Source organism: Melospiza melodia, chromosome 26, assembly GCF_035770615.1.
Source record: "Melospiza melodia melodia isolate bMelMel2 chromosome 26, bMelMel2.pri, whole genome shotgun sequence".
NCBI classification, from domain to species: Eukaryota; Metazoa; Chordata; class Aves; order Passeriformes; family Passerellidae; genus Melospiza; species Melospiza melodia.
The window spans coordinates 108,253-373,909 of NC_086219.1; the positions used below are offsets into that span (position 1 = coordinate 108,253).

Below are 265,657 nucleotides of genomic sequence, written 5' to 3' on the forward strand. Positions count from 1 at the left end.
CGCGCTTTACGGCACCTTTTACGACAGTCGCGCTTTACGGCACCTTTTACGACAGTCGCGCTTTACGGCCGTATTTACGACAGTCGCGCTTTACGGCCGTATTTACGACAGTCGCGCTTTACGGCCGTATTTACGACAGTCGCGCTTTACGGCCGTATTTACGACAGTCGCGCTTTACGGCCGTATTTACGACAGTCGCGCTTTACGGCCGTATTTACGACAGTCGCGCTTTACGGCCGTATTTACGACAGTCGCGCTTTACGGCCGTATTTACGACAGTCGCGCTTTACGGCCGTATTTACGACAGTGGCGCTTTACGGCCGTATTTACGACAGTGGCGCTTTACGGCCGTATTTACGACAGTGGCGCTTTACGGCCGTATTTACGACAGTCGCGCTTTACGGCACCTTTTACGACAGTCGCGCTTTACGGCCGTTTTTACGACAGTCGCGCTTTACGGCACCTTTTACGACAGTCGCGCTTTACGGCCGTATTTACGACAGTCGCGCTTTACGGCCGTATTTACGACAGTCGCGCTTTACGGCCGTTTTTACGACAGTCGCGCTTTACGGCACCTTTTACGACAGTCGCGCTTTACGGCACCTTTTACGACAGTCGCGCTTTACGGCCGTATTTACGACAGTCGCGCTTTACGGCCGTATTTACGACAGTCGCGCTTTACGGCCGTATTTACGACAGTCGCGCTTTACGACACCTTTTACGACAGTCGCGCTTTACGGCACCTTTTACGACAGTCGCGCTTTACGGCCGTATTTACGACAGTCGCGCTTTACGGCCGTATTTACGACAGTCGCGCTTTACGGCCGTATTTACGACAGTCGCGCTTTACGGCCGTATTTACGACAGTCGCGCTTTACGGCCGTATTTACGACAGTCGCGCTTTACGGCACCTTTTACGACAGTGGCGCTTTACGGCCGTATTTACGACAGTGGCGCTTTACGGCCGTATTTACGACAGTCGCGCTTTACGGCACCTTTTACGACAGTCGCGCTTTACGGCCGTTTTTACGACAGTCGCGCTTTACGGCCGTATTTACGACAGTCGCGCTTTACGGCACCTTTTACGACAGTCGCGCTTTACGGCCGTTTTTACGACAGTCGCGCTTTACGGCACCTTTTACGACAGTCGCGCTTTACGGCACCTTTTACGACAGTCGCGCTTTACGGCCGTATTTACGACAGTCGCGCTTTACGGCCGTATTTACGACAGTCGCGCTTTACGGCACCTTTTACGACAGTCGCGCTTTACGGCACCTTTTACGACAGTCGCGCTTTACGGCACCTTTTACGACAGTCGCGCTTTACGGCCGTATTTACGACAGTCGCGCTTTACGGCACCTTTTACGACAGTCGCGCTTTACGGCCGTATTTACGACAGTCGCGCTTTACGGCACCTTTTACGACAGTCGCGCTTTACGGCCGTATTTACGACAGTCGCGCTTTACGGCCGTATTTACGACAGTCGCGCTTTACGGCCGTATTTACGACAGTCGCGCTTTACGGCCGTATTTACGACAGTCGCGCTTTACGGCACCTTTTACGACAGTCGCGCTTTACGGCCGTATTTACGACAGTCGCGCTTTACGGCCGTATTTACGACAGTCGCGCTTTACGGCCGTATTTACGACAGTCGCGCTTTACGGCCGTATTTACGACAGTCGCGCTTTACGGCCGTTTTTACGACAGTCGCGCTTTACGGCACCTTTTACGACAGTCGCGCTTTACGGCCGTATTTACGACAGTCGCGCTTTACGGCACCTTTTACGACAGTCGCGCTTTACGGCCGTTTTTACGACAGTCGCGCTTTACGGCACCTTTTACGACAGTCGCGCTTTACGGCCGTATTTACGACAGTCGCGCTTTACGGCCGTATTTACGACAGTCGCGCTTTACGGCACCTTTTACGACAGTCGCGCTTTACGGCCGTATTTACGACAGTCGCGCTTTACGGCCGTATTTACGACAGTCGCGCTTTACGGCACCTTTTACGACAGTCGCGCTTTACGGCCGTATTTACGACAGTCGCGCTTTACGGCCGTATTTACGACAGTCGCGCTTTACGGCCGTATTTACGACAGTCGCGCTTTACGGCCGTATTTACGACAGTCGCGCTTTACGGCACCTTTTGCGACAGTCGCGCTTTACGGCCGTATTTACGACAGTCGCGCTTTACGGCACCTTTTACGACAGTCGCGCTTTACGGCCGTCTTTACGACAGTCGCGCTTTACGGCCGTATTTACGACAGTCGCGCTTTACGGCCGTATTTACGACAGTCGCGCTTTACGGCCGTATTTACGACAGTCGCGCTTTACGGCCGTATTTACGACAGTCGCGCTTTACGGCACCTTTTACGACAGTCGCGCTTTACGGCACCTTTTACGACAGTCGCGCTTTACGGCACCTTTTACGACAGTCGCGCTTTACGGCCGTATTTACGACAGTCGCGCTTTACGGCCGTATTTACGACAGTCGCGCTTTACGGCACCTTTTACGACAGTCGCGCTTTACGGCCGTATTTACGACAGTCGCGCTTTACGGCCGTATTTACGACAGTCGCGCTTTACGGCACCTTTTACGACAGTCGCGCTTTACGGCCGTATTTACGACAGTCGCGCTTTACGGCCGTATTTACGACAGTCGCGCTTTACGGCCGTATTTACGACAGTCGCTCTTTACGGCCGTATTTACGACAGTCGCGCTTTACGGCCGTATTTACGACAGTCGCGCTTTACGGCACCTTTTACGACAGTCGCGCTTTACGGCACCTTTTACGACAGTCGCGCTTTACGGCACCTTTTACGACAGTCGCGCTTTACGGCCGTATTTACGACAGTCGCGCTTTACGGCCGTATTTACGACAGTCGCGCTTTACGGCCGTTTTTACGACAGTCGCGCTTTACGGCACCTTTTACGACAGTCGCGCTTTACGGCCGTATTTACGACAGTCGCGCTTTACGGCACCTTTTACGACAGTCGCGCTTTACGGCCGTTTTTACGACAGTCGCGCTTTACGGCACCTTTTACGACAGTCGCGCTTTACGGCCGTATTTACGACAGTCGCGCTTTACGGCCGTATTTACGACAGTCGCGCTTTACGGCACCTTTTACGACAGTCGCGCTTTACGGCCGTATTTACGACAGTCGCGCTTTACGGCACCTTTTACGACAGTCGCGCTTTACGGCCGTATTTACGACAGTCGCGCTTTACGGCACCTTTTGCGACAGTCGCGCTTTACGGCACCTTTTGCGACAGTCGCGCTTTACGGCCGTATTTACGACAGTCGCGCTTTACGGCCGTATTTACGACAGTCGCGCTTTACGGCCGTCTTTACGACAGTCGCGCTTTACGGCACCTTTTACGACAGTCGCGCTTTACGGCCGTATTTACGACAGTCGCGCTTTACGGCCGTATTTACGACAGTCGCGCTTTACGGCCGTATTTACGACAGTCGCGCTTTACGGCCGTATTTACGACAGTCGCGCTTTACGGCACCTTTTACGACAGTCGCGCTTTACGGCACCTTTTACGACAGTCGCGCTTTACGGCCGTATTTACGACAGTCGCGCTTTACGGCCGTATTTACGACAGTCGCGCTTTACGGCACCTTTTACGACAGTGGCGCTTTACGGCCGTATTTACGACAGTGGCGCTTTACGGCCGTATTTACGACAGTCGCGCTTTACGGCACCTTTTACGACAGTCGCGCTTTACGGCCGTTTTTACGACAGTCGCGCTTTACGGCACCTTTTACGACAGTCGCGCTTTACGGCACCTTTTACGACAGTCGCGCTTTACGGCCGTATTTACGACAGTCGCGCTTTACGGCACCTTTTACGACAGTCGCGCTTTACGGCCGTTTTTACGACAGTCGCGCTTTACGGCACCTTTTACGACAGTCGCGCTTTACGGCCGTATTTACGACAGTCGCGCTTTACGGCACCTTTTACGACAATCGCGCTTTACGGCACCTTTTACGACAGTCGCGCTTTGCGGCCGTATTTACGACAGTCGCGCTTTACGGCACCTTTTACGACAGTCGCGCTTTACGGCCGTTTTTACGACAGTCGCGCTTTACGGCACCTTTTACGACAGTCGCGCTTTACGGCCGTATTTACGACAGTCGCGCTTTACGGCACCTTTTACGACAGTCGCGCTTTACGGCCGTTTTTACGACAGTCGCGCTTTACGGCACCTTTTACGACAGTCGCGCTTTACGGCCGTATTTACGACAGTCGCGCTTTACGGCCGTATTTACGACAGTCGCGCTTTACGGCCGTATTTACGACAGCCGTGCTTTACGGCCGTATTTACGACAGTCGCGCTTTACGGCCGTCTTTACGACAGTCGCGCTTTACGGCACCTTTTACGACAGTCGCGCTTTACGGCCGTATTTACGACAGTCGCGCTTTACGGCCGTATATACGACAGTCGCGCTTTACGGCCGTATTTACGACAGTCGCGCTTTACGGCACCTTTTACGACAGTGGCGCTTTACGGCCGTATTTACGACAGTGGCGCTTTACGGCCGTATTTACCACAGTCGCGCTTTACGGCACCTTTTACGACAGTCGCGCTTTACGGCCGTTTTTACGACAGTCGCGCTTTACGGCACCTTTTACGACAGTCGCGCTTTACGGCCGTATTTACGACAGTCGCGCTTTACGGCACCTTTTACGACAGTCGCGCTTTACGGCCGTTTTTACGACAGTCGCGCTTTACGGCCGTTTTTACGACAGTCGCGCTTTACGGCACCTTTTACGACAGTCGCGCTTTACGGCCGTATTTACGACAGTCGCGCTTTACGGCCGTATTTACGACAGTCGCGCTTTACGGCACCTTTTACGACAGTCGCGCTTTACGGCCGTTTTTACGACAGTCGCGCTTTACGGCCGTATTTACGACAGTCGCGCTTTACGGCCGTATTTACGACAGTCGCGCTTTACGGCCGTATTTACGACAGTCGCGCTTTACGGCACCTTTTACGACAGTCGCGCTTTACGGCCGTTTTTACGACAGTCGCGCTTTACGGCACCTTTTACGACAGTCGCGCTTTACGGCCGTTTTTACGACAGTCGCGCTTTACGGCACCTTTTACGACAGTCGCGCTTTACGGCCGTATTTACGACAGTGGCGCTTTACGGCCGTATTTACGACAGTCGCGCTTTACGGCACCTTTTACGACAGTCGCGCTTTACGGCCGTTTTTACGACAGTCGCGCTTTACGGCACCTTTTACGACAGTCGCGCTTTACGGCCGTATTTACGACAGTCGCGCTTTACGGCACCTTTTACGACAGTCGCGCTTTACGGCCGTTTTTACGACAGTCGCGCTTTACGGCCGTTTTTACGACAGTCGCGCTTTACGGCACCTTTTTCGACAGTCGCGCTTTACGGCCGTATTTACGACAGTCGCGCTTTACGGCCGTATTTACGACAGTCGCGCTTTACGGCACCTTTTACGACAGTCGCGCTTTACGGCCGTCTTTACGACAGTCGCGCTTTACGGCACCTTTTACGACAGTCGCGCTTTACGGCCGTATTTACGACAGTCGCGCTTTACGGCCGTATTTACGACAGTCGCGCTTTACGGCCGTATTTACGACAGTCGCGCTTTACGGCACCTTTTACGACAGTCGCGCTTTACGGCACCTTTTACGACAGTCGCGCTTTACGGCACCTTTTACGACAGTCGCGCTTTACGGCCGTATTTACGACAGTCGCGCTTTACGGCACCTTTTACGACAGTCGCGCTTTACGGCACCTTTTACGACAGTCGCGCTTTACGGCCGTATTTACGACAGTCGCGCTTTACGGCCGTATTTACGACAGTCGCGCTTTACGGCACCTTTTACGACAGTCGCGCTTTACGGCCGTATTTACGACAGTCGCGCTTTACGGCACCTTTTACGACAGTCGCGCTTTACGGCACCTTTTACGACAGTCGCGCTTTACGGCCGTTTTTACGACAGTCGCGCTTTACGGCACCTTTTACGACAGTCGCGCTTCACGGCACCTTCTACGACAGTCGCGCTTTACGGCCGTATTTACGACAGTCGCGCTTTACGGCACCTTTTACGACAGTCGCGCTTTACGGCCGTTTTTACGACAGTCGCGCTTTACGGCACCTTTTACGACAGTCGCGCTTTACGGCCGTATTTACGACAGTCGCGCTTTACGGCACCTTTTACGACAGTCGCGCTTTACGGCACCTTTTACGACAGTCGCGCTTTGCGGCCGTATTTACGACAGTCGCGCTTTACGGCACCTTTTACGACAGTCGCGCTTTACGGCCGTTTTTACGACAGTCGCGCTTTACGGCCGTTTTTACGACAGTCGCGCTTTACGGCACCTTTTACGACAGTCGCGCTTTACGGCCGTATTTACGACAGTCGCGCTTTACGGCACCTTTTACGACAGTCGCGCTTTACGGCCGTTTTTACGACAGTCGCGCTTTACGGCACCTTTTACGACAGTCGCGCTTTACGGCCGTATTTACGACAGTCGCGCTTTACGGCCGTATTTACGACAGTCGCGCTTTACGGCCGTATTTACGACAGCCGCGCTTTACGGCCGTATTTACGACAGTCGCGCTTTACGGCCGTCTTTACGACAGTCGCGCTTTACGGCACCTTTTACGACAGTCGCGCTTTACGGCCGTATTTACGACAGTCGCGCTTTACGGCCGTATTTACGACAGTCGCGCTTTACGGCACCTTTTACGACAGTCGCGCTTTACGGCCGTCTTTACGACAGTCGCGCTTTACGGCACCTTTTACGACAGTCGCGCTTTACGGCCGTATTTACGACAGTGGCGCTTTACGGCCGTATTTACGACAGTCGCGCTTTACGGCCGTTTTTACGACAGTCGCGCTTTACGGCACCTTTTACGACAGTCGCGCTTTACGGCCGTCTTTACGACAGTCGCGCTTTACGGCACCTTTTACGACAGTCGCGCTTTACGGCCGTATTTACGACAGTCGCGCTTTACGGCCGTATTTACGACAGTCGCGCTTTACGGCCGTATTTACGACAATCGCGCTTTACGGCACCTTTTACGACAGTGGCGCTTTACGGCCGTATTTACGACAGTGGCGCTTTACGGCCGTCTTTACGACAGTCGCGCTTTACGGCACCTTTTACGACAGTCGCGCTTTACGGCCGTTTTTACGACAGTCGCGCTTTACGGCACCTTTTACGACAGTCGCGCTTTACGGCCGTATTTACGACAGTCGCGCTTTACGGCCGTATTTACGACAGTCGCGCTTTACGGCACCTTTTACGACAGTCGCGCTTTACGGCCGTTTTTAACGACAGTCGCGCTTTACGGCACCTTTTACGACAGTCGCGCTTTACGGCCGTATTTACGACAGTCGCGCTTTACGGCACCTTTTACGACAGTCGCGCTTTACGGCCGTCTTTACGACAGTCGCGCTTTACGGCACCTTTTACGACAGTCGCGCTTTACGGCCGTATTTACGACAGTCGCGCTTTACGGCCGTATTTACGACAGTCGTGCTTTACGGCACCTTTTACGACAGTGGCGCTTTACGGCCGTATTTACGACAGTGGCGCTTTACGGCCGTATTTACGACAGTCGCGCTTTACGGCACCTTTTACGACAGTCGCGCTTTACGGCCGTTTTTACGACAGTCGCGCTTTACGGCACCTTTTACGACAGTCGCGCTTTACGGCACCTTTTACGACAGTCGCGCTTTACGGCCGTATTTACGACAGTCGCGCTTTACGGCACCTTTTACGACAGTCGCGCTTTACGGCCGTTTTTACGACAGTCGCGCTTTACGGCACCTTTTACGACAGTCGCGCTTTACGGCCGTATTTACGACAGTCGCGCTTTACGGCCGTTTTTACGACAGTCGCGCTTTACGGCACCTTTTACGACAGTCGCGCTTTACGGCCGTATTTACGACAGTCGCGCTTTACGGCCGTATTTACGACAGTCGCGCTTTACGGCACCTTTTACGACAGTCGCGCTTTACGGCAGTCTTTACGACAGTCGCGCTTTACGGCAGGCTTTACGACAGTCGCGCTTTACGGCACCTTTTACGACAGTCGCGCTTTACGGCCGTATTTACGACAGTCGCGCTTTACGGCACCTTTTACGACAGTCGCGCTTTACGGCCGTTTATACGACAGTCGCGCTTTACGGCACCTTTTACGACAGTCGCGCTTTACGGCACCTTTTACGACAGTCGCGCTTTACGGCCGTATTTACGACAGTCGCGCTTTACGGCCGTATTTACGACAGTCGCGCTTTACGGCCGTATTTACGACAGTCGCGCTTTACGGCACCTTTTACGACAGTCGCGCTTTACGGCCGTATTTACGACAGTCGCGCTTTACGGCACCTTTTACGACAGTCGCGCTTTACGGCCGTTTTTACGACAGTCGCGCTTTACGGCACCTTTTACGACAGTCGCGCTTTACGGCCGTATTTACGACAGTCGCGCTTTACGGCACCTTTTACGACAGCCGCGCTTTACGGCACCTTTTACGACAGTCGCGCTTTACGGCCGTATTTACGACAGTCGCGCTTTACGACACCTTTTACGACCGTCGCGCTTTACGGCAGTCTTTACGACAGTCGCGCTTTACGGCACCTTTTACGACAGTCGCGCTTTACGGCCGTATTTACGACAATCGCGCTTTACGGCACCTTTTACGACAGTTGCGCTTTACGGCCGTATTTACGACAGTCGCGCTTTACGGCACCTTTTACGACAGTCGCGCTTTACGGCACCTTTTACGACAGTCGCGCTTTACGGCCGTATTTACGACAGTCGCGCTTTACGGCACCTTTTACGACAGTCGCGCTTTACGGCACCTTTTACGACAGTCGCGCTTTACGGCCGTTTTTACGACAGTCGCGCTTTACAGCACCTTTTACGACAGTCGCGCTTTACGGCACCTTTTACGACAGTCGCGCTTTACGGCATCTTTTACGACAGCGCTGCTTTACGGCACCTTTTACGACAGTCGCGCTTTACGGCAGCTTTTACGGCAGTGCTGCTTTACGGCAGCGTTTACGACAGTGTTGGTTCACGGCGGCTTTTACGACAGTTGCGCTTTACGGCCCCTTTTACGACAGTCGCGCTTTACGGCAGCTTTTACGACAGTTTTTCCTTGCCCATCTTGGGATTTTTTTCCGGTTTTTTTTCCCTGTTTTTTTTTTTCCTGGTTTTTCCGGGGTTTTTTTCTGGTCCATCTAGCATTTTTTTTCTGGGATTCTTCTTGCCCATCTTGGTGTTTTTTCTGGTTTTTCCTTGCCCCCCTTGGGGGGTTTTTTTCAGGTTTTTTTTTTTTTTCCTGGGTTTTTCTTTTCTGGATTTTTTCTTCCCCATCTTGGTTTTTTGTTGTGATTTTTTTTCTTGCCCATTATGGGATTTGTCTCTGGTCTGTTTTCAGGGATTTTTCTTGCCCATCTTGGTTTTTTTTCTGTGTTTTTTTTTTTTCCTCTGGCTTTCTTACGTATTTTTCTGTTTTGTTTTTTTTCTTTTTTTTTTCCTGGGCTTTTTCATGCACGTCTTGGGGTTTTCTTCTGCGTTTTTTTCTTGCCCTTCTTGTTGTTTTATGGGTATTTTTGGTTTTGTCTTTATTTTGTTTTTTTCCTGGATTTTTTTCTGTGGTATTTCTGGGACTTTTCTTGCCCATCTTGAATTTTTCGCGGAGGGGGGGGGGTTTCTCGCCCATCCCGAGGTTTTCTTCTTTGGGGTTTTTTTTTTTTTGGTTTTTTTTTGGTTTTTTTTCTTTTCTTTTTCTTTTCTTTTTTTTTTTTCCCTAAGTTTCTCCTTGCCCTCCTGGTTTTTGGGTTTTTTTGTCTGTCTTCCTTCCTTCCTCCCTTTCTTCCTGTCCTTCCTTCTTTCTTCCTTTCATTTCCTTTCCTTATTTTCTTTTTTTCTTTTTCTTTCTTTCTTTCTTTCTTTCTTTCCCTGCATTTCTAATCTTGGTTTTCCTTTCTAGCTTTAGAATAAAAGAGCAGCAGTAGTAACTTTCAGGCTACCTGGGAGTAAAAAAAAACTCCAAAACGAAAATGATTTAAAGAAAACTATTCATTCCCTGGGAGCCTGAAATTTTCTACTGCTGCAAATGACATAGAGCTTTTATTCCTTCTTATAGATAGTTGATATTTTATACTTTATACAGCGCCCCCTGCCGTGTTCACCGGCGCTCTGCAGGCACAGCGATCCCTGCCGTCTGCACAGGCGCACTGCTTGCAGAGCGCTGCGGCGTCGTTCGGTTCTGTTTAATTAAACTCGGCTGAACTCGGCTTGGTTCGGCTCTTGGTCTAAACTCGTTTCAGTTCGGCTCTTCGGCTAAACTCGGTTGTATTCAGCACGTTGTCTAAATGCGGCTCAAGTCGGCTACACTCGGCTATTGGTTCCAGTCGGCTATCATCGGCTCTTGGTGTAAACTCGGCTATTTTCGGCCGCACTGGGCTCTTCGGTTAAAGTTGGCTGTTTCCGGCCACACTCGGCTCTTCGGTGAAACTCGGCTGTTTCCGGCCACACTCAGCTCTTTGGTGAAACTCGGCTATTTTCGGCCACACTCGGCTCTTCGGCAAAACTTGGCTCTTTCCGGCCACACTCGGCTCTTTGGAACAATTCGGCCCGGCTCGGCTCCCTCAGGGCGGGAAAGTGGACGCGAGAGGACCCCGGCACAGCGAGGCATTTACCCAGATGCCTGTCACAAACCCGCCGAAATACGCCCGCCCGCGGCGCCCCTGAGCCCACAGCATGTCTCGAGTACACATGAAACGCCACAGAAAAATCCGTCGGGGCCGCCATGACGTCGGTATTCCCTGCAGGCAGTCCAGTTACACCCACCCTGGTCCTCCACTTCCCCGCTCTTTTCGCCGCCATCTTGAGAAGGTCAACCAAAACTCCGCGACATCGGCCACGCGCCACTCCCAAGGTGGCGGCCTCTCGGTGCACGGCTGCAGTACCGCGCTCTGCCCACAAGGCGACAGCACTGCCGCCCGCCCCAGCCGGGGGCGCAGCGCGCCTCGGGGCTGCGGCAGCGAAGGCGGCAAAAAAGAACAGGGGCGATCCCCGCCGAAAACTGCTCTGAAATAAATGCCCCAAAACAACCGGGAAGAGGGAAAAAAAACCGTCTGCCTCTAATCTAATAGGATAAAAGACAAAACAAAACACTACACACAAAAAAAAAAAAAAACAAAAAGACATCAATTTGTTTTAAAAATAAATCTTTTTTTAAGAATTTTTCATATTAATATTCACATTTCTATTTACAATGTATATTGATGTACACTGTCCATTTATACATTTCTTTTTATAAATACATTTCTATTCCATATTGCATATATCCCTAAAACTTACATTTATTTCTGTATTTTTATACATATTTTTACATAGTAAGTATATATTTCTGTTACGATTTTTACTTCTGTAACACTTGGATGATTTAAAATAAAACCTTTACCTCCATCCAAAATAAAGCCAAAAAGAACCCCTTTTTCCTAAGTGTATTTAAAAATTTTTTAAAATTCTATTTTTCAGGTTCATATCCACATGTACATTTAAAATGTATACTTATGTATACTGTTATTTGTATTCTTCATTACATCTCTTCCTATTATTTGTGTTTCTTTGTATTTTGTGTTTATATATATTTATATCTTGTTTGTATATCTCAATATTTAGAAATATATATGACAATAATATCTACATTCATATTATTTAAAAAAAAAACCTGCCTCCAACACAATAAGAATAAAAAAAACCCCAACCCTTTATTTAAAACAAAATTTAAATAGGTTTTATCTTAATGTTCAATTTTTATATTCATATTTGTATTTATAATGTATATTAATGTATATTGCTTACTTACACATTTCTCTTTACCAATGTCAATTTAAAACTAAATTTACATTCTATAATAGATATGATGCAAATAGTATTTCATATTTTTTACATCTTTTTTTTCATATTTTTTTATATTTGATTAAATATTTCTGCGTCAAGATTTTTACTTCTGGAATTTTTACTACGGCAGCAGGCTATGTGGCAGGGCAGAACAGCTCCAGCACAAATGTGTGCACACACCCGTGACACAGAACGTGACAAACAGGGGGGACAAGAAACACGACACATCATGCTTGTGGTGAGGGGATTGAGGTGGGAAGGCAAAAGGGACCCCAAAGACACACTAGGGAACACGGCACACCGGACAACACGACACAGACCAGAGCTGTTCTGCACTGCCTGCCTGAAAGCTGCCATCAAAAGTAGAGCCTCTCCCTTTAGCCGTCCTAAGAGGCCCTTGGAGAAGATTGCTTTTCCCGCTGCCAATTTTTAAATCTGACCCAGGGATTCCCAACCTGCTACTCTCCCATCTCCAGGCCGTGGCCCCCGACTTATCTTTTGGATGATCGGTGATGGGAATCCACGCTGCACCTGAAATGAGTCTGCCTTGGAGGGCCCCATGATCACCTGTTAGTCTCGGGTCAGCTACAATAAAGAAACCAAAACCAAAGTGTGAGTCCAGAGTTATGTGGGCCAAATCCCTGCAAGGCAGCTACTTGTCCTCTCCTGAGCGTGCCTGGCTCCTTCAGGCTCCAGCTTCATCCTGATTCCAAGGCTGTGGCCTTTATTAGGAGTGGCACCTGGGTAAGAGAAAGGCAAAGTTAAATGGCATTCCTGTGAGTGCAGTGGAGGACCTTGTGTGCTCTGAGACATGGGAATGCCTCTGCTAGGCTTCTGAGACGCCTTGGGAGGGGCCCTCAAATAAACAAACAAACACCCTTTCTCACCCTGCTGCCTGCAAACCCCCTCCCAAGAACTCCTAAACTGGATACCTGATCACCCTCCCTCTCCCAGTCACCATCCTCAATCACCTGAAGCCTCAATCTCAAACATCATCCTTGACACTGGGCAGATCCCTCTTGTGACACGATGAATCTGCTGAAAAATTGTTGTGCTTCAGAGCTGAGCAATAACAACCACTTCTCCCCGCTGCCCACCTTGACTGCTGGCATCCAGATTGACTTCCTAAAAGAAAGACAAAGAACAGAGGTGTAAGAGAGTCAATTGAGAGGCGTAACAATTCTGCTGCAGAGGCAAATGGGGCCTCACCTGCTTGGGAGAATCCCCACACCTGGGATGGGCCCTCTGGCACAGATTTAATCCATCTCAATCTGAAAAAAAAGTTAGGACAAGAGTCACACTGTTGCAGGATAACTGAAGAGCTCCAGATATGATGTGTCCATCTACAAATCCCATCTAGAGTCCAACTACACCCCACATTACACATTCCAAGTCCCTGGGCCCTCTCCTATCACACCAGGCTGTGCGGCAGGGCAGAGCAGCCCCGGCACAAATGTGTGCTGAGAGCCGTGACATAGGACAGGACAGACAACGGGGACACAACAGGAACAGAAATCTCTTGGCAAGGAAAATGGCTGCAAGGACTGAGAGAATGCAAAAGGAGATGACCGAGCTGAGACCGATGGTGAGCTGATGAGGCACAGGGAACCCTGGAGGAAGAAGATGCTAACTGAATGCAGTAGTTAGAATAAATCAAAGATGGATGCCTAGGAATCCTACAGTTATACCCTCTACCTAACCTCATAATATTACAAGTCCTAATCCACCATAATGGATCCAGGTGGGGCATAGCTGTCCGGACAGCTCAAAACAAGACCTGACAAGACACCTGACTGGATGCCTCCAAAGACAGAAGAGAGTCGGATGCCTGTCTGAGCTCCCCAGTCAAAAGTTCTGCGGCCTGGGCACCTGGCCAAGGAATACAGAGATCACAGAGGCTAACAATGATGCCAGGGTTTCTGACAGGCCCCCCTAAGATAAAGATATGGCATACACAAACAACACATAATGCACAACAGACAAAGGACACGAGACACACCGGGACTGCTCTGCCCTGCACACCTCAGCACTGGGATCAAAAGTGAGACGTGGCTTTTATGGGGCCTAAGGGGCCACTTCATGAACACCCCCCACCTCCCAATTGGACTCAAAAACCCCTCCCAGTAATTCCCAAACCAGCACCATGCATTCATCCCCCCTGTGGGCCACAGCTCTCTACTTATCTCTCAGACATCAGGGGATGCCAGTCTGTCTCAGGTGCATAGAAAGGCCACCTCGTCAGCTGGGAAGGTCCTGCTGGCACTGGGCTGGTGTCTCTCAGACAGCTAGATTAAAGAGAACCAAACATCAGTGCCTGACCTTGGCACCGCATCGGCCACAACCCCACCACTCTGCTACTCACCGCGCTCCTAAGAAGGCCCGGCACCTCCTAACCCTGACCCTCTGCCACACGTGGAATGCATCTGCACCTGAAAGAAAGTTACAACATATGTCAAACACCACCAGGGTAACTCACAAGCTGCAAACACCTTATGTCAACCTAGGAATAGCATCCAGAGCCCAAGTACACCCCACATTACAAATTTCAACTCCCCATGGTTTGTCCTACTGCAGCAGGCCATGCAGCAGGGCAGAACAGCTCCAGCACAAACGTGTGCACACACCCGTGACACAGAATGTGACAAACAGGGGGGACAAGAAACACGACACATCATGCTTGTGGTGAGGGTCTCGAGGGGAGAAGGCAAAAGGGACCCCAAAGACACACTAGGGAACACGGCACACGAGACAACACCAGACAGACCAGAGCTGTTCTGCACTGCCCGCCTGAAAGCTGCCATCAAAAGTAGAGCCTCTCCCTTCAGCTGTCCTAAGAGGCCCTTGGAGAAGACTGCTTTTCCTGCTGCCAATTTTTAAATCTGCCCCAAGAACTCCCAACCCACTATTCTCTCATCTCCAGGCCAAGGCCCCCAACTTATCTTTTGGATGATCGGTGATGGGAATCCACGTTGCACCTGAAATGAGTCTGCCTCGGAGGGCCCCGTGATGGCCTGTGAGCCTCTTGGTCAGCTACAATAAAGAAAGCCAAAACCAAAGTGCGAGTCCAGAGTTATGTGGGCCAAATCCCTGCAAGTCAGCTACTTGCCCTCCCCTGAGTGTGCCTGGCTCCTTCAGGCTCCAGCTTCATCCTGATTCCAAGGCGGTGGCCTTTATTAGGAGTGGCACCTGGGTTAGAGAAAGGCAAAGTTAAATGGCATTCCTGTGAGTGCAGTGGATGACCTTGTGTGCTCTGAGACATGGCAATGCCTCTGCTAGGCTTCTGAGAAGCCTTGTGTGGGGGAGGCCTCAAATAAACACCCTTTCTCACCCTGCTGCTTGGAAACCCCCTCCCAAGAACTCCTAACTGGATACCTGATCACCCTCCCTCTCCCAGTCACCATCCTCAATCACCTGAAGCCTCAATCTCAAACATCATCCTTGACACTGGGCAGATCCCTCTTGTGACACGATGAATCTGCTGAAAAATTGTTGTGCTTGAGAGCTGAGCAATAACAACCACTTCTCTCCGCTGCCCACCTTGACTGCTGGCATCCAGATTGACTTCCTAAAAGAAAGACAAAGAACAGAGCTGTAACACAGTCACCATACACACTTCTGCTGCAGAGACAAATGGGGCCTCACCTGCTCGGGGCAATCCCCTCACCCAGGACTGGGCTCTCTGGCACAGATTTAATCCATCTGAATCTGAAAAAAAAGGTAGGACAAGAGTCACACTGTTGCAGGATAACTTAAGAGCTCCAGAGATCCTGTGTCTATCTACAAATCCCACCTAGAGTCCAACTACACCCCACATTACACATTCCAAGTCCCCGGGACTTCCCCTATCGCACCAGGCTGTGCGGCAGGGCAGAGCAGCTCCCTCACAAATATGTGCTGAGAGCCGTGACATAGGACAGGACAGACAATGGGGACACAACAGGAACAGAAATCTCTTGGCAAGGAAAATGGCTGCAAGGACTGAGAGAATGCAAAAGGAGATGACCGAGCTGAGACCGATGGTGAGCTGATGAGGCTCAGAGAACCCTGGGGCAAGAAGATGTTAACCGAATGATCTCTTCCAAGAACTGCAAAGATGGATGCCTAGGAATCCTACTGTCAGAAGCCTCTACCTACCCTCACATTCTTACAAGTCCTAATCTGCTATAACGGATCATTGTGGGGCATGGTTATCCATACAGCTCAGAACAAGACCTGACAAGACATCTGACTGGATGCTTCCAAAGAGAGAACTTTTGACTGGGGAGCTCAGACAGGTATCAGAATCGCATCTATGGCCTGGGTGCCAGGCCAAGGAATGCAGAGATCACAGATGCTAACAATGATGCCAGGGTTTCTGACAGGCCCCTCAAAGGCCTAAGGTAAAAGACATGAGATACCCAAACAACACAAAATACACAAAAGACAAGTGACATGAGACACACCGGGACTGCTCGGCCCTGCACACCTCAGCACTGTGACCAAAAGTGAGACTTTGCTTTCATGGGGCCTAAGGGGCCACTTCACGAACACCCCCCACCTCCAAAGCAGACTCAGAAACCCCTCCCAGTAATTCCCAAACCAGCACCATGCCTTCATCCCCTCTGTGGGACTTAGCCCTCTACTTATCTCTCAGACATCTCAGGATGCAGGTCCATGTCATGTAAAAAGATGATGGCCTCTACATCTGGGAAGTTCCTGCTGGCACTGTTGTTCAACAACCACCTGGTGTTTCTTAGCCAGCTACATTAAAGAAAACCAAATATCAATGCATGACCTCAGCAGCACACTGGCCTAAACCCAACAATTCTGCTACTCACCATTGTCCTAAGAATGCCCGGCACAGAAATAGGAACAGATGCTTACAGTTGTAGCAGAGAGACTTGAGCAATAACAACTGCTTCTGTAAGCTACTCAATGCTAACCTTGCCCATCTCACCTTGACTGCTGACATCCTGCTTTACTTCCTAAAAAGAAAAAGAACAGTGCTGTATTGGAAAAACAAAAAAAGGCTCCCAATATTACCAGTTAGATTGTGCCTGGGCCAGTCTGACCCTCGCTGCTGGGCCAAAGGCAGCAACTGCGGCGTGTCACCCCAGAGATACCTTAGCTTGCTGGTGGTTGCAGCTGGGCACTGAACAAGTCCAGGCTTGTAAGGGACCCCGTTACCTCAGGAGGATAGCTTCAGGCGATGGTGAAGAGAAAAAGGAGAGGATTCTGCTGGAGGGTTTAATGTCCAGAGGTTTATTCCATAGTTACAGAGGTCTGAACGTGAGGACCTGCTCCAACAGAATCCCAGACCGCATGGTCTGATCACCTTTTTAAGCTCAGGGACAGGGGGAGGGGAGGTACAGGTGAGCCACCAACCAGGTGAGAGGGGCAGGGTCTCAGGGGAAGATGACACCCAGACAGGCCAATGACCTCTGGGCATAGGGGCATCCTTTAAACTTGACCAACCACACGACGCCTTGCTGGAACGTTAGGTCTGAGTGACAGGACTCACTCAGCATGGGGGTAAGGGGGAAGGGAGAGAGACATAGGCACACCTGGGAAAGTGACCTGGAAGGCCAAAATGGGACAATACAGCACACCACAACATCTCCCCCTAGTTTTGTTTAAAAAGAAGAGGACTGTGTTTGTGGTGCAGAATGATTGTCAAACCATGGTTGGTAAATCAGTTTTTCCTCTACAGGAGGGTCAGTGTTTTTCACTGAGGCTTCTAGGTCATCCATTGGAGCACGGAGGGCTTCCAAATGGTAGACCTCAGGAGGGGGAGATGAGCTTGAAACTAACTTGAGAACCATGCGTTTGATTAGTCCAAAAACAATGCTAAAAACTACAATAACTATAACTAAAATAAACAGCGCTAAAAACACAGTTTTCAGAATAGATCCCAACCAGCCCAAGAGTCCCCAGCCATTGAACAGTCCATTCAGCCAGTCGTCAGTTTCTCTGTTGATGTCTGAGAGCCTTTGTCAAGGTAGTCCATATGTGGTTTGGGCTGAGGCACTATGCAGGAGGTCACAGGTGGGATGATCACGAGTAGGACGAGAAGCAGGCTCGGTCTCAAGGTGTCTCGAGGCTACACACGAACAGTGGGATCTAAACTGCCACAAAAACTTGAAACAAATATATATTATAAACTATTCCAGATAGGAGGCTTAAATGGAATTTCCTCCAGAGAACGCGTGCGGCGTTTTCTTCTCCAGGCAGCATGAGCAACCTGGGGTGCTTCTGTAGATTTCTCTGATACCTTGGGAACATAGGGCTTTACCCATTTGGAAGGAACCCACCTTAAACCAGAGGGGGTGGACACACAGGCATATCCACGTCCCCAAGTAACCAATTTGTAAGGTCCCACCATTTTCCAAGTCTCAGGGTCCTTTCCTAAAACTGGAGGTTTTTCCTTAATTAACCTATGATTGCTCCCCCCAAAGTGGCGTAGGATGGGTGGGTTCAGGCTGTCAAAAGAACAATTCAGAAAATTTATTGTGAATAGCGCCCTGGATAACCGGATGTGGGGAGGTTCTACCTTCAGAACCTGTTGTTGCTGGTCCAGGACCCTTTTAATATCACGGTGAGTTCTTTCTACAATGGCTTGACCTGTAGGGGAGTAGGGGATGCCAGTTTTGTGCTCTACTCCCCATTGCTGCAGGAAGCTCCCAAATTCCTTGGATTTGTAAGCAGGCCCATTATCAGTTTTCAGCTCCTTGGGGATGCCCATGAAAGAAAAAGCCTGCAAGAGGTGCTTAGTAGCATCAATAGATGATTCTCCTGTGTGGGCAGAAGCATAGACCGCTCCAGAAAAGGTATCTACACTAACATGAACATATTTCTGCCGTCCAAAAGACTGTATGTGTGTTACATCTGTTTGCCACAGTTCACAATTGTTCAGTCCCCTTGGGTTTGCTCCCGTACTCACTGTAGGGAGTGCATGTTGTTGGCAATTTGGGCATGTGGCCACAATCGCTTTGGCCTGTTCTCGAGTGATGTTAAACTGACGAACCAGGCCAGGTGCATTTTGGTGGAAAAGCTGGTGGCTGATTTTTGCCTGTTCAAAAACATTTGGTAGAGTGGCCATCACTGCAGGTGCAGCAAGAGCATCTGCCCTTCTGTTGCCTTCAGCGATAAACCCCGGCAAGTCAGTGTGTGATCTGACATGCATCACATAAAATGGTTGCTCTCGGTGAGTGACTAACTTTACCAGTTTTGAGAGCAATTCGAAAAGTGCGATGTTAGACACATCTTGCAGTATTGCTTGATCTGCCCTGGATACTACTCCTGCCACATATGCAGAATCTGTAATCAGATTAAATGGTTCTGAGAACCTTTCAAAGGCCCTAACAACCGCAGCCAATTCAGCAACCTGAGGTGAACCTTCCACCTCAGCAATGTCTGTCTCCCACTGCTGGGTTTGAGGATCCTTCCAAGTCATAACAGACTTGTGGGACCTCCCGGATGCATCTGTGAAGACAGTTAGAGCCCTTTTTAAAGGTCTCCTACTTAGAGCACTTCTCAGTTTTAAGGTAAATTGAACATCTTGTTCGAACAATTTGTGAGCGGGCCGCGCTACCGAAATTTGTCCTGAGTAGGAATCCAGAGCAAACTGCAACACTTCATTTTCTTGAAACAATTGTTCCAGTATTTTCATAGTATTTTGACCTGATTTTAACTCAATTGAAATGTGAATGCACTTAAAATCACATCCTGCTAACTCCCTGATCCGGGTCCTTGCTTTCCGGATCAGTTCTGCTACCAGCTCCTGAGGCTTTGTCAGTCTCTTGGACCTTTTGTGACTGAGGAAAACCCATTCTATGATCAAGAGAGGGTCCCTCTGGTCCCGGTCCTTTTTTGGTGTGTTCTTTGCCTTAGGTGTTTGTTTTTCCTCCCACTGGAAAATAATTCCATGGAGGTGTGGCAACTTACCTAGGATGATAAATTTGAATGGCAGGTCAGGCCGGCATCGGTTGGCCTGTCTTGTGGACATTGCAATCTGAACCTTTTCTAGAGCTTTCTGTGCCTCTGGGGTAATAGACCTAGGAGCACCTGGGTCCTCTCCCCCTTTCAATAAATTGAAAAGAGGGGCAAGGTCTTCATTAGTCAGACCGAGCCATGGTCTTACCCAATTCAAAGACCCACACAACCTGTGGACATCCGCAAGGGTCTTGATCTTTGGATTGATTTCTAATTTTTGAGGAACAATGGTCCTATTTCCAATTTCTAAGCCCAAATACTTCCAAGGTGGCATCTTTTGAATTTTCTTTTCCTGGAGCTCGAACCCTGCAACAATCAATGCATCGATCGTTAGGTCAAGCGCATGCGTGAGTAAATCATCATTGGGGGCACACACAAGGATATCATCCATATAATGATAGATGATGGCCTTCTCTGCGGCTGCACGTACTGGGGAAAGCAGGGAAGACACATACCACTGGCAAATAGCTGGAGATACCTTTAATCCCTGAGGAAGAACGGTCCAATGGTACCTTTTCATAGGGGATTCCATATTAATAGAAGGGACTGAGAATGCAAAACGCGGTGCATCGTCAGGGTGCAAGGGGATTTGGAAAAAACAATCCTTAATATCAATAACAGCTAATTTCCAATCTTGGGGAAGCATTGTTGGGGATGGCATACCAGGCTGGGGAGAACCCATATCTTCAATTACATTATTAATTTGTCGGAGGTCGCAGAGGAGCCGCCATCTCTTTTTGTCAGCTTTTTGGATGACAAACACTGGAGAGTTCCATGGGGACATGGTCTCCACAATGTGGCCCTTTTTTAGTTGCTCTTCCACTAGTTCTTCAAGCACCTTTATTTTTTGTTTACTTAGCGGCCACTGTTTCACCTGAACTGGTTTGTCTGTTATCCACTTCAGTTTTGGGGTGGGGCGCTGTTGTTCAGTGACTGCTGTACAAATATGCTGTGGAGAGTCTGGAATATCAATTGTGACACCCCACTGGGCCATTAAATCTCTCCCTAACAAAGGTTCTGAATAATCCAACACAAATGGACGGATATTAGCCAATTGTCCGTTTGGTCCCTCAAATTGAATAATGCTTTTGGATTGTCTTGCCAATTGCAGACCTCCTACACCTTGAAGGTGACCGGCAACATTTTGCAAAGGCCAATGTGCTGGCCAGTCTTGTACTGGAATCACTGTGCAGTCTGCACCTGTGTCTACAAGCATCTCAATGCGTTTAGACTCCCCACCCCCACTGACATTACACCATAATTTGGGTTTGTCTTTTCCAATAACTTGGACCCGGGCGACTGTGGGCCCTTGTTTTTTGATATTTTCAGGTAAAGATGGCACAGGGATAGCTTGTGCAACAATTTGTCCCTTGGGAAGAAACAGGGGTGGGTGGAAACAATGCAGGCCGAGAACGAATTGCTCAGGATCTGATGTTGTCATTCCCGGAGCAATTTCGATCTCTTGTGGTGTGTGTTTGGTGTCCCCAATGACGATGTACTTACAACGAATCCGGTTCCAAGTACCTTTCTGTTCAGGATTGACAGAGACAAAATGCCAATCACTGTCCTTCAGGTGGAGTGACTCAGTCAGCTGCAATCTGTAAGGCTCATTGACAGAAGATGTGGTTAACACAGGATCACTTAAATAATACACAGTCTTTGAAGCACCTGCTTCACTTACACAATCATTAATATTATCGCACGCTTGATTTGTTGTGCTACCCTTATTCCCTTGGCCTGCTCTTTTTGTGTCTGTGCGCCTGGCAGGCCGGCGCTGGCTCTTCAGTTTTTTTGTTGTTGTTGACCCCCAGGGAGGGCTTGTAGTTCTCCTCCCCTGCCATTTCTAAATTCATCATATTCCCTTTTCAGGGGGCACTGGTTACTCCAGTGCCCTAGGTTGTTACAAAGCAGGCATGGTTTTGTGGGCTCAACCATTGCTGGTCTCCGCTGCTGCCCACGGTACTGCTGTGCTGAGGGGACAGGCGCAGGGCTGGCAACGGCGACACGCTGGGGTGGTCTTGGCAGCAGCCTTGGTCTGGTGTCTTCAGCTACACTCATCAGAGCGACTTTCCTGTTACAGACTAGAAGCATGTCCTTTAACGTAGGGGTAGGTTCGAGAGGAAGGCTCAGGATTGCCGCTTGACACTGTTCATTTGCATTTGTAAACGCCAATTCCTCTAAAATTGCTTCCCTAGCATTCTCTTTTTTAACTTGTATTTCAATAGCTCTAGTTAACCTTTCTACAAATTTCAAAAAAGGCTCTGATGGTAGCTGTTTAATTTTACTATAGGGCTCAAAAGGCCCCTCAGGTTGTAGGGAAAAGAATGCTTTTTCAGCTGCTTCCTTTACTTTTTCGAGTGTTTCTGCAGGAATTGCAGTAGCTTGGATCGAGGGAGAAGACCATTGGCCCTCACCACAGAGGAGCTCAATGGTGATAGGGTTACCACTGTTGTCTTTGGCTGTGTTTGGATCAGCATGCAAGCCTGGGAGAGCATCATTCAGCATTTGTTTCCATGCTATTCCCCATAATTTAAATTCCGTGGAGGTCATTAGACAGGAAAAAAGCTGTTTTAAATCATGTGGAATCACTACAGTCCTACTCAATTCAGAATTTAAAAGGCCACGGAAATATGGACTGTGTGGACCATATTCTTTATGAGACTTACAGATCTCTTTAATCAATTGTCGTCCAAAAGAACTCCAATTAGCAGTTGGAGCAGCTCCCCCCTGAGTTGCAGGCTGAAAGGTAACAGGAGCCAGTGACAACATGGGACTATGCATTGGGTCTGCTGTTCCCTGCTCTGTATCCCTTGAAACAGAAGCATTGGGATCACAGCTACAGGTTTGGGGGATGGCAGTGGGTGTGTCCCCACCGTGGGAACCCGGGGAGGGGGCGGGGACGCAACGGGGACAGGGGGCCGGCAAGGGGCGGGGAAACCGTGGGAACAAGGGGCGGGGTCAAGGGGCAGGCAGGGGGCGGGGACACCTGGTGACATCACGTCAGCAGATGCCCCCTGGGAGGAGTAGAGGGGCGGAGCTGAGGGTATTGCAGGAAAGGGAGGGGGAGGGGGAAAGGTGTCACGAGGAACAGGAGGAGAGGGGGATGGGGCTGGAGTTTTGGGATGCTTAAGGGGATTTTGGGAAGAAGAAGACCAGGTTTGGGAAGATGCCACGTGGCATCCACCATCTTGTGGACCCCCTAGGGACTGGGGGCCATTTTGGGTAACACTACTCTCTGCAAAGCTACCACGTGCTGTGGGTTTCAGAGGAGGGGACACAAGGGATTGGGAAAGATTCCACGCAGGCTGGCCAGGGCCTTGTGGAGAGGGCAACTCAGGCATTTCAACAGAATTTGGGCGTCGACTTCCCAATGAGTTTGATCTGTTTAAAATACTAAGTTTTGGGGAAAGAGGTTTAGGGGTTTTAGAACTAGGAGAGGGAGAAACAGGGAGAGTAGAGGTACATGGCTTTACATTTGGCTTTTTCTCCATTTCCTTTTGTTTGAGCAATGCTGTACGAATTTGTAAACTCCAAAACACAAATTTAGCCGAGGGGGCATTGCCAGATTGTCCTAAGGTTATCAATTCATTTGCAACTTTATCCCAGAATTGAATGTTGTGGATTTCTTCAGGGGAGATTTGTGGGAAGTGGAGGAAAAGCCATCTTATAAACTGTTTCAATTTTCCCTTTGAGAACTTCACATTACTACTATTTAAAATGCTAACAATATTATAATACACTCCTTTTTGTACAATGCTGAGTTTCAAACCCATGTTAGATGTAAAAAGCAAAGTACTAAATCCCGCCTGACCAAAAACAAAGCCAAAATCAGCTACCGATTTCAAAAAAAAAAAAACCACAGATGGAAAGGGATAACGAGCCGACAAAAGCTTCACAATGCAGCTGTATATACTGCTTTTCAAATTCCCGGGCAGCAGCAGCAGGGCACGCCCTGCCGAGCAGAGGCAGAAACAAAGCCTCCCCCGCCGTGGAATGCACCCCCCCGCGGAGCAGAGAGAGCAGCCACGCCACGCGGCAAGCCGAAACCGGGGCCCCCCGCGCCGCGTGTGCAGAGAACACCCCCCTCCCCCGCACAGAGAGAGAGAGAAAGATCTCCCGACCACGTGGAGAGAGCCGAGCTTGCAGAGCCAAAAGGAAGAGAGAGAGAGCTCCCGCGCGAATTCGAAAAGACAGCAAAACACGCGGCAGAAAGCTAATAGCTAGAAATCAATGAATTCCCGTCTGTGGGGCTGCGCAGCCAAAAATGCAAATGCAAAAAGGAACAGAACTCACGGCAGAGTCTGTTTTTGAGATCCTGCCCTACCGAGAGCAGAGATACTCACCCAAAATGGAAGCTGTAGCTGGCTGGGTACAGGCAGGTCTCTTCACCGGAACAGGACCTCTCTTGGGCGAGAGAGGCTACCCTGTCCTCCCTCTGGAAAATCTGCTCACCAGAAAGGAGCTGGGCTTTCCAGAGGCGCCGAACAGTCCACGAAACTTCTTCTGGGAATATTCCCTAAGTCTCTAGCCGAGGGCGAATAAACCAAAGCCCCTCTGACCCTCGCTGCTGGGCCAAAGGCAGCAACTGCGGCGTGTCACCCCAGAGATACCTTAGCTTGCTGGTGGTTGCAGCTGGGCACTGAACAAGTCCAGGCTTGTAAGGGACCCCGTTACCTCAGGAGGATAGCTTCAGGCGATGGTGAAGAGAAAAAGGAGAGGATTCTGCTGGAGGGTTTAATGTCCAGAGGTTTATTCCATAGTTACAGAGGTCTGAACGTGAGGACCTGCTCCAACAGAACGAAGACCGCATGGTCTGATCACCTTTTTAAGCTCAGGGACAGGGGGAGGGGAGGTACAGGTGAGCCACCAACCAGGTGAGAGGGGCAGGGTCTCAGGGGAAGATGACACCCAGACAGGCCAATGACCTCTGGGCATAGGGGCATCCTTTAAACTTGACCAACCACACGACGCCTTGCTGGAACGTTAGGTCTGAGTGACAGGACTCACTCAGCATGGGGGTAAGGGGGAAGGGAGAGAGACATAGGCACACCTGGGAAAGTGACCTGGAAGGCCAAAATGGGACAATACAGCACACCACAACAGTGCTGTAACTGAGTCACATTTTCCACTCCCCCTGCAGAGACAAACAGGGACTGACCTACTCGGGGGCACCTCCTTACCTGGCATGGGTGGATGGATTTTGCCCTGGATTTTATCCTCTGCATCTGAAAGTGAGGACAAAAGTCAAAGGGCTGCAGGATGACTTCACAGCTCCAAACATCTTGCATCTATCTAGGAATATCATCTAGAGTCCAGTGACACCCCACAAACTGCAAGTCCCCAGGCTTGTCCTATTGCAGCAGGCTATGCGGCAGGGCAGAACAGCTCTGGCACAAATATGTGCAGACGCCCGTGACACAGAACGTGACAAACAGGGGGACATTAAACATCATGCTTGTGGTGAGGGCCTCGAGGGGAGAAGGCAAAAGGGACCGCAAAGACACACTAGGGAGCACAGCACACCGGACAACAAGACACAGACCAGAGCTGTTCTGCACTGCCCGCCTGAAAGCTGCCATCAAAAGTAGAGCCTCTCCCTTTAGCTGCCCTAAGAGGCCCTTGGAGAAGATTGCTTTTCTCTCTGCTAAATTTTAAATCTGTCCCAAGAACTCCCAACCAGCTGCTCCCCCATCAACCCATCTCCAGGCCATGGCCCTCAACTTATCTTTTGGTTGATTGGTGATGTGGATCCACATTGCACCTGAAATGAGTCTGCCTCCGAGGGCCCCGTGATGGCCTGTGAGCCTCTTGGTTAGCTACAATAAAGAAAACCAAAACCAAAGGATGAGTCCAGCCAAATGTGGGCCAAATCCCTGCAAGTCAGCTACTTGCCCTCTCCTGGGTGTGCCTGGCTCCCTCAGGCTCCAGCTTCATTCTGATTGCAAGGCTGTGGCCTTCATTAGGAGTGGCACCTGGGTAAGAGAAAGGCAAAGTTAAATGGCATTGCTGTGAGTGCAGTGGATGACCTTGTGTGCTGCAAGACATGGGAATGCCTCTGCTAGGCTTCTGAGAAGCCTTGTGTGGGGGGGTTCTCAAATAAACACCCTTTCTCACCCTGCTGCCTGCAAACCTCCTGCTACCCACAATAATTCCTAACTGTATACCTGCTCACCCTCCCTCTCCTACTCACAATCCTCAACTCACCTGAAGCCTCAATCTCAAACATCATCCTTGACACTGGGCAGATCCCTCTTATGACATGATGAATCTGCTGAAAAAAGTGTTGTACTTGACACAACCAGGAATCTCTGGAAGCTGCACTCCTCCTAAAAAAAAATACAAAACAAAACAAGAACAAAACCAGAAATTACAAATGCACTTTACCACCCCTAAACACAAAACCCAAGATCATGAACCTAAATGCTTCCTGTATTCCATGCTATTTTCTTCACAGAATCTTCCAAGCCTCTGTGCTTTAGATGCCCAGAAACACCTGCTGTAAACAAGCTGAGATGAGCTGAAAAAGCCTCTTCACTGAAATGAGAGGAGAGCTCCTACCCCAACACATCCCAGAGAGGGAATGAAGCCCCTCAGCCACGGCTGGGGTTAATATACCCCTGATGGTGCCCGCCTCTCGTTCCCATGGCACCCAGGAAAAGGGAGGGGGCTAATCCCACCAAGCCCTCAGAGCAGCTGCAGCTGTTTGGGCCCTCTGACTTGAATTCAAGGGGAGTAAATGGCTTGTTATAGAAGAAAATTCTTCACAAAAATAACAGCACTTTCTTTTTTGCAGCAACTGCTTGGAGCAAAAGAAATAAAACTTTCTGTTTAGGCGGCATAACTAGATAAATTGGGTAATTTACTGTTAACTAACATAATTATTCCTTAGTAGCTACTAAGTAGTACTTCCCATGTGATTAAGCTGGGTGGAGAAGAATACTAATGATATGAATAGTCTAAGTCTCCTTGGGACCTCTAATTTTGGCTATCTATATTATAAGTAAAAATAAGAAAAATAAAAGCCTCCCAGGCAGTGTTAGGGTTAAATGCATGCCAGGCTCATCCTTCTCTGAGATACTTGGTCCTACAGCACAGAAAGAAGTGCTCTGAAATGTAGTTTTAAACCCTTAAAATGCTGAAAAAGGCAGAGCTTCCTTCCAGTGAACTCCTTAAAAAGAGGAAATGGGGCAGTTACCTCTACTGAGGGTAATACAATGACAAATAAATAGTTTCTGCTATTTAATTTGCTCTCCTTAAGTATTGGGAAAAGAGGGGTTTTCCACACTTTAAATCTCTCTAGTGATGAAAAAAGAAGGATTTTTCCCTCAGTTCAAACCCTTAGGATGGAGGGATAGCTGGGCTTCTCCCTCAATTTGGGCCTCAGGACAACAAAAAGGGGGTGGCTACCCTTAATTCAAACCCATAAGAAACATTGTCAAGGTTTTCCCTTCTTTTTAAACTGCCAAATAATAGAGAATGGGGACTCCCTGTCAATTAACACCCCTAACAGCATAGAAAAGGCAGGGATTCTTTCAACTGCGACCATTAAAATTGCAGGGAATCCAAGTCCCTACCAGTCTGAACACAAAAAATAATGGAAAAGGAAGCTTTTTCCCTTTTTTCTAAACCGTTTTTCTCCTAATAACCCTTCTCCTTTCTGGGAGTGCTCTGGAGGGTCTGGGGCTTTGGAGAGGGACTGACACAGTAAAAGCGGAAAGCTGAAAGCCCTCTCCTGGAACCCCACATGCTGCCTGGCCTGCTCAGATGCTGCCCCTTGGCAAAAGGGCTCTTCCCTTGGCGTTTTCTCAAAGTGATGCTCTGTGCCCGGGTGGGTCCGGCTGCTCCCTAGTCCGTGCTGGATGCTCCAACCATAGTTCCTGGAGAGACACTTGGGATACCCCTGTTAGCCCCTCTGGCCTAGCAGCTCCCTGTGCAGGTGTGCCCGGGTAACCCTCTGAAAGCAGCTGGTCACACGGGGCGCTGCTAGACCTTGGACTGGGGGTGGAGGTGAAGAAAGGTCCCGTGAGGAGCTCCTTCCCCTACACAGCCCTTCGTCTGCCCCTTAAACCATGGGGTGCCAGACTTTCCTTTTGAAGGAAATTAACAGCCTTTCCTCTCTGTGTGCCCATGGCTGAAACTGCGATTCGGCCTCCAAAACTGCAGAGAACAATTTCTCACAGCCCACAGCTGCCAACACCAAGAACTCTCGCTGCCCTCGGAGTGCCACGTGCCTCCTGTGGACGGACGTTGACACGCAGCAGGGGTGAGTTTGGTTTTACAGGGAAGATGGCCAGCCCAAGATTTCTCCAGGAGCAAAGATGCCCCCACCGAGAACTCCGGCTGCCCTGGCAGTGCCAAGCATCTCCTAGTGCAAACTGGCATCAGGAAACTCAGGGGGTGAGTTTTTCTGTGCAGAAGTTCTCCCAGACCAAACCTGAGAGCATCTAACCCTAACCACAACAACTTAGCTGGGTCTAAAACTTACAACCTTTGGACTGGCAGCGTGGGACCCGACCCGCTGTGCCACCGCTGGCCCCTTTCTAAAGCATTCCACTGCAGTCCTAAAACTCTGCCTTTTCAGAGGGTGTTTCCTCTGACCCTGACCGTAATCTTCAAAATATGCTAAAGAATCATAAAATGGCTTTGAAAAAAACCTAAAAAGTCCCAGAAGAGTCCCTTACAAAATCCTCTAAATACCTTTAAAAGTCCTGGGAAAAAAAACTCAAAAAGAAATGCTCAGTCTCCAAACTCTACCTCTTGCTGTCTAGCCCACAGATGTCATCCCTACCTTTTTGCAGTGGGTCTGTTGTCCTCTGAGGGTTCTGTCATTGTCCTGGTGTGTGAGGGCTGCTGTCTGGTCTTACTGCTAGGGTTGCTGTGTTGTGCTGCTGTTGGGAGAAAAGGCTGTTTTTAGGGGGACTGGTTAGGCTGAGGTTAGGGCTGGGGTGAGGGGTGGTACAGCTGTACCCTGTACCTCTGATCTCCACTGGACTGTCCAGCCCTTTACCCTTCAACCGGTCCCTCTGCCCCCCAGCCCTCAGCTCCTGTGTCACCCTTAACCCCTCTCTTATCCCCAACCCCTTTCCCAACCCATCTCCTTCCCTTCCCCATCCCATCCTTTCCCCTATCCCCATTCCCTTTCCTCGAACATTCCATCCTCTCTCCATCCTTATTCCCCTCCCCTTTCCCCATTCCAATCCTCCTTCCCCATCCCGTCCTATCCCCATCCCATCCTCTCCCCTCTCCTCATCCCCGTTCTTATTCCCATCCCATCCTTTTCCCTTTCCCCTCTCCATCCCACCCCCATCCCACTCCCATCCCTTTTCCCGTCCCATCCTCTTTTCCTACTCCCTTTCCTTTCTCGTCTCCCCATCCCCATCCCACCCCCTCCCTATTCCCATCCCCTTCCCTCCCCACTCCTCCATCCCATCCCCACCCTCCCGCTGGCCCGGGCCGTGCTGCCGCCGGGCCGGCAGGGGCGGTGTGCGGGCCCCGCGGGCGCGGAGCGGGGGCCGCGGAGCGGGCGGAGGGCGCTGCCCGGGACCGCCCCTCTCCCGCTCAGACCGGGCCCGCCGCCCCCGGCTCGGGCGGCGCCGCGGCAGCGGCGGCGCAGCGAGGCCGGCGGGGCGGCCGGAGGATGCGGGCGGGGCGGGCGCGCTGCCGTTCCCGGGTCGGGCAGCTAGAGAGCAGTGCAGGGAGCCCGAGCCCGGCGCTCCCTTCCTGTGGGCAAGGCCGACAGCGCAGCCGAGCGCCGGCCGAGGCCCGGCCCGGCCGCCCCCGCTGCGCTCGCCCATGGCGGAGACCAAGATCATTTACCACATCGACGAGGAGGAAACGCCGTACCTGGTGAAGCTGCCCGTGCCGCCGGAGAAAGTCACGCTGGCCGATTTCAAAAATGTCCTCAGCAACCGGCCCGTGCACAGCTACAAGTTCTTCTTCAAGTCCATGGACCAGGATTTCGGGTGAGCGGCCGCGCTCCGGGCGCGCCCCCGTCCTCGCTGCGCTCTGCGAGCCGCGGGCCGGGCTGGGCTCGCAGCATCCCCGGGGCACCTGCCGGGCTCGGCCCGGCCCGGCGCCGCGAACATGGCGGGCGCGCCGGGCCGCGAGCTTGGGGCTGCCGCGATCGCGTCCCGCCGTGCCCCGGGACCCCTCCGTGCCCACTCAGGAGCGCCCCTGGCCCGCCCGGAGCTGCCGCGGTGCCCCCGGGCCCGAGCCGGGGCGGCAGGGACGGGCGGCTGCAGTTGTCACCGCGCCCGGAGAGGCCGCGCAGCACCCGGGCAGAGCGGGCGGGCCCGGGGTGAGCGCCCAGGGGTCCCGGGGAAGAGCGGGGGAACCGCGGGCAGCGCTGCCACCGCCGCTGTCACGGATCTGACGGGTGTCACATCCTCGGGGTTGGACAGGTGACAGGCGGCCCCGGTTGAACGGGTGTGAAATGGTCGGTGGGTAAATGGGGGACGAGTGGTCAGTGGTCAAACCGGCGTGAAATGGTTAGTGGTCAAATGAATGTCAAAGCGTTGGTGGTCAAATGAATGTCAAATAGGGGACAAGGGGTCAGTGGTTAAAAGGGTGTGGAATGGTCAGTGGTCACACGGGTGATAAGTGGTCAGTGGTCAAATGAATGTCAAATGGGGGAGAAGGGGTCAGTGGTCAAAGAGGTGTGGAATGGTCAGATGGGCGATGACTGGTTGGTGGTCAAATGGGTGTGAAATGGTCAGTGGTCAAAAAAACGGGGGACAAGGGGTCAGTGGTCAAATGAAGTGGTGAGTGGCCAAATGGCTGACAAGTGGTCAGGGGTCAAACGGTGCCAGGGGCTGTGCTCAGACCACAGCTGTCAAATCCTTGAGGTCAGACGGTCCGTGGTCAAATGAGTATGAACTGGTCAGTGGTCAGACAGGTTCAGGGGCTGTGCTCAGACCGTGACTGTCAAATCCACTGGGGCCAAACAGATGTTGGCCAGACACCTGGCCACACAGGTGTCACAGAGTCCCTGTTTGAACAGGTGACAATCACCTGGTGGTCAGACAGCTCCAGGGGCTGTGAAACCCTCTATGGTCACACCGCTGAAGATGGTCAGTAGCCAAAGAGGTGACACATGGTCAATGCCCTCTTCCAAGGACGCAAGCTGAGCTGGACGAGAGCAGGGCTGGACTTTGAGATGACCTCTGTGGTGGCCAGAGGCAGGTGAGTGCTTGAGCCAGGGGTTTGACATCGTCCTGTGCCACCGGGCTTGGCGACAGCCAGAATAAAATAACCCAATGCAAGTCCCTTTGACAGTTTGCCAGACAGTAACTTTCAAAACGTATTAATCCTTTTGTAGCAAATCACTTCTCTTTGTACTCGCATCTGTCGCTGGCAAGGCAATTTTGCACAGTTAAATGCCTTGCCAGGAATAAAAAAAATTAAAAATAGAGCAGGTTTGTGGGAAACTCGTGCGGACCTGACTCCAAAACAACGCCGTGGCTGAGGTACAGGGTTGGTGTTTGGTGAGATAGATCACCCCAAGCATCCTTGGATGTGTTGTGCAGCTTCTTTTTTATCCCTGAGACCCAAGCCTTTCATGCTGATTGTGTTTTTCTCCTTGATGGAATGTGGATATTGTTTGTTGACACAGATTTCTGATGTGGTGAGTTGTTAGTGTTGGCTTGTAACCACAGGAGTGTTCGTGGATTGACTTCTTGTTTTTCTGACTTGTGCAAAGATTTTTTTTTTTTGAGGGGGGGAAACAACCCCACAAAATGTTTGTTTTCAAAATAAATGTGATTATTGGTAAATTTCCCTCCTTCACCTCCCCGAGTGACCGGGACACGTTGTTGTCGTAGAAATTCAATGTTTGTGGTTTGATTTCACTAAAGGAGGTTGGGATTGTTCAGGCAGCTGCTGCATCGTTCCCAGTGCCACAGAAATTTGCAAGTAGGAAATATAAACTGTGCTGAGGCATCTCGAACACAGGGGGATGTTTTGGTTTTTGACCAGGAAACAGAGTTTGTAACAAACCCTAGAGTGGATTTTCTTATTAGTCTGAAAATTAAGGTGAAACTTGTCTGTTATTCTTAGAAATTGACATGATGGAAGATGAAGGGCTGCAAGGATCAAGACCTGGAAATTCAGTCTCTATTATTTAATCAGCAGCATTTGGTGACAATCCATGGCCTCGAGATGGCTCAGAGTGACTCTGATGTGGGAGTCCTGAGCTTTGTTTGCATTTATTTTCTATGTCTTGTTCCTTTTGTGTTTGTGCCTCTCTGAACCCAAAATATTTGGGAAAATCAGAACAAAATTCTGAAATCAGAAGAAAATTGAGCTGAATTTTGGCTGTCTTAGTGAGTGTTAGTAGTAAATATGGGCTTTGTTTTCATCATCTTATCTGCAAACTGACTTTTCGTAGAATCATGGAATATCCTGAGCTGGGAGGGATTGTCCAGCCCCAGACACCCCAAAATCCCATCGGGGGAGCTCCTGGGGCTGGGACCATCCCTTGGGGCTGTGCCCAGAACCCGCTGGGGGAAAAACCAAAATCCCTCCCAACTCCCTTGGCCCAGCTCCATCCTTGTAATTGTTGCAAACAGGCAATTCCAGCTGCTGCTGCCATAAACCATAACAGAGCTGTGGCTCTCTAATTTCTCCCTTCTGTGCCTGAAAATCTCCTCCAGAGCAGCTCTTGCCTGGAAGGGGAGCTGTAGGGACGTTTTGGGTGTCCTCCCCAATGGCGCCAAGCTGGGATTTGGCTTTGTCCCTTTAGGGCAGTCCCTAAAATCCTGAGTTTTTTCACTGAAATGTGAAAAGCAGTGGTTGTGTTAGAAAAACAAATGCTTTCCTGCAGGATTGGAAACTGACTTTTTGTAGAAACATGGAATATCCTAAGCTGGGAGGGATTATCCAGCCCAGAGATCCCAAAATCCTGTACCTGGGAGCTCCTGGGCAGTGCCCAGAACCCTTTGGGGGAAGAACCAAAATCCCTCCCAACTCCCTTGGCACAGCTCCATCCTTTTAATTGTTACAAACAGGCAATTCCAGCTGCTGTTGCCACAAACCATAACAGAGCTGTGGCTCTCGAATTTCTCCCTTCTGTGCCTGAAAATCTCCTTCAGAGCAGCTCTTGCCTGGAAGTGGAGCTGCAGGGACGTTTTGGGTGTCCCTGTGGTGTCCTCCCCAATGGCACCAAGCTGGGATTTGGTTCGGTCCATAAATCCCTGAATTTTTTCACTGAAATGTGAAAAGCAGTGGTTGTGTTAGGAAAACAAATGTTTTCCTGCAGGATTGGAGGGAGCTGACTCCTTGCAATTCTGCACATGCTGTTGTAATTAAGGCCCAGCCTTTCCTGGATGCTGAAATAATGGAATAAATCCTGCGCTCACAAACCCTGCATGTGCTGAATGCTTTCCAGCTGGGATGGGATGGAGCTGGATCCTGCATGGAGCGTGGAATTCAATGGAATTCAAGCCCTGTGTTCTTTGCTCCTTGGAAGGTGCAGGAGGAGGTGTGGGAGGGTGACAGTCCCTTCTGAGTTTGCTTACAGTTTAATTTATAAATTAAATTATTAATTTGTTAAAAATATATATATATAAAATTATATTAATTAAATTACATTATAAACTATTTAAATTTAAAATTTAATTCAAATAATAAAAATTATACTATATAATGTATATTGTATATATTATATGTATTATATATTTATATATTATATAAATATATCTTTATATTATAAATTAAATAATTTAATTATTAAATTTCAAGTTTAATATAATTTTTAAAATTTGTTGCCCTGCCACTTTCCCCTGTGCCAGTTCTGACCCACACAGGGATGGCCCTGCCTTTTCTCTGCTTTCCTCCTGCCTCCATCTGTACCATAATGCTGATTTTAAGGTGCAGGATGTCTGACGAAGTGCTTTTGTAGCTTCTGTTTTTATTCTGGTTGCTGAAAAACCAAGCAGGGATGTTCTGTAACAGCCTCACTGCTGTGACAGCATCCACCAGCAGTGAAATTTAGGAGAGGTGATGTTTGAGGAATGTTTTTCTAGACTAGGGGCTGTGTCATCAGCTGATTTAATTAATTCCAGCCGCTGATTCTTTCCTCAGGGCAAAGCTCAGAGGTCATTTCCCATCAGTGGCACTGCTGATTCTCAGGTTACAGCCCCACAGAATTCTGTTAATTCTTTGATGATTAAAAAATGACAGCTAATGAACACATCTGAAAATACAGCTGCAGCTTGTGATGCAGCTTGGGCTCTGGTGGTGGACCAGTGACAGCTGTGTGGGATCCAAATGATTCATCAGGAATCTCTGACTGATCCTGCAACAGGAATTCCTTTCTGCTTTGAAATATTTGATATTTCCAGAGCTTTGCTTGTAAAACAAAATCAGCAGGAGCACAAAAGGATCAATGTGGAGGATCCAAGCAATTAAAGATGGTAAATTTTCTGTAAATTTATTTAATTAAACATATTAATTTTATATTTAGTTTTCTGTAAGTTGATTTATTTAATTAAACAGATTTCATTTTCTGTACCTTTATTTATTTAATTAAACATATTTCATTTTCTGTAAATGTATTTATTTAATTTTCTGGTTTGAGGTTTTGCTGTTCCAGTGTGGACAGCAGAGTTTCAGTGAAGAACTGAACCCTCCTAAAGACCTTTTCTGTCCAGAATTGGATAAAAATTCCTGTTTGTTGTGGTTCCTGTGAGTGGGGCAGGAGGAAGAGCAGAGTTGTGTCTGTTCTGGCACCCTTTGGGTGAGGTTCAAATCCTCATTCTTTCCATTGTGTGCACTAATGCTCTTCTGATTATTCCTCTGCAGGGACTCCTCCAAGGAGTGGCTTTTTCAGCATTCCTTTGGTATCAGCCCAAGAGCTCCCTTTCAATCTGCACTTAGAGCTGGAGCTAAAAATTGGTTTTTTGGTTGAAAACCAGTGAGAAAATGAGATTTAAAGCAGTAGGAATCCAGTTTGGGAGCTGATGGGGTAATTTTTAATAGGAAAGAGACATTTTGTGCCTTTTTTTCTGGAGGCAGTGCAGCACCCCTGCACTCACGCTTGCCCTAACGTGAGTCAGGAGTTGGTTTCTAACTCTTAAAAGGATTTTCTGAGTTTTTCCAACCCCTGAGAGGAGGTAAAACCAGGAATCCTGACTGCCAGATCTCTTGCTGTGCTGTAATTTCATCATTAGGTCAAAGGAGTGGCTTTTTCAGCATTCCTCTGGTATCAGCCCAAGAGCTCCCTTTCAATCTGCACTTGGAGCTGCAGCTAAAAATTGGCTTTTTGGTTGAAAACTGGTGAGAAAATGAGATTTAAAGCAGTAGGAATCCAGTTTGGGATTGGGAGCTAAATGGGGTAGTTTTGAATAGGAGAGGGACATGAGAAGCATTTTTTGCCTTTTTTCTGTTTTTACCTTTGCCCCAAGGGTGAGTTAGGAGTTGGTTTCTAACTCCTAAGAGGATTTTCTGATTTTTTTCCCCGCTTTCTTTCAGATTAATTCCTGGAAAATTTAAGGCCAAAGTTCTATTGGATTGTGGATTTAAAGCTACAAATAACAGGTTTATAAACATTTTTGAGAATGTGAGGTGACAGAACTCTGGAGGGACAGAGGGGAGTTTTAGAGGGGATTTTTGGGATGAGATTTTTTCCCTGGGATGGATTTCCCAGAGAATCTGTGGCTGCCCCATCCCTGGAAATGTCCAAGGCTAGGTTGGAACACCCTGGGTTGAATTTTCAAATCCCTCCCAAGTCAAACCCTTCTGGAATTCCATCAAATTCTCATTTAGAAGTTAAATGCAGTTGGGCTGGTGCAGCTTTGGAATGAAATTTTGCATTTTGCTGTCCCTTTGCATATGGAAAAAGGTTCATTTCTCTCCCTGTGATGCACAAAATCCCAGCCCCTTTTATCTGAGCTGTTTCTCTCAGATTGCTGAGATGATTTTTCAGAAGTGGGAGGTGGGAAAACAAACAGGCAGAGCTGGGCAGGTGATGAATTCCATGGGGCCCCTCCCAGAAGAAGCTCCCTGGGGATTTTTCCAGCTCCTGGATGATGTTTCCATGAGGAATTTTTGGAGGAGCACCATTTCTTGCTGCCTTCTTGGCAGTTTTAAAAAGTTTCAGCTGAGTGATTTGTGGTTTTAGAGCTCTGTAATTTTTATTTCCCTTAAATGACTCAAAGAGCTGTTGGCAAGTGTGGTTTTTTGGATGAGGGACAAAGAGTTAGTGGGAAAAGCTTCTGATCTACCTGGAATACAGAATTTTTGTGTCCTTCTGGATCCTCTAAATTGGACAAATGATAAAGAACTCAAAAATCTGTGTCAGGTACCCTGTGAGTCCATGAGATTTGTGTTCTCAGTTCTTCAGGAGCACAATAATAAATGAAATCATCTCTGCCTTTCCCTTGCCACTCCTGAAATGAGGGAGGTTGGCTGGCCGTGGTTCTGTGGACACCAAAATCCTGCAATCTGTGCTAGAAATGCAATTTTTCTAAGTGAAATAGTAGGAAAAAAAAGTGTTGTCGTTCAGCTTGGAATAGCAAATCCATGCCTAAAAGTGAAGGTGGGGCTGGGGAATTGCATTTATTACCAAAATCTTGTTTAATTTCTCTGCTGGAAAACCTTTCCCATGGTGAAAACACAGATTTTTCACTCAGTGTGGTGCAAATCTTTAAAGAGACACCACAATCCCATTCAAAAACTGCCTGTTTCTTCATTTATTGGATTTGATTTATGGGACTTTGTGACAAGCTGGGAATCTCTCTTTTAATACCCACACCAACTTGTAGGTCCAGTTATACTTTGAATTTGCAGTGTGGGTGGAATTTATTACCTTGTATGAAGACAAGAGGTTTTTCTTTTTTGGTTTTTGGATTTTTTATTTTTATTTTTGGACCCAGTTTTTCATGGTGTGAGGAGTGAAGTGCCCTGGGATGGTTTTTTGGAGCTCTCAGGACCTGCGGAGCTTTGGATTCCCACCCTGCTCATCCCTGAGAGCTTTTTTATTTAATTTTCAGTGTTCTGCCCTGAGTTTGGAGCATAATTGCACCCTGGGGAAAGCCAAACCCCAGGCAGCTGTTGGAAATGGGCATTAAAGCTTTTACAGTTTTATTTTTTACCCCTAGGCTGTTCTCAAGAACTGCTTAATTTTATGGGGGCTTGTTAATATTTATTGTTTATTGGGAATGTGTGTTCGGGTCAGGATTTTTGTGACCTGTCCCTTTGTACTGAGATTTTTCTTGTTTTCCTGGCAGAGATGTGTGTGTCTCTTGGGAATAAATTCATTAACACCTGGGAGATTGAAATCCAGGCACATAAATAATTTAGTAAATAATACAGGGAGGAAAGAGGGAACTAAGAGAAAAGCCTGGAGATTTTCAGTGGGGCTAAAATGCTTTGCTTGTTTTATTCCAAACCTTTTCTGAAGAAATTGAGGAAAACAAATCTTAATGTTTCAGGATTCTAAAAATCACCCATTTCCTTGGCTTGTCTGCAAAAATAATATTTTTCCTAGTTTAGCTGGTCATGGAGCGAGATATAACACCATGCACAGTTGTGTCTAGCAGTGCTACAATCGAACCAGACTCTGTAGATCTTAATTTAAATGCCACAAAAATCTGTGTTTTAGTGGGATTTTCACACTTTGTGCACTGCACAGCTATTGAAATATTGTTCCTTAAGGAGCAGAAAAGCAAATTAGATTCCCTGCATGCCACTGCTCTTGGACAGCTAGTCATAAATAGTTTATATTTTATAGAAATATCGTAATATTTATTAAGTAAATTTACATAAGTAAATTAAGTATAAAATATAAACTATTTAAAGTATTTATTTATGTTTTTAAATATAAAGTATTTTGAATATAAAATATTTTAGGTATTTAATTATACCTAAAATATAAAATATTTGAAGTATAAAATAGGAAATGTTTTAATATAAAAAGTATAAAATAGAAAATATTGTTATAAAATATTTAATTTTAAATAGTTTATAAAAATATTTTATACTTAATTTGGAGGGAATGGGGCAGGATTTCTGGCTTGGGGCTGAAAGGGGAGGATGAGGTAGGGCTTGGCTGGCAGCCCAAGCAGCAGTTGGTTCAAAACACGTGGATTTTTTTGGAAGGAGTCCCTGTGGCACTGCTGAGGGCTGCCAGGACCTTGCAGTGTGATGCAGAGGGCAAAATGGGATTGCTGCACATGGAAATTCCCTTTGCAGAGTCACACAAGGAAGAAAAACCCATTTTATTCATGTGCTTATCCCTGTAAATTCAGCGCATTATTTTCATTCCTTTTTCTGCATTGGTTAGGTGGCTGAAGGCTCTCTGTACTTCCCTCCCTCCCAACTTTCTTTTTGGATTTGTGTTCCTAAACCCCTCACCAAGTAAGGAGGTTTTCTGCTGAAAATCCCATTTTATTCCAGTGTTTATCCCTGTAAATTCAGCACATGACTTTTTTTTCAGAGGAAAGGAGAATTTTCTCCTGCATTGGGAGGGAGGCTAAAGGTTCTCTGTGCTTCCCTTCCTCTTTTTGGGATTCTTTTTGGATTTGTGTTCCTGAGCAGAATTCCTGGCTCCCCTCACCAAGTAAGGAGGCTTTCTGCTGCTCCAGATTCTGTCTTTAAACTTTAAAAATTCCAAGGACCTTTTCAGCTGGGCTGTTCTGCACTTTTCCAGCAGCACAATGTCCCAGCTCGAGGTGACACAGCACTGTGCTGCAGGGCAGAGCCTCAATAAATTGAATGATCCTTGAATAACCATAAAAAGTAAAGTTTTATTTTTTAAATCAGCGCAAATTTGGGGCTGATCCTCTGCTAAAAGAACACAATAATTCTTGTATCATTCATATGCTTAAACTTAGCTTAATTTGAGCTTTGGTGCAGGACCAAGTTGCCAAAACCTCTACAGCATCCCTGGAAGGTGATGAATAAATTATTCCTGGCATGTCAATAAGATTTGGAATTATCCCTGGCATGCCAAAAATATTTGGAATTATCCCTGGCATGCCAAATATCCCTGCAGGAATAAAGGTGGGGTGGAAAAACCAGGGAAGAGTCAATCCTGTGGGCATGAGTGTGGTGCTGGAGATCAGATGTGGCAGAGGATAACTGGGCTATAAATTCATGAATTAAACACATGAATTTAAATACTGGTAATTGCAGGCAGAACCTCATTTTTCCAAGTGGAATGAGACATCAACCCTGCACTTCCCATGTCTGTGGTGCTGAAAGAAAGGAGAATTTCCTTGTTGGAGGAAAGCAGAATTTCCTTGTAAACCTCATTTTTCCAAATGGAATGAGATATCAACCTTGCGTTTCCTATCTCTGTGGTGCTGGAGGAAAGGGAAATTTCCTTTTTAACCTAATTTTTCCAAGTGGAATGAAAACTCAACCCTGCATTTCCCATCTCTCTTGTGGTGGAGGAAAGGAAAACTTTATTATTAACTTCATTTTTCCAAGTGGAATGGAAAAGCATTAATGAAGCTTTTCCCACCAGTAAAGGACAATTAAGAAGAGCCTTGATGATGATCCCATGATAAAATGGGATTAATCTGGTGCTGAAGGACTTTGGGATGCTCTGGTTTTGTCATGGTGCACATTAACCTGGAATAAATCTGTCTCAGCCCTGCGTTTATGCATATTTCCTATCTCTGTGGTGCTGGAGAAAAGGAAAATTTCCTTTTTAACCTCATTTTTCCAAGTGGAATGAAAACTCAACCCTGCATTTCCCATGTCTTTGGTGGAAAGGAGAATTTTATTATTAACTTCATTTTTGCAAGTGGAGTGAAAAATCAACCTTGCATTTCCCATCTCTGTGGTGCTGGAGGAAAGGAGAATTTTATTATTAAAGTAAAATATTCATTTTTCCAAGTGCAATGAAAAATCACCCAGCTAATTGTGGAGGAATGCAGTCCGTGCCAGGCGTGCACAATGAAATCAGAGTGCAGCATTATCAAACTCATTGTTTAATTACCAATTAACTCAGTGCTGATGAATCAGAGCTATTAGAGGTTTGTCGGGTTCAGGTGCCATCAGGTGCATCCCAGTTTGTGTGCAGTCAGGAATTCTTCTTGGCAGAAAGAAAATGATACATGAGAAAAAAGAAAATTATATATGAGGAAAAGAAAATTATATATGAGGGGAAGGCTGAGCCTCAAAAATCCTTGATTTTCAGGCTGAAATCCTGTCTGGAAAAAAAGAAAAATTTAGGATGCTGAGGTGAGGTGAGAGGTTTGGGAAAGGCACAAATCCCAAATTGTGCAGGGAGAGCCAGAGCATCCACACACAATTCCAGGAAGCCACAGCAAGGAGGGGCTGCTGCCAGCATCGATTGTTTCATTTGCTAATTAGTGCTGAAATCTCCTCAAAGTCAAATAAAGCAGAGGATGTGAGCTGCTGGAGGTGCTCCCTCCTCCCCTGTCCCACATTTCCTCACCTCCTTTTTGGTTTTTTGTGGTGTTTTTGTTTGTTTGTTTTTTGGTTTTTTTTTTTTTGTTTTTTTTTTTTTTGGTGCAGATATTAATGGATGTGGGGGCTTTGCTGGTGTTTGGGTGAAGAGTTAGGTATTTTTCATTATTTGTCTCTGATGTGACCTTAGCTGTGTTATTTTACCTTCATTTCACCTGGTAGATGCATTTGACGGATGAATTAAAGGATATTTTGTGCATGGAGTGCAGCAAAGAGGGAGATGCCACAAGTCTGTGAAGAATATTGAATATTTTATGTGAATATTGAAGAAAAATCTCTGAATTTTTGGTGTGATGTGCTCTCTTTCTCCAAGGGGCAAACCTGGAGGTGAGAGCAGGGCAGGCAGAGCTTTGTTCAGACTTTGTGGCCAGGTGTTTTATTTTCTTCTCCCTCTGTTCTTTTACCTTCCTTCCACCTGGTAGATGCATTTGAGGGATGAATTAAAAGATGCTTTGTGCATGGAGATTTTTCTGTGGTAAAGAGGGAGACATTACAAGTCTATGAAGAATATTGAATATTGCCTGTGAATATTGGAGAAAAATATCTGAATTTTTGGTGTGCTGTGCACTCCTTTTCCAAGGGGCAAACCTGGATGTGGGAGCAGGGCAGGCAGAGCTGCTGTGACCTGGAAATGTCATTTTTGCTCCGACTTTGTGGCCAGGTGTTTGTTTGCTGTGCCCAGCCCCAGTTAAACAGGAGGTTGTGTGTACTGGAGCAAGGCTGCCAACAGGCAGGACGTGACCTGGGAAATATAAACCCCTTTTTCTGACAGGGGATAAACATCTCCTTCTCTGGGCCTTGCTATCAGATGCTCTTTGGTCTTATTTTCAAACACGGAGTCAATTAACAATCAGGTTGAGGGCTCTGGGGATTTATCTCTAGGGTGGACCACATCCAATGCCAACATTTTTCACCTCAGGATGAGGTCTCTGTGAAAAAACACTTTTTTTTCCTTGCCATGCTGTTTTGGGCTGGAATATTCTTGACCTCAGGAAGAGCTTTCTGTGAGAAATCATCTTTTATTTCTTCTTACACTGGTTTGGATTGGAATATTCTTCACCTCAGGAAAAGGTCTCTGGAAGAAATCACCTTTTTTTCTTCTTTTACTGGCTTGAGTTGTAACATATTTCACCCCGGGAAGAGATTTTTGGGAGAAACCACTTTTTTTACTTGCCATGCTGTTTTGGACTGGAATATTTTTCACCTCAGGAAGAAGTCTCTGGGAGAAATCACCTTTTTTTCCTTGTTATGTTGTTTTGGCTTGGAATATTCTTTACCTCAGGAAGAGGTCTTTGAGAAAAATCACTTTTTTTTCCTTGCCATACTGTTTTGGGAAGAGATGAGAATTTTGACTCCATATTTCCAGAAGGCTGATTTATTATTTTATTATCTATATTTATGGTATGTATTATATTTGTTATATATATTATATTAAAAGAAATTATATATGTATAGGGGAGACATTTTGTGTATGGTTTTTATGGGTGCAGAAATTCTGCGTGTAATTTTTGCTGGGTGCAGAAATTCTGTGTGTGATTTTTGCTGGGTGCAGAAATTCTGTGTATTTTTACTGGGAGCAGAAATTCTTTGTATGATTTTTGTTGGGTGCAGAAATTCTGTTTATATTTTTTGCTGGGAGCAGAAATTCTGTGTATGACTTTTCCTGGGTGCAGAAATTCTCACCTGGGATTTCTGGGATGCCTTGAGTGTCATTTCCTGCAGATCCTGCCCTTTCAGACATGCAGATAAAATTCCTGGAGCACCTTTCTCTGCTGATCCAGCACTGGAGCTGTGCTGAGTGTTCCCTGTGGGACACACAAAATTCCAGTCTGTCCATGGAGATCCAGGTGTTGAAATCCTGGGTTTGCAGCTCCAGAATTACAGGTCTGAGAGCTTCTTTGCATTCTCAGAGGTTTTTAAAGCCCTGAATTTCTGCTTTTTTAGTGGAGTTTGCTCCTTGGAGTCTGAGGATAAATGACTAAAAGCAAGAATGGGATCATGTGATCTGATTCCTGCTGCCAAAAGATGAAGGGAGGACAGATGGTTTAGAAATTAAGTGAATATTTTACAATGTTTTTCTTTCCAATAATAGAAAAAAAAAAGTAGGTGAAATTGCCTAACATTGCCCTGCCAGCTATTAACAATGCAAATAAATGTGGAGAAAAAAAAAAAAAAAGGTGTTTATTCCTTAAAATGTGTGGGAATGCAGGCATTAGTGGTGGACTTATTTATTTCTATTAAAAAAAAAAATCAATTTGCTCTTTTCTTCCTTCTAACCCTCCTCCACCCCGAACACACCACTATTTTACCCCAGTGAGTAGCTTTGTGGTTATTGTGGTTTTTCTTCACCCAGCAACAAGACAAAAACATAAATGAAGGAAAATGTGCTGGTGGATCCACAGATTTTGATGAGACTTCAGGCTTCAGATTGTCAAAAGCAAATCTGGCCCTGTTCTGCAGTGAATTTGAGGCCAAGAATCTGGTTTTGCAGAGATCACAAATGTGTGATCTCTGACACAGCACAGGGGGATTTTAGTCCCCATCAGACATTCCAAGGCTCTGGGGAGACTCCAAAGTGGGAAATTGTTGAAATTATTTTAGTGCCTCCCAGTTTGGGGTGGTTGTCTGGAAAGTTGTTGTTCTACCCTGTATTTTGATTTATTTCCTCTATTCTCACAGTCTCTCATTCTTTAAACACAGAGCACCTGCTGGCGCCAACATTTTATTGAATAAAATGCATTTTTCCTCAACAATTGGAGAAAACCGCTGTCCGTTCTGATCTGATGTAATTTCAAATTCCTGATTTTCTTCCTTTTGTTGTTTTATTTTGTTTTCCAGGGTGGTGAAGGAAGAGATCTCAGATGACAATGCAAAGCTGCCCTGCTTCAATGGAAGAGTGGTGTCTTGGGTATGTTGGATTTTGTCTGTGGAAATCTGTGTTTGATACTGGAAGCTGATTTTTAGATCTTGTTTTTGCTGGGATGAAGGGACACAAGGAAATAATAGTAAAGTAGGTTTATAGGAGTTTTTTACAGCTGAGCAATTGGAACAAAAGTGGAATTATCAGGTGGAATCAGCAGCTCTTTCATTTCTGTGCTGATTTTACAAGTTGAAGATCTTGCAACTTACACTTCTACAACTTTTTTATATTTTAACCATTTTGATATTTTAACCATTTTGATATTTTAACTGTTATTTTTATATTTATCTATTATTTTTATATTTTAACTATTATTTTAATACTTTAGCTGTTATTTTTATATTTTAACTGAACTATTATTTTTATATTTTAACTATTATTATTATGGCTTAACTATTATTTTAATGGTTTAACTATTTTAAAAATTTTAACAATTTTTTAATATTTTAACTATTTTTAAATTAACTATTTTTTAATATTTTAACTATTTTTGTATTTTAACCATTTATTTTTGTATTTTAACTCTTTATTTGAATATTTTAACTGTTTTATACCTTAAAATATTTGAGCAGCCCAGACATTGAGGTTGTACAGAATGAAGACATTTGCTGCCTGCTGAGCAGCTTGACCTTTCCCAGCCTGGCTTCTTGCAGGCAGGATTACATGGAAATAACACGAAAAATCAAATGCAGAATCGATTGCCTGCTGTTTCCTGCATGCAAGGAGAAGTGCAGTGTGTTTTTTCAGACTGGCTTTGACTGGGAGTTTCTTCTTGAGCAAAGATTCCTTGTGGATCAGCCCTGCTGGGAAATGCTGGATCACACTGCTCCAGCCACTTCTTCCTGCTCTATTGATTAATTTTTATTTTAGGGCACTCAGATTCTGGCAGCTGGGTAGTCCCAACAGGTTTTTAGTGTTAGGCAAGCAAAACACGTGGCTTTGTAAAGCTGAGTTTAAAATCAGTCCTCCCACTCACACCCAAATATGTGTTAAGCACTCAGTAGAGTGAGGTCTTAAAAATTGGGATTTTCAGTCTGTGCTGTCCAAAAGTAGCTGGGAATTGTGTTCAGAAGGAAAAGTTACTTTTCCCCTTTTTTTTAAGACCTCCCTACCTGTTTTTTTACCTTTTTGCTCCAACCTTTAGCCCAAGCAACAATAAGTGACTGATAACCAAGGGGACTTTTCCGAGAGCTCAGCCATGCGTTTCCTCCCAGCAGCATCAGAATGCCTTGGCTGGGGCATGGAGGAGTGCTTGAAGGCAGAATTATTTTGATTTAAAGCTGCATTTCTGATCCAATTCCAATCTAAAGCTGGGCAGTGCTCAGAGAAAGGAACGAGTACCACTTTCCTCCAGGAAAAAGGGAAGATTCCCTGGATGAGGGAAAATTGGTTGTCAAACGAATAAAACCATTGGCATTAGAGAATCAAACTGATGTTTAAACAAACAGAAAATGTTTGAGAGCTGAGGATCCATCTGCAGGCAGCACCAATTTATTAATTTCACAACTTTCTTCAATTCTTAATGAGGTTGTGCCCTGGGAACTGATTTGGGATGGGGATCAGTGCTCCAGGATGCCCCTGAGCTCTGCTGCTGCTGCTTTTGTCTCCAATGCAAGGATCACAGAACGTGGGGCTCTGCCAGGGTGGCAAGGGATGGGACAAAAAGGGATTTCATGTGTGATTAACGAGCAGAAAAGAGAGTCCCAAAAGCTGCAGATGAAGCAGAGCAGGAAATGGAGCTGGGATTTGTGCTGCCATGGCCTGGGAGCAGCACTGGTGCCTTGTGTCCCTTGCTGGTCACCAGAATCCCTTGTGAAAGCTGCCCTGGAACAGGGGCTGGACAGACTTAAAGAATAAAATAGGGATTTTTATAATAATAATGATAATAAAATATCTAAAATATATAAATGTCTATAATATATATATTTATATTTTATAAATTATAACTGTATAAAATATATAATATAGTTATATATAAATATAGATTTTTTAAATATATTGCATATATTATATTTATGTATATATATATATATAAATATATATATATGTAATACTATTATTTTCCTTAATTGAGCATTTTTTGTGTGCTACACTGAATTTTTTCATGCTGCTCAGGATGAGTTATAAACCCATCCATATGTCAGGATGAATTACAAGCCCACCCAGTCCTGCAGAGGCAGCAAGATTGGAGAAAGTTGGGTTGGATTTATTCCTTCAAAACTTGTTTTTTTTCCTGCCTTCCCACCCATAAGCTACTCCCAAATTTCTCCTGGTTTAGTGCATTTTAGGAGCTCCTTTTGCAGATGATGTTGACAAGGGTTTCTGTTTAGCAATCAGCTCAAACATCTGGGTCTGACCTGCCTGATGAATTGCAAATTGCTTTTTCCACACTAACACCCATAAAATTGCAGGGCTTATCTGCCTCTATTTGCTGCTAATTACTGCAGGAGTTTTATGTAAATCTCACTGGAAGTTAATTGTTCCCTTTTGAAATCTTTAATATCCCATTCACTGGGACTTAACAGATAATTGCACACAAATCTTCCAGGGATAGCAAAGTTGGGTCTTTACCTTTTAGAAACATATATAAATATAATTTCTATATATATTATTTATGTTTTTATATATGATGTACAAATATATAGAAAATAATACAATATATAATATAGAAAATATAAAATATTACATAAAGAAATAAAAAGAAATATTATTTATATAATTTTATATATAAATATCATTATATATTAAACATATAACCTATAAATATATAGAGGTATAATATTATACATGATATATATTATATATCATATATAAAAATATATATAAAACATATAAACTTTCAATATATTCTTTTATATATTTTAATATATATCATTATATAGAAAATACAATAATACAAATAATATAGAATATATTACATTAATTATAATTATATATAAATAAAATTAGTATATATTTATATGTATATATAATTATAGATAAAATTTTATATGTATATAATTTTTAAATATTATATATGGATATATAATTATATATGCACACACACTTTTTTTTTTGTGTGTTTCAGCCAGGGTTATTTACTAATCTGTTGTTTTTTGGTTTTGTTTTTTTTTAATGGGTCTGAGCTTTCTTTGTCCCCAGTGCTATGAAATGTGCGTCAGCTGCTGGGAGACAGTTGGGATTCTTGCACAAACCCATCTGTAAGGATTTTGTGGTCCTGGAAATCACTGCAGCATGTTTCACAGCCCCAGCACACGTGTAAAAATGTAAAAAACCCCTCAATGTACACAGCCCCAGCACTTGTGTAAAAATGGGAAAAATCAGATTGCTGTGCTCCTGGAAGTGACTGCAGTGAGTTTCACAGCCCCAGCGCTAAATGTAGAAATGGGAAAATTCAGTGTACCCAGCACAGCTGATCCTCTTCTTCCTCCCACCTCTCCCTCCTGACTGAGCCCGTGGCTACTTTGAAGTTTCCACCAGGACTGACGTGGGGAAATGTGAGATTTTCATCTTTTTTAATCCCATTTGAATCCTTCTGTTTGTCAGAGGTGGGAACTTTGATCTGGGTGTCATCTGCAGGACTGATTTCCATAGGGGAAAATATTCCAGGGAGGATCTGCAGGTCTGGATTAGTGGTGAATTAAAATCCCTGCTGCTAATTAGCTATTTCAACTTCCTCCCCAGCCCTCTTATGTCCTGCTTGTTTTCCTCCTCCACAGCTCAGATCTCCTTCCTTTGATTTCAGCCTGGGTTTGTTTTTTCCATTTTTGTTTTTTCTTGTGTGGTTTTGGGGTTTTTTTTGCTGGTTTTGTTGTTGTTGTGGTGGTGTTTTTTAAGCATGAAATAATTTGGGGCAGAGCTGCTCTTTCCTAGATTCGTTTGCAAGGAATTCTTTTAAATCCTTTAAAAATCCTTTTTTTTCCTTTTAAACTGGGTGATCTTTAGTTTTTTGACAATACAGAGGCTATCATTAATTGTGTGTCAGAATTCTTATTTACAGTAAATGCATTTACACAAACACATCTTCTGCCAGAAATAGCTGATATTTGTCCTGTTTTTCTAACATACAACACAAAATGTAATTTTTCTCTGAGAATGATTTGTTTGGAGTTTTCTGGGACTTCTTAGCTGAATGAAATTATTAATGCCATTTTTGCTTTTTGCCTTTTTATTTTTGGGCCTTAACTGGGCAATTTGAAAAAAAAAAAAAGTGGAAGAAAATATTTTTTTACAATAAATTGTTTTTCTGTTCTCTTGGGGAAAAGTGGAATGGTGGAAGCTGGGAGTGTGGCAGGAATTGGTTTGTGACTGCTGCCAGCTCTGTTATCCCTGTTTTTTTGGAAGGATTTGCAACATCTGGGAACAATTCCTTGCCTGGCTGCTGAGAATGTGCAGTTCCCCATTGGCTGGCAGTGATGTCACTGCTTTCTGGGAGGTTTTCCCTGCTTTTTCCTCCCCATTATCTGGGTGCCAGCGGATAATTCTTGTCCTGTTTGTACATCAGCTTTTTCTAGCCTCTATTTGCAGTTATAATGAACTCCGTGGTGGGGCAGAACCATTTGACAAGGGCAGCACAGGAGCTTCAGGGCAGGGAAATGAAAAAATAAAAATGCTCAGTGCTGAAGCAGGGAATAAAAATCCCCTGGAGCAGAATCTTGGATGAAATGAGCTGATTTCAGGGCCAGTCTCTTCGCAGTTTATATAAACCCTCACTCATCCCAAGCCTCATCTCAGCATGGACAATTTCTCCTTGCTCAAATAAAATCCTTTTGCTGATGAGGTTTTAGCAGAGCTGGGGAGTCCTGGTGCCTTTGAGGGAATTCCTGGTGGAGCACAGGAATTTTTTTGCAATTCCAGTTCTGCAATTGCTCCTTTGGGAGCAGCCTTGTGTGGATAATGGGGCACAGCTCGGAAGCTTTGACTTAGGATTTGAGCTGCCTCTGACTTGATGGGAAATAATTATTTCCAGCTCAGAGATGAATGTGGCTGTTGGGAAGTTGCTGTCAAAAATATAAATGGCTCTTTTGGCTATTTCTTTAGTCACTGGGATGCCTTGGGAAGGCTGAGCTAGAGCAGAGTTAAAGAATAAAGCAGGGATTTATGACAAGTTTCTCCTCAATGGATCCACCTTGGGCAGCACAAGAGCCCAGCCAGGGCTGCACCAAGATGAACCAAAATGGTCCCAAAATGAACCCAGAATGAACCAAAATGGTCCCAAAAAATGGATGATCAGTCACAAAAAATGTTTTAGTCCACTGGCATCTTGGAGTGAATTGTCCAATTCCAGCTTTAGCCCATGCAGTCCCATCCTTGTTTTTCTCTCTCCAGCCCACGCTGTTTGTGCTCTGGGCTGAGATTTGGATCATTTGTCCTTGGTGCCCAGCTGGAGCAGGAATTGTTTTGTCTCCCTGCTCTGTGCACAGAGCTCACCATCCCACAGTATGAAGCCCAGACCCACCCACTAAAGCAGCACAGAATGTGAAAAATAGAAAAGCCAAAACCTGAGGCATCACCTGGGATCAATCCCTCACGAGGCTCTCCCTGAGCCCAGAGATACACCAAGAGCTGCTGCTGTTCCTCAGTGGGAGTTTCAATATTGTACTTTTGCTGCTGATAAATTAATCAATATTTCGCCAGATGAGATTTGAGATAAGGGATTTAGGATAATTCCCAAGTACACCACAGAAGAATTCCTGGTGCTTGCAGGAATTCTGTGCCTATCCAGACTGATGTTTTCACGTGGAACCTGAATTTAAGCTGAATTTAACCTGTTTTTCTGCAGGTTTGGCAGGAATCCCTGCACTTCCCCTCAGATCCTGGAAATTTGGCTGTACACTTCGAGAAGCTGGTGGGATTTTGAGGATGTAATTTTGTGTAATTCTGTTTTTTTTTTTTTTTTCTGTTGGCAGCTGGTCCTGGCTGAGAGCTCCCACTCTGACACAGGCTCCCAATGCACCGAGAGCCACGTGGAGCTGCCCCCAGCCCTGGAGAGGACAGGAGGCATCGGAGACTCCCGGCCCCCCTCCTTCCAGTAAGCCCCAATTTATTCATCAGATTCTCCTTTAGCAAATTGATTTATCAAATTCTCATTCCCATCTATTTCTCACCCTCATTTCCCTTCCTGCTCCAAGCCAGCTGTTTGTTTCTGTGGTTATAAAAATCAAATATCGAGGAATAAAAAGGGGCCTGAAAAACCCCTTTCATTCTTAGAGTGAAATATTTATCTAAAATATTTATCCAATATGAGATATTTGTCCAAAATATCTCATTTTCCTGGCCCACATCATTCCAGTAAACCGAAATTCTCATTGATTTATTATTGATTTATTCCATCTATTTCTCACCCTCATTTCCCTTCCTGCTGCAAGGCAACTGTTTGATTTTTATAAAAATTAAATATTGAGGAATTTAAAGGGGGATGGGACTGAAAAAACCCTGTCATTGATAGAGTGAATATTTATCCAAAATATTTCATTTTTCCAGCCCCCATCATTCCAGTAATTTACATTTGTTTGTGAAATTCTTATTCCTATCTCTCGCCCTCATTTCCCTTCCTGCTGCAAGCTAGCTGTTTGTTGTTGTGGTAATAAAAATTAAATATTGAGGAATTAAAAGGGGGATGGGACTGAAAGCCCCCTGTCATTGTTACAGTGAATATTTATTTCATATGAAATATTTATCCAAAATATCTCATTTTCTCAGCCCCCATCATTCCAGTAATTCCCATTGATTTATCAAATTATCTTTCCCATCTATTTCTCACCCTCATTTCCCTTCCTGCTGCAATCCAGCTGTTTGTTGTTGTGATCATAAAACTCAAATATTGACGAGTTAAAAGGGAGATGGGACTGAAAACCCTCTGTCATTGTGGAGAGTGAAATATTTATCCAAAATATCTCATTTTCCAGCCTGTTGTGGATGAGTTAAGTAGGGAGGGAGCCCAAAATGCTTTTTGCAGTGATTAGTGTGTTCTGTGTGATTAGGGAGGCTGCAGAGGCAGCTGAAGGCTGCTGGCAGCAGGGAGAATTTCCACCAGGAATAATAATTACAATTCCATGGCCATCCAGAGGCTGCCAGCCTCAGCTGTGGCTGGGAATATCTGCTTTGATATTCTTATTTCCTCTTCCTGATCCTTAGATATCTTCATTTTCCAGGGAATTTCCACCAGGAAAAAATTCCTCTTTCCACCAGGGGGATTTAAAGCAGAGCCTTGTGCTCTTAGGCTGTGTTTGGAGAAGGAAATATGGCCTGGATTTGCCTTTTTTTCAATTTTTTTTTTTTTGGGGGGGATGGATGTTGCCTGGAAGAGCTGTCAATGTTATGAGTCTTTTTAAAATAAACCTTTTAGCGGACAAGAAATGCTGGGAAATCCTGGCAGTGCCTTGATAGGGCTGTGCTGCCCTCCTGTGTTCTGATCTGGCCAGAAAATAAAACCAGGCTTTTGTCTTTCCTGGCCTAAACCTGCCTGGCACAGCTGCAAGCACCAGCTTTGTTTAAAAAGATAATTAGCTGATAATTAGGCACGAGGTTTGTGGGTCTAATGCCCTACTGGTCCTCCTGCTTTGTTTTTTTGGTTTTTTCCCCTTCAATTTTTGCTTCACCATTGAATGAAATCAATATATATAGAAATAATTAATTAGATAGAACATTTATATATTATAAAATATATATTATATATTACATGTTATGTATTATACAATGTAATATATAATATATTACATATAATGTAATGTATAATATTTATATTATATAAAATAATTTAATAATTATTAAAGAATTTAATTTAATAATTAATTTATTTACTAAATTATTTGGCTCAGCACTGGGGGAAAAGGCAGCTTTTTTTTTTTATTTTTGCACCCTTTTTAATGGTGTAAATCCCATTTTAGAGGCTGGTTTGAGTGAGGATCCTGAGCAGGAGTCAGCAGATGGAGCTGCTGGGATGGACAAGAGTGACCTGAGCCACATGCATGTCACCTCTTCCCTTTGCCAGCTGTGCTGCACTCAACAAGAAATGTTAAAAAATCTGTGTGGCAGCACTGAAATCCCCCTGGCATTTTGGTAGGGAGTAAAATATGTTCCCTTGGTAGGGATTAAAATGTGCCCCCAGATGTTTTCCTGAAGGACAGCCTTGATGTCCTCATGGCTGTGGTGGGCACGTCACCCATCACATCTGTGCTCAGGGAGGGGGGTGGGCAGGAGTTCTGAAATGGGGAAATAGCTTCACCCTCAGGTGCTTTGGGGTTCTCTTTTCACCCCTCAGGTGGTTTTGTTTTTTTTATTTTTCACCTCTCAGGTGGTTTTGGGTTGTCTTTTCACTCTCAGGTGTTTTTTGGGTTCTCTTTTCCCCCTTGAGGTGTTTTTAGGTTCTCTTTCCCCCCTGAGGTGTTTTTGGGGTGTCCCATCAGCCTGGGCCAGCGTGCAGCGCTCACCCTCAGCAGTTCTGTCCCCTCTGCCCCAAGCTGCTCCTGGCTGGAGCTGCCTGGGTGGGAAGGGGACCAGCAGAATAACGCAGTGATTGTCCCCCTGTGCTCTGTGCCAGCCCCAACGCTGCCAGCAGCAGGGATGGCCTGGACAACGAGACAGGAACCGAGTCCGTGCTCAGCCATCGGCGTGAGCGGCACCGGCGCAGGAACCGCGAGAGCCACGAGGATGGTGAGTGCCTCCTCATCCTCCCCTCCCTCATCTTCCTCACGGCTCCCAGAGCAGCAGCTCCTCTGTGGGGTTTGTGAGGGTCCCCAGGATGAGGTGAGAGAAGAGAATCTGACTCTGTGTTCTCAGAAGGCTGATTTATTATGATATGATATGATATGATATGATATGATGTTAAATAACATATGATATGATATAGTCTATTCTCTATTCTATATTCTATTCTATTCTCTTATATACTCTTTTATTTTATATTATATAATATTTTATTTTATATTACATATTCTCTTATATTAATGATGTTACGTTATATGATATTATGCTATACTATATTATACTATACTAAAACTATACTAAAGAATACAGAAAGGATACAGACAGAAGGTTTAGCAAGAATGAATAATAAAAACTCATTGCTGACTCCTCAAATTCTGACACAGGTGATGGTGATTGGTCATTAATTAAAAACAATTCAATGAAACCAATAAAACATGCACCTGTTGGTAAAGGATCTCCAGCCACATCCCAAAGCAGCAAACACAGGAGAAGCAATCAGATAATTATTATTTACTTTTTTTCTCTGAGGCTTCTCAGCTTCCCAGGAGAAGAAATCCCGGTGAAGGGATTTTTCAGAAAATATCACAGTGACACTCCTCCTCCTCCTCCCCAAAGACTCCTGGCTGCATTCCTGCCAGCTTTCAGGGAGTCTTCATTATTATTTTAATGCAATAATTTGATAATTGCTCTGAAACTCTTTGAAGCTCATCGTTTTTGCCAGAAACACTCCACAGTGAAGTGGCAGAGAGATTGTTTTTGACAATGTGCAGAACTTTGTGTAGCATGAGAAGATGAATGGCTTGGCTGTTGATTTCTCAAGGTTTGGATCAGCTGTGGTGTTTTCTGCTGGTGTAACAGAGGCTCTGAAGATCTTTTTTTATACCTAAATGCACCCAAAGTGCACGTATAAAATGCAGAACTCCATCTCTTGCCTCTGGTCTGTACATCAAAGGAAGCTTGGGTTTTTCATTCATTGCCAGACAAGAATTTCCAGGCTTAATTAAGAATTAATAGGTGCCACCCATTGTGTTTAAAATGGTGCAGAATTTGGAATACTTGGGCCCAAGAAATGCCATCACAGCCTTTATTCACAGCTCCACCCACCAAAGCATTTGCCTCCAGTTAGAAATCAGATTTCTACTGAGGGATTCTGTTCGTTTAACCCTTCCAGAGGGTCACTGATGAGGAGTGAATGGAAATCCCTCAGTGGGAGGAGCAGAGCTGTCTGTGCATGATCCTGACTGCATATTCCTTTGGAAACTGACAGAAAGAGGCAGAATCCTCTCACAGTGTTGATTAAAAACTTGTTACAGGAAGAATGTGAAAAGGGGAGTTGTTTTAAGCATGAAATCAGTGCCAGGGCATGTTTTGCTCTGGATATTTTTGGCATAAGAGCTGGTGTTGGTGGATGGAATTGTGTGAGCATTGTAGTGGTCAGAAACCCATTCATGCATTTCCCTTGAGAATGAAATGGGATTAGTTTCCCTCCTTTTACCAAAGCCCACGCAAGAACCTTACTACAGTCACAAACATTACTTTTCTCTGAATTTAGGCCTTCTGCCTGCAGCAGGTGAGTTCTGTTAGTGTGCATAGAGCAAGGAGAGCTGCTTTAAGACATTATTCAATGTCCATGGTGTTTCTGTTGTCATAACAGTATTAAATTTAGCAACAACAACATCCAGTACAATAACAACACCAGGAGTGTGTTGTTTTCAGTGGAAAGCAAATCTAAAATGCACAGTTCAGCTCTGTGTCCTGGATTGCACTGAAAGAAGTGAAATACCCAAAACCTGGGAAGGATTTTAAGCCCTTTTCATAAGAATGATCACGGGGTCACTCTTTTCTTGCACCTGCAAGTCTTGTGTGGATGTAAAATGGGGCAACAGCCTTTGGAGAAGGGGGACAAGGATGGGGAAAGGGCTGTGACACCTGGATCCAGCTGCTGTGTGCTGGGAAAATCCTCCCTGAAATGCAGCGAGAGTGTTTGATGTGCTCCTGCAGGGACTCGTTTGAAATGCCCAAATGACAGCCCTGATGCTTGGCAGAGGGATCTCCTGCAGCTCTGTGTTACTCACAGCTTTGTGCCAGAGGATTTATTCCAGAGGCACAGGAACAGCTCACCCCAGCTGGACAATTTGGAAGTGTTTGGTACAAAGAATCACCCACCCTGGCAAAGAGGATTTTCCTGGGTTCCCTCAAGGGAAGGCAGTTCTTGTTCCACAAGAAAGCAGGAGCAGGGTGTTGCAGCCTTCATTTCAAACAGGTGAAGTGAGAAAAGGTGTGAAGGTGCCATTTGGGAACAGAAACACTAAGCTGGAACCTGAACAGGTCAAACAGGCTGAGCTCAGAGCACTGGAATTGAGAGGTTCCACAGAATGAAGGTTGGGAAAACCCCAACCCTAAACAAAGATTTTTTTGTGCTTCTCTGCATTTTAATTTACAAAAATTGCTTCCTAATTTTACTGGAAAACATTGCCAGCTTTGAAGTGCAGCAAGATCCTTGCAGAGGTTTGGTTTGGAGTTGGGGTGATGAGAATTCCCCAGATTCTCCATGGATAATGAGCAGTGTGGTACCACAGGTGGGTTGTTCAGCACAGCTGCCTGAATATTTCCCTTCATTTCTGCAGGGTTACTCACCCCAAAAAAGTTGATTTTGCTGAATTCCACACACAGAGTGATAAATATTGATTGCAGCTGCAGCTGGAGGGTGTGGGACACACCTGGGTGATCTGACAGTGTTTTCACACCTCTTCCCATTGAAAATGCAAAAGGATTTGGGGTATCCCTAAGTTCTTCCACCCCTTTCCCATAAATTGCATTCCTGTTTTAAGTGCACAGACAATTAATCTCCATCTGTGCTTTTATATTCTCTGATTTCAAAATAATCCCCACAAAGATGGTGCCTTGAGGAATGGCATAAAACTCCTTTTTTGGAGCTGTGTGACACTGCAGATACAAACATCAAGAAAACCTCGAGGAAAACCGATCTGGAAAAAAAAACATCAAGATGTCAGAGCTCCCAACAAATGTCCTCATTGCTTTGGGAGGTTGACAAAGTTCTTACTAAGTGAAAGTAGATCGAGGATCTTAATTGGGGTGGTGGGAGGTCTGCCTGGCACATGTGCTGGGGACCCCCGGCTGGGAGGAACAAAGCTGCCATGTCAGTTTGGTGAGCAGGAGTGGGAAAGGGGACTGCGGGAGCTCTAATTAGGTAGGTAATTAAGGGACAGTATGGTTTTTTTGGATGTTGAGGAATGTTTTATAGCTGCTGCTGGGTTCCTGACAAGTCTGCAGATGTCAATGTCGATGCTGAGGTTTCAACACCCACTTTGCTGTGGGGTCAGTTTAACTCTTGAGCAGCCAGTGAGAACCCTTCATGTGGGCAGGCTCACAGATCCCCAAATGTTTGGGAAGAGGAGCAGCTGCAGATTTCCCCTGGCTGCTGCAATATGTGGAGTTTTAACTGTGATTTATGACTGCAGGAGGGCTGGGACTGCAAAACAGCTGGGGTAGGCATGTTGGGCCTGACTGGGGTGGAGGGACTGGGGCTGTGTGAGGATCCGAAGAACTTCAGTCCCAAGGCAAGTCAGGGCACAGGAATGCGCCCATAAGGCAGGATGACTAATAATAAAGTGCTTTTCAGACCTTCTGATATCACTTTGTCTGTCCTCAATACCCCTTCAGTGACAATTAATTATCCTTTTTCTTTCTTGGTTTCTATGTCAACCTTGGTAGGAAATTCTTTCAGGGGATAAACATGGATCCTCTTCTCAAACTTCTCTCTGGCTCAAAGAATTCACTGTAAAACCTCTCCTACATCTCCTGCTGTGGTGCCACAACCCCACTGTAGCCACATTTCTCTTCACAGAGAAGAGCAAGGCACAACTTCCCAAGAGTATTTCTGGGATTCATATTCTCTAAACCTCAGAGCAAAGAAAACCAGTTCTTATCTCATTTGCTGTGCCTGTGTTTGTGCAAAATTAGAATGCAAGATGGAGATTGTTTACCCAGGGGGATGGAGTTTTGTTTCATTGGCCTGTCAGGGCCAGTTGCATGTGTGGGGACTGTTGGGTGATAGTCACCAGATGAGTGCAGTTGAATGCTTGGCAAATTCAGTTTAGATGTAATGGAATATAGTGTAATATAATATAGAATAATATATTTTATATATATATATATATATATATATATATATATATATTCATATATATGTTCATAATAAATAAATAGTATAGTATATATAATATACGATAATACATAATGTATACTACACTAATATAATATGGAATAATATAGTATAATAAAGTAATTAATTAACCTTCTGATATCAATGGAATCCTCCTCATCATTTACTCTACTTCATCATGGGCAAAAATATCTATGATATCCCCCTGGGCTGTAACACTCTATTATAGTAAATATAATATGATATGATATAATATGATATAATATCATATTGTATGTAATATTATATAAACATACTGTAGTATAATATAGTAAAAAAAAGTAATTAATTAACCTTCTGATATCAAGGGAATCCTCCTCATCATTTCCTCTACTTCATCAGGGGCAAAAATATCTGCAATACCCCCTTGGTCTGTAACACTCCTTTCCTGTGCCCTGCAGCCCCCAGGATCAATGGGCACCCCAAGCTGGACAGGCACCGGGAGCATCCCCCTGGCTACGACAGCTCCTCCACCATGCTGAGCAGTGAACTGGAGTCCAGCAGCTTCATCGACTCTGAGGATGATGACAACACCAGCAGGTACAGCCCTGCCAGGGACACAGCGCTGGGCACCTCTTGGGCTCCTCGTCTCTTTTTTTTTTTTTTTTTTTTTTTTTTTTTTGGTGGGGGGGTTTGGTTTTTTTGGGTTGGGTTTTTTTTTTTGTTTTTTTTTCCTTTCATTTCTTTAGTGATTTTGATGCCTTGAGAAGGAACAGAGACTAGATAAAGAATAAAGTAGGGGTTTATGAAAAGTTTCTCCTCAATGGATCCACCTTGGGCAGCACAGGAGCTCAGCCAGGGCTGTACCCAGGATGAACCAAAATGGTCCCAAAATCCACGGCCGGGCACGGGGTCTCTCACTTTGATCAGTTCTGCTCCGTTTGCATCTTGGAGTGAATTGTCCAATTCCAGCTTTAGCCCATGCAGTCCCATCCTTGTTTTTCTCTCTCCAGCCCACGCTGTTTGTGCTCTGGGCTGAGATTTGGATCATTTGTCCTTGGTGCCCAGCTGGAGCAGGAATTGTTTTGTCTCCCTGCTCTGTGCACAGAGCTCACCATCCCACAGTATGAAGCCCAGACCCACCCACTAAAGCAGCACAGAATGTGAAAAATAGAAAAGCCAAAACCTGAGGCATCAGTACAGAATCTGAAAAACAGAAGTGCCAAAGCCTGAGGCATCACTTTGAGCACAGGTTGTTCATCAGTGCCATCTCTGTGTGGAATCACTGCTCAGTTTTTGGGTCAAGGGTCTGGGCCAAATATATAATTCTATGAATTATACCTATAAGTTACATCTAAAGATATTTTTGTTTTTCTTTAAGAAGTCTTTACCTCTGTTATTTGGTCCAAACCACTGCTTCTGTTGAAAGAAAAGCTCTGCTTCTCTCCTTTTCATAGCAACAATGGCCACATTTCCAGATCAAAGCACTCTGCCTACCTATTTATAAAGCAGTGGTATGAATATTAAAACAAAATACTGTCAGCAGAGGTTCCTAATAAGTGTGCACTTTACTGGAGCTCAATTATAGAGGAATACCTGGGTAATTGTATACCCTACTCTGAGACCTATGAGCAGTTCAGGAATTCATCAAAGTTAATGCTGTTGCAAAGGCTGCCATGGATTTGTGGCTTCTTCATTATTTCTTTCTTTTTGTGTAGGCAGAGTGTGTGAATTATTCCCTACTTGAAAAATACCTCTCATTTCAAGACATCTTTGTTATATCTAAAGATGTTTTTGTTTTTCTTTAAGAAGTCTTTAAGCCAATACATTTCATGGATTTAAAATATTTCTTTTCATGGATGTAAAACAAATCTAAAGTATTTTCTTTCATTTTCCTGGCCACATTCTCTGGAATATTCTTCATTTTCCTGGCCACTGGCTCTAGAGCTGTTGTTCATCCCAGTGGACTCTGAAAATCCAGCATGGATTTGTCAGAGGACAACAGGGTGACAGATCTCTGGTGGGTCACAGTGATCTGCAGCTAGAACAAATAAGGCAGGACGTGGTAATTTTGATAAAACCATGAGATTTTTAATAAAAACAGCAAAAAGCAACTACTCCTGGAGATCCTGAACCCCTTGATGTGCTTACAAACATGATCAGCTTTTGGATCTTGGTGGATCTGTTGGGTCTTGCAGCTGGTCAGGGTTTAAAGACCTCACAATTCTGATTAAAGGCTGAGAGTTCCCAAAGGGCTGAAAGGATAACTAAAATCCACATTAGAGATTTAGTCCTGAATTAGTTTCAAGAATTTATTTTGCACTCCCAGTGAAGTGCAGAGTGTCCCTGCACATGGCAGGTGTTGGAATAAGATGAGTTTAAGGCCCCTTCCAACCCAAACCATTCAATGATGAGATACAAAAAAGCACTTTTCTGGATATTTCCCTGCATGGAGGAATGGTCCTTAACCCTGAATGCACCCAAAGCTTTCAGGGCTTTGAGCCCTCCCCCAAAACCTGGAGCCCACAACAACAAAACCCTGCAGGTGATTTGTGTTTCTTGTAAATAAATGAATAATTTTCATGGCAGCCAGCAATGCAGTGGGGCAGGATTAGCTCAGGGTGGCCACATTAGAGCAGACCCAGCGAAATCTCACAGTATGAATAAAATAATAATAAAACTTCCTGAGTCTGACCTGAGAAGAAAGAGATTCTTGGAAGCTGCTGCTCCTGCCTTTCCCTCTGGAGGCTGGGCAGGAGTTTTTGGCACAGGAGGAGCTGCCAGGCCAGCTAGTCAGGAAGAACCACTGCAGGAATGCTCCAAGGTATGCTGCCGTGTTCCGGGGGTGATGATGATGTTCTCAGGCACAGGAGACTTGGTGCTGGCAGGGAGAAGTTTTCTCTAGAGGCAAATCAGGCAAAGAGCAAATGGAGAAGGTTCCAGAGCTGCTGGAGCCACCAGCCTGGGGACAGAGGAGGGATCCGAGGGGTGAGTTTGGCTCCTGAGGGACACATCCCCTGGGGACAGAGGGGTCTGAAGGGTCAGTTTGGTTTCTAACAGCTGATGGACACATCCTCTGGGGTCTGAGGGGTGAGTTTGGTCCCTGATGGACACACCAGTGCGGGGACAGAGGGTCTGAGGGGAAAGTTTGGAGTTTGGTTCCTGATGGACACATCCCCTGGGGACAGAGGGGTCTGAGGGGACAGTTTGGAGTTTGGTCCCTGGTGGACACATCCCTTAGGGATTGAGGGGTCTGAGGGCTCACTTTGGTTCCTGAGGGACACTCCAGCTTGGGGACAGAGGGGTCTGAGGGGTCAGTTTGGTCCCTGGTGGACACATCCCCTGGGGACAACAGAGAAGTCAGTTTGGTTCCTGGTGGACACATCAGTGTGGACACAGAGGGGTCAGTTTGGTTCCTGATGGACACAGAGGGGTCAGTTTGGTCCATGAGGGACACATCAATGTGGACACAGAGGGGTCAGTTTGGTCCCTGGTGAACACATCCCCTGGGGTCTGAGGGCTCAGTTTGGCTCCTGGACTCTGGTGGGTTGTGGTGCTTTGTGGGGAGGCTGTCAGAGAGGAGGCTCTGAGGCAGGAAAACAGAGGGAAGGGATGTTGCAGTCCTGGAAGGGAAGAGTTTGTGAGCTGAGGATGCTTTTCTGCCTCAATTTGGTTTTATTTTAACTCAGAGCAGTGGAACAGAGCTGGGTAATTCCCAGCCCAAGAAAGCTCTGTTGCATTCAGTTAAAGAGTAAAGTCATGTTTTGGTGAATTAACCTGTTCACAAACATTCCAGGACAGTGCAGAGTGACAGTGGGAGCACAGTCATTTATTTCCTTTTTTTTCCAAGTGTTTGACAAATTTTTAACAATTTTTTTTACAAATTAAACGTTTCTGTTGTTAGCAGGTAGGATTTTGAGCACAGATTGATGTAGGGAACTTAACAGTAAAAGGTTTCTTCTGTCTTCTCTAAAGTAAAGGTTTAACAAATCTGACATCTGTAGCTGTGGGATTATTGTCAGCTCACAGTTCAATGCAGCTAAACGAATTCACTGCAAAAAAATTGTTTATTTCTCATTTAAGAAATTACCATAATTTCTTTTTAAGCCATGTGGATAAGCTTTCTTTAACAAATGTTGCCTTTTTTCCCATCCTTTGAGAATTGTAAAATGGAGAAAAAATTATTGCTATTATTATTATTATTACAGTATTTTTAAAAGTCTCTTCTGTGGTATTTATTGACATTTGTACTAGAAGTGCAGTCAGGGTTTTTGAGCAGTAGCTGGTGCAGGAAATTAATTGGCAGTGATAATTCCAGATTTATTTTTCATCTTTGCATTTTATTTGTCTCAAAAGCTCAAATTTACCATCTTGTCTTGCTCATCAGATTGTAATAATAACAACTTCTACCCAGTATTTCTGGAGATGCTTCAGAGAGCAAAATATTCCTTATTAGAGGAGGTATGAGCTGCTTTTTAGCATCCAGATGCTCCCAGAATATTAAGGATTCAACAAGGATGCGTTAAGGCTGTGGATTGAGCAGAAATCACAAGGAGAGATGATGAAAATAGGTATAAAAATGTTCCTGCAGAGCCTTCTGATCAGCAATTTTGTGCAGCTGGTATTAACTTTTTTAAAATTAACTTTTAATTTTTCCCTGAAATATTTTGTGTCCCCCTTGAACTAAACCTGAGCTTTTCTCAGGGGCTGATTCTCATCCTTCCATCCCAATACTGAGAAGAATGGCAAAAATACAACAAGAAAAACTTCACTTCTCAGATGTTATCACCTGCTAACAGGAGCTCAGGGATTTGCCAAGGAAGTCTGGGTTTACTGGTTTAATTTGAGAGAAAAATGCACTTTTAGGGAGCAGGCAGCTGTGGAGTGCCTTGGATTTCCTCAGATTCTCCTAAAGTGGGAAATTTTAGCTGAGGGAAGAGGAGGAGAAGGAAATGGGAGAGGAAGTAGGAAGGGGGAGAATATTGACAGCAAAATAAAAGATGAGGGTTTTTTGGTCAATCTTTGATGAATATTGAACGAACCCGGTTTTGGAAACCCTGGGTTTGACACCTCCATATTTTTCCTGTTGTAAGACAAAACCTCCCAACCTCAGATGCTGTGTGAGCTGTTTTACCAACCAGAAATCATCTCATTTTGGATATTTTTTAATAAAATCCCACCTCTTGGCTCTTCAGTTCCCCTTGCTGGGAGGGGAAGGAGGAGTGTGTGAGGCTAACATGCCTGAAATATTTGTGTGAGCCCAAGGGAATGTCAGGAGATTCACACCCTCTGAGCAGCAGCTCCAGGGCTGATACTTGATAAAAATATTTCAGGCCAGAGGGATTTCCTGTGGGCAATTCCTTTTTGGAATTGCTGGCATCAAGTTTTTGAGGTATTGTCACATTCCTGCATGTGGCTGGAACATGGAATTCAGGGATGTGGAAATTGGGGGGGAAAGCCTGGCAATGTTTGTTTTGTGTATAATGTTGGAATTTTTAATCTTGGTTAATGATGGAGCATTGCTTTGGTTTTTTGTTTGTTTGTTTGGGGTGTTGTTGTTCTTGTCTTTTTTTGTTTTTCCCATTCTTACATATTAAATAGAGGAGAGATGTCTCTCTGGTGTTATAGCGATATTTTAATAGTCTGGGCTTTGTTCCAGGCTCCTGAAATTAATTTGGGCAAATCCATTTCTGTCTCATTCTGTTCTCTGTGAAGTGAGGATGGTTAATGCTCCAAACTCTTATTAAAGACCTTAAAGATTTATATGTAAAATGTGGCACATTTAGGTTCTGCAAGTTTGGAGAGCCTGGAGAAACAGCAAATTAAAAGTTAACAGAGTATGTGAAGATAAATCATATTCACTGTCCCCCTGTTACCAAGTTCTATTTGATTTCTTTAAATTCAAGCCTTGAATTCCTGGTAACAGTGGAAGAAAATTCAGCACCATGCCAGGACTCACAGAAATGAGCATTATGGGTTGCACTCAGACCTGCTGCCAGGAGAAAACAAGTGCTAAATTAAACAATAATCAAATTATTCATCTGGTCCCTGCTGTCCTTGAGCTGGAATCTCCTGCTGAGCTGTGTGTGTGATTTGCCCTGTCCTGCTGCTGCAGGAATCAGCTCCTGCGGGTGGCAGAGCCTCTCAGGGGCAACATTTGCTGTCCTTGCCCTCAGGTTGAGCAGCTCCACGGAGCAGAGCACCTCGTCCCGCCTCATCCGCAAGCACAAGCGCCGGAGGAGGAAACAGAGGATGAGGCAGATTGACAGGGTAAGGCTGGCACCAGCAGCACCCAGGGAGCTGAACTGGGAGTTCTGAGTGGAGCTCTTGACTCCAGAAGGGATCCAGGACGGGTCTGTGCCTGTTGAATTCACTGGGAAGGTTCCCTGTGGCTCCAGGCTGGGCTTAATCTCCGCATTTGATGTTCTGCGCCTCCAGAGTGAAGCTTTCACCTGTCCCTTTCTCCTTTCACTGTGCAGTGATCCCATTTCTGGTCTTTTCCAAGATAAATCTCTGCAGGAGAAGCTCTATTATGGTGTGGGAAGGGGTGTGAGATACCCTGAGACCTGCTGGGAGGAGAAATCCAAGTTCACAGGAAATCCCAAATCTTTCTCTCTGCCCTTCCCTGTGCTAGTCCTGGGCAGCAGGATGAGGGTGACCCCCACAGACAGACCCTGAAATATCTGTTTTATTCTCCCATAAATCTCAGTCTCCACACATGAAAGAGTGACCTCACACACATTTTATCACAGGATAGTGTTTCAGAAGGTCTTTGCTAAGCACCTTTGTATTTCATTTTGGAGGCAGGGCAGTTTCTCTCCTCTCCCCTCCTGCTGGATCATGTGCTGTTCACTCCTCCCTTTAGGGAGGAGCTGTGGGTGCAATAATTCACACTCTGCTGGGCTCTTTAGGATCCAGATGTTTGCCTGACAGTCACAGCCAGGAAGCAGAAATAATTCCAGGGGAAGTTCAGCTGAGAAACCTCAGTATAGGAAAGTGCTCTGTGTGTTTTGTGATCAGACCTTTGGAGAAAGTGCAGACTCTGCTCAGATTTCTTTCCCTAAAGTCTCTAAATGAAGCATAATTTTGAGGAAACCTCAATAATTTCTGTCTGCCTTTCAGTTGGAATCCTCTTAATTCCTGATGAGTTAATCCTCAGCAGTTCTTACTCTGAGCCATTTAAAACCTTGAGACTTTTTCTGTTGTGTTTTGCAGTCGTCCTCGTTCAGCAGCATCACTGACTCCACCATGTCCCTAAACATCATCACTGTCACACTCAACATGGGTAAGAGGACAAGCCACGTTTTTTATTATGAATTTTGAGTGGTAGAGATGTATTTGGTATTTCTCTGGATTCGTAATCTGGAACTGGGCCATTTTCACCAGCAGATCAGTGTTCCTTCCAGTGAAGGAGCTGGAACTGCAGCATGTGGAGTTAATGGTGAGGGATTGGGGTAGAAAGGCACTGGGGATTTGCATTTCTGCTGCTCCGGTGTTTCATGTGTCAGCCAGGCAGAAATGTGCAGGGCTGCCAGCAAATTCAGCACCTTTCAGCAGCACCAAACCCTTCCTGCCTCTCTGACATGTGGAACAAACGTTGCCTAATGTGTTCAGTGCTAATTTCCAGGTGTGGACAAGTCTTTTCAGTGCTCTTCCTCTTGCTGTTGTTTTTTTTTTTTTTTTTTAAAGTAACACTGTCTTGGATGAAAAAATCCTGTCTTTAGCAGCCTTTCCCTGAAGGTGCCAGGCAAATATTCATCATTAGAGCAGCCTGAGGTCATTGCAAGTCAAACCTTGCCCTGCTGATGTGCTGAGATGTTTCAAAGCTGAAACAGCCTCGCTCTTTGCTATCATTCCAATCACTTTATCTGCTTTTTTTTCCCCTTTCCCCACCCTTTACTTTGTGTCCATCTAGAAAAGTACAACTTCCTGGGGATCAGCATTGTGGGGCAGAGCAATGACCGGGGTGATGGTGGCATCTACATCGGCTCCATCATGAAGGGAGGGGCGGTGGCAGCAGACGGGCGCATCGAGCCAGGGGACATGCTGCTGCAGGTGGGTCCCTGTCCCCAAATCTTGCTGCTCTGCCCTGCCATCTCACCAGCCCCACAAGCTGTAGTCAGCAGGGAACAGAATTTATTCATCCTCAGAGAAATGTGGCCCAAAGATGGCTGAAATTGGTGATTCTTTGTGAGACACTCTGAGAAACGACATCTCAAAGGAATGGAAGTGGTGACCGTTAAATGGTGGGATGGAAGTGGTGACCAGGCAGATAAATTGGGGGATTAATGAAGTAATTAAAACAACTTTTAACTTTCATGCTGCAAGGCTGACCTCTGCTCTCTTTTTCAGGTGAATGATGTCAATTTTGAGAACATGAGCAATGACGATGCCGTTCGGGTTCTGCGGGAAATCGTCTCCAAACCAGGGTGAGCACATCACAAAAAGCCTTCCTGTTTATCCTCCTTGTGCAGTTGTTGGAGCTGGGAAACCTCAGAGAAATCAACATTCTGATATCCATCAGCATGACTGATCTCAGCTGTGAACTTCTCAGTGTAAATGATGAATAGGTGAGGTTGGTTCTGGCAAAAAAACCAACATGAATTGAGGAGTTGCCTGCTTTCAGCAGAGCTGTTTGTTTATGTGATGAGAATTTTAATATCTCAGGAGCTGATCATCCAACAGATTTCACCACCAGTGCTCATCATCTGTGCAAAACCAGGAACCTCCTGATGTGCTTCATACTGAAAATATTAGAAAGTTTCTCAAACCCATTCATACTTAAAGTATTATAAATCTTCTCAAAACCATTCTCAGAATGTACTTGACAACTGTTGAATAAAAATAAATTTGTTTCAAATAGTTCTTGTAGCATTTCCAGCTCTGTAGGAAATTCAAGAATCATCCTTAACCTGTTTTCTTTCTTCCTAGACCTATCAGCCTAACAGTAGCCAAATGCTGGGACCCTACTCCCAGGAGTTATTTCACCATCCCCAGGGGTGAGTACACATTTAAACTCTTTGCTGTCTTCCTGGGAAGCTCCCAAGATCTGGAATATTTTTACCTATTTTGGCACCTAACAGATTCTACGCATTCAGTCCTTTAATTGTTTGCTTTTGTATTGGGAGCCTGGGGTTCCACTGCCCATTGAGTTTCTGGGAGTTTTTCTCTTGGTTCACATCTTTGGATCCATCTCCTAAACTTCTGGGAAGTGATCTTAACAATTCATGAAAGGTTTGGAAATAATTATGCCAAGTGTTAAAAATCCTCATTTTCTCACAGTGAATCTTTAGAGAGAACTGAGTATTTTGAAGATGTGAGGGAAGCAGCAGTAATAGACATTAAAAAAATGAAAATTATCTTATTTTCATTAGCAGTAGAAGATCTGTGCTCATGTGACAAACACAGCTGCCTCCTGCTGATGAGGGCTGTGCTGGTGGTGCTGGAATCGGTTTGTTCCCAGTCCACCGAAGATGACAGTGGCAGTGAAGATGGGGTGGAAAAATGCAACAAACCAGTGCAGACTGTGGGAGTCCTCTTGAAACCCTTAGGAAAACCAGAGAAACAACAAGAGAACAAGAGACAACCTCTCAGATCTCTGAAAATCTTGGTGTTTGCTGCAAGTTTTGACCCTGTTTTCTGTCCCTTTGTTGTGGTACAATCTATGGGATCTCACTCATGTGAACCCCTCAGAAAACTAGAGAAACAACAAGAAAAAATGATAAAACCCCTCAGATCTTTCAAAATCTTGGTGTTTCCTGAAAATCTTGAGCCTGTTTCCTGTACCCTTGAGTGAGATGCCAACTATGGCACCTCACTCATATGAAACCCTCAGAAAACTAGTGTAACTGAAAGAAAACCCCTTAGATCTCTCAAAACTTTGGTGGCTCCTGCAAATCTTGAGCCTTTTTTCTGTACCCTTGTGGTCATGCCAACTATGGCACCTCACTCACACAAAACCCTCAGAAAACGAGGGAAACAACAAGGAAACCAGAGAAACTGCAAGAAAACATGATAAAACCCCTCAGGTCTTTCAAAACCTTGGTGTTTGCTGAAAGTTTTCACCCCATTTTCAGGGCCTTTGGATTGGTGCTGACTACGGCACCTCACTCACACAAACCCCTCAGAAAACCAAAGGAACAACAAGAAAACACGATAAAACCCCTCATATCTCTCAAAACCTCAGCGTTTCCTATAAATCTTGACCCCATTTTCTGTTCCTTTGTGGTGGTGCCAACTATGGTACCTCACTCACGCGAACCCCTCAGAAAGCCAAAGAAACAACAAGAAAACATAATAAAACCCCTCAGATCTTTCAAAATCTTGATGTTTGCTGCATTTCTGACCCTGTTTGCTGTCCCTTTGTGGTGGTACCATCTGTGGGGTCTCACTCATGTGGAACGTTCAGAAAACCAGAAAAACCACAAGAAAACACAGTAAAACCCCTCAGATCTCTCAAAATCTTGGTGTTTCCTGAAAATCTTGACCCTGTTTCCTGTCCCTTTTGCTCGCAGCTGAGCCGGTGCGGCCAATCGACCCCGCGGCGTGGATCTCTCATACCACGGCCATGACGGGAGCGTACCCCCGTTACGGTATGAGCCCCTCCATGAGCATCACCACATCTACCAGCTCCTCACTAACAAGCTCAATTCCCGAGTCGGAAAGTAAGTCACCCCCTGGCCAGCCCAGGGCAGGGGGCTGCTCGGGGCCACCAGGGCCCGGCCACGGGCACGGTGACAGCGGCAGCGCCAGCCAGGCCTTGAGTGGTTTCTCACACTTGGGGAAAGCAGGAGAACTTTTGGTGAAGGTTGGAGGTTGATGTGGAGGTGTTTGGTCAGGGTTTTGTCTCAAGGAAAAGTGGTTGCTGGTGGATTTTAGTGGTAGGTTCAGGTTTTTCCACTCAGGTGCACATTTTGTTGGTTTGTAATAAATTTCAACAATAATGTTCACGTTTCACTTGGGAAATCCTTCTCTGATATTCACATGGCCTTCTTTTATACTTTTGATAAGTTCAGGTTTTTCCACTCATGTAGATGGGAGACTCCCTTCTTGCATTTAGTTGGTTTTTAATAAATTTCAACAATAACGTCAATATTTCCCTTGGGAAATCCTTCCCTGATATTCACATCGCCTTCTTTTATATTTTTAAATCGTTTTTTTTGTTCTTCTTTATATTCCTAGAATTTATTGAGCAAGCTAAAACTAAATTTAACATCAAACATAAAATTACGATTAGATTTCAACCTGTTTCCTGGTTTGGCAGTCTGAAACAGCCATATCCATGAAACCAAGAGGTTAGATTTTAAAGATAGGTTCAGGTTTATCCACTCAGGTGAATGGGAGAGCTGTCTTCTTGCATTTACTTGGTTTTTAATAAATTTCAACAATAATGTCAGTGCTTTCTTATGGGAAATCCTTCCCTGATATTCCTATGGCCTTCTTTTATGCCCAAAATGGGAGCATTTCAGATGCATCTCAGAATTTGCCATATTTGTACAGCAGCCAGAACTTTAAAAATACCAATTTTCTGTTCATATGCAGATCTCAGGTGTCCAAGAAAATAGAATTTATTGCTCCCCAATATTAGTTTGTTAGTGTAGTTTTTTTCCCAAGACATGTTGCTTTTTGCCACTAACCAAACTAACTTAAAGCAAAAGCAAAGTTTTGGTGTTTATTTGAGGTTTGTAAGTATTGAAGCTGCATGCAGAGCTGGTCTGGGATGTTTTCATGCATATTGGCAGTGCATGTATGGAAAGAAACATTTTCAGTTTTCATTGTTTCATGTTTGCTGTACCTTTTTTTGTCCAAAATTTTGGGTGGCTGGAAAAGGACAAAATTGCTTTTGAAAGGTGGGTGATGTGGGGAACTGGGAGGGGAGGAGGGTTCTGGAATTCCTGCTAGAGAAGGGTATGGCCTACAAACAGAGATAAAAATGAATTTTCTAGGGCTGGAAAATGGGACAAGACAGAGAATTTGACAAATTCAACCTTGTTCTTATTTTATTGTAAAAAATGATGAGGAAAGTGTGAAACCTCTGGGGATCCAGTTCTGCCTGTAATGATGTGAACTGTGAATGGCTGGGGAGGCATTTGGGAGTTTTTTTAAAGTGCTCCACAAAAAAAATTGAGGGCAAAGCAATCCTGGGAGGAGTGGATTGTGAGGGGACCCTGGGAAGGGTTTTTGTAAGAAAATCCCTGATTTCTTCTGAGAAGGGAAGATTTCTTTTATAATTTAATTTTCCTCATGAATTTCCAGATCTTTAAATAAAAAACTGGACATGGATTGACCATGGTCACCCTTTCTGCATGGAGATGGGAGCTGCTCCTGACAGGGAATCCCAAAAGAGCAAACCCCAAAAACTTGTCCCCCAGAGTTCCTGGGAAATTGAAGTGGAAAATGAAGGATCACAAAAACCCTTGGGTTTCCTTTCCTGCCTATCTGGATGCAGAGAGGATCCTGCAGCTGCTTTGGGAAGCCAGAATGTGGGGACTCAGAATTTCTGTCACTAAACTGATGGCTTTGAGCCCAAAATCTAAACTGGTGGCCTTGAGCCCAAAATTGCTGCAAATGCTGTAATTCACTCTGTGGATGAGGGTGCATTTGGGAATCTTTGTCTTTATTTTATTTTACTTACTTTACTTTATTTTACTTTTTAAAATTTTATTTTAATTTTTATTTTATTACTTTTATTTTTTATATGTATTTCATTTTATTTTTAAAATTACATTTTAATATTTTTATTTTATTTTTATTTTATTGTACTGTATTTTATTGTATTTATTTTATTTCATTTTATTTTTAAAATTGTATTTTAATTTTTTTATTACTTTTATTTATTTCATTTTTATTGTATTTATTTCATTTTCTTTTTTAAACTCTATTTTAATTTTTATTTTATTTTATATTGTATTTTAATTTTTATTATTTTTATTTATTTCCTTTTAATTTATTTTAATTTTTCTTTTATTATTTTTATTTCAGTTTTTAATTTAATTGTATTTTATTGGTTTTATTTTATTTTTATTTTAATTTTTATTAATTTTCTATTTTATTGTATTGTATTTATTTTATTAAATTTTATTTTTCAATTTTATTTTATTTATTTTTTTGCATCTGTTGGTAAAACTGTATTTTTATTTCATCCAAACTTGTAGCTGAGAAGTTCCTTCAGGCTGAGTTCATTTCACAGCAGCCTGTGGTCTCTCTTCCTTTCAGAATTAGAAGACTCTCCCTTAACTGTGAAGAGTGACATGGCTACTATTGTCAAGGTCATGCAGCTGCCAGACTCAGGCCTTGAAATTCGGGACAGGATGTGGTTAAAAATCACCATCTCCAATGCAGTGATAGGTAAGTAGACCCCAGAAATGCTGAGAGGGAAAAAACCCATTGATTTAATTAAAAAACTACCTTTTAATGAGCTTTTTTTTCATGTCTTTGACCTCTTATATTCCGTTTATGGGCAGGAAATAACTCGTGTCCATGCAGGTGTTCAAATGGCACAGTTTGGCTCAGGTTACCCCATTTAAGGCTCAGCTGGCACAATTTGGCTCAGATAATCCCACTTTAGATGTTCAGCTGGCCCAGTTTGGCTCAGATAATCTGATTTTAGGTTCAGCTGGCACAGTTTGGTTCAGATGATTTCACTGTAGGTGTTCAGCTGGCACAGTTTGGCTCAGATAATTCCAATTTTAGGTGTTCAACTGGTACAATTTGGCTGAGGCTATCCCACTGTAGAAGTCCAGCTGGCTCGGATAATTTCATTTTAGGTTCACCTGGCACAATGTAGCTGAGATGACCCCGTGTCTCCCCTTACTGTCCCCATTTCAGGAGCAGACGTGGTGGACTGGCTTTACACACATGTGGAGGGCTTCAAGGACCGCCGGGAGGCACGGAAATACGCCAGCTCCATGCTGAAACACGGCTACCTCAGGCACACTGTGAACAAAATCACCTTCTCAGAGCAGTGCTACTATGTCTTCGGAGACCTCTGTGGCAGTAAGTCCCCAGCTGGGAAGGACAGAGCTGGCCCCATGTCATTTCTGTGCCTTGAGGGTGTCCATTGTCCCCTTGTGTGTCCTCACAAAGAGGGATTTCCATGAGGGTGGCAGAGCTCTGGAGCTGTTCAGTGTAGCCGTGATATTTTCTGAAAAATTCTTTTATTAGGATTTTTTTCTCCTGAGAAGCTGTGAGGCCTCAGGAACACACCGTGTCCTCACCCTTCCCTTCCCTCTCCCTGCTGTGTGAGAAGGCTGATTCCAAGGCATTGCTAAGCTTCAAAAACCCCCATAAATAAATTCACAGTGATCATTTTACCTGCTGAGTAAGAATTTTTCCCCTTTTTTCTTTCCCAGATCTGGCTGCACTGAACCTCAACAACGGTTCCAGTGGCGCCTCTGACCAGGACACCCTGGCTCCTCTCCCACACCCTGCTGCTCCCTGGCCCTTGGGCCAAGGATATCCCTACCAGTACCCTCTGCCCCCTCCTTGTTTCCCCCCAGCCTACCAAGATCCTGGTTTTAGCTATGGCAGTGGCAGTGCAGGCAGCCAGCAAAGTGAAGGTAAGCTGGGCTAAAAGGGTTTTATCCCACAGCTCTCATTGTTCCCCACCATCTGCTTGAGGTCCTCAGTGCTCTCCATGCTTGTCTTGTGGTTTTTTTGCTCCCTGCATGGATTTTGTGCAATGAATTAAAGGTGTTTGTGGCTCTGGAGGAGGGGGTTTGGCTTTCAGCTCTCTGTGGGAAGTGCCAGGTTTAACCCAGGCAGGGATTGCCAGCAGTGGGGTTGGTGTTGCTGGAATTGAGGCAATTTCTGTGTTGCTGGGACAGGGGTTAGAACCAAGGTGCTCTTGGCTTGCAGGTCAGTGCTCAGCACAAAAGGAAAATCACGTTTTTTGTAAGTGGGAGGTGGCCAGCCATGGCTTTCCAGGGCTGAAACACTGCTCCTAGGGAGGAGAGTCTCTGCTGGCATGTGTGACAGGGACAGGAAGAGAATTCTGCATGGATTAAAGACCTGCCCTCCTCCTTTTCTGCCCTAAATTCATTTTAACCTTAGTAAATTAAATCACGTCTTTTTCTTGCTGTAGAGATGCTATTTTTTAATTTTTATTTCATTTTAAACCACTCCCAGAGTGAGTTTTGCTTTTGGAAATGCTGCCAGTAAAGAAGGGGTGAGGATTCCTTGTGTTTTTTCAGTGAACATCCAATAAATTGGATGTCACTTATGCCTATTCACCACAGCCAGTCAGATTTTACAAAATGGCACAAAAGGGTTTCATAACAGGGGATTTTAGACCAGCTGCATGTCACCGTATACCAAAATAAGAAATATCCATGAGGAATCTCCCAGAGGCTTTAGAACTAGAAACTGCCCTGGACAGAAAGTGGGGGTGGTTTTTTGGCAGCTGCTTCTGTGAGCAGTAGGAATTCTCTCCCTGGTGCTGGATTAGGAAAGGAAAGGTGGCACTCCCAAAAAGTGCCAGGGTGTTCAGCTCTGAAAGGTTTCCACGCTTTTCCTGGTGGAAACCAATTTCTGTGCTGTTTTCTTGCTTTGTAACTGTTATTCCCTTGTTTTGTCCTGAGCAAGCATTAGACTGAAGGATTCCTAGAGGAATGGCTGACTCTAGGGGATTGGTAAGCCTCAAATCCCTCCATGATGAATTCACAGCATGATCATTTTTAGATTCTCATGACCCCAAATGTTTAGCTGTATTTTGGTTTGGTTTTTTCCTAATTTGAAATTCTATTTTTATTTTGAATTGTCTTGGACGCTCGACCTGTCTCAGTGCACAGTGATGTGACATTGGCATATCAACCTGTGGGACTGTGCTGCAGCAGCTCAGAGGGGAGAGAATCAGCTGGGAAAACCCCATCCCCAGGCTCTTTAGAAAGTAAATAATCCAAATTTATTATGGTGTCACCTCTCTGGACTGGATTTCTCTGCCAGTGTCCTTGCACTGCCCATTAATTGGTGGCCTTTAATCTTTAAATAAAAATCCTGGTGGCCAGGTGGCTCAGGCAGGGGTTGGGAATGCTGGAGCACAAGGCTGCACTGCTCACTCTTAAAATAGTGCTAAATTTGGGGGTTTGTGTCCTCTCTCATTTATCTGCACTATTAAATCATAACAATCAGCAAATACCACTGCAGAGACCCAGGCTTGGAATAGTCACTTAAAATCCAATGGTTTTGTGGTCTGTTTTCCATATCTCTGGCACTCTGCAGAAAATGCAGCCTTTCCCCCCAAAATCCAGTGTGGTTTCCCATTTCTCCAATCAGCTGGAGCAGCAGAAAGTGATGGGCAGAAAGTGATCTGTAATTCAAGGAGCAGCCCAAAATAATTCTCTTTTTCCCATTTCTGTGACTTACTTAAACTCAAAAGCTGGTCCCTTGTTCTGCTGACTGGGGATCCTTTTTGGGAAGTCCATCCCGCACTAACGTGCAGGAATTCAATGGGATATTCCTTAGATTGATTAGCTGGATTTTTAAAAAAATAATTAGCTTGGGACTGTCTCCTAATCTGTCTGTCATGGGAACAGAGCAAGACCTTCAGCTTCCATAAAAAAACAATTTTGGAAGTTTAGTAAAGCTTGTTTTTAGTAACAACTCAGCTGATACTTGGTGGCAATCCTTTGGTTTTCCAAGGTGATTTAGTGGCCTCTCTTAGGAACAATATCCTGGTGTTACTGATTTGGGGTAGAGCAGCTCAGGAACTGTTTCCTAGGGAATTCTCCAAGCAGGAGATTCTCCAATTCTCCAGCACAAGGCTTTAGTGAGGAATTTTAAAAGGACCTCCCCAGTGAAGCCAACAAAACTTCATGTATTTAAGGGTGACAGAGAAGGCAAAGGGGTTTCTTTCAGAAAAGGTAATTTTAAAATTAATTTTAAAAGGACCTCCCCACTGAAGTCAAAAGCCTTGGGGATTGAAGGGTGACTGAGAGGGCAAAAGGGCTTCTTTCGGAAAAGGTAATTTTAAAATGACTTCCTCACTGAAGCCAACAAAACCTCAAGGGTTGAAGGGTAACAGAGTAGGCAAAGGGATTTCTTTCAAAAAAGGTAGTTTTAAAAAGAATTTTAAAAGGATGGAGCGATTTAAAGCCTGAGTGATTGAAAGGTGACAGAGTAGGCAGAGGGGTTTCTTTTGGAAAAGGTACAAAATAAAGCAGAGGCAATTAGAATTAAACCTCATTTGCTTGAGTCAGACCCCAAATTCCTGCTTTTTTCTGCTCCCTCCCTCTCCTGGACTGGATTTGAGCTGGAATTCAGCTGCTGCTTTCCCTGTGCAAGCTCGCAGCTGTGTCCGTGTGTCCCCATGCATGGCACTACCCCATTGCTGAGCCACCACCAGCACGTGGGCCTCACAGCAGAGAGCCCAGCTCATCCTGGCTCTTTTTCTCTCCTGTTTTTGGGCTGTTAGGGAGCAAAAGCAGCGGCTCCAACCGGAGCACCAGCGAGACCAGCAGGAGAGCAGCGGGCAGGGAGAAGGAGCGCAGCAAGTCCGGGGGCAGCGGCAGCGAGTCGGAGCCGGGCGCGCGCCGCGAGCGCCCGCTCAGCCAGCTCAGCCAGCGCTCTGCCAGCGACAGGAGCCACCAGAGCCACCACTCCTATGGTCCCCCAGGGCTGCCCCCCCTGTACAGCCTGCCCAAGCTGGGCTCCAAGGGGCTGGGCAGCAGCGGGCCCCCCGGAGCACCCCCGGTGCGTGAGCTGAGCGCCGTGCCGCCCGAGCTCACCGCCAGCCGCCAGTCCTTCCAGAAGGCCATGGGCAACCCCTGCGAGTTCTTCGTGGACATCATGTGAGAGGAAGTGCCTTCAAAAGACTCTGCATTTTGGGTTTTTTTTTTTGGGGGGGGGGTGGTTCTGGGATGCTCGGTTGGAAGAGGCTTGGCTGTCTTGCATGTCACACCTTCCTGTTCGCGAGTGTGTCGCAGAAAAGAAAAAAAATCGACAAAACTGAACAAAAAAAAGAAAATAATACAAACACCCCCTCAAGCTACAAAAAATGAGCAACAAAATCTCCTGGGATTGTTAAATCGTCTGCATCTTTTTGTTCTGTTTGTTTTTTCTCCCCTGCCCATCTCATTTTGGATTGTGAATGGCCTGGTGTATGTTCACATCTTAATGAGCTTTGGTCATTGTGGCACCTACTTCAGTGGAATTAGTGTCTCTTTCTGGGCTGATTGGAGGACTGCTATTTCACATAACTTCTAAATTCCTGACAATGCATAGGAGCACTTTGATTTTTATTTTTTTTACCCTGCTTTTTCTCTTGCAAGGACAAAACAAAAAAGGACTGCTGGCTGGTATCTGGGATACTGCCTTGGAATGCTGGTTCTTGGATGCATCCATAGCTCTAAGCAGACATGGCACCCACAAGTGCTTGGAAAGGAGCAGGATCCAACCAATTTCTAGAGGAAAACAAACTTGTGGCTACTTTCTGCTGACTAGGCAGTAAAAATCAATCTTTCTTGGGTTCTTTGAGGGTTTTTTTTAAAAGATATTCTATCAAGGGAGTGCTGGAGTCTTGCTACTGTATGCGTTCTTTGTGCAGAACTTAAAAAGTTATTTCCTTCAGTTATTTCCTTATTTCCCAAGAGGGATTTTCCTGCTCCACTGGGTTCCTGGGCATTTCAGTCATATCTCTGCTGCCAGGTGTGGCTGTTCCCTCTGGATGTGCACGTGCTTGCAGATTGGAAGAGTTACTCCCACAGAAATAGGAACATTGCTGCGGTTCTGTCAGCTTTGCCCTTTTGAAGGGGCTGTTTATCCCATTCCAGCAGGGAAATCCTGGCTCCCACTGGGACATGGGACATCTTCTTTGTGATCCCTCCTTCCTTTCTGAGCACAACCTTTCTCTTTTTTGTTAAAACAGAGATCTGGAGATGTCTGATCCCCCTGGCAACATTTCTAAGCACAGTGGGCAGAGAGGTGTGAGGGTATCTGAGAACAGATCAGAAATGGTACAAAAATAAATCCTTACCCTGAAACTGAGTGAGACCTACCCTGGGGCTCCCCAAAAAGAAATCCTTCACCCTTGACAGCAAGTTAGGCCCATCTTGGAGCTCCCAAAAATAAATCCTTACCCCTGACAGCAAGTTAGACTAACCCTGGAGCTCCTCAAAAATAAATCCGTACCCCTGACCCTGAGTTAAACTCACTCTGCAGCTCCCCACAAAGAAATCCTTTTCAAATTCTCTAAAAGAAACCCCTGACTCCTCCTCCTGCTGAGGAGCTCTGCTGTTGAATATCCCCAAGATTTATTTTCTGGCTATTTCTGCTCTGAGGCTGTAGAAATTAAATCCAGGCAGCTTCAGGGATGTTTCAAAAGCTCTTTTGAGGCATGGTGAGCACAGCCATGCTGTCATATGGCTCATTTAATGCAGCCACTCTGGCATTTGACCATGAGGCCATTCCTCAGTTAAATTCTCTTTTGTGAGATTCTGCTGCTGGCAGGATTTAGGGCAGGTGCTTTAAAATCAGTTTTTAATGTAAATAAGCATTTTCTCCACTGGTAAGAAGCTGCTTTTTGGTCTGTTCTGTGCTTTTTGGGTAAATATCCAAGGTGGATGTGAGGAGAGAACATCTTAAAACAATCTTTATCTATTGTACACACAGTTCATTTATGAAAATGAAAACCTGACCCTTCAAAATGTTCAAAATTTTCACCCTGAAAACTGACTCTTCAAAATGTCCTTTTAATTCTGATTTTTCACTTATTTCCTTTTCCCACCTCCCTTTGTCAGAGACTCCAGATGTTTGTGGGAATGGGAGACTCAATTTCCCTTTCCACAGGGAGCCAGGAATTCGAGAAACTCTCACTCAGCCCATTTCTGGGCTTCTAAATTAATTTCCTTTGCAAAAACCTCCCCAAAAAAGGCTTCTGAAAGCAGAGCTTTCATCACCACCCATGGGTGGCTCCTCCAAAAGAGGCCCTGCCTAAAGCTTGACTGTACAACAGGACTTTTCTGTCCCTTCCCTCCTCCTCCCACATGCAAACCTGACTTGGTAAATTATTCTGAAAGACTGACACTTAAATCAGGGTAAAAGAGTGATGGAATTCTGCTCTGTCTCCAGGAGACACTGCTGAGCAGACTGTGACTTTACTGACAATCACTAGTGGTTCTACTTCTAAATTAATTGTGATTTTTTTTCTGGCATTTTATAAGTTATTATTTCTCTGGCCCTGTTTTAAGGCAAAACTCAAAGGGCTGGAGGGAAAAAAAAATCTCCTTTTAATATTTCCAAAAAAAGAGATTAAAGCTGGGGGCTGAGCTTTTCACCCATATTTAATTGACATATTTAATTTCCAAGAGTTGCAGTTTCCACACCTGCTGGGGGTTGGCTTTTGTCTCGTGGTTTTGCTGTTGGCAGAAACTGTTCTGTGTCTTGCTGGTCTTTGCTGCTATGTTGAAAAAATGGCTTTTTTAAAAATGTGTGTGCTTGTGGGTCACCCTGGGACGAGGCTGGGAGTCCCCAGCAGATGTGGGATTTTTTTTTTTGCTGAGGAAATTCAGGCTGGAGGAGGTGGATCCTCTTGAACAGTGCAATACTGAACAGTGACACAAAAATCTGCATCTTCCCCCCCCCCCCCTCCATCCTGGGCTGAAAGTCAGGTCTGAATCTTTGCCAGATCTGTTTCCTCAAGGGAACAAAAATGAGATTTCCCAAATCCCATCCTTTGTGTCTTTCCTATCCTGCTGCATTCCCTGCAGGATCCCGTGCCAGCCATGCCAGGGGAGCTGCCCACAGTGGGAATTGTGCCAGGGAAAAGAAAATTTGGAGGCTGGAGTGCTGCAGAGCCAAAATTTCTTACCCACCAGGGCCTGCAAGTGAATTTTGGTGAATTTTGATGGATTTGGGCTCCAGCATTTCTTACCCACCAGGGCCTGAAGGTGAATTTTGCTGAATTTTGGTGGATTTTGGCTCCAGGGAGAGCTTTGCTGTGCAGGGCATGGGAGCACCCTCAGAGCAGGAGCCCGAAAGAATTGGATTAAAGCAATTCTTCAATAATTTTTTCAAATAATGTATTTTTATTCTGCAGCTGAGCTCAGTGCTCACCCCTCCCTGCAGCAGGGATATTTGGGGACTCCTGGAAAAGGGGCAGGAAAAACTTTGAGGTGTTTTCTCCCCCCCAAGAGGCAGCATCTGCACAGGAGGTGTCCCCACCCAGTATTTAAGCCTTGAAGAGTAAATTTTTTTGGCAAATAGTCTTAAAAGCATGCTGGTATCTTTTACCTCCTGTTAATGAATCTGCTTTTCCAAGGAATCAGTGCCCTGGAAACTTTATCCAAAGGTTTTATTGGATGGCAAGCAATGATGCACAGATGTTGAATTTTGCTACGATTCTTGTTTTCTCTCTTATTTTTGGTCTCTCCCCTCCTGAGACTTGACAGCTCATGGGTTGATGTAATTGTTTTTGTTTTTATTTTAATTTTTTGTTTTTGTTTTGCATTTAACTGGATTGTAATAAGATTGACTGAAAATTATTAATTCTAATCAGTGATTAGAAATACATGTAAAAAATTTTATGTACAGTAGAGGAACAAAGTTACATGATTTTAAATAATGAAAACCCAGACTATCACCTATCCTAGAACTGGTTCTACTCCAAGAGTGACCTCTTATTAGCATGGACTGCACTGTTCCTGTTAAATGTCTGTTGCATAATTGAATTCTTTTTTGTAGATATTGTATTAAAACCCAAGTGTCTGTATAGTTAATATATAGCTGCTTATGTGTAAATGCTATTTTAAACACTAAAAAGCTTTTAATTTTATGTGACATCCACAGTGTATGTGGTCAGTTCTTTGCAGCATTTCATTGTGATTTATTTCCTAAATGTTACCAATTTTTGGACTCTCCAGCAGAATCAAGAATCACTGGGACACCCTTTGTAAATTCTGCTGAGCCTTGGGTTTGTTAGGACACCCTGGAGGCTCAGCTGCACTTGAGGTGTGAACATTTTTCCAGCCTCAATTATTCTAATCTTCCAGCTTAAATAAAAAGAACAAGCACAGCTTGGTGAGGCAGATTCCTTCTTCCCAGCTGATACAAATCACACAGCAAGGGGAGAGTGAAACAGCATTTAAATACCATAAATCCCAGCATTTTCCAGTGAGGAGGATATGAAATAATCAGAATTTAAATGAATATTAAATGGTCAGAATTTAGTTGAATATTAAATGGTCAGAATTTAAGTGCATATCAAATGATCAGAATTTAGGTGAGTATTAAATTGTTGGATTTTAAGTGAATATTAAATTGTCAGAATTTAAGTGAGTATTAAAGGCTCAGAATTTAAGTGCATATCAAATGATCAGAATTTAGGTGAATATTAAATAGTCAGAATTTAGGTGAACATTAAATGGTCAGAATTTAAGTGAATCTTAAATGGAATTTTGGACAGCCTTTTCCTGCAGGGCCTGGTGGAGTTAAATCAGATTTTTTTCCTTTCCCTATTTCTGGAATGATGATCAAAAGTTATTTAATGTTTCTCTGCTATGGAACCACAGCCCTGGAGGAGGAATACTGAGAATTTCAGGTGTTGTGAAAAATTCCTGCAGGCTCCAGCAACAAGAACTCCAGGCTCCAGGTCAGAGTTTTGGTTTTTTAAATCACACTGAGGAATAATTTTAGATGGAGGTGATCACAAAAATTGGGGACAAATAACTTTGCAGTGTACTAAAAAGTGTTCTTTTTCTTTTTTTTTTTTTTTTTTTTTTTTGAATGAAAATATTCACTGGTTTAGATTAATTTACAAATTCTTTAACTGAGCTGGACTGCTTAAAATCCAGTAACACACAGTGGAGAGATAGAAAAATTTTAATCTAGGGAATAAAAAAGCAGAAATGGAAAAACTTTTTAGGAATAAAAGAGCAGAATAATTCCTTGTCAACATGAGTGGGGAAAAGAAAAACCTTGGTGATGTGACTGGGTATTGACTGGATACTGCCTGGCAAAAATGTGAAGTTTTGGGTGAATTTTGCCTGGTTTTGGGGAGGGAGGAAGCTCCTGCTGTGCCTTTGGAGGGTGAGATTTGCACAGAGCTCATTTACATGTGCCTGTCCCTGATTTTCATGGAACACAAATGGACTGAGCTGGGATTTGAATGGGAAATGCCCCCTCTGTGTCCCACACAGCACTGCTGGCACCTGCCAGAATGTTCTTTTTACACCTCTTTTATTTGGTTTATTTGACAATTCTGACAAGGCTAGGGAAAGGCTGACACCAGCCAGAATGTTCTTTTTACTCCTGTTTTATTGGATATATTTGATATATCAGAATTATTGTATAATTCTTACAAGGTTTGGGAAAGGCTGGTACCTGCCAGAATGTTCTTTTTACTCCTCTTTTATTGGGTGCATTTGATATATTAGAATTATTGTATTATTCTGACAACACTTGGGGAAGGATTCCTGGATCCATCTCAGGAGCTGTTAATTAATAAGAAAGGGAAATTACCAGAAGTGTTTAGAGGGAAGTGCTGTTGGTGACTCACACTGACAGACTTGAGAAATGGGTGTAAAATACCATTTCTGGAGGTTCTTCCATTAACTGAACCTAATTTTGCTCCCTTTTGGGGCTGAAATGTGTTTGCAGAGAGGATGGAGAGGATGGACTTGTGAGCCCTGTGCTTCACAACTCTAATTCAGATGTGATTGTTCCTGGGACTACAGAGTGCTCATAAACAGGATTTTCTCCTTAAAATCAACAGGATTTTCTCCTTAAAATCCAGGTTTTGTGAGGAGCAGGTGACACAAGGAGTGGTTTATTGTCTGTCCTCCTCTGGCTGCTCATCAGAGAGGTTCTGGAAATAATCCCTCGTGTTCAGATCAGGCCTGAACACCAAGATGTAGCACTTGGGCACAAAGTAACTGGCCAAAATGCCCAGGGTGGTGGCCAGGATGGTGCAGATCTGGGTGACAGCCCTGAGCACCGTCCTCAGCGTGGCAAAAATCACCAGAAAGAAAATCCAGATGATGAAATAGATGAAGCTGGCAAAGGTGATGCCCCTGGCCACGTTGTACCTCCTGCCTGGGGTCTGCACCATGAAGGTGCACAGGAAGCAGACAAAGGCTAGGCAGCTGTTGTAGCCATGCAGGAGGGCAAAAGCAGCCCAGGACTGGGTGCCACACACGAGCAGCACCTCCCTGGGCAGGGATTCATAGTCAGCCACCAGGTAATCAGGGCCCAGGTGGAGGTGGCACCAGCAGAGCAACACCTGGGTGAGGATGGACACGGCCACCACCAGCCAGGCCCTGCCGTGGGTCACCCAGCGCAGCAGCCTGGGGGCACAGCGGGGGAATTCTGTCACCAGGGTGATCTCCAGGGCCTTGGGCAGCAGGGAGGAGAAGCAGCCATTGAGGCACAGGGCGTAGCAGAGCTGCTGCAGCAGGCACAGCGCCGCGCTGGGCCTGCCCACGTGCAGGCAGCAGCTGAGGCTCTGCAGCAGCAGCCAGAGCAGGGCCAGGAGGCTCCTGGCACCTCCTGCCAGCTGCACCAGGGGGCTCTGCAGGTGCTGCAGGAACAGCAGGGCTGCCCCACAGCTCAGGGCTGCAGTGAGGGCCACCAGGGTTAGCAGCGCCACGGCCAGGGGTTCATCCCAGGACAGGAACCGCTCGGTGCGGTTGTGGCAGCGCGTGCTGCGGGTGGGAGCCCACTGGTGCTGTGGGCACGGGGAGCAGCTGGTGCTGTCTGCAAAGAGAGACTGATCAGCGTTGGAGACCTGTTGAGGTGGGATTTCAATCCCCCCAGAACTCAGGCCCTTCCCCTGAAGATGCCCTCATGGGTATCACCACAGACGTGGCGTTTGGGGTGAAAAAAGAAGTGTCTCCAGCCAGTCATAAGTGTCTTTGGGGTGAAACAACCACACACCCAGTGAAACACCACACATTCAGCCGTCCAAAAGTGTTTTTGGGGTGAAAAGTGTCTCCAGTTAGCCAAAAGTGTCTCTGGGGTGACACACCACACATCCAGCTGACCAAAAGTGTCTCTGGGGTGAAACACCACACATCCAGCCAGCCAAAAGTGTCTGGGGTGAAACCCCACAGTTGCTGCTGTTTGGTTCAGCACCAAGGGTGAGACAAGCTCAGGCACGTCCCATCCAGATATATTGGTAAATATTCCAATAGGGACCTGCCACCCCTGGGGGAGGATTACACAGGGATCTGGTGGTGGTTTGGGTGGTGTTTCCCCTCCCTCCAAGGTGTGTTGGATGTCCAGAGTTTGTGGTAGTTCAGCCTCTGCTTTTCCACCCTCATCCCTTGTAGGATCCTTGTGTTTCTTGCCACTATTTCCTTCCCCCAGCAATCCCAGGATTTTATCCTCTGCCTCTCTTCTACCCATGCCCCCAGAATTCCATCCTAGCCCTCTCTCCAAGCTCTGCAGATAAAACACAGATGTCCTAATTTTCCTTCCCTCTGGGCCCAACAGGGGCAGGTCCCAGTGAGGAGCAGGACAGGGAGGAGAGCTCCCAGCTCATCCCCACCTCAGCCTGGAGACAGAATAATCCACTTAAAGCCTTTCAATTGCCCAGAGCTCACCTGTGCTGCTCCAGAAGGTGTTTTCTGAGCAGTCTGTGCAGTCATAGCAGCAGAGGTTGAATCCTTTTGTTCTTCTGAATTGCCCTGGTTGGCAGCGCCTGAAGCACTCGGATGTGGGCTCCTGGCAAAGGGCAGGAGTGAACATCAGCCAGGATGAACAAATCTCCAAGGAATCGGAAGGAACTGATCAGAAGGAATTGATGGAAGGAGCTAATCAGAAGGAACTGATCAGAAGGAATTGATGGAAGTAACTGATCAGAAGGAACTGATGGAAGGAACTGAACAGAAGGAAGGAATCTGCCATTTTTACCTTCTTGTCTGGGGTGTGGAACTGGATCTGGGATGTCCGGACATACAGGGACTGGTCGTAGTCCCCCACGGGCAGGTAGGTGACTGTGCCCTCCCTCCAGGCCCAGAGGATCAGTTTGTAGCCTGTGTTTGTGCCGTGGGATTGATCAAACCTGAAGCTCTGCCCATTCACCTCAAAAGGGAGGGTGTTCATGAAGTGCAGCAGCTGGGGAGGAAATGAAATCAAAATGGATTTTGGTCCAGTTCTTGTTTGGAAGTGACAGTTCTGCCAGCTGACATCAGCTGTGCCTTAGGTGGGCTAAGATTGTGCCAACCTGGCTGTGAGGTGACAAAAATTGGCTGTTTGTCCCTCAGATCTGCCCTCACCTGTGGGGCAACAGCCTGGTCGGAAAGCGAGAAAACTTTGTTTTCTCACAGTGGATTTGTGAGACTTTTTAGGGAGTTATAGAAAAACAATGATAACTTGTTACATAAACAACCTACAGGTGCTGTTTTCCTGCTCTGTTTGTCTGTTCTTCTCAAAGACTGTTTGTGAGAAAGATGTTCTTTTTAATTTTCCAATCAAGTAGAATGTGTCAAATCTGTCTATGAAAGACAGGATTTTCACATTAAACTTGAAAGGGACTAGCCTGCAAACCAGCCTTGGAGTGAATTTGTGCCATTTCTGCCTCAACGGTGACACTCACCTGCCAAGACCTGATGGGTGTTTTGGGACTATCCTGCAAACCAGCCTTCCACTGATTTTGTGTCAGTGATGACACTCACCTGCCAAGACCTGATGGGTGTTTTGGGACTATCCTGCAAACCAGCCTTCCACTGATTTTGTGTCAGTGATGCCACTCACCTGCCAGGACCTGACAGGTGTTTTGGGACACCCTTTGGAGGTGCATCCCAGAGCCCTGTGCAGTGCATGGGCCACGCTGTACACAGCCACGTGCACGGGCTGCACCGGTGTCACCCCCAGCATGGGCCAGATGTCCCCGAGGGTGACATTGCCGCACTGCCGGCAGTGCGTGTCCAACACCTCGGTGTCCTCCAGCCCGCTGAGCTCCCGAGAGCGCTGGCAGAACTCCTCCTGAGCCACAGAGTTGAACAGCTCAGCCACAAACTCCTGGAAGCCTGGCACTGTCCCCGTCCTCATGACAAAGCCCAGCACTGTCCCCACACTCTGGATGTTGGGGACAGAGGTGGCGATGTCCGACAGCAGCCAGGCCTCGCTGCCCAGCCAGACCTTCTTGCCCAGCCCCATGGCCAGGCTGTGCTGCAGCAGGGCCTGGGCTGGCACGCTGTGTGCAAACAGCACAATCACGTTGACTTTGGTGCTGTTAATTAATTTAATTGTGTTCTCCAGCTGCTTGGTGGCATCAGGCTCGGCCAGCTCGGTGGGGATGAGCCCCTCAAAGGCGATGCAGATGCTGTTGGTGCCAGCCATGCTGAGGAAGAGCACCTGGGCTCCCCGGCCATACTCATCATCGCTGGCCACCGTGGCCACCCAGTTCCAGCCAAAGTGGTTGAGGAGCAGCACCACGGCCTCCACCAGGTTCTTGTCGCTGGGCACCGTGCGGTAGAAGGACGGGTAGAGCTCTGTGTTGCTCAGGGTCTCGCTGCTGGCGCCGTAGCTCACCTAGGGGGAAAAGATCCTCACGAAGAATTCCAAAAGTTTATTAAAACCTTATAAAAAATACAGCATGGAATGGAAAAATTCTTAAAAAGCTTGGGAAGGGATTCTTGGATGCATCTCAGAGCTGTTGAGTAAGAAATTTACTTGAGAAATTTCTATAAGAAATTTAAATTATTATTTAAGAAATTTCCCTAAGAAATTTATATTAATACTTGAGAAATTACTGGAAGAAATTTATATTAAAACACAAATTTCTATAAGAAATTTATATTAAAACCTGAGAAACTCCTATAAGAAATTTGTATTAATAGTTAATAAGTTTCTATAAGAAATTTATTTTAATAGTTAAGAAATTACTATAAAAATTTATATTAAAACTTTAGAAATTACTATAAGAAATTTATATTAAAACTTATTAAATTACTAGAAGAAATTTGATAAGAAAAGGAAATTACGAGGAGTGTTTAGAGGGTTAGACATTCACACAAAACGTCACTTCTGGAGTTTGTTTCATTACCTACAAGGGAGAATCCTGCTCCTGCAGAGACGTTTTACCTGTGGGATGAGGAAGGAGCTGAAGAGCTTGGCGGTGAGCAGGCACAGGTCGGATTTGTGGGGCCCGATGACGGCGATCACGCGGGGCTGGTACTCGCTGTAGTCACACAGGACCCCGATGGACCTGGTGCCATTGCGGGTGAGGAAGAGGAGGCTGGGCTGAAGGGCCACCAGGGGCTCAAAGCAGGTGTCACACATGTCATAGCCCAGGGTGACCCCTGGCAGCAGCCAGCTGCTGTTGTTGATCTGCTCGATGGCAAACCTCATGGCCAGAGCCCAGATCAGCCCGTCCGTGAATAACCTGGGGACAGCAGGGACAGGACCTGTGCTGCAGCTGGCACTGGGCTGCTTCATGTAGGAAAAGCTAATTTTTCATTAGATATTTTATTAGCATAACTGATTTTTATAGATATTTTAAAATTATTAGCATAATGGATTTTATAGATATTTTTATAGAATTATTTTATTAGAATAACTTATTTTTATCCATTTTTCATGTTTATATTTTTATGTACTTTTATTAACATAACTTATTTTTATACCTATATTTCTACATTTATTTATATATTTAGGTGTTTGATTATTTTACAATTTAACAGTTTGATTCAATTTAACTGATTCATTTACAGTTTAAGTGTTTGATTCATTTAGGATGTGTTTGCTTCAATTTAACAGATTCATTTACAATGTAACTGTTTTATTCAGTTTAACTGATTTATTTACAACCTTGGGTGTTTGCTTCAAACCCTAAGGAAACCAGTGCCGCTATAACCTTTTATCAAGGTGAGACCAAAGCTTGTCAGCACCAAAAAACCACAAACCCATTTCCATTTTGGGACCTGTTGATGTCCCAGTGCTCCAATTCTCCTCTATCCCATCCCATATTTTCCCTTTTCCCCCATATCCCAGCCCTTACCTGTCACAGAGCAGCAGGGTGGGCTCAGAGCGAGCTGCCAGGTTCAGGGTGTCCTTCCCAAAGGGGAACAAACCCCCCAGGACAAAATCCCCCGGCCTCCTGAGCTGGGCTGAGAGACACCAGGGGCTCAGGGGGGCAGCCCAGGCACAGCCCAGGCACAGGCACAGCCACAGCCCAGCCACCACGTGCATTTTGGGGAAATCTAGGAAATCCAGGCTCAGATGGTCCTGGGAAGTCTCTTTAAATAGAGCTTGGGAGGAATTTGTTTGGCAAAATAAATTGAATTCACTTTAGTGGGCAATAATCAAATATACTCCAAGTAAAAACCACTGCCCTCATCCTGATTTCCTTTACTCAGTGAGTAAATGTCCTTTACTCAGTGGGCAATAATCAAATCCCCTCTGAGGGCACTTGAGTGTAAATCCTGATTTCCTTTACTGAGTAGCTTTTCCTCAGAGCGATTTACAAGTTCATTAGCACAGCTGTGGAAATTTGGGTTCCTCTGGCAGAGGTGACAAAACTCAGGTGCCCCGCTCTGATTCTGGTAAATGATTTATACAACAGTAATTTTTATTTATTTATTTATTACATTCCATTAAAAAATTTAAATTATATTTTAATTATTTAAATTTTAAATACACCTCATCATGGAAATAACCAAATCTTCCTGAGGGTAGGAATTTGCCTGGAGAGGCCATTCCTGGGTCACAGCCTTGCTGTCCCTCAGCTGTACTGATATTATTTTAGGAAGTTGTTACTGGCTGATCTATTGTTCTTTCCCTCACACTGAACTAGAATATTAATTTCAGTTTAAAAACTTAAATCTGAGTTCATAGCATGGTAATTTAGGTTTTACTACTGTATTTTATTGTTGGATTTTAGGACAGCTCTGAATGAAAAGTTCAATTTCCTGCATTTTCTAGATCAGAAAACTGCTTTTGCTGCCAGTGCTGCTCCAAGGCTGGAATATTTTCCTTGCAGGAAGAAAAGCAGATTTAGAGACCTAAATACAGGAATGCACCAGCTGCAGCTGTTTTTTCCAGGTATGTTCATACTGACATTTTTTTAGGCATCGTTTCCCTTTCCTGGACTATTTAAGTGTCAGTTTAATTATAAAACTTAAGTTCTAAACACAATTCTGAATTTTGGGCAAGTTCATCTTCAATATTAGCAATGGTAATTATAAATATTAATATTTATCTCTTAAATAATTACGAGTGTGACAAGGGAGAAAAAATTTTTTCTTGTGGTCACACCATCATTTCTAGAGATTTAAACCCATTTTTTTTTCCCTTGACACACATTATTTGATTTACTTGAAGGTATTTAATTCACTGCACTGGTGAAATATCAGTTGGCCTGATCTCCAGGGAAATGAAACAGATTTTTCCAGGGAAATAAAATCTGAGTAGGTTTTCTGTAAATGGTGTTGGACCTCCAGAGTGTGATCCCACAAAGGACACTCCTCAAAAACCATATTATTCACATCATTTAATGTGCAGTGAGTCCAGTCTCCATGAGGTAATTGTGATTTCCTGAATTTTTCAGTGGTACATTAGGGCAGAAAGAGGCAATCAGCTGCAGGATTGATCCCTGCAATAACCCTGCAGGGCTTCTCCAGCTCCCAACGCTCAGAAAGTCCCACCTGAGACCCTCTGGCTCCTCCAGGGGTTTGGCAGAGGCTCCCAAAGCAGTGATTTACAGTACAAGTGTGGATTTTCTGCCCCAGGGAGGCAGAAAAATCCTTTTTGTAGGCATTGAACACATTGATAAAAATTAAAAATAAACACACAAGAACACAACTCAGAAGCAAACAGCTCCAGGCTGGGCTGGACAGAGGGGATTGTGCAGCAGAAATTACAATTTGCTGCACATCCCAAGTGCAAAATCATGGATTGAACAGGGAAGGGGCACAGGGGAAGGTGCTGCTGGGTGGAACAATTTTCTCCTCCTTCCACCCCCATTTCCTTCAGCTCCCACAGTGGCAGGGAAAGGGCATTTCCCCAGGGCATTGCTCAGCATGAAATCCTCCAGGTGGGATTTTTGTACAAACCAAAGTGTGGGAATGAGCTCAGACACCACAGCTCCAATTTGTGCTGCCACACAAGGCCACAAATATTGCTGTAAATGCACACAAGCCGCTGCGCTTGGGCTTGAAAAGAAAAACCGTTTCCAGCTTTGCCAGGAATAAAAAAATTTAAAACTTCAATCCCTTAGCAGCTCATCCTAATGTGGAATTATTTTTCTAACTCTGCACAGCTCCTCCTAATGTGGATTTTTTTTCTAATTGTAGAGATGTAAAAAAAGGTGTAAAAAAAGCCTATTCCATGTTTATGAAGTGGCATAACTTGGCCAACTCCTCAGCTCCAGGCTGGAAAGAAAAAGTGGAAATAACCAAATAATAAATGTGCAAAAATGTTATTTTCACTCTGGGCTCATCCTGGCAGGATGGGTCGAGCAGCCTGTGCTGCAGAAAGAGCTCCTGGCTCATGCTGTAAGGTGTGGGAATAAAAAAAAAATCCCTTAGCACCTCAACCTAATATGGAATTTTTTTTCTAACTGTACAGATGTAAGAAAAGGACTGGTCCACATTTATAATATGGACTTGTTTTGCCAATTCCTCAGCTCTAGGCTGGAAAGAAAAGTGGAAATAACCACGGACAGTGTGTTGCTTGTGCATAAATGTCATTTTCAGCCATCAGGGCAGATAGAGCAGCTTGTGCTGAGCAAAGAGCTCCTGGGTGATGCTGTAAGGTGGGAATATAAAAAAATCAATCCCTTAGCAGCTCAACCTAATGTGGATTTTTTTCCTAACTTTAGAGATGTAAGAATAGAACTGACAGATGTAAAAAATAACCGGTCCATGTTTACAATACGGAATCATTTTGCCAACTCCTCAGCTCCAGGCTGGAAAGAAAAAGTGGAAATAACCATGGACAGAATGTCTTGCTAGTGCAAAAATGTCATTTTCACCCCAGCACCACCGTCAGGGCAGCTACACAAATAGTTCCTGGGTGATGCTGTATGCTAGGAATAGAAAAGAATCAATCCCTTAGCAGCTCAACCTAATGTGGAATTGTTTTCTAACTTTAGAGATGTAAGAATAGAACTGACAGCTGTAAAAAAATAACCGGTCAACATTTATAATATGGAATAATTTTGTCAAATCCTCAGCTCCAGGCTGGAATGAAAAAAGGGAAATAACCACGGACAGAATGTGTTGCTTGTGCAAAAATGTCATTTTCAGCCATCAGGGCAGGTTAAGCAGCTTGTGCTGAGCGAAGAGCGCCTGGGAGATTGCTGTAAGGTGGGAATTAAAAAAATAAATCCCTTAGCAGCTCATCCTAAATGTGGAATTTTTTCCTAACTTTAGAGATGTAAGGTAAGAACTGAGAAATGTGAAAAAATTAAAGGTCCACGTTTATACCGTGGGATAGTTTGGCCAACTTTCCACCTCCGGGCCGGAAAGAAAAAGTGGAAATAACCACGGACAGAGTGTGTTGCTTGTGCAAAAATGTCATTTTCAGCCATCAGGGCAGGTCGAGCAGCTTGTGCTGAGTGAAGAGCTCCTGGGTGATGCTGTAGACATCTCCGATGTAGGGGATGGCTTCTCCCAGCATGGCCACGGCCTCCTCTTGCGAGCCCACGTTCATGATCTCCAGGAAGGCATCCCGGGAGGGCAGCGTGCAGAAAGCCACGGTGGCCGCCTTGCGGACAACCCAGGGGTGGTGCTGGGCCAGCGAGGCGTTGTAGGCGTCGGTGCAGAGCACGGAGGTGCGCGGCTCCCCCGAGCGCAGCCCCTCCAGGAAGAGCTGCAGCCAGCGCAGGGCGCGGTGCAGCCGCAGCACCGTGCGGCAGCCCGAGTCCGAGCGGGCCCGCAGCGCCGCCAGCCCCGCCGCCAGCTCGTGCTGCACCAGCGACTGCAGCGACACGAAGCCGTGCTGCTGCTGGTGACCTTCCAGCAGAGCCACCTTGGCCACGGCGTCCTTGGAGATGAAGGAGAAGACGGCGCCCAGGCTCTGCAGGAAGCTGAGGGGGAGAGGGGAGTGGTGGGTTAGGTGGGCGAGGGGTGGGGAGAGAAGCGGAAAAAATGCCTGAGGGGTGAAAAAAACCAACCCCAAAGCCACCTCGGGGGGAAAAGAGAACACTGCCGACCCCCCGCCAAAAAAACACCTCAGGGGTGAAAAGACGACCCCAAAACATCTCAGGGGTGAAAAGAGAAGGCAAAAAGCATCTGAGGGTGGCAAAGCAAAGCCAAAAAGCATCTGAGGGGGGGAAAGAGAAGCCAGAAAGTAACTGAGGGGGAAAAAGAGAGCCCAAAGAATTGCCTGAGGGGTGGAAAGAGATAGCAAAAAGCATCTGAAGGGTGAAAAGAGAAAGCAAAAGCTCCATCAGGGGTGAAAAGAGAAGACAGAACGTATCTGAGGAGTGAAAAGAGAACCCCAAACCCACTTCAGTGTGAAGCCGTCGCTCCCTGATCAGTCACTGCATCCTTCTGCCCGCAGCCCCCCCGCTCGCTGCCGGGCACTCACCGGATGAGCCCCCGCCAGCCGCTCAGGTAGGGCTCCAGCAGCACCTCTCGCTGCTCCGTCACGCACCTGCGGAAGGCGTCCAGGACCTCCCTGAGGCTGAACGGGCCCGCGGCCGCCGCCGCCATCGCGCCGCGGCGCCACCGCCGCCGCCTCCCCCTCCACTTCCTCCTCCTCCTTCCGTATGCCTCACCGCCCTCTCGGCCAATCAGCGCCGCGTCCGTCACCCGCCGCGCCCCGCGGGCCAATCCGCTTCGCGTGCGTCATTGTGGCTTGGCCAATCCGCGCGGGGCGGCGCAGGCGCGGAGGAGGCGCTGGGGCTGCGGCCTGGCCTAGGTGCATTTGCGGGGTTTTTTGTGTGTTATTTTTTGTGGTTTTGTGCTTTTTTTTGCCCGTTTTTCTGTGTTTCTACACGTGTTTTCCCGGCTGTCAGCAGTGGTGGTGGGTATTGCAGCCAAACGGGGCCGCTTTCCCGCAGGTTGTTGTTTATCACCTCACCTGTGTTTTCTGTCTCGCCTCAGGAAAAAGTTTGGGCTCTGCTTGAGTCTTCGGCCGGATCCTTGAAAAAATTGAAATGGCGCCGGTAAAACCAACGAAATCCTCTCTCGTTGTGCCCCCCTCGCATCTGCTCCTGGGCTAATTTTCTGCGCGGGTTTGGGACCTGGAGTGGGGTAAAAATGCCCGAGATCAAAGTCACCCCCTTGGGTAAGTCCGGCCTAAAATCGCCTTGAAATGCCAACACTGAAACCCTGGGGGAAATTCTGGCTCATATTTGGAATCCGTGATGTGATTCCTCTCTGCCCTCCATTGTTTTTCCCAGTGACCATTATAACTGTTTGGATTAATTAGTCAGGATTAATTAAGTTATTCTTGTAAAGGTACTGTGGTGTTGTGGAGCATTAATTCACTACAGTGCTAAAGAGCCACAGGAAGAAAATATTTCTCATTTTTCCCTGTTCAATCTTTTTTTAAATGTGGTTTGTATTGAGAGGGCAGAGGATGTACTGAGCAGCAGATCTGCTTTATCGTCCTGGATAGTTTTCAGCCTTGGTGTGGGTTTAACTTAATGAGGCTTAACGAGGGCAGAGCAGCTGGAGAAGGAGTTCTGATCCTTGCCAGATGAAGGATTTTTCTCTCTTCCTTGAAACTGCAATTGCAGGAAGTCTGTGCAGACCTTCGCCTGCTTTTATTTTGAAAGAATTGCAGCTTTTCCCAGAGGTGTTTTACCAGTGTCTTACTGGTGTTTTATTGGTGTTTTGCCGGTGTTTTACTGGTATTTTGCTGATGTTTTATAGTTATTTTGCTGATGTTTTATTGATCTTTTACTGGTGTTTTGTCAATATTTTACTGGTATTTTGCTGATGTTTTGCTGGTATTTTGCTGGTGGTATTTTTCTGCTGTTTTCGTGGTGCTTTCCTGGTGTTTTATTGGTATTTTGCTGGTGATGCTTTATTGGTGTTCTTCCAATATTTTGCTGGTGTTTTGTGATGCTTTCCTGGTGTTTTGTTGGGGTATTATTGGTATTTTCCTGGTGCTGTCTTACTGGTATTTTGCTGGTGTTTTGTGATGTTTTCCTGGTGCTTTACTGGTGGCGTTTTGATGGTGTTTTACTGGTTTTTCACTGGTGTTTTGCTGATGTTTTACTGATATTTTGCTGATATTTTGTGATGTTCTCCTGGTGTTTATTGATGTTTTTCTGGTGTCCAGGTGCTGGCCAGGACGTGGGCCGGAGCTGCATCCTGGTGTCCATCGCTGGCAAGAACGTGATGCTGGACTGTGGGATGCACATGGGCTACAACGATGATGTGAGTGTCCCCTGGGCCAGCTCCTGTCCTCCCTTCTGTCCCTCCTGCACCCCTGGGCTCCTCCATCAGCCCCTGCTGGGGCTGGGCTGGGGCAGAGCTGTTCTTCCCCCTTCCAAAATCTCCCTTCCCCTCAAGTGTTCCATGAAATATCAGCCCTCCTTTCCCTGGCTCGTGGACTTGGGGAAATGTTTATTAATAATGTTTATTAATGCAGTTGCAAATGCTCCATTCCAGCTGGGGTTGGACTCTCTGGGTTTCCTCTGAGCGGGAATCCTGTCCTAAGCTTTGGGGCAGCTCATTCCACGTGGGATCCTCATCACATTTCTGCTGCTCCAGGGGGAGAGAACGAAACTCCTGATTTTGGCTTCCCTGACCCAGCAGGAAAGGAATAATGGCACAGATATTCTGTAGGATTTAGTTCAAGCAGCAAATGTGCTGACAGGAAAGCTTTTGGGGCTTTGTACTTCAGAGCCAGGATGTGATCACTTCCTGTTTTATTTGGGAGATAAAATTATTTATTTATGAAAGGGTCAGTTTCTGTTTGTGCTCTCTTTTCTGCCTCTCCCTGCACACAAAAACTGCCTAAAGAGTGCTCAGCACATTCCCAATGTCCCATTCCCTCCATTTTTGTTGGATCACTGATGCTGGTGTTATTGGAAAAGGATCAGTACGTTCCCAGTGTCCCATTGTCCCATTCCCTCCATGGTTTTTTGGATCACTGATGCTGGTGCTGCCTGGAGAGGCCTCAGCACATTCCCAATATCCCATTCCCTCCTATTTTTGTTGGATCAGTGGTGCTGGTGCTGCCTGGAGAAGGATCAGCACATTCCCAAAGTTCCAGGCCCTTCCCTCCATGGTTTTATTGGATCTGCTGTTGTCTGGAGAAGGATCAGCACATTCCCAGATCCTTCCATCCATGTTTTTATTTTTAATTAGGAGTGCTGGTGCTGCCTGGACAGAGCTCAGCACATTCCCAGTGTCCCATTGTCCCATTCCCTCCATGTTTTTTGGATCACTGATGCTGGTGCTGCCTGGACAGAGCTCAGTACATTCCCAGTGTCCCACTGTCCCATTCCCTCCCTGTTTTTGGATCACTGGTGCATTCCTGCTGGATCTCCTGTTTTCCCCCGGCTGTAGAGGCGCTTCCCTGACTTCTCCTACATCACCCAGAATGGCAGGCTGACTGATTTCCTGGACTGTGTCATCATCAGGTGAGGCTCCTTCCTTCTCCCACCTCTTTTTGTGCCATCCTGAGCCCACCCCTCATATTTTACCTGCTTTTTCCTCCCTGAGAAGATCTGGGAGCCACCCAAACTGAATTCTGTGCAACCATTTAGTTGGTTTTTTTTTTGTTTGTTTGGGTTTTTTTTTTGCAGCCACTTCCACCTGGACCACTGTGGGGCCCTGCCCTATTTCAGCGAGATGGTTGGCTATGATGGCCCCATCTACATGACCCACCCCACCAAGGCCATCTGCCCCATCCTGCTGGAGGACTACAGGAAGATCACCGTGGACAAGAAAGGGGAAACCAACTTCTTCACATCACAGATGATCAAGGACTGCATGAAGAAGGTGGTGGCCGTGCACCTCCACCAGACGGTGCAGGTCAGGGGGCTTGCAGTCAAGGGGGTAAATTGGAAATGTACCTAATTAATCAAGAGATTAATTTGGAAATGTAGCTAATGAGTCATGGGGTTACATTGGAAATGTAGCTAATTAATCAATGAGTTGTTGGAAATGTAGTTAATTAATCAAGGAGTTATGTTGGAAATGTAGCTAATTTATCAAGGGGTTAAATTAGGAATATAAGCTAATGAATCAATGGATTAAGTTAGGAATGTTGATAATGAATCAAGGAGTTAAATTAGAAATGTAGCTAATGAATCAATGAGTTAAGTTAGAAATGTAAGGTAATTAATTAAGGGGTTAAATTAGAATTACAGCTAATGAATCTAGGGGTTAAGTTAAAAATGTAGCTAATTAATCAAGGGGTTAAGTTAGAAATACAGCTAATGAATCAATGGGTTGAGTTGGAAATGCAGCCAATGAATCAAGGGGTTAAATTAGAAATGTAGCTATTAGGCAAATTCTCCTTCCTCCTTTTGAGTAAATCCAGAGGGATTTAGATTTCCACATATTTCCAATTGGAGTTGAAATACTGGCATTGCTGAGTGGTTTGCTGTTTGTATTTTATATCTATATAAAGTTGAAATGCTGGCAGTGCTGAGGGTTTGCTGTTGGCAGGTGGATGAGGAGCTGGAGATCAAGGCTTACTATGCAGGCCACGTGCTGGGAGCTGCCATGTTCCAAATCAAGGTTGGCTGTGAGTCTGTGGTGTACACTGTGAGTATGCCCAAAGTTAGAATTATTCCCTTTTTTTAGCTGTAAATATTCCCAGATATCTATATTTTATATCTATATATAATGATATATAATTATATATAATTTTATATATATATATAAATTTTATATATTTATATTATTGATACACAATATATTATATATAATATCTATTATATTTATATTTTATTATTCATATATTATCATGTATTTATATTAATGGTATACTGTGGTTTATATTATATGTATACTATATATTATATTTATGTATTAGCATATATATATATTATTTATATTACATTCTGTTAGATATTTGAGTCTCCATTGGTTCAAAAATCTCTTGGGGTTTCTTTTCTCCCCTCAGGGTGACTATAACATGACACCAGACAGACACTTGGGGTGAGTAAAAAGCTGAATTTCAATTTTTATGTGAATTAATTTAAACGAAACTACCATAGAGCTCCAAAGGCACCCTTTACTCCCATTTCCTGCACCACTCCTTAATCCAGCTTGGAGATTTTCAGATTTAACCCGCCAAACACCCTTTCCTGCTGTGATTTTGGGTTGAATATTATTGCATTTAGAACTGGTAATAAACTGGACAAATACTGCTTTTTGAGCTCTGTAATTTCAATTCTGAGCAGGATTAATTCAAATTAAGCTACCACAGAATTCCAAAGGTATTATGGGATTTATTCCCATTTCCTTTATTTTTTATTTTTCTTTATATATTTATTCCCATTTCTACTTTATTCCTATTTCCTGTGGACACAGTGACATTCCCCAATACAACTTGGAGATTTTCAGATTAGAAACACCAGAAACCGTTTCCTGCTGTGATTTTTGAATTTTAATGCATTTAAATTAATGCATTTAAAACTGGTAATAGACTGGATAAATATTGCTTTTTGAGCAATCTCAATTTTGAAATTTTAATTTTTGAGCTCTGTAACTTCAATACTGAGCTGGATTAATTCCAGTTAAGCTACTGTAGAGTCCCCAGAGCCCACTTTCCTCCCATTTCCTGTGCCATTCCCCAACCCACCTTGGAGATTTTCAGATTTAACCCAGCAGAGCCCCTTTCCTGCTGTGATTTTGGGTGGAATTCCCTGTTTTCAGGGCAGCCTGGCTGGACAAGTGCCGTCCTGACCTGCTGATCACTGAGTCCACCTACGCCACCACCATCCGCGACTCCAAGCGCTGCCGCGAGAGGGATTTCCTCAAGAAGGTGCACGAGACTGTGGAGAGAGGAGGGAAGGTACAGAAGGAATGAAAATAAGTAAAAATATTAAATAATAAAGAAAAACAAATCATAATAAATATATGAAAATAAATAAGAATTAAAAAATAAATAAATAAAATAAAAATAATTATAAAATAAAATTTAGAAATAAATATAAGTAAAATTATAATAAAATATAATTAAATAAATAAAAATAAAATAAATTAAAAATATACTCAAATAATGAAAATGTAAGAATTATTATTAATACTAAGTAATAAATAATGATAAATATGTAATTGTCTTTCCTACACATTAACAAATCCTCAAAAATATCAATCAGTGCTGGAGATTGCAGTTATCAGTTGGTGACTGAAAATGTAATAATGGAAAATTATTATTATATCTATCATATATCATTATTTATATTATTGTATATGTGGTTATATATCGAATATAGTATATAAAAAAGTAAATATAATAAAATATGATTATACAATATATTATATACTTGATAATATATAATATATAGTAATATATTAATATATAAATATATATTATTATATATATATTATATCATAAAATAGAAATATACTACTACTACTACTAATGTAATTAATAATATTAGTAAATGAATGCTGTTTGGCTCTGTCAGACTGAACTCCCCCTGTGTTCCAGGTTCTCATCCCAGTTTTTGCCCTTGGCCGTGCTCAGGAACTTTGCATTTTACTGGAAACCTTCTGGTGAGCCCCCGCTGCTTTTGGGATCCTTTGTGTGTGATGAGTGCTGGAAATGTAGGAGTTGATCTGTGGGGAGACAGACACTGAAACCTGCCTGGGCTTGAATGCCACTGACAATATAGAATAATATATAAATTCATCAATAAATAATGTATATAATAACATAGAAATATATTTAATATATATTATATATATTATTTAATATTCCTTCAGGAGTGGAATTGCCCTGGGTGCAGGGAGAGCTAAAATTAAAATTATTAAATATTGAAAATATTTAATACAAAATAGTTATTTCTAGCTCATGAAAACAGGGAAATACACCCCAAAAAAACCTTGGGAGACTCCCCAGCTTTATGACCAGCTGAGATATATATACTATATATTATATATTAGATATATATATATGAAAATACATATATATAATATTTGTTTATTTATAATATATTTTAATATTATTTTATATGGAGCTATATGTTATATATGCAATATATTATATATAGTTATATATATCATGTTTTATTATATATATCATATGCTATATATAGTATGTTATATTATATGTATGATATGTTATGTATAAAACATGCTATATTGTGTTATATGTGTTTAATTTCATACGTATAAAAATATGTTATATAATATATAGCATAATATCATATATTTTATATTGTTCATTATATATTATATATTTGCCTCTTTCTTTTCTTGCAGGGAAAGGATGAACCTGAAAGCTCCAATTTATTTCTCCACGGGCCTGACAGAGAAGGCAAACCATTATTACAAACTGTTTATCACCTGGACCAACCAGAAAATCAGGAAAACCTTTGTGCAGAGGAACATGTTCGAGTTCAAACACATCAAAGCCTTTGACAGAGCCTTTGCAGACAACCCTGGGCCCATGGTAGGAGAGGCTTGGGAGCTTTTTTATTCCAGATTTATCCCAAATTCTGGGGGGAAAATCAGCCTGAGCATCCTCCACCCCAGCAATCCCAACACAAAACGTCTCATGGCCAGGTCATATCTTTAAATACCAAATTTCTTTAATTTCTTTGATTTTTTACTTCATTGAAAGTGAAACACCCAGAAAAAAATGAAAATTTTGAATGTTTATACCATCAATCCCACCTGAAAACATCCCATGGCCAGGCCATCTCTAAATATTATATCTCTTTCTGTATTTCTCTGAATTTTTTGTTTCATTTAAGGTGAAAAACCCAGAAAAAAATGATTGATGTTTATGCCATCAATCCTACCTCAAAACCAGGGCATTTCTCTTTCTGAATTTTTATTTCATTAATGGTGAAACACCCAGAAAAAAAAAAAGAAAATTTTGCATGTTTATGCCATTAATCCCACTTAAAAACCTCTCATAGCCAAGTCATCTCTGTAAATATAAAATTCCTTGATTTTCTTTGAATTTTTATTTCATTAAAAGTGAAACACCCAGAAAAAAAATGAAAATTTTGCATCTTTATTTCCTCTACACATCCTGATTCATACCAGGGTTTTCTTTTCCACACAATCTTTTATTGGATGCTCTGCACAGATTTAGGCTATTTCTATAAACCATGGAAAAAATGGGTTTTTGCATCTTTGACTTGCAGGTGGTGTTTGCAACCCCTGGGATGCTCCATGCAGGACAATCCCTGCAGATCTTCAGGAAATGGGCAGGGAATGAGAAGAACATGGTAAGAAATTGGGGTTTTATGGGGTTTTTATTGTTTTTTTTTTTTAATAGGATTTATTGGTTTTTTTGGGGGGTTTTTATTGGGTTTTTATGTCTCATATTAATGTGAGTCGAAACTACTGAGATTATGGCAAAGCTTTTCTTGAGGAGCTGGAATTAAAGGACAAAAATCCTCTTTGAACTAACTCTATTTTGTGACATTTTTATGTTTTAAATGGATTTCCCAGGCTAAATCCATGGAATTTTTGATTTTTTTGGGTTTTTTTTTTTCCAGGTGATCATGCCTGGCTACTGTGTCCAGGGAACTGTGGGCCACAAAATCCTCAGTGGGCAGAGGAAGCTGGAGATGGAAGGAAGACAAATTGTGAGTTGGATTTTCAATTCCCAGCACTGAAAATACCTCAAAATAATCTTTACTTTTGGAGTTGCACTTATTTGGGTATTTTTTCCTTTTTTGCTTTAGCAAAGTTTGATTTGTTTTATTTTTTCCCGCCTTTTGCATTAATTCCTGCCAAAAAAAAAAACATTGAAGGGCCCTTTGATTCTGCTGTAAAATTTAGGTGAATAAGTTTTACTAAAACTTAGGAAGTTTTACTTCTTAATTATTAAATAAATTAATAATTAACTAAATTCTTAAAATTTCTTTAAATACTTAGGGGCATTTTATACTGTTAGTAACAAGGCAGGTGAAATTGATATATTTTCACATTTCAATTGATATATTTTCAATTTTTCATTTTTCAATTGATATATTTTTCCATTTTTCATTTTTCAATTGCTATCTTTTCACCCATATAAAGCACATTTGGGTAATAAAACACCAGCTGACCTGCAATATTTGATTTTTGCGACAAATATTGTCTGAAATGAGGCAATTTGAGCTTTTCAATTACAGCAACTTTGTGTTAAGGCAATTTAGGTTTTCTCCTTTTTCCTTTTAAATAAATCCAGAGGGATCTGGGTGTTCCTGGGTGTGTCCCAAGGAATTCCCAGTTCCCAGAGCTCTGCTCTGTTCCTCCCAGCTCGAAGTGAAGCTGCAGGTGGAGCACATGTCCTTCAGTATTTGATTTTTGTGATAAATATTGTCTGAAATGAGAGAATTGGAGCTTTTAAATTATGACAGTTTTTGTCAGGGCAATTTAGGTTTTCTCCCTCTTAATTTTAAATAAATCCAGAGGGATCTGGGTGTGTCCCAGAAGAATTCCCAGTTCTCAGAGTTGTGCTCTGTTGGAAGTGAAGATGCAGGTGGAGTACATGTCCTTCAATATTTGATTTTTGTTTCTTGACAAATTTTTGTGACAAATATTGCCTGAAATGTGGCAGCTGGAGTTTTTAAATTGCAACAGCTTTTTGTCAAAAAAATTTAGGTTTTCTCCTTCCTTGGAAGTAAATCCAGAGGGATCTGGGTGTGTTCCCAAGGAATTCCCAGTTCCCAGAGCTGTGCGCTCTCAGTTTCTCTTGTCCCCAGCTGGAGGTGAAGATGCAGGTGGAGTACATGTCCTTCAGTGCCCACGCAGATGCCAAGGGCATCATGCAGCTGATCCGGCAGGCTGAGCCCAGGAATGTGCTGCTGGTGCACGGGGAGGCCAAGAAAATGGAATTCCTGAAGCAGAAAATCGAGCAGGAGTTCCGTAGGTATCCCTGGGCAGGGGGAGGGAGCCCTGAACGGCTGGGAATCACATCTGGGGCCCTCAGCATGGCCGGGGAGGGGGGCACTCACAGCTCCCCTCGAGGAAGTGATGATTCTAACACCTTAATTAACATTAATTAAACCCTGTTAATTGCAGTGATCCCCTTGGACATAAATTAGAACTGTTTTCCATGTGAGAGGAGGGAATGGAATTAAAATTTTACACATTTTGGATCAATTTTGGATCCTTCAGCAAAGTTATGGAGGGTGGCACTTACAGCTCCCCTCAAGGAAATGATGCCTGTAATACCTTAATTTACGTTAATTAAGTTAATTGCAGTGATCCCCTTGGTCATGAATTAGCATTGTTTTCCATGTTAGAAAAGGGTATTGAATTAAAACTTTGCACATTTTGGATCCCTCAGCACAGGTAGATGGGGTGGCACTTACAGTTCCCCTCAAAAAAGTGAGGCCTCTGACACCTTAATTAATATTAATTAATTGCAGTGTCCCCTTGGATGTGAATTAGGATTGTTTTCCATGTTAGAGGAGGGATTAGAATTAATATTTTACACATTTTGGCCCTTGGGGTGACATTTACACTTCCCTTCAAGGAAGTGATGCCTGTAACACCTTAATTAACACTAATGAAGCCCAGTTAATTACAGTGATACCCTTGGACATAAGTTAGGATTGTTTTCCAGTGGAGAGGAAGGAATGGAATTAAAATTTTACACATTTTGGATCCATTTTGGCCCTTTGGGTGGCATTTACACCTCCCCTCAAGGAAGTGACGCCTGTGACACCTTAATTAGCATTAATTAATTGCAGTGGCCCCCTTGTAGCTGAAGTTTCTTTTGTTACTGTTCCCTTTGCAGATGTCAGCTGCTTCATGCCAGCCAACGGAGAGACCACCACCATCCTCACCAACCCCTGCATCCCTGTGGACATTTCCCTGGGCCTGCTCAAGAGGGAAACAGCCATAGGTGACTCTGCCCACCCCATTTCCTCCCTGCTAATGGGTTATAAAGCTGTAAATTTATATTGAAAATAGAATTTAGATGTAATTTTTTATTTAAAATTTAGATGTAGGTTTATATTTAAAATATAATTTATGTGTTTCAAATCAATGTGCACACCCTGCCTGGTTTGCTACACGTGTGTGCTTGATTTGGGAGATAAACTGAATAGATAAATATATATATAAAAATAAAATATTTATATTATTAATATAATTATTATATATAATTATATTATTGATAATATAGTCATATTATTAATATAGTTATATTAATAAATATATACCATAACTACATTATTACTATTTCTATATTGATAGATATATTTTTATATTTATTTATATAAATATATAGATTATATATACTATATATAATATAAATATATATTTATAAACAGAATTTTAGAAAAAAATAATCTCACTTTTACATGAGGAAGTGCTCTGGGAAGAGAGGGAGTTGCTCTGTATCATTAAATATTGATTTTAGGTGTCAATATTGCCCTGTTTAGGTGCTGCCCCTGATGCCAAGAGGCCCAGGCTGATGCACGGCACGCTGCTCATGAAGGACAACGTGAGTACAGAGCCCTCAGCTGCCCTAGGGCCTCACAGGGTGGGTTTGTGTCCTCTGCTTTTTGTGCCCTCTGAGGGTGTTTTTTGTGTCCTCTGAGGGTTTTTTTCATGTCCTCTGTGTTTTATGTCCTCTGAGGCTGTTTTTTGCCCTCTGAGGCTGTTTTGTGCCCTCTCAGGGTGTTTTTTATGCCCTCTGAGGTGTTTTTGTGCTCTCTGGAAGTGCGGTCCTGTTTCAGACACGCAAAGAACACAAATTACCGCCAGCGCTTTCACTTCCTCCCAACAAAGGAAGTTCATCTGCAATGTCATCTTTCTTTTCAAACATCGCTCCCCTGCTAGAGCTTCAACCACCTTCCAGAGACCAGCTGGATGCTGTTAAATATTTATTTATTTATAATTATTGCGGTGGGTGTTTTGTCCCACTCTCAGCTCTCCCTTTGAGCAACAAACACTCCACGATACCCCAGCCCAGAAAGGGAATGCCCTTCCCTGCTTGGCAGCACCAAAACTCCCCCAAGCTCTGAGGATTAATTTTCTCCCTTTAATCTCTTTTTCCCCCAGAGTTTCAGGCTGGTTTCCCCAGAGCAGGCCCTGAAGGAGCTGGGGCTGGCTGAGCATCAGCTGCGCTTCACCTGCCGCGTGCACATCCAGGACCCGCGCAAGGAGCACGAGACCGTGCTCAGGGTCTACAACCACCTCAAGGGGTGAGCCCTTGGGGGAATCCTTAACATCTGAGGGGTTGGGAAAGCTGCAAAAGGCCTCAGAGACAGCAGAACTGTGATCAGAGCTAAGCAAGAGCCATGAGATTGGTCAGCAGAAAAATTACATAAGAAGTAGAAAAGTAAAGACAAATAGAACAATGGTTTGTATATTAACGCTTCTCTAGAATAACTCCCTAAGCTACAGAAAAGTCTATCTAGAGAGATATTAGGGAGTTCTAAGCTTAATAATGCAGCTCTGTGTATTGTGTTTTGAGGCTTACAAGCAGGTAGTGTATTTGAAATTAGCAAGCATTGTTTTAACCAACAGGATTTGTGCTTATAGTGGTTGGATAGAACTACTGTCAATGTGCTTTTGCTTTGTGTGATTGGTCACAAAACTTTTTACAACTACAGCGTTGTCTGCTGCTGGAATGTGAGCTGCTGGGATCTTCCCATTGTCATAGCCATGGAATGAGACTGATGCTGGAAAATAAAACAGCTCCAGGCACGTTCCCAGCAGTCCTATCCCATTCATGACTTGTACACAGCCCCAGCCAGCAATGAGCCCTGAGCCTTGGCAGGGCTTTTCTGGCTCTCAGGCATTCAACTGATTCTTTTATCCCCATGGTTTTTTATCCCCATGGTTTTTAAGCCCACGTTTTCAAGCATGGGGTTGGAAAAGTTAAAGGAAGTGGAACAAACCAAAGCAACAACTTGTAAGAAGTGGAAGATCTCTCCAGCCACCGCTCATGAGAATTGTCTTGGTTTGGAAAGAGGTTCTGCTTAAAGAAGGCAGGAGCCTCCCCTGAAATGGAAAATGTAAACCCACTCCCTTTGAATTGTTGTAATTTTGAAATTAAGGGGCTCTCAGGCAAAAATATGGGAGTAGGAATAACAGTTCTTTATTAGGGAAATGAAAAAAAAATACAAATGCAATAGTACAAAAAGAAAAATCACCAAAATGAGCAGTGGATCAGCTCCTTTTCCCTTCTTGGGCTCAGAACTGGGATTTGGGATGAAAACCCAGCATTTATTTCCCAAATAAACCCCAAATTTCTCCTTTCTCTGCAGGGTTCTGAAGGATTACTCAGTGCAGCACCTCCCTGATGGCTCCATCACTGTGGAGTCCATCCTGATCCAGGCCACGGCTCACTCTGAGGACCAGGGAACCAAAGTCCTGCTGGTCTCCTGGACCTACCAGGTGGGAATTCCTCATTTCTCACCCAAATCCCTCCATCCCAACCCTGCCTCCTCTGGCTTTGAAGGAATTTGCAAGACGAGGGGCAGTCCCTGGTGTTTTCTGAGCAGAAATGATTTGACAGCTCTGTTAAGCAGAGAACTTCTGGGCTAATTCCACTTAATTCAGTTCTGACTTAAGTATTTCATTTTGTATTTCTAACTTAGAAAATTTCAAACAAATAGAGAACTATTTCTGATTTAAACATTCTTTTATTTGAGTCATCCCATCACCTTCCCTTTCTGTGGCTGGATTATTAAACGTCCTGGATTATTAAATTATTAAATTGAACTTTCTGGACTATTAAATTTTCTGGATTATTGGATTTTTCTGGATCATTGAACTTTCTGGATTATTACATTTTCTGCATTATCAAATTTTCTGGATTATTAATCTTTCTGCATTATTAAATTTCCTGGATTATTAAACTCTTTCTTGACAGCAGGAAATGCCTTTGGAAGGCAAAGCAATAAAGCCATTTATTCCTTGATTTCCAGCAAAAATGAGGCTTTTCCTCAAAAAAACCCTCAGGTCCTTGGAGAAATGGAATTTCACAGCAATAGTTTGTAAAAACAGCCAGAAATGAATTTGTGGATTATTTCACTTTTTAAACACAGCTCACATTAGATCCTGCAAGGTCCAGGAATTCTCTCAGTCCATTCCTGGGCACCAAAATTGAATTTACTGCCTCAGGTGGGACAATCCAAGGAGGATTTTGCTCTCATGCTGTTTATTTCTTCTGTTTTAGGATGAAGAGCTGGGCAGTTACCTGACATCCCTGCTGAAGAAGGGGCTGCCCCAGAGCACCCCCTGAGAGCTGAGCCCAGATTTAATTTTGTTTACATTTTCAATGCTTTTTTTCTGCTTGATTTTAATAAAAGAATTTCAGTGTTTGTCCAATTCCTGCAGTGACACCAGCACTGGGATTTTCCCCCTTGGAAAAAAACAGCCAGGGAGTCAAGAATTTGTTTTTAAATAGACCTGAGGAGCTATTTACACATTAAAGTAAAAGTTACTCAGTGTTCTCCCCTCCCACAGCTGAAAATCCCCTGCTTAAAATTAAAATTTAAAGTATAAAAGCATCACAGAAAGTAAAAAACCCTAAATGTACTGAAAACCAAGCAGCAAAACATCTTTAATTCCTCATCCTTCCCTCAGGCTCAGCTGCAAGGAGCCTCTAATCCAATTTTTTTACATTTTTCAATAAGATTGTGATAAAAGGAGTTCCCCTCCAGTGCTGGGAGGATTTCCCACTGGGAAAAAATGGAATAAAAAAAAGGCATTTCTGCTCAAGGTAAAGGATTCTTAGGGGCTGAGGCTCTCACAGTACCAGGAATTGGAATTTTCCAGCGTTTACAAAAGTTGCAGCTGAATTTTTTCACCAAGGTTTAAAAATCTGAGCAAAACAGAGAGGGAGAGGCCAGAAGCCAACCTGCGGTTTTTGATAATAATTAATGAGGTGGCCAATTAAGGACAAATACCTGGGTGAATTTTGGGAAAAAAAAAAAAAAACCAAACCAGAAAGAAATCAGAAAAAAAAAAATAGAAAAAAATTACAAAAAAAAAAAAAAAAAAAAACAAAACAAAACAAAAAAAAAAAAAAAAAAAAAAACAAACCCACAAAAACAAAACAAAACAAAAAAAAACAAAACAAAACAAAAAAAAAAAAAAAAAAAAACCAAAAAAAAAACCTGAAAAATAATCAGAAAAAAAAGCTCCAGGAAGCACCTGGGATCTGTTTCATTCCCCCAACCCTCCCCACTGGAAGCAGAGGTGTTGGAATATGAATTTTTATAATTTAGGAATGGGGTAACTGAGAGGTGTTTTAAAAACTTTTATGTGAAGGGTGAGACAATACAGATGTTACAATTTTTATAATTGTTTAATTCAATTTATAATTTATGTTATAAATTCCTTTCGGCTCAGTCCACAGAGCTTCTCTTCTGCTGGGGCACTTGGAGGGGCCAAATCTGAGAGGAGAGAGCAGAAAAAACATTGATTTAGGGAAAAAAATATTGATTATGGGGAAAACATTGATTTAGGGAAAAACAAATACTGATTTAGGGGAAAAGAAAACATTGATTTAGGGGAAAAGGAAACAGTAATTTAAGGGTAAAGAAGCACTGGGATCTTGGCTGGTTGAAAGCAGGTATTTGCAAATCCATCCCACTTCTGTAGGCTGAAAATTGTTAAATTTCAGCTAAATTGTTAAATTTTGGCTCAAATTGTTCATCATGGGAAGGTCTGAAAAAACTCATCCCATTCTACCCCTGCCAGGGCCACCTTCCACCATCCCATGTATATTCAATAATTATAATAATATATAATCACAAATAATTATAGAATAATGTATATATTAATCTATATTATAGTATATAAATTATAATATGTATTTGTTTTCCAAACCAGGACACTATTACATATTAATTAAGATACATTAATTTTATATTATATTATAAATAATTATATCATTATTATATCAATCAATGTATAGTTAAGTTCTAAAATATAATACAATATATTATATCATGATTAATATATTAATTTCATATTAGTATAATTATATAATTATATAAATTAATTTATAAAAATATAATACAGTATGTTTAATATATATTCTATATTGTTATAGAATTATATATATTAATCTATTATAAGATATAAAATATATAGTATATAGAATATATTGATTATATATTAATTATATATTATTATAAATAATTATATAATTATACATCATAATATAGCATTGTACATTATAATATTCTATCATAATTACTATGTATATTATTTATTAATATTTATCAATACTTATAGACAGTTACCACTCTAATAATGAGTTATTACTGATGAATTAGCGCTGCCCACCTGTCGGGCTGTACTCCACGCTGTGCAGGAAGAGCCCCTCGGGCGGGGCCGTGGCGTGCGGGGGCAGCGCCCGGGGGTCCCTGAGCTCCAGCAGCTGCTGCAGCTGCCCCGGGGCCAACCTGCCCTGGCCCACGGCCACCAGGGCCCCCACCATCCTCCGCACCTGGCCGCAGAGAGGGGACAGTGCTGGCTCCAGCCGGACAGCCCAGGCCTGGCTCGGTGCCAGTCCCCGCCTGGAGTCACCGACCCAGCCTGGCTGCCCCTGCTGTGCCTTTGGGCCCTTCCCGGGAGCGTTTTTGTCCCTTAGTCCCACCCCAGCAGCCACAGCCACCCCAAAATCTGCAGGAGAAGCTGCTTTTCCCCCCTTGGTGACATTCTCAGCCTGCCACGTGCAGGAGCATCTTCAGGTGACCACCAGGGCTCCCACCATCCTCCTCACCTGGCCACAGAGAGGGGACAATGCTGCGTTCAACCTGACAAGAACCAGCCTGGCTTAGTGCCAGTCCCAGCAGCTCATCCACCTCCAATTCTCTAGCCCCAATTCTCATTTCAATTCTCCACTTCCAAAAGTCCACCCCCAATTCTCCATCCCCAATTTCCCATTCTAAATTCCCCATCCCCAATTCTCTGTCCCTCACCTCCAAATCTCCATCCCCAATTAATTTCCAATTTTCCATCCCCAATTCTCCATTTCAATTCCCCCTCCCCAATCCTCATCCCAAATTCTCCACCCCCAATTTTTCATCCCCAATCCCCCCTCCCCAATTTTCCACCCCCACCTCAATCCCTGATTTGGATTTAACAAAAATTCCATTTTGACCTTTCCAAACTCTCCCAAACCCTCCCTGCAGTGCTGGAACAAATCCCTGGGCTGAGTTTGTGACCCATTAATTAAAAAATAAATAAACCAAAGCCCCCTGAGCAACCTGCTCATGATCAGCACTTCAAAAATATCCAACAATCCAAGGTGGTTTTATCCAGAGGGAAATTTTGGGACCTTGGAGTGCCCAGAATTTCTCTCCAAGCAGCTCAAATCCTCCCCTCTATTATTTCATCCTCCCTCGCTAGAGGTCATTGCATGCCACGACTTTGCTGCCACCACAATTCAGGAAAAATCAGATTAAAAATCAGATTATAGGCAGCCATGTCTGTAGGTTTGGTGCCTCCACATATAAAAATATCCACATTCAGCTTCCTAAATGGTTAAAATATTAACATATTAAATATTAAAATATTAAGATAATTATAATATATAACTATATATTATAACTATATATATTAATAATTGTTATTATTATTATTTTGGAATTATTTCAAAAAATCCAGGGGAGTTTCAGGGCAGAGGGAGAATTTCTGCAGTTTGTAAAGCAAAAAATCCCTTTTAAATTTTTTTTTTCCCAAAAAAAGCCAGGAAGTGAAATTCCAGACAGCTTTCCTAGGCTCAAATCCACTGAGCATGGAAAAAAATTAAAAAGAATTTTTAAAAAGAGCCGAGATTGTGAAAAACACATTTTTTTCCATCCTGCCATCTGATTTTGTGAAGGTTTTGGGCACAAATTTAGGAGATTTTGGGATCAAATAAAGAGCCCAAGTCTTTGTGAGTGCGACACAGATGGGACATTGCTAAAATAATCGATTTTTAGATGAATTAATTACTTTTAAAGTTAATTAATAAATTTAAATTTGGGTTGGCAGCATCTGCAGGCAGTACCTGTCGGTACAGGAAGGATTTGCTCTTCACCTTCACCTCCCAGAACTCCAGTCCCCTAAAAAAACCCAAAAAGGAGCATTTAAATCAAATTTCAGGTGGTTTTTAACTTCCCAGAACTCTAGTTCCCTAAAAAAAAAAAAAATAAAACCAAAAAAAAACCAAAAAAAAGCACTTAAATTTCAGGTGGTTTTAACACTGGGCTCTCACCTGTGCAGATAGGAAAATAAAACCCAACTCCTTGACAGAGGTGGATTTTAGCCATGAGTGTAAATAACCCAAAAAAATGAGTGAAAATGACACAAAACCCCCTCCCAGGAGCTGCTCCCTGACAATCCCACACTCCAGCCTGTTCCCCCCAGATTTTCCCTACAAACCTGATTGCCTGAACTCTCACCTGTGCAGGCAGAGACTAAAAAAACCCAAACCAATTTCTTACCCAAGGTGGTTTTTAGCCACCAAAATGAGTGTAAATAACCCAAAAAATGAGTGTAAATAACACAAGAACCCCTCCCAGGAGCAGCTCCCTGATATTCCCACACTCCAGCCTGTCCCATCTGGCTTTTCCCTAAAAATCTGACTGCCTGGACAGTCACCTGTGCAGGTAGGAAAAACCCAAATCCATTCCTTGGCAGAGGTGGTTTTGAGCCACCAAAATGAGTGTAAATAACACAAAAATTAGTGTAATTAACAAAAAAATGAGTATAATTAACACAAGAACCCCTCCCAGGAGCCGCTCCCTGCCAATCCCACAGCCCCACCTGGATTTTCCCCACAGCCCTGAGTGTCAGGGCTCTCACCTGTGCAGGTGGTGCTGGCCCAGGAGGCCGTGGCCGGGCTGGAGCTGCAGCAGCTGCAGGGTCCTGACGGGGCTCTGCGCCGCGGCCTCGGGGCGCGGGGAGCGGAAGGTGCTGAAATCGTGGGTGCCCAGCAGGAGCTGCGCTGCCGCCCTCATGGCCGGGATGTCCAGGGGGCTGCGGGGCACAGAGCGGGCTCAGGGCACTGGGACTGAGCCAGGGCACTGAGCCAGGCCTAAACACCAGGGAGTTACAGCAGGCTCAGAGCCCAGAGAGTTATGCCAGGCTCAAACCCCAATAAATTATCCCAGGCTCAAACCCCAGAGAATTACACCAGGCTCAAACATCAAGGAATTATGCCAGGCTCAAACACTAATAAATTACACCAGGTTTAAGCTCCAATGAGTTACACCAGGCTCAAACCCCATAGAATTACACCAGGATCAAACCCCAATAAATTATGCCAGGCTCAAACCCCAAACTCCTTTTAAGGCAGGAAATCAGAGCTCTGACCCATCTCCCTGTCCTCTGTGACTGTTCCAACATCCAGAAAAGGGTTTGGGCATCCAGGTCCTGACTGGTTTCCAGTCTGAGCAAAATGAGCAACCCAAAACCCTGCCCAAATTCTATTTCAACTTTTTTTTTTTTTTTTTTTTTTCTGGGATCGGCACTCCAAACCTCACTGGGCAGCAATTCCCACATCTAACAACTCTTTAACAGGGGAAATTCATCCTAAAGCTCTCCTGGGACCCTTAAACCCTCCTGATATCCAACTTAAACCCCAGCCTGAGACCATTCCCTCTCCTCTTGTCCCAGAGCCCAGCCTGGGGCTGTCCCCTCCTGTCAGGGACTTGTTCGGAGCAAAAAAATCCCATTTTTTTTCCCCCTCCCCGCCCTGATTCCCTAATTTCCTTGCAGAGGAGCCTCCCCAGGGCGCTGCACTCACCCTCCTGGGGGAGCCCAGCACAGATCCTGCTCGAAGACGGGGATTTGGGAGCGGTGGGCACAGCCCAGCAGCAGGCGGTAGACGTAGGTCCTGGAGAGGGCACAGAAACGGGCATGGAAGGTGCTGGAAACCCGCTGGGCACTGAGGATGCTGTGGGACAGAGGGGAAAGGTGACAGGGACACTGAAATTCCAAAGGTTTTCCATTGACAGGGACACCAACATTCCAAAGCTTTCCCACGGGAAGGTGCTGGGCACTCACTGGGCACTGAGGATGCTGGAGGACATGGGGGACAGGGACACCAAAATTCCCAAGTGAGAGGAAAGAACTCCCCTCTGCTCCCCCCAAACAGCTCCTAGAGCAGATGGAGATGCTTTCAAGGAGCTCCCTTCCCTCAGGACCTGCAGGACTTTGTGCAGCCAGGAAAATCCAGGAAAATCCCAACATTGGAGGGGTGGGGTGGGAGTGAACCCAGCAGAACCCTCTCAGCCCCAAAAGCCATTCCCCATGAGTGTCCAACCATCTCCCACCAACCCCAAAACAGCCAAAAAGGAGCTCCCAGGCACCTGAGCTCCCCTGTTTTCCTCCAAAGGCAGCAGGGAGAAAATTCCCTGTTTCTCCAAACCCGAAATTGCCACCCCACAGAGCGTGGGAGGCAGAGAGGAGGGCACAGAGAGCAAATTCTACCTGCCAGGGAAGGAAATGGAGCTTCCCTGAGCTCCTGCAGCTCTCCCAAAAGTGTTCTCTGGACTGGATGTGACTCTCCCAAAACCCAAAATGCAAAATCCAAAATCCTGCAGGAAAAGCCCTGCTCAGAGCCACCACCCTTGCAGGTGCTGCTTGAGAGGAGAGCTCTCCTTACAAGGGAATTTTTCTCCTGCTGTTTTGCCTCTCTGCCTTTGGAATTTAGTGAGGAGAAAGGAGCCAGGGCAGCCAAAAAACCCAGGATAGATTTGGGACCACAAATGTCTTTATTTACTTTAAGGAAAGTTGGTGCTCTGGGGATTTTTGGCCTCTGGCTCTCAGCCCTCCCTCCCCTGGCTCAGAGCACAGAGGGAGAAATGAGAGTTCCTGGAATTTGCTTTGGGCCCAAATTGGGGTTCTGAGTGCTTCGAGATTTGTCTCCAAAAAATAAAACCCTGCCACAAAGATTTGCAAAAACCAGATTTGTCTCCAAAAAAATAAAATGTTGCCACAAAGATCTGCACAAACAATCCCAGGAATTGCTCCAGTGCCATAAACCATCAGGAGAAATTTAAATTCCATCCTCCAGGGTTTGAAGGAGGAGCTCCAGCCTCCTCCAAACACCAGAATAAAATGATGACATTTATTCCCCTCTGTCTGCGTGCCTCCACAAGCACCCAGCCTGCCTTGAGCCAGCACTTGTGTGGTTTTGATTAAATAACCATCCTTTTAGGGAGGTTCTTTCACGGGAGTTTATTTCTGCTCACAGAATTCCTCAGTGCAAGCAGCTTTTCCTGTTGCAATTGTTCCTTTTAGCCAGGAATTGGTTTTGTCCAGAATTTTCTCCAGCAGCTGCATTTCAGATTCCAAAGATTTTCTCAGATTTCAGATTCCAAAGATTTTCTTTCTCTGCATTTCAGAGATCCCATTTTTAAATCTCATTTGCTGAGATCCCATTTTTAAAAATTATGGTAAATAAAGAACTGTGGCTTTTTTTTTTTTACCTTTTCTACATTTTTTAGCGTTTCCAACAGGGCCTGAATTTTGAGATCAAAGGGAAAAAAAGCCCAAAGACATTTAATTAGAAATGGAAATATATGAGAGAAAAAATCCTCCTGTTCTCTCCACCTCAAAGCCAATTTGCAGGAAGTGGGAGGAATCCCAGCTCTGCCTTGTCACTCAGAGAATTTTTATTGTGTGGTTACAAAACCAGGAACAGGAGGTGTGAGACTCCTACACTGCCAGTCCCACTCTGAGGGCAGCAGAACCCTCCTAAAACAGATCCAAATATTCTGAATATATTCTCTGATTGAAATATTCTAATTTTTGGGGGATGGTGTTGGAATCTGAAATGTAAAGAACTCTCAGAACTTTGGGCCTGGAAACCAAAGCTCAGAATTAAACCCAGGATTTGATTTTAGACCTTGGAAAAATCTCCCAAACTTAGGTGTTACAAGTGAAAATGTGGATTTATAGTTTAAAGCAGAGACAGGTTAAGGGAAGTAGAGAAAAATCTAAAATTTTGTCTGAATATCGCAAGTCCTTTGAGCACTGAAGGTTCTCTCCTCTCCTTTAATCTCTTTATATCCTCCACCCTGAACTTAAAAAAAAATTATTTACATGCAGGAATTGCTTGGATAGGGACATAGAGAAAAAAAATATAGTTTTAAGGTAAGTAGAGAAAAATTCAGAGTTTTATCTGAATATCCAAAGTCCTTTGAGCACTGAAAGTTTCCTCCTCTCCTTTAATCTCTTCATATCCCCCACCCTGAACTTCAAAAAAAGTGCATTATTTACATGCAGGAATTGCTGGATAGGGACCAGTTTTTCCTGCTCTTGCAGTAAAATCATGCCAAAATAAAGGAATTTTTTGCTCTGCACTTGTTGGAACCCAGGAAATTCCTCTGGCTGCCCTGGAGGACTCAAGCCCCTGGCTAGGGAGCTCAGAGACCTTGGCACAGAGCCCCAGACCCTTGTGCCTTGGATTTAGCCCTGGAAAAAACAATCACCAACCTTTATATGAAGAATTGCAGTGCAAGAAAGTTTAAGCAGAATGATAGTGAATTTATCACAGGGTGAAAAATAGATTTTTGGGGTTTTTAGAATGGGAATTCAAGGGGCAAGATGGAGGGATCTGGGCATGTCCAGCCTTTCTCCTTCTTGTTCTTGGCCTCCATCTTCTGCTGTGATGTTGGCGCTTTCAGATTGGTTTAGAGTAGAAGCTCACTGTCTAACATAGGTGGTAGGTATTGAGAAATAATTGTAAATATTGTACATGTAGTTTTTAGGATAAAAAGATAACACTAGTGTTTGAAGTTTTCATCACTTGGGGTCACCAGTTGTGGTGGTGTTTGCAGGGGACCCAGGGTGAGGGAAGAGAGGAGGATCTGACTCCATGTTTCAGAAAGCTGATTTATTATTTTATTATATATATTAAAATAAAGCTATACTAAAAGAATAGAAGAAAGGATTTCATCAGAAGGCTTGCAAGGAATAGAAAGGAATGCTGATAAAATCTTGTGACTGACCAGAGAGTCGAGCCAGCTGGACTGTGATTGGCCATTAATTAAAAACAACCACATGAGACCAATCAAAGATGCACCTGTTGCATTTCACAGCAGCAGACAATTATTATTATTATTTACATTTTGTTTCAGGAGAAAAAATCCTAAGGAAAGGATTTTTCATAAAACCTGTCTGTGACACACGACCCAGGGGCAGGCAGAGTGCTTCTGTCTGTCCTGCTGAGTGCACCTCAGCTGGACAGGAGAAAAAAGTTTATAGATAAGAAACAATTTGATAGATAAGAAACAATTTGATAGATAAGAAAAAAAAATTATAGGTAAGAAAAAATTTTATAGATAAGAAAAATATTATAGATAAGAAACAATAAACAATGTTGAGAATAAGAAATGAAGAGTTCTGACTCCTTCTATGAGCACTGGACAGGGAAAAGAGACTTTTAACACCTTGGGGTCACTGTGAGCAGCAGAAATCCCAAGATTCTTGCAGTAGAATATGGCCAAATGAAGGATTTTTGACGGACTCACCGGATAGGCTCGGGTTTGAGGAAGTGGTTGAGGCCGTGCAGCAGCTGGGGGCCAGTGAAGGGCGCCCTGCCCGGGGCCCTCTGGATGTCCAGGTGGGCGGCGTTGGCCAGGGCGTGGACGCCGCTGTCCGTGCGGCTGGAGATGTGGAACTTGATGGGAGCGCTGGGCTTCAGCTGCTCGGCTGCCTTCTGCAAACAAACAGCAAGAACGAAGCAAGAATTTGGCAAAAATTCAGAAAAATTCGGTAATAATTCAGCAGAAAATTCAGCAAAAAGTCAGAAAAAATTCAGCAATAATTCAGAAAAAATTCAGCAATAATTCAGCAATAATCTAGCAAAACTGTCGTCCTCCTGATGCCTTGTGAAGGCTGACCTAGGACAGAGACTGGACAGAGTTAAAGAATAAAGCAGGGATTTAGGAAAAAGATGTCCTCAATGGATCTACCTGGTGCAGCACAAGAGCCCAGCCAGGGCTGCACCCAAGATGAACCAAAATGGTCCCAAAAAATGGATGATCAGTCACAAAACTCTAAGTTCTGCTCTGTTTGCATCTTGGAGTGAATGGTCCAATTCCAGCTTTAGCCCATGCAGTCCCATCCTTGTTTTTCTCTCTCCAGCCCATGCTGTTTGTGCTCTGGGCTGAGATTTGGATCATTTGTCCTTGGTGCCCAGCTGGAGCAGGAATTGTTTTGTCTCCCTGCTCTGTGCACAGAGCTCACCATCCCATAATGTGAACCCAGACTCACACACTAAAGCAGCATAGCATGTGAAAAATAGAAAAGCCAAAACCTGAGGCATCAGCACAGAATCTGGAGAATAGGAAAGCCAAACCTGAGGCATCAACTCGAAAGGAAAGTGTGAGGAATTATAGCTGGAATCAGAGTTCTCAGGGTGCATTCGTGTGGCTTCCTGCCCTGAGCCTGTGGCAGAGAAAGTGGCTAAATTTTGTGCAGAGCCCAAAAAGGATTTTCTATCCCATTTATCTCATCCTCAGCCATGCAGGGCCCCAGGCTCTGGGCGTGGGTTGAGCCCAGCAGTTGTTCTGCATTATCCCAGTGGTGTCTGAGCAGGCAGATGGGTAGGGAGGGTGATTAGGGGAGAAAAGAAGAGGAGAAAAAGACAAACATGAGCTTATTTGGTGTTGCCTTTTCCTCAGTATCAGCACTTTGCAGGCCAGCTCAGTGCTTTCATGTGGTCCTATTGATGCTGGGCACTGCTGTGTCTATTGGAACCACATGGGAAGCCTTAAAGCAGCTTTAATAGAAAACTTCTGGGGCCTGCAGGAATTTCTCTTCCTTCCTCCTTTTCTCTGCAGCCTTGAACTTCACTCTTTCCCCAAAGCCAGGAAGGCAAGTGAAGGGAAGGGCAAAATTAAAGCTCTAATGAGATCCTTATTGTGTTCTGAGGATGTTCAGCCATTTGTTTGCAAGCAAATAACCTGGGAGGTGCAGACTTGGTGTTCCAGCAGCTGTTTTGTGGAAATTGGGATGGGCTGGTTGGTTTTGTGTCAGTTTGGGCTGGGGCAGAACAGATCAGTCATTGCAAAGCTTTGTTAGTTCTTGGTGCTGCACTGTGACAGAGCCCTGCGGCTGCCCAGAGATAATGGAGCCTTGGTTTAGTCCAGAGATACTTGTGCAAGCTTTTCATCTCTCTTTGAGGGTGTGAGCTTTGCTGACAACATTTTATTTTTTGGAGACAAGTCTTGGAGCACTTGGAACCCCAATTTGGACCCAAAGCAAATTCCAGGCCTTGTTTTCCCTCAGGAGGAGGTTGGGACTCTCATTTGGCTCCCTCCCATTATTCATGGAACTTTTCACATCCAAGACTTCATGCTCTGTCCCTTATAAGAGCTTTTAATCTCTTTTTGAGGGGTGTGAGCTTTGTTGACAACATTTTATTTTTTGGACACAACTCTTGAAGCACCAATTTGAACCCAAAGCAAATTCCAGGCCTCGTTTCCTCTGACAGAGAGGTTGGAGCTCTGTGATTTGGCTCCCTCCAGTAATTCATGGAAATTTTCACATCTAGGACTTCAGGCTCTGTCTCAATACTTAGAAATGCCTCTGCTGTATAGGAAGATCTCACTGTTGTTTGGGATCTGCAGAGTTCCCTTCCCTCTCAGACCTGCCTGAACCGTCTCCCATTTCTCATTTTCTTGGGAATTTCTGCCCAAACTCATCCTCCCCTCCCAAAAGCCTGTTCGGGCCAGCAGCCTTGTGCTGAGGACAGAAATTGTTCCTCGTGAAAGGAAAGGGGAGGAGGAGAGAGAGAAAGGAGAAACACCAGCTCCTTACTATGCAAGGCAGCTCTAGTACAGCCTCCTTCCCTACCTCCTTTAAAAAAAGAGCAAGAATTTCAAACAGACAAAGAGAACTGTCATCTTCAGCCTCTGTTTTGATAATAATCCCAGTGACGTGGCAGATTGCTTTGGAAACATTCTCTTCTAACAAAATCCACATTCTCGGCATGTCCTTCCTGGCATTCACTTCCATTTCATCAATCCAACTGCAAACGAGCTGGGTTTTTAATTAGTTTCAGCTGACATAGCACCCAGTGAGTCAGGGAGGCTGGCATGACTTACAACCAGCAGCTTGCGTGTTATTAATTATTAGAACACTGTAATTAATAAATTGTGCAGCTCCCTGGCAGGGCTCTGCAGCCTCTGTGTCCAGAGGATAAAACCATGACCAGTCTAGGGGAAGAGAAATTTATTTTTACAAAACATTCCCAATATTGGCCTGTAAAGGTCAATGGAAAATCCTGAGGATTTTTTTTTTTTTTAATTCAGATTTCAGGAAGGGAAGTGGATGAACTTTTGCTCCCCTGCCATGGCTGATGTTCATCAGCATGAGAGGAAAAATGAGCTGGGAGCAATAAAAGCAAGCTGGAATGTGGATCCATATCATTCTGGCAGCCAGCAGTGGAAATTCCAGCGTAATTCCAGCTGTGGAAGGCCCAGTGAATGAAGTAGGACACGCAGCTAAATGCAATTAATGCTTCCCCTGCATCCCTGGAGTGTCTGAGGGATAAACTTCCACCCTGGCTGCTCCAGGAATGTGGCTGGGTGGAAAAAATTGGGATAAATTCAGAAGGGTGAGATGTGAGAGGCTTCCAGCAGGTGCCAAAGCCAAGATTTCAGTGTTTATAGCACCTGCTAAATAAAAGAAAACAAAAAAAAATTAAAATATGGCTTAAAGGAGAGAGCAGAGAGCTGTGAACTGAGCACACACAGGACTCATTTATTCCTTTATCTTCTTCATTTTTTTTTTAGCTGGGTGAAATCTTAATTCCTGCTTCAGTCCCACCCTGGGAACCCGCAGAGGATCCCAGACAGGATTGGGATCTGGATGAGCAGCACCCAAACCTCAGATGAAAGACAGCAAGAGCAGGAAAAACTGGTCCCTATCCAGCAATTCCTGCATGTAAATAATGCACTTTTTTTTGAAATTCAGGGTGGGACATAATAAGAGATTAAAAGAGGAGGAAACCATTAGGACTTTGGATATTCAGACAGGAGATATTTGCAAAGGTGAAGGGGTCATTTTTCAGCTGCCTGCAAAGAGAAGTTGAGCAGTTCAGGAATTCTCTCTTCCAGGAGATTCTATCCCATCCAAAAGAAATGAAATAAAAAATACTAATATTAATAAATGAAATATTAAATTAAATATTAAAATTGAAGCTGGAGGCAATAGTTGGTAGGATATTATCACTGTGTTTTGTTGTGCTGGAGGAAAAATCCACAAAGCTTTGAGCTTCACAGACTGGGATTTATTTGGTGGTGCTGATGGTAAAACTCCTCCTTGGGATGCTCAGGAAGGTAGGAAAAATCCGATGGAGAAGAAAAATCTCATTTGTGGAAGGAAAACCCCCTGTCCTGCACCTTTTTGGATTTGCTGGCTGATCTGAGCGGGGGAAATAATCAGATTTACTTGAGACTTTGCTCCTCTTTTCCTCTCCAGTCTGGTTTTTAGTGGAGTAGAAATTCAGAGTTTGCTGATCCAGATGGAGCTGGGATGCACTGAGGGATCCAAAGCAGTGCTGCACCCAAAAAAAAAGAAGGATTTTTTCCATGTTCTCTCCTGTTGTCTTTCCCAGCTCTTATTTCCACTGGCTGGTTTTTGTCTGCTGAGGACGGAGGGGGAGAAAAGGGTGGAGAGAGGAACCTGGGAGGAGCCTGCAAAACCCAAACATCTCTGGAGGAACTTTGCTCTTAAAAATCAGGCCCTGCTCTCAGACAAATTGCTGACGCACAGGCCAAGGTCTGCTGCAGGAAATTATTTCATTTCTGTCTGCTCCTCTCTGCTTGGGGGTGATAATACAGATCTTTTTTTTTTTTTCACTGTTAATTGTAACCACATGTGAACTGCAAATGGAATGGAAAAATCAGTTTGGTTTTTTTTCCCAGGCCTCCCCCTGCAGCTTGGTTACGGGTTTTTTTTCTGCCTCCCTGTGCATTTTCAAGGAACATTTCTGAGAGCTCACAGCTCTGACTGCTCCTCCAGGAGTCTGGAAGGTATTTGTGAGTCAGCAATTCGAATTTTATTGACTCTTGTAGAAAATTAAAATCCAATAAAAACCGCTGGGTTTCAGAACTCGGGAGCGGGGATGGGAAGGAGAGGGAAATTTTGAGTCATGCCTTTGGTTTCCTGCCTTCTTTTGTGGTTTTTTACTCTTTGAGATGTTTCACTTCTTCCCTGCAGTAATTTTCACTGGATTTTTGGTCTTGGGTTTGGGTTGAAATGAGCTGAAATGGGTGATCCTCTGTTTTTTCCCCCTCACCCAACAACACAAAGCAGATAAAGAAATGAATATTTTTCACTTTATTTTGTGCTCTTAAGGAAGTTCACATGACACAAAGCAGAGGATAGATAGTAGTTAATTTTTACTAGTTTATTTTGACTTTATTTTATCCCCCTAAGGAAGCTCTCATGGCATTTTGGATCCTCTGTGTGAGGTGATTTCAGGGCAGAAGCTGAGAAATCACTGATTTTAGGAGAAATTCCCGCAAACCCTCAATTTTTTATAACCCACAGTAACGCCAAACTCCTCTGGAAGCAGCACAAGGTGTGGTTAGCCAGGAGTGATGCCTCTGGTTTTGGATTTTCCATTTTTCACATTCTGTGCTGCTTTAGTGGGTGGGTCTGGGCTTCATACTGTGGGATGGTGAGCTCTGTGCACAGAGCAGGGAGACAAAACAATTCCTGCTCCAGCTGGGCACCAAGGACAAATGATCCAAATCTCAGCCCAGGAGCACAAACACCGTGGGCTGGAGAGAGAAAAGCAAGGATGGGACTGCATGGGCTAAAGCTGGAATTGGACCATTCACTCCAAGATGCAAACAGAGCAGAACTTGGAGTTTTGTGACTGATCATCCATTTTTTGGGACCATTTTGGTTCATCCTGGGTTCATTTTGGGGACCATTTTGGTTCATCTTGGGTGCAGCCCTGACTGGACTCTTGTGCTGCCCAAGGTGGATCCATTGAGGAGAAACTTTTCTGAATTTTTCTGCTTTATTCTGTAACTCTTTCCAGTCCCTGTTCCAGACCAGCCTTCTCAAGGCACCACAGTGAGAGCAGCAGGAATTCTGAGCCCCACAGAGCGCGGGGATGTCCTGCCCTTGGACAGCTCTGTCTTCCACACCAGCAGAGCATCCCAAAGTGCTGCAATTTGGGATTTGGGTCAGACAGACTGACCACAAATGGGAACTGAATGACAAAATGTGCTCTGAATCAACATGAATCAACAACCTCTTATCTTCCAAGCTGGCACAACTTTCCTTTTGAACCCCATGATGCTTCCAAGACAAGAGAAATAATTCACCTTCCTTTGATTCCTGACTCAGCAGCTCAACAGCAGCTTGTAATTAATTTACAATTTAAATTCCCAACTGCACCACCACGCTCAGGTGACCCATTTTCTACTCCTGGGTGTAAAAATGTTTTTTTTCCATTCCTGTTCAAACTCTCTGCCAACCCAAACAGCAACCCGGGGTCCTCAAACCATTCCCAGATCCAAGGGAATCCCTGGGAGCAGTGCAGGGATAACAGGATCATTTTTTTTCCCCCCAGGCATAACAGAACTCCAAAAAAAAAAAAAAAAAGGAAGCAGAACAGAACAGTGGACATCCTGCTGTGCTTTGTTAACAAACCTCTGTCAGGAACATCCTCCCCTGGGAGGAGACAGCATCCAGCTGCTAAATCCATAAAGGAACTGGACATGCAACACAACTGAGGCAGTTTTAAGGACAAGCCACAAGGCCTAACAAAGCTCAGGTGGGCCAGCACCTGATAAGGCTCTTAATTGAGCAGTTCTGGGCTCAATTTTAAGTCTCTTTGAAGGGTTCACATCTTTTTAAGGTCAGAATCTGCATCATGATATAGTATAGTCATGGGATTTGGGGATTTGGTTTTGAACTTCGAAGTGTTTAGCACTCTGCCAGTTTTATTGAGCATCCATCTCAAAACAATATTTACACCTGTGTGACCCTAAAAGCTTCATTTTTATGACAACAGGACCTACCTCCAAATAATTCTGGACTCCAACCAGGGCCTGATCACTCTTGGTCTCCATAACCCCACTGCAGAGCAAAGCAAATATGATTTATTGATATCAACATTTAGGGACTTGACAGAGCCCACCAAAAAATTCAGGACTTCTTGGATCTTCCCACAGAACTTGCAGGGACCAAACACTGAGGAATGGGCAGGGAAAGTGCCTTATTGGTTATTAAACTTATTAAAATCTAAATTATTAAAATTAAAAGTGGTTATTTTCCAGAAGGGATGTTGGAAATAAAATAACCCTTCAGATGTTCCTCTCTGGACTGGCCCTTGAGATAGAGGCTGACAGGAGAGTAAGGCAGATAAGTTAGTTTGAGATTAAACTATTTTAGGGCCAGGAGTTGGTTGCCAGTTGGAGGCCAGGACTTGTGAATGTCATAAATTGACTAAAAGGCCACAAGGACAGTTTGTGGTGAACTTCCTGCTCTTTCCTGCTGCCCCAGCCTGAGAGAAACTTTCCTTCTCCTCTGCCCCTTCCTGTCTTTTTGCCTTGCTGGTTTGATGCATTTGCTGCCTGAACCATCCCTTTTTCTGTGCACAGCACGGTCCAGCTCTCACCTGCTCAGGAAGGGGTTAATCTCTCACCTGGACACTGTTCTCACCCAATCCTCATCAAACTCTCCAAATTCTGCTCTACCCAAACTCTGCCATCCCATATTCTGCTCTCCCTAAACTCCACTGCCCCAAACCCTGTCCTCTCTCCAAATCCTGCCATCCCAAATTCTGCTCTCACTCCTTCCTCCCCAAACTCTGGCCTGCCCAAACTCTGCTCTCCCAAATTCTGCTCCCCGGAGTTCTGCTCTTCCCATTGCACTCATCCAGCCCTCCCCAAACCTTGCTCTCCCAAACCCTGCTCACTCCAAACTCTATACCCAAGCTGTCCACAAACACTGTCCCCAAGCTCCATCCCCAAGCTCTGCTCTCCCAAATCCTGCTCTCTCCAAGCTCTATCCCCACGCTGTCCCCACTCTCTGTCCCCAGCCCCGCTGTCTCCGTGGCTCCCCGGGGCCGGAGGGGGCACGTACCTGTACCTGGTGCCAAAGTACTGAAAGAACACCAGGTACCGGGCAGGGGCACCGGCCATGGCCCGCCCGCCGGGACCCGGGCACAGCCCCGGGAACGCAGCCCTGGCACGGAGCGGGCCGGGCCGGGCCGGGCAGGGCAGCACCGCCCGCAGCGCCGCCCCTTCCCCCGGCCGGCACCGCCGCTTCCGGCACGGCGCGGCACGGCACGGAACGGCACGGCGCGGCGGGGACCGGGAGAGAGCGGGGTGGGATCGTGGGGAACGGGGTGGGCTGCAGAAGAACGGAATGGGATCGCGGGAGCCGGGATGGTCTAATGGGGAACAGGGATGGGCTGGAGAGGAACGGGATGGGCCGGTGGGGACCGGGGAATGGGCTCAGGTGACCGGGATGGGCTGCTGGGAACCGAGGATGGGCTCTGGGGAACAGGGATGGGCTGGTGGGAGATGGGACCTGCTCATGGGAACTGGGACCTGGTAATGGGGACCTTGGATGAGCTCATGGGGATCTGGGATGTGCGGTTCGGAACCTGGGATGTGATCGTGGGAGTCAGGATGTGCTGATGGGATGGGAACTGGGATGTTGTGCAAACATCAAACCCCTCTGGAACCCTGGGCTTCACCTCAGCTGCTCCTCAGCTCTCCACTGTGCTGCCTGCAACTCAGTTGGATGGAAGAAAACAATAATAATAAAAATAATAATAATGTTGTGTTGATTTCAGCTAAGAAAACACATAAAGCAGGGACCACAAGAGATGCTCCAAGGGCTGGGAGAGCTGGGAATGTTAAAAACCTGGAGAAGGCTCCAAGGAGACCTCACAGCACTTTCCAGGGCCTAAAGGGGCTCCAGGAGAGCAGCAGAGGGACTGGGGACAAGGAACAGAGTGACAGGACACAGGGAATGGCTTCCTTGGAGTGGAATTCCAGAGCAGCTGCCCCTGGATCTCTGGAAGTGTCCAGGGCCAGGTTGGAGCACCCTGGGATGGTGAAAGGTCCCTGCCCGTGGCAGGGGGTGGGGAAAATGGCATTAAACATCAAATTTCACTTCATTTCCTCCCTGTTCCTGTCCATGGCTGGGTGAGGTCTCCTTGTGACATCTGTCAGGGCCCCCTTGGCCTGTTGATTCACTCATGGTTTCAGTTTAGAGGTAGGATTTTCTTCAAACATGGGATTTTCATGTCAGGCCCTTCTCTCAGTTCACAGAAAGTTCATCTGAAACCATCAGTGAGCGATGTGGTTGCTGCTGATGGGTCTGTGGTGCTGGGTGGGTGGAAGATCAGGATTAATTAACCTCAATTAGCCACACCACTGTTTGTTGCCTGTCCTGTGGCAATGGAATTCACCTTCAGCTGGACCCACAAACCCAGGTGTGCTCCTTCCCCAAGTGATTCCTGCAGATTTATCCCTTGGCTGCTGGCAGCAGTAAATCCAGAGTTTATGGAAAATGAAAAACTGGATTAAGGAGGGACAGGATTGATGCCAATCCTGCTGCTGGTTATGGAATTTTACCATTGGATTGGGTTTGTTCTTCCTGCCTGGAAATCCTGCCTGGAAATCATGGAAGGGTTTGGATTGGAGAGCAGAGCTGAAATTCCTAATGACAGGTGAAAAAAAAGGGGGAGAAGGGATAAATCCTAATGGCAGGTAAAAAAAAAGGGGGGGGGGGCAAAATGTGGATAAATCCTAACAATAGGGGAAAAAGATGGATAAATCCCAATGGCTGGTGTGCAGGAGGGGCGGTCAGGGCTGTGTCCGTGCCCTGTCCGGTTCTGTCCGTGGCTCCGCAGGAGGCGGGTCCGTGCTGTTCCCGGTTCTGTCTCGGTGCTGCGGGAGGCGGATCGGAGCCGTGGCAGGGCTGGACCGGGGGCTGTGCCCGGTGACGTACCCGGTGCCGTAGCCGGTTCCGTGGGAGGCTGGGCTGTATCCGGTGGTATCCCTGGTTCCGTGGCGGTGCCGCGGGAGGCTGGGCTGTATCCGGTGCTATTCCCGGTTCCATCCCCGGTTCCGTGGCGGTTCCGTGGGAGGCTGGGCTGTTCCCGGTGCTATTCCCGGTTCCATCCCCGGTTCGGTGGCGGTGCGAGAGGCGGGCCGGTGCTGTACCCGGTTCGGTGGCGGTGCGGGAGGCGGGCCGGTGCTGTAGCCGGTTCCATCCCCGGTTCGGTGCCGGGAGGAGGCGGGCCGGTGCCGCGGGGGGCGGGTGCTGCCCGCGCTGAGCGCAGCCGGCGGGCGATGCGCTTCCTCCGCTGAGCGCAGCGCGGCCGAGCCCGAGCCGGCAGGATGACGGTGGAGTTCGAGGAGTGCATCAAGGACTCGCCCCGGTTCCGGTAAGCGCCGGGGCCTCCCCGGGAACGGCTCGGGGCGGTGAGGGGGGAACGGGAAGACGGGCAGGGCCGCGGCCGGGCAGAGGGAGCGGGGCCCGGGCAGAGCGAGCCGGGCTCGGGCAGAGCGAGCCGGGCCCGGACAGAGGGAACCGGGCCCGGGAAGGAAGGGCCGGAGCCGGGGCCGGGAAGGGCCGGAGCCGGAGCCCAGCGCGTTCTGCCGGCAGCCGGCGATGCTCGGGCCGCAGGCGCTGCCCTGCCGTGCCCGCATCCCTCCCGCACCCCGACTTCCCGTTCCCCGCACCCTCCCTTCCATGTGCCCCGCTTCCCTCCGTGTGCCCCATCCGTCCTTGTGCCCCCCATCCCCCCGTGTCCCCATCCCTCCGTGCCGCGCATCCCTCCGTGCCCCGCATCCATCCCTCCGTGGGCCCCATCCCTCCGTGTGCCCCGCATCCCTCCGTGCCCCGCTTCCGTGTCCCGCATCCCCGCTGCTCCCGGAGCTTGGCACGGGAACAGTTCGGGGTTTTTGGGGCTCGCAGCGCCGGTCCCCGCCGGGAACGCGCATCCCCCGGGGCTCGGCCGGGCGGCGCTGCCAGGAGCCGCCCGCAGAGCCGCTCAAGGGGAATACACTCATTTTCCATGCGCTCACATTCCCGGCTCTCGGAGGGTGGATTTTTTAATTTATTTTTTTTTTTAGCGGTCTTGGAGGAATCTGGGCTGTGACAACAAAGGCTCCGGCTTGGCTGTGCTCTCGCATCCACATCAGGCCAGGGCTGGCGGGGAAGGAGCCGGCAGCTGCCGCTCCATTGTGCCCAGAGCATCCTGGCTGCGTGTCTGGAGGGGCTGGGATGTGCTGGGATGTGCTGGGATGTGCTGCTGCTGTTCGGGGAGAGCAGAGCTCCCGCAGGCAGCGATCCCCGCCGCCCCAGCGCCGTCTGCATCAGCCAAATGCAGACAAAAGCCTGCAGGAGCGGCTGGGGCTGCCTGTGTGTGCAGGGGAAGGAGTTATTGGAGGGTGTCTCTGCTTCCTGCAGATGTTTTGTGTTGTTCCTGCTCGGAATCTTTTTGTTTATTGGGAAAAAAAAAAAAAAAAACAACAAGAAAAAGCAGCTTGCGTTTTGTTGGAAGTGTGTTTAGGAATGGTTTCTAAAGCATTCAATGGTTTTCTGAAGCATTTCTAGAAGTGGTTGGGGTGCAAAAGGGTTGCAGTGGTCTGTGGCTGAGGCCGGGCTGCCAGATTGGCATTTTATGGTGCTGAGTGCTTGTGGAGGTAACACACGTGTGGCTGGGATGTGGGAAGGGTCACCCTGCACGTGGTTTTATTGTGATCCTGGTGGGAGATCTGCTCATCCTGCAGGGAGAGAGATCCTGCTGGGAGATCTGTTAATTCTCAGGGAGATCCTCTAGGGAGATCCTGCTCATTCTCAGGGAGATCCTGCAGGGAGATCTGCTCATCCTCAGGGAGATCCTGCTCTTCCTGCACTGCCAGGTGCTGGGCAGGGCCAGGTGAGATGACAGCTCTGGCATCATGGGACTTTTCATAGAGTGAGGCAGGAAATGCTTTCATCAACCCTCTGCTCACTTAGCGTCCATAGGATTTATCCACCTTTGTTTCCTGTTTTTTTCATCTATCATTAGGATTTACCCACCTTTTCCCCCCCTTTTCTTTTGTATGTCATTAGGATTTATCCACCTTTATTTCCCTTTTTTTTGGCATTTCATTAGGATTTACCCACCTTTTTTTTTCCTATCATTAGGATTTATCCATCTTCTCCTCCCCTTTTTTTCCCCACATATTATTAGTATTTACCCACCTTTATTTCCATTTTTTTTCATGTATTATTAGGATTTGCCCACCTTTTTCTCCTCTGTCATTAGGATTTAACCACCTTCCCCCCTTTTTTTATTCCACAAATCATTAGCATTTATCCACCTTTATCCCCCACTTTTTATCCACATATCATTAGGATTTACCCAGCTTTATTTCCTTTTTTCCCCCCTATCATTAGGATTTACCCACCTTTATTCCCCTTTTTTTCCCACATATTATTAGGATTTACCCACCTTTATTTTCCCTTTTTTTCCCCCCTATCATTAGGATTTACCCACCTTTATTCCCCTTTTTTTCCCACATATTATTAGGATTTACCCACCTTTATTTTCCCTTTTTTTTTCCCCACATATCATTAGGATTACCCACCTTTATTCCCTTTTTTTTTCCTGTCATCCCACCCCATTGTGCTGCAGAGCACGTGAACGGCAGGGTGGCCCCGAGCCAGAGCTGTGACCTCACTGTCCAGCTGTCTGTCTGTCTGTCTGTCTGTCTGTCCCACATGGCACTGACCCTTTTCCTGCTGACGTCAGCCCTGATTGATCTGTTTATTTATTTATTTTGCCCCTGGTGTGTGTGTGTGGGCTCCAGGCCAGGTTTTTCAGCATCATTCTGCTCTGTCCATGAAAACAAAACAGCTCTCAGAGCCCTCCCTTGGACCTTGATCAAAACCACTTATTTAAGGCTGGAATTATGAACTGTTTCCCCCATGGCCAGACACAGAATCTCTGTTAGAGGGAGAACAAGAGATTAGACATTTCAGGAGCTTGGGCATTTCAGGAGGGTTGGAATATGTGCAGCCGGGGAATATTTAAATTATGAACACCTCAGATAGTGAGAAATTCTGATGTTAGGAGGGGAAAGAAGAATCAAGTTGAGTTATTGAGAATTTACACTTTGAATATTCAGAAATCCTAACATTAGAAGGAAAAAAAGGAACCAAGTTGAATTATTCAGAACTGACACCTCAGATATTGGGAAATCCTGATATTAGAAGGAAAAAGAAGAATCAAGTTGAAATATTCAGACTTGACACCTCAAATATTGAGAAATTGTGATGTTAGGAGGGGAAAAAAGGAATCAAGTGGAATTATTGAGAATTTATACCTCTAATATTGAGAAATCCTGACATTAGAAGGAAAAAAAAATGAAGCTAGTTGAGTTATTTGCAATTTACACCTTGAATATTGAGAAATCCTGGTGCTAGAGGGGAAAAGAAGACTCAAGTTGAATTATTCGGAGCTTGCACCTTGAATATTGAGAAATCCTGATGTTAGAAGGAAGAAAACAGAAACAAGTTGAATTACTCAGACTTGACACCTCAATTATTGAGAAATCTTGATGTTAGAAGGAAGGAAGGGAACTAAGCTGAGTTTTTCAGAATTTACACCTCAAGTATTGAGATGATCCTGATGTTAGAGGGAATAAAAGGAACCGAGTTGGATTATTGAGAATCTGCACCTCAAATATTGAGAAATTCTGATGTTAGGAGGAAAGAGAACTGAAATACTCAGACTTAACACCTCAGATATTGAGAAATCTTGATGGTAGAGGGAAAAAGAAGAACCAAGTTGAAACATTCAGAGTTTACACCTCAAATATTGAGAAATCCTGATGTCAAATCCCCCTCATCACTTCCTACCTGATAAGTTCCAGTTCCTACAAAGAAAATTGACTTGTTTTAATGTTTCAAATGCCATTATTTAGATGTGTCTCAGCTCCAGCTTGGCAGATAAAGCTGATTTCTGCCAGGCACTTGCAGAGGCGTGGCTGCAGTTCAGGTAAACAATTTAATGACCTGGCAGGACCTGTTCTTGCACCTCTGAGGGTTTTTATCTCCCAGCAGGAGTTTGGGAAATCTAGGAACACTCTTTTTGCGGGAATGGATTTGTAGAGAATTCCTAAATCCACTGAGAAATCCAATTTAATCAGTCCTCTGCTCACTTAGCATCCATTGGGATTTATCCACCTTTATTTCCCTTTTTTTTTTTGCCTGCCATTGGGACCTATGCACCTTTTTTCCCCTATCATTAGGATATTCAATCATATATTTATATTTGTATATTTTATAATATAGTTATGTATATATTTATGTTTCAATATATTATATATAAAATAAAATATATAATTATATATTTTATATATTTATATAGTAATATATAATATAGTTATATATTGTATATATTTATATAAAATAATTATTATTTCTTTTTACGTTTATATTTATATTTTTATTTTTATTTATATATTTTAGGTACTGGGTTGTTTTTTTTTTTGTAAGGTATTATTTATATATAAAAATTCTGCTCATAGTGGACAGAATGAGGCTGAAGGCCCAGTTTGGTGTCAGGGCTTAGCAGGGAACAGCTGAATTTTGGAGAGGTTTTTGCTCTGGATTATTTTGGGCAGGAAGGTTGGGAGCTGTAACCTGAGCTGCAGGAAGGATTTGGGATTTGGAATTTGGGGTTTTGGGTTTGGGTTGGCTGCAGCTGTCCCTGAGTTTGTCCCACAGCACTGCCACCCTCAGCTTCAAAATCAAAAATTAATTTTAATTAATTTCCTACTTACAGAACTCTCAGCTTCAATATCAAAAATTCATTTATTTCCCACTTATAATACTTTATTAATTACATTCAGTTTATTAGCTGAAAATATCTATTTATCTATTTTAGTTTATCTGGTTTAACTTTGAGGTCTTCCCACAGGGATATTTGGGGTCTTTATAAAGAGATTTTTGGTGTCTTCCCACGGAGATATTTGCTGTCTTCATAAAGAAATATTTGGGTTTTTCCCACAGGGATATTTGGGGTCTTCCCACAATATTATTATTTACAAAACTGGAAAGCTCCTGAAGTGGAGGAAGGAATGAAAATCAAATTTTGGACTCCCAGGCTCTTCTTTAGCGGTGGCCCCTTTAAATCCTGGTTTCATAACTATGAAATTTCAGCCACAGGATGAATTCTTTTATTTTAAAAAAATGAATTTTTCTGGTTTTGCTTAAAATTAAACCAGGCTTCTGCTGGCTTGGTTATCTGGAATAAAGAAAAGAGCCCTTGAAAGGGACCTGGAGTCCAAGTCTGGCTGAATTTTGAGAACAGGACAAAATGTTTTTGTGAGCTTGAGGGTTTTTGGGTTGTTTTTATTTCTTTCCTTGTTTGCTTCCCTCTCTCAAGGCTGGATTGGGATTCCAGGCATTTGCTGGGTGCAGCTCCCCAAGTGTTTGTTCCCCTCAGGGATTTCTGAGCTTTATCTAAGGTAAAGCTTTGCTCAGAAATGAGGGTGGAGGAGAGGAGGTGATAAAAAAGCAGAATTCAGGGGTTTTGTGGGGAAAAAAAGGGGGAATTTGTTCCCTTTTTGACAGCAATTCCAGGCTTGGAGGGAGGAGGGAACATGGAAAAATGAGATTTTTTTTTTTTACCTGGCAACTGCTTTTCCTTCTTTGGGGCAATGCAGGGTTAAAATCTGGGAATGGGAATTTGAGGAGCAGAATTCCCTGCCTGGAGGGGGTGGAGCAGTGGGAGTTGTGTTCCTTGTAATTAATTAAGGAATTAATTGTAGGCCTTAATCTCAGGCTGTGGGGGGGATTTGGGGTGAATTGGCGGTCAGTTGGGGTGAATTGGGGGTGAATTAGAGGTGAAGAGCCAATAGTAAAATAGATTATATTAATTATAAATTATATTAATAGCAAATATCATTTGACATTATATTAATTATAAATAAACGTAAGATACAAATATAATAGATGGAAAAGATAATATTATAATTTATTATTATTGTATTAATTATAAATAAATGTAAAATACAAATATAGTCTATAATATAATAATAAAATATATACATATTATTATATTAATTATAAATAAGTGTAACATACAAATATATAATATATAATAGTTTAAAATATAATATTTTAATTAATTATCATATTAATTATAAATAAATGTAAAATACAAATATACTTTATATAAATATAAAATAGAAATCTTAATTAATATTCTATTAATTATAAATAAATAAAATTATAAATCTTATATAGAATATGAAGTATAAATATAACACAGAAATATTAATTAATATGATAATTATTATAAATATTATATCTATTTTCTTTATAATAAATTTATTTATTATAATTAACTAGGTATTATATCTAAATATTAATAAAAATTATCACTTTATTTTTGTTTCGTTATTTATTAGTTTATTATTTTATTTAAATTTATTTATTAATAAGATAAATTAATATTGATGATATTGATAAGTACAAATATATAGTAATGAATTATTTTATTTGTTGTTTAGAAATATTAATATATACCCATGGTGATGCGTGTCTCTGACACGGGGCTGATGGCCCAGCTCACGGGTGGCACATGCCAGAGCCCAGTGCTCACTCAGCCCTGCAGTGGCTCCGTCTCAAGAGATCGTGTCACACCAGGGGCTGCTGCAGCTCCAGCTCCAGCTCCAGCGGGGTTTAACCCTTTCCCTTCTCTGGGAACTGCAGCTGCTCCAAGCTGCTGTGAGAGCACAGAGGGGCTGCCAGGACGTGGCATTTCAGGATGAGCTCCCGGGATGTTTAATGGGAATATCAAACACCCTGCACGCTCAGGGGTTGTGCCAGGCTCTAGGGAAGCACCCCAGGCTTTGGAATGCTCATGATACCTTGGAATGCTCAGGATAAACTCTCAGGATGTTTAATTGCAATAAAAGACCCTGCACACACAGGAGTGGGCTTTTCTCAGCACCCAGGGGTTGTGCCAGGCCTTGGGATGCTCAGGATGAGCTCACAGGATTTTCAGTGGCAATAAAACACCCTGCACACTCTGGGGTGGGGATCCCCAGCACCCAGGGCTTGTACCAGACTTTAGAATGATCAGGATGAGCTCCCAGGATGTTTAATAGGTATAAAAAGCCCTGCACACACAGGGGTGGGGATCCCCAGCACCCAGGGCTTGTGCCAGGCTCTAGGGAAGCACCCCCAGGCTTGGCAGAGCTGGGGGATGCAGAGATCTCCTGAGCAGCCCTTCAAGCCTTGTCCTTGTCCTGCTCCATTCCAGCTCAGGGACACGCTGCTGTTCCCACAGCTCAGCCTCGGGGCACAGTGTCCCCCCTCTGTTCTCTGATAAACCCAGACTTTGGCAGCGGGGCAGGGTTTGTCCCCAGGATGGCAGAAACAGCCACCACAGTGCTGGCACTGACCCAGCAGGAGGGGCCTCTGCCTTTCCTTTTTCCTTTTTCCTTTTTCCTTTCCCTTCCCCTTCCCCTTCCCCTTCCCCCCCTCCCAGATTTCCTTTCCTTTTCCTTTCCTTTTCCCTCCTCTTCTTCTTTCCTCTCCCCTTCCCTCTCTTCCTTTCCCTTTCCTTTCCCCTTCCCCACATTTCCCCACCCTTCCCTTCCCTCTTCTCCTCATTTTCCCTCTTTTCCCTCCTTTCCCCTTTCCCACCTTTCCCCACCTTCCCTCATTCCCAGATTTCCTTTTTAACTTCCTTCTTCCTCTTCTCCTCCTTTCCTCTCCCCTTCCGTCCTTTCCTTTTCCACATTTCCTCACCGATCCCTTCACCCTTTTCCTCATTTTCCTCCTTTTCCCTCCTTTCCTTTCCCCATTCCCACCTTTCCCCACCTTCCCCCATTCCCACATTTCCTGCTCTGCCCACCTGGCATTTGGGGGCCGTGGAGGCAGCAAAGTGACATTTTTTTGAGGCAACAAAGTGACATTTTTTTGAGGAGGGACATCCTGCCTTTGATTCCCAGAGTGGAATCCGAGCCAGATTGAGCCGGGGAGTTGGGATGGAGGCGAGGAGCTCTTGATGTGCCACTGACTCATCTGAGCTGGGAGATAAAGCACGAAACTGTGGGATGGTGCCAGCTCCCAAACTGGGCTGAGAGCCTGGAAACCTCCAGGATTTGGGATGGGGGAGATGGCACAGCCAGGTCTGTGGGCTTTCATCTCAGCTCCTGAGCCTTCACCTCACCTGGCGGTGACAGGTGGGTGCACACAGGAAATCAGGAGTGAATTTTAGCTGAATGCTCAGTGTGGAGGATGGAAATGTGGGAATCCTGTGGGGCTGAGTCCTGCTCTGCCCTGGGCTTGGGGCTGGAGTTCTCCTCTGCTCAGCCCCATTCCTACAAGGCCAGCTTTGTTCTGCCTGCAGCACAGAGGATGCTTTCATTTTCTTCCTCATCCATGTTTCCTGCCTGATGATTCCCCCTTCCCTCAACAATCTGGCTTTTTCTGTGAGCCTGGGAATGCAGGACATTCTCAGGGATGCTTTTCCTGCATCCAGAGGGGATTCGGGACCTCAGAGGGATGGGACGGGCAGCAGGAAATCTGGGAATGGGGGAAATGTGGGGAAGGGAAAAAGGGAAAGGGGAAAAGGAAAGGGGAAAGGGGGAAAAGAAAAGCAGGGAAGGGGAGAGAGAGTACCCACAGCACGTGAGGTACTCCCCTCCAAAAATAATCCAAAATCCCCTCCAAAATGTCCTTTCCCACACCTGGAGCACTGACACACTGATTTTTCACGTGGGGATGAATTCCACAGCCACATTCCCCTGAAAAGTGGGACTGTGCCCAGCCCCTGAGGGGAATAAATCAAAATTAGGGATGAGCAGCTCCAGGGCTTTCATTCACACTCCCCCAGCAGCCCCATAAACTCTCACCCTTTTAGGAGAGGGTTGTGGCACTGGGAAAAAATCCCAATTTTGTGGCACAGCAAAACCCATCTGGCACCAGTGGGAAGGTGCCAAATTGTCACTTGTCACCCAAGTGGCACCAGGAGGAAGGGGCAGGGGCTTGGTGCCACTGCAGGGCTGCCTTTGGCACGAAAAGCCTTTTCAGCCCCAAACAAAGCCAGCCCAGAGGTTGGGGAGCTCCAGCTCCAGCCAAGGCCCAGAGGAGGAGGGGAAAAATGGAAAAAAATTAGAAATAAAGAGCATTTAGTGCTGAAAGAGATCCCTGCTGGGGGAAGTCTCAACAAAAGCTGATGGAGCTCCTCCAGCCCTGTGGGTAAACGGTGCCACCAAGGTCACTTGGGGAGAAGACAGAACTGTTTGAGGCCGTTTTTTTTTTTTTATTTAAATCCATTTTGCTTGTCAAAGAAAGCAAACAAATGTCTAAAGGGTCTTGTGGCACAGAATGTGTCTTTCTTCAGCTCAGGAATAGAATATTCCTGTGTTCAGGGCTGCCTGTGCAGTTCCACTCTTGTGGCAGGCATTTCTCACTGGGGTTTCCTAAAAGCACCCGGCAGCTGTGGTGCCAAAATCTTCTGCTAAAATCAAAAATCAGCTAAAATCAACTCCGCAGCTGGACTGTTCCCCTGAAAAAAAAAAAGATAATTAAAAATTAATTAATATTCAGTGCAGAGAGGAAGGTGGGGATGCATTCGGGGCTAAATTCCTACAGTGAGCTCAAGGTGGGAGCTGCAGAAAAATAAAAATATTCAGAGCAGAAAGGAAGGCAGGGTCCATCCAGGCCTGGAACCAGTTCCAGAATAATTTACCCAGAATAAATCCCTGCAGGGAGCTGCAGGTGAGTGGTGCTGAGCAGGTGATTTCCAGAAAATTCCAGATGTTCCAGGGGAGGTTTGGCTGGGAGTTGCCAGGGAAAAACCCGTTATCATCAGATCCATGACATCAGGAGTGCATTAGGAGGGCTAAGGAAGGATTTCATCTCTAAGCTGTTAAGTCCTGCAATAATTGAGGTTGGAAGAAACCTCTGGAGGTCACCAAATCCTCATGACCTTCCCCAAGTAGCTCCTTGGTGCTGCAGGAGCTTGGAGAAAAACACTCAAATATTGATTAAATGTAATTTAAATTGATTAAATTCCAATTCCCGACTCTTAAAATCGGAGCAGAAACGAGAAGAAAAATGGGAAGAAGAAGAAAAAGGAATGGGATTTTGTGTGCATTATAAAACTCCATCTTTTCTGCTGGAAACTGCCAGGTTTTTGCTAAATATTAATGTTAAAAAAGTCAACTAAACACAGCATGCAACCAAAACTCTGCAATCTTACTCATCCTGCTTCAAAGCCTTGTCTAAACATCCACCTCCAGCATCTCAGGGAGGGGAAGGAGCTGTAAACTGACATTTAACAAATTCCAGACAGGAATTGGGGTTTTTTGGGGCTCTGTAAAAACCTCCTGAGCGCTGCTGCCAGAGCCAGAGCTGAGTTCAGGCACAGAAATGGAGAAAAGTTCATTTAGGGGTTGTGCAGCTGCCTAAATCTCAGTGAAAATGGGGGGAAACAAACACCAGGAAATGTCTGTGAAGTGAAAATAAGATTTGGGCATTAAAAAGAGGATTTGGGCTGGTGGAGCTCTGTGGGAGAGGAGCTGGACCTGAAGGATTTGGTGAAAAAATCTGAATTTTTGAGGAACCACTGGAAGGAAGAAGAGGTTTTTCATCAGGCTTTAAAAAAACCAACCAGAAGAGAATAAAATAATGAAGAGAGAGGTGATTTTGGTGTCACAGCCTGAATTTCTGCTGTTCCACCTGGAAGAATTTGATGAAAAATTCAAATTTTTGAGGAACCACTGCAAGGAAGAAGAGATTTTTCAGCAGGCCTTTGGGAAAAAACCCTGAAATGAGGATAAAACTATGAAGAGAGAGATGATTTTGGTGAATTTCTGCTGTTCCACCTGGATTTTCTCCTCCTGCTCCCACTGGCACAGCCTCCACCTCTCCATGGTGCCCTCAGCCATCTGCGGAGAGATTTTAGTCAAGATTAGAATCCAGCTTATTCCATTATCCCGGAGCAAAACCAGGAGAGCCCAAGCACTGCAAACAGCTCTTCAGTGCCATTCCTCCATTAAGAAATTGCTGTGAGGGGGAAAAAAAACCCTTTTATCCCAAGGACCGGGACATTTTAATGATGAGGTAAATCCCCTCCACACTCCTCAGCTCACAAAAGGGGCAGTAAATGAATTATTCTTTATAAAACCTAACATGAACCTCAGGCAAGGTGATAAAACAATTCAATTTTAAATTTTTTTAGTGACTTAAATATGAGTGGCTTTAAAATTATTTTTACAAGCTGTTTTTCCTTGGGTTTTTCCCACTTATTCCAAATTTTGGGTGAAGCAGCAATTTCCAGAGGGAGGAAATCAGCAGGGAATGGAGATGCCAGGGAAGGGAAGCAGCAGGAGGCACAGAGCTGGAAATTGGAGAATTTAGCAATTTCTGGCTGCTCGGGGTGGTTGAAAGGACAGGTAGCAGAAAATCTCATTGCTGCAGCAGTGCCAGCAGATCAGATCCCTGTGGAATTAGCATAACTCCTGCTATAAATAGATTTATCTGGGCCAGAGCAAAGCTCGGCTGCTTTTGCCCACAGTCACCTCCAAACAAAGCAGCTCCTGTGGGCTCGGGGGCTCTTCTGGGATTCAAAGGAGATTTTTGGGGATGATCCCACTGAGGGGGCAGAGATTGCACTGAACCAGCCTCTCGTTTTTGTGGCAGCCAAGCTACCAGCAAAAAACCTTTGCCAAAAAAGCTCCTTGCCAAAAAACCTGTCCCAAAATCTCCTCGCCAAAAAACCATTACCAAAAAATAATGGATAATGGGAAATGGGAAATGGGATGATGGGAAATTGGATAATGGGAAATGGGATGATGAACAATGGGAAATGGAAATGGGATAATGGACAGTGGGAAATGGGATGATGGACAGTGGGAAATGGAAATGGGATAATGGACAGTGGGAAATGGAAATGGGATAATGGACAGTGGGAAATGGGATGATGGACAGTGGGAAATGGGATAATGGACAGTGGGAAATGGAAATGGGATAATGGACAGTGGGAAATGGGATAATGGGATAATGGACAGTGGGAAATGGGATAATGGACAGTGGGAAATGGAAATGGGATAATGGACAGTGGGAAATAGAAATGGGATAATGGGAAGTGGAAATGGGATGATGGACAGTGGGAAATGGGATAATGGACAGTGGGAAATGGAAATGGGATAATGGGAAGTGGAAATGGGATAATGGACAGTGGGAAATGGGATAATGGGATAATTGGAAGCCAGGCCCAGCATGACAAGGCCCAGCCTTGGCAGGGGATCAGGAATCTCACAGAGCAGGACTGTGGGGCTGCAGCCAAGGGAACACAGCCCCAGTGTGGGGCTCACAGGCAGCTGCTGTGGGGGCTGCCACAAGGGAGGGCATTGTCCCCCTGCCCGGGCTGTCCCTGCCCAGGGAGCCCCAGGAGACAGTGGGAAAGGGGGAAAAGAAGAGAGAAGGGGAAAAAGAAAAGAGGAAAAAGAAGAGCAAAGGGGGAAAAGAACAGAAAATAGAGAGGCAGTGGGAAAAGAAGAGAAAAGAGGAAGAGAAGAGCACGGGGAGAGGCAGCTGAGCTGGAGCAGCACACGCAGCATTTCCAGCAGAGCCGCTGGAATCTGGGTCAGGCTCAGTCTGGAGCTGCCTCGTCAGCACAGCAGGGCTGGACTAAATCCATCTGTCCATCCGTCCATCCGTCCATCCATCCCTGGGGTGCCCAGAGAGCTGCCCACACCCCCAGGGTGGCACTGAGGGCACCGAGGGCACGGCACGGCCAGCAGGGCTGGGATGGGATGGGATGGGATGGGATGGGATGGGATGGGATGGGATGGGATGGGATGGGATGGGATGGGATGGGATGGGATGGGATGGGATGGGATGGGATGATGGGATGGGGGCTCCTGGGGGGGACACAGCCCTGGGCCACCAGACAGCCCAACCCTGGGAATTTGGCTGCCCAGGGGTTTGTCCCAGGCTTGGCACTGATCTCCATCCCAAGGGAGCCATAAATGTTGGGTTTTACTTTGGGCCTGTGCTGGAATTGCATCCCCCAGCACAGCCAGGAGGTGGGGACAGGGACAAAAGGGGATAAATGACATGGGGATGGGGGTAAAAGGATGAGGACAGGGGTAAATGGGGATAAATGGAATGAGAACAGGGTAAGAGGGGACAAAGGACATGGGGACAAGGGATCCCTTTCCCAGGGATCTGATCCTGCTCAGGAGCTTGGCAAGGATGGTGAGAGGAGGGAGCAGCAGGATGGGAATCCCAGATTTCCACTCCAGGATCTCAATTCCCAGTTTCTTTTTCTCTTTAAACTCCCAAGGTTATCCCGAATTTCCCCTCCTTACCCTCACACACCTGTGGCTGTGCCCTGAGCTCTCCCAGGAGGAAAAATCCCTGGAATTCAGCAGGGCCTGGGCAGGATGGGGCTGCCATGGATACTGTCACCATGGAGCTGTTGTCATGGTGACCCTGCTGTGGATGCAGGAAAGGGAAAGGGAAAGGGAAAGGGAAAGGGAAAGGGAAAGGGAAAGGGAAAGGGAAAGGGAAAGGATTCCCCTCTGAATTCCTACTGGAAGGTTTTTTTTTAGGAATTCCTCACTCACCCAGTGAGGTTTATTCCCCTCTGAGTTCATTCTGGAAGGGATTTTTTAGAAATTCCTCATTCAGTGGAGTTTATTCCCCTCTGAATTCATTCCGGAAAGGATTTTTTAGGAATTCCTCACTCAGGCGTTGCCATCACAAGGTACCAAATCTCTGCTCTGACTGTGGCACTCCTGATTTATGGTCCATCCAAAAGGGGAGAGTTTGGCAGCTGGGAACAGCTGGGAACAGCTGGAACAGCTCAGGGGAGCTCCAAACCACTCCTTTCCAGCTGGGAGAGGCTTTTGTGGAGATTTTAGGGTGGGAGAGGCAGAAATTAGCCAGAGCTGGAGCTGGCAGAGGCGCAGGAAGAGGGAGGGAAGCTTCCGGAAGCATTCCTGCTCCTGCTGCAGGGATCTGTGCCCTGGGAGCTGGCTGGGATCCCACTGGGATGAGCTGACTCGGAGCTGGAGCTGCTCTGGGGCAGCTGGGGAAGGGAAAATCCCCAGGATGATTTTTAGATGGTGACTGAGAGAGGCTTTATGTATCATTTTTGGTCTAATTTTCTAATTTTTGGCATAATTTTTTATATAATTTTCGATTTTTCTGCGTAACTTTTTGCCTAACATTCTATTTCTCAGCATAATTTTCTGCCTAATTTTCATCATAATTTTCTGGCCTAATTGTCTTTATAATTTTCTTCATAATTTCCTGCATCATTTTTGGCTTAATTTTCTATATAATTTTCTATTTTTCTGTGTAATTTTCTGCCTAATTTTCATTTTAACTTTTGGCCTAATTTTCTATATAATTTTCTCTTTTTCAGCATAAGTTTCTGCCTAATTTTCGTCCTAATTTCCCGCATCACTTTTTACCTAATTTTGTATTTTTTGACATAATTTCCTGCATAATTTTTTGCCTAATTTTGTATTTTTTGTCACAATTTCCCCTGGATCCCTTTCCCAGTGATCCTTTCCCTGGATCCCTTTAGCATGCAGCTGCTCCTGGCTGGAACTGGAGCCATAACAAACTCACAGCTCGTTATCTCTGGGGCTATAAAACCATTCCTGGTGGGATTTTGGCCACGTTCTGGGTGATTTTTGCCATTTCTGAGCCAATCCAAATGCACAGAGCGGGGCTGTGGGGATCTCTGAGGGAGCTCAGCCTCGTCTGGCAGTGGAAAGGGCTTGGGGGGAGGCCAGGGATTGTTGTGCAAAAAGAAAAAGGAAAAAATCCTGGCAGGGCTTCAGCAGGAAGGGAGAGCGGCAGGAAACGCTCGGGGCACGGGGCCAGGACAGGCTCAGGCTGGGACAGAGCTTCATTCAGAGCTTTTTGGGGTGAAAAGAGCCAGTTCTGGGACAGAGCTTCATTCAGAGCTTTTTGGGGTGAAAAGAGTCAGTTCTCGGCCAGTTCTGGGACAGAGCTTCATTGAAATCATTTTGGGGTGAAAAGAGTCAGTTCTTGGTCAGCTCTGGGGGTAGAGCTTCTTTCAGAGCATTTTGGGGTGAAAAGAGACAGTTCTTGGCTAGCCCCGGGGACAGAGCTTGATTCTAATTATTCAAATATTCATTTTGGGGTGAAAAGATTCACTTCTTGTCTGGGCTGAACATGGCTAGGGTTTGTTCAGGAGGCACAGATGGGATGGGATGGGATGGGATCCATGGGATGGGATCCATGGCATGGGAATGGATTGTCATTCCCACATTCCTCCAGGATGGAGCAGCATTGGGACATCACCTTATTTCAGTTATTTTGGGGTGAAAAGATTCAGTTCTTGGGTTGGGTTGGGTTCCTGCAGCTGGGAGAGGCTGAGAGTCCCTGGGATTTGCTCAGGAGGCACAAATGGGATGGGAGTGGGGATGGAATGGGATGGAAATGGGAATGGGATGGAAATGGGAATGGGGATGGGAATAGGGATGGGATGGGATTTATGGGATAGAATGGGAATGGGGTGGGATGGGAATGGGAATGGGAAGAGGGATGGGGTAGGATTTATGGGATAGAATGGGGTGGGGTGGGAATGGGAATGGGAATAGGGATGGGATGGGATTTATAGGATAGAATGGGAATGGGGTGGGATGGGAATGGGGATGGGGATGGGAAGAGGGATGGGGTAGGATTTATGGGATAGAATGGGAATGGGGTGGGATGGGAATGGTGAGGAGCAGACATGGATTCCCACTCCCGGATTCCTTGGGGATGGTGCTGAGGTGGCATTTCCTCATCCCTGAGGAGTCATCCCAGGTCCCCAGGCTGCTTGTGTAACTCTGCCTTTCATCTCTGACACGCTGGGAGCAGTGGGAGGATGGAAATTTGGGAGTGGAGCTGGCACAGCCTCAGCTTGCCAGCAGTGAAACTGGGATTCCTCAAGGGAAGCAGGATCTGTGGGATCTGCAATTCCATCAGTCAGCAGGAAAAGGACATTTTAACCCCAAAAATCTGGTGCTGTGCAATTCCTTCAGTGAGCAGGAAAAGGATGTTTTAACCCCCAGAAATCCAGTGCTCTGGAATTGTATCAGTTAGAAGGAAAAGGACATTTTAAATGTCCTTTAAATCCCCAAAACCCCAGGGATGGACTTGGGCATGGTGTGCCCTTGAAGGGTGGGAAATCAGGGGTTGATCAGGCCCTGAGATGCAGAAAGAAAAATCCCTGAGCAGCAGAGCCAGGTGTGTGGGAGGGTTTGGGATTGAATTTTGGGATCTTTTTGCTTTCCACTCCCAGCTTATCTCAGAGTTCCTCTCTCCAAGCTTCCTTAGGATATAAAAGTACCTGAAAAATGCTGGATAAATGTAATTTTCTTTGCTTCCTGGATCTCCTTTACAACCAAATAAATCACTGGGATCTCTGCCCTTGCATTCAAACCCTTTAAACCTTTTCCATCAAGCCCATACCAAATAAAAAGCTCCAATTTTTTGCACCTTGTGTTCCCCAGCCCCAAAAACATCTCCCTCCTCCACAGAGCCCAAATTTATCCATGGGTTGGGATAAAAATAGGCGGTAAATTATAGATGAATAAATCATAGAATAGATGAAGGAAGATGAACATAAATGAATAAATGATAGAATTATATTAAATTACAGACAGGAAATCTGCTGCCGGGATTGCAGATTCCACAATGGCTTCCCTGGAAAGACAATGATGCCCAGGAAATCCAGCTCTTCCCTCTTTTCCAGCTGCTCTTTGTGCCCAGCTATCAGCAGCACGAGGAAACCGAGTGGAAAAATTGAATCTGGCAGCAGATGCATGAAGGCACACGAGCCCCAAACCCAGGCACCAAAAATAGCTGAAAGAGGGGGGGGAAAACCTGAAAAGAGCCTTTTTAACAATTCCTTTTCTTTCCAAAGCTTTGCCCCCAGGCACAGCCACGCTGCTGTTTGTGCGTGTGGGAGGCAGAGCAGAGTGGGAGAGCTGCTGTTTCTTTATTTTATATTTCTTTGGTTTGTTATTCCATGGAAAAACTCACTTTTTGTTGTTGTTTTTTGGCTGTGTTTTCCATGTTTTCCAAGGGCTGGTGGTGGCCAGGGCCCTGGGCACTGAGCTCCAGCCTGGATTTCATTTTCCAGGGGGTTTGGAGGGAGTTTAGGAAGGAAGAAAAGGGGCAACCCAGCATTTTTTTACTGGAGAATATTCCTGGGACGAAGACACCCAGAGCCCGAGACACAAATCCTGATGGTTCCTGCAGGAATGTTGAGGATTGAGGGTGTCCTGTCCTTTTCCTGAGAGCAGGACCAGTTCATGTCCCTCCAAACCCCATCCCTGCAGCTGGCACATGCTCAGGGCTGGGATTTTTCCAACTTTGGCTGGAATATTTCAGGAACCAGCTTTTAAAATCCTGATCCCACAAACCTGTGAAGCTCCCTGACTAAAATTAGTATTTCAAACCTTGGTGGTGTGAGGTTTGACCACATTCCCAGGTGTGTGGTTAAAGAAATCACCCTCTGAGTGCTGTGCCAGGGAACACCCTCAGCTCTGCAGGGTTTGCTGCTCTCTGCCCTCCCAAAATCATTCCAGGAGCACATTCCTGAGCCTGGGAATGCCTCCTGCAAGTGGCTGATGTCATGTTTGCCTCGGAGAGGGAGGCCTGGTGACCTTTGCAGCTGGGCTGTGACAGCTCCTCGCTGTCACATCTGCCTGCTGACGTGGAAAAGGAGCAGATCCCAAAATCCTGGAGTGGATTTATCCCTATCCAAGCACAGCCCCACGTGTGTGGAGGAGCTTTTCGGTGTTCAGAGGCCCAAGGGCTGCTCTGTGTGGGTCTCAGGGGTGGTGCCTGAGGTTTAAAGGTCATAATTCAGCACTTCAGACAGCCTGGAAATGGGATTTGGTGGTGCTGGAATGAGGAATTTGTGCCTGGTGGGGCTGGATGGAACAAGGGTTATCCCTGTGTCAATTAGCACTGCTGCTAATTAACAGAACAATGCCACTAAATGAATTTGCTGGGGGTGTCTTCCCAGCCCTAGAATCATCTGGATCATCTCCATCTCTTTTCCCAGCCCTGGACTTCATTCCTGAGGGATTCAGCACCAACATCCCAGTGGGAATAGCGAGTCCCTCAGCCCCTCTGATCCTCCTCACCCCTTCCTGGCCTCCTACCCAATCATCACAAGCCACCAATTAATGATTCCTTGCTGCTAATTAACGATTCCTCCTCGCTGGTCTGTTGCAGGGCAACCATCGATGAGGTGGAAACGGATGTGGTGGAGATCGAGGCCAAGCTCGACAAGGTGAGGGCAGATTGTGGTCTGAAGGACACTGCTGGATCCCCTGCTCAGGAATGGGGTCCCTCCAGGTGTCCCCTAAAATCTGAACCCATTTCCAGCCGTTAAATTCAGATTTAGCACCCCAGACCTGGGGCCTCGTAGGTGTGGTGGAGATGGAGGCCAAGCTTGGCAAGGTGAGGGCAGATTGTAGTCTGAGGGGGACTGGTGGATCTCCTGCTGAGGAATGGGGTCCCTCCAAGTGTTCCCTAAATTCTGAGCCCTTTTCCAGCTCATAAATTGATGTTTAGCACCTCAGGCTTGTCCCCAGGACTCCTCTGAGCTGGGATAAGAGCTCCAGTCCAGCTCCTCCTGGGACAGGCTGTCCTGTCCCAGGATGGGATTTCATCCCTGTCCTGGACTGGGATTTTACCCCTGTCCTAACCTGGGCTGGGATTTTATCCCTGTCATTTCCTGGGCTGGTATTTTACCCCTTTTCTTTGTTGGGTGGGATTTTGTCCCTGTCCCAGGGTGGGATTTTCCCTCTGTCCCACCCGTGACAGTTCCCAGCACAGCAGGAACGGGAAGGGCGCCTGTCCCAAAGCTCTGGGCTGGGTGTGGGACAAAGCCAGGCTGGTCTAAAGCCCGTGCTGAGCTCATGTCTGTGTGTCCCCTTGTCCCCATGTCCCTGTCCCCATCTGTGTCCCACGTGTGTCCCCCTGTCGCTGTCGGCGTGTCCCCAGCTGGTGAAGCTGTGCAGTGGCATGCTGGAGGCTGGCAAGGTTTACATCACCACCAACAAACATTTCGTCAGCGGCGTGAGGGACCTGTCCCAGCAGTGCAGGAAGGACCAGATGATCTCGGTGAGCCTGGGGGGCTGGGGGTGCTCAAATTCCTGACTGGGGGGCTGGGGGTGCTCAGGGGGCTGGGGATGCTCAGATCCCTGTTCCTGGCTCAGGGGGGAAGATCCCTGCTGCTGGGAATGGATCACAAATCCAAGCCCCTCACGCTGCTTAAGCAGCCACTGAAAATAAGATTTGGTGGGAAATCAGAGTGAGATCCACTCAAAATGAGATTTGTGTTTGGAGGGATGCAGAGAATCTGATAATACCAGGCTGGCAGGTCAGAGATCCATTTAAAATGGGATTTGCTGGGAGGTCAGTGTGAGATCCATTTAAAATGAGATTGGGTGAGAGGTCAGGCTGAGATCCACTCAAAATGAGCTCTGGAGGGAGATCAGAGTGAGATCCACTCCAGCTGAGCTCTGCAGGCAGGTCCAGGCTCTGCAGGCAGTGCTGGGCTCTGCAATGTAGGTCAGTGAGCAGCAGGGATTTGGGAGGTGAGCAGCCCACGCAGAGCTGCACACGTGGAGCTCAGCTCTGCACTGCCAAGGAAAGGCTCCAAGGGCTCAAAACCCTCCCGGCAAGGACCAGGGGCTCCTTAGAGCCTTCCTGAGCCTCCGCCCAGCCCTGGCAATGAGGGGCAGCTGCTCCTCTTCACTGCCAGGTCCCTTCGCCTTATTTATTTTTATTTTATTTTATTATAATTTTATTTTATTTTTATTTTTTATTTAATTTTAATTTTGTTTTATTTTTCAATTTTTATTTAATTAATTAAATTTATTTCATTTAATTTTTATTCCTTTTTTAATTGTATTTTATTTCATTTTTATTGTATTGTATTTTACTGTATTGTATTGTGTTTTATGGGATTATTTTGTGGGATTTTATCCCTGTCCTTTCCTGGGATGGGATTTTCCCCTGTCCATGTACTGTATTTTATTGTATTTTATTTTATTTTTATTATTGTATTGTATTTTTGTTTTTTCAGGAGTGCCTGGATAAATTTGGGGACAGCCTACAGGAAATGATCAATTACCACATGGTAAGGGGCTGCCTCCTCCTCTCCCCTTGGGTGCTGGTGGCATTGCTGATGTCCCCTGTGTTTGCCACAAACAGAGGTCCTGCAAGGGGGACAAAAAAAAGGACGAGAATTCACCAAAATCTTGCACTCCAGAATTTTCTTTTCTTCCTTTTGGGCAGCAGAGGGAGGACACACAGAGCCCTGAGGAGGATTTTGGCTGGTAAAAACCTTTTGGGGGCAGATTTTTTTCCCCCTTTCTCAAAATAATTGATATTTTTTCCCCTCTTCTCTCTTCCAGATCCTGTTTGACCAGGCCCAGAGGTCGGTCCGGCAGCAGCTGCACAATTTTGTCAAAGAGTGAGTGTTTATTTAGTGTTTGTCCTTTTCCTTCAATTTGCAGCTTCCTGAGCTTCCCATTCCTCCTGTCCTGGGAATGCAGGGAGCAGAACCAGAACCTCCCTGCAGGGCTGATCCTGCAGGATGAACATCCCAAAATACACCTGCAGGGCTGATACTTCAGGAAAAACCCAAACCCATCCCAAAGTCTGCAGAGCTGATCCTGCAGGATAAACCCATCCCAAAATCCACCTGCAGAGCTGATGCTGCAAGATAAACCCATCCCAAAGTTCAAATCCTGCAGGGCTAATCCTCCAGGATAAACTCCTCCCAAAATTTAGATCCTACAGGCCAAGCCCATGCCAAAATCCATCTGCAGGGCTGATCCTACAAGATGAACATCCCAAAGTTCAGATCCTGCAGGGCTGATCCTGCAGGATAAACTCATCCCAAAATCCATCTGCAGGGCTGATCCTCCAGGCAAAACCCATCCCAAAGTTCAGATCCCTACAGGCCAAACCCATCCCAAAATCTGCGGGGCTGATCCTGCAGGATAAACTCCTCTGAAAAATCAGACCCTGCAGGGCTGATCCTGCAGGATGAACATCTCAAAGTTCTAAAGAAAGACTTGACTGAAGCTGGAATGGACACGCTGGGCTGAGCTGGGATCCTGCTGACACCCCTGTTTTATTCTCACTTTCTAACCTTGTTTTCTCCCCATTTCTCCCAAATTGTCCCATTTGTGGCCCCAGTGACGTGAGGAAGTTCAAGGAGACCAAGAAGCAGTTTGACAAGGTGCGAGAGGACATGGAGATCTCTCTGGTGAAGAACGCGCAGGCGCCGCGGCACAAACCGCACGAGGTGGAGGAGGCCACGGGCACGCTGAGCATCACCAGGAAATGCTTCAGGCACCTGGCCCTGGACTACGTGCTGCAGGTGGGGGCACCTCACGCTCTGAAGCCTCTGGGTTTCAATCTTCTGTTTGTCAGATTTACTGGGTGGGTCTGGGCTTCATATTAGGGGAAGTTGTCCTGCTCAAATTCAGGATTTTCCTGATTTTCCCAACTTTTCTGGATGTCCGTTGCGGCTGTTGGGCAGCTCCAGCTGCTCAAATTCAGGATTTTCCTGATTTTCCTGACTTTTTCTTTTTTTGAATTTCAATTTAAATCCTGCGTTAGGCTCTCTTCACAGAGCAGGGATGTTGGAATAGGGTTTGGTTTTTTTTTATTTAGAAACGGGGTAACTGAGAGGTGTTTGAAACTCTTTTATTCTGTTTTCAGTCTCATGTGAAGGGTGAGACAGTACAGATGTTGTAATTCACACCATCACAATCAGAAGTTAACTGTTTTCTTAATTTCTTAGTTATACTAATTTCTTAATTATAATACATAGTAATTATATTACTAATTTCTTAATTATAATGTGATATAAGTGTTTCTTGGCCTATCAGTGTTAGTTATACCATGCTGTAAATGCTTTAATAATCTAAAATTACCCTTTTAATAAATCATTTCAATAAATTCTATAAAATTTATACATATATACATAAATTATATTAAAATTATATCAATATATAAAATAATTAAACAGTAAATTATATAGTACATATAAATATATATTACAATATCTATATAAAATTTATATATATATACATACACAAATAAATTATATAAATTATCATAACATCCTTTCAATAAATTATTTGCTCTTAGTAAGAGAAAGGAATATAAGTTTCCCCAGCAGTGATTTTAACCAGGTGAGAAGTGTGCGTTTATTGCACCTTTTCCAGAACCCACCTTACAGGCACTTTGCACTGGAATAATTCAGGAATAATTTGGGATTGATTTCCCAGTGGATCTGGAGATTCCCAGGCTGGCTTTGCTGCTGGTGCTGAGAGGAATATTTTGATTTTTTTCCCCCAGATCAACGTGCTGCAGGCCAAGAAGAAATTTGAGATCCTGGACGCGGTAAGAGCTGCAGGAGAGGAGCCCTGGCTGCTCCTCGGGGAGAAAATTCAATTTTTGGGGATTTTCAGGTGCTGCTTTCCCTTCTTTGTGCCCACAGCAGAGTGCAAGGAAGGAGAAGAGGGATAAATTGCTTGGGGAAAGTAAAGAATAAAGTATTAAGAAAGAAAAATTAAAGAAAGTAAAAATAAATTATTTTGAGGGGGGAAAGGGTTTAGGGTTTTTTACTCTACCCCAGGAAATGGAGTAAAGCAGGGATAAATTGCTTTGGGAAAGTAAAAAAATCAAAGGTTAAACCCATTTTTTATGGGGAAAAAGGGTTTAGGATTTTTTACTCTGCCCCAGGAAAGGCTGATTTGTGCCCACAGTGAAGTGGAAGGAAGGAGAGGGATAAATTGCTTGGGGAAAATATAAAGAGTTAAACCTAATTTTTCTGTGGGGAAAAAGGCTGAGGATTTTTCACCCTGGCGCTGACCCAGCTGTTGTTTCCATCCCCAGATGTTGTCCTTCATGCACGCGCAGTTCACCTTCTTCCAGCAGGGCTACAGCCTCCTGCACGAGCTCGACCCCTACATGAAGAAATTGGCCACCGAGGTGAGGGGGGGCCTGGGCTCTCCTGACCCCCAAAAGGGTTTGGGACCCCCAAAAGGGGTTCCCCTTTTGCTGCCCCATGGCCAGCAGGGAACACCAGGGGCTGCTGCACGAGTGGGGCCCACCCCGAGCTGGCTTTTGGCCTCCCTTGTGCCCCTTTTCCCTCCTTTTGGCCTCCTTTTCCCCCCTCCTTTTTGCCTCTTTTTTGCCTTTTTCTTGCCTTCTTTTCCGCCTTACTTTTCTCTCCTTTTTCCCTCCTTTTTGCCTCTTTCTTTCCTTCTTTTTTCCCCTTTTTGCCTCTTTTTTCCCTGCTCCTTTCCTCCCTCCTTTTCCCCTCTTTTCCCCCCCGCTTTTTCCCCCTTTCCTCCCTTTTTGGTGCTTTGGGCCCAGGATATCTCTGTCCCACCCCATCCTCTCCATCTCCATCCTGATTTTCCCCCGTTGCTTTTCCAGCTGGACCAGCTGGTGATCGACTCAGCCGTGGAGAAGAGGGAGATGGAGCACAAGCACGCCCTGATCCAGCAGAGGGTGAGCTCCAAATTCCCAAATTCAGTATTTTCCTGGAAATTCCGGTTTTTCCTGACTTTTCTGGATGTCCCTCGTAGCTTTTGGGCAGCTCCAGATTCCTCAAATTCAGGATTTTCCTGATTTTTCTGATTTTTGTGGATATCCCTGAGAGCCTTGGGGCCACCTCAAATTCAGGATTTTCCTGATTTTCCTGCCTTTTTCTTTTCAAATTTAAATGTAAATCCTACATTTAATATTCAAGTCAAAATAAAAAAAATAAGCAGAATTTAAATAGAATAAATTTCTTTTTGTTCTCACAATAGAATCTGAGGCATCTCAGATTTTCCACCCTTGGCAACGATTCCCAGCCTGAAGGTTGGGAATAAATAATGAATTACTGTTAATAATAATAAATTAAATTAATTTAATTATTTTTCTTTCTCTCCTCTTCTCCCTGCATTGCTGCCTGGCCCTGCAGACCCTCCTGCAGGTGAGTTCCCACCTGGATTTCCACCCTGATCCCAGAAATCCTGTGCAAAACTTTGGCATTTTGGCAGATTTGACCCTTTTTCTTGCTTTATTAACCCCTCTCCACCCTGATCCCCTGGGGCCTGTCATTCTGAGTCTCTTTCCTCTCCCCAGGATTTCTCCTACGATGACTCCAAGGTGGAATTCAACGTGGATGCCCCCAACGGGGTGGTGATGGAGGGGTACCTGTTCAAGAGAGCCAGCAACGCCTTCAAAACCTGGAACAGGTGAGAAATTATTCCAAATAATTACTCCAATTAATTGAAATATTAATTTTAGCAATCAAATAAATATTTATATTTATATTTAAATTACATATACTTAATAGAATAAATAAATACAATTCATTAATTATAAATACATTAATGATGATATTCATAATTAACATATTCCAATTAACTGATATAATTCAAATTTCACCTGATCTTGGGGCTGAGGCTCTGCACTCTTCCCTGCCTTACCCAACCCTTTCAAACAACTCTAATTCCAAACCTTTTTGGAAAAGGAATACCCCAATCTTATGGAATTAATTAATTTTTTTAATTAATTAATTTTTTCCATGCAAATAAAGGCAATTTCTGTGTGTAAACAGTCCATTAAAGCATTTAATTAATGTATTTATTTAATTTATTTTATTTTATTGATTTATTTCAAAACCTAATGAAAATTGGAATTTTTAATGGGGAGGTGCTGATGTCTGTCTGTGTGCTTGTCCCCCCTCAGGAGATGGTTTTCCATCCAGAACAGCCAGCTGGTCTACCAGAAGAAGCTAAAGGTCAGTGCAGCTGCCCCAGGTGACAGCAGGGGATGAACCAAGTGATTGGTTAATTACTTAATTAGTTAGTTCATTAACCAGCTGCTTGGCTGGGGAGGAGCAGGGATGTGGATCAGGGGACAGCAAGGCCATGAGTGGGCTCCAGGAAAAAAGCAGCAAAGGTTTATGAAATAATTATTTATTAAGTAATTATTTATGGAATAAATATTTATTAAATATGTATTTGTAAAATAATTATTAATTAAATCATTACTTATTAAGTAATTATTTTGGGTGGTTGGGTTAGGAGTTTGGGGGGCTTGGGAAAGCCTTGGGGGGGGTTTGAGGCAGGAAAGACTTTGAAAGTGTTGGGAAGGAATTTGGAGGGTTTGGGCAGGAAGGATTTTGGGAAGGAATTTGCAGGAGGTGGGAAATAATTTGCAGGGCTTGAGGCAGGGGGGGACTTTGGAAGTTTTGGGAAGGAATTTGCAGGGTTTTGGCAGGGGGAACTTTGGAGGTTTTGGGAAAGAGTTTGGAGGTTTTGGGAAGGAATTTGGAGGTTTTGGGAAGGAATTTGCAGGGTTTGGGCAGGGGGGGACTTTGGAGGATTTAGGAAAGAGTTTGGAGGGTCTGGGCAGGAGTTTCCCAGTGGTGCCCTGGCCCCAGGAGCCCCCCAAGCCCCTCCAGGCCCCGCTGTGTCCCCAGGACGTGCTGACCGTGGTGGTGGAGGACCTGAGGCTCTGCACGGTCAAGCCCTGCGAGGACATCGAGAGGAGGTTCTGCTTCGAGGTTGTGTCCCCCACCAAGTGAGTTTGGGGCTCCCCACAGATCCCTGGGTTGGAGTGGCAGCACCTCTGGCTGTCCAACCTTGTAGGAGGCATTTTTACCTGGAAACTTTGGGATGGGAAAAAGCCCCAACCTTGTGGGGCTGGAAAGTTTGGAAAGGGAACAACCCCAACCTTAAGGGGTAAATTTTGGCTGGAAAGTTTGGAGGGGGAACATCTTTGGCTGTTCAACCAACCTTGTGGGGCTCATTTTTATCTGGAGGATTTGGGGTGGGAAAAAGCCCCAACCTTGTGGGGCTGGAAAGTTTGGAAAGGGAACAACCCCAACCTTAAAGGGTAAATTTTTACCTGAAGGTGTTGAAGAGGGAACACCCCAAGCTTGTGGGGTTAAGTTTTAACCAGAAGCTTCAGAGTGGGAACACCCCAACCTTGTGGGGTTAATTTTTGCCTGGAAAGTTTGGAGTGGGAACACCCCAACATCACAGGGTTAATTTTTACCTGGAAAATTTGAAGTGGGAGCACCCCCAACCTTATGGGGTAGATTTTTACCTGGAAGCTTTGTAGTGGGAACCTCCCAACCTTGTGGGGTGAATTTTTGCCCTGCTGCAATTCCGGTGCTGAGGATGAGGAGGAGCAGCCTCACCCCAAGCCCTGGTGGTGTTTTTGGCTCTCCCCACCCCGTTGCAGGAGCTGCATGCTGCAGGCTGACTCGGAGAAGCTGCGCCAGGCCTGGATCCAGGCTGTGCAAGCCAGCATCGCCTCCGCCTACCGCGAGAGCCCCGACTGCTTCTACATCGAGGTGAGCCCTGGGAAGGAAGGCTTGGAACTGCTCCTTTTACTGACTTTTTAATACTTTATACAGCTCAGGAAAGAGGGGGAGATGTAGGAAGTTGATTTGTAAAAAGAATTCTCAAAATCTGGCAGAAAGCTCACTCAATCTTGTACATGTATATGCAAACACTGAGATAAGCATTTACAACATAGTGTAACAAAAGCTAATAAGCCAAAAAACACTTAGAGTATGTTGTAATTAAAAAACAGTTAGCTTCTAATTGTAATAATTAAATTATAACATCTCACTCTGAAAATAAAATGAAAGTTTTTAAAACACCTCTCAGTTACCCCATCTCAAGAAAATCACTTAATCCAACACTAAGATATCATCCCCCTCCTTTAGAGCCACTCCAAACCAAGCTGAGTTTGCTCTCCTCCAGGTGTTAATCTCCTGATTTATTGGAGGTGCTCATCTCCTGAGTTTTTGGAGGTGCTGCAGGTGTTCATCTCCTGATTTTTTGCTTTTCCCTGCAGAGGCTGGACAGAACAGCCTCCCCCTCCACCAGCAGCATCGACTCAGCCACGGATTCGCGGGAGCGGGGCGGGAAGGGGGAGCCGATCCTGCAGAGGGTGCAGAGCATCCCTGGGAACGAGCAGTGCTGTGACTGTGGGCAGCCAGATCCCCGCTGGGCCAGCATCAACCTGGGCATCCTGCTCTGCATCGAGTGCTCCGGCATCCACAGGTGCTGCTGGGCTGTGGGATCCCGGGAAATAGTGGGGAAAATGGGCTGGGGTGGAGGGCAGGATCCTGGGGAAATGGGCAGGGGTGGAGGGCAGGATTCCAGGGGAAAATCCTGGGAAAAATGGCTGGGGATGGAGGGCAGGATCCCAGGGAAAATGGGAAGGGATGGATTAAAAAATTCCCAGGAAAAAAAGCCCGGGAAGGATTAAAAGATTCCCAGGAAAAATGGTCAGGGATGAAGTGCAGGATTCCAGGAAAAGTGGCAGAGCTGGAATTACAGAGAAATAATTCAGAACTCATTAGGGAAATTCTGGGCTTGTGGGATTGTAATTATTTCTGGATTTTCTCCCTCTTGGCTGAACAGGAGCCTGGGTGTTCACTGCTCCAAGGTCCGATCCCTCACGCTGGATTCCTGGGAGCCAGAGCTGCTGAAAGTGAGTGCTGGATTTTCCCAGGGAGAAACGCTGGGAATCCAGGGATTCCCTGGAAAAGGGGAGAATTCCTCCCCTGAGCCTTTAATTCCCTCCCTGAATTTCACTTCCAGCTGATGTGTGAGCTGGGCAACAGCACCATGAACCAGATTTACGAGGCGCAGTGTGAGGAGCTGGGGCTGAAGAAACCAACAGCAGGGAGCTCCAGGTGAGCCCGAAATCCGTGGAAAAGCAGGTTCAGGGAAAACCTGAACTTCAAAACTCTTTTTGAAATATGAGAAACAGGTGGACAAAACGCCCCAGAGCAGCAGCTCCATCCCCTCATGGTGACTTTGAGCAAACCCAGTTCCTTCTGTTCAGGCAGGTCCAGAGACCTCAAAATGCCTCATTTTAGAGTTTGAGAAATAGGAATTTTAGACCTCAGGTGGAATAGGAATTTTAGGCCCAGAGAAGCAACTCCAACTCCTCATCGTGGCTTTGGGCAAACTCAATTCCTTCAGAGGGCTGCAAATGCCTCATTTTAAAGTCCGGGAAATTGGAATTTTAGACATCAGGTGGATTTGTCCACACTCCAGAGCAGCAGCTCCATCCCCTCATGGTGGCTTTTCCCAAATCCCCTAAATTACTGTTTCTGTGCTGCCCTCCTCCCTCAGGCAGGACAAGGAGGCCTGGATCAAGGTGAAGTACGTGGAGAAGAAGTTCCTGAAGAAGCTGCCGGGCGGGGAGACGCTGGCTGAGGCCGAGGCCGAGCCCAAGCGGCGCCGCTGGTGCGTCAAGAAGTGCCAGAGGCACAGCAGCGGCTCCCGGGCGCCCGCGGCACGCAGGAAATACCGGCAGGAACCGGGCAGCGCCTGCCCCGCCATGCTGGCCTCAGGTGGGGAACCATGAGGGAACCTGGAAACCAAACATGGGGGGCAATGCAGGAACTGGGCAGCGCCTGCCCCGCCATGCTGGCCTCAGGTGGGGAACCATGAGGGAACCTGGAAACCAAACATGGGGGGCAATGCAGGAAATACCGGCAGGAACTGGGCAGCGCCTGCCCCGCCATGCTGGCCTCAGGTGGGGAGCCATGAGGGAACCTGGAAACCAAACATGGGGGGCAATGCAGGAAATGCCAGCAGGAACCAGGGAACCCCTGCCCCGCCATGCTGTGTGCAGCTCCAGCTGGGGAAGGCTCTCCCTTGCTGGCCATTAATTCTGAGTTTCCCTGGGAAGCAGCAGCCACCCTGGAGAGGAAATTCCGCCGGGATTCTCTGTTCTGCCCCGACGAGCTCGACTCTCTCTTCTCCTACTTCGACACCGGCGCCGGCTCCGGCCCTCGCAGTAAGTACTCTGAAACAGATCTTGATTTTTATTTTTAATGGATTTCGGTTTTACCTCTGCAAGAGAGGCTGTGATAGCAAGGGCTCTGGCTGCTCTGAGGTGGCTTTGGTTTAAAATCTGTGAGATTTTGGGTTCTTAGGAAGGTTCTGGCTGCTCTGGGATGATGTTGGTCTGAAATTTTTGGTTCTTAGGAAGGTTCTGCCTGATCTGGGATAACATTGGTCAGAAATTTGTGACATTTTGGGTTCTTAGGAAGGTTCTGCCAGCTATCAGAACTCTGGGATAACTTTGGTCAGAAATTTCTGGTATTTTGGGTGTTTAGAAAGGTTCTTAGGAAGCCCCTCCCTTCCCTCCCAGTTCAACTCTCTGTTGAGTTGAGGTGTTGGGTCAATGGTCTTGAAGGTCTCTTCCAACCTGGTCATTCTGGGAATTTGGTGGAATTCTGTGAATTTGGGGGAATTCCCAGGAACTGGGGAGGTGCTGAAGTCACCATCCCTGGGTGCAGCACTGGGTGCCAGGGTTGAGTTGAACTCTTGGGGTTGGACTCTTGAGCTCTGGGTTGGACTCGATCTTGAAGGTGTCTGCCAACCTGGGGATTCTGTGGATTCTGTGGATGTTGTGGATTGATTCTGTGGGTGGATGGATGGATGGATGAATTGATTCTGTGGATGGGTTCTGTGGATGTTGTGGGTTCTGTGGATGAGTTCTGTGGTTCTGTGGATGTTGTGGGTTCTGTGTTTTCTGTGACCTTCTCCCGGGGGAGGAGCAGCCCGGGCAGGCCTGGCTCTGGGCTGGGTGTTCAGGTGGCCGTGGTTTGTGTCCTGTTGGCCCCGCAGGTCTGAGCAGTGACAGTGGCCTGGGCGGGAGCACCGACGGCAGCGGCGACGCGCTTGTGTTCGGCTCCGTGGTGGACAGCGTCACCGAGGAAGGTGGGTGGCACACGGGGGGTGGCACTTGGAAGGGCTGAGGGCATTATCCAGAACCTTCTTGGCTGGAGCTCTCAATAGAGTTGGGCTGAGGGGTTTTGAGGAGTTGATTGGGAAAGCAGAACTTTTCTATCTAATCAAGAACCTGAGTCCTGCTGGAGGGCAGGGTTAGATGGGGTTTTGGGGAAGGAGTTTGAGGGTTTTGGGAAGGAGTTCTTCCCTTTGAGCATGGGGAGGGGCTGGGGTGGGTTTCCCAGAGAAGCTGCCCCATCCCTGGCAGTGCCCAAGGTCAGGTTGGAGCACCCTGGGATAAATTTTGGCAGCCCTTCCAATCCAACCCAGTGCAGGATTCTATATTTTCTCATGGAATTTCCCCCAATAAAAGGCAGAACTCCACAAACAATGCCAGGCCCAGCTTCTCTTAGGCAGCGTGGATGACCAGGATGGCATGGGGGACCATCCAAAATGCACTGAGACACTTTGGGCTGACTTTTCTGCCTTTGCTCTCCCTTTTCCCCTTTGCCCTCCTTTTTGCTCTCCTTTTGCCCTTTTCCCTTTTGCTCTCCCTTTGCCCTTCCCTCTGCTTTTTCTCCCTCTCCTTTTCCGCTTTCCCCCCTTTTTTCCTTCCCCTCTCCATCCGAGCAGAGTGCGAGGTGTCGGATGACTCCAGCGGGGAGGCGGAGCTGGAGCAGGAGGTGTCGGACCTGGAGGAGGTTCGGGAGGTGCCGGCGGGGCTGGTTCTGTCCCGGGCCGCCCAGAGCCGGAACCTGCCCCTGCTGGCCGCTGCCCTGGCCCACGGAGCCGATGTCAACTGGGCCAACGAGGAGGACGAGGGCAAAACCCCCCTGATGCAGGCTGTCAGCGGGGTGAGGGTCCCCAGGGGCTGGGGATCTGGGGTGGGAGGTAAAACCCCCCTGATGCAGCTGTCAGCGGGGTGAGGGGTTTGGGATCTGGGGTAGGGGGCTGGAGCATGGGAGCTGTTCAGTGCAGGTGAAATGGTGTGGGGATTCCCTCTGGGAATCGTCTGGTGTGGTGTGGGAATTCCCTTTGGGAGTAGTCCAGTGTGGGTGAATTGGTGTGGGAATTCCCTTTGGGAATTGTCTGGTGTGGGTGAAACGGAGTGGGAATTCATTTGGGAATTAGGTATGGGTGAAATGGTGTGGGAATTCCCTATGGAAATTGGGTCTGGGTGAAATAGTGTGGGAATTCCCTATGGAAATTGGGTCTGGCTGAACTGAGGTGGAAATTCCCTTTTTGGAATTGTCTGGTCTGGGTGAATTGATGTGGAAATGCCCTTTGGGAATTTGATATGGAAATTCTCAGTTGTCCAGTCTGGCTGAACTGAGTGGAAATTCCCGTTTTTTTCCCCATTTTGCCCCTTTCCCAGGGCTCCCTGCTGGCCTGTGAGTTCCTGCTGCAGAACGGGGCCGATGTGAACCAGCGGGACGCGCGGGGCCGGGCGCCACTGCACCACGCCACCTACCTGGGGCACACCGGGTGAGTGCAGCCATCCCATCCCATCCCATCCCTGCCACCTACCTGGGGCACACCAGGTGAGTGCCACCCATCCCTGCCACCTACCTGCCACATCCCTGCCGCCCATCCCATCCCTGCTTCCTGCGGGGAATTCCCACCTGGAGAGCACAAAACCTCAGGATCTGGGGGAATCCAGCTGGAAAATGCAAATGCAGCTCGGGGCTGGCACGGGGCAGGGTGAGGTGGGAGATTGGGGTGGGATCTTTTCTGGGGTGGGTGGGGAAGGGCTGGGGTGGAATTCACAGAGAATTTGAGGCTTCCCCATCCCTGGAAGTGCCCAAGAGCAGGTTGGAACAAGCTGGGATAAGGATGATGAGCTGAAATTCTGTTCCTTGGACCTGGAATTCTGTGACTCTCAAATTCCTTTCCTGAGGCTCCCTGTCCCCCAGGCAGGTGTGCCTGTTCCTGAAGCATAGGGCTGGAATTAGGGATTTGGGAATTCAGGAATTTTGTAATTCCTTTCCTCCCCAGGCAGGTGTGCCTGTTCCTGAAGCGTGGGGCCACCCAGGACACCCCGGACGGGGACGGGCAGGACCCGCTGAGCATCGCGGTGAGCGCGGCCAACGCCGACATCGTCACCCTGTGAGTGCCACCGGGGCTGGGGAATGCTGGGAGATACTGGGAGACACTGGGAAACACAGCCTGGGGACTGGGAAATACTGGGAACCAGCAGGGGCAGGAATAACCCACCCTCCTGTCCCCTGCAGGCTGCGGCTGGCGCGCATGAACGAGGAGATGCGGGAGGCAGAGGGGCCCCTGGGGCAGCCCGGCCAGTACCCCAGCAACAGCCCCACGGAGCTGCAGTACAGGAAATGCATCCAGGAGTTCATCAGCCTCAACATCGACGAGTGTTAGGGACAGCCCGGTGCCCTCGGCCGGCCTGGAGCCGGGCGGGGTCCCCGCGAGCCCCACCCTTGGATATTCGGTGTTTTCCCTGCTGGTTGGTCTGGTTGTGATGCCTGCACACCCCGAGGGTTGAGCTGCCCTCAGGGGGTTTTTCCTTGTGGGGTTTGAGTTCTCATGCTTGACTACTGGATGGCTGATTTTTTTTTTTTTTTTTTTTTTTTTTTTTGGAGGGTGTTTTTGGAGTAGGAGCCTCCCCAGGGTATGACCATGGAGTGCGTTGTAAGTGTGGGACATGAGCTTAGAGGTTAAAAAACAACAAAAAAACAACAAAAAAAGGAAAAAAATTTCAAAAAGAGAAGAAAAGGAAAAACTTTTTGTGACCAGGGGAGAGCCACCAACACCAGGAGCAGACACAGCTCTCCCTGAAGAACTGGCTTGGAATTCTGGCAGGGATAGTGGCTGGAGCCTGCTCTGCCCTGGGAGGGCCCCGAGGTGCCCTCCAGGCTGGATTTGGGGCAGGGATGCTCCGGAGGCCCAGCCGGATCAGGATCAGGATTGGGATCTGGATCAGGATTCAGGATCTCCAGCTCCTCGCCCGTCGCTGCTCTCAGGACTGAACCGGCCACGCTCCCCTCGACTGCTGCCCTGGCTGCTGGCTGCCCAAAGCCATAGCTGCCCTGCTTCACCCCCTGCAATTCCCAGAAGGATTCCCATCCTGCGGGATTCCTGGAAGGATTCCCATCCCACTGGAATACCCAGAAGGGTTCCAGCCCCACTGGAATTCCTGGAAGCAGCAGCACTGATCCCTGTCGCTGGCGATGGGCTCGGGGCAGGGAGGGGAACAAGCTCCAGCTGCTCGGTGCAATTTCACAGAATCACAGAATCCCAGATCCCATTGTCCCAGAATCCCCAGGCTGGGAGTCACCCTCAAGACCACGGAGCCCACGCCACGCCCCCACACCCCAACCAAACCACTTCTAATCCCAATCTTCTTCCAATCCCACCCAGGGATGGGGAATTTGCCTCCTCTGGGTTCCCTGCAGGTCTCCATGGGGGAAATTCCACCTGCAGGAATCCCCCCTGTGCTACCCCATGTGCTGGGGCAGCTCAGCAGCTTTGGAGCTCCCCAGCTCTGAGGAGCAGCAGAATTTTTGTGGTTTTCTCCTTTTTTTTCCTCTCTCAGCTGCAGTTAGGGAGCGTGGCTCTCCTCAGAGCACTTTGCTGCTGTCTCACCCTGTTCTGGGAGGGTTTATGGGGCTCAGGGGGCTCTGGAGTCCTGGCTGGAGCTTGGAGACTTTCCCAATGTCCCCAGCTGCAGCTGGCACCAGGGTTTGTCAGGATTTGGGGGCAGGATTTGGGGTCAGGTTCTGTCAGGATTTTGGATCCCCGTCCTGGCTGCTCCTGGCACAGTTGGGATGGGGCTGGGAGCTGATCCTGCTCCCGAACCCACCCGAAACCCCGGCCTGGCTCCAGCAGGACACCCCAGATCCCTGAGGAGCCCCCGGAGCCCAAACCCCGCTGGGTCCCAGCCTGGGGCTGGCCCATCCCAGGAATTCCCTCCCCATTGGTGCTGCCCCCAGCCCTGGGGCAGCGCTTGGTGCTGATTCCCCCTCGAGCCGTGCAAACCCTTCAGGGTCCTTCAGAGCTCTCGGGAGGAAAGAGAATTCTCACATTTGGGAGTGGAGGAGAATTGTCATCATTTCAGAAAAAATAATTTCTTCATTCTTGATAGTGGAAGAGAGTTTTCACCATTTGAGAGCAAAGGAGAATTTTCACATTTAAGAAAAAAGGAGAATTTCACATTTGAGAATGGAGAATATTCCTCATTTGAGAGCAAAAGAGAATTTTCACCATTTGAGAGTGGAGGGGAATTTCTTCCCTCTTGAGAACAAAGGAGAATTTTCATATTTGAGAGTGAAGAATTTTCACATTTGAGAAAAAAGGAGAATTTTCACCATTTGAGAGTTGAGAATTTTCCCCATTTGACAGCAAAGGAGAATTTCTTCACTCTTGAGAGCAAAGAAGAATTTCCACCATTTTTCACCACTTTTCAATTTTCACCAGGACAATTTCACACTCTGCTCTGCTCGTGGATTTCAGCACGGCCATAATTTGAATTATTTGAATTTTTTAACCTGTACAGCAACTCCAAACTGATTTTCAACCCCCCCCTGCTTTTCCCAGCTTTTTTAGGAGGAGTTCAAAACCCAACTGATCCTTTGGAGAACCGAGGAAAAACCACAGCTTCCATTTTTGGGTCATTTTATTTCACTTTTTCTGGGAATTCTGGCCACAAATCCTGGCCAGGCTGCACCCTGGAAGCTCAGACTCACTGCTGAAGTACATGAAGTTGGAAAAAAAATGTAAATACCGATGCAAAAGGCAGCATCTTGCAAGACAATGGATTTATTTAACATTGTATTGGTACTTTAAATATTTAGATTCAATGTATAAAAGCAACTTGGTGCACTTTTCCTACCTGACAGTATTTTGGGGGGTTTTATGTTCTTTTGTTATGGGTTTTGTGCTGTCTTTTTTAATCAGTGGAATTGTTTAAGTATTTAATTTATTCTTATTATTGATGTGCCCAGAGGACTAGTGCAATTTTTATTCAATACAGTTGGTCTGTATTTAATGTCAGGATTTTTTCCGTAGCGTTTTTAGGGAATATTTTTCCAAAATTGCCTCTTTTTTTTTTCCCCTCATCCCAATTTTCCTCCCTTCCCCCCCTTTTTCCTTTTCTGTTTCCATCACGGATTCAAAGCCTCAAAATTTGAGATAAACCAAACACCCTGCAGTCCCCAAACCAAAACTTTCTCCAGGAAAAACACGTTAAGGATGCACTTCTCCCTGTTTCCTGTGTTTCTTGGACTTTTATGTCTCCTTGGGGGGGTTCTGGTGGGGTGTGGGCTCCAAATTTTGGAGGGGAGAGTGGGGAAGGCTCGCAGAAAATTAAATTTCAATTTTCAAATTGAAATTTAAGCATTTCCAGGCTCTGAGGGGGATGAAAAAATGAACATTTTGTTGTTTTTTCCTGCCTGAAATGCAGCTGGATTTGTGTTGTACCATCCTGGTTGGAAGATTTTGATGCCCTAAATTAGATTATCTTTTTTTATTATTATTTTATTTTTTATTTTTCCAAGGAGGTGTGAGTGTTTTCTCTTGGATTTAACCACATTTAACAGGAGGAATTTAAAAGTTAAAACCCCTCACCCAGGATCCTCCATCCTTGGGACTTTTTGGGATCTGGGGGAATTTTTCTCTATTTAACCCAAGTGCCTGGACTTGGAACCAGTCTGGGTTTGGATCTCTGATTCCAGCTGGGACTTTCAATATTCCAGGGTTTTTTCAGGTTATTCCAGCCTTGCTGCCTCCGAGCTGGGAAATTTCTTGGAGTATTTTAAAGGAAAAAATTTTAAAAAATAATGGGATTGGAAGATTTGATGCCTTTAACCAAAAATCCAGGTGTGAGAAGCTGAGCTGGGCCAGGCATCAAATGCAATTGTTTGTTGGAAAATACCTCTGAGATCATCAAATTAATTAATTGATCATTAATTAATCATCCTGCAGCTTCCAGGAGAGAACTGGAGGGAGGATTTTGGGATTGAGAGATCAGGAACATCAAAAATATCAGGAAATACCAAAATGAGGATCAGGAACAGCAGAAAATTTGTGATTTGTGCAAAAAAACCCCAGGAGCTGCTCAGGGAATGCACAGAATTCCTGCCATGGTTGGAAAAATGGAATTTTTAAGTTTCCCAGCAATTCCTGGGTTGGGTTTTGGAGTTTCTTGGCAATTCCTGGGTTGAGATTTTGAGTTCCTCACCAATTCCTGGTTTGGGTTTGGGAGATTCTCACAATTCCTGATTGGAATTTTTGGGTTTCTCAACAATTCCTGGTTTTGGAGTTTTTTAGCAATTCCTGGTTGGAGTTTTTGAGTTCTTCAGCAATTCCTGGTTTGGATTTTTGGGTTCCTCGGCAGTTCCTGGCTGGAATTTTGGAGTCCTGGGGTTTCTCAGCAATTCCTGCTGCTGTCCCTGCCCCTGTGTCCCTCTCAGAGCCAGCAGGGGCCGGGAGGTGACACCAGTGACGGAGCTGGTGACAGCCCTGGGGACGGAGGGGCTGAGGGACAGAATGGCTTTGGGGAGGTTCCAGGATGGGTGGGATGTCCCCATTTCCATGGGAACGGGGCTCACTTGGGAATGGGCTCCTCAAGCCGGGCTGGGCTGTGCCCGGAGTTCCCGCTGGGAATGGGGCTGGGGACACCGGGAGGGGACACCAGCACGGAGGGGTTTGGCTGGAGATGCTGCTGTCCCCAGAGGTGGCACCTGGGGCCACCACGGGGACAGGGAGAGATCCCTGGGCCAGGCCAGAGGGGTTTGGCCAGGCCAGAAGCCTTATTTGGTTATATTAGGGGGGTGTTTTGGCCATCTCAGACATTTTTGTGGCCATCTCAGAGGGTTTTGGCCACCTCAGATGTTTTTTGGTCAGTTCAGAGGGTTTCTGAACAGCTCAGAGGGGTTTTGGCCATCTCAGACATTTTTTTGGCTATCTCACAGGGGTTTTTGCCATCTCAGAGGTTTCTGGCCAGCCCAAGGCTCTGCCCTCGCTGTAAATAAAATTAAACTCCCACCCCTGCTCTCCTCTCTCCCCGCTCTCTTTGCACCAGGATTTTTTAACCCTTTCCCCCCCTGCACCTCTGGAAATTCAGATTTTCTCTATGTAATCACCTTTGTACAATTCCAAAGCTCTTTCTTGTGCTCTCTGCCTTTTTTCCCCTCTCCTTTCTCTGGTCTCTTGAAGCACTCTTAATAAAAATCTGGATAAAAACTCCTTCCCTCCTTCTTCTCAGCTTGGTTTCTTGCTGGATTAACCAAAATCTGCATTTTTAACCCCTTTTCCTTCTCCAGGCTGAGCTGTGGGGCACTGAATGGCACACAAAAATCTGGGATTTTTAAAAAAATAGTCAAAATCTGTTTTCAGAGCATTTTATTATTTAAAACATAATTTAAAAAAACAAAGTGTGTGGGTTTCAAGAGAGTAAAATGCTCCTGTGCAAACATCCCCATCAAAAATAAAGTTTATTCTGTTTTATGTACAGATAAATTAACAAAAATTAACAAATATTAACAAAAATTAACATTATCTCTGTTATCTGCAACAAAACCACAGCATTCCACAGGAATCAGAGGGTTTTTCTGGGACCTGAACAATTCCCAGTCCTGCATTTTTTTCTCTTTATTTCCCTCTGGAACAGTCAGAGTTGGTGGGAATTACCCAGGAAATCCAAAAGCAGCGGGAATTCCAGAGGGAAGGAGGGGTTTGGGAATTCCAGCTGGGATCAGAGTCCAGGTGAGTTCCAAGCACTGCCAATGCTCAGGGAGCTCCCAGCTGTGGATCCAGAACGTCCCTGGCACTTTTCCCCCAGAATTTGGGAATTCCAGGCCTCTCCAGCCCCCTCAGCTCTCCATCCAGAACATCCCTGTCACCCTTCCCCCAGAATCTGGGAATTCCAAGCACTGCCAATGCTCAGAGCGCTCCCAGGGACGGATCCAGGCTGTCCCTGCCACGTTTCCCCCAGAGTTTGGGAGTTGCAGCCCCCGGCTCCTCGCAGCTGTGCCAGCTCCAGCTGCTGCCCCAGTCCTGCGCCCCGGGCTCCCCCCTGGCCGTTCCCCGGCTGCTCCCGCAGTTCCCCGGCGCTCCCCAGGGCCAGGCTGGCGCTCGGGTTGGCGCCGGAGCCCCCGGGGCCCCTCCTGGGCCGGAGCCTCTGCAGGCAGAAGAGCAGGGACAGCACCAGCGTGTCCAGGAGCAGCTCCAGCATCTCCACCACCGAGAGCACCGAGGAGCCGAACCACAGGCTCCACTGGCTGCCCATGCTGGACAGCAGCAGGTTCTCCTGGAAAACCCAAAATGATCAGGTACGGGACCATGTTTTTCCTATTCCTCAAACCCGTATTTGAAACATATGGGGTCAGTGGATCATTTTCCCAATAAATGAAAAACCAAAACCAATCCCAAATCCCCAAGCAGCAGATTCTCCTGGAAAAAAACCCCGATTTTTTATTTATCTGAGCTCTAGAAACAGGAACTCTGCTGTGGGCCTTGTGCACAGCCTGGGAGTTGAGCTAATTCATAATTAGTATAATATAATAAATATGTATATATATTTATATATAATATAAAATAAAAACAAAATTCTATTAGTTAATCATTAATATCAAATAAACAGATATATTTCTATATAATTAAAATAATTCTTTAATTTCTATTAATAATTAATATTATCATAAACGTAAGTACACATATTCCTATATAATATAAAAATTTAAATTCTATTAATAATTAATATCATATAAACAAATAGATATATTTATATGTCATGTTAAAATAAAGCTTAAATTAGTTTCTATTAATAATTAATATTATCATATAATTAAACAGATATGTTTTATATACTATAAAAATAAAGGTAAATAATTAAATCTTAGGAATTAATTCCTGCTGGAACTCTCAGGAATTCCATGGAAAGGGAATAAAAAGGAGCTGTCACCTACTGAGAGCAGTGGGGCCTCGTGCACAGCCTGGGAGCTGAGCTGGCGGTAGAAGATGGTGACCTTGGCAATGTCCCTCCTGCAGGGACAGCACAGCTGGCACGCCGGGCACCCCCAGGTGGGACTGGGACACTCCCAGTGGGCACCAAGACATTCCCAGTTTGGACTGGGACACCCCCAGTGGGACTGGGACACTCCCAGTGGGCACCAAGACATTCCCAGTTTGGACTGGGACACTCCCAGTGGGACTGGGGCAATCCCAGTGGGCACTGGGGACATTCCCAGTTGGCACCAGGCCATTCCCAGTGGGACTGGGGGAACATTCCCAGCTGGCACTGGGCACATTCCCAGTTGGTTCCAGGGCATTCCCAGCTGGGATTGGGGCACATTTTTTTGGGACTTATTGTAGAATTTCTGGGAATTTATTGGGGGTTTATTGGGAATTTTTTGAGGGTTTCTCGGGATTTTTTTGGGATGATCCTGCAGGTTTTCCCGTTGGCCTCCCTCCCCATCCCAGACGCCGTGGATTGGGATGATCCCAGGATTTCCTGCTGCCCTCCCCACCCATCCCAGACCCCATTGGGATGGGGATGACCCCGTGGATTGGGATGATCCCAGGATTTCCTGCTGCCCTCCCCACCCATCCCAGACCCCATTGGTTGGGCTGATCCCATTAGGACATGGATGACACCATTGGGATTGGGATGATCCCAGGATTTCCTGCTGCCCTCCCCGCCCATCCCAGACCCCATTGGGATGGGGATGACCCCGTGGATTGGGATGATCCCAGGATTTCCTGCTGCCCTCCCCACCCATCCCAGACCCCATTGGTTGGGCTGATCCCATTAGGATGGGGACGACCCCACTGGGACGGGAATGACCCATTGGGATTGGGATGAGGATTTCCCTGCTGCCCTCCCCGCCCATCCCAGACCCCATTGGGATGGGGATGGCCCCGTGGATTGGGATGAGCCCAGGATTTACCTGCTGCTGCTGGAGTTGTAGCCGTTCTGGTGCCGCAGAGCCTGGCGCACCCAGTCCTGCCATGGGAACATTGGCATTGGAATGGCGGCATTGGAATATTATCAATGGGATATTTATTATTGGAATGCTGGCATTGGAATATTGTTAACAGGATACTGTTAACAGGAGTTTGGCATTGGAATGTTGTTAATGAGACATTGTTAATGGAATGTTTTCATTGGAATATTCTAAATGGAATATTTGTTATTGGAATGTTCATTGTTGGACCATTGGCATTGGAACGTTTGTCACAAGGAGATTCGTTATTGGAATATTTGATATTGGAATATTGGTAATTGCAATGTTCAATTTTGGGAGATTTCTATTGGAATATTCGTGATTGGAATTTTTGCAGTACCTGGGATTTTGCCGAGGGCCACTTGGCTGTGCCAGCTGAGACCTTGTACAGGGATTCCCTGGGGAGAAAAACCAGGAATTCTGGAAAACCTGGAATTCTGAGCACCAGGAGCTGCCCAGGGAGAATTCCCAGAAATCCAGAAAACTCCCAGGGCAGCTCTTCAGAACCTTTGGGAAAAGCTTCCCAATTCAGCTCACAAAATAAACCCTGAATAATTAAATATAATAAATATAAATAATAGAGATAAATACATCTATATTAAATTAAATATTGATTAAATAGAATAAATCTAAATAATTAAATTTAAATGAGAAAAATATAGAAACATTGAATAAATTTAATTTTAATTTAAATTAAATTTTAAAAGTTGGGAGCATTAAATTGAAATTTGAGTTGAGATTTCTGGGGCTCACCTGCAGGGTTTGGGGCAGTGCTGGAAACAATCCAGGCGGTGATTCCGGAGCCGGGAGTAGAGCTGGTAAAAACAGTGCCCTGGAAAATGGGATGGGAGGAACAGGGTTGGGAATTCCCAGGAATTCCCACTCCCTTTGGAATTATCCCAAAGGAAAATAATCAGAATTAAATCCTAAAATCCTGGAATTAAATCCTAAAATCCTCAAATTTAGGGTTGGAAGGGACCTTAAAGGTAATTCCCACCCCATGGATCCAGGATCCTTTAAACCCAGGGAATTCTTGGATTCCAGGGATTCCCCAGGGATTCAGGAATTTCCAGGGATTTTTTTCACAAGTATTCAGGAATCCCAGTGATTATTTCCCAGGATCCAGTGAATTCTATTATTATTATTATTATTAATTCATTCCCAGGCTCCCTTACCCCAGGTGGGCTGGCGGCTGTGGTCGCTATTCCCAGGTAATCCCGGAGATTATTTATTATTATTATTCTTAATTTTTTTAATGTTATATTTTATATTGTTATTTCTTTTGCTGCCTTACCCCAGGCAGGCTGGCGGCTGTAGTCGCAGTAGCGAGCCCCGGCGGGCAGTGGGTAATAGAAATATCCACAGCCACAGCGCTGCACCATGGCCCGCTGGAAACACGAGTGCAGGCACGCCTGGAAACAGGGAAAAACACTGCGATAAACAAAAAAAAAATCCACATTTCTAGCACGGAACTGGTAGGAGAAAAGGGAAAAAAAATTGGATAAATCAGAAAAAATTTGGAATCTGTAGGATGGAGTTCTTAGGAGAAAAAGGTAAAAAAATTTGAACAAATAAAAATAAATTCTGATTATCTAGGATGAATCTCTTAAAGAAAAGGGCAAAAAAAAATTGGATAAATCAAAAATATTCTGAATCTGTAGGATGGAGCTCCTAGAGAAAAGGGTAAAAAATTGGATAAATAAAAATAAACTCCAAATCTGTAGGATGGAGCTTTTAGGAGAAAAGGGCAAAAAAAAATTGAAGATGCTGTTGTAGAGCAGTTTCAGCCTGGCTAAGCCGAGTTTAGCTAAGGCAGGCTCAGTACCTGCAGGGTGTAGGAGTTGTTGTAGAGCCTGGCTAAGCCAGGTGTAGCTAAGGCAGGCTCAGTACCTGCAGGGTGTAGGAGTTGTTGTAGAGCCTGGCTAAGCCAGGTGTAGCTAAGGCAGGCTCAGTACCTGCAGGGTGTAGGAGTTGTTGTAGAGCCTGGCTAAGCCAGGTGTAGCTAAGGCAGGCTCAGTACCTGCAGGGTGTAGGAGTTGTTGTAGAGCCTGGCTAAGCCAGGTGTAGCTAAGGCAGGCTCAGTACCTGCAGGGTGTAGGAGTTGTTGTAGAGCCTGGCTAAGCCAGGTGTAGCTAAGGCAGGCTCAGTACCTGCAGGGTGTAGGAGTTGTTGTAGAGCAGCTCCACGGCCACGTCGGCCCCGTCTGTGGTGCACCTGCCGTAGTTGCCCCCCAGGCGATTCACCTGATCCTGTGGGGACACAAGGGATGATTAACAAGCAGGGTTCATTAATTAGTGCCCTGAGTGATTGATAGGCAGGGTTATTTAGAGCCTGCCATCACCCTGCAGGAAGGGCAGGGAGTTAATAAGCAGCAGAGCTGGACATTGGTAATTAATATCAGGGAAACAATATAAATTAATATAATGAATATAATTCATATGCAACTTATTATATACATTAATATTTTCTATTTTATATCTTTTATATAATATCTATTAAGTGGGAATGAAATCAGGCTCCAAAATTTTGAGAGCCAAAAGAACATTTGGGGTCTTCTTATTTGGGGCTGAGCCCAGTGAGGAGAGGAAGGAGAGGACCCCAAGCCAGGCGTCCCCATGCCCCCAAGGAGCCATGCCCACCTGGCAGATGCCAAAGGGATGCTTTGGGATGGTTTGGGATGCTTCCACCCCATGCCCACCTGGCGGATGCCGATGGAGGGATGGTCTGGGATGGTTTGGGAAGGTTTGGGATGGTTTGGAATGGTTTGGGATGGTTCCACCCCGTGCCCACCTGGCGGATGCCGATGGTGGTGGCAATGCCTGGGCGGATGTGGAAGCCCTCGTGCTCCAGGAACGGGGTCTGGTTGTGGCTGTGGATCATCACCTTCACCCCGGCCACCGTGGACAGCAGCGGGAGGTGCTCCTTCTGCTCGGCCCGCAGGATCAGGGACAGCCCTGGGGACACACAGGGGACAGGGGAACAGCTGGAGCGCCCAGCACTGGGCAAATCCCTCCTGTCTGGGTTTGGGTCCCAGATTTGGATTCTGGGATCCCTCAGTTTGGATCCCAGAAAAGCCATTTTTAATCCTCAGAGCCCAGGTGACAATGGCAGCTATTCTGAGCTTCCATATAAAATAATAAATAATAATATCCCTATAAATAAAACCCAGCAAACCCAGATTTGGATTCTGGGAGCCCTGAAGAGCCATTTTTATTCCTCAGAGTCCTGGTGATATTGGCACCTATTGCAAACCCTCAATAATCCCATAATAAATAAAAAACCCCTCTAAATAAACCCCAATATTCTGCAATATACGCTGTAAGAACATCCTGCTCCAAACAAAAAATAAATTCTGCTTTTTTAAGCCCAGATGCTGCTGGGGCTTAAAATAATAACATTGTGGTGGCACAATAATTTGTGTCACGCAAGAGAGGCTAGAATTTGCCACTAAATCCTGCACTGAGGACAAATTTAATGAATTCTCTTAATTTTAGCTCTTTTCCCCCATTTTGCAGATCACTCACCATAAGGAATTCCTGGTTTTGTGGCTGCCCAGAAGGGATCTGTCCCCTTGCTGTTAAAAGTGTAGCAGCTCCCAAAAACTGGGTGGTGGAAGTGAACATGATCACTGGAAAATCAGAGATTTGATGGGGTTTAATTAATTGATTTATTACCTTAATTCAAAGCTGGGTGTGTTGGGAAAATGAGATCACTGGAAAGTCAAGAGAGATTTGATGGGGTTTTAATGGAAAATCAAGAGAAATTTAATGGGGTTTTAATTACAAGTGTGAGACCACCTTAATTCCAAGCTGGATGTGTGTTTGGGACAAGGTGCATTCCCTGGAAACCCCGATTTCACAGAATCACAGAATCCCCAGGTTGGAAGAGCCCTTCAAGACCATCGACCCAACCCCTCAACTCAACCCTGGCACCCAGTGCCACATCCAGGCTTTGTTAAACACACCCAGGGATGGTGACTCCACCACCTCCCCGGTTCCTGGGAATTCCCAAAATTCCCCCAAATTCTCAGAATCCCCAGGTTGGAAGAGCCCTTCAAGACCATCAAGTCCAACGCAGCCCCAACCCCTCAACTCAGCCCTGGCACCCGGTGCCACATCCAGGCTTTGTTAAACACACCCAGGGATGGGGACTGCATCACCTCCCCGGGCAGCCATTCCAGAACTTTATCCCCTCTCCATAAAACCCTTTTTCTGAATCTGCAGCCTGAATTCCCTCGGTGCCAGCTGAGGCCGTCTGTCCCCCTGCACCCACCTGGGCCTGCAGGGCTCCCCATCGTACTGGCAGGAGTAGACCAGGTCCTGGAAGTGCTGCTGGTGCTGGGGCAGCCCCGGGGGCAGCTGGGCCATCACGTTCATGTAGTGGAAGCGGAACCACTCGAGCAGCGCGTCCATGCCCGACGGGTGAGAGGTGTAGAAGCAATTCCCACCTGTGGAGTTGCACTGGGACACGGGGAAAGGGCAGGGAAAGGGGATAGGGTCTGTTATTAGCATGGGGATTGTTAGTATTTTGTGATAATAATTATATTATGTTATATATATTATTATAAGAGAACTGTTATACCCATAATAGTAATAGCTTATTACCATCATCTATTACTATTATGGGAGTTACTATTAAATTATAACTATTATATTATAATCACTATTATATTACATATTTATATTAATATATAATATATGAAATATATTCTTAGATAATTTTAATAAATAATATTAAATATCTATCAATATCTATAAATATATGTATATAATAGTATATAATATATATTATTTTAATATTTTATTTATATATATATATAATTATTGTATTATATGGGAACTATTATTATTCCCATAATAGTAACAGGTAACAGGATATTACCATAATCTATTACTATTGTTGGAATTATTATTACATTTTATTTTATTTTATTTTATTTTATTACATTATTATATATTTATACTCTCTATATATATTATTATTATGGGAACTATTATTATTCCCATAATAGTAATAGATCATTTTTGTGTAAATCCCATCCAGGTATTTTGGGGCGAATCCCCATCCAAATCCCCAGGTATTTTGGGGTGAATCCCCAGTTCCTTTGGGGTCAATCCCCATCCCAATCCCCAGTTTCTCTGGGGTGCACCCCACCCTGCGGTGCCCCGCTCCCCCTCTGTGCCGCTCACCAGCCGGAATCCCACTCTGGAATGTTTTTCGCCTGCCCTGGGGTCCCACATCCTGACCAGGGAGAAGTTGTGGCTGAGCCTGAAGCCGGCGCTGCTGAGGTTGGCCCAGGCCTGGACCCGGATGGCCCCGTCCTTGTCCCTGTCCCTGTTCCTGTCCCTCAGCTGGGACAGCCTGGCCGAGGCCTTGGGGCCGTACAGGAAGGTCAGCGACTCCTCGGCCATGCGCTCCAGCTGCTCCAGCTGCTCGCTGACCAGCTCAAACCTGCAGGGAGTGGGGAAAAATCCACATTTTGGGAAAATTCCAGATTTCTGATCTCACAAGCTCCATGGAAAGGTTATTTCTTGGGATCTGTGGGAGAATATCCAGAAATTCTGCTGCTCAGCACACCTAAATCTAATAACTTTATTTAGTATTTAATTAATTAATAATCTTTATTAATAATATTAATTTAATATTTAAATTATTAGCAATATTTATTAATAATAACAATGTTATATGTCCCTCCTGGGAGAGGAATCCCTGACTCTTCCCAAACCTTTGGGACCATCCAAGTGTGCTGGGATGGCAGACGGGGATGGCTGTGGGATGCATCCAGGGGGTTCTTGACTCTTCCCAAACCTTTAGGGACACATCCCAGACCCTTCCAAACCTTCAGGACACATCCCTGCCCATTCCCAAACCTTGAGGGACGCCTCCCAGACCATTGCCAAAGCTCAGCTCACCTGGAGGGATCCAGGTTGCAGATGGTGACGGCCGGGAACATTTTGGGCTCGGAGTCCATGGACATGGTGAGCACCACGGGGTAGGCCCAGAACTGGCTGAACATGAGGGCGAACTGCCAGTAGAGCATGCCCAGGCTGGCCAGCAGCAGCAGCGTCCAGAACGCCGTCTTCATGCGGTTCCTGCCCGAGCACACCAGGCGGATGGTGCCGTGGATCGTGGTGTTCTTGCAGAAGAACTCAAACATCTCCTTGAAGGAGCCGTAGAACTCGATCAGCCCTTCCTCAGCTGCTTCTCCTCCTCCTTCTCCTTCTGGAAGCTCTGGTTCCATCCTCTAAGTGGCTTTCTGGGCATGGAAAACAAGGGAAAATCGTATTAATGTGAGGGAAAGACTCTTCCAAAAAGGCTTTTTCAAACAGGCTTTGTCCAAAGGGGCATTTTCCAAAGAGGGTTTTTCCAAAGAAACCTTTTCCAAACAGGTTTCTCCCAAACGGGCTTTTCCAAAGAGGCCTTTTTCAAATAGTTTTTTTTCCAAAGTTTCCTCTTCCGAAGAAACGTTTTTCAAGCAAGACCCAAACGAGTTTGTAATCAGGAAAACCTGACAATAAAATTGCAGAGAATCTGAATCCAGGGAGATCCCCCAGGATCTGGATCCTGGAAGGAGAAAAGAACCCAAATTCTGCTGCTGCTGCTGAGGGATTCTGAGGAGCTTTCCCACATTTCCGGAGGATTTCCTTGCCAAGGTGGATTTGGGAAGTTTGAGGCCAAAAAAGGTGAGGAATTTCCTTCTTTCCAAGAACTCCAAGGAGCAGGGTTTGATCCTGAATTATCAACTCATTGTGGGTCCACACAGATTTGTAATTCATGATGAGAGGAATAATTCTAGTGGAATATTCTGGTTTAATCATTATTATTTATTATGTTATTTTATATATGATTTATTATTTTTATATACTTATTTTATATATTATTTATTATATCTATTATTTATTATTACTTCTTATTTATTCTTGTTTTATGGGCCTAAAACAAGACTGACTCAAAACCACTATGGCTTCATCTTTATGGCAAAGAATTAGGGAAAAATTCAACTTTCAGCTGGTTGAATTAGAAAATTAGAAGCTGGTTTTAATTTTTGCTGTAGGATCTCATTCTGCAGAGTAAAAAGGATGAATTTCTCTCTGAACTCTGCTCCAAGATGAAATGCAGGAGGTACAGGCAGGTATTTTGGGATGGAAATGAAGAAAAACCTCAGTTGGAAACACAGAAGGGATGGGCTAAATTAGGGTGTGGAGAAAGAATTTAATTCAAAAATTGTAGAAACCACTGGAAATAAAATAAAAATGCCCTCAGGGTGTTTCTTCAAGACCACCAAAATATTAATTAAATAATATTATATTATTGATATTAATTAACATTATTAGCAGTAATTTTGCCACATAAATAGGAATTTAGGTATTTGTATTTTGCAGCAGTGAAAAGAAATGGAAAAGAAATTGAAAACCACTCACAAGAGCGGCATAAATACAACTAAAAACCCAGATATTTTTATTATTATTTCTCCCAGTAATTAAAACATCTCCTGTGCTATTCCAGGGAAAATTCCCACGTTTCTGAGCATGGAAAAGTGGCTCTGGTGGCAGTTTGGGACAGCAGAGTGACACTGGGACATTTCCGTGTCCTGAAGATGACAAGGTGAGAATTTCCAACATGACAGCAGCCCGTGAATCACCCTGCTCATTATGTCATTAAAAGGAGTTTACTGAGTCCAAACTTTGGGACAACCTTTGCTCCAAATAAAATAAATAAAATTAAAATTAAAAGAAATCAATAAAAATACAGGGATAGAGGCTGAAATTGAGGAGAGGAGAAGAAGCTAAAGGATTGTTGGGAGAGGTTCTGTGATGGAATTAATGAAATTAATTTGATTTAATTCAATGAAATTAAAGCTTTGAGTCTTTAGCCATGAGGAAATGTGGAATATATAAAAAAAAATAATGACCTAAAATGAATGCTAAAAGAATCTAGTCCTTGCTCATGAGGTAATGTGGGAAAAGGGCAATAATTACCCAAAATGAATGCTAGAAGAATCTAGTCCTTGCTCATCAGGAAATGTGAAATAAAAGGAATAATTACCCAAAATGAGTGCTAAAAGAATCTAGTCCTTGCTCATGAGGAAATGTGGGAAAAGGGCAATGATTACCCAAAATGAATTCTTAAAGAATTTATCAAACAGATTTTTTAAATCTAATTTGACTATAAAAACCCCCAGACAAAGCCTGGCTTTCAGAGTTAATTCAGATAATTTTCAGGTGTTCTGAGTGGGATTTTAAGTTTATGGTGAATTCATCCTGTTTAAATCTGCTTTGCTAAAATGATTCATTCTAAAAATTTAATAAAGCAAAATAATTCAGAACCAATCTGGAAAAATAGAACAACCCAAGATTTAGAGCTACAAATATAAAAATACACATTAAAAAAATGAAATTATAACCGAATTCCAGCCCCTTCCCCACGGTACCTTGGCAGAAACTCTGATCTGTGAGCGTTTAGAGAAGCCACTAAACCCAGCCCTGGGCTTAACCCTGAGCAGAAGTCAGGTCCTGGCCCAAAGCTGTGGGATTTGGGAGGCCCTGGAGCTGTCCAGCCTTTATGGAGGGAAGGGATGACATCAAAAGGGGCAGGACTGGAGGAAGAGATGATGGAAATTATTCAAAGCATGATCCAGGGAATAATAGGAAGTGAATAAACTGGCCAGACGGGTTAACATGGAGCTTACACCGGAGTTAAGCTGGGTTTAAGGGCTGCTGGCGTGTTCACCTGGATTTTTTTTCCCCCTCATGATCAGAGTCATCGTTTTTAGGGAAATAACCGTGGGTTCCAGAATGTTCTTCCTGCTCTGGATTTTCCATCTTTGTCCTTCCCGCTCTGGATTTTCCCATCTTTGTCCTTCCCACTCTGGATTTTCCCATTTATGGAGGATCTTCCTGCCTTCTTTCCCTGTTTTCCAGAGCCTGGCAGGATCCCAGGGAATTGGAGCCCTCAAGCCTTGAGGAATTGCATTCCTTGGTGGAATCAATGTGGATTCCCTCCTGCTTCTTCAAGAATATCCCCATCCCAATCCAACCCCAACCCCAATCCCATCCCAATTCCAATCCAATCCCATTCTAATTCCAATTCCATTCCAATTCCATTCCAATTCCATCCCAATCCCATCCAGGATTCAGGTGCTGAGACGGAACCAGAACCAAACCAACCCCGTTTAAATCAGGTTTTGGGTTAAAGAGTGGCAAAAATGAGGGAGAAATGGATTTGGGGCACCAAGGAGAACTTCCATGATTATTTCTGATTCTTTCCCATGTGGAAAACAGCTCTGCAGGAAGTTTTTTAATGTGAAAATGGGAATATTTGAGATTCAGATGAAGTTTAGAACCTCATTTATTTTTGATCCTTTCCCATGTGGAAAATAGCTCTGCAGGAATATTTTTAATGTGAAAATGGAAATATTTGGGGTCCAGATAAATTTAGACCCTGCCTTTCCAAATTGGATTTTCTCTCCCACTGGAAGGCATGAAATATCAGTGTTTGAAAAAAACTCCTGAAATTTCTTGTGAAATTTGATTCAGAAAAAAGGCAGAACGGTGAAAGGAAAGAAACTCTCCTGATTTTGATTGATTTCAATCCTACTTACACTTGATTTATGCTGGATTTTGTTCCAGATAATTACCCAGTGCAGGGCCAAGGACAGAGTTTGCACAGTTCATACATAAAAACTTCCAAGAAAAATGGTAAAATTCCTACATTTTCTTTACCTCTGCAGCTTTTATCAATGAAATTGGATGTGATTCCATGAAAATCAACAAATTAAAAGCAAAAAATTAAAATGAAAAGGAACCTTCTGGCCATGTCCACAATTGCTGCTCCTCAGGACACAGAACATTTTCTCCCTCCCTCCCTCCCAACCCTAATCAACATTTCCTTACTCAGAATTTTTAATTACAGCCCTGCAACCCCCCAGGACTTTCTCAGGGCTCTTATCTCCACAATCTCTGCATTTTGAAATTTTAAAAAAAATTACATTTTTAAGCAGTGAAGGAGTTTTTTCCCCCCACATTTTTCCCAGTTCAGGATCCACAAAAATGCCCCAACAAAACCAGGAGATTTTCTCAGTGATGCTGATCCAGATTTTTTCCTTATTTTCCAAGAAAAAAAAATCCTGGAGGGAATTTTGCAGGGATTTTTTCTGAGGTGCTGCCATTGTGAGGCAGCAGGACAACAATGTTTTGCTCTGGTGGCTGCCCCTTGTGCAATAATTGCATTGTCAGGGATTGATTGTTGCATTTTCCATTGCACAACCCGGGGTGAGGAAAGACACAAACGTGACAGAACAAGGTTCCCAAAGCTGGGAGGTTTTTTATGAGATTTTAGCTAATTAACTCTTCACCTGGCTCTGCTAAAACTCATCATTCAATTTGATTTCTTTTTAAATTAAAAATTAAAATTATTTTAAAATTTTAAAATTACAATTTGTAATTAAAATTTATGAAATAATGTTTTGTTGTTTTTTTTGTTTGTTTTTTTTTTTTTATTATTTAAACAAGGTTCCAGGTATATTTTGTGAAATTTCCTTTTAATATTAAAGAGGGGTAGAACAGACTAATAACAGCTGGTTAACAGGATTCGAATCTCTTAAATAATTGTAAAATTTAAGCGGAATAAACCACATGTCTCATCTTCATTCTTTCCACTCTGCATTGCCAGGGGAAATTTAGGTGTGCAGAGCTCCAGGAGAGCAGGAGAACATCCAGAACATGCAGAGCTCAGCTCAAAAAGCAATTCAGAGATTCTCAGAGGAAATCTGGGGGTGCAGAACTCCAGGAGAGGAGGAGAACACCCAGAACATGCAGAGCTCAGCACGAACAGCAGTTCGGAGGATTTCAGGGTTGCCAGAGGAAATTTGGGGGTGCAGAGCTCCAGGAGAACACCCAAAGCACCCAGAGCTCAGCACCAACTGCAGTTCAGGGATTGTTGGTGCGCAGAGCTCCAGAAGAGGAGCAGAACCCCCGGAACACCCGAGCTGCTCAGCATCCCTGCCGGGGCAGGAGCAGAGGGCGGTGGGCAGAAGCTGCCCAGGCTCTGCCTCTGCTGTCCCACCCTCTGCAGGAATTGCGCTGCCAGAGGGTGGGGCAGCAGGGAGGGAAAGGGAGCAGCGCTGGGAGCTGCCCACGGGGGTTTGGCTGGAGCGGCTGACCCAGCGGCCAGCTCTGCACGCCAACCTTCCCTCTGGCACTGCCTGCAATGCTTTTCGTGCTAAGCTCTGCATTTTCTGCATGTTCTCCTTCTCTCCTGGAGCTCTGCACCCCTAAATTTCCTTCAGGAAACCCTCAATTGCTGTTTGTGCTGAATTCCTGCATTTCCTGGATGTTTTCTTCCTCTCCTGGAGCTTTACACCCTTAAATTTCCTCCGAGAATTCCCTGAGAATTGCTTTTCATGATTAATTCTTCTGGTTTCTGGATGTTTTCCTTCTCTCTCAGAATGTCAGTGGAGCTCTGCACACCAACATTTCCTCTGGGGATACCTGAATTGCTATTTTTACTCTGGGAATCCCTGAATTGCTTTTTGTGTTGAATTCCTGCATTTTCTGGATGTTTTCCTCCTCTCCTGGAACTCTGCACCCTTAAATTCCCTCTGGAAATCCCTCAATTCCTTTTTTTCCTCTGGCAATCCCTGAATTACTTTTCTTTTTTTGCCTCTGGCACCCCTGAATTGATATTTTTTTCCCTCTAAATTGTTTTTTGTGAGCAGCTTTGGGCCCTGGCTGGGGGATTTCTCTGCAATCCCTCCCAGGGGTCTGACCCTGCACGACTGGGATGTCCCAATGCTGCCAAACCTGCTCCAGGCTGGTTCAACACCCCTTAACCCCTGCTGGGCTCGTTTTTAATCCCAGTTTTCCAAAATAAAACTCCCTGGCACATGACCATTGGGCATATGACTAATCTGTTAATCAGCAGCCATGGAAATATTCCTTAATTACCCCTCCTTAATGAGCAAGCTCCACGTCAGCCGTGCCCTGGGTGCAGAGGGTTAAATCCAGCCCGGAAATTCAAATTAAAATGAAAATTAAAATCCTGCTGGGGTGAGCCAACATTCATTCGTACTCACTCACCTGTGTGAGGAGGGAACCTGCAGCTGCTCCTGGCATCCTCTGGAATAATTCCGGGGTTTTTTGGGATTTTCTTCCTCTTCTGTCCTCAGGGATCTGTTCACCCCCTGGAACCCCAAATCTGAGATCCTGCCTGGGGATGGGTTTTGCTCTGATTTCCAGTCAGACCCAGCAGGATCTGGGGGAATTCCGAGGGCTGGAGAACACCAGAACCTCCCTGCTGGGAGGGCACCAGAGCTGCAGCCATCCTGGAGCTGCACACAGCATCGCTCCCTCCTGAAAAAGGCCAAAAATCCCAAAAGAACCCTGGAAAAGGGGGTGGAAATCACTCCCAGCTCCTGGAGCAGACCCAAAATCGATTCCCAATCCAGGAATTCCAGCTGGAGAAGGAGCAGGTGAGGAATTCCAAAAAACTCCTGGAAAAAGAGGTGGAAATCCCTCCCAGCACCTGGAGCAGATGAAGAATCCCAAAAAATTCCTGGAAAAAGAGAGGGAAAATCCCTCCCAGCTCCAAAATGGATTCCCAGGGCAGGAATTCCAGCTGGAACTGGAGCAGGTGGCAGCTCCCAGCTGCCAAAAATCAAAAAGATTCCTGGAAAAGAGCTGGAAATCCCTCCCGGCACCTGGAGCGGATGAGGAATCCCAAAATGTTCCTGGCTTGGGGTGGAAGTTGCAGCTGGAGCTGGAGCAGGCGGCAGCAGCAGGAAGAGGAGCAGTGGCAGCAGGGCGGAGGGGATGGAGCAGGAGCGCTCATTAACAAACCCTAATTAAAGCTGGCATTGCTCAATGCCTGTGGCAGCTCCTGCCCCGTGCAGGGTTTGCTTTGGGATCAGTCCAGCTGCGATTCCCTGGATCCCAACTTGGAGGGGAAGCCCCTCAGCGGCAGAGGAGCATGGAATTGCAAAGAAAGCTTTAAAAAAAAATTATTTTTAAAAATTATTGAAAAATTCTTTTTAAAAAGCCTTTATTAAAAAACCCTTTATTTTTAAAGAAAATTTATTTTAAGAAAACCTTTATTTTTTAAAAAACTATATTTTAACAAAAATCTTTATTTTTATAAGACTTAATTTTAAAGAAAGTTTATTTTTAAAAAACTTTTAACAATATTTTTTAAAAGCAGAAAAAAAAGCTTTAAAAAAAGGGAGGGAGGGAAGGAGAAGGAAAATCAGAGGGAGATGGGAAAAGGAGAACACCAGAGAGATTTGAAAAGCTTTTAAGAACTTTATTTATCTTTATTAACGTTATTTTCATACATCAAATACCAGGTTTTGTTGTATCCTTTAAAAACCCTTAACATTTGCTATTAAAATCTGCTTTTAATTTATTTTTAGTGCCCCAAACAACCCCTTAAAGCCTTAAAAATCCCATCTATTTCCTATAAACATAAACTGTTTTTATTTACTAAACATAAACTACTAAACTTCTTTTTATTAAGAAATAAAAAATTAATTTACATAAAATCCCCCATTTTATACATTAAAAATACCATTTAATTCCCATAAACACAATTATATTAAAAAAATAACTTTTCTACACCCCTGGTGCTTCACCTGCCAGGCAGGCCTGATGACACGGGGTTAATCGTTAATTAAAATGTTCATTAAATTGTTAATTGCTGTTTGTGCAGAGCTCTGGTGATGCCACCTGCCCTGGCATGGCTTTGTCACCTCCCCTTATTGCTCCACCCTTGTTAAAAATGAGATTTTTTGGGGGGATATTCCTCGTTAAAAAGGAGATTTTTAAAAGGATATATATCTAAACATACTTTTAATATACTTCTACATATATATATTATTTTAATATATCTCATATATATGTAAAATATATATTTCTACACACATATATATATTATTTACATATATTACATATATATATATGGAAAAATATACAAAAATTTATTTTAAGCTAAGGCTGTGCTTTTTGACAAATTGCGCTGGATATCCCCCCCTTTATCCTTTATTCAACATTTTTATATAAAATCTTTTAAACTCTGAGCCCTATTTCTCGAAGTTTGCGTGTCCGGATCACCCTCCCCGCTGGGGCGCGATATTTCCTCGCATTCTGTCGCGACAGGGCTCGCGGGGCTCGCTCCCCTCACGATTCCCCTCACGATTCCCCTCACGGTTCCCCTCAGGGCTCCTCAGGGCTCCCCTCACGATTCCCCTCACGGTTCCCGCCCTGCGCGCGCGGCCCCGGAAGCGGAAGCCGCGCAGGCTCCGGAAGCGCCGCCGGCTCCTTCCCGGCAGCGCCGCCATCTTGGCTTGGGCCGTGAGGGAGCCGCGGCCGCCGCTGCCCGCCCCGCCCGCTCCGCCGCCATCGCGGCCCGGCCGCCGCTCCCCGCCTGCCTCCCTCCCTCGGCCGCGGGCAGGAGGGGCCGCCCGGGGCCTGGCGGCCGCGGAGAGGTGAGCGGGACGGGGAGGGACGGGCGGGCTGCCTTCCTGTCTCACTGTCTCTCTGCGTTCTCCTTCTCCCTCCGTTTTCCCCTGTCCTTCCCTCCCTTTTTCACACTTCTCTTCTCTTTCAGTCCTTCCTTTGCTCGGCTGCCTTCCTGTCTCACCCTTCTCTGCCGTTCTCCTTCTCTCTCTCCTTTCCCCATCTCTCTCTTGTTTCTCCTTCCTCCCTCCTTTTCCCCTCTCCTGTTTCTCCCTCTCCTTCCCTTCCTCCTTTTCCACCTTTCCCCTCTCTGAGTCCTTCCTTTCCTCTTTCCCTTCTTCCCTCCCTCTCTGGTTCCTCTTTCCCCTCTCTCATTTTCATTCCCTCCCTTCCTTTTCCCTTTCCCCTTTTCCTTTCAGTCCCTCACTCTTTACCTCTCGCTTTCCCCCTTTTTCTTTCCCTTCTTTCTTATTTTCTTCTTTTCTCCTCTCTCTTTCACTCCCTCCCTTCCTCTTTCCCTTTTCTCCTCTCTCTCCATTTTCTCTTTTCCTCCTCTCCCTTTTATTCCCCCGTTTTCTCCCTTTTGTTCCTCATTTTTACTCTCTTTCCCCCCCTCTTTTTTCGTTCTTCTTACTCCTTAAAAATTCAAACAATGGAATTTAAATCCAAATCATTGAGTTTATCTCTCAAAACAACCCATAAAGTGGATTTTATAAAGACCTGGAGAAAGCTTCTATGAAGCTCTGTGCTTATTAAAGTTACACTGGTTAATTGTTGTAAATTAGATTATATTATTACGATTTTCCATTATTTTTGTTCTGTAAAAATTGAAATATTTGAGTTTATATCTTAAATACAACCTATAAAATAAAATTCTTTGGGATTTTATTATTAAGGTTTTCTGTGATTCTTGCTCCTTAAAAAACGAAATAATTCAATTTATATCTCACAGCCCATAAAGTGGATTTTTTTAAGGAGCTGGGGAAAGGTTCTACTAAGCTCTGTGCTCACTGAGGTTGCACTAATGAATTTTAATGAATGGATGTAATTGTAATTAACGTGTGTGTTAATCAGATGAGCAGCAGCAGCAATAAGAGGGCCCCCACCACAGCCACGCAGAGGCTGAAGCAGGATTACCTGAGGATCAAAAAGGATCCAGTGCCTTACATCTGTGCTGAGCCCCTGCCCTCCAACATCCTGGAATGGTGGGCATGGAATGGGGAATGGGAATTGGAGTGGGGAGTGGGAGTGGGAAATGGGAATTGGAGAGTGGGAACTGGGCTGGGAATTGGGACAGATTGTCCCTCACCCCCGGGAGCTGGGGTGCACTGTCCCTCGCCCCTGAGCAGCAGAAGCTTTCCCAGGCTCTCAGCTCCTTCTCCCTCTCTCTGGAGTCTGGGCAGGTGCAGAGGGAAGCTTTGCCTGAGGCTGCTCCTGATTTTTTGGGCTATTTGTGGGTTTTCCCAGTGTTCCATTTCCCTCTTTTCCAGGCACTACGTGGTGCGAGGGCCTGAGCTGACCCCGTATGAAGGTAAATCCCTGCCTGGAGGGTTTCCATGGAAAAACAGGAAAGCCAGGGGGTGGGAAAAGGCAAAATAACGCCACTAAAAACAGCTCCAAAAACTGGGAAGGAGGTGAAGAAATAAGGGTGCTGCTGTCAATCGTTCTTATCAAGAATGGGATTTATTTAATACAATTTTATATGTATTTAGTAAATATAATTTATTTCACACATTTTTGGGGTAGTTAGGAGAAGGAATAAAGCAGGGGAGTTGGGGATGGGAGTTTGAATTGGGGTGGGAATTATTAATTAAATATAATTCCTTCAACCCATTTAGGTGGTTTAGAAGAAGGAACGTAGCAGGGGAATTGAGGATGGAAGTTATTGATTAAATATAACTCATTTAACCCATTTTTTGCTGTTTTGCAGGTGGATATTACCACGGAAAATTAATATTCCCTCGAGAATTCCCTTTCAAACCCCCCAGTATTTATATGATCACCCCCAATGGAAGGTTCAAGTGCAACACAAGGTAAGGGCTCCTTCCCAGACTGCAGCCATTCCCATCCCAAATCCAGGACCCCTTTCCCAGCATCCCAGCCATTCCCTTCCCAAATCCAGGACTCCTTCCCAACCCTGCAGCCATTCCCATCCCAGCCATTCCCATCCCAAATCCAGGGCCCCTTTCCCAGCATCCCAGCCATTCCCATTCCAAATCCAGGACTCCTTCCCAGTATTGCTGCCATTCCCATCTCAAATGGGAAAAAATCTGGGGAGAAATCCCCAGCCATCCCAGCCATTCCCATCCCAGCTGGGTCCCATCCTAAATCCAGAACTCCTTCCCAGTATCCCATCCATTCCCATGCCAAATGCAGGACCCCACCCCGGCCGTTCCTTCCCAGCCCAATTCCCGGTTCCTGGCTGTCTGTCCCTGGCCAGGCTCTGTCTGTCCATCACGGATTTCCACCCGGACACCTGGAACCCGGCCTGGTCCGTGTCCACCATCCTGACGGGGCTGCTCAGCTTCATGGTGGAGAAGGGGCCCACCCTGGGCAGCATCGAGACCTCCGAGTTCACCGTGAGTCCCTTGGGGCGAGTTCCACCAAATTTGGGGTTTCTGGGGGGTAAAGCCTGGCTGGAATTTGGTTCCTTTTTTCAGTCCTTTTTCCTTGACCCTGGTCAAAAATTAACATAATTTATATGTACAGACATTAATTTGAGTGAAAAATGCTCAATTTTAAGAGCTACAAACCACATAAGAAGCCTTGGGAATTTGGGAAAATTCGGGAAAATTTGCAAGGTCTCAGGGATAAAGCTTGCCTGGGATTTGGTTCCTTTTTCCTGTGTCTCCCACAGGTCCACAGGATGAAAAATGAACAAAATTTATGCCCCACAAACCTCAATTTTAGTCAGTAGTCCTCGCAAATGTGATGTTTTAAACGTTAAACCCACTTGGTGTGAGCTTTGCACCATTCTGGTGGGAAATCAGGGGTGGAATTGAAATAAATGGATTGAATTTTCATGGAATTGCTGATAAATTTGGTTTTTCTCCCCAGAAAAGGCAGCTGGCTGCGCAGAGCTTAGCATTTAATTTAAAAGATAAAGTCTTCTGTGAGCTCTTCCCTGAAGTGGTGGAGGTAAGGAAATGTTCATTCATTATTCATTTTTCAGCTCCAGACCTCCCTTGCTGCCCCTCCCCAAATTCCACTTTCCCATGCAGGAAATAACCAACAACACCCAAATCACCCCAAATTCCATTGAATTTTCTGTTCCCCATGCAGGAAATCAAACAAAAGCCCCCAAATCCCCACAAATTCCACTTTGCCACTGAATTTCCTCTCCCTTTTCAGGAGATGAAGCAGAAGCAGAAAGCCCAGGACGAGCTGAGCTCCAGGCCTCCGTCGCTGCCGCTGCCCGACGTGGTGCCGGACGGGGACGCGCACTTGGGGCACAACGGGCACCCCCTGCTGCAGGGGCAGCGCGCGGCCCTGGCGCCCGGGCACGCCGGGGGGCTGCAGCAGCCCCCCAGGAACCACGGACTCTTGGGGGGAGCCCTGGCGAACTTGTTTGTCATCGTGGGCTTCGCCGCCTTCGCCTACACAGTCAAGTACGTGCTGAGGAGCATAGCCCAGGAGTGAGAGCCCCGCAGAGACCAAATTTTACTGGGTTGGGGGTGACCGGGGCTCTTCGGCGGGGAGAGGTGGGGTTTGCCCCTGCCTGGGTCACGGCGGGCTCGGGGAACGTTTTGGTTTGTAGAGTTCTGCTCCATCTGTGGTTTCAACAGTGAAGATCTTCAGCCAAGTTTTATTCTGTTGAGTTTTCACTTCAGGATGAATGGGACTCTTGGAATGGGACTCTTTGGGTGGAAAATTTGGGATTTTTTGTCCTTCGTGGGTCATGGTGGGGCTTGGTGAGACACGTTGATTTGTAGAGTTCTCCTGCATCTGTGGTTTGAACATTGAAGATCTTCAACAAATTTGACTCTGTTGACTTTTCAATTCAGGGTGGATTGGGGCTCTTGGGGTGGAAAATTTGGGGGTTTTTGCCCTTCCTGGGTTGTGGTGGGGTTTTGGGTTCAGAAGTCAAAACATTGTTGGGGAGCCCCTTTGATTTGTAGAGTTCTCCTCCATCTGTGGTTTTAACAGTGAAGATCTTCAGCCAGTTTTGACTCCATTGAGTTTTTCATTCAGGATGAGTGGGACTCTTGGAATGGGACTCTGGAATGAGACTCTTTGGGTGGAAAATTTGGGGTTTTTTGCCCTTCCTTGGGTCATGGTGGGGCTTGGTGAGACACGTTGATTTGTAGAGTTCTCCTCTATCTGTGGTTTGAACATTGAAGATCTTCAACAAATTTGACTCTGTTACAGAGTTTTCACTTCTGGATGAGTGGGACTCTTGAGATGGGACTCTGGGGTGGAAAATTCGGGGTTTTTTTGCCCTTCCTGGGTTGTGGTGGGGTTTTGGGTCTTGCTGCTGGTGAGAAGTCAAATTTATTGGTTTTATTGTCCCAAGAATTGGTTTTATTGTCCCAAAAATGGGGGTATGTGTCCCAAAATTCAGCATCTGGGGCTCTGGGGATAGAGGGAACAGCACCTGGGGAGGGAAAAATTCCAGCTTTGGGATGGGAATAACAAAGGAGCTCCTGCAGAGCAGCTGGGTCAGAGGAAAACCCCAAATGTGGTTCCACTTGATTCAGGATTTGCTTTAATTCTTAAAAAACCCAAAATTCCTTTGGGATTCATCTGCTGAGGTAAGACCTTAAATTTTGTTTAAAACCATCAAAACCCCAGCCCAAAATTTTTGGTTTTTCCCCTAAAAAATTGTTGCATTTAAACCCCAAAATTCCAATACTTTGGAATTCCCTGGATTTGGAGGAAGATTTGTGGGATCCCTGTGGATTCCAGGATTTGGGAATGGAATTTTTATTCCCATTTTTTGGGGTTGATTTGTGTTTTCCTGGGAATTCAGCTTTTGCCCCAAAAAAAAAGAAAAAATTAAATTTCAACCTCTCAGGATAAAATCTTGGGATAAATCCTTGAAATTGCAGCTGCAATTCCGTGGATTTAAAAGTTTGGGAATTTTCCCACTGAATCTTTATTTTTAATAAAAATTCCTGGATTTTGGGGGGATTTTCCCCCTTTTCCTGGATTTTCCAAGCTCAGAGGAGTGGGAATGGCTGCGTTGTAAAGTGATTTATTCATAATAAAAATCCATTAAAAATCGACTTTGTGGGGCTTTTTTGGGGAATAAAATTCCATGGGGAAAAAAATGGGATTTGGGATATTTCAGTTCATAAATAAAATAATGAAAATATTCATTTTTCCTGATTGTTTTCCTTTTTTCAGTCGGATTTTCCAGCTTCCCTTGGACGTCTTGGTGTCTTTCCTTCATCATTCCATAATTTCTGTAATTTGTGAAATTTTGGGATATTTTTGGAGCATTCCTGCTGATAATTACTGATTTTAATTAATATTAAATTATAAATAATAAAATATAATATTGTAAACTATATAGATAATAATTGCAGTTATGTTAAAATTATATGTCTGATTTGTTTATAGACAAATTATAAATTATGAATACTTAATCATTTAATTAATAATTACAGGTAATTTAATTATTGATTAATCAGGGATTAATTAATCCTGCCATTTTCATGGGGAAAAAAAAATTGGATTTTTAAAGCCAGAAAATCCGTGTCCAGCAGAAAAATCACCAAAAAAAAGGGAATTAATTCCATAAAAACTCCAGGAATTCCCAAATTCCTGGAATTTCTTTTGGGAATGAGGACGGCTCATTAGGATTAATTAGGAATTCTTAATTAGCGCCGGGAGCTTTGCCCTGCCGGGTTATTTCCCTTTTGGAGTGGCAGAAATTTGGGAATTTTCTCCATTTTTCCGGGAATTTGGGGGTTTGGGGATCGGCCACGAGGTGGCGCCACCGTGTCGGGAGTTGGGGCTGGAGCGGATTTGGGGAATCCTGGAAAATCCTAAACTGGGAACGATCCCAAATCCCGAAATCCCGAAATCCCAGCCTGGGGGCGGCTCTGGGAATGGGGGAATTCCCTGGGGAATATTTTATGGGATTGTCACAAAATCCCAGAATGTTTGGGGCTCTGGGAATGGGGGAATTCCCTGGGGAATATTTTATGGGACTAAAATTGGGAAAAGAATTTTTGGGGCGATCTCCAACCTCTCCAGGAGAAAGCCAGGATGGGATGATCCCAAAAATCAGGAAAAGGATTTTGGGGATTATCCCAAAATTGAGAAGAGGATTTTGAAATTGAGAAGAAGATTTTTGGGATGATCCTGAAATTGGGAAGAGGATTTCTGGGATGATCCAAAAATCAGGAAAATTATTTTTGTGATAATCCCAAAAATTTGGGGATATTCTGGGGGGATTTTGGGGATTTTTCCCGAAAAATCAAGAAAATGATTTCTGGGATGATCCCAAAACTGGGGAAAGGATTTTTGGGATGATCCCAAATTCGGGAAGGGGATTTTTGGGATTTCCCAGCCTGGGGCTCTGGGAATTCCATCGGCCCCGGGAAGGTCCCGCAGGCGCCGGGGAAGTCCAAAATTATCAACAAATCCCAAAAATGAGCAACAAATCCTGCCTGGAATGTGCTGGGCTGAGCAGCCCTTAACTCCTGCCATGCTGGGGGCGTTTCATCGGGACTTTTCCCCTTCCCAAATTCCAGGGTTCCATTTCTTCCCATTCCCAAATTCAATTTTATTCTTTTCTTTTTCCCTTCCCAAATTCCATTTTTTTTCCCATTTTTTCCCGTCCCCAAATTCCACATTTTTCTGGAGGTGCTGCCAAAAAACCAGGGGAAAAAATTTGATTTTTCTGGATTTTGGGTTGGGAGTGTCCCGTGCCTCAGTTTCCCCAAGATCCAGAGTTTTCCTCCCAATATAGAAAACTTTTTCTCCTTATCCACAAAACTGGGAAATAAAACAGGGATTCTGCTCTATCCATGCTGGAGTTTATCCCGAGGCAGGGATTTCCAGCCCTGCCAGGTGCTCCAAATTCCCAAAAAACCCCTAATTTCCCTGGGATAAATTTCCCCAAGAAAAGCTGATTTTCCTGTGAGAAATTTGCAAAACCCTCCTGATTTCCCCAGGATAAAATCCAAAAAATCCTGAATTCCCTGGGATAAAATCCCCCCCAAACTCGGATTTTGCTGGGATGCGCGGGGAGGGAGCGGGCGCTGATCCCGATCGGGGGCAGTTCCATTATCGGGGAATGTCATGGGATCGTGGAGCGGCGCCTGCAGCTCCTCCTTTTTTCCCTTTTTTTTTTCCTGTTTTTTTCCTCCTCCTTTTCTGGGAGTTGATGGAAACTCCTCCGGGAAGCCGCGAGGAGCCGGAGCCGCGGCAGGAGCTGCGATTTGGGATCTGGGATTTGAAATTTGGGGTTTGGGATGGGGAACCCGCGCCCTCCTGCCCCCTGACAGCGCCGGGGGCTGTGGGGATTTTTTAGGGAAAACCGAAAAAAGGAAAAACTTCGGGAAGCTCCACCTGCTCCTGCCGGGCTCGGGAGGTTTCGCTTCCCCCCGCGGAGCTTTTGGGGTGTGAGGATTTTGGGGTTTGGTTTTTGGGTTTTTCTCGGGGGGGTGTGAGGGATTTGGGGTTTGGGATTGTTTTTTGGGATATGCTTTTTGGGGTTTGTGTTTTGGGATGTAAGGAATTTGGGGTTTAGGATTTGTTTTTTGGGGTGTGAGAGGTTTGGGGTTTGATTTTTGGGGTTGTTTTTAGGGATTTCTTTTTTGGAGTGTGAGAAGTTTGGGTTTTGGGATTTGTTTTTTAGTGTTTGAGGAATTTGGTTTTTGGGATGTGAAGGATCTGGTTTTGGGAATTGTTTTTTGGGGTGTGAGAGGTTTGGGGTTTGGTTTTGACGGTTTGGTTTTTTTGGGATGTAAGGAATTTGGGGTTTGGGATTTGTTTTTAGGGATTTGTGTGAAGGGTTTAATTTTGGGGTGTGAGAGGTTTGGTTTTTGGGATTTGTTTTTTGGGGCGTGAAGAATTTGGTTTTGGGGATGTGAAGGATTTGTTCTGAGGGATTTGTTTTTTAGGGCGTGAGGTATTTTTGGGGGGGGATGTGAGGGGTTTTTTTTGGGATTTGAGGGATTTGGTTTTTGGGATGTGACTAATTTGTTGTATGGGATCTGGTTTTTTGGGGTGTGAGGAGTGTTTTTTGCCGTTTGTTTTTTGGGATGTGAGGGGTTTGTTTATTGGGGTGTGACAGTTGTTTTTTGGGATCTGTTTCTTGGGGTGGGAGGAATTGTTTTGGGATGTGAAGGATCTGTTTTTTGGGGTGTGAGGGATTTGTATTTTGGGATCTGTTTTTCGGAGTGTGAGGGATTTTTTGGGAGGCGTGAGTGATCTGGTTTTTGGGAACTTTTTTGGGATCTGTTTTGGGGTGCGAGGCATCTGTATTTTTGGATCTGCGTTTTGGGATCTGTTTTTGGGCTGTGAGGGATTTTTGGGGTGCGAGGCTGGGTCTGTCCCCCCAGGGCCGGCCCGGGATGCCCGCGGTTCCCCCGGTCCCGGTTCCCCGCAGCGCCGAGCGCAGCTCGAGCGTTTCTCCCGGGAATGGACGGGGCGGCGCCGGGCTCTGAGGCGAGCCGGGCTCAGCCCTGCCCCGCAGCTTTCAGCACCTCCAAAACCAGCCTTAAACCCAACCGGGGAGGGTTTAGAGCCTCCAAAACCAGCTTTAAGCCCAATCGGGGAGGGTTTAGAGCCTCCAAAACCAGCTTTAAACCAAACCTGGGAGGGTTTAGAGCCTCCAAAACCAGCTTTAAACCAAACCTGGGAGGGTTTAGAGCCTCCAAAACCAGCTTTAAACCAAACCTGGGAGGGTTTAGAGCCTCCAAAACCAGTTTCAAGCCCCATTTCGGGGGGCAGAGTAAAACCAGTTTTAAATCCGATTTGGGGTCAGAAGGGGCTGAGTAAAACCAGTTTCAAACTGGATTAAAGGGGTCAGAAGGGGCTGAGTAAAACCAGTTGCAAGCCCCATTTGGGGGGTGCTGAGTGCCTTTCAAACCAGTTTTAGGCCGGGTTTAGGGCAGAGCATCTCCTCGCCTCTGGGATTTCTGGGAAGCTCCCACGGACTCAGCTGCATCTCCTGAGGATCCAGAATTCCAAACAAATTCCAAATAAATTCCAAATAAATTCATCTCCGGCTTTTCCATCCTGAAGAGCTGCTTGGAACCTCCTGGAATTTGGATTTTTTTTGGACACAAATCTGCTTGGATCCTTCTGAAATTCTGATTTTTCTTTATACAAATCCAGTTGGGTCCTTCTCACCTGCTTAATTCTGGATTTATTTTAGAGACAAATCTGGCGTTTTTTGCTCCTGAAGGATTCTCCTCCAGCTCCTTGATTCTGACCTGGTTAACTTGGATTTATTTTGGACACAAATCTGGTTTTTTATTGCTGATTGCTTGGATCCTTTTCACCTGCTTCATTCTGGATTTATTTTAGAGACAAATCTGATTTTTATATTGCTCCTGAAGGATTTTCCTCCAGCTTCTTGATCCTTACCTGATTAATTTGGGGTTTTTGGGTTTTTATTGGTACTGGAGCATTTTCCCCCTGGCTCCTTGATCCTGACCTCAGAAATTCAGATTTTTTTGGACACAGATCTGATTTTTTTGGTCCTGGATCATTTCCCCTCTGGCTCCTTGACCCTGACCTGGTCAGTTCCAATTTTTTGGGACACAAATTGGATTTTCCTCGGTGCCACCATGCGGGGCTGGTGGCTGCTGCTGGCGCTGCTGTGCCACCAGCTGTGTCCCCGCATGGTGACAGCAGCCAGGAGGGACAGGGACAGGAGGGGCAGGAAGGAGCACCCAGAGCCCCTGAACACCTCCCTGGCCAACAGCGAGGAGCAGCCCAAGGTGGGTTTCCTGCCTTTTCTGAGCTGATTTCGGGCTCATTTCACCAATTCTCTTTGGTTTTTTATTTAATTTTCATTGTTCTCCATGTTGGGAACAGCAGAGAACTCCCAAGGTGGATTCTGGGAGTTGAATGATCCATTTTTCCATCCCCTGAACATCTGGGTGGGTTTTCCATGGAATTTCAGGGGATTATCAGGGAATGGGAGTCCCAGCAGTTGCAAAAAGATCTCTGAGGGACTCAGAAAAAAAATCTGAGGAATTTTCAGAGCTATTGGCTCCTCCTGATCCCTCAGTGTCCTCCAAAAGCAGCACCACCAGCCCAGGCTGGATTTTTGGGACCCTCTGAGGCCACTTCTTGTCCTGGTGTGTCCCCAGCTGCTGGGCTGGATTTCTGGGAGCCCCTGAGCTCAGTCAGTGCATGATCCTTGTCCTGGTTGTCCCCAGCTGCTGGAGGCTGCTGATGCACGGCTCACAGACCCCCGCAGGACCTGGATCTCCTTCGTGCACCGCCCAGATGACGGCAGCAACTCCAAGAGGAGATGCAAAGGCAAAGACAAGAAATTGGTAGGATTTGCACTCCACGTGTCCCAGTTTCCATCCTGCTGCTCATCCTCAAGGTTCCAGCTTTTCCCAGCCCAAAGAGTGCTAAATTTCCTTTTTTTTTTTTTTTTTTTTTTTGTTTAATTTCTCCATTTTTGAGAAATTTGAGCCTTCTTGCTTTGGCAGAGGACATGTGGGAATTTTGAACCAGCCACTCCTAAACTTGTCTCTCAAATTGAGCCTTTCTCATCTCTCAAATTGAGCCTTTTTTAGGTTATTTTCCCACTCATTAAAAACAAAATCAGTATTTTTTTTCCCCATCCAAGAGATAAAGTCCAAGTATCCCAAAGGATCAATTAATCAAGGTGTGGACAAGTGGTTTATTTCAAATTAATGAGCTGAGTGACAGCTCATTAATCACGTGGCACTTTTCATCTACTGCTTGGACAATCCTGGATTCTTTTAATAATTTTAATTATTTGAGGAATTATTTGCATCCTCTGAATGTCTGGGCAGCTTTTCCGTGGAATTTTAGAGGTTTATCAGAGGAATGGGAGTCCCAGCAGCTGGAAAAAAATCTCTGAGGGACTCTCGGAGCTCTTGGCCCTTCCTGATCCCTCAGTGTCCTCCAAAAATTATCAGGAATTTTCTGGGAACAACCCCCCTCACGTTGCTGATGTTCCTGTAGGATTTTCTGCAATTCCCAGGTTTTAATCCCAAATTTTCCTTTGTTTGTTCCCTCAGCGAGGCCTGGTGGGGCCTCCGGGCCCTCCTGGGCCTCAGGGACCTCCAGGAGCTCCTGGGGCTGAAGTCACCAGGGAAGTTCTTCTGCAGGAGTTCAAGGAGATCTTGAAAGGTAAAAGATTTTAAAAAGTCAAAGATTTCCAGAGGATATTCAAGGTAAAGGGTGTTAAAGGCTGGAGGAGCTTTGTTTTGGTGAAGAACCATGAACCAAAATGGTGACCAAAAATGTTCCCCCAGTGCTGCTGGGCTTTAATTGGAGATCCAAGTGCAGAATTCCAGGCACACGTTATGGTTTCATAGGCCAGGCCCTTAAATGAAGATTTTATTTCATTTTATTTCATTTTATTCCTCTTTTCCCCTCAGAAGCCATGGAGCACAGGGCCTCCCTGCCCATCTCAGCCCAGCCCAGCCAGCTGCTGCTGTCCCTGGAAGAGGTTCCCTCACAGGAACAGCCAGGCCATAAAATGAAGATTTTATTCCATTTTATTTCATTTTGTTTCCCTTTTCCCCTCAGAAGCCATGGAGCACAGGGCCTCCCTGGCCATCTCAGCCCAGCCCAGCCAGCTGCCCCCGCTGCTGCTGTCCCTGGAGGAGGTTCCCTCGCAGCGGCGCGTGGAGGAGGCGTTCCACTGCAAGCTCAAGGGCCAGGTGCTGGTGGACAAGAAGACCTTGGTGGAACTCCAGAACTTCCAGTCGGTGAGGAACTCCAGCCTCATCCTGCTGGGGATCAGCTCCAGGGCTCTGTGGGGCTTCTGCTCAGCCCAGAAGCTCCTCTGGGGCTGAAAGGAAGAGACAAATCCATGAGAAGGTGTCCAAAGGAGGCCACAGGTGGATCCACCTGGGATCCCCTTTTTAAATTCATTGTTCTGGAGGTTCTGCCTCTGATGGATCCACCTGAGATCCCCTTTTAAAATCTGATATTCCAGAGGTTCTATCCTTGATGGATCCCCCTGGGATCCACTTTTAAAATCTATTATCCCAGAGGTTCTGCCACTGATGGATCCACCTGGGATCCTCTTTTAAAATCCACCATTCCATTATTTCCCAAACTTTTGGCAGCCTAGCTTGGCAGCCAGACAGGATCAGCCCTGAGGCATGGGCAGGGCTGGAGGGAGAGCTGCTGCCTCATTAATTAGCAGGGAAAATGGGACTAATTAAGCCATCCCAGCAGTGGGCTGCTGCTTCCTGTGCCTCAGGCATGAGGTGCCCAATTCATTCCTGATTTTTCCTGGCTGGGAGCTGCTGTGGGAGGCTCTGGGTGCCAAACTGGCACCGCAGCCAGGGACAAGAAGAGTCGAGTTTGGGCTTGTGCCCTCTGGGAAAGGGGAATGCAGAGCCAGAGCAGAGCAGGGATTTGGGATCAGCACAGGGATGGAGCCAGAACAGAACAGGGATAGATTTGGGATCCGCACAGGGATTCAGGATCAGCCCAGGGCTGGATTCGGGCTCAGCCCAGGGATTCAGGATTCAGGCTCAGCCCAGGGCTCAGCTCTGTTCTCTCTCCACAGCCCGTGGCCAAGGGCGCATTCCTGCGGGGCTCGGGGCTGAACCTGGCCACTGGGCGCTTCACTGCCCCCGTGGGTGGCATCTACCAGTTCTCAGCCAACATCCACATCGGTGAGTGCTGCCCCAGGGAGCCTAAACACCCCAGAGATCCCCTGGAGAATCCCCAGATATTCCAGAGGTTCTGCCACCGATGGCCCATGATGGATCCCCTTTTTAAATCTGATATTCCGGAGGTTCTATCCCTGATGGATCCACCCTGATGGATCCCATTTTAAATCTGATATTCCAGAGGTTCTGCCCTGATGACCAGTGATGGATCCACCTTGTATCCATTGCCTTTGGCTCCATCAGATAAGGAGGAACCCTCTGGCACCTCCTGCAGCCATCCCAAGGCTGCTGATGTCCCTCTGTCCCTCAAACCCCAGAATTTGTGGGATTTCTGACATTTTCCCTCTGTTTCTCCCAGACCACAGCGAGCTGAAGAGCAAAGTGCAGCTGCGGGCGCGGGACAGCGTGCGGGTGCTGATCTGCATCGAGTCCCTGTGCCACAGACACACGTGAGGCACCCCAGGGGCACTCAGGGGACTCCTTCCCTCTACTTTTCCACATTTCTGAACATCTCAGCCAACTCTGGAAGATGAAGTTCACCAAAAGTGGATTTTATGGCATAAATTATTTTTTTGTGTCCCAGGGGAGGCTCAGGGGAATTTTGGGAGCTTTTCCAGCAGAGGGCAAAGCTGTGACTCTGTCCTTGGCCCCAGACCCCAAATCCCTGCCCAGGTTTATTTTAATGCCCTGCCCTGAGCTCCTCCAGAAATCCACAGGTCCAGAAATCAGGGCGACTTTGGGACAGATCCCAGAGCACTCAGTATGGATTTGGGACATGTCCCAGAGCAGTGGGAGTGATCTGGATGGATTTGGAACAGATGCCTGAGGATGGATTTGGGACAGATCCCAGGTCCCTCAGGATGGGTTTGGGACAGGTCCCTCAAGATGGGTTTGGGGCAGGGATTTGGGACAGGTCCCAGTCCAGGCGCGCGTGGCTGGGACAGACGGACAGAGCCGGCAGCAGCAGCGCTGGGAGCCTGCCTGGACACATTTCCTGTGGAATTTCCTGGGAATGCCAGCCCTGACTCACCCATCCATCCATCCATCCATCCATCCATGGGGCTGGAAAGGCCCCGGGTTTTGGGACGAGCCCCGGAAGCTCGGGAGGAGCAGGGGAGGGCTGGGGCAGGACCTGACACAGCCTCACCTGAGCGGCTGCCAAGGGCTCCAACCTCTCCTTTCTCCTGGGAAAAACTCGCTGGGACTTGCTGGGATTCATCACAGGGAAAAATATAATTAATAAAAATTAGGAAAGGAGTTGGTTTAATTGGGAAAATAAGGAAAAGCCAGGATTAAAACTGAGTTTAACTGGGTTTGTGCTGAGTGGCAGGTGCCAAGGGGCTCCCACTTGCTATTTTTGCTGGAAACAGCACGTTGGGATTTGCAGGGATTCATCACTGGGAGAAAAATAATTAAAAAAGAAAGGAGGAAAAGGGCTGATTAAATTGGAAAAATAAGGAAAAATAATGATGGGCAGGAACCAGGCAGGCTTAAAAGTGAGTTTAACTGGGCTGAGCAGGTGCCAAGTGGCTCCAACTTTTCATTTTTTAAATCTGTTTATTTCTTATTTTTTAGGTCCTTAGAAGTCATTGCTGGCCTGGAAAGCAACAGCAAAATCTTCACTGTTTATGTCCATGGCTTGCTGCAGCTGCAGGTGAGGCCCTGAAAATTGGGAATTTCTGCCCCAAATCTCTGGGCAGGACAAGGAATTATTTCCTGGACTCTCCCCTGGAATTCCAGGAAATAAATAGCAAATAAATAATTAAATAATAAATAAATCCATAAATAATGATAATGTTAAAATTAATAATTATTAATAAAGAACAATAAAATGAATAATTAAATAAGTAGCAAATAAATAATAATTAAATAATAAACCCTCTTTGTTCCTACATTTAAAGGAGGGAAATTCCTCACCTGGAGCAGCACCAGGAGGAAAACCTGACTGGGGTTTCACATTCTGAATTGAAGGCATGGGAAAAAGAAAAATCCAATACTTAAAATAAATTTTAATTTATTTTTATTTCCCAACTCTCCCCTGGCATTGCACTCCCAGTGGAGTTCTATTTCCAATGGAATTTCCATTCCCAATGAATTGAAATTCCATTCCCAAGGGGATTTCAGTGGGAATTCCATTCCCAAGGGGATTTCTTTGGGAATTTCTATTCCCAGTGGGATTTCCCCCCTTCAGGGAGGGGCTCTGAAGGCACTTCACCCAAAAATGCGCCAGGACAGGAAGGATTTTTTTTTTCAAAAAAGCCCAAAAAACCCCAGACCAAATTCCTTCCAAAGCCACAAAAATTCTTCCACATCATCAGCTCGGCCCCAGACTTGGGCTGAATTCCTGCTGGGAATTTCAGGTTTCTGTGTGCCAGGCTCTGACCCCCAGGAGAGCACTGCACTGACCTGGGGCTGAGGAGAAGCTTCCAGAAGGGAATGGTGGAACTGGGATTGTGGGTGTGGGGTTTGGATACAAGGTGAGATGTCACAGGGTGGGAAACTCAGAGTTTGGGGTTTTAGAATATGGAAATAGCTATAGAGCAAGATGGAGGTTTTAGGGTGGTGGCTGGTCCTTCTTTTTCACCTCCTTCTCCTCCTCCTTTTTCTCCTTCTTCACCTTTTCCTTTTCCTTTTTCTCCTTCTCTTCCTCCTCCTCCTCCATGGCTTTGGGTGGTTTTGAGTAATTGGATAAAAACTCCACATTGCAGGCCATGGGTGGTTGGTTATTGAGTAAAAAGTAAAAATAATTTCTTAATTGGACACTTTATCCTTAAAAGGCCTTCTAGAGACAGACAGGGCTCCATTTTTTGGTGAAGTGCTGCAGAACTCTCAGTTTATAGGACAATAATATAGATAAGAACTAACAAACATCTGAGTCGAAACAAGAAATTCCATCTCTCACATTTAATCCCAGCCCTGGCTAAAAAAGAAGCTAAAACTCAGCAGATTCCTGCTGGTGGGAGGGATTTTCCCCTGTTTTCCCTGCAGAAACTCCCATTTTCCCACTTCCCTGCAGGCTGGCCAGTACACCTCCATCTTCGTGGACAACGGCGCCGGCGCCGCCGTCACGGTCCAGCCCGGATCTGATTTCATGGGAATGCTGCTGGGAGCCTAGCAGCGAGGATGGCACCCCAAAATCCCCAAAATCCCCAATTTCCTGCCTTTTGGACCGAAAATAACCCCCTCACTTTGACCTTGAAACTGCTCCCTGCTCCTGCAGAATTTGAGTTTATCCCCAGCTCCTCCAGCTTTGCTTCCAGAAGTTGCTGCTGATTTTTGAGGTCCTCACCAGCTCGTTCTTCATCAGAATTCTGCTTTTTGTCCTCTTTTTACCCAAAAAATCCCTTGGAATATTTAATTTGTGCTTCACCAGGCGCTCACGGAGCAGCACGCTGACTTTGGGGCTCGTTGTGTTGTGATTTGATTATTTCACTGTAGCACTTGTAACCAGCACGGGTTTGGGTTTTTTTTGGGATTGATTTGGGGTTTGTTTTGGGGTTGGAAATGAAGGATTGAGATGGGAAATATCAGAAATAAATCAGTGACTCTTTTCTGTGTGGTGGGGAGGAAGGGGACAAGGATTTTCCAGCAAAATTACTTTTGCCAGGGGGTTGAGAATGGCTTGGATCCTCTCCCAGGCTCAGATTTGGGTGTATTTGACCAGGAAAATGTTGAATTTTCCTACAATCCAAGGAATCCAAGGCTTGAACTCTTTTATATCCTTTATATCAAAATAAAATTATATATTATAATTATATATATAATATATATAATTATGTCTCTAATTTTATATTTTCTAAATATAATTATATATATTTTATATTGTTCAAAAATATATAATATATATGGTTATATTTATATATATGGTTTTCCATAGTTTATATAGACAGTTTTCCCAGTTTATTTATTCACTCTCCCTCAATCCTGGAATCCCAAACTGTCCCTCAGTGCCAAAATCCCAAACTTTTCCCCAATCCCAGAATCCCAAACTCGCCCCATTCCTGTGTCCATCCCATGGGTTTATCCCGCTCAGGACCCCAAAGGAAGAGCAGGGATTTGGGGATTTTTTGGGAATCTCTGGAGTCCCCTCCCGTCCCCCCAGCCCCAAACCCCCCGTGCTGAGCAGTTCCCTGTCCCACCCCGTTTATCACATCCTGGCATCGCAGATTTTTGTTTCATTCCCGGTTTTTTCTGGCTCCAGGAGCTCTGGGAGTCAGGAATTTAAATTGGTGTTCGCAGAGGAATGCGGATTTGGGTGCCAAAAACCCGATATCATCTGTCTGGCACCTCCAGGGTAGGTGATTCCCGGGAAAAATGGGAATGTTGGGCTGGGATTGGCACAGCCTGCAGCCCTGGGGGCTTCTCCTGCTCTCCCAGCACAGGGAAAAAGGGAATTTCCAGGATTTTCCAGGATTTTTCTGCTGTTCCTCCCTCCCTGCCCATGCCCAGTGGCTGTGGAGTCATTAAAGCTGGAAAAATCTGGGAGAAATCTTTAATTCTCTTCCCCACTCCCTGTCCCCAGTGTTTGGGAGCTGACCTGTGGGACTGGGATTTGGGTTGAGGAATTTTGGGAATTTGGGAAGGGCAGATTCCAAAGGGGAATCCAGGAAAATCAGGGAGCTGCTGATCCTGTGAAAGCAGGAAGGACCAGTAAAACATGGCATTTTTATGGTTTTTTACTATGGAATGCTCCCTCGGGGATATTTCCCAGGGAATCAGGGATTGGGGTCCTCAGAAGTGCAGGAATTCTCCCAAAATTCCCATTTTTATTTTTTTTTTTTTTCAGGAGCTGTTTTCTTTTCCTCCCAGGTTTCGATTTCTTTTGTCACTTTGATCTGCAGACCAAGAGCGGGAGGGGGTGGGAGGTGAGAGGCGGTCACGGGATATTGGATTCCCAAAAAAAAAAAACATGGAAAGGGGAAAAAAAATGGGAAAGGAAAAGTGAAAAATGAAAATCTGAGAGGGGATGGAGCAGGGGAGGCTGTGGGCATTCCCTGGGATATTTTGGGAATTTTTCACTCTGTCCCCAAAAACTGGGATACGATTCCAGAGCTGGAATTCCACTTTTATCTCTGGATTTGGCTGGGACTGGGAGAGATCCATGGAAAATTCTGGTCCTGGAACTTCCAGAGATTCTGGGTCCGAATTTGGGTGGATTTTGGGGGAATTTGGAGTTTTCTCTGTGGATTTCAGGGAGTTTGGGGTTTTCTGGGTCCAAATCCATGCAGATTTTGCCAAGTTTGGAGTTTTCCGTGTGGATTTTAGGGAATTTGGAATTTTGGGGAGTTTGGAATGTTTTGGGTCCAAATCCATGCAGATTTTGTCAAGTTTGGCGTTTTCTGGGTGGACTCTGGGGAATTTGGAGTTTTCCGTGTCCAAATCCAGGTGGAATGTGGATTTTGGGCAGTTTGGAGTTTTCTGTGTGGATTTTGGGGCACTTTGGAGTTTTCAGTGTGGATTTGAGGCAGTTTGGAGTTCTCTGTGTCCCAATCCAGGTGAATTTTGGGACTCTGGATTAGATCCCTTTCCCTCCCCCCTGCAGGAGCCGCTCCCCGGGACAACCCCGAACCTCGGGAACCACAGATTTGAGCAACTTTTGGGAATCTCCTCCTTTTTTCCATCATTTCCACCAAAACCCGCCAGCCTGGGCATGGAGCCAGCAATGAAATAATCCCAATTTTCTTTGGGAACGGCTCGAATTCCCTGCAGGCGCCACATCCCTACCCGGGGGGTGGGATCCTGCTCGCCTGGCTGGGCTGGAGCCGGGATTTCCCTCTTTTCCCCTCCTTTTTCCCCCTTTCCCCCCTCCTTTCCTCCTCCTTTTTTCCTCCTTTTCCCTTTATTTTCCCCCTTATTTTTCCCCTCCTTTTCCCCTCCTGTCAATCCCAGCTTTTCACTTTTCCCAGAATTTTTTCCTGGCTCCCAGTGAAAATTCCCAATTTTTTGGGATCAAGTCTGTGGACAGGGGAAAGGGATGGGGTGGGAAAAAATAAAAATCCCTCCAAAAAAAAACCAGGATAAACCCCCTTTTCCAAACTTCCAGCATTTTTTCTCCTTGGAGAGGGAAACTGGGGGAGAGCAGAGGCTGCAAATCTTGGGAAGGATTAGGGTTTGACTCGGGCTCCAGGAATGTAAATGTGTCTGGCTCCATCCTGGCTGCAAATTCCTGCCTGGAGCCCGGGCCCAGCCTTTGTTTGCCCACCCTGGATGGGCTGGGAGTGCTCAGACTGGGACTTGGGAGGGACCAAACTGGGATTTGGGAATGGCCAAACTGGGATTTGGTAATGGTCAGACTGGGATTTGAGAAGGGTCAAACTGGGATCTGGGAGTGTTCACATTGGGATTTAGGAAGGCTCAAATAATTGGGATTTGGGAGTGCTCAAACTGGGATTTGGGAATGGTCAGACTGGGATTTGGGAGTGCTCAAACTGGGATTTGGGAGAGGTTTTGGTTTTGTCGAGGAGATTTGGGGGCAACAGGAGGAGTTGGGGGTAAAATTGTGGGGATTTCCTTTCTTTTCTCTTCCTTTCTCTTTCCCCTTTCCCTTTCCCCTCATCAAGCCCAAATATTCAGTACCTCAGCACCTTAAAAATTAATTTTTAATTAAAAATCACCTTTTAGGGATGTTTTTTCCCTTAGGTTTTAACAATTCCCATACCAGGATAAGGCCGGGATGTGCTCCCAAATCTGCTCCCAAATCCCGCTGTCCTGCAGGAGTGAATCCACACAAAATCCAGGTGTGAACTCCCAAATATTGACCTGTGTGTGTGTGTGTGCAAAATCCAGGTGTGAACTCCCAAATATTGACCTGTGTGTGTGCAAATCCCAAGTGGAAAAATTCCCCCTGGGGAAGGAGCCAGAGCTCCCAGGGAAGGGAGATGAAGGGATCTGTCAAGTGGAATTCCAGGAGAAGTGGAAACTGCCAGAAATGGAGAGTCTGGAATGTGCCTAAAATAAATATTCCCTGCTGGGTGTTTATTTTGTCTGGAGGTTCCTGTTCAGGGCTGCAAATCCCTGCCTTGGGGTTCTCCAGGGAATGAAGGTGGATTTGGGATTTATCTGCTGCAAATCTTCCCCTCATTCCCATATTCCCTGCAGGATGAGGCTGGAATTGTGCTGGGATGCTGTGGGATCACCCTTGGAATCCCAAAAGGATTCAGCTGGGATGGAATTCCAGGGTTCCTCCTCCCCTTCCTCAGGGAAGCAGCTGAGAATCCTTGGAAAAGCGTCCAGGTGGGATTTAAGTCCCTGCCTTGGTATTCTCCAGAGAATCCAGGACTTGACATTGTCCTAAATTGGATTTTGGAATTTATCTGCTGCAAATCTTTCCTTCATTTCCCCATTCCCTGCTGGGATGAGGCTGGAATTGTGCTGGGATGCTGTGGGACCACATTCAAGTCCAGCTGCTCCATTTGTTTTCCAGGATTCTCTGCTGGGATAAAAACCCCAAAACTCCCTCAAAAAATCCCACTTTGGGAGCACAAATAATTGATCATTGTGTTAATAATAACTCCCAATATTTGGGTTTATTCCACAAGGCTTTATGTTTATTCCATTTTCTTCCCACACCTTTGGTTTTCCTGAAGGAATCCCTTTTTCTTTTTGGGATGTTTTGTGGGTTTTGGGGTGTTGTTTTTTTTTTTTTTTGTTTGTTTGTTTTGTTTTGTTTTGTTTGTTTGTTTGTTTGTTGTTTTGGTGGAATTTGGGGGGTTTTAAAAGATTTTCTTTCTGATTTTCAGCTTGCTGCTCAGTGCTCCCACCAGGACACATTTCCTGGTTTTCCTGGATTTCCTGGATGGAATTCTAAGCTGTTTTCTCCCATCTGGAATCCAGACACCCACAGCAGATGTTCCCACTAATCAGAGCCTTCCAGATGTTCCCACTAATCAGAGCCTTCCAGATGTTCCCAGCCTTGGGATGTTTGTTTTACACAGGCAAAATCCCCCAAATTCCCCTCCAAATCCCAAATCCAAGAGGGAAACACCATCCCTGGGACTGATTGTGTATTCCTAAGGGATCTTGGAGCCTTTTCCCAGTGGATCATGGAGTCTTTTCCCAACAGATCCCAGTCCCCTTTCCCAATAGATCCCAGCCCTTTCCCCAAATGTTAGGAAAATTAATCCACAAAAAACCAAAAGACTCTGTCTCCTTTTTGGACACAAACCTCTGATGTTTGTGGACTGATTTTCCTAACACAATAGATCCCAGCCCCCTTTCCCATTGGAGCCCAGCCTCTTTTCCCAATGAATCTCAGTCCCATTTCCCAATGGGGATCCCATTCCCATTTCCCAGTTCTGGGAAGGCTCCAGGCACAGGAATCCCGGGAATCCCAGCCCCATTTCCCAGTGGATCCCAGCCCCATTTCCCAAATGGATCATGGAGCCTTTTCCCAACGGATCCCAGTCCCATTTCCCAACGGATCCCAGCCCCATTTCCCAACGGATCCCAGTCCCATTTCCCAATGGATCCCAGCCCCATTTCCCAATGGATCCCAGTCCCATTTCCCAAATGGATCATGGAGCCTTTTCCCAACGGATCCCAGTCCCATTTCCCAATGGATCCCAGTCCCATTTCCCAAATGGATCATGGAGCCTTTTCCCAACGGATCCCAGTCCCATTTCCCAATGGATCCCAGTCCCATTTCCCAACGGATCCCAGTCCCATTTCCCAATGGATCCCAGCCCCATTTCCCAATGGATCCCAGCCCCATTTCCCAAATGGATCATGGAGCCTTTTCCCAATGGATCCCATTCCCATTTCCCAACGGATCCCAGCCCCATTTCCTAATGGATCTCTTTCCCATTTCCCAATGGATCCCATTCCCATTTCCCAACGGATCCCAGCCCCATTTCCTAATGGATCTCTTTCCCATTTCCCAGTGGATCCCAGTCCCATTTCCCAGTGGATCCCAGCCCCATTTCCCAAATGGATCATGGAGACTTTTCCCAACGGATCCCAGCCCCATTTCCCAACGGATCCCAGCCCCATTTCCCAATGGATCTCTTTCCCATTTCCCAGTTCTGGGAAGGCCCCAGGCGCAGGAACCCGGGCGATCCCAGCCCCAGGAGGGCCCAGGGTGATCCCTGCTCCTGCTGCCGTTCCCTGGGAATGCCGAGCCCCCCTGGATGCAATTCCCCGCTGCCAGCGCGGCGCGGGTTGGACGGAGCCCGGCTGGAACGGCGTCTGCCGCTTTAATTCCCTAATAACAGCTCTGCCCTCCAGCCAGGCTGGAGCCATCGCCCGCAGCAGCCCCTGGCATGAAAAACTCCTCTGTGTCTGTGACACTGGGGCCTTTGATGGAGCAGCCCGGGACGGTTTCAGCAGCGGGGATTAAATATCCCAAATATCCCAATTAGTGCAGTTCACAATTAGTGACAATTAGCTGGTCCCTCTCCAACATTCCCCAAGTCCCCATCCTTACAGGAGGAGGAGGGAGGCAGCAGCAGGAGGATGCTGCAGAGATTGTTTTGGGGATGGTGAGGATAAATGTGAGGTTAAATCCACTTCCCAGCCAGAATCCCCCATCTCAGTGTGATGGAAAAATGGAATTTTGGGATTCTGGCTTGCAAACGGCAAAGGAGAAGAGGCTGGATCTGCTTAAATTTGCCCAGCAAAATTCTTTATATTAATATAAAGAAATATTCTATTCTATTCTATTCTATTCTATTCTATTCTATTCTATTCTATTCTATTCTATTCTATTCTATTCTATTCTATTCTATTCTATTCTATTCTATTCTATTCTACAAAGAATTCATTAATTTGTATTCTGTATCCTGCCCAAGCCCCCAAACACAGGATTTTCCCTCTCAATTCCCACTTCTTTGTGGGAACGAGAGGAAAAAAGCTCTGACAGATAGTTTTGAGTCCCAAAATGTCCAAGGGGAAGCATAGGAATGTTCAAATTCTCCCCAGTTCTGGCTGGAAATCCAGGTGGGTTCATAGCTGTGCTCTTGAGGGTCCCAATCCCTGCTCAATTTGGGAATCAAAGGTTGGAAAAGCCCTTTAGGATCCTCAAAACCACCTGGCTGCTGTTGTTCCCCAGGGCAGCTACAATAAAATTCTCTTTTCTCTGGATTGTTCTGGATTTGCCCAGAAAAATGAAAAAATAGGGAAAAATTCCTCCTATTTCCCTTTAACCAGTATCCCCCATTCACAACCAGGGCAGGATGTGAATTCCCAGCACTGCGGGGTGATCTCAAGAATCCCTTAAGGATCATTTAATCCCGATTTCTATCCTGAATTTTGTCTTTTCCTCGCCTTCCCTTTCCTGCTCTGCAAAGCCAGAGAGGGGAACAGGCAAAGCTGTGGGAAAATGTTGGATTTAAAGCGTTAAAAAAGGAGAGAGGGGGGGAAAAACCCCCCAAATTCCTGGCTTTTAAATCAACCTCAGCGTTGCTGATACAGTTGTTTACGAGCCGCTGTTCCAGCCCATTTCACGGACAAAAGCCAAGGGAAATGAGCTGTTTGATGTCTGCAAAGGCATGGAAAAGCCATGGAAAAGCTCCCATGGAAAGGGAAGTGCTGGGATAAACACTCCCTGATTGCGGGGAAAGGCTGCGGGGAACCAGGGATCATTCAAGGAATGGGAGCATTCTCCTGGAATTTTCATCCCCATGGGGAATATCCTGAGCTGGGAGGATCCATGGGATCATCAGTTCCCATCCTGTTCCTACAGGACACCCCAAAATCCCACCTTTTGTCCAAACAGGGAAGGAGCTGCATGTACCCCTCCAGGGAAATCAGGGATCATTCAGGGAATGGGACACTGGGACACCCAGAATAATGGAATTGGGAAATTAGAGAATATCCTGAGCTGGGAGGATCCAGGGGATCAGAGTCCAACCCTTATCCCTGCCCAGGACACCCCAAAATCCCACCTGGGAGCGTTGTCCCTGCGTGCTCCCCATGAGGGAAATCAGGGATAATTAAAGGAAAGGGGGCACTGGGACACCCAGAATCATGGAATTAGGGAATAGCCTGAGCTTGGAAATCAATCCCTCTCCAAATTTTCTAATCCAGGTTTATTTTCTCTTCATCCAGGTGATGCCTGAGGTCCCATCGGAGCCACTGCCAGGATCAGGAGATGCTGACTCCACTCAGGAATTCCTTTTCCAGCCTCCTGCCCTGGGCTCTGGTTATTTCCTGCCTCCTTCCCAGCAGGAATTGCAGGTTTTTAAATTCCCTCTTGGAATTAAAAAGGTAATTTTCCTCCTTAATTCCTCCTTTTCCTCTCAGTCCTTCCCCTGAGGTGCCCCCAGGGAAAACCAGGCTAGGCCAGTCCCGCTATCCCACACCTTGCAATATTTATGGATTTTCTTGGAGACAGAACTCTTTGGGAGCCTGCAGCTCAGGTTTTAGAATTTATTTCGGTGTCTCCAGCCCTGCTGTCTGAGCCTGAAAATAGCAACCGAGGCTGATCTTATCAGCAGCTCTTGGAGACTCCAATTATCTCCTCCCGTGGCTCCGCAGAAATTGGATCCTGGTTATTGTTTTGTTATCCCACTCCCTGTCCTCAAAAACCTCCCAGCCACAGCCCTGGAGCTTTCCAGGAGCCAGGCTGGAATTTTATAAAGTGGGAGATAAGCAGAATTCCCAAAATCCAGCCAGACCTGCACCCAAAAGCTTTGGGGCCAATGTTCTGAGGGAGAAACTGAGGCAAAATTTCCATTTTAGCGGATACTCCTGATCAATTCCTTTGCAATAATGGATTTATGGCACCAGGATGGGATTTGGGAAGTCTGTCCTTGGATATGGAGTGGGAGATACCAGAAATCCTGACTCCAATTCACTGTAATTCCTTAAATCCAGCCAGGCCTGCACGCCAAAGCCTTTGGGATCAGTGCCTGAGGGGAATGATTTGTTCCCAATGTTGTGAGAGAGAAACTGAGGAAAAACTTCCATTTTAGTAGTTCTTCCCACTCAATTCCCTTGGAATAATGGATTTATGGCACCGGGCTGGGATTTGGGAAGTTTGTCCTTGGATATGGAGTGGGAGATTCCAGGATTCTGCTCTTCCCAAAATCCAGCCAGGCCTGCATCCCAAAGCCTTGGCCCCAATGTTCTGAGGGAGAAACCGAGGCAAAAATTCTATTTTATCACCTTTTCCCACTCAATTCCCTTGGAATTATGGATCCACAGCACCAAGCTGGGATTAGATTGGACATTTGGGAATATTTCCTCACTGAAAGGGTGCCCAACCACTGGAATGGGCTGCCCAGAGAAGCAGTGGAGTCCCCATTCCTGGAAGTGTCCCAAAAACCTGTGGATTCCCATCTCAAAAACCTGTGGAAACCCCTGGATGTGGCACTTGGTGACATGGTTTTGTGGTGGGTGCTTGGATTTGTATCTTGAAAGGTTTTTCCTGCATTTTTAATTCCAAGGAGCAGGTGAGTCACTCCCATCCCACAAAAACCCCAACCTCCTCGCCAGGAATCCCTATGGAATTAAAGGGAATGATAAAGAAAAGCAGGATAACGCAAATTTTTCCAAGTTGTTGTGCACAGCACCTCATATTGGGAAAATCCTGAAAATTCTCCCGATGTTTTTCACAGCGGGATTTGGGAAGGGACAGCAGGGTCTGCAGAGCTCTGGACTCTGAGGAGATGCAAATCCCAGCAGGGAAAACGTCACCCAGGAAACTGCAAAAAAAATCCAATATTAATCCCAGTCTGGGATTTCAGTTTAGCAAAGCCATGGATTCACCCTGGATCCCGCCCAGCACATTCCCAAGGGTAAGCTGGACACTCATTTTTGTGGGATCAGGGCATGGAAAGAAGGAGAAATAATTACCCAAGATAAAATCAGAAGGATTGGCCCCAAATTCCAGCTCCTAGCACCTCAAGCATCAGGATTTTGGCAGATCCAGATCCAGAATCCTGGCTCGAGTCCTTCCCTAAAATCAACACCTAAAGTAAATATTTGGAATTGTCCTGGCCAGCAGCAGCTCTGGATAAATGTTTTTTCCAGTGGTTTGTGCTGTGATGATTCCAAGCCCTCTGGCACCACCCCAAATCCATCGATCACCGGCGGCAACGACGACGTTTTCCTTTCCTTCAAAAATCAGAATTATTCCTTTTCCAGCCTTTTTTGTTCCTTGTGGATCTTGTGCTTTGTGGGAGCTGCTCCACTTGGCCAGAGCTGGAGAGTGGAAAATAAACAGGGCTCACATTCCTGGGATTTTGGCTGTCAGGGGAAGCAGGCAATGATGGGGACCACCAGAAAGTGGGAATTGTGGTTTTCCACCAGGAGATGTTCTTCCCAACTTCCTGGGCATTCCTTGGCACCTTCCAAAATCCTTTGGAAATTCCTTTGGAAAATGACATTTCCCAGCTCAAATCCATGGAATCTTCAGCTGAGGAAACCCCAAAAATTCCTGATTAAAAGGGGACAGAGGGACTGGAATTTTGGGTTGAGTTGTTCCTTTAAAAAATCCAGGAATGGTTTTCATTATTTTGACTAAATTTCAATAATTTTATTAATTTTCCTGTATTTTAGGGGCTTTTTCAAAGGTTTCTCTTTAGGTTTCCACATCAATTTCCCATGGATTCCATGGAAAAACGTGGTGGCCCCATCCGCACTAATTCCCTCATAATTCCATTTTTTAATTGGAAAACTCCTTTCCCTTTTGCCCCAATTATTTTACGTTAAAATCAGAGCCCACCACCCGATTTTTGTCACAAACATCTGGTTTTAAACAGTTAAATTCCTTTTTTTTTAAGGAATTGACACTTCCAAAGGCTTGGAGTGACATCTAGCGACTGCCTGGGACAGGCAGGAAAATCTGGGAATAAATTCTAAAAGAATCCCTTTGCTTCAACAGCAAAACCCCAAAGTTATCCCAAATTATTTATGGGAAAAAATCAGTTTATTTTCATTTTTGAGGGAAGTTTGAGTTGTCTGTTTGAGGGTGGAATGTTTGAAATTTGGAGGAAAATTGATTTAAAAAATATTGGAATGCTGAGGATTAAAGGTGCCAAGGAAATCAAGGGGGGGAAATTTCTTTTAAAATAATTTGGTCTCATCCTCACCTGATTTTGCTTCCTAGGTGGAATTTTCCAGGGAAAATAAAGGGTAAAGGTGGATAAAATAATGGGAAAAGGGATGTTATTCTGGGAATACTGATTTATTTGTATTTTTTTTCTGGGAAAATAAAGAGAATACACTGGCAAGAGTTATAAATAAATATAATTATAAATAAATATTCACATTACAGGTAATTTATCACGACACAGACAACACTGATGAACCTCAGATGGCAAATGGACGTTTAAAAAACTGGAAGTTGCTGACATCTTGGAAAATTCCTGCTTTGGAATAGGATATTTGGGGAAAAAATACTCCTTGGTAATCCCTATGCATGCATTACAATAATAATTATTAGAATAATAATTATAATAATTGAGTTCAACATGCTAAAATAATTGAGTTTTTGCAGGATTTTAGTTTTGTTTTAGGAAAAAAGCCTTGAAAATTTTAAAACAAAAAATCTTCTGAAGATTTTTGATCTTCATTTATTAATTAATTAAAACAAGAATAACAAAAAAAAAAATTCCAATGTAACTGATTCCTTTGGTATTCCTAATTCCTAAAATTCCTAATTTTGCTAAGCAAAGAGAAACTGGCACCTTTTTTATTTTCAATTTTTCTGTGCCATTTGTCTCTTCCAGCCAGAGTTGGGAAGGAGGGAATGGAATGGGAATAAAAGTGCAGAGTGCAACAAACACCAAAAAAAAAAAAAACCAACAAAAAACCCTCACCAAAAAGACATTTAAAAAATGAAATTTACATTTCCAAAGTAAAAACTGCTCACACTGCAGAGCTGCAGCTGGCACAGGGCACTGGGGAAATTCTGGAGCAGCTGCCACTGGAAAATGTTGGAATTCCAGGTTTGGAGATAAAGAAATCGTGTCTGAGGCCTGTGTGAGCTCTGAATGTTTCGGTGTAGGCAGGACTGAGGGGAAATCCCCAAATTTTGGATGTGTCACTGATAATTAATTCAATTTTAGTTCCTCTACAAGGAATTTTTGGAGAGGAGGAGGGAATTCCCCAACTTTGAGCACCTAAATGTGATTTTTTAGTGTGCTGAAAAGAGAAATATAAGTTCTCCAAATTCAATTTTTGGGGTGGGGGGAACCTTTTTCTCTTGACTACACAAATTTCACTTGTATACCTCAAATCCCCATCCTTGGGCAAATGGTTTTTGAACTCCTACTGATCAATTTTTGCTCATTTGTATTAAAAATAAACCTAAATTTGGAGCAGTCAGGGAGTTCTTGAGTGAGAGTTGGAGGGAAATGAGCTCAAAACAACACCTGGAGATTTTGCAAAGCCAAAAAATCCTCCCAAAATAAGAATGAATTTAATTTCTGCCAAAAGTCAGCCGCCTCCCTTTGGAGCTGCCGGGTGATTTATGTACATTGCCTTTCAGAGAGCACAAGACATATGAGCAGATGGAATGATTCCATTCTCTGCTCTCCCTGCAGCCAAACCAGGAAAAGCTGATCCCTGTTCCCACCCTCTGGAATAATCTGGTCCCAGTTTGGGCTCTTCCCTCCGTGCCAAGCTGGCATTTCCTTGCCAAGGAATAAACAGCAGCCTCATTTTATTCTTATCAGCATCAAAACGTAGCATGACCTTTAGCAAATCAGCCTCAGAATCTGTTCCAGCTTTTCATTCCAGTTCCCTCCCTCCCTTTTCTCTACTTTTTGTGTTTTGACACCTTTTATTTGCGTTCAATCCTGGCATTTGACCTTTTGCTGTGCTTTCTGGCACTTGGTTTATTTTATTTTATTTTTTAAGCATTTTTAACCATGCCACGTCAGCAGTTCTCAGGGAGTGTCAGGGTGACAGAATGAGTCGTGCAAAATCTTTTTAAGAGTAATTAACCCCTGACTCCAATTAACTGCTCTTCCCTAAATCCAGCCAGGCCTGCATCCCAAAGCCTTTGGGATCGGTGCCTGAGGGGAATCATCTGTTCCCAATGTTCTGAGGGAGAAACTGAGGCAAGAATTCCATTTTATCAGCTCTTCCCACTCAGTTCTGCTGGAATTATGGATCCACAGCACTGGGCTGGGATTTGGGAAGTCTGTCCTTGGATATGGAGCGGGAAATTCCAGGATTCTGCTCTTCCCTACATCCAGCCATGCCTGCATCCCAAAGCCTTGGGCCTAATGTTCTGAGGGAGAAACTGAGGCAAGAATTCCATTTTAACGGGATTCTCCCCATGTAACAGCAACCAGAGTCCACCATCCTGAGCCTTCCTCCCGAGGCGTTCAGGGGATGCCGTCCTTCCTCTGGCAGCACTGTGAGGGAGGCACTCCCCAGTCGTACATGTAGGAAAGCCTGAGTTTCACCTCCTCCTTACAGAGCTTCCCATCCTTGGCCAGCGTCTGGTGCTTCTCCAGCATGTCCTCGATGCTCTGCTTGTGAGTCACGATGTATTTGTTGCTGCAGCCGCGCGATTTGTACTCGGTGTCGAAGCGGGGGTCGTGCACTCTCTTCACGTCGATGGGCGCCAGCCACACGCCCAGGGACACGTCCTCGCTCTGCCACAGGTTCAGGTAGTCCCTGCTGAGGCGCAGGTAGCGCACCAGGTCGGCGGAGATCACGTAGCCGCCGCCCAGCGCGTAGGGCAGGTAATAATCGCACAGCAGCCAGGCGCTCTCCTTCCACTTCCCCCCAGATTTCACCCGCCCGCGGCCCGAGAAGAAGCCCCAATAGAGGCGCCGCGGCTCCTTGGCCCTCAGCTCCTCCACTAGCACGTCCAAGCGCACGAAGGTGTCGTCGTCCGCCTTGAGGGCGAACTGGAAGTCCAGGTGCGCGTCCAGCCACACGTAGGTGGCCAGCACCTTGGCCGTGAGGTTCTCGTAGGAGTCGCGCAGCTCGGGCAGCAGCAGCAGGTCGCGGTGGCGGCTCTGCTCCAGCTCCAGGCTCCGCAGCTCCTCGGCGCTCAGCCCCGCCGTGCCCACCACGAAGCGGCTCCAGACGTGGCCGTGAGGCGCCTGCCGCGCCGCCGCCATCCAGGTGCTGCGGATGATGCTGCGCCGCTCGCTGTACTTGGGGCCGCTCATCACCACCACCGCCACGAAGGCGCTGCCCTCGGGGCCGGCCGGGGGGGGGGCGCGGGGCCCCCGGCCGGGCTGGCTGTGCGGGAGCGCGGGGGGTGCGGGCAGCGGGCGCAGCCCCTCGGAGGTGCACTTGGCGAGGTAGAGCAGGACGGCGGCGCAGAGCGAGAGCCCGCCGAGCCCCAGCGCAGTGCGGTGCCGGCTCAGCCGCCGCAGCGCCTTCATGGCCGCGGGGCCCCTCACGGCCGGCGCCACGACCGCCCCGTTTAGGCGGGAGCGGCGGTACGGCCTCCGGGAGGGGACAGGCGTTCTGCGGGAGCGCTCACCGCGCGCCGCTGCCGCGCTGCGGTGGTTTCATGGCTCTCCAGCGCTTTCCGCCTTCTCCTCGGGGAAGTGGCAGTCCCGTCCCTGCTCCTGCCGCCGCTCCGGCGCTTCTAGCACCGGGGCAAGGGGCGGGAGAAAGGGCGGAGGCCGCAGCACCTAACGCGACAGCCGCCATCTTTGAGTAGGGCACGTGAGGCCGAGGAGAAGCCATCTTGGGTTTGGGCACTGTGCCGTCATGGAATGGTAAAAGGTTGGGATGGGCTCAAAGCCCATCCAGCGTCACCTCCCGCCATGGGCAGGGACACCTTCCACTATCCCAGGATGCTCCAAGCCTCAATGTCCAACCTAGCATTGAGCAATTCCAGGGATGGGCAGTCGCGGCTGGGGCAGGGGTTTGCATTAGATGCTATTTAAGGTCCCTTCCGACCCAAACCGTTCTATAATTCAAAGAAAACAACCACACACACAGAGCCAGGAAGCAGCAGGAAACTGACGTGTTAACAACCAAGATAATGACGGGACCACCCGGAAAACGCCCCTTTGCCCCCTCTCTGCCGGAAATGGCGGCTGCCCTCACCTAAGATGGCCGCCGCGACTTCCCGCCGCGCGGTGCAGTGAGGAAACTTCCGTCTCCTCCCCGCCTCCCTCCGCCCTGGCAACGCCGGGCTCCGTCAGGGGCCGTGAGGGCCTCAGCGGCGGCCGGGCCCGGGCTGAGCCTCCCCGCGGCCGGCACGGCGCTCGGGGCAGCGGCCGCTCCTTGCCCACAGCCTCCCGGTGAGTGCGGGCTGCTCCTCCCGCAGCCCCGCGGGACCTGAGGGGTTCTGAGGGCTTTGGGGGATTTTGAGGTTTCTGGGGGCTCTGAAGGGTTTGGATTCCTTGCTGCGCTCTCTGTTTGATTTGGGATTAATTTTCCCTGGAATTCGGCGGGATGGCCCCTTTGGGTCACTTCCAGGACAGGACACACGGATTTTATGGCTCTGTGACAGCTCCTCCCCGCCGCTGTTTCCTGGATTTTTCCAGCTCCGCTTTCTCTTGGATCTGCTCCTATTAGTTCCATATATTTATTAATTAACAGGCTTTTTTAATGTCTGACATCAAAAACTCCTCTACTTTTGTGTAGGTTCCTCTAAATTTATTCTTGTATGTATGTATACAAGTGTATGTACGTACAAATGTATACATACACTTGTATACAAGTGTATGTACATACAAATGTATACATACACTTGTATATATATATTTTAATATATATACATATATATTAAAGTATACATATAACCATATGTACATATATATGTGTATGAATAAGTTATGTGCATATATGTATATAAACAAGTTATGTACATATAATTATATGTATGTAAGTTATTAATACTTTGTATAGGTTATTTTAATTTTTAGATGTTCATTAATGACCTCTTGCTTCAGAGTTTAACTTGCTTTTTCTTCTTTTTTCCTTTTAGTTCGTTTAACCCACAGTGACCTTTTGCTTCAGAATTTAGTTTGTTTTTTCTCCTTTTTTTTCTTTTAGACCCCCACAGTGATTTCAGCAGTAAATAATAAAAAAGGAAAAACCCCATAAAAATGATGTCAAGACAAGCTTTCCTATGCAGCTTGGGCTCTCTGTACCTCTCCCTCCTGTTCATCTTCCTGCTGATGGACGTTTATGCCAGGCCTGCCAACCACTCTGTGCTGAAGGAGAGGGCAGGGGAGGCCAGGGAGGAGAACGAGATCCTGCCCCCCGACCACCTGAACGGCGTCAAGATGGAGCTGGACGGGCACCTGAACAAGGAGTTCCACCAGGAGGTGTTCCTGGGCAAGGAGCGTGAGGAGTTCGAGGAGGACTCGCAGCCCCGCAGGAACAGGAGGAAGCTCGTGGGCATCTTCTCCAAGTGAGTCTGGCCCGTGTTTGTGCTGCAGGCAGGTGCATCTCGCTCCATGCTCTCACAGGGCTCCTTTATTAATTTATAATAAAAATAAAGTCTTGGTTTGGGAAGGCAGGAGCCTCCCCTGAAATGGAGAAAATGAGCCCCCTCTGTCACGGACATATTTTATGAAAAATCCTTTTGTTAGGATCTTTTCTCCTGAGAAGCCTCAGAGGAAAAGAAAAACAATAATTATCTGCTGCTGTGGAATGCAACAGGTGCATCTTTGATTGGTCTCGTGTGGTTGTTTCTAATTAATGGCCAGTCACAGTCAGCTGGCTCAGACTCTCTGGTCAGACACAAGATTTTATTATCATCCTTTTTCCTTTCCTTTCCTCTTTTCTTTTAGTATAGTTTTAATATATAATTTTATTTTAATATAATATATATCATAAAATAATAAATCAGCCTTCTGAAACATGGAGTCAAGATTCTCATCTCTTCGCTCATTCTGGGACCCCTGTGAACACCACACCCCCAACTCTGAATTGTTACAAATTTTAAATTAAGGGGATCTCAGACAACAAAATTTATGGGAGCAGGAAATAACAGTTCTTTAATAGGGAGGAAAATAAAGGATAAAATAAACAATGCAGGAAACTAAAACAACACTGACAGGGTCAGAACACAACCTGACACCCTCTGTCACCTCAAACTTAAGGATGGCCAATGGACAGGAGCCAAAAACTCCTGCCTGGGCAATTTTCTAGAAAAAGAAGAGAACAAAGAAACCATAGGTTTTGTGAGGGAAAGAAGAGAAGAAAGAAACCAATCACTTTTGGGAGGAAAAGAAGAGAACAAAGATACCAATCACTTTTGTGAGGGAAAGAAGAGAGGAAAGAAACCAATCACTTTTGTGAGAAGAAGAGAACAAAGGAACCAGTCACTCTTGGAAGATGTTTACCAGGGGCAGGAGGCTCTCTTGCACCTGGCTTGGTTTTTTCTCTGTAAAAAATTTGTTATTTTGCCTTTTATTAAAACCTTTTTGTTTCCAGCACTGCTACAGAAGCCATCCTCCTGATTTTGTGCCTCTAAAGGTTTTAAAATTGGGAATTTAAATTAGTAGCTTCAAAATAGGGGATTTTAATAGTTCCAAATTGGAAATTTGAATGAATATTTATTAAAATTGGGAATTGTAATGTTTTCAACATTGGAAATTTTGGTTAATATATTCCGAGTTTGGAATTTTAGTGTTTCAAAATTGGGGGTTTAAAATAATATTTTCAAAACTGGAGATTTTAAATCTGGAAATTAAAATTAATATTTAAAAATTGGAGATTTTAGTTAATATTTAAAAATTGATAATTTTAATATTTCAGATTTGGGGTTTTACTTCATATTTTCAAAATCAGGGATTTCCATTCTTATTTTCAAAATTGGGAGTTTTCATATTTCAATATTTGAAATGTTAATCCTTATTTTTTAAATTGAGTATTTTAATTCATATTTCAAAATTGGGAATGTGGATATTTCAAACTTAGATTCTTTCATTAATAATTTCAAAATTCCCAAAATTCAATATTTTTTTTGCTTTGTTTCAGCACTTTCAGACAGCAGGTGGCAGAATTGGCTTTATTTGCATTTTTTAATGAAAACACCTCCAATTACCACAAGGGGGTTAAACTTTCAAAGCTTTATTTGGTGCCAGCTTGCTGTGAATAAATAGAATTTCATTAAAGTAATTATTGAATAAATAATAAATAAATGATAAAAGCATCTCCCTGGTAGAAGTTGTGATATTGAAACTCCCTAAATCTGCATTTTTTGGGGTTGTTTATCTCTTTTTTCACATTTAGTTGACATTTCAAGGCAAATCATATCTTGAATAATTCAAGTTTCAATCAAAACAACTCAGTGATGGCAGCAGATAAAGGCCAGAGGCAAACTGGGGCTTTTGAACTCTGGTTTTCCTTTGAGTTTTCAAAAAAATGATTTTGAGGTGCTTTAAATAGAATTTGAAATGGTAACAAAATAAAATCTGATTTTTAGTGACATTTTGAGTTACAAAGAGTGGGTTGGAGATGCTTTAAATAGAATTTGAAATGGTAGCAAAATAAAATATGATTTTTTAAAGTGATATTTTGAATATTTATTTCATGCTTTAAAAAAAAACCCTTCAGAAATTTTGATTTATTTTTGGTTTTGAACTGTAATTTTTAAATTAATGTCTTAATGAATTAAGGATTGATCAGATTGGATTTTCCTGATAATTTCAATCAGGACAAATTGAATTCTGCAGCTCCGAATCCAAGAAATTCCAGAAAACTCATGGAGAACAAAGAGATGTGCAATGTTCAAATGTGTCGAAAAATAAAAATTCAATTACATTTGAAAATAAAGGGGCTTGGAAAGAGAAATTGAGAGAGAATTCAAGGTCTGCAAGAAAATTTTTCCAATTCTGAATTTGGAGTGACCCAAAATTCCATCAGGAATAATTTGTGGGAAAACTTCCCTCAAAAGCATGATTTAATTAAAAAAAATCACTGAATAATAACCTAAATCTTGCTAAATTGAATTAAATAATTAAATTATTTACTTTAATTCTGAACTGAAGGCTGATCAGCCAATTCTTTCTCACAGAAAATCAAAAATATTAATTTTTCTGTGAATTTTTGCTGAATAAACCAATTTATAAACTAAAACCCAACCAGATCTTTCCCTGCTGAACTCTAAACTGAAATCCTGTTTCTTTTTCCTCCCTAGGGTGGATATAAATAATGATAAAAAAATCAGTGCCAAGGAAATGCAACGTTGGATCATGGAAAAAACAGATGAACATTTCCAGGAGGCCGTGGAGGAGAACAAAATGCACTTCAGAGCTGTGGATCCTGATGGGGATGGTAAGATCAACATTTTTTCCCTCAAAAAAAAATCACTTTTTAAATCAGTTCTGGTATCTAGAATTTATTTTTGGGTTGAAGTTTAGGTCTGGAATCCCAAATTTGGATTTTTGTGGGAAGGATGTGCTGCAGGCAGCTCTTTCTTTCATAAAGAAATAAAAAAAAAGAAAAAAAATCTAATTTTTCACCAAACTTTATGGCTAAAAAAAACCCCATAAATTAATCAGGAGACAGCTTTTATGTTGCCATTCCTAAAATTCAGTGTGGGGTTGTGGTGTTGGACTAAAAAACTTGAAAATTTTCAGATTTTGAAAGAATGAAATGCAAAATTGATCATTTCAGGCTGAACTGTTCTCAATTCCAGGTCACGTTTCTTGGGATGAGTATAAAATTAAATTCTTGGCAAGCAAAGGCTTCAATGAAAAGGAAATTGCAGAGAAAATCAAAAACAACGAGGAGTTGAAAATAGATGAAGAAAGTAAGTGCAGAATTGGGGTTTTGGTATTAAAACCTGGGGGTGAAAAGAGAAATGGGAGGGAAATATTTGGGTTGTTCTGCTGGAGGAGGAGTTAAATGATAAACAAAAAATTCTGCAGTTTTTAATGTAAAATGTGCTGTGAACATGAGATTTTTTTTTGAGGAATCTTCCTGTTTTCCAGCTTAATAAAAAAAAATCTGCTTTTTTTCCACCTGAAATTTGGTGTGAAAATGACATTTTTAGAGGAATCTTCTTGTTTTTCCCTTAAAGAAATATTTTAATTTAGTCTAAAATCCTCAATCAAAAATTAAGTCAAAAGACAGAAATCCTTCCTTCATCCTGACCAGAATCTGCCATGAAAATTACAATTTTTAGGAGGAATCTCCTTCAAAAAAATAATTTAAATTTCCTCTAAAATCCCCCCAAAAACAGAAGTCAGAGGACACAAATCCCACATTGTTCCTGACCAGAGTCTGCCATGAAAATTGCAATTTTAGGAGGAGTTTTCCTGTTTTTCCCCTTCAAGCAACATTTCAGTTTCCTGTAAAATCCCCCCTGCACCTTTCCCTTTCCCTGCAGGGCTGAGTAATTTCCAAATTGCTTCGGTGACATTTTCCAGTGCTGCAGAAGCGCCTGAAGAGCAGAAAAAAGGAGCTGAGAATGTGCAGGGAAATCACCTGGGGCTGATTCCAGGAACCCCAGAGCTGCTGAGTCAGCCCCGAGCCTGCACCTGAGCCCCAAAATCTTCTGTAGGAAAGTCAAATTATTCATCCTCCACTTCCTCAGGGGTTTTTTCTCCTCCTCCAAGGACTGTAAAAATGATTTTTTTGGTTTTTTATTTTACATCAAAAGCACCTGGGGGTGTGGAGTTTAAGGCACTTTCTGTAGAAATTCGGATTTCAGGCTTAAATTGTGTTTCAGTTAATTGATGGATATTGGCAGATAATTGGATTGTGGGATGAGATGAAGGAATTCCATGGGATTTTGGTGCTGATTTTTCTGTTCACACACTTCTAATTCAACTTTTCTTGCAGCAAAAATGTGGAATATTGTGATAAAAATCTGCAGGGTTTAGGCTTAAAAAACGTCATTGATTAAACAACTGAGAGCTTGAAAGGAAGGGGTTGTGACAGATTAAATCCTAAAACGGATTGGGACAACTGAAATCCTAAAAATGTAGTGTGATAATCGAAGTCTTAAAAATGGATTGGTACAAGTAAAATCCTAACAAATTGCATTGGGGCAACTGAAATTCCTAAAACTAGGTTGTGTCAAATCCTAAAAATGGATGGGGGCAACTCCAAGATTTGGGATGAACTGAAATCCCACAAAGCAATTGTTCTAAATCCTACAAACAGATGGGGGCAGTTGCAGCCCTTGGGATGAGCTGCAATCCCAAACATGCGGGTGCAGGGTTTAGGATGAGCTGCAGTCCCAAATGTGCAGGTGCAGCCTTTGATGAGCTGTGATCCCATAGCTGGGCAGGGGCAGGGTTTGGGATGAGTCTTTGGCATCCATCCCTGCCCTGTGGTGCCATGGCAGGGTTTGGGATGAGCCTTTGGGATCCATCCCAGCCCCACCGTGCTGTTGCAGGGTTTGGGATGAGCTGCAGTCCCAAAGCCGGGTAGGGGCAGGGTTTGGGATGAGCTGCAGTCCCAGAGCCAGGCAGGGTTTGGGATGAGCCTTTGGGATGAGCTGCAGTCCCAGAGCCAGGCAGGGTTTGGGATGGGCCTCTGGGCTCCATCCCAGCCCCACGGTGCCGTTGCAGGGTTTGGGATGAGCTGCAGTCCCAAAGCCGGGTAGGGGCAGGGTTTGGGATGAGCCTCTGGGCTCCATCCCAGCCCCACGGTGCCGTTGCAGCGCAGGAAGTGCTGGACAACCTGAAGGATCGCTGGTACCAGGCGGACAATCCCCCCCCGGACCTGCTGCTGAGCGAGCAGGAGTTCCTGTCCTTCCTGCACCCCGAGCACAGCCGCGGCATGCTGCACTTCATGGTGCAGGAGATCGTCCGCGACCTCGGTAAGATGGGAATTCCTGGGAATTCTGTCCTTGGATTCCATGGATTTTATGTGGATATTGGGGCATGCTGCACTTCATGGTGTAGGAGATCGTCCGCGACCTCGGTAAGATGGGAATTCCTGGGAATTCTGTCCTTGGATTCCTGGGTTTGTGTGGATATTGGGGCATACTGCACTTCATGGTGTAGGAGATCGTCCGCGACCTCGGTAAGATGGGAATTCCTGGGAATTCTGTCCTTGGATTCCATGGATTTTATGTGGATATCGGGGCATGCTGCACTTCATGGTGCAGGAGGTTGTCCGTGATTTAGGTAATCCACGATTTCCCGGGAATTCTTCCCATGGATTCCATGAATTCCCATTTTTATGTGTGTTTCAGCAAGGTTTTGCATGGAATAGTCTGGTGGAGTTCATGGATTCCCATTTTTCTGTGGCTATTGAGAGGGGTTTGGTTTTTTCACAGATCAGTAGGAAATACCCATTTTTATGGGAATTAAATGAGCATATTTTAAATTTTTGTGCTTTTTAACGGAAGTTAAGTGACTCTGTTATAACGTGTGTGTTTTTCCCAGATCAGGACGGGGATAAGAAGCTGACCCTGTCAGAGTTCATCTCCCTGCCCGTGGGCACGGTGGAGAACCAGCAGGCTCAGGACATCGACGATGACTGGGTGAGGGACAGGAGGAAGGAATTCCAGGAGGTCATCGACGCCAACCACGACGGCATCGTCACCATGGAGGAGCTGGAGGTGAGTCCTCGTCCTTTGCCAGCCAATTATTCCAAAACACAGCTTTAGAAACATCACAAATTCACTTACAGCTCATTTTTTTATTAAAAAATGGAATATTTCCATTTAATTTTAATTTTGCGTTAATTGCATTTTAATTTCATGTTATTTTCATTTTAAAATAATCTGTGGGAACAGCCAAACAAAGCAGGAAAAATGAGAGAATTTAGATCCTGCAAATTGATAATCTTTTGTTTTTAACAGAAATTTTTTCCTGAGTTTAATTTGCAGCCCAAAATCCAGAAATGTTTCATGGAATGACCCACAAAAATCTCAGATTTTTTTGGTAGCATCCTAGAAACCAGGAAGAAAAGTCCCATGAAACCCTTCTTACAGACCTTTCCCTCACTTTGGGCTGGGTGGGAGTTGGGATTTTTGGAGCACCCCCAGGGCTGTGCTCAGGCTTTTTTTCCATGGTTTTTCAGGAATACATGGATCCCATGAACGAGCACAACGCGCTGAACGAGGCGCGGCAGATGATCGCCGTGGCCGACGAGAACCAGAACCACCACCTGGAGCTGGAGGAGATCCTCAAGTACAGCGAGTACTTCACGGGCAGCAAACTCATGGATTACGCCCGCAACGTCCACGAGGAGTTCTGAGCTTCCTCCTCCCCCTTTCCAGAACTTTCTGTTCCACTCCCAACCACCCCCCCCCCCAAAAAAAGAAATCCCAGGATAAAAGGATTCAACCGAGCAGCGGGAATTGGTGGTTGCGAATTTGCGATTTTCCGTCCGTCCCAGCTCCTTGGAGGGGATTTTCCTGCTGGAAGAAATGGTGGGAATTCGTGGATTCAGGTAGTTTTCCTCCTTGGTTTGGGGGGGTTGAAGCCAGCTGGAATTCTGGGTGGGAGGATCTTGGAATATTCCCTGGTTTCCTTCAGCTCCTGATGCAGGGCATCCCAAGTAAAACTTGGGTTTGGGGAAGGGAACGGTGATTCCAAGGAATGTTTGTCCTCCACACCCAATTCCATTTGGATGGCTCCTGAAATATTTGTTTTCCTCAGCTGCTGATCCAGGGAATCCCAAATAAAGGTTGGATTTTGGGAATTTTGGTGGTTCCAAGGAATGTTTGACCTACTGGGAATATCCACTCTCAATTCCAGTGTTTTTCTTAACTTCCTGAAGAGTTGTTGAGAATTTAATGGAATTTTTTCAGGGAGCTGTGGGGAAGAACTTATTTAAAATGTTATAGAAAACTTTTTCGCAATGAATTTTAAAAAATAAAATAACATTAATTAAGATTAAATTAATATTAAAATGACATTGTTTTGTTGACATCTGCACTGGGAATGGGAGATTATGGCTTTAAAATATCGGATTTTAGTCAAAAATCAAACAATTGGGAAGTTTTTTTTTGAATTTAAGCTATTGGACAGAGCAGTGGGAGTTCCCATGGAGTTGGATGGCTGCTTAATTAATATTCACTGCTAAAATTAATGAGCTCTATGCTAATTAATGCTGTTAATGAGCTGCTGCTGATGATTTGGGGGAAATTCCAGGCTTTGGGTGAGCTCTTTCCCAAATAAAATTGACTTTTTCCCTCTGCTTCCATCTTTCCTTGGAAAAACCCCTCTTTCGGAAAGAATTCCTGAAAATCTGAGATGTTTTATTTGATTAAATTTATTCTTAATATAATGTAAATACAGGAATTGCTGTCCCTCTTCCCCTTTTCCTGCTCTTTATTTGATGTTTTTATTAAATTCCTTGGATAAAAGATTTTATATCCTTTTTGTTTTTATTTTCCATTAAATATTTCTCTCCATGCTTTGGAAATTCTGCTGCTTTTAAGGTTTGTCGGGGGGGGGGGGAATAAGAGGAATAAATTCCATGGATAATCTCTGATAAAATGAGTTTAAACACAAAAATTCCAGTAAAATCATAATTTATTTTACTGATAATTGTAATTTATCTATTAAGAGATTTTGCCAACACCATCCTAATTTAATTTTGGGACAACATGAGCATGGAATCTGTAATTCCCAGTATTTTCTGGAGTCGGTGAATGTAAAGCTGCAATTCCAGGCAGCTGGAACACCTAAAATTGAGATACTGGATCCCATTCTAATAGGCTGGAAAATGAAATTCCTTAATTCCCAGTATTTTGTTGATTCAGTGATGCCAGGGAGATCTCCTAGAACTTAACTGAGCTCCTGGCTCCAACTGCAGCAGTCTGGAAAACGAAATTCCCGAATTCCCGCTGTCTCCCCGCCTCAGCTTTTCCGGCCATTCCCATCGGGATTGCCCTCCCTTGAGGGCTTCTTTTACCCCTTAAACCTTCTCAAGCTCAGCATTTCCTTTTCCTGCCGAAAAACCCCAAACCGGGAGCGGGAAGGGGCGTGGAGAAAAGCGGGAATTTCCCTCAACTGTCCCCGCCCGGAGCTGTTCTCGCTCGCGAGGCGCTCACAGCGCCGTGAGGGGAACGGAACCCTGAGGGGAACGGAGCCCTCAGGGGAAAGGCTCCGTGAGGGAAGAGAAGCTGTGAGGGGAACAGAGACGTGAAGCGAAAGGCGCCGTGAGGGGGAAAGCGCCGTGAGGAAAAAGGCACCGTGAGGGGACAGCGCCGTGAGGGGACGGTGCCGGTGCCGTGAGGGAACAGCTCCCTGAGGGAGATGGCGGGAATGGCGCTTCCAAGGATTCCCTGGAATTTTCCCGCTCTCTGCTGGCTTCTGACCGTGCCTATCTCCGGCTCCCTGGGCTTGGAATGTCAGGAGCACCAATACAGCTTCCACGACAAATGCTGCAGCGACTGCGCCCCAGGTGAGTGCCCGCTGCGGGGCCTGGGGTGGGAGAGCCGGGCTTTAGGCGATTATCAAATTTTTTCTCAGTGTAATACCTATTTTTTTAGTGTAATACTTTTTAGACTGATAAAAATAAGTTTTACACCGAAAAAATGGAAAAATCTTTCTTTTTGAGAGTGGTTTTTAACTTTTTTTGATGTTTTTTTGCTTCCTAAATGCCTCAGTCAGGAGCATTTCCTAAACCTTTTTCCCTGGCTCTAGAAGGGATATTTGGGATCCACTGGGACAAAAATTGGAGGCATTTTGCCCAATTTCAGCCCACCCCAGCCCTTCTCGGCCACTCCATTAGATGTTGATTTTCCCTCCTGGCCAAACTTCCAGGGCTTTTTCTCCTTAAAAAACAGAAACTGCCGAATTCTGGGCTCCATTTGATCCCAAAGGATGAAATTTAGGATTTTTCCCCTCACAATCCCAACCAATCCCACTTTGGTCCCAAAGGATTAAATTTAGGATTTTTCCCCTCAGGACCCCACTGACTCCCAATTTTTGGGGTGTTTTTAGGGGAGAGGATGTGGAGTCAGCCGACACGTGTGCTAGTGATACACTGTTTGTTCCCAAAGGATGAAATTCAGGGTTTTTCCCCTCAGGATCCAGTTGAATGTCAAATTTTGGGTGTTTTTAGGAGAGAGGATGCGGAGCCGCTGCACGGCCTCTGCCGACACTGTGTGCTCGCCATGCCAGGATGGATATTTCAGCTCCCAGCACCACCACGGCTTCTGCAAAAGCTGCACCATCTGCAACGCCCGTGAGTGCTGGGATTTGGGGAGAAAATCCCATTTTAGGGGGAGAAAAAAATCCCTTTTTTGGGGGGAAAATCGCTTTTTTTTTAATGGGGAAAAAAAGCACCTTTTTTGGGGAAAAAATCACAGGTTTGGGGCATTTTGGGGGTATAGGGGGAGAAAATCCCTTTTTGGGGATAGAATCCCATTTTGGAGGAATAAATCTCTTTTTGGGTCCTTTTCTGGCTGTTTCCACCTGTTTCCACCAGTTGTGAGGGCCTACCTAAAAACCACTATCCTCAAATGAATGAATTGTTGAACGATTCAGTTGTTAAATTATTAATTACATATTGTTAAATTGCTGAATTCTGCAGCTTCTAAACCCAAAACCCCAACCCCCTGAGGAGTTAATTGTTGCTGTTAATGAAGGAATTAATGAATTTCTGCCTTGGCCAGGGAAGGGCAGCGTGGAGGTGAAGCCGTGCGAGAAAACCTCAGACAGGGTCTGTGCGTGCCAGGCGGGATTCCAGCCTGCCGGGGGCGTTCCTGTGGGAAGGGGTGAGTTGGGGTCTGGAATTCCCTTGGGAAGGGGTGATTGGGATTTGGAATTCCCTTGAGAATAGTTTGGATCTGGAATTCCTTTGGGAATAGTTGGGATTTGAGCCAGCCAGAATTCCCTTGGGAAGCAGGGAGTTGGAGTTTGGAATTCCCTTTGAGAAGGGGTGAGTTGGGATTTGGAATTCCCTTGGGAAGCAGTGAATCCAGGCATGTACCAGCTGGAATCCCCTTTGGAATTCTGGGATGTGCCAGCCTTCCCAAAATCCTGCTTCCCATGTGGCAATTACTGGCTGCAATTGTGAGATCCTCCTGGATAATATCCAGAATAAATAATCTTGGATAATTCAGAATTATCCAGTGGATAAAACTGGGAATGCTGCCCCTTCCCTGGATAATCCCTTTTTTCCCCCAGAGTGCTCCCGATGTCCTGAAGGGACTTTCTCCAGAGGAGGGAACGAGAACTGCCGGCCTTGGACCAAGTAGGAATCCTTTTTTGAGGGAAAAAAATCTCTTTTTGGGGAAAAAAAGTCCTTTTTGGGGGGGACAATATCCTTTTCTGGGGGAAAAAATCTCTTGTAGGGGGAAAAATGTCTTCTGGGGTGCAAAGTGCCCAGAGCAGCTCTGGGGGTTTCATTTTTCCAAGATAAGTCCAAATCCAGAGAAATAAATTGGAATAAACCTGGATCTAAGTGCTCTGAATCCCATCCTTTGGGATTTTTAGGATCCTGAAGGGATTTTTAGGATTTTCCACATTTTTTAAAACCTCTCAGATAGTTTTTTTGGGGAACAAAAAATTCCCGTGCCAGAATCAGCTGGGAAAAAAATACCAGGTCATTTTTTATGATTTAATTATTCCTCCCATTCCTTTGGGATGTAGGGATAAAATCCTGAATTTTTAGGGATAAAACACAGATGGGGATTGTGTGGATGGGATTCAGGAATGATTCCCTGTTGGCAAACCCTCTGGAATTCCTTTTCCAGCTGCAGCAGCTTTGGGAAGAGCACGCTCCGGGCTGGCACGGGCACAGAGGATGCCCAGTGCAGCAGCAGCCCTGGCAGTGCCAGCAGCCCCGGCCCACATCCCTCTCCCACGGAATCCCCGGAGCACGGGGACCCCTTGCCCACGGAATTCCCGGAAAATGGGGACCCCGTGCCCACGGAACTCCCCGAGAACAGCTCCAGGACATCCAGCCCCAGAGGCATCCCTGCGGTTTGTCGGGATCCCGGCGTTCCCGCGGAGCCCGGATGGGGTAAGGACAGGCAGGGAATTCCCTGGAGCTGCTTTCCTGGGGAGGGAATTCCCAATTTCTCTGAATCCTCTTCTGTATTTCACACAGTGTTCCAGGATCCCACATTTCCATCTGAGACTGCTTTCCTGGGAAGGGAATTCCCATGTTCTCTGAATCCTCTTCTGTATTTCACACAACAGTCCAGGATCCCACATTTCCATCTGAGTCTAGTTTCCTGGGAAGGGAATTCCCAATTTTCTCTGAATTCCTTTCTGTATTTCACACAGCATTCTAGGATCCCACTTTTCCAGCTGCTCGTTTTCCATGCAAAGCTGCTTTCCTGGGAAATGAAATCTCATTTCCTCAAAAGCCTCCTTTTCTGTATTTCACACAACTTCCCAGGATTCCCACAACATTCCAGGATTCCACATTTCCCTGTCAGCTGGAGCTCTCCATTCCCAGAGTTCTGGATTCTCCCTCTGGAATCTGGGAACTCCATCCAGAACCAGGAATCTTTCTGGTATTTTAGGGAATTTTTCCATTCTCATTCCAGGCTCTTTATCCCTGCTCCTGCTGTGCCTGCTCCTGCTGATGGTGAGTGGAATTTCCATCCTGCTCCTGATCATCCAGGCAGCCCAGAAAAAAACCAGGAATGGGCCTGGGAGGAGCACCCAGCACAGTGAGTTCCCTTTTTTATGAGGTAAAAAATCCAGGGGAAAAAAATTAATCCAGTGAGTTCCCTTTTTTTGTGGGATAAAAACCCAGGACAAACATTATTTAGGTCCCCCTGTTACTAATTTGGGAATTAATAAAATAATTCTTAATTAGGAATGCAGGGAATTCCAGAGGTTGATCCAGGGTAGGATTAGGAGCTGATTAGGAGCTCATTATCCCAAATTTTCATTCCTTCTCCCTGATTTTCCCTTAATCCCAGAATTCCCTGATTTTAGGCCAGGAATTCTCTTCCTGGCAGGATCCAGAAGCAACTTCCAAGGGTAAAATGGGAATATTTTTTTTTTTGCTTCCATGGAAATTGAAATGTCTTGAATTCTCCTGTAAACTTGGGAAGATCTGAGCTCTAAAATTTGGATTAAGTGGCAAAATTGAGCTCTAAAATAGGGATTAAGTGGCACAGGTGAGTTTTAAAATTGGGATTCAGTGGCAGAACTGAGCTCTAGGATCAGGATCAATCCTGTTCTCACCCCTGGAACCGTTCCCTGTTTTCCAGAGGAGGGGAGCTGCAGGATTCCCATCCAGGAGGAGCAGATTGATTCCAACTCCAGCCTCATCAAAAACTGACACTGAAATTCCCACCCTGGGCTGTTCCTGCTTTTCTGAGCCCATGGAGCTGAAGGAGCACTGGCACTAATTAGGGTTTGCTTAGTTTGGAGCTCACTTGAGGCTGGTTTGACTCTTTGATTAACTCAAGATCTCCCTTTGGAATTTGGGAGAATTCTTGAGGGAATTTTGTGTGGATATTTTTTCTTTTGGGCAAATCCTTGAGCTCTAAAATTAGGATCAAGTGGCAAAGCTGAGCTCTAAAGTCAGGATCAAGTCACACTCAAACCACACTTCATGAAATGAATTTTCCCTCTCTAATTGCTTTTCCACAAATTTCGAAAGGAAATTTTTTTGGGAGAAAATCCCAAACTCTGGAATGTCTGGGAGGAGCCCAAAGTGTCCTTTTGCTGAATGTGAAATGTTTCCGTAGAAATTCCAGAAAAATTGAATTTTTTATCATTCAGAAGTGATTTTCCCTCCAACTATCAGCAGAAAAAAAAAGACAAATAGTCTCATTCCTGAGGGGGGAAAAAAACTCCTCAAAAAATGTGAATTTTAAACCCATATCCCAAAGTATCCCAAAACATCCAGCAGGGAATGGATGCAGGGATCCCAGAGGTGTTTAAATCCATGGATTTGGAAGATTTGGGATATTTTATATGTTATACATATCCAAAGGGGTTTATACAATGTATAGGAAGGTTTGTATCGTGTACAAAGGGGCATTTTGGGGAATAAAACTCTGGAAAAACAAATCCTGGTGTGTGTTTGGGGAAAATGGGGCAGCCTGGGAAGGGAGGAGGGGACATTGTGGGGAAGGGCTGGCCTGGGGTTTAGGGCAAGGCTGGGATGGATGAGCTGAACTTTGTCATTTGAAAACCCACCTGGAAAATTGTCAAATAATCACATTCCTGAGGGAGAAAAATCCCGTTTTTCTCTGGATAATTATCACGTTTATGAGGAGAAAAAAAATCCAATTTTTCCTTGGAAAAGAATGACAAATAATCTCATTCATGAGTAGAAAAAAATCCCATTTTTTCCGGGATAATTGTATTCCTGAGGGGAAAAAAATCTCGTTTTTCCCTGGATATTTTACCCTTCAACTTCCAAATAAATCTCCCATATTTCTCCAATTTTGTATAAAAACTGAACCAAACCTAACAACATTTTAACCACCCTGAAATCAAAATAAATTCAATTTTCCCCTTCTTGCCAAACCTTCCTACACACAAATTAAACATTTCCCTTCATTTTCCAAGAAGGAATTAATTCCTAATTAATTTTTAATTACCTAGCAGCAATATTTTTTTTAATCCTCCTTTAGATCATGATTATTTTTATCTTCACTTCCTGCTTTGTGGTTTTGCCTTTTTTGGGTCTTCCTGGTGACGATTTTCCATTGCCGTTATCTCCAGATTTTTTTATCTCCTCAATTTTGACTCAATTTTGACTCAATTTTGCCACCAGAGGTGGAAAAAAATCCTCACAGGTGATGCTTGGGGGCCGAACTTGGGATTTTTCCAGGTTTGTATTCCTGAGGGGGAAAAAGCCCATTTTGCCCTGGATAATAATTGTATTTCTGAGGGGAAAAAAATCCCAGTTTTCCTTGAATAACAGCTGTATTCCAGAGGGGAAAATAATCCCATTTTTCCCTGGAAAATACCTGCATTCCTGAGGGAAAAAAAATCCCATTTTCCCCTGGATAATAATTGTATTTATGAGGGGAAACAATTTCCATTTTTCCTTGAATAATAATCACAATCCTGAGGGGAAAAAAGTCCCATTTTCCCTGGATAATAATCACATTCTGAGGGAGAAAAAAAATCTCATTTTTCCTTGGATAATAATTGCATCCTTGAGGGGAAAATATCCCACTTCTCCTTTGATAATAATCACAATCCTGAGGGAGAAAAAAAATCTCATTTTTCCTTGGATAATAATCACAATCCTGAGGAGGAAAAATCCCATATTTCCCTGGATAATAATTGTATTTCTGGGGGATTAAATTCCCATTTTTCCTTGGATAAAAATCACATTCTTGAGGAGAAAAAAATCCCATTTTCCCCTGGATAAATATTGCATTTCTGAGGGGAAAAATTCCCCTTTTTCTGGTATAATAATCACAATCCTAAGGGTAAAAAGTTCCCATTTTTCCCTGGAAAATAATCACATTCCTGAGGGGGAAAAAAAAATCTCATTTTTCCCTGGATAATAATTTTATTCTGAGGGAAAAAATTCCCATTTTTCCCAAGTCTCTCGGCAGCAACTCCCACATTTCCGAAGCCTTTCCATGGAAATTCCTGCTGATGTCAGGAGCCCTCCAGCCCTTCCCCCTGTCCCTCAGCTCTGACCTTTCTTGGGGTGCCAGACGCCCCCGTCCATGAGGAACGTCCTGTTTGGGCCAGGCCTAAAGGGTTTTAGTCCCAGCCCAAGGGACACTGACTCCCCCTCAGGGCCCAGGGGAATTTTCCCTCCAAAAATCTGGGAACATCCAGGGATTTTCCACAATGTGGGAACGGAAATTACACCATGAGGGGTGAAATTCATGCCAACGCTGGGCCTTGCTGGGCTTAAGCTGGGCCTAACAGCTCTGAAATTCTCCTGTGAGAGATTTTTTCATGGCAAGGATGAGCTCGGGGTTTCTTTTCTCCCCTAACCAGCAAAAAAATCAGCAGAAAATGAGCGTCAGGAAACCAAAACCACAGCTGACACCGGCCTGGTGCTGCTGACGTGAGGCCCCAGTGCAGGTTTCCTTTTTTTGGGGTGGTTGTTCCTTTTTTTGGGGTGGTTTCCTTTATTTTGGGGTGGTTTTCTTTGTTTTGGGGTCATTTCCTTTTGTTTTCTCCCAAGTCTCATCATTTGGGTGGCTCAGCAAAGAGGAGGCTCCAGGAAGAGGGGAAGTGGGGGTGATGTGGGCACAGGAGAATTCCCAGGAGTTCTTGGCGTTGGAAAAGCGCTGTAGGGTCAGAGGGATCCTCACCCTGAGTGCCTGAGTCCGGAAATTCCCTGGAAACCTCTAGGGATGGGAATCCCACCCTTTTCCATGAGGAAATCCCAATCCCTGGCACAATTTGAGGTCATTTCCCCTCATCCTATCCCAAAACCCGACCCCCTTCTGGCTCCAACCCCAAATTCCTCAGAAATCCCTTGAGGAATATCCATGAGGGTATTCCCAAATTCTCATGGACAGAGCTCCAGGAATCCTTGGATTTTCCCCAAATCCCATCCTTGGGGGTTTGGGACCCCCAGGGTGTAGAAAAGGGATTAAATCCAGGACATTTGTCCCTCTTTTCCATCCCGGTTTGGAATTTAGGGTTGGAATTTGCCCTGATCCCCAGAGAGGGGAATTTTTTTTCCCAGAGGAAGGCAGGGCTGTGATCAGTGGGGTTTTGGGGAAGGATTTTTAGGGGTTTTGATGGATTTGGGGTGAGGATTTCACTCCATCTTTCTGGGAATGTCAGATTTTCTAGGATTTTCTCTGTGGAGTCCCCAAACTTGCAGCCCGAAGAGGGGGAATCTTCCCATGGAGTGTGTTGAGTTTTTGGGAAGGATCCAGGCATTTTGATGGATTTTGGGTGAGGATTTCTGGGAAAGTCACTGTATCTTTCTGTCCGATTTTTTAGGATTTTCCCCATGGAGACCCCGAATTTTCAGCCCAAGGAGAGGAACCTTTCTGTGGGAAGGGTTTATCTGGGGAGGGAAGCGAGCTGTGCTGTGCTGTGCTGTGCTGTGCTGTGCTGTGCTGTGCGTGTGGGGCCCGGGCAGGGCGAGGACGGAGGGGAAATGTCAGCAGCCAGAGGTGGAGCTGCCGAGAAAACCCCGCAGGCGAGGAGGGAGATGATGGGGCCGATAAATCCGATCATCAATCCGATAAATCCGATAAATCCGAAAGGTCAGCGCTGCCTCCGAGCTCTGGGAGCAGCTCTGCCTCGGATGTGAGCGGAAAGTTCCGTCACCTGACGGGGCCAGGTGCCTCAAAGGGCAAAACCAGACAAAGAGCAGAGAAAAAATCCCCAAGGGGTTTAAAAAAAAGAGAAATAAAGAATTAAGTTGGTGGGTTTGGTGTGAGAAACGGCAGCTGGGAGGGGAAGGGGTGGGGTGGGTTTAGGGAATGGCTGGGATGGGAAAGAGGGAAAGGTTGGGATGGGTTTTACGGAAAGGTTGGGATGGGTTTTAGGGAAGCTGGGATGCATTTTAGGAATGGATGGATGGATGGATGGATGATGGATGGATGGATGGATGATGGATGGATGAATGGATGATGGATGGATGATGGATGGATGGATGGATGGATGGATGGATGGATGGATGGATGGATGGATGGATGGATGGATGGATGGATGATGGATGGATGGATGAATGGATGGATGATGGATGGATGGATGGATGGATGGATGGATGGATGGATGGATGATGGATGGATGGATGGATGGATGGATGAATGGATGGATGATGGATGGATGATGGATGGATGGATGGATGGATGGATGGATGGATGGATGGATGGATGGATGGATGGATGATGGATGGATGATGGATGGATGGATGGATGGATGGATGGATGGATGGATGGATGGATGGATGGATGATGGATGGATGATGGATGGATGGATGGATGGATGATGGATGGATGGATGGATGGATGGATGGATGGATGGATGGATGGATGGATGGATGGATGGATGGATGGATGGATGGATGGATGGATGAAGGGATGAAGGGATGGAATTCCCAGAGCATTTCCAGCTGCCCCATCCCTGCAGTGCCCCGGGCCAGCAGGAGCTCTCTGCCACGAGAGATTTCTCACCTCCCTCCCAGCCCACCCCTTCCCAACCCCACAATGTCACCCCCTTTAACCCTCCATGACCCCAGACCCCATTTTTCTTTGGGGCCACCCTTTTCCCTGCCCCCACCCCTGTCTGAACCCAAACTTTCTCCCCGCCCCCCAAAAACAACACAGGAAGAACTCGGCCACAAAAACCCCGTCGCCTCCTCCGCAGAGTGACAGGGACCGGGTGGCACTGCTGGGGTGGCACTGCTGGCTGGCACTGCTGGCTGGCACTGCAGTGTACTGGGTGACACTGCCAGGACATGGCCAGGGCCCTGCTGTGGCTGCTGCTGGCCGGGCACTGGGCAGGGCTGGGCCAGGCTGGGCAGTGCCAGGACGGGGAGCTCAGGGTGGGCTGGGGAGGTGTCACCAAGTGCTGCCCCAACTGCACCGGGAAGGCAGGTGAGAGGGGACTGGGGGGGGAAATGGGGGTAATAGTGGGGAAATTGTGTGTAAATGGGGGGAATTGTGTTTAAATTGTGTGCAAATGGGGGCAAATTGTGTGTAAATCATGGGTAAATGTGGGTAATTGTGTGTGAATTGTGTGTAAATGCAGGTAAATGTGTGTAATTGTGTCTCTCTTTCCCTGTGATGAGAGGGACAATTTTTGGGATCCTGTTACTCCAGACCCTTCCCTGTGTCTGGAAGCGCCACCTCCCACTCTCTCTTTGGAACGGGAATTTGCTGGGACCAGCGCCGTTAAACCCTTCCCTCCTGCAGGAAACTCTGGGCCCTGTGAGGCGCCGGACCTCGACTGCCGATGTCCCCCGGGGTACGGCTGCTCTGGGGACCCCTGCCTGTACTGCAAGAAACTGCCCCAGTGCGAGGCGGGCTGGGAGCTCAGCAGGATCGGTAACGGGGCTGGGAATGGGGCTGGGAATGGGGATGGGATTGGGACTGTGCCCTGCCAGTACTGCAGGAAACTGCCCCAGTGCCCGGCGGGCTGGGAGCTCAGCAGGATCGGTAACGGGGCTGGGAATGGGGCTGGGAATGGGATCGGGAATGGGGATGGGATTGGGATCGGGAATGGGGCTGGGATTGGGATCGGGAATGGGGCTGGGAATGGGATCGGGAATGGGGATGGGATTGGGATCGGGAATGGGGCTGGGAATGGGGCTGGGAATGGGATCGGGAATGGGGATGGGAATGGGACAGGGATCAGGAGCAGCCCTGGCTGTCCCACATTTGGGATCTCAGCCATTCCCATCCCTTTTCCCTGCAGGATCTCAGTATTCGCACTTTGAGTGCAAACGCTGTGAGAACGGCACCTTCTCCAGCACCGAGAACAAGTGGTGCCGCAACTGGACCGAGTATGGAGCAGCCAATAATCAATAATCACTAATCAGTAACTATTGCTAGGAATGTGTTTTCCTTCTTTGAAAATATAATTATTAATAATAATAATAATAATGAGAATAAGAATGGGCTGAGTATGGGTTTATTGATATTCCCCGTATTTGGGAAAAATAATAGACTGGGTTTTTTTTTTTCCCTCTTTGAAATTAGGGAATAAAAATAAGAAGAATATAATAATAATAGTAATAGTTATAATAATATCAATTCATATTGAAATATAAATGAAGATATTCAATAGTGCCATTAGAAAATCAAATTGAATCCAAGATGGTGATCATGCGATTATTAATGAATTTTTTAATTAAGCAAGACCTGGCATTTCTCTTAGTCTCAAGGCAGAGCTTAAGCCAAACTCCCAGTTTAAAGTCAAGAAAAATGATTCCCAACAGGGAAATCCATGGAAAAACAAATGGGCACAAAGCCCAGGTGGGGCAGAGCCCGGGGAGGAGCTGGGGAAGAAGGGAGGGAGGGAGGCAATGGGGAATTTCCGCGATGCCCAGCTCCGTCCGTCCCTCCGCAGCTGCGAGAGCAGAGGCCTCGGCACCCGCCGGGCGGGGAACAGCACCCACGACTCGGAGTGCGGCGCGCCCGCCCCGGCCCGGGAGCCAGGTACGCAAAGCCGGCAGCGCCCCGTGCTGCTGCCCGGGCTGGCGTCCGGCCGGGAAACTGGGAAACTGCTGCTCCGGAAACATCGCTGCTGTCTTCTCCTTTCTCTGTTTCTTCTTCCTCTTCCCTTTCCCTTCCACTCCTATTTCCTCTTCCCTTTTCTTTCCCTCTCCTCTTTCCCTTCCATCTTCCCTTTCCTCTTCCTCCTCCCATTTCCTCTTTCCTTTTCCTCTTTTCTCTCCTTTCCTTTTCCGCCTTTTCCTCCTCCTCCTTTCTCCTTTCTCCTTTTTAAATTTCCTTCCCTTCCCCCTTTCTTTTCCTTCTCCCTTTCCCCTTTTCCCCTTCTCCCTTTCCCCTTTCCCCCTATTTCCATCCCATCCCGCAACTCCCTCAGCTCAGACCCTCTCCCACCTCCCCTTTCCCACAAAACCCCAAATCCATCCCCAAACTCCCTCGGAAGATCTCCCTCCCCAGAACAAACCCCAGCCCCAGAATGTGTTAATTGTTAATTAAGTGCCGTTAATTGCAGCCCCGGTTGCGCTGGAGTTCCCCTCCAGCACCATCCTGGCCGTCCTGGTGGCCGTGGCCGTGTTCGTGCTGGTCCTGCTCACGTTCCTGCTGCACTTCTGCATCTGGAGCCTCCACAGGGACCCCAAACTCCTGCTCGGGGGTGAGGGAATGGGGGGAAAAAACTGGGAATGGTGGGATAAAACATGGGAATGGACGGGGGAAAATCTGGGATTGGATGGGATAAAATCTGGGATTGAATGAGGTGGGATAAAACCTGGGAATGGGTGGGGAAAAATCTGGGATTGAATGAGATAAAATCTGGGAATGAAAGGGATAAAAGGATGGAATCAGTGGGACAGATCCGGATTTCCTCTGGGATTTGGGGCAGGTTCCCGGGGGGTTCCTGGCATTCCTGCTGAGTTTTCCCGCTGGGTTTCCCTGGCTGAGTTTTCCCGCTGGGTTTCCCAGGCTGGGTTTCCCTGCTGGATTTTCCCGAGCTGAGTTTGACTTTTCCCGTTCCCAGCCGCAGATTTGGGCCCGACCTTCCCGCGGCTGCCCCCGCGGCCGGCGCAGGGGGAGGAATGCTCCAGCATCCAATTCCCGGAGGAGGAGCACGGCGACAAGAGCGAGGAGAAGCTCTCGGTGCTGTCCCTCAAGGTCTACAGCGAGCTGCGATAAGGGATGCGATAAGGGAGGGATTGCGGGGCTGGGATTCCCAAACCCCCCCGGCAGCACCGGGCTGGGATGGAGGAGCCTCTCCCCAGGAAATGGAGCAGGTTCAGGGAGAGTTTGGGGTTGGTTTTCTCTAAAAAAGTGGGATTTAGGAATAAATCCTGCTGGGGTTGGTTCAGGAGGACGGGAGCAGGGATATCCTGATCTTCAGGAATGGGAATGGCGGCCACATCATCTGCTGCTTTTCCTCCATCTCATCTCCTGCTTTTCCCACATCTCCATCTCCTGCTTTTCCCACATCTCCATCTCCACTTTTCCCTCAGTTTTCCAGCCCTGCCCCACTGGGTCATTCCCAACCCCATTCCAGCCTCTCCCGACCCCATTCCTGCTCCCCCCCAAAGATTCCCTTGGGAAGCTCCTCCTGTGCCACCAGGGATTTTCCTGGAAAATTTCCAAGGAAAATCTGGAAAAAAAGGGAGTGAAGCTCATCCAGGGAATGGTCAGAGCTCTGGAAAAATGGAGGGAATGGGAAAAAATCCTGGCAAATGTTCTCAGGTGGGATTCGGGGATTTCTGATCCCTGTGGGGCCCTTCCCACTTGGGATATTCCAAGATTTTTGATGTAATTCCAGCAGGTTTGGGAAGTTTTTGGGCTGGCCCCTGTGGAGATGCCAGTGCCAAAGTGCCAACAACTGTATTGATAATTGTGGATAATTGTGGATAATTAAGGATAATCCAGGACAAGTTTCTCATGGAAAATCCCGGGATTTCAGAGGAATTGCTCATGGATTTAAACCTCTGCTGGAGGATCCCTGGATTTTGGGCTGGGAGCCCTGGGAATGTTCCCCTGGAGAAGGATTGGGGTGAGGGATGGAGGGACAGACACTGGGAATGGAAAAGGGCAGGGTGGGATCAGAAATTTGGGAAAACCCCTCCCTGGAACATTCCAGAGGCTCCCAGTGAATTCCAGCAGCTTTCCCTGGATTTGGGGTCGGGGTCACAGCTGGGAATTCCTGCAGGAACAGAGACCCCAAAAGCTGCTCTGGGAAGTTTCTGATTCCCTGGGAAAAACTGGGAAATTCCAAAGAAAAAATCATTTGAACCAAGCCTTTTGCTTTTGGGTTTTTTATTTGATTTGGGTTTCCAGCCTCATTCCCAACATGATCCTGAGGAATCCCAGCCTCCTTCTCCCCTTTGGAATTTCATCCCAAACCTGGAGAGAACAGAACCATCCTTGGGCACACAGGAAAACCTCTCAGGAAAGGAAAAAAAGGGGGGAAAAGAATCCCATTTTTGGGCAATCAAAATTCCTCCTCCAGGAGCAGAGATCCGGATCAGGGAATGGGAACAAGATCCCAAGAAAAGCCCCGGAATTCCATCCAAAGCCCGGCTTTTCTTCCCCTTTTCCCAACCCTCGGCAGCAGAGGGAGCTCTGGAGGGGCTGGAAAGGAAATTCCAGAGGGAATCCAAGGCTGACCAACATTCCCTGGATAAATCCCTGGAGAATTCCCTGGAGAATTCCCAGAGTTTGTGCCCCAGCTCAAAGGCAGCGCTGCTTTTCTGGAAATCTGGGAATTGTTTCCATTTTATCACCCAAAGCCCCTGGAACAACCCAGACCTGTTCCTGCAATCCATGAAAACAGAATTTTGCCAGGAATTCCTCTGCTCAAGGGAATTTTCCCACATTTCCACCAGGACAAAAGTGCCTAAAATGCCTCAAATTAATAAGAAAATTCATAAATTCTTCTAATAAAAGGGATTTTGCATGGCTTTTCTCCACATTTTTGCAATGAAAAAGGGACAAAAATTCCGCAAATGAATTCCAGCTGTGAAATTCCAGGAATTCTCCCTCTCAAGGGAATTCTTCCTGGGATTTTTGCCCTGCTGAAAGCACCGAAAATGTCTACAATTAATATAAAAAAAGATCACTAATTCTGCTGATAAAAATGAATTTTTGGGGCTTTTCTCCACATTTCTGCCACGGAAACAGTGCCCAAAACCCCAAAAACGGATTCCAGCTGTGAGATTCCAGGGGTTATCCCTGTGCAGGGAATCGCCTGTGCCCCGGAGGCGCTGCCCGTGCGACTGACGGCATTACCAGACAGTATTAGACAGAGGTAGCCAGGTCTAAGCGTGCCTGGTAAGACACCAATCTGCAGGATTGTCCAGGAAATGCCAGCTCTGCCCACGGCCAGAGCTGCAAAACCACCCCAGGGAAAAGCTCAGAAATCCCCAGGGACCTTGAACTGGTCCTGCCTGGTTGGAGGCAGGAAAATGATGGAAATTCTGATTGTTCTGCTGGGCTGGGGAAGGAATTGGAGATGCTTTAAAGGACTTACCGTGGGTGGAATCCCCCAGAGTGGCTCCCACAAAATCTGGGATGTCCCTCATCCATAAATTCCCCTTGCTGAGGCAGAGGCTTTAGGATTCAGGTCTAAAAAGCTCCTGAACCACCCCTAGAAGCCCCCAACCATCCCAGAAAGCTCCTGGAATATCCCTAAAAGGTCCTGAGCCCCAAACCCCAGCGCCGGTGGTGAGGGGGATTTGAGGAAAGGGGAACTCAGTAGGAAAGGGAGGGGATGGAAGGAACAGGGAATTTTCCAAGAAAAAGGGAATTTTCCAGGTTTTTCCTGGTTTTTCCCCACCAGGGCAGAGGGATTTTCCTGAATCCCTTTGGATTTCCCACCGCAACGTTCCCCTGTTTTTTGTTGGGATTTCTGTCCCAGTTCCAGGTTTAGGAGGGGGATGGGCCCAATCCCAGATTTATGGGCTCGTTAAAATCCAATTCCCACAATTCCTCCCCATTTCCTGCAGGTCTCCCGCAGCAGTTACTCATTAACACCAACCCTTAATTAATCACCCCCCGGCTTCCTCCTCTGCTGCTTTTCCTGGGAATTCCAACCTCCAAGGACAAACCTGGATTTAGGGCAGCTCCCCCCGAGCTCTCCACGCTGCAATCATTTTACTGGAATTATCATTTTAATTTTGAATAGAATTTTAAAATTTATTTGAATTATAATTTTAATTGTGAATAGAATTTTAAAATTTATTGAAATTAAAATTTTAATTTTGAATAGAATTTTAAAATTTATTGGAATTAGAATTTTAATTTTGAATAGAATATAAAATTTATTTGAATTAGAACTTTAATTTTGAATAGAATATAAAATTGATCGGAATTCGAATTTTAATGTTGAATATTTTTAACGACAAACCCCGGATTTGGGATAGCAGCACCTCCATCATTTTTCAGTGAATGTTTTGATTAAATTCCCGTTTTCCCTGGCTGAGCCCTCCCCATTCTCCCCAGATCCGTCCTTACCCTCTGGAAAAGTTCCTGGCTGGAATTTGGGGCCTGCAGTGGTTTGGATCTCCCTTTAAACATCGTTACCAGACAGTGTTAGAGTAGAGGCAGAAAATCCAGCACTGTCTAGTAAGATGCCCACAGAGGACCAGCGTGTCCAGCAGCAGCTCCGGGTTCTTCAGGGCTCAGAATTCCAGGAAAAACCAAGGAATGGCTTCACTTCCTCGGGAATCGGCTGTGGGGAAGGAGGGGTGGAAATCGTGGGGGTTTGGGGGAAAAAAGAGCTTGAAAAGGGATTGAATTCAGGTTTAAAGTGGAAATAGGGGGATAAGACTGGTTTAAGGCAGAGAAATGTGAGGTTAAACCTGATTTAAGAGAGATGGAAAAGAGAAACAGGAGGTGAAGCCTGGTTTAAGAGAGCTAAAAGAGAAAATGAGGTTAAATCTGACTTAATACAGGTCAGATTTTTAATTCAGGTCTAAAAGAGAAAGAGGAGGTTAAGCCTGGTTTAATCAGATCTAAAAGAATCTTTTTACCGTTCTAAAAGAAAAATGAGGTAAAGTCTAGTTTAGTACAGGTGTGAAATGGAAAAAAGGGGTTAAGACAGATCTAAATGAGAAAAAGGAGGTTAAACTTCACTTAATAAAAATCTAAGAGAGGAAGATGAGATTAAACTTAACACAGCTCTAAAAGAGAAAAATGAAATTGAGCCTGCTTTAACACAGATCCAAAACCATGGAGTTAAGCCTGATTTAGTACATGAAGCCAAGCCTGATTTAATACAGAAAAGAGGAACAGGAGGTTAAGCCTGACTTCACACACAAGAACAAGGCAATGCCAAAGTTCCATTCCAGTCAAAGCTCCCTGGGGACCATTTCTGGCACAGAATTCCCACTTTTCCCTTGTTCCTTTCCCACCTAGGTATTCCCAAATTTTTGGGACTATTTTGCCATCTTTGCAGCACCTGATTAGGGATTTTTCCTAAGCCAGGTTTACCCCAAGGGCATTCCCTCCATGAAGAATTAAGATTTTCCAGCCCACACTAAACCCACCCTGGCCTGAAACGCAAAGCTTGGATTTAATTTGAGGCCCTAAACTGGAACTCTGGGCTGGGATTAAGCTGCAGTGCCAGGTCTCTGCTGGATTCCCTCGGAGTGCAGGAAACACCATCATCATCATTACCAGGCAGTATTAGAAAGGCTGAGATCATCCAATGCTGCCCAGTAAGATGGTGAGGATATCTCAGGCTCAGGGCTCCAAAATCTGAAGTTTTTGGAGCAAAAAACCAAAATTATTTAGGAAAAAAAAATCACCTGGGGATGGTTTTCTCTTGGGGTTTTGGCTTTTTTTGGGATTTTTCAATGAGAAATCTGGAAAAATCACCCCAAAATTCTGTGCTCACAGCCAGCCCTGTCTAAAAATTAAGTGGAGGCTTTCTAAAGGTTAAAACCTGGCTTTGTTAGACGTGGTTTAATAATAAAGCCCAGCTCTGTCATTTATTGATTAAGGATTAAAATAATAAAAAATAATGGAATAGAAATAATGTGATAAAAAATAAAATAAGAATAAATTTAATAGTGATAGTAATGAATAATTAACAATGAAAATATCAGTGATAATAATAAATAAATAAATAAACTATAATAATGATAATAATTCTAATTAAGATAGGTAATAATAATAATAATAATAATAATAATAATAATAATAATAATAATAATAATAATAATAATAATAATAATAAACAACCCAAATATTTAATTGCAATTACAGCAAAATCATCCAATTTTCAATAACTCAGAAATATTATCCAACTGTAAAAATTCCAAGAAAATCCAAAATTCTGCTTCCCAGAACAGGACTTGGAGTTATTCCATGAATTCCCAAAAATTCCTGGAGTTCGTGCAAGGCCTTGGATCAAAAACATCCTTTAAGATATCCTGAAAATCCAAATTTTGATGGGATCTGGAGTTCAGGGTTTTGGGATGAAAAATCAACTTCCCACTTTTGTTTATTTCCAGCAAAATCCACTTTCAAATCCTCCTCTCACATCCCTCATTCCAAGCAAAGCCCATTTTCCCATTCCCAAATGGATTTGTTGGGTTGAGGTTTAAAAATTGGGATTTTCAAAGGAATATTTTTTTTTTAAGTGATTTTTTGAGGGGAAAATGGTTGTTTTAATTGGGAGGTCAAACAGGAATGGGAAAAATCTGATCCGAGGGAAAAAGTGGAATTGTACAACCAGGACAGCTCAGAAAAGAAAACCACAAACCATCAAAATCAGTTCAAACCAGTAAAAAGTAGTTAAAAAATCAGTTAAAACCCACCAAAACCAGTTAAAATCAGTAAAAACCCAGTTAAAACCAGTTCAAAACCAGTAAAATCCCAGTAAAAACCTGTTAAAAACACAGTAAGAACCCAATTCAAAACCAAGCAAAAACCCAGTTCAAACCAGTTTGAAACCAGTTTAAAATCATCCAGAAGCAAAACTGGTTAAAAACCAGTTAAAAACCACGAAAACCAGTTTGAACCCAGTTTAATCCCAGTTTCCCAGAACTGCATCCCAGTGTTCCACTGGGGCCTTGTCCTGTATGGAGTAAAGCCTAGCTTAAATCTGAACTTGGCGCAAACCCCACCAAAACCTCCAAAAAAACTCAAAAACTAACAGAAATTTCCCAAAAATTCAATAACAACCAAAAATCACCAAAGTCCCTGCAATAAAAACAAAAAAGCTGTCAAAAAACTCAACAAAAGCACCGAAAATCCCACAAATCCCCAGCCCCAAATCCGGCAGAATTCCCAAGAATCCTCCTGGATAACAAAACCCCTCTCCCAGATTTTCACCCACATTTACAAAGGAATTCTAACCCCGAAATGGGATTTTGAAATCCAAAATGGGATTTTGAAATGGAATTATAACCCCAAAAAATTTGGGATTTTGAAATCCAAAATTGGGATTTTGAAATGGGATTCTAACCCAAAAAATGGGACTTTGAAATGGAATTGTAACCCAAAAAAACCTGGGATTTTGAAATCCAAAAATTGGGATTTTGAAATGGAATTCTATACCAAAAAAAAAAAAAGATATTTAGAGGAAGAACCCAGGGCCTGACTTCACCCTCCAAAAATGAAATAAAACCACTTTATTTAACTTCTCCTTTCTCCTTCGGAGCCCAACTCTCCAGAATTCAGGAGAAATCAGGAAAAGCCGATCTCGGTTGGATCCGGCACCGGATAAAGCCAAAATTGGAATATTTGGGTTTTTCCGGGCACCAAAAAGAACCCAAGAAAAGCCCGAGGTGAGAAGGAATCACCAAAACCAGCCCAAAATGGCTCCTGCAGCTCCTGCCATGAGCGGGGCCAGGATTTTCCTCCGTGTCCGCTCGATCCAAACAAAATTCCCAAATTTTCTTCTTCTGCCTGGAAAATTCCAAAGCCATCCTCTCCCTGCTCTGATCCGAGGAATTCGGGTTGGGGGAGGAGGAAAAAGGAACTTTTGGGCAAGGGGTGTTGTGGAGGGCGAGGAGAGCTCGTTAAAATGCTGGATAATTAAAGAAGTCATTAAAACGTGGCAATGATTACTCAGAGCCAGCAGCAAACTCGGATTGGAATCCTCACTTTCACCAAAAACTCAGAAATCCTCCCTTAAATCCAAATATTCCAAAATATTCCAAATGTTGGAAGGACCCCCTTCAATTCCATGCTCAATTTGTATCAATTTTATTGGGATTTTAATTGAATTTTAATCCAATTTTCCCAATGTTCCTTTTTTTTCCAAAGCCAGCAGCAAACTCGAATCCTGACTTTTATTCCCAAAACTGGGAGATCCTCCCTTAAATCGAAATATTCTAAAATCCAGGAATATTGTAAGAACCCCTTTCAATTCCATGCTCGTTTCCTATCGATTTTATTGGGATTTTGATCAGATTTTCCAAATATTCTTTTTTTTTTCCAGACCCAGCACTAAGCTTGGGTTTTGAATCCTCACTTTCAGTCCAAAACTGGGAAATCCTCCCTTAAATCCAAATATTCCAAAATCCAAAAATATTGGAAGAACCCTTCTCAATTCCACACTCATTTTGTATGGATTTTATTGGGATTTTGATCAGATTTTACCAATGTTCCTTTTTTCTTTCAGAGCCAGCAGCAAACCCGGATTTGGAATCCTCCCTCTTAGTCGAAAACGGAGAGATCCTCTCTTAAATCCAAATATTCCAAAATCCAGGAATATTGGAATAACTTCCTTCAATTCCACGCTGGTTTCCTATAGATTTTATTGGGATTTTAATGGAATTTCATCAGATTTTCCCAATATTCCTTTTTTCTTTCAGAGCCAGCAGCAAACCCGGATTTGGAATCCTCCCTCTTAGTCGAAAACTGGGAAATCCTCTCTTAAATCCAAATATTCCAAAATCCAGGAATATTGGAAGTAACCTTTTCAATTCCATGCTCGTTCCTATAGATTTTATTGGGATTTTAATGGAATTTCATCAGATTTTCCAATATTCTTTTTCTTTCAAAGCCAGCAGTAAACTCAAATAGTGACTTTGCTCCCAAAACTGGAAATCCTCCCTTAAATCCAAATATTCCAAAATCCAGGAATATTGGAAGAACCTCCTTCAACTCCATGCTCGTTCCTATGGATTTTATTGGGGTTTTATTGGGATTTTGATGGGATTTCCCAGACATTCCCTTTTCTCCCCACCTTTCCGTGACACCTGGCTGCGAGCAGCCTTCCCCCCTCGTCTCTCCCTCCTTCTCGCAGCCCTGGATCTGCTCGGAGCTGCCCTGACTGGTTGGACTGGTTGTAAAATGAACGTTTGGATTCATGCGCTGCCCTCCCCTCCCCCAGCGCACACAAAACCTGATCTGTCCAACAAAAACCCTCTCGAATCCACCTGGGGGGAGAAGGAGGAAGAGAAAAGAGGGCGGAATCCCGGAGAAAGTGAAGTGGGGAGAGGGAAGATCCATGGAAAAGTAGGAAAAGCCCTCCAAGAAGTCATTCTCGCGCTCCGTAAATCCCATTTTTTCCCCTCCCCGCTCTACCTGGATATTTTGGATCTTACCAGGACCAGCACAAAATCCAGGGAAAAGCTTCAGTGCTGGGAGCTTCTCCCACAGCCAGGTTGGCCTCCAGGTGGGGAAGGAATTTTGGGAGGATGAGGAGCCAGGAGAGTTTTCCTCTTCCGCGTCCCAGAAAAGGCGACCTTGGATTTCGCGGGGAAATCGGCACCGGAGCGAACGGTGGCAAAACCACAGCCAGACCTGGAAAAACAACACCTCTACACCTCGTTAGGCTGCTGAAACCGAGCTTAAAAAAACAAAACCCAGCTTAAAGGGGGCAAAAAGCAGGTCGGGAAGGGCCGGGCCGAGCGCGGCAGCTCGGAGGAGCTGCGTGTTGGAGCTGGAATTGAGGAGGATGGTTGGGGAGCGAGGCCAAGGCTCGTCTTACATGGAGCCCTCACCCCTCCCTGCGCAGGTGCACGCCCGGCCCAGCCAATCCCGCGGCCCCGTGGCCAACAGGTGTGTCCTGGCCTTGGGGAGCGGCCGCGGAGCCGCTGGGGCTGGGCCCGGCCTAACAAAGGCTGGGTTATTCCTGGAGCTCTGGGGGGGTGGTGTGTGCTGGAAGGACGTTGGAGGTCCAGGGTCACACCGGGATGTGGGCAGAGACCTTCCATGATCCCACAAGCTGGACTTGGACACTTCCAGATTCTCAGGCCGAGGCCTCGCTGCCCTCACAGGAACAATTCTCTCCCAGTTTCCCATTTAGTTCTGCCCTCATTCCACACAAAGCTGAGGATTATCCTCCTGGAAGGGACGTTGGAGATCCAGGGTCATCCCAGGCTATGGGCAGGGACCTTCCATGATCCTGGAGTGCTCCAAGCTGGCCTTGGCCACTTCCAGGGACGGATTCTCAGGCTGAGGCCTCGCTGCCCTCAATTTCCTCCCTACTTCCTACCTAAACCTGCCCTCATTCCACACAAAGCTGTGCCCTGGAAGGGATGTTGAAGATCCAGGGTCACACCAGGCTGTGGGCAGGGACATTCCACCATCCCAGGGTGCCCCAAGCTGGCCTTGGACACTTCCAGGGATGGGGCAGCCATGGTGCCTCAGGCCAAGGCCTCACTGCCCTCAATTTCCTCCCAATTTCCCACCTAAACCTGCCCTCATTCCACACCAAACCATTCCCACTGCCTTATTCCTTATCCCAAATCCCTCTCTGGAGCCCCTTTAGGCCCTGAAGGGCTCTGAGCTCTCCCCATTTAAAATAAAAACATTAAAAATAGGAGCATTTAAAAGAAAAACATTTTAAACAAAAGCATTTAAAAGAAAAGAATTGTTAAAAATGAGGAGTATGGCCTTCTAAATATCCTTTAAAAATGGGGAATCATCCCCTTTCAAGGATGGTGTCGGAGAATTCCCCTCGGTGCCCTGAAAATCAAACAAAAACACCAAATGTTTTCTCCTTGTTATGAAGGCAGCAGGCTCGGGTTTCCCAGTGAAGCTGCACTCCTGACTCCAATTATCCCCTTAATTGGCCCCAAATCCCCACGGAGCCAAGTTCTGCTCCCTAGATCCCTTGGGAAGCTCGGGGTGGGTTGGAGGGGTTTGAGCAGCCTCAGCTGAGCTCCTGAGCTGCTCCTTCCCCAGCTCCGCTTCCCGACACAAACCTGGAATGGGCTGGGTGTGTGGGACTGGGGAATGGGGCCTGGAATCTGTGGGGTTGGGTTTGGGCTGGGGCCTGCCTGGGGCCCTTGGGTGCCATGGGCAGGACGTTGCCACAGAACGCTCCCATTTGGTGATAATCCTAAATATTGCCTACTCGATAAATCCCAGATAACAACCCCACAGAACATTCCCATTGGAGGATAATCCTACCCCATCAATCCTGGAGAATGTTCCCATTTGTTGATAATCCTAAATATTGTCTATCCCATCAATCCTGAAGAACATCCCCACAGAACATTCCCATTGGACAATAATCCTAAATAATCCTAAATATTTCCCCATCAACCCTGGAAAACATTCCCACAAAAGTTCCCACAGAACGTTCCCATTGGAGGATAATCCTAAATATTCTCTCCCCATCAACCCTGGAGGACACTGGGAAAAAAAAACACAAAAGCTTTGAAAGAACCTTAAAATCATTTAAAACACAAACCTTAAAATCTTTTAAAGAAACCTCAAAAGCTTTGGAAAAAACCTTAAAATCGTTGGGGAAAATAAGCCTCAAAAGCTTGGGGAAAAACCTCAAAATCTTCGAAACAACCCTAAATACCCCATATATTTTCAGTTTCAGCCCTGGTCTCTCACTGCGGGCCCTCAGCTGTGTTTGCACAGGGCACAAGTGAAAGGGGAGATGGATCCCAAACCTGGGGAAGCATGGAGGGCTCCCAGGAGGGAATCAGGATCCCATTAATCAGCCCCAGGGGATTTGTACCCTGTTTCAACCAAAGCAAACATGGGGAAATCAGAGCCCTTAAGCTGAGCTTAATTCCTGTTCTGAATGAAACCCAGATCAGTCAAATAATGATTGTTCAGGGCCTTTTACCCAGTTTTTAAATCAGCTTGGGCTCAGCACAGGATTTGGAGAATCCAGCTTCAAAACCGTCCATAAGACCTCAGACTCGGTTTTAAAACCATTCCTTGAGACCTCAGACTCAGAATTTTGAGAATCCAATTTAAAAACCCTTCCTTGAATTCTTGGGCTCAGAACTTTGAGAAGCCAGCTTAAAAATCCTTGAGATCAACCAACACCAACCAAAGAATTTTGAGAATCCAGTTTAGAAACCTTCCTTGGGACCTTGGGCTCAGAATTTTGAGAATTCAAGGTAAACTCTTGGGCTCAGCGCAGAATTTTGAGATTCCAGTTTAAAAACCCCTCCTTGAGACCTTGGGCTCAGAATTTTGAGAATCAAGCTTAAAACCCTTGGGATCAAGCACACAGAATTTTGAGAATCTGATTTCAAAACCTTCCTTGGGACCTTGGGCTCAGAATTTTGAGAATCCAGTTTAAAAACCCTTGGAATAACAGCACAGAATTTTGATAATCTGGTTTAAACCCTTGGATTCAGCACAGAATTTTGATAAATGGGTTTAGAACTGTCCTCGGCACCCTGGGCTGAGCAGAGAACGGCTGAAAGCTCCACATCCCCTCCTTCCCAGGAATTCCAGCCGTTCCTGCCCTTTCCTCCTGCCACTCCTCCCTGCCTGATCGCTGATCCCGGCAGGACAAAGGGGACTGAAAAGAAAGAGGAAAAAAGGATGAAAGAAAAAAAAAATAAAAGGAACAAAGGCTTTCATCTGCAGAGCAGGAAGATTTCACATCTAAAGCTTGGGGCTGCCAAGAGCCAGGCTGAGCCTAGGGATTGGTTTTCCAGATTGGTTTTCAGCCCATCCCGGGGGTTTTGGGCCATCCTTTCCCTGCTTTTGTTTGTCCTGGAGCAGCTGAGGGGAGCAAAAATCCAAATTTAATCCCAGATTGGTTTTCAGCCCATCCTTTCCCTGCCTTTGTTTCCTTCGGGAGCAATTGAGTGGAGCAAAAAACCCAATTTAATCCCAGATTTGTTTTCAGCCCATCCTGGATTTTCCAGGCCATCCTTTCCCTGCCTTTGTTTCCTCCTGGAGCAGCTGAGTGGAGCAGAAATCCAAATTAAATCTCAGGGCCTCTCATGGTTTCTCTGGGAAATCCATCCCAGGGAAGGATTTGTCCCGAATTTCTGATCCCAGGGAAGGATTTGTCCTGAATTTCTGATCCCAGGGAAGAATTTCTCCCAAATTTCTGACCCAAAGAGTCACAAGGGCAGGGACAGCCATGGTTCCTCTGGACTCCCATCCCAGGGCAGGATTTATCCTGAATTTCTGATCCCAGCCACGGTTCCTCTGGACTCCCATCCCAGGGCAGGATTTAACCTGAATTTCTGATCCCAGCCACGGTTCCTCTGGACTCCCATCCCAGGGCAGGATTTCTGCCCCAGCCCTGCCCCTGTCCTCGCGTGCCAGATCCCGGGGCCGGGCCGGCCGCGGGCGCGGTGCCCGAGGAGCAGGAAGCGCAGCGGGCACTCAGGTGTGCCAGGTGTGCCAGCTCTGAGTCACCTGCACAGGCAGAGCTCCCGGCACCTGCCCTGCCCCCCCGGCGTGCCCCGACAGCTCCGGCCCTTCCTGCCCCTACCCCGCACCCCACGGCCCCACAGCCAAAATCCCAAATACCCCCTGGGATACCCCAAATCGGGCAGGAAATGGTTAAAAATTCAATTTCTTGCAGCCCAATTACACAGGTTCTGGATTAAACAAAAAAGAAAGTATAATTCATACTGAGCACTTTTCTCTCACAAAGGGTGAAAAATCCACAACCCCACAGCCAAAATCCCAAATGTCCCCTGGAAAACCCTGAATCAGGAAGGAAATGGTTAAAAATTCAATTTCTTGCAGGCCAGTGTGGGCGGTTCTGGATTAAGACAATAAAAGGAACATAAAATTCACAGCAAGCACCTTCCCTTCCTCTCCCAAGGGTAAAAAAGCCACGATCCCACAGTGAAATCATGCCAAATCCAACCCCAAACCCTGTGGAAAACCCCAAAAGAGGCTGGAAATGGTTAAAAACTCGACTTTCCCCAGCAATTGCAGCTGGAGTCAATAAAAGGAAGATAAAGGGGCCGGGAGCTCTTTGTTGGGGTCAGGCCTCGCCTTGGGGTCGCTCTTCCCAACGGGAATTCCACGGGAACGGCCCCAAAGCCCCAACAACGGGGTGGGGCTGCACTCGGGTTGGGTTACAGCAGGTGCAGGGCAGGTGCAGAATGGGGACAAATCCCCAAAAAAAGGGAAAATTGGATTAGTGGGTGGGGACAGGTATGGGTTTAGTCCTTCAATTGGGATTTTAGTCATAAAATCATTGTTTTTAATCCTAAAATCATCATTTTAGACATAAAATCACGTGGTAGTTTTGATCCTAAAATCATCATTTTAATCCCAAATCCATAATTTTAATCCTAAAGCTATGGGATGGTGTTAATCCTAAAAACATCCTTTTAATCCTAAAATCATCCTTTTAATCCTAAAACCACGGGATGGTTTTGATCCTAAAACTGCAATTTGAATCCTGAAATCGTAATTTTTAGTCATAAACCCATAATTTTAATCATAATGGGGGAGTTTTGATCCTAAAGTCATCATTTTAATCATAAACCCATCATTTTAATCCTAAAGCCAATCACCCTTTTAATCCTAAAATCATCCTTCTAATCCCAATTCCTTCCCAGTCCAGGAGGGTTTAAACTGGGAATTCTCAGGGATATTTTTGGGGCAGGAGCGAAAAATTCCCAAAAGTTTTTCCAGGGAGTTTGATCTGAATTTCCCTTTAATAAAACCCCCAAAATCTGGGATGAATTCTCCTTCCTTATCAATCCCTCCCCAGTGGCACAGATCCCATAAATCTGCTGGAACAGGGAATTTTCCTGAGGGATTAAGGTCCTTCCCCTGCATTTCCATCCCTATTTAAATATGGGATTAAAGGGGATCAGAGCCACCTGCCTGGAAACAAATATGGGAATGATCCATGCAAATCCCAAGGGATGGGATTTGGGATTGCAGGGAAAAGAGGGGCCTGGGCCACATCTCACCCCATTAAATTCAGAATTGATGCAAATTCCCAAATTTCCTGGGGGCAGCCAATTCCAGCTGCAGCTCTGAGCTCTGGGTTGGGGTTTTTTGGGATTTTTATCCTGATTTATCCCTGAGTCCTCCTAGATTTGGGTGGGAAAGGCTCAACCCCCAAATTTATCTCTGAATTCTCTCAGATTTGGGGTGGGAAAGGCTGAAGCCCCAATTTATCCCTGAATTCTCTCAGATTTGGGGTGGGAAAGGCTGAAGCCCCAATTTATCCCTGAATTCTCTCAGATTTGGGGTGGGAAAGGCTCAAACCCCAATTTACCCCTGAATTCTCTCAGGTTTGAGGTGGGAAAGGCTGAAACCCCAATTTATCTCTGAATCTTCCTCGATTTGGCACAGGAAAGGCTCAAACCCCAATTTACCCCTGAATCCTCTCAGACCCAGGATGGGAAAGGCTGAAACCCCAATTTCCCCCGAAACCTCCTGGATTCGGGGTGGCACAGCCCCATTCCAGGCGGGGCCCTTTGCAGGAGGAAGTATCAGGTGACAATCTGGTGACATTTTGGTGACTCAGCTGTTAAAAAAAACCGCCCAAAAACAACACAAGGGAGGTCACGGCCCCGGAAAACGTCCCCAAAATCCCTTTTTGGGGTTTGGGATCAGTGGGCAGGATGTCCCCGCAGTGGTCGGTAACTGAGGGGCCGCGGGCGGTGCTGTCCCCTCCCCGGACAGCGATGTCCCCTCCCGGTGGCGCTGGCACTCCTGGAACCCGGGTTATCGGGGCGGGGCGGGAGTGCCAGGGCGGTGACACCGGGGTGACACCGGCCAGCAGCCCTGCAGAGAGAGACACGGCTCTGACACTGCTGGGACACCGCGGTGACACCGATGTGACACCGATGTGGCACCAGGGTGACACTGACCAGCAGGCCCCCAGGCTGTGACACTGCTGTGACATCACTATGACACTGATGTGACGTCATTGCGACATTGATGTGACATCATTGTGGCACTGCTGTGACACTGTGACATCGTTACGATGTCACTGTGACACCCACCAGAACTCCACAGCACTTTTCATTCCCCTCTTTTTTAAAAATCTCTTTTTCCTTAAACGCCTCAAGGATTTACCCCATTGTTTTCCCTGGATTGTTTGAAAATGCCAAATAAAAATCTGGGAATTTGAAGGATCGGGAGAAAGGAAAAACACAGGGAAAGGGAGGGAATGCTGCCCAGAATTCCAGACGGATTTCCCAATTTCTTCATTCTTTTACCCTTAAAACCCCTCAAGGATTTACCCCATTATTTTCCCTGGATGTTTTGAATATCCCAAATACATTTCCCTGAGCTCGTTTCACTTGCAAAGGAAATCAGGGAAGCTTTAAATCCCAGCAGGAAGATGGAATTCCAGGCAAAATTATTCAAATCCACATTTTTCCCTGCCAAAATGCTCATCCCTGGCACCTGCCACGCTTTCTTTTTGCCACGTGCTGCCCTAATTAATATTTAATTATGCAAAATCTGATGTTAATTAGGAGAGCCGATGATTGCTTCTGCTGCTTCCCAAAGGTGAGTTCAAAAATCCCAGGAAAAGGAAGAAAATGTGGAAATAAAATGGTATTTCTCTGCACTGGGAGTTTTAAGGCAGATGAAATTCATTATTAAATTTCAAATAATGGAATTAGGGTGGGGTTTGGGAATTATTTCTTCTTCCATCCTTTCAAACTCTATCCTGTGCCAGGAATTACCAGGAATTTCCAGGAAGGATTTGGAATGATCAGGAATTACCAGGAATTCTCACCCCAGGCCCCAAAACCACTCCCAAATTTTCTCTTCCATCCTTTTAAATTCCTGTGGCAGGAATTCCCAAGAAGAATCAGGAACTCCCAGGAATGATCAGGAATTCTCAGCCCACAGCTCCTGACCTGGCACAAGGCTTTGGGATGGATCCCAAAACCCCCCAACCCTCCAGCCCCATCCCAAAAAAGCACTCCCAGAAAAGCCTGGGAAGCAGGTGCTGCCTAACCCCAGCAGCATTTAAAAGAAAAAAATTGGGGATTTTCAGCTCCCATCAGCCTGGACAGGGACCCAACCCCAAAAAAAGGGGAAAAGGCCAGGTCCCAAAAACTGGGAGGGATTTTTGGCTCCTTCCCCATCCCGAAATTCCAGAAATTCAGGAGTTAACTCCGTGCCTGCACCTTTTATTTGCCTTGGATTTGCCCCAAGTTTGAGTCACTGAGTTCAAACAAAGGAAAAAAAAAAACCAACAAAAAACCCCAACCCTTTGTGTTTCATATCCCAAATATCCCTGGGAAAGGAGAATTTGGGGAATAACGAGGGCACATCTTTGTTTTATCCCAAAAAACCCCCTCAGGACGTGTTCAGAGCATTAAATAATCCAAATTTTGAGGGGCTGGAATTAATAAATGATGACAAAATTCTGGATTTTCAGCAGCTCCATGGAAGTGCTGGAGGTGGGAGCCGGGTTTTTATAGGATCAGGCTCCCAAAGGAACGTCAGGAATGTGGGGTGGAAACAGTGCAGAAAAATAGAGAAAAATCTGGATTTTTTTTTTAATCTGAAAAAGAGCAGAAAAATATGGATTTTTTTCCTTTTCCCCATGAAATAGAGCAGAAAACCAGAGAAAAATCTGGATTTTTTTTTCTCTTCTCCCCCTAAAACAGGGCAGAAAAATAGAGAAAAACTTGGATTTTCCCCCTGGAAGCAAGCAGAAAAATAGAAAAAAATCGGATTCCCCCCCCCCCCCCCCCCTTTTTTTCCTCCGAAAGAGACCGGAAAACCAGAGAAAAATGCGGACTTTTTTTTTTTTTTTTTTTTTTTGCTCTTTCCCCCCCTGAAACAGAGTAGAAAATTGAGAAAAATCTGGATTTCCCCCCCTACAACAGAGCAGAAAAATAGAGAAAAGTCCGGATTTTCCTCCCTGAAAGAGAGCGGAAAAACAGAGAAAAACACGGATTTTTTTTTTTTCCTCTTGAAAAAGAGCAGAAAATATGGACTTTTCCCTCTGAAACAGTGCAGAAAACCAGAGAAAAATCCGGATTTTTTTGCCCTTTTCCCCCTGAAACAGCAGGAAAGCGACAAAAGCGCGGGCTTCCCCTTCCCCTCAGGGATCCCATGGAAACCGGGCCCGGATCCGGAGCCCGCGGCCTTTTCCGGCTCCCTCAGGAGCTCCGGGAGCGGCCCCGGCGCTTGGGCTTGGGCTGAGGGGAAAAAACCCCAAAGAGCCTTGAAACCTGCAGGGTTTTATCGTTATTTATCCTGCAGAGCCCAAAGAAACCCGGCTGGCGTGGGGAATAACCGGAACAGCCTTGGGGCTGCACCCCGGCTGCGAATTCAGGGGTCTGGGGGGATCTGAGGGATTTTTGAAAGGATTTGAGGGAACCTCTGGATTACCTGAGGGTCTTTTTTGGGATTTTAAGAATTTTTGGAGGATTTAAGGGAGCCTCTGGATGATTTGAGGAATTTTAGGGAATATCTGTATGATTTCAGGGATTTTAAAAAAGTATTTTAGGGATCTTTGGAGGATTTTAGTGATTTTTGGAGGATTGTAGAGATTTTTAGATGACTTTAAGGATTTTTAAAATTATTTTAAGGATTTTTAGAGGATTTTAGGAATCTTTGGATGATTTTAGGGACCTCTGGATTGCTTTAGGAACCTCAGGAGGATTTTAAGGAACCTCTGGATAATTTTAGGAACCTTTGGATGAATTTAGGGATATTCAATGGTGCCAGACCTTACAATAATAATAATTATTATTTTTCATCCCTGGGCTTTCAGCCCTTTCAGCAAATCCCCAAAATCCAAGATTTCAATAAAATTCCCTCTCTCCAGCCACATTTTAAGAAAGATTCCCACTTTTTTTTTGGCTCTACAGGAAGAGCAGGGGTTTGGGATTGTTCCAGGTTCCCACCAAGGTGGAAATCCCTGATTTTCCACCAGCTCTGGGATCCCTCAGAGTACTAAAATCCAGGAATATTCCAGCATTCCAAGTTCCCTACAAACCACCCAAGATGTGATCCCAGACAACGCCAACCACAACACATCCCCGGGATTCCAGAAAATTGGGAAATAAATGATATATCCTTATATTTTCCAATGGGAATTTCCTCTCAAACAGCCTGCATCCATGGCTGGGAATTTCCAGGAATCACCAGAAAACTGGGAAATACATCTTTTAACCATTTTGTCCCTCAAGAAGTTTCCCTGTTACAATTCACCCCAAGCACCTCAAAATCCAGGATTTTTCACCCATTTTGCTCCTGAATGCCCTAAAAAAAAAAAAAAATCCCGATCTAAGAATCCCTCAGGAAAAAAAAAAAAAAAAAATCCTTCCTTAGGAGAGGATAAAGTCCAACACTTACTTGTGGCGCCCAGATTTCTTTGTCCTTGAAACTCCAACAAAACCCAGGAGAAGAGGCCAAATCCTGATCCCAAAAGGGAAAAAAGGAGGGAAAACGAGGTGGGAATGGGAGCTGCCGATGGAATTTGGGATTTCTTCCTGCTCTGTTATCTCCAGGGAACGCTGGTGGAAATCTTTGCCTGGTACAGTCGGAGCCTCTGCTTCACAGGCCAGGAATTTTTACTTTGAATAATTTTTAACTTCGGCTCCCAGCAAGGAAAATGCTCCAAGGCTCTGCTTGGTTGGGTTTGTTATTTATTTCATGGGAGAGGATTTTTTATTGAGCGGGGAAATGGGGGAAGTTCTCCTTTTTTTCCCATCGTTTCCCAGCTTCAGGGGTGGAAGGGATGAGGGGAAAGGATTGGAACAATTTTCCTGGAAAAATGAGGAGATAACAGAGCTGGGAGAGAGGATCTTCAGGCACTTTAATCCTCTGAGCTCCGTTTGTTTTCTGCTTTGTTTTAAAATATAAATCATTTTCCTGGCCTGTGGCTGAAGCAGCGCAATCTCCTCAGAGGTGCTGAAGCAAAAGTAATTCACAGTTGTGATACTGAAATTGGTAAAAACACCGATTTATTGTTATTTTTATTCTTTTTACCTTTTTGAGGGTTGAAATTCAGACACGTTCCCCTCACAAACTGGGAGAACTCACCTTAAAACAAAAAGGAATTCTAAAAACTCAAGGCCAAGAAAAAGGGCCAAAATCGCCTCAGAGGTGCTGAAATGAAACTAATCAACAATTCTGATCACTGAAATTGTTAAAAACTACAATTTATTGCTATTTCCACTATTTTTATCTCTTTGAGGGTTGAAATTCAGGCATATTCCCCACATAAACTGGGAGAATTCACCTTAAAACACAAAGGAAAAAAGCCAAATCGCCTCAGAAGCGCTGAAAGGAAACTAATTAAACAATTATGATCACTGAAATTGGTAAAAACACGAATTTATTGTTATTTTTGTACTTTTTACCTCTTTGAGGGTTGAAATTCAGGCACATTCCCCTCACAAATGGGGAGAATAAAACACAAAGGAAATTTTAAAAACTCTAGGTCAAGGAAATGGCCCAAATTCCCTCAGCTCCCTGAGGAAGTCAAAAAGAAGTCGAAAAATTTGGATTGGCCCAAAACTGTACCCAGACACCTCAAAAAAACAACTTTTAAACCAACAGAGGTGGAAATAACTCAGTGTAAAAGGAATTTTTCCAGTACTTTCCTGCATGGCAACAGGAAATTGAGGAAGGACCTGGAACAAAGCACAGCAGGAAAATGGAACTGGGTGATTTTTGTGGGGATTTTCCAGGATTCTGCGAGGAATTCCATGAAAAAATTGGATTTCTAAGGGATGTTTTCCTCCGGGGTGAGGAACTCTCAGCAAATCCCCCAAAAATTAAAATATCCCATCCAAAACTTGAAGAATTTGTGCCCCATCCCCGTTTTTTACCCTCACGCTCTCTCCCAGATAAGAAATTGATTTATTTTGTTTATTCCTACCCAAATCCCAGTAGAAAAACTCCTTTTTTTTTTGCTGGCAGTGCCAGCTGAGCCCCACCACAAATATCCCGGTGTTTTTATGGTGTTTGTCCTTGTTAAAGTCAAATTTAGCCCTTTTTTTTTTTCCTCTCAGCACCTGCCCTTTTCCACTCTGGGAGCTGTTGAGCACCTGCACAATTAAAGCTTCATTAAACCCAACTTTTTTAATTGCCTCTGGGTCGTTGGAGCAGGAAAAACAGCTGGAAAAAAGCCTTGGACATGGTGAGGAAGCAGCAAAAATTCCTTGTTTTCCTGTCAGTTTTACTGTTTTGTTATTTTTATTTTACATACTCGCCATGGTGAATGTGGAATTCACCAAATTGGAAGTGTCCATCCTCAATAGTGAACTGGAAATAGAGAATAAGTAAGGCTATTCCAGAAAAAAAGGGAAGAATAATAATGATAAATAAGGATTAATAATAAATAAAATTCAATAATAATAGTAGTAATAATAATAATCATCATCACCATCATCAGGATATTCCAGAGAAAAAGGGAAGAATACTACTAATAAATAAGGAATAAAAATAAATAAAATGTAATAATAATAATAATGGGATAATAAATAAAATTTAATAATAATAGGATATTTCAGAGAAAAATGGAATATTGATAATGGAGTAATAAAAAGTTTAATAATAACAGAAATAATAATCAGGATATTCTGAGAAAAAGGGAACTATTCCCTCAAAATACAAATTATCATTGCTCTTAACATTTACTCAGAGTTTTGTGATAAATCAAAGATATTTTTAAAGGTTTTTCTAAGCCTTGGGGAAACTTTTTTCTTCTGCCAGGAATTTTTTTGGAGCTGGATTTGTCCTGACCGAGCAAACAGCCTCAGCAGAGCGCAGCTTTTCATCAGGACCCATAAAATTGAATATTTTTTATTGGATTTCTGGCAACGCCCGGGAACGTTTGGTGCTTATCAGGCCCAGATAAGATAGCAGAGCTTGGGCTCGGCTCATTAAAGCCCGGCCTGGCAGCCACAATTAACGAACTGGTTTTTTCCAGGGATGAGCAGATCCAGAGAATTCCCGGGAAAAGCGCGGGAAAAGCTCCATGCCCTGGGCCAAAATCCTGGGATTTACTGAGCCAGAGGCAATTAGTGACCTGTTTTTTCCCAGGGATTCAGGAGGATTCACCTGTTCCTGGGAATTATTGGAAAATTGAGCTCCCTGTTCAACTCCTCTGGACTCTCTTTGCCTTCTACTCCCCCCAGTGGCCACAGCTCCAGGGATTTCAATACATGGAATGAAAGGAAATCTATGGAATTAAAAAGAAATCCAAAAGAAATCCATGGAATTGAAAGGAAATCTGTAGAATGAAAAAGAAATCAGTGAATATAAAAAGAAATAAATGAAATTAAAAGGAAATCCATGGAATTAAAGGAAATCTGTGAAATTCAAGGACATCCAAAAGAAATCCATGAAATTGAAAAGAAATTCCGAAGAAATCCATGAAATTCAAAGGAAATCCAAAAGAAATCCATGGAATTCAAAGGAAATCCATGGAATTCAAAGAAATCAGCCAAAAATCAACAGTGGGAATGACATCACCGGGAAGGGGAGTTGGGAATTGCAGTGGGAATTTCCCCAATCCCGACCCCAAAACCCTGAATCCAATCCCAGTGGGGAATTGGGAGGGAAAAAGGGAATTAAAGCCCAGCTTTACCTGCTCGATGTAAACATCTTAATTAAGCCCGTGCTAATTGCTCACTCCTAATTAAAGCTCTCCCAGTTCCAGAGCCTCTGGAATTGCAGCTCCTGGAATTTTGGGATTTAAGGAGATTTCCCTGCTCAGCTTTCCCTGAGAGCCAGCACAGGCTTGGAATTTGATTTTCCCAACATTTTTTCCCTGTTTGATTTTCTAATCAACTCCCAAAAAAGCTGAAAAGCCAAAAAATAAAAGTTTAAATCTCTTTATTTTGGCACTGTTTACAAAGGTACAAATGCAGGAAATATTGGGGGGTTAAAACCGAGTTTTAAAGCACAATTTTATTGTTTTCAACCCAAAGCAGCACTTTGGAAAAGGAATTTGATGGTGGAAAGGAAGGAGAAACCCAGAAAACTCAAAATTAAACCCACAGAACCAAAGCTGAAACCCAAACCCAAACTAACCCCACAAAGCTCAACGCCAAACCCAAACTAACCCAAAACCCAACCCCAAAACCCCACAAACTCAACCAGGAGTTCACAGCAATGACAAAGCTGAACCACACCCCAAAAATGAGTAAAAATTTGGGGATTTCAACATTTTCTGGGAAAAAATTTCAGGATTTTGGGTAAAAATCACTGAGAAAAACTTGATTTTAATCACACACAGAATTAGATTTTTAGATGTTTACACAAATCCCACTTTTAATGTCACAAATGCCATTATTAGACAACAACTAAAGCAAATCCCACACGAGAAGAGACAGAAAAAGGAGCTGATCCTTCAATAAATTAAAATTCAGCAATTAAGCAGGACAGGAATTAACACACAGGAATTCCCAGCTCCAGAGGTGCAATTCCTTGGAATTATTTGCATAGTTCCTCCTTTTTTTTTCCCCCTTTGGAATCCAGAAAATCCTCAGGAATTTGGAAAATCCTCAGGAATTCCAAATTCCAGGATAAAAACCTTCCTACTTGGGAAGGGAAAAAAATCTCAGCAGCACAAAAAAAAAAAATGGAAATTATCAAAATTCCAAGTTGGAATTTCCCAAATACTCAAAAAAAGGGAATTTCAACTGGAATTCCTTGGCCAGGAGGAAAAGAATTTTATTTCTCATAATAAAGAGGAAAATTTTGGATTTTTTTGGCACAGGAGCCTCTCCATGATTTGGGTTTTATCAGCTAAAATTCCGACCAAAAACCTCATTGTTTTTTTAAGGAGATAAAAGCAAAATCCAGCTGCCCCAAAATTCCCAGAAAAAATGGGATTATTCCATGGGATAAATGGATTTCTTCCTATCTCCAAATTCTCCTCTGGGAAGGTTGGAACCCCAGGGAAATGTGGATTCTCCAGGGTGGGCAGCAGATGCAAGAGTTCTGGTCTCATTTTCCCATTAAAAAATTTGGGAAAAAAGGGGAGAAGCCAAGTTCCCATTCCCATGCCTGGCAGGGGAATGCTGAGGAGCCAAAGGATTTCTGTGGGAATGCCCAGAGCTGCAATTCAGGGAAATTCCAGGGATTTGGGATGGGTTTGGGATGGATCCCGGAACCAGGAGGAAAAGAGTTGGAATTCAGGGGTGAGAGGGGAAATTCCAGATATTTGGGATAGATTTGGGATGGGTTTGGGATGGATCCCAGAACCAGCCCAGCCAGGGGGAAAATAGTTGGAAATTCCAGGGGTCGGGTGACAGTGAAATTCCATGGATTTAGGACGGATTTAGGACTTCTCCATGGATTTAGGATTTTCCCATGGATTTAGGACCCTCAGGCCTGGATGGAAAAGCTGCAAGGAGAGAGACCCAGCCAGGAGAAAAAAATCCTTTTCCAGCTCTTTGAGCTTCCCAAAATTCCTCAGGCAGGAATGAGGTCCATGGGAGAAGCTGAGGCTGCCTGGAATTGGGGAATGCCTCTGGAGCTCAAATTCCAGGCATTTCCCACACCAAAATCCCATTTTTCACTGGCAGGAGTTTGTCCCAACCCCTGTGGCTCATCCCAAAAATCCCTGAGTGCCCCCAAAAGCAGGAATTCCCAATTCCAGGAATGGATTATCCCTTGGAGAACATTTAATCCAAGGACTGAGCTGGAAAAATTCCCCAAAAAATCCCAAGATTGGGGGTCAGGCCTGGATTGAGCACCAGGAGAGCTCCCAGTGGGATCTGGGATTTGCTTCCAAAGGATTCTGCATCTTAATTATTGTCATAATCAGTTAGCATAATTAATTAGCATAATTAATTGCTGTCCCAGGTTAAAGCAGTGGCACTTGAGAGGATCCCTTTGCCAAGTGTCCAGCCCAGGATGGATCCACATCCCAAATCCCAGCTCCAGTTTTGGGGTCACATCCCAAGAAAAATTCCACAAATTCCTGAAGGATTCTCTCCACAAGTCCCCAAATCCCTCAGGAATTCTCTCCCAACAGGAAAAACACCCTAAATTCCTTAAGGATTTGTTCCAAATAGTGAAACTCCCAAATTCCTTAAGGATTCTCTCCACAGGTCCCCAAATCCCTCAGGAATTCTCCCCAAGCAGGAAAACTCCCCCAAATTCCTGAAGGATTCTCTCCAAACACCAAAAATCCCCCAAATCCCTCAGGAATTCTCTCCAAACAGGAAAATACCCCCAAATTCCTTAAGGATTCTCTCCAAACAGGGAAAACCCCCCAAATTCCTTAAGGATTCTCTTCACAAAGTCCCCAAATCCTTCAGGAATTCTCCCCAAACACCAAAAATCCCCCCAAACCTTCAGGAATTCTCTGAAAAGAGGAAAAAAATCCCCTCAAATCCCTCAGGAATTCTCCCTAAAGAGGAAAAATCCCCCAAAATCCCTCAGGAATTCCCCCATCCTGGGGCAGGAACCCCCTGGAGCAGCACCAGGACTCTCCAAAGCCCGCAAATGTCCCCGGGCCGGCGCCGCCGAGAGCTGGGGGTGAGATTGTGGCACAAACCCTCTGGGGTTCCTGCGGGATCAGCAGCTCCCAGGGATTCAGCACAAACCCTCTGGGGCTCCTGTGGGATCAGCAGCTCCCAGGGGGTGTCCCGGGGACGCTCCGGGCTCAGGGCTCACACGTTGCTGACCCGGCTGTCGGCGGCGCCCGGGCGGGACCAGGGCGCGCTCGCGAGGCGGACGTAGCGCGGCTTCCGCACTGCCGGGACAAAACAGCCCCAGAAACACCCCTGGGAATGGGGTCCCCACAGGGAATTCCCAAAGGGGGACAGGGGGTGGGATGTGGGGATTGAGGCACAGCTGGGGTTAGGGATTGGGTTCTGGTTTGGATTTGGGTTTGGGGTTTGTAGGTTTGTGTTCTAGCGCGGCTTTCCGCACTGCCGGGACAAAACAGCCCAAAAACACCCCTGGGAATGGGGTCCCACAGGGAATTCCCAAAGGGAGAGAGGGGATGGATGTGGGGATTGAGGCACAGGAAGGTTTGGGGTTGGGGTTTTGGGGGGTATGGGTTGGGATTTGGGATTGTGGCTGGGTTTCGGGTTTGAGCGCAGCTTCCACACTGCCAGAGACAAAATATCCCAAAAAAATCCCTGGGAATGGGATTGGGGAGGGAAATCCCAAAGGGAGGAGAGGGGGTGGGATGTGGGGATTGAGTTGCAGGAGGGTTTGGGGTTGGGGTTGTGTTTTTTGGTTTTTAACCCCACAAAAACCCAACCATAAAACCAAGCCTAAATCCCCAGAACCCAATCCCCAAACTAAGCCCACAAAACTCAACTCCAAACCCAAAGCTAAACCCACAAAACCCAACCCCAACCCACAAAACCCAGTCCTAAAACCCAATCCCAACCCCCACAAAACCCAACCAGAACCCCAAAAATGAATTTCCCACCAGAAATCCCATCAATATTTTGCCTGCATGAATTAAAGCAACAAATCCCATTAGAAAAATCAAATCCCATGGATTTCTGTTCCTTTATCCCGGGAATTTCTGGGATTTTCCCTTTATTTTTAGCACATTCCAGGGGGAAACTTCCTCACCTGAAGAAGTTGGAGGAGAGATCATGGATGCCTGTGGAACAGAAGGACAAGTGTCAAAAAACCCCACATTTTAACAGTTCTTCTTTAAAAAAAATAGGAATTTTTTAGGATTCCGATAATTTTCACTGTGTACAGAGTTTTTTCTTGGAAAAATAACTCTGGTTTTCCATTTTTTGTCCCAGTTTGGATCCAAAGAACCCCAAAATATCTTTAATTTTATTTCAGCCTCATTCATCAATTAAGGAGTTGCTTAATAAAGTCCCAATTTAGTTAATTAAAATGGAAATTATCATTTGTTTAATGTTCTTATAAAAGCAGAATTCACTCACTGTTTCACTGGGCTGGGAGAACAGATGCTAAAAAGAAGAAGAAAAAAGATTAAAGATTAATTAACATTATTTTAATTAATGTGAAGGCTGGAATTGTTCATTGTCCAAAAATACAGCCATGAAGGGAATAATTTCATGTTAAAAAAAGGAATTTTGTCTCAAAATCCAACCAAAATATTAAAAAATCCCATTTGGAGAATTTATTTGGTATAGGACTCTCAAGACTGGAGAATTTATTGGCACAAAATGGGGATTTTCTCCACAGAATGGGGAATTTTCAAGGAAAAAATCTCCATTTCGGTCAATTAACAGAGCGAAATTCATTAATTAATGGACAATTAAAGGGATTTTTTACCTTTGTTCCTTCTGTAGAAAATCTTTGGGAGTTTGTTGGCTCGTTTGAGGTTAGAAGAAAGAAGCCACAGAAAGGATCAGGAATAAACTGAGGAAAAACGTCCCCAGAATCAGAGAGGGCGGCGACTTCAGGGCCCCCTGGAAATAAAGAATTATCAAAAAAGAGAGAAAATCTGGTTGTAAACAAAAATCTCTTTTTATCAAAGGATTAAATCCAAATAAAGAGCAAATCCTGATTTTTTAGGGGCTGCTGGATCATCCCAGTGCCTGAAATTGAGTTTCAGTTTCAATGGCAGCTGCCAGGGATTCAATCAGTTTGAACAAATTTTAATCAATTAAATAAGTTTTGACATTAAATCACTTTTAAAACTAATTTTAACAAATTCAAACACTTTTAACTCATAAAATCCCTTTAGAAACTCATTTTAACAAATTTAGTCCTTTTTAATTCATTAAATCCCTTTTAAACTCAATAAATTACTTTTTAAAATAATTTTAAGAAATCCAATTGCTTTTAGACTCATTAACTTCCCTTTTAAACTCCCTTAAATCCCTTTTTAAACTAATGTTAACATATTTAACTCATCAAATCCCTTCTTTCGGACCCCCAAATCCTCCCAAAATTCCAGGTTCTCACCAAAGTTCTGGATGAAAGGAGAGCTCATGTTCACGTGGGAGTTCATCCCTCTGCTCCCAGCTGGGGAAAAAAAACCAGAAAATTTACACCAAAAATTAAAATAAATTAAATTAACTCAAATTAATTCCAGGATGTGGAATAAAAATCTCCTTTCTTTGCTGCCTTTTTGCTAGATTTTTTGCAGTAATTGATAGCAATTGATTGAGAAAAAATATTACAATTAATTAAATTAATTTAATTTAAAATGAATTAATAAAAATGGGTTAAAAACTCACAGTTCCTGCACTCGCTGAGGTTGTGCCCCAGAGGGGCTGGGCAGGGTCTCGTTCCTGCATTTGATGCAGCTGCTGCTCCCATCCTCATTCCACCTCCTGTAGCATCCCTGCCAAAACCCATGGAAATGGATAAACCAACAAAATTCCCAATCTTCTGGCAATTCCCAGGTTTAGAGGGGAAAAAAAAGCAGAAATTCCCTTTTTTGGGGGTTACAAACAGCACCTGATTCCCCTTTTCCCACAATAAAGAGGTTTTATCCTCAAAATTTCATTCCTAATTTTTATCCCAGGAAAACCAAAAAATTTCCCAAAGGGAAAAAAGGAGAAGGAATTATGAGGAAAATAATACTACTTAATTAATGAATTAATTAGCACTCCCCAGCTGCTGGATTTTGGTGTTCAAGTCCAGAAAAATCCGAAAATTTTTATTCCCCTGCAAATTCTCCAATGCGCCAGTGATTATCCCAGAAAAATAAAATTTCCAAGGGGAAAAAAGGAGCAAAATGAAAAGGGAATAACAAAAGTCTGGGAAATTCTGATCCCTGGAATTCTCCCAGTGTTTACCCCAGAAAAATAAAATTTCCAAGGGGATAAAAGGAGGGAGGAATTAGAAGGGAACAATATTAATTAATGAATGAATTTTCACTCCCCCAGCTGCTGGATTTTGGTATTAAAGTGCAGAAAATCGGGGAATTTTTGTTCCCTGGAGTTCCCCAAGGCCAGCTGGGTCTCTGCCCATGGGATAAATGATCTTTGAGGGCTTTTCCAACCCAAACTCCTTGGGCTGATCCCAATGATCCCAAATAATTCCTACCTGGGCTGCACTGGTGGGTGACTGGGCAGGAGCTGTTGGAATCCAACATTTCCACACAACATTCTGGGTCTGGCACCTGAGGAGAGAAACTCCCAAGGAATTCCCACTTTTCCATCGAGGAAATGATAATAAATATAAAAAAAATTTAAAATCTCCACAGAAATTAAGGGATAATACACTTAAAACCCACTGGAATTTTTTTTTCCAGCAAGAAGGAGAAAACTTGGTTTATTTTAAATTTTATTTTTATTTTATGAATCAATTTTATTTTTCTAAATCCATTTGATTTTTATTTTAGAGATAAATTTTATTTTTAAAAATCTATTTTATTTTGCTGTTAGAGACCAATTTTATTTTTCTTTTCTAAATCCATTTGATTTTTAGTTTCTAAATAAAAATATAGAAAATTTGGGGTAAAAAAATAAAATAAATAAAATAAAATACAAATAAAATAAAATAAAAAACAAATAAAATGAAAAAATTTAATAATTATATTAAATTCCTGGAGCACCCACTGAGTTTTCTGTGGATTTTCCTGCAACTTCTGCCACGAGCCTGGTCAGGAGCAGCACGAAGGGCACCTCCATTCCCAGGGAAAACACAGATCTGGAGAAAATTTGGGAAAAAATTCAAATTATTTATTAATGACACTGGAAGTCTGCTTCCCTTTAAAGACGTTTAGGGGAAAAAAGGGAGAAAAAAAGGAGGTGGGAAGAGTAAGGAAACACAGGTGAAAAAAGGATTGTTTATTATAAAATATAATAAAATTAAATTATTTAGATTTTTGTCAATATCTGAATATTCAAAGAATAAGAAAACACAGATGAAAAAGGACTATTGATTACAAAACCATAATAAAATTAAATTATTATTTAGATTTTTGTCAATACCTGCTTATTCAAAGAGTAAGAAAATACAGTTGACGAAGGATTATTGATTTTAAAAACCATACTAAAACGAAGTTATTATTTAAAATGGATTGTTCTTACCTAGAAGAACACCCTTGAGGAACAGGTCATAATAAAGGGGAAGTTTGGGTGGAAAAGCCACTTGGAAGTGCTGGATCCTCGTGCTGAAGGCCGCAGCTCCCTCAGCTCAGTCCTGCCTGGATTCCCATCCCTGGAACACATCAGGACACCGAGGACTTCTGACCCCAGCCCTGCAGCCATCCCAGACTCTCAGCGATAATTTTTATTTCCATCAGCCAATAATTTTTATTTCCATCAGCCAGAGAGAATTTGGAAACATTTGATGGATCTGGAGCTGCTGGGCTTTTTTATTGAACCAGTTTGGAAGCAAAGCCGAGCTCAAAATCTGCTTTAGAGCTTCTAAACACTTAAAATATTTGGTATTTTTAACTTGATTTTCACTTAATTTTAAAAATGACTTTATTCCTACTTAATTCCTTCCAAGCCATCCCAAAATTGACAAATTTCCTCAGGATCAAACACCCACAGCAAAATAAATTTGCCCAAAAACCTGTTCCATGTCTGGCAGCATTTTCTATGTGGATTTGGAAAAAAATAAATTATATATATATAAATATAAATATGAAGCCTGTGCCTGAATTAGAAGATCTTTTTCCCTCAGGATTTCCCTGCCAGCTCAGTTTGGGGCAGGCAGATTTCAGGATTCCAACACGGATTTCACAGCCCGGGTGTCAGGTCTGGAACAAATCCCAAATCTCTGCCAGCTCGGATCCATGGGAATGAATCCCACAGGGAATTCTGCCTCTCGCTGTGCCTCAAAAGCAACACAAACAACTCAGGAACACCGAGGGCTTCCCTCCCACTCCTGCAAGCAAAATGTTTGCATTATCTCCACAGTTTCCATTTTTTCTGCTGCGTTATCAGCATTTTTCTTGCTGGAGCTTGGGAATTATTCAGCAGCTGGGAAAGGATGGAAGTGCAGAGAACGTGTGCCTGAAATCCAGGTGGTTTCACAATTCCCTGGGGCTGAAACCACATCACACCCAAAAGCTGCTTAATTCTGAAGGGATAATAAAGCTAGAGCAGGACCAGAGAGGGCTGGAAAAGCTGAAATGGTAAAACTGAGGAGAAAAGCTGAAATTATAAAACTGAGAGAAAAACCAAGGCTTGGAAAGCTGAAATGATAGAATAGAGCAGAATCAGAGAGGTTTTAAAAGTTGGAATGATAACACTGAGGAGATAAGTTGAAATGATAAAACTGAGTGAAGAATTAAAGGGTTGGAAAAGCTGAAATTATAAAACTGAGAAGAATGAAAGGTTTTAAAAGCTAAAATGACAAAAACTGAGAACAAAACCAGAGAGGTTTTAAAAGTTGGAATGATAACACTGAGGAGATAAGTTGAAATGATAAAACTGAGTGAAGAATTAAAGGGTTTCAAAAGCTGAAATTATAAAACTGAGAAGAATGAAAGGTTTTAAAAGCTAAAATGACAAAACTGAGAACAAAACCAGAGAGGTTTTAAAAGTTGAAATTATAAAACTGAGGAGAAAAGTTGAAACTATAAAGCTGAGAGAGGAACTAGGGTTGGAAAAGCAGGTTTTAAACACTGAAATTATAAAACTGAGAGAAAAAGAAAAGGGTTTTAGACATTGAAATTGTAAAATTGAGGGAAGAATGGAAGAGTTTTAAAAGTTGAAAGTAAAAAACTGAGGAGAAAAGTTGGCCATGATAAAATGCCAATGAAATTATAAAACTGAGAGAAGAACTGAAGGGTTTTAAACACTGAAATGATAAACCAGAGAAGAATGGAAGGGTTTTAAACATTGAAATGATAAACCAGAGAAGAATGGAAGGGTTATAAACATTGAAATGATAAACCAGAAAGGAATGGAAGGGTTTTAAAAGATGAAATTATAAAACTGAGAGAAGAATGGAAGGGTTTTAAACACTGAAATGATAAACCAGAGAAGAACGGAAGGGCTACAAACATTGAAATGATATACCAGAGAAGCATGGAAGGGCTATAAACATTGAAATGATAAACCAGAGAAGCATGGAAGGGCTATAAACATTGAAATGATAAACCAGAAGGGAATGGAAGGTTTCAAGAGCTGCAAGTGCCACTCACCTGCAGCCCCGTGCACCTTGCCCAGCTGCCAGCAAAGCCCCGAGGCTGCTGCCGTGCTGCTCATCGCACCAGGAACCTGCAGAGGTTTCACAAAACAATCTTTTATCAATCCCAGCTGGAGCAGGACTCGTTTTTCCAGCTCGGGGCTGAGCTCAGTCCTGCCCTTTCCACGGCTGCGGTTTTGTAACAGCGCTCGGCAATTAAAGGCTGGGTTTAATCAGAGCCACCTTAAGCCAGGCCTTGCTGCAAAAGCTGCCCCACGCCTGCCTTGAGCAAACATTCATTCATATTCACTGCCGGGACACCTTCTGCTCTTACAGCACTCGCTGCAGCATGAAAAATCAGGAGGAGAGATGAATATTCCACGGGGAAAAGTGAATATTCCACAGGGAAAAGCGAATATTCCACAGGGAAAAGTGGTTTGGGGAAGGAGAAATTCATATTCCACAGGGAAAATGGGTTTTGGGAAGGAGAACTGAATATTCCACAGGGAAAAGTAGTTTGGGAAGGAGAAATTAATACTCTACAGGGGAAAGTGGTTTTGGGAAGGAGAAATTCATATTCCACAGGGAAAAGTGAATATTATACAGGGAAAAGTGAATATTATACAAGGAAAAGTGGTTTGGGAAGAAGAAGTGAAAATTCCACAGGGAAAAGTGAATATTCCACAGGGAAAAGTGGCTTGGGAAGGAGAAATTCATATTATACAATGAAAAGTGGTTTGGGAAGGAGAAATTCATATTATACAAGGAAAAGTGGTTTGGGAAGAAGAAGTGAAAATTCTACAGGGAAAAGTGAATATTCCACAGGGAAAAGTGGCTTGGGAAGGAGAAATTCATATTATACAAGGAAAAGTGGTTTGGGAAGGAGAAATTCATATTCCACAGAGAAAAGTGGTTTTGGGAAGGAGAAGTGAAAATTCCACAGGGAAAAGTGGTTTGGTAAGAAATGAAAACTCCACAGGGAAAAGTGTTTTAGGAATGGGATAAGGGAATGGGCTGGGAGGGATTTAAAGGGCTTTCAGGGTCACCTTGCTGTGCCCCCGGTGGCTCCAAGCCCTGTCCAGCCTGGCTTGGGGCATCCCAGGGATGGGATATCCTTGGGATCACCAGTGCCAGGGTCCCAGCAGCCTCTCAGGGAGGGAATTCTGCCCAAAACCCAACCTAAACCCGCTCCTTGTCCCTTGGAATTAGTCCCCCTTTGTCCTGTTACTCCATCCCTTGGACATTCCCCTTCCTGCAGCTCGGGAAGGTCACAGCGAGGTCGTCCCAAAGCTTCCCCTCTCCAGACTCAGCAATCCCAATGTTTCTATGATAAATTTGGGGTTTTTCATCCCTAAACGGTGCACCAACACCCGTACTATTGGGATGTGCATTTGGGGAAGCTCAGCCAGGCAAAACACACCAAAATAATATCACCAAACACCCATCACCCCAACAAGCTCAGACCGGCAAAAAATCCTCTTCAACCGAGTTAAATTATTAGGAAATAAAAGTTTCGGGGGGAGATAAGTAGAGAATTCCTTTCCAAACGCAGCTGGCCCCAAAAGCGCTGGACAAAGAGCAGGAACAAGGGGCGACTTTTAATCCCAAAGCCTTTTAATCCTAAATCTTTTTAATCCCAAAGCCAAACCCCTCTGACCCGCCGATGCCGATCCCCCTGCAGAACTCGGTGACTCCATGAGGAACCGCTGCCCACCGCGAACAATGGGGCCCCACCCAGGGCTCGCCGCTTACCCCGGCGCTCGCCGCCCATTCTCCCTCCCGCTTCCTCCTCCTCCTCCTCCTCCTCCTCCTCCTCACCTGCGGGCTCCCCCGAGCATCCCCCCGCCACCGCCGAGGTTCCCGTTCGTACCCCCCGCCCTCCACCGGCGCCCAGCCCGCTGTGCCCCGCGCCACCCTGGGAGCTGTAGTCCCGCGGCCACGCCCGCCTCGCCGCTTCGCCTAGCGGCCGCTCCGCCAAAAACTACAAATCCCAACAGCACCCGCGGCGCGCCCCACCTGTACCCCACTCCCCTCAGGTAAATACGCTCTCTCAGCTTTTTCCCGCGGCGCCGCGCTGCCTGCTGGGAAAGCGAGTCCCTCCTGGTCGGCGGGGCGCGGGGGCGGTGGGATATCCGCACTACAACTCCCGGCGTGCCCCGCGCGCGCACCGCCATTTTAGGCGTTGCCTGGCAACGCTGACGCGGCGGGAGGGAGGAGGCGGCGGGGTTGAGGCCTGCGCGCCCCAAAATCCCGGGAATTCGGGAAAATCGGGAAAATCGGGAAAAACAGCTGTGCCGGATGTGGCTGCCCCATCCCTGGCAGTGCCCGAGCCCAGCCTGGAGCAACCTGGGACAGGGGGAGGTGTCCCTGCCCAGGGAAAGGGGTGGGACTGGATGGGATTTAATATCCCACCCAAACCATTCCATAATTCCATAAAGGAAACCGTGGGGTTTATTCTCCCTAAAAATTGCCTTCTTCTGTGGTTCATTTCCCCTAAAAATCTCCTTCTTCTGTGGTTTATTTCCCCCTACAAATCTCCTTTAATGTGATTTATTTCCCCTAAAAATCTCCTTTTAATGTGGTTTATTTCCCCTAAAAATCACTTTTCATGTGGTTTATTTCCCCTTTTAACCCCTTGTTATTTTGCATACGGATGAGGAGCAGCTCCTTCCGCAATCCCAGAATTTTCCTCATTCCTTGGAGCACAAATCCATTTAAATTTGGCATTTCCAAGCCAGCTCCTGAATTCCCTCGGGGTTTTTTTCTGACAAAAGCGTAAATAAACGTCAAAGGTCTTATTTAGACAAATTTGGAGCTGCTCCTCACCTTCATTTTGAGGAAAATATGGTTTTCTGCTTAAATTATCATGGAAAACATTCCTGGGGGTTTTAGATGTCTTCACTAAACTTTTTTAGTACTGGAAGTTGCAAATTATACACAAAATATGGATTGGTTTTATTGGATTTTTCTTTATTTTAAATCAAGACTGCCTCAAAATGCAAATATTTGTAAAGGTAGGAGGTGAAAATGTCATGAATATTCATAAAATATTATAATGATCCCAATTACAGCTAACGAGGTAATCTTGCTTCATTTCCATGGCTTTGTAAATATTATTTTTCAAAATAAAAGGGAAGGAGGGAGAAAAGGAGGTGGGGAATCACCCCTGAAGCTCCAAAATTAAATCTAAAAAAATTATAAATGTAAAAATAAAAAAATCCATGGAGGATTTTCCGACTTACTTCCCTGAATAAAGGGAGAAAAAAATCCCTGGGAGTGGGATCTCCTGGATCCAGGCTGGAGAATCAGGGATTCTGCCGGCAGAGGGCCGGAGGTTTGGCCGGGGCAGGAAAAGCGGGAGAGGAGCAGCGGGAGGGCCCTGCAGGCTCCGCCGGCACATTCCCCGTCCCAGAGTCACTCCCGAGCCATTCCCGGCGGAGGGAAGTGACTCAGGGCCGCCGCACCGCACCGGGACAGGCACGGGACAGGCACGGGACAGTGAGAGGGCCCCCAGCACCTGCTGCGAAAAGCGGGAGCCGCAGGAGTTGGGAGGAGCTAAAGCATCATCCACACGTCCTGTTAATAAACAACAATGTCACAAATACTTTGTACTAATTCTATAGTTAATGTTTCTGATTGATTTCTGATTGATTTCTGATTTGTTTCAGATTTATTTCTGATTTTCCAGCAGTTCCTGCATCCGCGCTCCCCGGCTCCTGGAATCCAGGGAGACCACACAGGAAATATCCAGGGAAAACACACGGGAAATGTCCTGGGAAAACACACGGGAAATGTCCAGGGAAAACACACAGGAAATATCCAGGAAAAACACACTGAAAATATCCAGGGAGAACACACAGGAAATGTCCAGGGAAAACACGCGGAAAATATCCAGGGAAAACACTCTGACCTCTCCTCCTCCCTCGTGGCAGCTTTTCCTGAAAAAATTCCCAGCTCTGTCCCTGCAGCATTCCCGGGAATTCCAGGTGCTCGGCTCCATCAGGGAATGGCTCCCAGCCTTGTTCTCCTCCCAGCTCCAGATAAAGAATTCCCGGCTCTGTCCCTGCAGCGTTCCCGGAAATGCGAGGCCGGGAATTCCCGCTCCAGGAATGGGAAATGGGGAATGGTTCCCAAAATTTCTCCTCCCAGCTGCAGATAAACAATTCCCAGCTTTCCCGGAATTCCAGCCCCACATACACAGCTCCATCAGGGAATGGCTCCCAGCCTTTTCTCCTCCTGGCTCCAGAGAAGAATTCCCTGAGCTCCAGCTCTGTCCCTGCAGCATTCCCAGGAATCCAAGGCCGGGAATTCCCACTCCAGAGGCGGTTCCCAAACTTTTCTCCTCCTGCTCCCAGATCAACAATTCCCAGCTCTTTGTCCCTGCAGCATTCCCGGGATTCCCGGTGCCCCAGCAGGGAACGGTTCCCAGGCTTTCCCTCCTGGCTGGGGTTGGCTCTGCAGTTCCCAGGATGACAAATTCCAGTGGGAATTCCAGAGGCTGTGCTGGCTCCTGGCAGGAAGGAGCTGGTGAGTCACAGAGCAACCTGGAGCTGACCCTGGCATGGATTTTATTATTTAATTTAATTTAATTTAATTTAATTTTATTTTATTTTATTTTATTTTTCTATTTTATTCTATTTTAATGCTATATTTTGTTTTATTCTATTTTAATCTTATATTTTATTTTATTTTTACATTTACTTAAAAATTTATATTATTTTCTATTTTACTTTATTTTAGATTTTATATTATATTCTATATATTTTTAAATTGTATTGTTGATTATATTGTATATTGTATTGTATTGTATATTTTATTTTATTTTCCCCTGCTCTGTTCCTGCCAGACAATCTCAAGAGTGATCAATGATGGAAATTGATGGAAAACAACTGAAAATTTGGAACACTCCTGGAAACTAGAATAACCCAGCATTGGACACTTCCAGGGACCCTAGAAAAAAAAGGGATAAATTATGGAAAATTAAAAAAAAACCTCAAAAATCGAATTTCCTGGGCTGGAAAAGAGGGACCACAGACGGAATGGATGGAGAAGGAAGGGAAATGTTGCGAACATCTCCAAACTCGGGTTTCCCGGCGCAGCCAGGGCTCGCTGGGTGTTTTCCCCGCGGCCCCGAGCATTCCAGGCCGGCCGGGGGTGACTCCGGGCGCGATCCCAGCAGCGATCCCGGCCGTGATTCAGCGGATGGGGCCGGGCAGGCGGAGCAGGAAAAGTCACCTGGGCAGGAAGGGATAAAGCTCACCTGGGCAGGAAGGGATAAAGCTCACCGGGGCTGGCAGCGCTGCGGTTTCCTGCTCGGGAAACCCAGGCACAGCACAGCCCGGCTCGGCGTTGGGAGCCCGGGCGCGCTCCCGGGGCTCCTGCCGGATTCCGGGGCTTCCTGGGGGCTCCTGGAGGATTCCGGGGGAGCAGGAGATGCTTTGGTTCCTCTAACAGCACCTGCACAGGTATTCATGGGGCTGGGGGCGAAATGCCACTGAGCCGTCTCTTGGCATCGGTGGGACGGGGATCGGCGGAACTGGGGAACTGGAACTGGGATTTTTAGAACTGGGGTCAGTGGGACAGGGGTTGTTGGGA

General features: G+C 45.3%; 13 protein-coding genes and 3 long non-coding RNA genes across 24 annotated transcripts; 9 read left to right on the forward strand and 7 right to left on the reverse strand.

The window, feature by feature from the left end:
• Positions 1-11,280: 11,280 nt before the first annotated feature.
• On the reverse strand, positions 11,281-13,575 carry LOC134429626 (uncharacterized). The gene is made up of 3 exons (XR_010030628.1): positions 13,132-13,575; positions 12,894-13,047; positions 11,281-12,662 (listed from the first exon to the last, which is right to left on the reverse strand). It is a non-coding gene; the product is annotated as an uncharacterized LOC134429626 (long non-coding RNA).
• A 16,038-nt stretch (positions 13,576-29,613) lies between these two features.
• On the forward strand, positions 29,614-77,894 carry DVL1 (dishevelled segment polarity protein 1). Of its 4 annotated transcripts, none has more exons than XM_063176833.1 (16): positions 29,618-29,855; positions 43,168-43,237; positions 49,159-49,280; positions 51,792-51,904; positions 56,585-56,723; positions 62,300-62,393; positions 63,339-63,408; positions 64,039-64,178; positions 64,476-64,552; positions 65,055-65,122; positions 66,638-66,787; positions 69,339-69,470; positions 69,951-70,118; positions 70,475-70,681; positions 71,706-71,752; positions 73,534-73,634. In XM_063176833.1, the coding sequence occupies exons 1-15, from the start codon at positions 29,686-29,688 to the stop codon at positions 71,714-71,716; spliced, it is 1,731 nt and encodes a 576-aa protein (XP_063032903.1). In that variant the 5' UTR covers positions 29,618-29,685; the 3' UTR covers positions 71,717-71,752; positions 73,534-73,634. The 4 variants fall into 4 exon arrangements, with proteins under 4 accessions (XP_063032900.1, XP_063032901.1, XP_063032903.1 ...); XM_063176832.1 differs by lacking the exon at positions 71,706-71,752 and adding an exon at positions 30,893-31,074 and having other exon boundaries at positions 29,721-29,855; positions 73,534-77,894; XM_063176830.1 differs by lacking the exon at positions 71,706-71,752 and having other exon boundaries at positions 29,614-29,855; positions 73,534-77,894.
• Positions 77,895-78,910: 1,016 nt separating this feature from the next.
• TAS1R3 (taste 1 receptor member 3) lies at positions 78,911-84,556 on the reverse strand. The gene is made up of 5 exons (XM_063176829.1): positions 84,141-84,556; positions 82,809-83,588; positions 81,966-82,169; positions 81,656-81,776; positions 78,911-80,807 (listed from the first exon to the last, which is right to left on the reverse strand). Exons 1-5 carry the CDS (start codon positions 84,492-84,494, stop codon positions 79,882-79,884), a joined length of 2,385 nt encoding a protein of 794 aa, XP_063032899.1. The 5' UTR covers positions 84,495-84,556; the 3' UTR covers positions 78,911-79,881.
• Positions 84,557-86,532: 1,976 nt separating this feature from the next.
• On the reverse strand, positions 86,533-89,721 carry CPTP (ceramide-1-phosphate transfer protein). The gene is made up of 2 exons (XM_063176834.1): positions 89,589-89,721; positions 86,533-89,085 (listed from the first exon to the last, which is right to left on the reverse strand). Exons 1-2 carry the CDS (start codon positions 89,711-89,713, stop codon positions 88,587-88,589), a joined length of 624 nt encoding a protein of 207 aa, XP_063032904.1. The 5' UTR covers positions 89,714-89,721; the 3' UTR covers positions 86,533-88,586.
• A 152-nt stretch (positions 89,722-89,873) lies between these two features.
• INTS11 (integrator complex subunit 11) lies at positions 89,874-103,435 on the forward strand. Of its 2 annotated transcripts, none has more exons than XM_063176837.1 (18): positions 89,874-89,921; positions 90,107-90,290; positions 91,293-91,390; positions 92,528-92,601; positions 92,767-92,995; positions 93,635-93,733; positions 94,095-94,129; positions 94,850-94,988; positions 95,631-95,695; positions 96,404-96,593; positions 97,297-97,380; positions 97,654-97,743; positions 98,848-99,010; positions 99,888-99,995; positions 100,537-100,598; positions 101,159-101,301; positions 102,370-102,499; positions 103,284-103,435. In XM_063176837.1, the coding sequence occupies exons 2-18, from the start codon at positions 90,263-90,265 to the stop codon at positions 103,347-103,349; spliced, it is 1,803 nt and encodes a 600-aa protein (XP_063032907.1). In that variant the 5' UTR covers positions 89,874-89,921; positions 90,107-90,262; the 3' UTR covers positions 103,350-103,435. The 2 variants fall into 2 exon arrangements, with proteins under 2 accessions (XP_063032907.1, XP_063032906.1); XM_063176836.1 differs by having other exon boundaries at positions 89,891-90,026.
• A 921-nt stretch (positions 103,436-104,356) lies between these two features.
• PUSL1 (pseudouridine synthase like 1) lies at positions 104,357-120,286 on the reverse strand. Of its 3 annotated transcripts, none has more exons than XM_063176986.1 (8): positions 120,173-120,286; positions 119,107-119,164; positions 112,588-112,772; positions 108,855-109,004; positions 107,912-108,085; positions 107,115-107,169; positions 105,404-105,566; positions 104,357-104,505 (listed from the first exon to the last, which is right to left on the reverse strand). In XM_063176986.1, exons 1-8 carry the CDS (start codon positions 120,229-120,231, stop codon positions 104,435-104,437), a joined length of 915 nt encoding a protein of 304 aa, XP_063033056.1. In that variant the 5' UTR covers positions 120,232-120,286; the 3' UTR covers positions 104,357-104,434. The 3 variants fall into 3 exon arrangements, with proteins under 3 accessions (XP_063033056.1, XP_063033058.1, XP_063033055.1); XM_063176988.1 differs by having other exon boundaries at positions 108,855-108,944; positions 112,588-112,775; XM_063176985.1 differs by having other exon boundaries at positions 112,588-112,775.
• Positions 120,287-122,048: 1,762 nt separating this feature from the next.
• Positions 122,049-157,128, forward strand: ACAP3 (ArfGAP with coiled-coil, ankyrin repeat and PH domains 3). Its single transcript, XM_063176753.1, has 24 exons — positions 122,049-122,492; positions 140,345-140,402; positions 141,119-141,238; positions 142,206-142,259; positions 142,537-142,595; positions 143,327-143,510; positions 144,497-144,541; positions 145,037-145,132; positions 145,583-145,657; positions 146,115-146,126; positions 146,279-146,391; positions 146,888-146,939; positions 147,624-147,724; positions 148,391-148,502; positions 149,012-149,220; positions 149,584-149,653; positions 149,764-149,858; positions 150,304-150,524; positions 150,869-150,973; positions 151,810-151,902; positions 152,545-152,765; positions 153,287-153,396; positions 153,907-154,017; positions 154,143-157,128. The coding sequence occupies exons 1-24, from the start codon at positions 122,446-122,448 to the stop codon at positions 154,288-154,290; spliced, it is 2,511 nt and encodes an 836-aa protein (XP_063032823.1). The 5' UTR covers positions 122,049-122,445; the 3' UTR covers positions 154,291-157,128.
• Positions 157,129-159,358: 2,230 nt separating this feature from the next.
• SCNN1D (sodium channel epithelial 1 subunit delta) lies at positions 159,359-174,598 on the reverse strand. The gene is made up of 13 exons (XM_063176816.1): positions 173,951-174,598; positions 167,786-168,129; positions 167,063-167,324; positions 166,146-166,333; positions 165,398-165,501; positions 164,664-164,827; positions 164,024-164,122; positions 163,168-163,285; positions 162,627-162,705; positions 162,214-162,271; positions 161,817-161,872; positions 160,836-160,911; positions 159,359-160,177 (listed from the first exon to the last, which is right to left on the reverse strand). The coding sequence occupies exons 2-13, from the start codon at positions 168,112-168,114 to the stop codon at positions 159,767-159,769; spliced, it is 1,944 nt and encodes a 647-aa protein (XP_063032886.1). The 5' UTR covers positions 168,115-168,129; positions 173,951-174,598; the 3' UTR covers positions 159,359-159,766.
• Positions 174,599-176,270: 1,672 nt separating this feature from the next.
• UBE2J2 (ubiquitin conjugating enzyme E2 J2) lies at positions 176,271-180,297 on the forward strand. Its single transcript, XM_063176868.1, has 7 exons — positions 176,271-176,349; positions 177,395-177,525; positions 177,811-177,851; positions 178,251-178,353; positions 178,761-178,899; positions 179,378-179,458; positions 179,672-180,297. The coding sequence occupies exons 2-7, from the start codon at positions 177,395-177,397 to the stop codon at positions 179,957-179,959; spliced, it is 783 nt and encodes a 260-aa protein (XP_063032938.1). The 5' UTR covers positions 176,271-176,349; the 3' UTR covers positions 179,960-180,297.
• A 3,357-nt stretch (positions 180,298-183,654) lies between these two features.
• Positions 183,655-192,893, forward strand: C1QTNF12 (C1q and TNF related 12). Of its 2 annotated transcripts, none has more exons than XM_063176993.1 (8): positions 183,655-186,222; positions 186,667-186,786; positions 187,507-187,618; positions 188,021-188,202; positions 189,015-189,123; positions 189,479-189,569; positions 190,696-190,774; positions 192,137-192,893. In XM_063176993.1, the coding sequence occupies exons 1-8, from the start codon at positions 186,070-186,072 to the stop codon at positions 192,233-192,235; spliced, it is 945 nt and encodes a 314-aa protein (XP_063033063.1). In that variant the 5' UTR covers positions 183,655-186,069; the 3' UTR covers positions 192,236-192,893. The 2 variants fall into 2 exon arrangements, with proteins under 2 accessions (XP_063033063.1, XP_063033064.1); XM_063176994.1 differs by having other exon boundaries at positions 188,024-188,202.
• Positions 192,894-203,289: 10,396 nt separating this feature from the next.
• Positions 203,290-206,635, reverse strand: B3GALT6 (beta-1,3-galactosyltransferase 6). The gene has a single exon (XM_063176920.1). It carries the CDS (start codon positions 206,409-206,411, stop codon positions 205,395-205,397), a length of 1,017 nt encoding a protein of 338 aa, XP_063032990.1. The 5' UTR covers positions 206,412-206,635; the 3' UTR covers positions 203,290-205,394.
• Positions 206,636-207,184: 549 nt separating this feature from the next.
• Positions 207,185-216,276, forward strand: SDF4 (stromal cell derived factor 4). Its single transcript, XM_063176849.1, has 7 exons — positions 207,185-207,284; positions 208,042-208,402; positions 211,139-211,275; positions 211,640-211,753; positions 213,614-213,772; positions 214,344-214,519; positions 214,984-216,276. Exons 2-7 carry the CDS (start codon positions 208,095-208,097, stop codon positions 215,158-215,160), a joined length of 1,071 nt encoding a protein of 356 aa, XP_063032919.1. The 5' UTR covers positions 207,185-207,284; positions 208,042-208,094; the 3' UTR covers positions 215,161-216,276.
• Positions 216,277-216,402: 126 nt separating this feature from the next.
• Positions 216,403-221,900, forward strand: TNFRSF4 (TNF receptor superfamily member 4). The gene is made up of 7 exons (XM_063177000.1): positions 216,403-217,317; positions 217,981-218,103; positions 218,534-218,635; positions 219,048-219,114; positions 219,617-219,885; positions 220,418-220,543; positions 221,093-221,900. The coding sequence occupies exons 1-7, from the start codon at positions 217,170-217,172 to the stop codon at positions 221,161-221,163; spliced, it is 906 nt and encodes a 301-aa protein (XP_063033070.1). The 5' UTR covers positions 216,403-217,169; the 3' UTR covers positions 221,164-221,900.
• A 4,271-nt stretch (positions 221,901-226,171) lies between these two features.
• Positions 226,172-230,222, forward strand: TNFRSF18 (TNF receptor superfamily member 18). Its single transcript, XM_063176921.1, has 6 exons — positions 226,172-226,375; positions 226,694-226,825; positions 227,196-227,283; positions 227,850-227,938; positions 228,465-228,605; positions 228,969-230,222. The coding sequence occupies exons 1-6, from the start codon at positions 226,237-226,239 to the stop codon at positions 229,121-229,123; spliced, it is 744 nt and encodes a 247-aa protein (XP_063032991.1). The 5' UTR covers positions 226,172-226,236; the 3' UTR covers positions 229,124-230,222.
• A 17,168-nt stretch (positions 230,223-247,390) lies between these two features.
• Positions 247,391-250,210, forward strand: LOC134429662 (uncharacterized). Its single transcript, XR_010030631.1, has 3 exons — positions 247,391-247,506; positions 249,073-249,200; positions 249,993-250,210. It is a non-coding gene; the product is annotated as an uncharacterized LOC134429662 (long non-coding RNA).
• Positions 250,211-257,016: 6,806 nt separating this feature from the next.
• LOC134429614 (uncharacterized) lies at positions 257,017-262,101 on the reverse strand. Of its 2 annotated transcripts, none has more exons than XR_010030626.1 (5): positions 262,079-262,101; positions 260,079-260,154; positions 258,010-258,139; positions 257,536-257,626; positions 257,017-257,096 (listed from the first exon to the last, which is right to left on the reverse strand). It is a non-coding gene; the product is annotated as an uncharacterized LOC134429614 (long non-coding RNA). The 2 variants fall into 2 exon arrangements; XR_010030624.1 differs by lacking the exon at positions 262,079-262,101 and adding an exon at positions 261,881-261,939.
• Between the last annotated feature and the right edge of the window lie 3,556 nt (positions 262,102-265,657).

Coding starts and splice junctions, on each gene's coding strand:
- TAS1R3 (XM_063176829.1), bottom strand. CDS start 84,494: ATGAAGCAGCCCAGTGCCAGCTGCAGCACAGGTCCTGTCCCTGCTGTC. Junction 83,589..84,140: donor GCTCCTTCCTCATCCCACAG/GTAAAACGTCTC, acceptor TTTTCCCCCTAG/GTGAGCTACGGCGCCAGCAG. Junction 82,170..82,808: donor CACCTGTCAGGTCCTGGCAG/GTGAGTGGCATC, acceptor TTTCCTCCCCAG/CTGCTGCACTTCATGAACAC.
- SDF4 (XM_063176849.1), top strand. CDS start 208,095: ATGATGTCAAGACAAGCTTTCCTATGCAGCTTGGGCTCTCTGTACCTC. Junction 211,754..213,613: donor GTTGAAAATAGATGAAGAAA/GTAAGTGCAGAA, acceptor GTGCCGTTGCAG/CGCAGGAAGTGCTGGACAAC. Junction 214,520..214,983: donor TCACCATGGAGGAGCTGGAG/GTGAGTCCTCGT, acceptor ATGGTTTTTCAG/GAATACATGGATCCCATGAA.
- TNFRSF18 (XM_063176921.1), top strand. CDS start 226,237: ATGGCCAGGGCCCTGCTGTGGCTGCTGCTGGCCGGGCACTGGGCAGGG. Junction 226,376..226,693: donor CAACTGCACCGGGAAGGCAG/GTGAGAGGGGAC, acceptor TCCCTCCTGCAG/GAAACTCTGGGCCCTGTGAG. Junction 228,606..228,968: donor CCCCAAACTCCTGCTCGGGG/GTGAGGGAATGG, acceptor TCCCGTTCCCAG/CCGCAGATTTGGGCCCGACC.
- ACAP3 (XM_063176753.1), top strand. CDS start 122,446: ATGACGGTGGAGTTCGAGGAGTGCATCAAGGACTCGCCCCGGTTCCG. Junction 146,392..146,887: donor GCCTTCAAAACCTGGAACAG/GTGAGAAATTAT, acceptor GTCCCCCCTCAG/GAGATGGTTTTCCATCCAGA. Junction 148,503..149,011: donor CCGACTGCTTCTACATCGAG/GTGAGCCCTGGG, acceptor TTTTCCCTGCAG/AGGCTGGACAGAACAGCCTC.
- TNFRSF4 (XM_063177000.1), top strand. CDS start 217,170: ATGGCGGGAATGGCGCTTCCAAGGATTCCCTGGAATTTTCCCGCTCTC. Junction 217,318..217,980: donor CTGCAGCGACTGCGCCCCAG/GTGAGTGCCCGC, acceptor GGGTGTTTTTAG/GAGAGAGGATGCGGAGCCGC. Junction 218,104..218,533: donor CTGCACCATCTGCAACGCCC/GTGAGTGCTGGG, acceptor TGCCTTGGCCAG/GGAAGGGCAGCGTGGAGGTG.
- SCNN1D (XM_063176816.1), bottom strand. CDS start 168,114: ATGGAACCAGAGCTTCCAGAAGGAGAAGGAGGAGGAGAAGCAGCTGAG. Junction 164,123..164,663: donor CCACCATCGGCATCCGCCAG/GTGGGCACGGGG, acceptor GTGTCCCCACAG/GATCAGGTGAATCGCCTGGG. Junction 162,272..162,626: donor CACTGCCCCAAACCCTGCAG/GTGAGCCCCAGA, acceptor TTTTCTCCCCAG/GGAATCCCTGTACAAGGTCT.
- UBE2J2 (XM_063176868.1), top strand. CDS start 177,395: ATGAGCAGCAGCAGCAATAAGAGGGCCCCCACCACAGCCACGCAGAGG. Junction 177,852..178,250: donor TGAGCTGACCCCGTATGAAG/GTAAATCCCTGC, acceptor GCTGTTTTGCAG/GTGGATATTACCACGGAAAA. Junction 178,354..178,760: donor AGGTTCAAGTGCAACACAAG/GTAAGGGCTCCT, acceptor GTCCCTGGCCAG/GCTCTGTCTGTCCATCACGG.
- PUSL1 (XM_063176985.1), bottom strand. CDS start 120,231: ATGGCCGGTGCCCCTGCCCGGTACCTGGTGTTCTTTCAGTACTTTGGC. Junction 112,776..119,106: donor GAGTCCAGAATTATTTGGAG/GTAGGTCCTGTT, acceptor GTTTGTTTGCAG/AAGGCAGCCGAGCAGCTGAA. Junction 107,170..107,911: donor GGCCAGCACCACCTGCACAG/GTGAGAGCCCTG, acceptor GGGTTTTTTTAG/GGGACTGGAGTTCTGGGAGG.
- INTS11 (XM_063176837.1), top strand. CDS start 90,263: ATGCCCGAGATCAAAGTCACCCCCTTGG. Junction 90,291..91,292: donor GATCAAAGTCACCCCCTTGG/GTAAGTCCGGCC, acceptor TCTGGTGTCCAG/GTGCTGGCCAGGACGTGGGC. Junction 91,391..92,527: donor ACATGGGCTACAACGATGAT/GTGAGTGTCCCC, acceptor CCCCGGCTGTAG/AGGCGCTTCCCTGACTTCTC.
- DVL1 (XM_063176830.1), top strand. CDS start 29,686: ATGGCGGAGACCAAGATCATTTACCACATCGACGAGGAGGAAACGCCG. Junction 29,856..43,167: donor TCCATGGACCAGGATTTCGG/GTGAGCGGCCGC, acceptor TTTGTTTTCCAG/GGTGGTGAAGGAAGAGATCT. Junction 51,905..56,584: donor CCGCGAGAGCCACGAGGATG/GTGAGTGCCTCC, acceptor TGTGCCCTGCAG/CCCCCAGGATCAATGGGCAC.
- B3GALT6 (XM_063176920.1), bottom strand. CDS start 206,411: ATGAAGGCGCTGCGGCGGCTGAGCCGGCACCGCACTGCGCTGGGGCTC.
- CPTP (XM_063176834.1), bottom strand. CDS start 89,713: ATGGCGGCGGCGGCCGCGGGCCCGTTCAGCCTCAGGGAGGTCCTGGAC. Junction 89,086..89,588: donor GGCTGGCGGGGGCTCATCCG/GTGAGTGCCCGG, acceptor TCTCCCCCTCAG/CTTCCTGCAGAGCCTGGGCG.
- C1QTNF12 (XM_063176993.1), top strand. CDS start 186,070: ATGCGGGGCTGGTGGCTGCTGCTGGCGCTGCTGTGCCACCAGCTGTGT. Junction 187,619..188,020: donor GTTCAAGGAGATCTTGAAAG/GTAAAAGATTTT, acceptor TTTTCCCCTCAG/AAGCCATGGAGCACAGGGCC. Junction 190,775..192,136: donor ATGGCTTGCTGCAGCTGCAG/GTGAGGCCCTGA, acceptor ACTTCCCTGCAG/GCTGGCCAGTACACCTCCAT.